The 222,726-nt window shown below is 42.9% G+C and overlaps 2 protein-coding genes across 7 annotated transcripts; one reads left to right on the top strand and one right to left on the bottom strand.

Annotated features, from left to right (window-relative positions):
• Nucleotides 1–16,552: 16,552 nt before the first annotated feature.
• washc4 (WASH complex subunit 4) lies at nucleotides 16,553–199,116 on the bottom strand. Of its 4 annotated transcripts, none has more exons than XM_069909975.1 (33): nucleotides 199,018–199,116; nucleotides 198,116–198,255; nucleotides 174,159–174,212; nucleotides 173,734–173,799; nucleotides 173,521–173,566; nucleotides 170,340–170,407; nucleotides 163,134–163,216; nucleotides 162,204–162,246; nucleotides 161,940–162,043; nucleotides 147,362–147,482; nucleotides 141,483–141,606; nucleotides 114,964–115,091; nucleotides 113,120–113,280; nucleotides 98,902–99,028; nucleotides 97,354–97,479; nucleotides 88,488–88,595; nucleotides 85,688–85,834; nucleotides 85,417–85,496; nucleotides 85,222–85,327; nucleotides 82,596–82,712; nucleotides 67,346–67,514; nucleotides 67,100–67,254; nucleotides 61,587–61,661; nucleotides 61,397–61,501; nucleotides 48,239–48,373; nucleotides 39,201–39,309; nucleotides 36,094–36,160; nucleotides 35,932–36,018; nucleotides 35,370–35,517; nucleotides 29,201–29,297; nucleotides 21,248–21,444; nucleotides 19,177–19,293; nucleotides 16,553–17,264 (listed from the first exon to the last, which is right to left on the bottom strand). In XM_069909975.1, the coding sequence occupies exons 1-32, from the start codon at nucleotides 199,097–199,099 to the stop codon at nucleotides 19,186–19,188; spliced, it is 3,483 nt and encodes a 1,160-aa protein (XP_069766076.1). In that variant the 5' UTR covers nucleotides 199,100–199,116; the 3' UTR covers nucleotides 16,553–17,264; nucleotides 19,177–19,185. The 4 variants fall into 4 exon arrangements, with proteins under 4 accessions (XP_069766076.1, XP_069766075.1, XP_069766077.1 ...); XM_069909974.1 differs by having other exon boundaries at nucleotides 19,194–19,293; XM_069909976.1 differs by lacking the exon at nucleotides 48,239–48,373 and having other exon boundaries at nucleotides 19,194–19,293.
• Nucleotides 199,117–199,252: 136 nt separating this feature from the next.
• On the top strand, nucleotides 199,253–203,028 carry LOC138748991 (uncharacterized). Of its 3 annotated transcripts, none has more exons than XM_069909982.1 (2): nucleotides 199,253–199,323; nucleotides 199,964–203,028. In XM_069909982.1, the coding sequence occupies exon 2, from the start codon at nucleotides 201,876–201,878 to the stop codon at nucleotides 202,512–202,514; it is 639 nt and encodes a 212-aa protein (XP_069766083.1). In that variant the 5' UTR covers nucleotides 199,253–199,323; nucleotides 199,964–201,875; the 3' UTR covers nucleotides 202,515–203,028. The 3 variants fall into 3 exon arrangements, with proteins under 3 accessions (XP_069766083.1, XP_069766082.1, XP_069766084.1); XM_069909981.1 differs by having other exon boundaries at nucleotides 199,274–199,370; XM_069909983.1 differs by having other exon boundaries at nucleotides 199,285–199,357.
• Nucleotides 203,029–222,726: the final 19,698 nt, after the last annotated feature.

The following is a 222,726-nucleotide window of genomic DNA, read 5'->3' as shown; positions in this document are numbered from 1 at the left end:
CAATAAATCAAAATATATCTAAATGCATATATTCCAAATAAGGAAACCACTTTTTAACAAAAAAATGAATAATTATCATGCAAATTATATGTAATTTTTTCCATAACAATTCAAGCTTTCAATTTATTATGCCAGCATATTATACTAATCTCTATATTATCTTTCCATGTACTTGCTACACATTTTCGTGCTACAGACAATACTAAACGTACAAATGCATTTTGAAAATTATCCAATCCTAATCCCCTTAAAGAAGCCATATAACCCAATAAAAAAATGGATGGGTTTAATATTGTATAATCTTTCCAAAACTAACCTAATTCCTATCTAAAATGGTTGTACTTTAACACAAGACCAAACAGCATGTAAAAAAAAGTTCCAGTATATAAGCCACATCTGAAACAAGAATCCGAGTTACTAAAACGATATTTTTTCAATTTCTCCGGAATTAAATATAACTGATGGAAAAAATTATAATTAACCATTCCATATCGTACATTCGTCAATTTAGTTCTACTATCATAACACATATCAGCCCAATTACCTTCCGGAAAAATAAAGGTTAAATCACTTTCCCATTTAAGCTTAGACTTCTCCCATTCTGGTTTAGCCATACTATCTTGTAACACTTGATACATAACTGAAATATAATCCTTCTTTGGTATAGAGGAAATCAAAGATTCAAATTTCGTCAATACAGGTAAAATCATCTCTTTACCATAAATATCTTTTACAAAGCTCTAACCTGGTAATACACAAACAAAGATTTTTCAGATATATCAAATCGTTCCCTCAATTGGTTAAAAGAAAGAAGTTGAACTTCCTCAAAACAATCCTGCAATGTCTTTATACCTTTAAAGTCCCAACTCTTTAAATGATTATTGAACCTTGAAAAAGGAATAAGCTGATTATTATATAATGGGGTTAAAATTGATAATGTACCTTTTGATCCTAAAATCTTATTTTAGTCCAAACCTTTAACAAATGTTTTAATACCAGCATATTACATTCCCGCAACAGATTCATATTCCATTGAAATATAAATTGATGCACCTCAACTTCAGAAATAGAAGCCATCTCCACTTTCGCCCAACTTGCAGATTGATCCATGTCCATCAACCTGCTAACAAATTTCAACTGAGCTACTTCATAATAATTTTGAAAATAAGGTAACTGAAGTCCACCTAATGCATATTTCCATGTGAGTTTATACAATGCTACTCGCGGTAATTTACCTTTCCATAAAAATTCCCTCACCATTTTATTTAAATCTACATTCAATAAAGAAATAGGTCTATATGAAGACACTTTCAACGGATCTCTATCTTTTTTCGGAATTACAATGATTAAAGCAGTCGAACAAGATTCCGATAACACCTGTTCTTCAGTTATTTGTTGTAATACATCCCCAAATACAGAAGATAAATCTTTGTAAAGATTTTATAAAATTCCACAGAAATTCCATCATCCCCTGGTGACTTTCCATTTGGCATCTCCTGTATAGCCTCCTTAATCTCAAGATCTGTAATTGGAGATTCCAATTCCATAACATCTTCCTCCCCTAATACTGGTAACGTTAATTTAGATAAATAAGATTCAATAAAACCATTATCCTGCTTCCCCTCAGAAGTATATAATTTTTGATAGAATGAATAAAATCGGTAATTAATTTCCTGAGGTTTATAGGTAACTATTGAATTATTTTTAACAGCATTAATGGTCCATGATACCTGTTCCATTTTTAATTGCCACACAAGTACTTTATGTGCCCTCTCACCCAATTCATAATAACCCTGCTTAGATCGATTATTTAAATGCTCAAATTGATAGGTTTGTAATGTAATTTCAAATTTATCAAAGCTGCTTATTTTAAATCTTCTGCCACATCTTTCTGAAAATCTAACTCAGCAATTCGTTTCTCCAACTCCAAACTTTCTGCCATGTATTGTTTCTTAACTTTCGTAGTATAACTAATAATCTGCCCTCTTAAATAAGCTTTCAGTGATACAAAATGACTACAGAATTAGCATTCTCAGCCAAGAACAAAATAATCTGTTCTTTAACAAAAGTAACAAACTCTGATTTTTTCAGTAACATTGTGTTAAACCTCCATCTACAAGATGAACGGACCACTTCTGAACTTATACAAGAAAAAAAACAAAGAATTATCCGATATAACCCTACTTTTATACTCAGCCTGTAGTACTCTGACCTGTAAATGTGCCGATACCAAAAAAAATCTATTCTGGAAAATGAATCATGCCGAAATGAATAAAAAGAAAAATCTTTCTCAGTAGGATTAACTCTTCTCCAAATATCCACCAAATTTAAATCTTTCATCAAAGCCCCAATTTGTATCGTCATCTTTGATTTTCTTATACTTTGTGGAGATCTATCCAATAAAGGGTCCAAAATACAGTTGAAGTCTCCCCCAACTAAGATATTTTCATTTGTCTGATTTAACAACAAAAAAGCTTCTAAAATAAAACGTTCATCATTGATATTAGGTGCATAGACATTAAGCAAAGTCTAAGATTCAGCAAAAATATTACAATTCACCCTCAAAACTCTCCCAGCATTTTCCTCCAAAGATTGTAATTCAAAAGGCAAACACTTATGAATTAAAATTGCTACACCACTCGCCTTACAATTAAAAGAAGAAGAAAACACATGACCAACCCAATCACTCATCAATGTCAAGTGTTCTTTTTCAGTCAGATGTGTTTCTTGCAAAAAAGCAATGTGAACTTTCATTTTTTTAATATAGGCCAAAACTCGTTTCCGCTTAATTGGATTATTCAACCCTTGAACATTAAAAGTTGCAAATTTCAAATTAGACATTTCTACACACTAACAATATGATCACACACTACTAAATATCGCTCCCTTGACAAATCTTTAAAACACAATCCCTTGCCTATAAAATGTCAAGAAAAAAATTCAAGAAAAAAATCACCCCTAAAAAATACCACCCAGAGGTAGTAATGCCTAAAAATCTGGGTGTGTAAACCCCTCTGGCAGCAGATGACTGTCAAAGATTTCAGTGCCATCCACCCCCCACAGCCAGACATTTGTTCAGAGACCCACTATTTTCACATTATTCCTCCGACTTTGATTTTCCAATGAATCAATTTTTGTCAATAATTCTTTTTTCTGAATCCCCCAATCCACAAAAGAATCTTCCACTTTTTCCCTATTAAGTTCAACTTGATTTTTATATTCAAAATAAGCAGCTTCAATTTTTTAAAAAAATTATCTTTTACGGTATCTACTGATTTTATACATCTATTAATATCACTTTTAACTACAGACATATCTTGCTTCATATTTGTCATTTCTTCACACATAGTACTCATTTTAGTTTTCATTTCCAAAAACATATTGTCCATTTGGTTGGCAATCCCTTATAAAGCAGCACACACAGAATCCATTCTGGTTCCATCACCTCCCTTTGAGGCCTACCTTCCTCAGGGATCGGTGCTGGGACCATTGTGTTGGTCACCTAACTACAGGAAAGTTATCAATAAGAAAGAAAGAGGGCAGAGAAAATTTACTAGGGATTTACTGGACTTCAGGAACTGAGTTACAGGGAAAGGTTAAACAGGTATGACTTTATTCCCTGGAGCGTAGAAGAATGAGGGGAGATTTGATAGAAGTGTTTAAAATTATGAGGAGGATAGACAGAGTAAATGTAGGTTGGCTTTTTCCACTGAGGGGTGGGTGAGATACAAAGCAGAGGACATTGGTTCAGAGTGAGAAGAGTAAAATTTAGGGGGAGCAACTTCACACAGAGAGTGGAGGTGGTAAGAAACAAGCAGCTAGCTGAAGTTTTTCACATTGAAGTAAAATTTGGATGGGAGAGATATGGACTGGATGCAAGTCAGTGGGACTGGGCAGAATAATAGTTCAGCACCAACTCAAAGGACCGAAGGGGCTGTTTTCTGAGTTGAAATTTTCTGTGCTTTAGTTGATGAGGCAGTGAGGTTTTGATGAGGAAAAACCACAGAGATGCTGGACAAACTCAGCTGGTCTCGCTGCGTCTTTAAGAGGTAATAATATATTACCGACGTTTCTGGCCTGAGCCCTTCCTTGAAGTATAAACGAAGAACAGGAAAGTGTCAGAATAAAGATGGAAGACTGACAGGGGGAGGAATCCAGACCAACAAAAGGTGTTAATTTGATATGATGAGAGGGAAGGTGAGAATTGATTTTGGCTCCGTGAAAGGAAACAGAGGGAAAAGGGAAGAGAGAGAGGCTGAGCTGGGGGAGAGGCAACTGAGGAAACAAGAAGGGGGTGGGAGGGGTTTAACAGAAACCGGAGAAGTGGATGTTAACCCACTTGGAGGGTGGGAGGTAGGCAGGTCAGGGTACACCTGTGGTCATTCCCCTCAGCAACACGATAACTCTTTGGATACTGCTGAGGAGGATGACCAATCTGGGCCAGGCAGCAGCAGCCAGACCAATAGCACCGTGATGGGCTCTGAGCCTCAGAACGGAAGGGTGAAGTCAGGTACAGCGATAGTCATAGGGAACTCGATTGGCAGGGGAACAGATAGGAGATTCTGTGGCCTCCAAAGAGACTCCAGGACAATGTGTTGCCTCCTTGGTGCTTGTGTCCAGGATGTCTTTGAGTGGGTGCAGAATCTTCTTAAGTCAGAGGTCATGGTATATATTGGTATCAATAATATTGGTAGGAGTGGGTAGAAGTTCTGCAAAGTAAGTTTAGGGAGTTAGGAAAGAGGCTGAAGAGCAGGAGCTCCAATGCGGTCATATGAAGATTACTCCCAGTGCCCTGAGCTCGGGAAAGGCAGAATGGAAAGATAGGGCAGACAAACGTGTGGCTGAGGAGATGGGGCGGGGCAGGGTTTCAAGTCCTTGGGGATGGGGTGACCTGTACAAATGGAATGAGTTGTAAACTCTAAACTAGAGAGGAACTTTGGCAGGGAGGTTTGTTAATGCTATTGGAGGCTGTTTAAATTTGTAGAGGGTGTGAATCAAAGTGAAGAGGCAGAGGAAGAGGTGGTTGGTGCACAAGTTGGGACAGCTGGTAGGGAGTTTGTGTGGAAGGATGGGCAGAGGGGGCAAAATTACAGCCAGTGGGATGAGTTGCCCTGTAACAGGGACAGAGTCCACAAAAGGTTTTGTGTTTAAACACAGGCAGCATAAGAAATGAAGTGGACGACCTTGTAGTCCAGCTACAGGTTAGTAGGGATGATGTGCCCAATACGGAGAAGTAGCTAACGGATGGACGTCATTGGGAGCCGAATGTCCAAGGGTATACAGTGAATCAAAAGGATAGGCAGGTAAGCAGTGGGGAAGTGGGGTGGGGGTGTGGCTCTGTTGGTAAGGAATAACAGTAAATCATTAGAAAGAGGAGATATAGGATCAGAAGATATAGAATCATCGTGGGTTGAACCAAGAAATAGAATACTACAGCATAATACAGGCCCTTGATATTGTGCCGAAATAACAAGGATAAAAATACACTGTTGGTTGGAGTCGAATGTCAGGGATGAGATTATGGATAACTTGGAGGTACATGACAGGATGGGGCAAAGCTAGCAGGGTTTCCTTCATGGAAAATCTCACCCAACAAACTGCTGGAATTTAAAAAAAACTTTATTTAAAATAAAACCACTCAGCCAACATATTACAACATTTCAAACTTAATCCAAATACATGTAAAAAGAAAATGAAAAGAAGAAAGGTCCCCTGCCCCTTCCCCCAACCCCCTACAAAGCCTAAAAAGGATGAGAAACCATAACAGAACTTCACTTCCTGCTGCCTTTAAATATCTCAATATATAGAGAAGGCGAAAGTTCGACATTCATTTAAATTTTAATATCAACAGTCTGTAAATATTGGCTCCATATTTCACAAAACGTATATTTCTCTCTTAAATTGGAATCTCAAGTGGAATCCAACTCCGAACTTCTACCTGCTGTCTCTCCATTCCCAGATCAGTATCTGACTTCCACTTTATAGCCATACATTTTTGAGCTGTTGCAAAGGCAATTTGAACAAATTTTACTTGATACATATTCAGTTTTAATTTAGGTTTAATCCCTCTAACATCTCCCAGTAAAAATAATATGGGATCCTGTGGGAATCTCACTCCAGTTGTTCGTTCTAATAAATTACCCATTTCAGGGCAAAAAGGTTTAATTGTGGAACACGGCCAAGTTGAATGCAAAAAAGGTACTGACTTCTTGTCCACATTTAAAACATAAATCTGAATAAATATAAATCATATTATGTAACTTTTGTGGTGTTAAATATAACTGATGATTAAAATTATATTGAACTAATCAATATCTCACATTGATTGTACTTTTCATATTCTCTCAACAGATCTGATCTATCTATGTTCATCTATTTGGTTTTTTAAAATCTACCTTGTAGCGAGGTCACTATGGCTCCAGCTAGGTTCTAGCTCTTGGTTATAGCCCTAAGGAGAAGAAAGACACACACACCAGTAGAGTGTATTCGACACTGAGTTTTTTTCAGTGACTGCTCTGCCTTTTATAGTCACCCCAGCTGTATCACCACCAAGGCATGGCTTGAGTAGGCCAGGTGCCGATTGGTTACCTCGGATGCCCGAGCCTTGATTGGGCCCCCTGCGATCCACCAGCAATGATTGGTCAGTTTCAGCGCTCTGCTGGCAGACTATGGAAACGGGCATTTCAGCCCGCACGATGCTTTGCCAGTCGCTGCGTTTGACAACCATTTCGTGTGTCTGCCCGAATCATGGACTGCTACATGACCCCCCTTCCTTTAAGAGGCCGACCCCTGCGCAATGGGGTCAGGTGAGTGATGGGATAGTCAAAGTCCAAATAGGTCGGCTTCAACTGGTCGAGAGTGAAAGTCTCTTTCCTGCCGTCAATGTCCAAAACACAAGTGGAGCCGTTCTGTCTGAGGACACAGTATGGCCCCTCATAAGGCTGCTGTAGAGATGGCGGTGAACCCTGTGCCGAACAAGCACATATTTACAGTCAGTAATATTCCTTGGGACATAAGTACAGCATTGGCTGTGGGGGCTAGGTTTAGCGGAGGCCAGGGTGCCGAGGGGCTTGCGTAGTCAGGACAATGTGGTCATTGGGGGTCCCCCAAGTCCTCAGGAGCCATCATGAATTCACCCGTATATCTAGGGGTGTGCCATAGACTAACTCGGCAGAGGATGCCTTGAGGTCCTCCTTGGGTGCAGTGTGGATGCCTAACAGCACCCCAAGAGAGTTCGTCGACCCAATTAGGTCCGTTAAGCCGTGCCATTAAGGTGTCTGTGGAATCTCTCCACCAACTCGTTGGTTTGTGGGTGATATGCTGTGGTGTGATGGAGTTGGGTCCCCAGGGCGTGGGCTAAGGTGGTCCACAGACTGGAAGTGAATTGGGCCCGCCTGTCTGACATAAGGTGTTTGGGAACCCCAAAACACGCTAACCAAGTGTTGAGTAAAGCCCGTGCCCATACTTCTGTGGAAGCCTTTGATAGCGGCACCACCTCTGGCCAACCATTGTGTGAAGGGAACATCTACCTCTGGATGTGTGTAGGGGCCCCACAATGTCAATGTGCACATGGCTGAAAGGGTGACGTGCTGGCTTGAATGTCTGTGGTGGAGCTTTGATACAAGTCTGGATTTTGGATGACAGGCACTGAGTACAAGTCCTGGCCCACAGGGCGACCTCTTTGCGGAGGCCATACCAGACATTCCTGTTCACCACCATTTTGACTGTAGTTCTGATGGCGGGGTGAGCCAAGTTGTGGACCGTCGGAAACCCGCCTCTTCCATGCAGCTGGAATGACAGGGCGAGGTTTACCCGTTGAGGTGTTGCAGAGCAGCGTGTGATTGCCGGGGGCGATCTGGATGTCCTCCAGTTGTAAGCTGGTGAGCGCTGTCCAGTACGCCAGAATGCAGGGTCTGCTTGCTGCGCATCAGCCAGGGCTGCGTAGTCGATGCCAGGGGTAGGGTCATGTGCTGCCAAGATAGCTGGACGGGATAGGGCATCGGCCACCACATTGGATTTGCTGGCTATATATTCAGTGTCCGCTGTAAATTCAGAAATGTAGGACAGGTGCCGCTGACCACAGGTTTGTGGTCCATGTAAATTTTGAACTTCCTGCCCTCCAGGAAGTAACAAAAGTGCTGAATTGCCAGGTATAAGACTAACTGTTCTCTATCAAAGGCACTGTACTCGAGCTCTAGTGACCTGAGGTGTTTACTGAAAAAGGCCAGCAGTTGCCATTGTCCATTCACCAGTTGCTCAACTACATCCCCGACCACTGTGCTGGAGGTGTCTCTTGTGAGGGTGATCGGGGCATCTGTCCGTGGGTGCACGAGGAGGGTAGGGCATTTTTGGTGCCTCCTGGATCCATTGTATGTTTTTATTGAGGGGAAAGTGAGCTCATGATGCGGGCGGCTGCAGGTATGAAGCTGCACTAAAAGTTGACCCTACCTGCAAACTCTTGTAGTCCCTTCATCGTCGATGGCATGGGGAAAGAACGAAAGTCCTGTCACCAGTTTCAGCAATGCGCAGGTGTCCCTCTTCACTGCCCATAGCTTAGGCAGCCACCTTCCTGGGGTCATCAAAGTCTTCCTCCGTGATGAGCAGCTGGATGTCCTCAGGAAGATCTGCTGGAACAGAGGGCAGGTGTGGCCATCGTTGAAAGCGAGCATGTTGCTCATGAGAGCAGAAGGGGCTCTGTCCCCCAAACCATCAATATGCAACAGTCACTCACTCTTTGACAGCCCAAAAGGGCGGGTTAACAGCTCTTTGATGGCCACATACCTTCCTTGTTCCAGGGGCTGCTGGAAGAAGGCTGCAGTGTCCTGATCAAGGGCGCTGACCACGTGGTAGTAGTGCATGTCGTCGGTGGAGATCTGTTGAATGCCAAACTGTGGCTTAGCTTGCTGGAACTAATGTAGTTGTGACATCCAGAAGCTGGGCAGCTTCAATGCTACGGCATTGATCGCAGGTTGCTCTTCCATCTTCGGACCAGCTAGGGGTCACCACTGTCACTACGGCTCCAGCTAGGTTCTAGCTCTTGGTTATAGTCCTAAGGCTGTAGCTTGAATCTGCATAAGAAAGACCACACACCAGTAGGGTGTATTTGATACAGAGTTTATTCAGTGGTAGCTCCATCTTTTAGAGCCAGCTACCGACTGGTTATCTTGGATCTGATTGGGCCCCTTGCAATCCACCAGCAGTGATTGGCTACTTTTACTGCTCTGCTGTGGTTCTGTTTCTCCTATTAACATCATACATTGCAGTAATAAATCTCAACTGTGCTGCTTTATAATTCATAAAATTGTAAACCTCCTAAATCATATTTCTCCAAAGAAACCCTAGCCACTTGCCATTTCAATAAAAAATTCCTAACACAAACATTTAATTCTCAAATAATTTTTGAGGAATTAAAATTTGAATCGATTAAAATAAATATTGTATTCAAACCTATTGGAATTTGAGGAAGTGACAAACAGGCTGGATAAGGGAGATACGGTGGATGTTGTGTATTTGGATTTTCAGAAGGCCTTTGACAAGTTGCTGCACATGAGGCTACTTAACAAGATAAGAGCCCGTGGTACAACAGGAAACATACTAGTGTGGGGAGAACATTGGCTGATTGGCAGGAAGCAGAGAGCTAGGATACAGGGATCATGTTCTGATTGGCTGGTGGGGTTCCACAGGGGTCGGGGTTTGGGGCCACTTCATTTTTTGTTGTATATGAATGATATGGATTATGGAATGAATGGCTTTGTGGCCAAGTTTGCGCAGATGATACGAAGGTCAATGGAGAAATGGGTGGTGAGGCTGCAGGACTTTGGCAGATTAGGAGAAGTTGGTAAGCACTTTTCCTCCACAATCTCCATCAGTACTGGAGCACCACAGGGCTGTGTTCTTAGCCCCCTGCTCTATTCACCTTACACGTAGGACTGTTCAGCTCAGTACAACAATAACACCATCTACAAATTTCCTGACTATATCACAGGAGTGGGTTTTATAAAGTCAGCATAAGATTGAAAACTTAGCTTAATAGTGCACCAGCCACAACCTTGCACTCAACGTCACCAAAATTCATGAAGGGAAAACCAGAGGTGTACAATCCAGTGATCATTGGGGGATCAGAGATGGAGAGGGTGAGCAAATTTAAGTTCTTGGAAATCAATCTCCCGAAGGATCTTTTCTGGACCCAACATCGTGAAGGAAGCCCATCAGCACCTCTAATTCCTCAGGAGTTTTTGGAGGTTTGGTATGACATCGGAAACCCTGGCAAATTTCTACAGGGGTGGCATCACAGGACACCAATACCCCTAACCGTAAAGCCCTCTGAAAGGTCGTGGACACAGCCCAGGACATCACAGGCAAAACCCTCCCCACTACTGAGTACATCTACAGGGAACACTGCTGTCAGACCAGCATCAATCAGCAAAGATCCACACCACCAGCACCCACTCTGTTCTCACTGCTGCCATCAGGAAAGAGGTATCGGTGCCACAGACTCGCACCACCAGGTTCAGGAACAGCTGCTCCCCCTTCACCGTCAGACTCCTCAACAACAAACTCCATCAGGGACTCATTTACAGACTCTGACTTGTGCACATTATTGATTTGTTCTCTCTGTATTGCATAGTCGATTTGTTTACATTCATTATCTGTTCACAGTTCTTTTATTTGTTTACATTTGTACGTTGTGCACAGTTTATTTTTGCAATACCAGTAAGTGGTGATTCTGCTGCACCCACAGGAAAAAGAATCTCAGGGTTGTGTGATGTCACTGAACTCTGACAATAAATCTGAAATATTAAATTGTAGTGGCCCACGAACCAAGTCGCGACCTGGCTCACAAAACTGCCAGTGAATATGGCAATTGCGAGGGCCCCGCAGGGACCAACGGCTGTCACCCAGAGTCCCTGGAATAGATCATCAAGCCCCAAGCACATCTGGCAACTGTGAACACCGGTGCCGAAATAAGTTTCCTTTCCCCCACAATTGCACTAAAACAGCTGAGGGAAAGACAGCCCCCTGCCATACAGACAGCACAAATCATTCATCTGCACCCCTGGGAATACAATTTTGTGTGAAGGGGAGTGCACTGGGCCCCCTTCCAATGGCCACATGAAGGGCCATACAGGGTAATTGAGTCATCAGGCATAATGGGTCAATGTGTGTATTGGACATTGCCGACAGAGGAAACCTTCACCCTCGACTATCTGAAACCGGCCCATATAAGCATTAGCCAGCCAGTCAAGACTCAGCCCCTGTGACACAGAGTGGAAACAGACACTCCAATCGCCAGTTCTGGGGGGGGGGGGGGTGTGGGGATCTTGTAGTGGCCTGTGAACTGAGTTGCGTCCTGGCTCACAAAATGGCTGGTGAAAACATTGATCCCGAGAGTCCTGCAGGGAGAAATGGCCATCATTCCGTGTGACCTCCCACATGGTGAGAAAGAGCAGAAACACTGGCCAGTCAGAGGCTGGTGCTGTGATGACATCATTTCTGTCATCAAGAGGCAGGGAGTGACTATAAACAGCTGTCAGAGCAATAAATCAGTCTCCGACCTCGACTCGACTGTGTATCGTTCTTACACCCAGTATCGTTCTTCGTGTAGCACACGCTACAAAATGAGCTTTTATTGAATTTAGCATGTTTAATCGCTAATTAGGTTCAATTAACCTAAAAATGTTTTGCCACTGATTTCCGATTGTACTCAGCATCTGATGCCCCTTGTTTCAGTGTCCAACAATAGTCGGGCAGCATTGATGGATTCCAGTTGTCTTGATATTGCTTTTCCAAGGTCGCAATGTCCTGGTGAAACCTATCACCACATTCGTCACTGATGGCACCAAGATCAGCGGGGAAGAAGTCCAAGTGCAAATGTAGAAAATTAATTTTCAATATGTTGCACTGCATGGTTTTGCATGCTTGAAGTAGACTTAGGAAATCATAAATTTCTCTTAAAATAGTGTGAGAGATGAAATTTTAAGGTGATTTTCATGATCAGCAGCCCAAAATCATTAAAATATACCCAAAAGTGTTCAGAAAGCAAAATCTTTGTTGTCCACGGGATGAAGTGTTTTGAGAGGTGCTGTTTCAGTAGACCAGCTGTGGTCTGAGCAGAGGCATGGATCCATTCCAATTCGCCTACTACAGCAACAGGTCTATGGCAGATTACATTTCAAATTTAGACATACTATTTCAGCCAATTACACCCAATTAACCTACAACCCCTGGTACACCTTGAAGGGTGGGAGGAAACCAGAGCCCCCGAAGGAAACCCACGCAGACATGGAGAGAATATACAAACTACTTAGCACGGGATTCAAACCCCGGTCCCTGTTGATGGGGCTGTAACAGTGTTGTGTGAACTGTTACATTAGCAGTGCTCCCCTTAGATGCCATCTCACTGGCTCTACACAAAGCCCTGCAACATCCTGACAGCAAAGGTACATTCATCGGGATTTCCAATCCCTCCACAATCTCTAAAGCCACCTCCTTCAGAACCCATGGGTGCACCTCATCTGGCCCAGGAGACTTATCTATCTTTAGTCCATTCAGTTTACTAAGTACCATCTCTCTAGTAATCTTGACTGTACTTAATTCTATTCCCTGTGTCCTCTATCAGGTATATTGCTATTGTCTTCCTCAGTGAAGACTGACACAAAATACTCATTTAGTTCCAATGCCATCTCTTTGTAACTCATTATTTCTCCAGCATCATTGTCAATTGGTCCTCTATCTACCTGTGTCTCTCTTTTACTTTTCATACATTAAAAAATTTCGTATCCTTTTGTATGTTGTCAACTTCCTTTCATCATTCATTTTTTCTGACGTTGTCTCTTTCTGTAAGTTTTTAAAGTTTCCCAGTCCTGTTTTTCCACTCATTTCAGATTTATTGTCAGAGTTCAATGACATCACACAACCCTGAGATTCTTTTTCCTGTGGGTGTGGCAGAATCACCACTTACTGGCATTGCTTCCTTGTCTGCCCTCCATTTTGCTTTGATTTTAGCTGTGACCTCTCTTGTTGGCCACATTTGTGCCATTTTTCCATTCGTAATTTTTTCTTCTTGGAATTTATCTATCCTGCACTTTTTTTCTTGTAGAAATATCTCCAATTCTGCTCTGCCATCCCTCCATCAAGCTGACTTTTCCAGTCAACTTGGGACAGTTCCTTTCTCATCCCACTGTAATTTCCTTTGTTCCACTGAAATGTTAACACATCTGATACCAGCTTTTTCTTTTCAAATTTGAAATGAAACTCAATCATATTATGATCACTACTTCCTAAGGGCTCCATTACCTTTTAATTCACAAATATCCAATTCATTACACATCACCCAATCCAAAACCACTGATCCCCTGATGGGTTTATCAACAAATTATTCCAAAAACCCCATCCCAAAGGCATTCTACAAATTCTCTCTTGAGATCTAGAACCTTCCCTACTTTCCCAATCCCCTTTCATCTCCAAATCTCCCATAATTATTGTGACATTTTCCTTCTGACACACTTTTTCTATTTCCAGCTGTAAGTCGTAGTCCACTTCTGGCTGCTATTTGGAGGCCTGTATATAATTATTTTTTAACTAATAAGGATTCGACCACTTCTGGCCCTATGTCTCTTCTTTCTAGTGATTTAATATTATTGCTTCCATCAGGGCCATGCCACCTCCTCAACCTACCTGCCTATCTTTCCTCTACATTGTGTACCCTTGGACATTCAGCTCCCATTCACATCCATCATTAAATCATGTCTCGGTGATGGCCACAATGGCCACGTCTCTTTTAATCTGTAGCTGTACACAAGACCATCTACTTTATTCCTAACTCTTCGTGCATTTACCCCGAGACCAGTATCTGTTATCGATTTTGCTGCAAATTATCCCGTCTTTTCACCTCCCTTTTATCATCTTTGCAGCACATTATTTTTGACCTTTTTCTATTTTCCTCTTTCTTGTCCCCAACACCCTGGTTCCCTTCTCCCCTAATCTCTGCCTTCACACTCTGATTCCCACCCCCCTGCCAAACTAGTTTAAACCCTCCCCAACAGCTCGAGCAAACCTAAGCACCAGGATACTGGACCCCTTCCAGTTCAGAAGCAGCCAGTCCTTTTTGTACAGATCAGACCTTCCCCAGAAGAGGAAGACAATGATCCAGAAATGTGAACCCCTGCACCAGCCACACATTCATCTGCCGTAACTTCCTATTCCGACCCTCTGGCACGTGGCACAGGCAGCAATCCTGAGATCACCACCCTTGAGGTCCTGTATTTTAACATTCCTAACTCTCTATATTCTCCCTTCAGGACCTCATCCCCACTTCAGTCTATTGTCACTGGTCCCCAAGTGGACCACAACATCCAGCTGTTCACCCTCCCCCTCCAGAATGCTGTGAATTCAATCAGACACATCCCTGACCCTGGCACCTGGGAGGCAATGTACCAACCTGGAGGCTCAATATTGATCACAGAACCCCCTATCCATTTGTCTAACCAATGAATTCCCAATCACCATCGCTCCCCTTATCTCCCCCCCCCTTCTGAGCTGGGGGGGGGGCTCTGCATCGGAAATGTGATGACCAACTCATTCCTGATAGATCTCCACCAACAGTATCCAAAATGGAATGTATACCTGTTGTTGATGGGAATGGCCACAGGGTACTCTGCACTGTCTGCATCTTCCCCTTCCCTCTCCTGACAAGTCACCCAGCTACTGGCCTCCAGAATATCTGCAAATGTGGTCACTTGGGACAAGTACGCTATCCCCGATTTCCCACATCCCACAACCAAAGCAATCTGCTGCACTAGCTGACTCCATTATCTAAAGGATTAAATTACCTCACCTGGCCTTACCTCTCTGGTAGCCAGCAAGCAAACTCTTTCTCAGCCTCTGCTCATCAAAGCCTCAAGCTCCACTCCTTCCCTGGGCTGCTCCTCACTGACCCTCCTTTTATTGGTCCCTGCCAATTAACTCGATTACCCACTTCTACAAATCAACACTCAGCTTAACACTTTGTCTTCCGCACCCTTTTTAAACAGTCCAAACACTTCTACTCACCAATCACGCACTAACTCTGATTGCAGCTGGCATCAGGGAGACAACATACCATCTGTGATTCTCCATTTCATCCACAGAACCTCTTCTCTGTCCCCCTAACTATGGAATCCCCTATCACTACAGCTCCCCACTTCTCCTTTCCCTTCTTTGCCACAGAACCAGACTCCATGTCAAAGACCCGATCAACATGATAGGTCGTCCTCCCCAACAGTATCCAAAATGTTATACTTGTTATTGAGGGACATGGTCACTGCCTGCCTGTCCCTTTCCCTTCTCCTGCCTATCACCCATCTCCCCTCCTCCTGCCTCCTAGGTGTGATAGTGTCCCTGTCACTCCTGTCCTGTCCCAAATGATCCGGAGTTCATCCAACTCCAGTTCCAATTCCCCAACTCGGTCTGTCAGGAGCGCTGGTGTACTGTTGGTTTCCCTAACGACCCAAGAGGAGAGTGTCCCTGCCCTGGCTATCATTCCCACTATGACATAGATAGAAGAGTTAGAAAAACCTGTCCTTGCCTGCCTTTGCTTACTGGAGCCTTGCGAACCAAAACCTGAAATTCCCACTGCTACACTGGGCCGTTCACATTGAGGCCCCTCCGCTCTGTCCCTGCATGACTTTACCTGCTCCTGCGCAGCCTTTCATTTGAGGTCTTTGACTTCTTTGGTTTATGATTGAAGATTTATTTTCTGTATTCCAGTTTGTTTGCACTTTTCTTTCCTTTGTATCTTTTCTTGAGTTTTGAAAAAATTCTTCCTGGCCCACAGGAAAAAGAATCTTGGGGTTGTATTGTAGGTACCTTGCCGATAAATCTAAATTTGAACCACCCCACCCACCATAGCCCCACACCACAGAACCAGGGGGTTTGATCACTGCCTCATCCATGTCACATCCTGGTGCTGTTCCCCGTTTCCGCTTCCAGTCCAACATCCCTTAAGCCTTGTCCTTTCTTCCTCTCTGAATAACAGGCCGCACCTTCTCAGTCTTGTTCCTGGCAGGAGCTTTTCCTTGGTGCTGTACTGCAGAGAATGCAGCCCTTCTCCTCGCACACTCTCCCGGTCCAGCAAGCACAGTCCAGATGAGCTGCCCTGCAGCAGGTAATGCTGCTGCCTCACACCTTTGGGGATCTGGGTTCCATCCTGGCCTTCGGCGCTGTCTGTGTGGAGTAGGTACGCCCTCCCATGTCCCAAAGTTGGTTGGCTGTGACAGCCCTGATGTGAAATGGAATGGGGGAGAGGAGAGGGTGAGGAATGAGAGAGGATAGAATGAAGTATGAAGGGTGTCAACACAGACTGAATCCTCATTCCTCGGGACTCCTGCATCTTCAGCTCACAGCACTTCCAACTCACTGATGTGCTCACACCACCCAAGGTATGGTCTATTCCACTCATCGCAAGGTGGTTCTGGTCCAACATGGGGTAGGTGCTAATATCACACCAGCTTCATGAGACACTTCCAAAATAAGCAGAAGCACATGCTTGTATATCGTGAAAATTTCACAAGGGTAAAGATATTAATTCTTTATTCTGAGGCTGATTAGAGTGATTTGTTTGGTACAATATTCCTGAGTATTACAAGCAGAGTCACATTCTAGACAGGCCGGCTACAGTAAAAAAGCTAAGATGAGCGGGTTTCCTCAATACATCCTGACAGACAAGCATCAGGAGCTATTCCTTAGCAGCTGTTTGTTCTGTAAGCGTTTCTGTGGGAAGGATTCATTTTGATGTTCATATGGGGTGCTGATGAACCAGCAGAGTGGTACAGACGGAAACACCTCATGGGCACTGGTGTCAGGGTACAATCTGCCACTGCTTGAAAGAAGCCAGGCCAATTTGTCCAGCACATAGCCTTCTAACAGAGACTCCAAACTGGCCCAAAACCTGTTGGAATAACAAGGGAAAGGACAGGGGCAGGTTGGGGCCAGGGACAGACGGGGATGGGGACGGAGCGAGTCTGGGCATGGGGTCAGAGGGAGGGAGGGAACGGAGTGGAGGTGGGGACAGAATGGGGCTGGGGGTGGGGACGGGGTGGAGTTGGGGATGGAGCAGATAAAGTGGGGGGTGGGGATGGAGAAGGAATGGGGGTTGGGGTGGGGGTGAGGTGGGGACAGAGTGTGGGTGGGGACAGGCTTTCCTTTGACATGATACAAACTTCATTTCATGCCGGATTCTGAAGACACGTCCTTGGCGTTACAGTTGCCTGATTTTTCTGTTTCATCTGAAGGAAGCAAATAAGCAGTTTTGTTAAAGATTCTCTAATCCCAGACTTACATCTGCCCTAGTGTAGACTGGCACGTCTGTTTTAATGGAGGTGTATAAGATATTGAGGGGCTTAGTCAGAGTTGACACCAGCAATTTTGTCCTGGGGTGAGAGCAGCAAATACCAGAGCTCATTAATTTAAGGTGAGTGGAGGAAAGCTTAGGGGAGAGTCAGAGGCCTGGAATGCTTTGCCAGAGGGGGTGATAGAGGTCGATAAAATAGGGACTTTCAAAAGACTCTTAGATAGGCCCATGGATGTAAGAAATAATGGGTGTTTGGGAGGGAAGGGTTAATCATTGTGGAGTAGTTGGGCTGGATGCAACCCAGTCTTGGGGAAAGCCCCAGAGACTCAGACCAGCCAGAGGGCAGTTGTCCACAACCTGGACAAAGGTAGAATTAAAGGAACTCCTCAAAGGCAGGAGGAAATCCAGAACTGGGGGATTAAGCAGCTGAAGGTACAGCCACCATCCACCATTTGAGGCACATGGTCAGTGCAACGCCTTTACAGCGCCAGCGACTGGGACAGGAGTTCGAATACCGCGCTGTCTGTCAGGAGTTTTTATGTTCTCCCTGTGTCTGCATGGGTTCTCCCCTGGGTCTCCGCGGGGACCAACACACAAAAAGACGTGCAACAGGGACTGATGCACACAGGTCAACTAGAGCAGATCCATATTGGATCAGTTACAGGATAATAAAGTTGGTCAGGTGACAGACTCTTCAGTGGATCAACATTTCAGAGATAGTGACCACAACTCCCAGACGTTTTAGACAAGGATGGCGCAGATGAACTGGGAAAGTGGTTAATTTCAATGGGATGAAGCTGGAAGATGGCAGTTTTAACTGGGGACAGATGTTCTCAGAGAAAAGAACAGTGGAATTGTTCCATAGTAGTCATGGACAAGGTAGACTGACAGAGCCCATTTCTGTGCTGTACTTTTCCATGACTAACGTTTTAAAACACTGGAGAGTTCTTTGGAGTGAGATTCCTGGGCTTATGTTCTATGTAACGAAGGAGGCTGAGGAGAGATTGATTAAGACGTACAAAATTATAAGAGTGAGGGTAGATGGTCAGAAATGTTTCCCTGCATCAGAGGTGTTTAAAACAAGCCAACCAAAGAAAGTGCAAAATAAAAGTACAGAGAGAAAGTTCAGTTAAAACCATGCAAGGACTGCTGGAGACTGGAGTCATGGAGAGGAGACTCAGAACTTCCCATGGGGTCCCACTGCCAACAGTCCAAACAGGCTTTAAATGGCCTGCTAAAGGAGCTAATGGTGTTTTGTTTAAAATCCTGCAACTGCAGGATCTGGGCCCAAGATGGCGGCACCTGTGTTCGGCAGGGGCCTCGAGGTGTTGCAGTGAATTGGCAAAGGGCAGCAGGAATGGGGGAAACACATCCCTTTGAGGAGGAGAAGTAGAGGGAATGACCCCAAGGATGGTGAACACGGTGGCTGAAGCTGAAGGACATACAACAGGCTATGAGCTGTTGGTGATTCAAGGGCAAGGAACCCACACAGGGTCAAAGGACTCACACCAGGCTGCGGGCTGCTGGCATGTGGCTCATGAGAACCAGGTATACGAACTGGGATTTGCGAGAACACTGATGGCAAGGAGGGCCCTGGGCGCTAAAGTCTTCCTCATCATGTTGGAGGTTCGAATCTGGGTTCGGGTTACCGATGGTTTGAACTAAACTAGTCTTGTGCGGCTGCAGAAGCTGCAGGAGCACTGGAGGCAAATCCACAGACACTCTTTCTCTGACGGTAAGGGGTGCTGGGCAATACTAATGGCAAATCTTAGTCTTCCTTATGGCAGACTAAAGGCACTTTGGTGTAATACTACATTTCTGTTTGGTTACCTGACAGTAAATAGTACCTGATCTGATCACTTGCCTTCCTTTTCCTTTTGCTCCTGACTTTCTTCAGCTGCTGTCTGATCTCCTCGGAAGAAAATCCTCGCACTGCTCAGTGAGAAGTAGAGAAGCTCGAACTCCTGGATAGAAACCAGTGCAATCAACATCAGCAACAATTGTTCCTGCCTCCAACCATTCAGGCTAGTTCAGTAGGAAGCAACAAGGCTTTATCCCATCACAAAAGCAAAAGTTTACCCTGTTTGTAACATTATATTACAGAAATTCCACAACTACACAACAGGTCAGGCAGTCTGTGGAGAGTCACAACTGGAGCCTCGACAGAGAAAGGCACTAGATCTTCCTCTGTTTCCTTCCACAGTTGCTGCTGAGTGTACCCAGATTTTGTTTCCTTTTCACATTTCCCACACCTCCAGATTTTAAAAAATTGTCAACAACAAGTTTTCTTTCAACTGCAATTAGCTCTAAAACATTTGCACACTCCTTCCTGCAGTTAAACAAGCCCCAGCTCTCTCACCAGGTGAATGCAAAGAATCCCATGGGGTCATTGGGAGGATGGGCATTACTCGCTCTGTCCTTCTTCATTCATTATGAGATGGTCATGCTTTCGAACATGTTCAATAAATAACACTGAAACTAGTTTAGTGCTCAGAGGACATGAGGTTCAGCACTTCTCACAATTAAACTGTCCAAATTTGTGAAAAATCCAACCTTAATGGATCAGTTATTTTAACCTTTTATCTTTTCCCATTCCTACCAATTCTGTGAGTTGATGAATATCCAGCAACAGTATCTTTAACCCTCTACCGTCAAGGAGAATTAAAATCAGGACTGCCAGAAATAGCTCTTTCCGCAGGCTGTGAGATTGATAATGTCCTATATCCGTGTTGATCCTCCCAAATATATTCATTAATGTGAGCATTATGTACTGGGTATTGGGTGTTTTTGTGTGTGCATCATGGTCTGGAGAGACACTGATTCATCGGGTTATAGATGTACAATCGGATAATAATAAACTTGAATATATTTGTCAGCAAAATATTTGTTTAGCAAGCTGATTCAAACAATTTGAATTCTAAGTGCGTGTACAATTTTCTAATGCCCAATATCTGAATTTAAAAGCTTTCAATAAAACCCTTGCTCTTCTGAATTCAAGCAAACTGGAGAAAAAAAGGGGAAAATAAATAAGAATAAAATATGCAAGTTTAAAATCGTAAAAGTAAATGTTCTCTGAAGTAACACATAGAGTTTTGGTGAAGATGGGAGCAAATATTCAGCCAGCGGAGGGCCTTAGTCGGGTTTTGCTCGTAGCAGCAGTTTGAATAAAGTTATGTTTGAATAAAATGGTGACATCCAGGATGAAGAGCTGGTTGATGCCGCTCGCTGATGGGGTGACTCTCTTAAAGTGCCTCCTTATCCCAGCTTAGGAAGAGTCATCCTGGTCAAAGGCTTCATCTGTAAACTTTGGGGGGGGGGGGGGTTTAATTATCTCTAATGTCATTGTTTGTCTTTTGGGTGGCTCTGTGGAGGAGGATGCAGAGACGGTTAAATGTTTTCATAGAATGTGACTGAAATAAAATGCTTTAAGGTTCATGCAAGTGAAGTTTGCTCAGTGGAGTATTTTGGTTTTTTATCTTTAAAATTGTTTATTCTTAATACAGGTGTATTAGTTTGGCATTGTAACAGTAAGCCTCAAGCAACCGGAAAGTACTTATCCAACATCTACCAATACCCATCGGTGCCAGGTACCAGAGGTTTTACTCATTATTTCAGTTAGTTTCATTTTTAGCCATAGGTGTACAGATTTTTCAAATGAAGCTGCTAAATTTTTTGAAACAATGTTTTTCATTTTTACATGCATTCCGGGTGCTGTGGATTGATTGGGACTGTGCCAGATATTTGCCAACACTGTTAGTTTGGTAGCCCCTGACCTGGGAGAGGGGGAGATCATCAGGGTCCCTGCACCATCACCTTGGCTTCTGTGGGAGTGGGGCTTTGCTGGAACACAGCATAGTGGTTTGGGAGTCATGGAGAGTGACTTTCATCTAGGCTTTTATTTATTTCAATGCTGCGTACCTGTAAATAGATGTCCAACCGTTTTTGGGTTAGGTTCATTGTTTGCATGAGCTTTTCATCCTGATTGGTTGACTGAACGTTTTGCTGTTTGACAACTGCATTCTTCTCTTTCACATACTTCTCCCTCACAGACTGAAACCAGTGCAACGAATCAAACTCCTGATACTGATCCAGCAGTTTGAGGATGTAGGCAACACCTGCAATGATTGAAGAACCATCAGAAACTCTCAAAAACAATGCAATGAATCAAAGTTCAATGGCCTGGATGGTGTACAATCCAAACTCTAACACTGGCCATGCAGAGACACAGGTAGGGAGGGCTCACCTTGGGAAATTGATGGAGTTGCAGTCCAGTTTGAGTGACAGAGACATCTCCGGTCAGTCACACAGAGGGGAAACAGACCCTTTGGTCCAATGTCCACGCTGACCAGAATTTCCCACCTGTCTGCATTTGGCCATGTCCCTCAAAACCCATTCTGTCCATGTGTTTGTCCAATTTTTTCTTAAACATTGCAATAGCACTTCCTCCGGCAGTCCATTCCACAATCCACCACCCTCTGTGGGTGAAAGAAAAACCTCTTGGCCTCCTGTATGATCTCTCCACTCTCACATCAAACCCGTTTCCTCTAGTTAACGATTCCCCTACTCTGGGAAAAACATTCCCTGCATTCACCCAATCTATTCATCTCATGCTTTTGTACATTTATATATAAATAAGCTTTCCCACTGTGGGAGAGCTCAGGTCAGTGGGACATCGACATAGTGTGGGAGAGCTCTGGTCAGTGGGACATCCACACAGTGTGGGAGAGCTCTGGTCAGTGGGACATCCACACAGTGTGGGAGAGCTCTGGTCAGTGGGACATCGACACAGTGTGGGGGAGCTCTGGTCAGTGGGACATCGACACAGTGTGGTAGAGCTCTGGTCACTGGGACATCCACACAATGTGGGAGAGCTCTGGTCAGTGGGACATCGACACAGTGTGGTAGAGCTCTGGTCAGTGGGACCGACACAGTGTGGGAGAGCTCTGGTCAGTGGGACATCCACACAATTTGGGAGAGCTCTGGTCAGTGGGACATCGACACAGTGTGGGAGAGCTCTGGTCAGTGGGACATCCACACAGTGTGGGAGAGCTCAGGTCAGTGGGACATCGACACAGTGTGGGAGAGCTCTGGTCACTGGGACATCGACATAGTGTGGGAGAGCTCTGGTCAGTGGGACATCCACACAGTGTGGGAGAGCTCTGGTCAGTGGGACATCAACACAGTGTGGGAAAGCTCTGGTCAGTGGGACATCGACACAGTGTGGGGGAGCTCTGGCCAGTGGGACATCGACACAGTGTGGTAGAGCTCTGGTCACTGGGACATCCACACAATGTGGGAGAGCTCTGGTCAGTGGGACATCGACACAGTGTGGTAGAGCTCTGGTCAGTGGGACCGACACAGTGTGGGAGAGCTCTGGTCAGTGGGACATCCACACAATTTGGGAGAGCTCTGGTCAGTGGGACATCGACACAGTGTGGGAGAGCTCTGGTCAGTGGGACATCGACATTGTGTGGGAGAGCTCTGGTCAGTGGGACATCCACACAGAGTGGGAGAACTCTGGTCAGTGGGACATCGACACAGTGTGGTAGAGCTCTGGTCAGTGGGACCGACACAGTGTGGGAGAGCTCTGGTCAGTGGGACATCCACACAATTTGGGAGAGCTCTGGTCAGTGGGATATCGACACAGTGTGGGAGAGCTCTGGTCAGTGGGACATCGACATAGTGTGGGAGAGCTCTGGTCAGTGGGACATCCACACAGTGTGGGAGAGCTCAGGTCAGTGGGACATCGACACAGTGTGGGAGAGCTCTGGTCACTGGGACATCGACATAGTGTGGGAGAGCTCTGGTCAGTGGGACATCCACACAGTGTGGGAGAGCTCTGGTCAGTGGGACATCAACACAGTGTGGGAGAGCTCTGGTCAGTGGGACATCGACACAGTGTGGGGGAGCTCTGGTCAGTGGGACATCGACACAGTGTGGTAGAGCTCTGGTCACTGGGACATCCACACAATGTGGGAGAGCTCTGGTCAGTGGGACATCGACACAGTGTGGTAGAGCTCTGGTCAGTGGGACCGACACAGTGTGGGACAGCTCTGGTCAGTGGGACATCCACACAATTTGGGAGAGCTCAGGTCAGTGGGACATCGACACAGTGTGGGAGAGCTCTGGTCACTGGGACATCGACATAGTGTGGGAGAGCTCTGGTCAGTGGGACATCCACACAGTGTGGGAGAGCTCTGGTCAGTGGGACATCCACACAGTGTGGGAGAGCTCTGGTCAGTGGGACATCGACACAGTGTGGGGGAGCTCTGGCCAGTGGGACATCGACACAGTGTGGTAGAGCTCTGGTCACTGGGACATCCACACAATGTGGGAGAGCTCTGGTCAGTGGGACATCGACACAGTGTGGTAGAGCTCTGGTCAGTGGGACCGACACAGTGTGGGAGAGCTCTGGTCAGTGGGACATCCACACAATTTGGGAGAGCTCTGGTCAGTGGGACATCGACACAGTGTGGGAGAGCTCTGGTCAGTGGGACATCGACATTGTGTGGGAGAGCTCTGGTCAGTGGGACATCCACACAGAGTGGGAGAACTCTGGTCAGTGGGACATCGACACAGTGTGGTAGAGCTCTGGTCAGTGGGACCGACACAGTGTGGGAGAGCTCTGGTCAGTGGGACATCCACACAATTTGGGAGAGCTCTGGTCAGTGGGACATCGACACAGTGTGGGGGAGCTCTGGTCAGTGGGACATCGACACAGTGTGGTAGAGCTCTGGTCACTGGGACATCCACACAATGTGGGAGAGCTCTGGTCAGTGGGACATCGACACAGTGTGGTAGAGCTCTGGTCAGTGGGACCGACACAGTGTGGGAGAGCTCTGGTCAGTGGGACATCCACACAATTTGGGAGAGCTCTGGTCAGTGGGACATCCACACAGTGTGGGAGAGCTCTGGTCAGTGGGACATCGACATAGTGTGGGAGAGCTCTGGTCAGTGGGACATCCACACAGTGTGGGAGAGCTCTGGTCAGTGGGACATCAACACAGTGTGGCAGAGCTCTGGTCAGTGGGACATCGACACAGTGTGGGGGAGCTCTGGTCAGTGGGACATCGACACAGTGTAGTAGAGCTCTGGTCACTGGGACATCCACACAATGTGGGAGAGCTCTGGTCAGTGGGACATCGACACAGTGTGGTAGAGCTCTGGTCAGTGGGACCGACACAGTGTGGGAGAGCTCTGGTCAGTGGGACATCCACACAATTTGGGAGAGCTCTGGTCAGTGGGACATTGACACAGTGTGGGAGAGCTCTGGTCAGTGGGACATCGACATTGTGTGGGAGAGCTCTGGTCAGTGGGACATCCACACAGAGTGGGAGAACTCTGGTCAGTGGGACATCGACACAGTGTGGGAGAGCTCTGGTCAGTGGGACATCCACACTGTGTGGTAGAGCTCTGGTCACTGGGACATCCACACAGTGTGGGAGAGGAGAGGAGTCACATGATGGAGTAGTGGCCGGTAGGGGAACTCCACCCCTCTCCAGAAAAGTTAAAAAAAAAGATAGAGAAAAACAAAGGCACAAACATAAAAACCATAACAAAGTGAAAGTAAAAGTATGGAGAAAATGGCAGCGAAGAAAGAAAAACCATAAACAACGGGAAGAAAAGTAGAAGGAAAGACGTCGGAAGAAGAAGGTGAAGGCCTTACCTGTACGAGGAGGCCCGCTGTGGAGAGAGAAGCTCGCTCCCTGAGGTCAGTCGAATGCCCAAACTCGGGACTTCAAAAATGGCTCACGGAGCCAAACAAAAGTGCGCAACTGCGCATGCGCGAGGATTCGCGCATGCGCGATGCGCAAGACAATAATAATACTGACGGGAGGGGGGACAAGCTGAGGAGTAGATCTCCACAGCTGAAACAGGCAACTACAACACCACAGCAAGAGGAAAGCATAGAAAATAACGAGAACAAGAAGGAAAAGAATAAAAATAAGAAATCAAAGAAACAACCCAGAGGAAGAAGACCAACACCAAGACACTTCTAACAAAAATAAGAAGACCAAAAATACCCAACAAAATAAAACAAACAACCCAACAAGAAAACCAGAAGAGACAGAAGTAAAGGACACAAATCCTGGAGTGGACTCAGATGAAGGGGAGGAAGAACACAGAGAATTGGAAGATGAAGGGAAGGGCAAGTACATGGATATATCTTTTTTTAAAGAATATATGGAAACAGTAAAAGAATGGCAGTCACAAGAATTCAGTGAAATTAAAAGAAGAAAGTACAGAAGAAAAAGTGAATAGATTAGAGATGATCATGACAGATATAGGAAAAAGAGTAGACAAGGTGGAAGAATGAGAAACAGCCATAGAAATGGAAGTAGATGACTTAAAAAAGAAATTAGAAGAATCTGATAAAAAGGTTCAAGAGTCACAGGAGCTGTTAGCTCAGAAGATGGATATAATGGAAAATTATAATAGAAGAAACAATATAAAGATAGTGGGCCTTAAGGAAGATGAAGAAGGCAAAGATATAAAAGAATTTATAAAAGAATGGATCCCCAGGGTCCTAGGAAGACCAGAATTACAGGAAGAAATGGAAATAGAAAGGGCACACAGAACATTAGCCCCTAAACCACAACCACAACAAAAACCATGATCCATTCTAGTAAAATTCCTAAGATATACATCAAGAGAAAATATATTGGAGAAAGCAATGAAGAAAATAAGAGAAGACAAAAAACCACTGGAATACAAGGGTCAAAAAAAAATTTTCTATCCAGATATAAGTTTTGAACTCCTGAAGAAGAGGAAGGAGTTCAATGCAGTAAAAACGACCCTATGGAAAAAAGGTTATAAATTTATGTTAAAATACCCAGCGGTACTTAAAATAGTTATTCCAAGGCAGCAAAACAAACTATTCTCGGATCCGGAAGAAGCACGAAAATTCGCAGAACAACTACAAAACAGAGAGAGAGATGAAGAGATGTAACAAGAACAAAAATGACAACAAACTATATGTATGTGTGTATGTAGGTATATATATATATATATATATATATTATGTATATGTATATATATGTGTATATATAAAAAATAGAGTATAGGTAAGAACTAAGAAGGGAAAGAAAGGGAAGAAAGGAAGTAAGGAGGGAATTAAGAGAGTGACCTTTGTTATATATGAAGATTAGAATCTTTTCTGGGGGGCTGGGTGGGGAAGAATTACAGTCACTGCAAAATCAGTTGACACTTGCAAGCGGATTCGCAAATCCAAATGGAAAGTGGAGATGTGGTTGCCCGACAAGGGACAAAGGGCAACTCAGAAAGGGGAGGGACTACTGGGGTTAAAGGAATTTCAGATATGAGAATAGTGGAAATATTTTATGTTTTAGAAATGTTGTCTTATAATGTGTTCAAAAAAAGAAAGCAGAAATGGATAAGAAGGGGAGGTGGTGATAAGGAAACGGAAAGGAAAGATAAACAAAGTATGAAATGGCTATGTTGAACTATATGACTTTAAATATTAACGGAATACATAACCAAATCAAAAGGAAGAAACTCTTAAATTTACTGAAAAAAGAAAAAAATTGATATAGCATTCGTACAAGAAACACATCTAACTGAAGTGGAACACAAGAAATTAAAGAGAGATTGGATAGGACATGTAACAGCAGCATCATATAATTCAAAAGCCAGAGGAGTAGCTATATTAATCAATAAAAATGTACCAATCAAAATAGAAGAGGAAATAATAGATCCAGCAGGGAGATATGTAATGATAAAATGTCAGATATATTCAGAATTTTGGAATTTACTCAATGTATACGCACCTAATGAAGAAGATCAAAAATTTATGCAAGATATCTTTTTGAAGATAGCAGATACTCAAGGGAACATACTAATAGGAGGGGATTTTAACCTTAATTTGGACTCAAACATGGATAAAACTGGAAAAAAAACTAACAGAAAGAACAAAGTAACCAAATTTATAATTAAATCGATGCAAGAAATGCAACTTTTGGATATATGGAGGAAACAACACCCAAAGGAAAAGGAATATTCATACTATTCGGGTAGACATAAAACATACTCAAGAATAGACCTATTCCTGTTATCAGCCCACATTCAAGGGAGAGTTAGGAAAACGGAATATAAAGCTAGACTATTATCGGACCACTCACCCCTGTTATTGGCAATAGAGCTGGAGGACATCCCACCAAGAATGTATAGATGGAGATTAAACTCCATGCTACTTAAAAGACAGGATTTTAGAGAATTCATTGAACGACAAATTAAAATGTACTTTGAAATAAATACGGAATCAGTGAAAGATAAGTTTATACTATGGGACGCAATGAAAGCGTTCATCAGAAGGGCAAATAATAAGTTATGTAACTAAGAGGAAGAAGGACTACAATCGGGAAACAGAACAGTTGGAAAGGGAAATAACAAATATAGAAAAAGAATTAGCAATAAAGGAAGATACAACTAAAAGAGAATTGGCAGTTAAAAAAATAAAATATGAAACACTACAAACATATAAGGTGGAGAAGAACATAATGAAGACAAAACAGAAATATTATGAACTAGGGGAAAAAACGCACAAAATTCTAGCATGGCAGCTTAAGACAGAACAAACTAAAAGAATGGTATTTGCATTAAGGAAAAAGGACAAAAAAATTACATATAATCCAACGGAGATCAATGAAAACTTCAGGGAATTCTACGAGCAATTATATCAAACTGAAAGCGAAGGGAAAGAAGACAAAATAGATGAATTTCTAACTAAAATTGAACTACCGAAATTACAAACAGAGGAGCAAAATAAATTAATAAAACCATTTGAAATAGAAGAATTACAGGAGATATTAAAAAAACTACCGAACAATAAAACACCAGGAGAGGATGGATTCCCAATAGAATTCTATAAAACATTTAAAGACTTATTAATTCCTCCCCTTCTGGAGGTAATCAACCAGATTGATAAAACACAAAGCATACCAGATTCATGCAAAACAGCAATAATTACAGTAATACCGAAGACAGGGAAAGATCCACTTGCACCAGCGTCATATAGACCAATATCTTTACTTAACACAGATTATAAGATAATAGCTAAACTATTAGCAAACAGATTGGCCGACTATGTACCAAAAATAGTAAATCTAGACCAAACTGAATTTATTAAAAAAATACAAACAACAGGCAATATCTGTAAATTTATTAACTTAATTCATGCAGTAGAAGGAAATAAAACTCCAACAGTAGCGGTTGCTTTAGAAGCAGAGAAGGCCTTTGACAGAGTAGAATGGAATTATTTATTCAAAGTATTACAAAAATTCAGCCTACCAGAGAAATATATTAATTGGACACAGTGTGGGAGAGCTCTGGTCAGTGGGACATTGACACTGTGTGGGAGAGCTCTGGTCAGTGGGACATCCACACAGTGTGGGAGAGCTCTGGTCAGTGGGACATCGACATAGTGTGGGATAGCTCTGGTCAGTGGGACATCGACACAGTGTGGGAGACCTCTGGTCAGTGGGACATTGACACAGTGTGGGAGAGCTCTGGTCAGTGGGACATCCATACAGTGTGGGAGAGCTCTGGTCAGTGGGACATCCACACAGTGTGGGAGAGCTCTGGTCAGTGGGACATCCACACAGTGTGGGAGAGCTCTGGTCAGTGGGACATCCACACACTGAAGCTCTCCACACAGTGTGGGAGAGCTCCTGTGAGTCATGACTTACCCAACAAATGCAAGGCACTGATATGGGTGGTGGGGCTGTTTTGGTATCGGGGAATGAAATAGGCTCAGAGAAGGCCAATTAATTCAACATAACAATTTGAGAACTGACATATGCTCATTCAATCAGTTTATCTCAAACATAAAAACACGATTATATTTTGACCAACCCATTGCAAACCCGTCATCGGTGAAAGCAGCTCCAAACTTGTTCTTCTTGTTCAGCTTCTCCTTGCAGCTTATTGAGTGGTCAACGAAATTCAATGTCTGGGGAAACAGCCAGGCGCAAACAACAATAAGGTGTGGAGAACAAAACAAAATTAACATTTAATGGACCTGAACCATGAACTTTGACTTGCATTTTTCGATTGTCTACAATAATATTGGAAGATCATAATGTTATTAAAAAACAGATAATGTGAGGAATGTCTTCTGTGAACTTATCCTTAATTACAAGACCAGCATCATTCAGAGACAACAATTAAAGAGTCATCAAATTTAAATTCAGTTAACAAAACGATAGGGATTTAAATAACAAATGTGAATGTCTCGGAAGATGGCCAGGCATGAGCAGAATAGTTTGAAACACCATTTGGGGAAGGAGACCTGGGCCACTCTACAGTCCATTGCTGGCCAAATCAGCATCCCCTGATCACCCTTTGGCAGCAGGCAAGCTTGGGCCACCTCTGCTACACAGTCCTAGGATATACACAGTGACCACAGAGGGCTGGCGATTGTTCGAAGCCTGGTTAGTGTGCAATTAGGAGTGGAGCAAGCTGGTGGTGCTCCTGTGGTCCTCTGGTTCACCTTGAGAGTCAAGTTGTGGTTTAGGCAATGCTGCCAGAGTGACAAAGAGTTGAAGTGAGGTGCACTTTACTCATGGTGTGTGGCAGTGGTAAGGGAACAAATATTTCTGCTGGGGTTCAATAAAGCAGCTGCTTTGCTCTGAATGTGGTGGAACATTGAATGTTGTTGGAATTGCACCCATCCCGACAAGCACACACCACCCCCACGAGTTGCTGCAGACATCTGGGACACCATAGTTTTGTCAACTGAATGGAGCAACGCACAAAATACAGGAGGGGCTCAGTGGGTCAGGCTGGGTGCAGGAGGAACTGTGGGTCAGGGTGGATGCAGTCGATGTTTCAGGCCTGACTCCTTTGTTGGGCATGTGGAAAAACAGGTAGACTTGTCAATAAAAACGTGGTGTGAGGGAGGGAATGGGGAATAACAGGCTAACTGGTAAGTGGTAGAAAGAGGTGGGAGGGTAGGAGAAAAAGAATCTGAGAAGTGATGGGGAAGAGGGCACAAGGCCAAAAATGATTACTCTTTAATTGTAGGAAGTGAAGAGTGTGGGGTGTTGGAGGGAGGGTGGGGAGCTGGACAGAGGGAAATGGTGAGATGGGGAAGGGACTTTACAGAAATTGGAGACGTCGATGAAGATGCCCAGAGTGCTGTTCTTTCAGTCTGTGAGTGTGGAATTAAGTTGTCTGCCACTGGGAGATCAAAGTTCAAAGCTAAATTTATGATCAAAGTACATATAAAACGTCATTTACAATCTTGAGATTCTTTTCTTGGAGGGCTAGGCTTAGAAAATCTATAGACTAGTAACTGAAAAATGTAAACAGCAGGAACTGTCAACTGTAAACAAACTGTGCAAATGCAGGTGTAAATATCCAGCAATAAATAATGAACACGTCTCCTTAAATGAAGCAGCAAATGTGTATTGTTATCCTCTATTGTTCAAGGGTCTGAAGGTGGAGGGGCAGTAACTATTCCTGAACCTGGTGGTACAAGATACAGCTATACCTCCTTTGTGATGGCAGCAGCGAGAACTTGGCGTGGCCTTGGTCTCGAGGATCCTTGATGCTGTTCTCTGACAGCAAAGTTTCATATAGATATGCTTAATGGTGGGGAGAGTTTTGTGTGTCATGAACTGGGCTAAGTGGTTTTTCCACTGAGGTATTGGTGCTCCCATATCAAGCCATGATGCAGCAGTCAGCACACTTTCCATCACACATCTGTTTGCCGATGACACCACAGTTGTCGGCAGAATCACAAACGGCAATGAAGAAGCGTACAGAAAGGAGATAGATCAGCTCATTGAATGGTACAACGGCAACAACTTTGTGCTCAACGTCAGCAAAACCAAGGAGATGATTGTGGACTTCAGGAGAAAGTCAGGGGAACACGACCCAGTCCTCATCGAGGGCTCAGTAGCAGAGAGGGTCAAGAACTTCAAATTCCGAGGATCTGTCCTGGAGCCTCCTCGTCGATGCAATCACAAAGAAGGCTCTTCAGCCGATATATGTTGAGAGGTGTCTGCGGCGGTTCAGTATGTCAACGAAGACTCTCGTAAACTTCTACAGGTGTACCCTGAAGAGCATTCTGGCTGGTTGCAACACTGCCTGGTGTGGAGGCACCAACTCTCAGAACAAGAATAAACAAGAATTAACTCGGCCTGCGACATCACAGGCACCAGACTTCATCGAGGACATCTACATGAGCCGGTGTCTTAAAAAAGCAGCCTCTATCCTCAAAGATCCCCAGCAATCAGGCTACGCCTTCTTCACTCTGCGACCATCAGAGTAAAGATACAGGAGCCTAACAACAAGCAGTCAGTGGCACAAGGGCAGCTTCTTCCCCGCTGCCATCAGATTCCTGAATAATCAATGAACCACAAACTTTTCGTCCCCTATTATTTTATTTTTTTACAGTCATGTGTAAGATGGTTATAATATGAATGTTTGCACTATAATGCTACCGTGAAACACTGAATTTCAAGACAATAAATCCTGATTCTGAAATTTGCAAACATTTCCAATGTCATAATGGACCTCCACACACTCCACAGTAAGCAGAGGCATTGCTGTAATTTCTTCGTTTATATAATGAGCCCAGGGCATTTGAAGTTGCTGACCCTCTCCTCTCCTATAGTTTACAATCAGTTCCTTGGACTTGGTGACATGGAGTGAGAGGTCGTGGTTAATACATCGTTCAGCCAATCTTGCTCCTAAGTTTTCAATCTCCTCATGTATACTGACTCATTACCCACTCTAATATTGCCCTATGGTATCAACGGCAAACTTGTATATGGTGTTGTTGTAGTTTGCCACAAAGTCATATTAAGAAAGCTTTTGGCATCTTAGCTTTTATAAATCAAAGTGTTGAGTATAGGAGTTGGGATGTTATGTTGAAGTTGTTTAAGACATTGGTGAGGCCAAATTTGGAATAATGTGTGCAGTTTTGGTTGCCAAACTATAGCAAGGATATCAATAAGATTGACAGAATGCAGAGAAGATTTACTAAGATGTCTTCAAGAGTTGAGTTACAGGGAAAGATGAAACAGGTTAGGACTTTATTCCCTGGAGCAAAGAAGAATGAGGGAAGATTTGATAGAGGTTTACATGATTATGAGAGGTATAGACAGAGTTGATGCGAGTAGGCTTTTTCCACTTAGAATGGGGGAGATAAGTATGAGAGGTCATGGTTTTAAGCTGAAAGCAGAAAGGTTTAGGGGGAACATTGGGGCAAAGTTTTTCACTCAGAGAGTAGTGGAAGTGTGGAACGAGCTGCCATCTGATGTGGTGAATGCAGGCTCGATCTTAAGAATAAATTGGATAGATACATGGATGGGAGCGGTCTAGAGGGTTATGGAATAGCAGGTTAATGGGACCAGCAAAATAATGGTTGGCACAGACTAGAAGGGCCAAATGGTCTGTTTTCTGTGCTGTAGCATTCTATGGTGCAGGTATAAGAGAGCTAGACTTGCTTCTAAGCTTGAGATCACCTTTTGATCCTCATGACTTTCTGGATGAGTCTCTCATGGGGGACCTTGTCAAATGTCTTGCTAAAATCCATGTAGGCCACATCTACCACCCTACCCTCATCAATTTCTTGTTACCGACTCAAAAAATTCAATTAGACTCATGAGGTAAGTATCCTCTCCATTAGTTTATACACCACTGACGTAAGACTCACTGGTCTATAATGGCCAGGATTCTCCCTTTTACATTTGCCATTCTCCAATCTTCCGACACCTCCCCTGAGGCCAAGGAGGATTCAAAGATCATAGCTACTGCTATGTACTACTTCTGTTCCCTCACTTCCCACAGCAGCCTGGGGTATATCACATCCTGTCCCAGGATGTTTTTAAGAAGATCCAACAATTCCTTAATCTCCACATTGTCCAGCACACAGACCTGTTCAATTTCAACCTCACTGTGATCAAGGTCCTTTCCCCTTGTGAATACTGGGGCAAAGTATTCATTTAGGACTCCCCCAACCTCTGCCTCCAGCACATGTTGCCTCCCTTATCCTTTAGCAGCCCCACCTTCATTCTCATCATCCTTCTGTTTTTCACATACGCATAGAACACCTTGGGGTTCTGCTTAATCCTACATGCCAAAGCCTTCTCATCCCCCCCTCCCCCCGTTCCCCTATGACCTTTCTTAAGCTCCTTCCTGGCTACCATATACTTCTCCGAGCCCTTCCTGTTTCCTATATTTAATGTATGTTTCCTTCTTCCTCTTGTTGCCTGACCTGTTTCGTCAGCCACGGTTCCCTTTTCCTACCATCTTTTCCTTGTCCCATTCAGACAAACCTATCCCGAACCCTGCATAATCTGTCCCTAAACTTCCTCCATGTTTCTTCTATGAATGAGGATGAGGCTACTTGGAGAGATGTTAAATATGTAATAATGTACTTGGACATTAATGTACATGTGAACATGGACATATGTGCTTTCACTCTTAAACATCTATTTCAAATTTATTATCCCTTGTTCCTGCCTCATCCCTTCATAATTAGCCCTTCCCCAGTTGAGCACTTTTCCATAGCTAGGTTGAAGCTAAGGGAGTTGTGTTCACTCTCACCGAAACCAGGTTCATTCCCCAGAACCAGATCCAGTGTGGCCTCTCCTCTCATCGGCTGTCCCTCATACTGTGCCAAGATGTCACAGGGATCAGCTTTAACTTTACACTCTAGATTCGTGTTGGATAAAAGGATCAAATATCTTCCACAAACTGACTGATGGAGATATTGTGAAGGGGACACACAGAGCTTGCACAGGGATGTAGAGAGGTTGAATGAGAAGGAAGGAAGCCAGTGCATGGATATAATGTGGGAAAATGTGAGGTGAACATTTTGGAAGCGAGAATGCAAGTGAGACAACAATATACAGCAGAAGAAGGCAAATGGATTGGGGTCCTGGAGTCGGGACCCAGTTCCACCACGTCTCCTGGGACATGGACCATTGTAAGGAGACTGAAATGTAGAGAAAAGAAGTTCTGGTGCAAATTTAGAGACTGCTGGACATTGTACTTCTTTCAGCTCCTTATTCAAAGCAGCAGCAAGAGTTAACAGATTGATTATTGGATAACGAGGCCACACACGAGGAGAGAGTGAGAAGAATGAGGGATAGTCTTATTGATACACATTCTTGGGGAATGGCGAGTGGGGTAACTAGACCTTGGAGCATAGTTTTTGAACAGAGTTGAGGAGGAATTTGTCTGAGAGGTTTGTAATTCTTTGGAATTAATGACAAAGTGGAGAGTAGTAGACATTTAAAGCATGGGGATATGGGGAGAGAGCAGTACAGTTCAGGTCTAACTGAAGAAGGGACTGGCTACTGTAGCTCATGCTGCAAGTACAGTTGGGCAATGACTGGGCTCCCACACATCCCAGAAACAAAAGGACAATAACATCTCTCAATCACCATCAATGGAAACTTCACTGCACACAACCCCCACATTATGTCTGTTCGGATATGCACGATCACCCAAACATTCACTAAGGATGCACCCCTCCCCACCTGAGACATTGGGCTATGTGTAACCTTCGTGCTGTGATCACACATGATGGTGTGTGTGGTGGGGCTACAGAACCTGGGTTTCAAAATTTTAAGTGTCTGCAACTGCAGAGAAACCTCTGAACACCAATCCCTTGCTTTACTTCTGAACTGTCAACACCAGGTCAAAGTGCACTGTAGAAGCAAGGATAGAACGTATCAGTAGGTGGGGCCATAAGTGCACATCCTGTCCTATTGCTGGACACCCACAGGAGACTGAAGATGCTGGGATGTGAAACTAAACCCGCCCTGCAGGTCGTGTATCATCCATGGAGGATGAAGAAGGGTTGACGTTTCTAGTCTTCACCCTTTATTGAGACTCTCTAAGAGGCTGTGGATCAAAACACTGATTACTCTTTATCTCCCACCGATGCTCCTCAACCAACTGAGTTCTTCCAGCAGAGTAGGTTTAGCAGCCCTAATGCTTATTGCAAACGAGAGTTGCATCCGAAAGTGCACGGGTGATAAAAATAGAGAAGAGGCATACTTACCAGTGGAGGCACAATAATGTAGAAATTACGCAGGTGCATATTTTTAGAGCTACGAAATTCAGGAGAAAATACATCCACCAACATCTTGAAATATTCAGTGCCTTCTGCAGAGTTTCTGGTGAGATCTGTGAGGACAGAGTCCAGCTGTCTAACAAACACAACAATAAAATGTTAATTCTCAGAAAACAAGATATTTAATTTAAAATAAACAGTGTTTCTCCATTCTATAGAATAACACTCAAAACAAAACCTGAAAAGGAAATCGAGAAACACAAGAACTGTAGTTGCTGGAATCTTGAGCAAACTCTGAGATGTTGGAAGGACTCAGCAGGTCGAATGATGACGAGGTTGACAGACCATTTCTCTTCACAGATGCGGCCGGATCTGCTAAGTCACTTCAGCTTCTCATCGTGTGCTGGATGGAGTTATTCCAGATAGGGTGTAATATACAATCAGAGCAAAGAAAGAGGTGTGATGCCGATGAAAACTTGACAGGTAATTCAGTATGGCTTCTATTGGACGAGTCGGGAATGTATTTATACCCAGAGCTTGCTGGCATTACCTGGCAGCTGTCTGAGTTTCCTCAGAAAGTCCTTCTTCTTTCACAAGCTCCTCAAAGTTCACAATATCCTCCAAATCTGGAACAAACCTAAAACAGAACAGAGTCACCATACAGTGCTTGCAAGTTTGAATGGTTGCATGTAGCTTCATAATTAAGGCATACCTTATGGCATTACTGCAACAATGTAGTCCTCCAGATCGGATCATCCGAACATAGCCCATTGCATTCCCTGCAAGAAAAGCCATCAGGTAGGAAAAGAGTTTGCTTTCTCATGACCAGAGTATAAACTTGCACTGGCTACATTCTCATCTGAACACACACACTGTACTGAATAAAGTCATTTATTTTCCACAAGAGAGCATCGTTGAGAGATGAGTCCCCTGTGAATCACATTACATGAAACAGGCCAGTACCAAACGGTCTATGCCAGTGTTAACACTGCACACCACCCACTTCCATTTTCAACACTTCATGCTTCATCCCCTTAAAAGCTCTCACATTCTCAACATTTTCTGGATACAGTAGTTACTCTGGAAATCCTAATAAGTTTGGTAAAGGTAAAGGGTCTATCATAGTCACGTAATACTACATTATATGTAATACTCATATCCAGTGAGGAACGAACTCACAACTCCTGGTTTACAAGACCAGTACTCTAACCACTGAGCAGTCATAGCCTTGATATTAGTTATGATGTTTAATTCTGGTTTTGCCCACAAGGGGGCATATATTCTCTGCTCTATATCTACTTTACCAAACCACATATCTTTCAGCTCATCTGCGATCTCAAACAGTACAGTTTATAAATGAAGTCATTGCATTTCAGGATTTGAAGAGATTATCACAATCCATAGGGAAATGCAAAAGCCGCAGATGTTGGAATCTTGAGCAGCCAAGGAATTGCTGGAGGAACTTAACTGCAGGTCAGACAGAATCCCTCAGGAAGAAATGGTCAGTCAACGTTTCAAGTTGCGACCCTTGATGAAGTGTTCAGACCAGAAACACTGACTAACCATTTCTAACCACAGATGCTGCCTGGCTTGCTGAGTCCTGTAGGCATTTTTCTGTCTTGTCAGGATCCATGATCTCCACAGCCTTTATCTCAGGTGCCGTACTGAACCATACAAAGCAGAGGTATCCAGTTCAATCAATGATTAAAAAGAACTGTAGTGCAAGTACACAATCCTTTATCCGGACATCTAAAATCCAGAAAACTCCAAAATCCAACAAGTGGAGGAGGTGGCAGCACGAGTCGGGTGGGCGAGAGACTAACAGCGTGAGTCAGGCATGTGAGGGGGAGAGATTGGCAGTGCGAGTCGGGCGGGTGAGGGGGGAGACTGGCAGCGCGAGTCGGGTGGGTGGGGGTGGATATGCAGCACAATTCAGGTGGGCTTAAATCTGGCTTTCTGAAATCAGGAAAAATCCGAAATTCGGAACACACTGTCCCCCAAGGGTTCTGGATAAAAGATCGTGTTAGTCTTGTCCATTCCTATTCGTCCTCCCAACATCAGTTCCAATTAAAATTTTCATATTCAAGGTACCCACCGACTTTGTGAGGGTTGGTTATAGCCAGAATGAACTCATACCTAAGTAAATACCTGGACCCACTACATTTCACCTGCCTCCACAATCAATCCACAGAAGATGTAATCTCACTGCCTCTCATCTCAGCCCTGAATCAGCTAGACAAAAACAGCACATATATCAGACTGCTTATCATCGATTACAGCTCATCTTTTAATACCATCATCCCCTCAGTCAGCAAGTTTCAAAAAGTGGGCCTCTGCACCTCCCTTTAAGAATGGATCCCTGACTTGCTCATTGGAAGACCAGTCAGTGTGGATTGGTAACAACGTCTCCTCCTCACTGACAATCAACACAGGATGCATGCTTAGCCCACCGTTCTATTCTCTCTACACCTATAACTGTGTGGCTAGGCGCAAGTGAAATGCCTTTTGCAAATTTGCCATTGACACAATTGTTGCTGGCAGAACAATAGATGGCAACAAGGAAGTGTACAGGAGTGAGATAGATCAGCTAGTTGAGTGGGTCACATCATTGCGGGGTCAGCAGTGGAAAGGGTCAAGAATTTCAAATCCTGCCTGTTGCATGTTAAGATCTCTCCTGGGGCCTTCATATTGATGCAATTATGAAGAAGGCTTGCCAGCAGCCATACTTCGTGAGGAGTTTAAGATTTGGCAGGTCACCAAAGACTCCTGCAAATTTCTAAAGATGTACCATGGAGAGCATTCTGAATGTACCATGGAGAGCACACTGTCTGGTATGGAGGTGCCAATGCACAGGACAGGAAATGGCTTATGAGAGTTGTGAATTCAACCAATGCCATCATGGACATCAGTCCACTCCATTAAGGACGTCTACAAGAGGCGAAGTCTAAGGAAAGCAGCCTCTATCTTCAAGGACCCTCACCACCCAGGCCATGCCCTCTTCACAATGCTTTCAGATTTCAGATTTATTGTCAGGTACATACATGACATCACATACAACTCTGAGATTCCTTTTTACTGCGGGAGCGACAGAATTACCACTAATTGGTAGTGCAAAAATTAAACTGTACACAGCGTATATATGTAAAAAAGATCTGTAAATAGATAATGAATGTAAACAAACTGACTGGGTAATACAGAGAGAATAAAAATCAATAAAGTGCACAAGTAAGAGTCCCTGATTGAGTTTGTCGTCAAGGAGTCTGAAGGTGGAGGGGTAGCAGCTGTTCCTGAACCTGGTGGTGAGAGCCTTGAGGCACCTCTACCTCTTTCCTGAGGGTAGCAGCGAAAACAGAGCGTGAGCCGGGAGGTGAGGGTCTTTGATGATTGCGGCTGCTACCCTCAGGAAGGAGGTACAGGAGCCTGACAACAAATACCCAATGGGTCAAAAACAGCTTCTTCCCCTCCGCTATCAGATTTCTGAATGGACAATGAACCCCAGACACGACCTCATAATTTCCCTTCTTCTGTACTAATTTGCTTAGTTTTGTAAAACAGTGAATTTACAGAAATACAATTTATAGCAATTTTACACCTGTAATGCCCAATAATGCTTCTAAACAAATTTGTTGACAACCGCATGACAATAAATTCTGATTCTGAAACACGTACAAGTTCGTCATCACTTTCGAGGCCAGAATCTGAGACCTCAACTCCAATCCACCTTCCTGTCATTAACACTTTTTGCAAACCAGAAGAACATCATATGGTTTGGGAAACAAGATGGGAACTGTGAAATAGCGTAAGCTTACAGCCCCTTACCTATCTGGCTGATTAGCTGCCTGAACTGATCGAGGTAGCTCTGCCCCTCCGGAGTTAGACCAAGTTTCCTGATGCCTCGATTAAACTTGTCTGCACGATCGAAAGGATACTGTGAACAGAGGTTTGTTTAATGGGGTCAGGATTGAGAAAACAGCAATTATCCCACTGGTACCTGCATGGCATTTTTAGTGATTTCATTACAAATTTCAACTAATTTTTCCAAAGAAACTATACTTGCACTGATTGATAATTTTTTTGATGGATATTTCTTTCTTTCCAGCTGTTTTTCCTCAGTGGATCAGCCCAAATGTGCTGACATTTAACAATCTAACCTGGTTTATAAATGCCAGCTAAGCAGGATGGAGGTGTGAGGGGCAGACAGACAGACAGGGAGGGGCAGAATAACCAAAATCACTTGGATGCTGCACCCCAAAGACAGCTAATGAGGACACTGAGATGTTGCTGCTCATCCGAAATGTCAAAGTAAAAACACAGGTTTCACAGCACATAGAGTATAAACAACATTACAAGCCTGAGTGCCCAGCATCAGGTCAGAGATCCGGGAGTGCAGCCTCCCATTAAACCCTCCCTTGTTCACCATTGAATAGCAGTCAAATCTTGTTGGGGTCTGCAAGAGCGGGACTGTGAACAATTATGAAGAAGGCTTACCAGCAGCTATACTTCGTGAGGAGTTTAAGATTTGGCAGGTCACCAAAGACTCTTGCAAATTTCTACAGATGTACCATGGAGAGCATTCTGAATGGTTACATTACTGTCTGGTATGGAGGTGCCAATACACAGGACAGGAAACGGCTTATGAGAGTTGTGAATTCAGCCAACGCCATCATGGGCATCAGTCCACTCCATTAAGGACATCTACAAGAGGTGATGTCTAAGGAAAGCAGCCTCTTTCCTCAAGAACCCTCACCACCCAGGCCATGCCCTCTTCACAATGCTTTCAGATTTCACATTTATTGTCAGGTACATACATGACATCACATACAACTCTGAGATTCCTTTTTTAATGCAGGCAAAAATTAAATTGTTCACAGCTAGAGCCGATAAAAGGAAGGGAAGGTTAAAGCAGAGGGGCCATTGTGGAGCAACCAATGTGTGAGAAGTCCAATGTAGCAGAGCCTGAGGTAGTAGTGCAGGAGTTGAGGAAGGAAAGGACAAGCTTTTCTTACTTTTTCCTATTTCATAAACAGTGGAAATGGAAGCCAGGGCAGGGATCTGCTCCTCTTGCAGAATGTGGGAGTCAGGGAATCCAGCAGTATTCCTGATGACTTCACCTGTGAGAAGTGCATCCAACTGCAGTTCCTCATAGATCGCGTGAGGGAACTGGAGCTGGAGTTGGATGAATGGATCATTCGGGAGGCTGAGGGGGTGATAGACAGGAGTTACAGGGATGAAATCCTTCTCTTTGGCTTGGCTTCGCGGACGAAGATTTATGGAGGGGGTAAAAAGTCCACGTCAGCTGCAGGCTCGTTTGTGGCTGACCAGTCCGATGCGGGACAGGCAGACACGATTGCAGCGGTTGCAAGGGAAAATTGGTTGGTTGGGGTTGGGTGTTGGGTTTTTCCTCCTTTGCCTTTTGTCAGTGAGGTGGGCTCTGCGGTCTTCTTCAAAGGAGGCTGCTGCCCGCCAAACTGTGAGGCGCCAAGATGCACGGTTTGAGGCGTTATCAGCCCACTGGCGGTGGTCAATGTGGCAGGCACCAAGAGATTTCTTTAGGCAGTCCTTGTACCTTTTCTTTGGTGCACCTCTGTCACGGTGGCCAGTGGAGAGCTCGCCATATAATACGATCTTGGGAAGGCGATGGTCCTCCATTCTGGAGACGTGACCCATCCAGCGCAGCTGGATCTTCAGCAGCGTGGACTCGATGCTGTCGACCTCTGCCATCTCGAGTACCTCGACGTTAGGGGTGTGAGCGCTCCAATGGATGTTGAGGATGGAGCGGAGACAACGCTGGTGGAAGCGTTCTAGGAGCCGTAGGTGGTGCCGGTAGAGGACCCTTGATTCGGAGCCGAACAGGAGTGTGGGTATGACAACGGCTCTGTATACGCTTATCTTTGTGAGGTTTTTCAGTTGGTTGTTTTTCCAGACTCTTTTGTGAAGTCTTCCAAAGGCGCTATTTGCCTTGGCGAGTCTGTTGTCTATCTTTGCATCTGATGAAATGGTGCAGCCGAGATAGGTAAACTGGTTGACCGTTTTGAGTTTTGTGTGCCCGATGGAGATGTGGGGGGGCTGGTAGTCATGGTGGGGAGCTGGCTGATGGAGGACCTCAGTTTTCTTCAGGCTGACTTCCAGGCCAAACATTTTGGCAGTTTCCGCAAAGCAGGACGTCAAGCGCTGAAGAGCTGGCTCTGAATGGGCAACTAAAGCGGCATCATCTGCAAAGAGTAGTTCACGGACAAGTTTCTCTTGTGTCTTGGTGTGAGCTTGCAGGCGCCTCAGATTGAAGAGACTGCCATCCGTGCGGTACCGGATGTAAACAGCGTCTTCATTGTTGGAGTCTTTCATGGCTTGGTTCAGCATCATGCTGAAGAAGATTGAAAAGAGGGTTGGTGCGAGAACACAGCCTTGCTTCACGCCATTGTTAATGGAGAAGGGTTCAGAGAGCTCATTGCTGTATCTGACCCGACCTTGTTGGTTTTCGTGCAGTTGGATAATCATGTTGAGGAACTTTGGGGGACATCCGATGCGCTCTAGTATTTGCCAAAGCCCTTTCCTGCTCACGGTGTCGAAGGCTTTGGTGAGGTCAACAAAGGTGATGTAGAGTCCTTTGTTTTGTTCTCTGCACTTTTCTTGGAGCTGTCTGAGGGCAAAGACCATGTCAGTGGTTCCTCTGTTTGCGCGAAAGCCGCACTGTGATTCTGGGAGAATATTCTCAGCGACACTAGGTATTATTCTATTTAGTAGAATCCTAGCGAAGATTTTGCCTGCAATGGAGAGCAACGTGATTCCCCTGTAGTTTGAGCAGTCTGATTTCTCGCCTTTGTTTTTGTACAGGGTGATGATGGTGGCATCACGAAGATCCTGAGGCAGTTTACCTTGGTCCCAACAAAGCTTGAAAAACTCATGCAGTTTGGCATGCAGAGTTTTGCCGCCAGCCTTCCAGACTTCTGGGGGGATTCCATCCATACCTGCTGCTTTGCGAGAGGAAACTTTCAGGCAAACCTCAAAGCAAAGCTCGACGTTGCAACCCGCCTCACGGACCCGTCCCCTGAAACCCTCTGGGATCAGTTGAAGACTACCATACTGCAATCCACTGAAGAGGTACTGGGCTTCTCCTCCAGGAAAAACAAGGACTGGTTTGACGAAAACAGCCAGGAAATCCAGGAGCTGCTGGCAAAGAAGCGAGCTGCCCACCAGGCTCACCTTACAAAGCCGTCCTGTCCAGAGAAGAAACAAGCCTTCCGTCGCGCATGCAGCCATCTTCAGCGCAAACTCCGGGAGATCCAAAATGAGTGGTGGACTAGCCTCGCCAAACGAACACAGCTCAGCGCGGACATTGGCGACTTCAGGGGTTTCTACGAGGCTCTAAAGGCTGTGTACGGCCCCTCACCCCAAGTCCAAAGCCCGCTGCGCAGCTCAGACGGCAAAGTCCTCCTCAGCGACAAGATCTCCATCCTCAACCGATGGTCAGAACACTTCCAATCTCTTTTCAGTACCAACCGCTCAGTCCAAGATTCCGCCCTGCTCCAGCTCCCTCAACAGCCCCTAAGGCTAGATCTGGATGAGGTTCCCACCCTGGATGAGACATACAGGGATGAAATAACACCATGAATACAGGAGGAAGGCTGGAGAGGGAAAGGGGACAAGCAGACAGGTCAGGGTATTCCTGTGGCCCTTCCCCTCAGCAACACGGATACCTCTTTGGATACTGCTGAGGGGGATGGCCAATCTGGGCCAGGCAACAGCAGCCAGACCAATAGCACCGTGATGGGCTCTGAGCCTCAGAACGGAAGGGTGAAGTCAGGTACAGCGATAGTCATAGGGAACTCGATTGGCAGGGGAACAGATAGGAGATTCTGTGGCCTCCAAAGAGACTCCAGGACAATGTGTTGCCTCCTTGGTGCTTGTGTCCAGGATGTCTTTGAGTGGGTGCAGAATCTTCTTAAGGGGGAGGGTGAGCAGTCAGAGGTCATGGTATATATTGGTATCAATAATATTGGTAGGAGTGGGTAGAAGTCCTGCAAAGTAAGTTTAGGGAGTTAGGAAAGAGGCTGAAGAGCTCCAATGCGGTCTTATGAGGATTACTCCCAGTGCCCTGAGCTCGGGAAAGGCAGAATGGAAAGATAGGGCAGACAAACGTGTGGCTGAGGAGATGGGGCAGAGGGCAGGGTTTCAAGTCCTTGGGGATGGGGTGACCTGTACAAATGGAATGAGTTGTAAACTCTAAACTAGAGGGGAATCTTGGCAGGGAGGTTTGCTAATGCTATTGGAGGCTGTTTAAATTTGTAGAGGGTGGGAATCAAAGTGAAGAGGCAGAGGAAGAGGTGGTTGGTGCACAAGTTGGGACAGCTGGTAGGGAGTTTGTGTGGAAGGATGAGCAGAGGGGGCAAAATTACAGCCAGTGGGATGAGTTGCCCTGTAACAGGGACAGAGTCCACAAAAGGTTTTGTGTTTAAACACAGGCAGCATAAGAAATGAAGTGGACGACCTTGTAGTCCAGCTACAGGTTAGTAGGGATGATGTGCCCAATACGGAGACTTAGCTAACGGTTGGACGTCATTGGGAGCTGAATGTCCAAGGGTATACAATGAATCAAAAGGATAGGCAGGTAAGCAGTGGGGAAGTGGGGTGGGGGTGTGACTCTGTTGGTAAGGAATAACAGTAAATCATTAGAAAGAGGAGATATACGATCAGAAGATATAGAATCATCGTGGGCTGAACTAAGAAATGGCAAGGGTAAAAAGACCCTGTTGGCAGTAAATTATAGACCTCCAAACAGTATCTGAGATGTGGACAACAAATCACAACAGCAGATAGAAATGGTGTGTCAGAAGGGCAATGTTATAGTAACCATGGGAGATTTTAACAGAAGTAGATTATGAAAACCAGGTTGGAACTGGATCTCAAGTGAGTTTAGAATGCCTACAAGATGGCTTTTTTTAAGAGCAGCTTGATGATGAGCCCACAAAAGGATCTCCTGTACTGGATTGGGTGCTGTGTGAGGTGATCAGAGATCTTAGAGTCTATTAGGGGACAGTGATCACAATGTGATTAAATTCAATTTGAGATTTAATAAGGAGAAACTAAAGTCAGATGTGTCGGTGTTTCAGTGGACTAACGGGAATTACATTCAGAGAGAGAAATTGGCCAAAGTAGATTTAGAAGGGGCACTAGAACACAGAACATTACAACTTAGTACAGGGGCTTTGGCCCACAATGTTGTAGTGAATCATATATATCTACTAAACTAAAACAAAGCCCCCCCCCCCACCTCTATCAGGCAACATCCTGGTAAATCTCCTCTACACCCTCTCCATAGTTTCCAGATTGTTCCTGTAATGAGGTGATCAAAACTGAATACAATATCCTAAGTGTTGTCTCACCAGAGATTTCTAGAGCTGCCACATTACCTCACAGTTCCTGAACTCAATCCCTCAACTAATGAAGTCAGCATCCCATAGGCCTTCGATACAATCAACCTGTGTGGTGACCTTAAAGATATCTGTTCATCCACACTCTTAAGTAACCGATCATTAACCTGCATTCAGCCTTCAAGTTTGACCTTCCAAAATGTATCACCTCACACTAAACCCCATCTGCCTCTTTTCCACCCAACACTCTATCCTGTCTATATCCTGCAGTATCCCATGCCAGCCTTCAACACTATCCACAACTCCTCAAACCTTCGACTATCTGCAAATTTACTGACCCATCGCCCTACTTTTTTGTGCAGGTCATTTATAAAAATCACAAAGGAGCAGGGGTCCTAGAACAGATCCCTGTCGAACTCCATTAATCACCAACCTCCATGCAGAATACTTTCCATCCACTTCTACTCTGCTTTCTACAGGCAACTCAGTTCTGTATCCACACAGCCAACGTTCTATACATCCCATCCCACATGACTTTCTGACTGAGTCTCCCATGAGGGACCTTGTCAAATGCCTTAATAAAATCTTTATACACCACCTCGACTGTCCTACCTTTATCAGTTTCTTTTGTTACTTCTTCAAAAAACTCAATTAGGCTTGTGAGCTATGACCTTCTTTTCACAAAGTCACACTGACTCTCCCTGAGAAGACCGTACTTCTCTAAATGCTTCTCCAACTGCTGTAATTCTCACTGGTCTATAATTCCCTGCATTTTCCCCATTACGTTTTATAAAGAGTAGGGAAGACAGCAGAACAACAATGGATAGAGTTTCTGCAAGAAATGAGGAAGGAGCAGGATAAATACAGGCCAAAAAAGAGGAAGTAGTTGAATGGAAAAATGTCACCACTGTGATTGACTAGGAAAAGAGAGGGCATACAAGGAAGCAAAAATTAGTGGGAAGATAGAGGACTGGGAAGTTTTTACAAACTTGCAGAAGGTAATCAAAAAACTCATAAGGAGGGAAAAGATGAAGAATGAAAGTAGGTGAGCAAATAATATCAAAGAGGATACTAAAAGCTTTTTCACATATATAAAGAGTAAAAGAGAGTTAAGTGTAGATATCGGACCACTGGAAAATGAAGCTGGGAGGCAGCAGAAAGGAAATTATAGGCCGGTCAGCTTGGTGTCAATGGTTGGGGAGATGTTGGAGTTCATTGTCAAGGATGGAAGTTATGGAGTCCTTGAAGACACATCACAGGATGTGTCAAAGTTGGTTTCCTGAAGAGAAAATCTCACTTGAAAAACCTATTGGAATTCTCTGAAGAAGTGACAAACAGGTTGGATAAGGGAGATACGGTGGATATTGTGTATTTGGATTATCAGAAGGCCTTGGACAAAGGGCCGCACATGAGGCTACTTAACAGGAAACATACTAGTGTGGCAGAGCATTGATTGGAAGCAGAGAGTTGCGATACAGGGATCATATTCTGATTGGCTGCCTGTTGTTCATAGGGTTTCACAGGGGTTGGCATTAGGTCCACTTCCTTTTATGTTGTAAATTAACGATTTACATTATGGAATGTAAAGAAAACTTTTGACATCTTAGCCTTAATAAATCAAAGTATTGAGAATAGAAGTTGGGATGTTATGTTGAAGTTGCTTAAGATATTGATGAGGCTAAATTTGGAATATTGTGTGTTGTTCTGGGCACCTAACTACAGGAAGATTATCAATAAGATTGAAAGAGTGCAGAGAAAATTTACTAGGATGTTGCTGGGTCTTCAGGAGTTGAGTTACAGGGAAAGATTAAATAGGTTAGGACTTTGTTCCATGGAGTGAAGAAGAATGAGGGGAGGTTTGATAGATTTACAAGATTTTGAGAGGTATAGACAGAGTGGAACTGAGTAGGTTTTTTCCACTTAGATTGGGGGAGATAAATACGAGAGGTCATAGTTTTAAACTGAAAGGGGAAAGGTTTGGGGGAACATTATGGGAAAGTCCTTCACTCAGAGAGTGGTGGGACTGTGGAATGAATTGCCATATGATGTGATGAATGCGGGCTCAATCTTGTGTTTTAAGAATACATTGGATAAATACATGGAAGGGAGAGGTCTGGAGGGTTATGGAATGGAAGCAGGTCAATGGAATTAGAGAAACAATGGCCAGCACAGACTAGAAGGGCCGAATGGCCTGATTTCTGTGAAGTAGCTTTGTGGCCAGGTGTGCAAATGATACAAAAGTCCATGGAGAAGCAGGTGGTGTAATGTTGAAGGCTGTCAGGGGATACAACAGCTTATAGAAAGGATGCAGGATTGGGCAGAAAAGCTGCAGATGGAGTTCAATCCACATAAGTGTGAGTTGATGCACTTTGGAAGGTCAAACTTAAATGCTGAGTACAGGGTTAATGGTCGGATACTTACAGAGGCTGTAGAAGGACTTAGATTAGGAGAATGGGTAGAGAAATTATAAATTAAATATAATGTCGGAATGTGTACAGTCATGCACTTTGATAAAGAAAATAAAAGGGGTGACTATTTTTTAAATGGGGAAAAAATTAAAAATTTCCAGATGCAAAGGAACCTGGAATCCTTGTGCAAGATAGCCTGTAGGTAAACTTGCAGGTTGAGTCAGTGGTGAAGGCAGCAAATACCATGCTGGCATTCATTTCAAGAAGAATAGAAAAGCAGGGATATGACATTGAGGCAAGACCTCACTTGGAAATACTGGGAGCAGTTTTGGACTCCTCATTTAAGAAAGATTTGCTGAGGGTTCAGGAGGTTCACCAGGATGATTTTGGGAATGAAAGGATTGTCAGATGAGGTTCATTTGACCTCATTAGGTGGGGATCTCACTGAAACATTTTGAATGTTGAAAGGTGTGGACAGAGTAGATGTAGGAAGGTGGGAGAGTCTAGGACAAGAGGGCACAACTTTAGGATTGAAAGGTGTCTGTTAAGAAAAGAGATACGGAGGAATTTCTTCAGCCGGAGGGTGGTGAATCTTTGGAATTTGTTACCAGACAGCTGTGGGGGCCAAATACATTTGGTGTATTTAAGGTAGAGAGTAATAGCTTCTTGATTAGGCAGGGTATCTAACGTTATGGGGAGAAGGTCAGGCAGTGAGGCTGACTGGTAAAATGGATCAGCTCATGCATGAATGATGGGGCAGACTCAATGGGCTGAAGGGCCTATTTCTGCCTTTCTGTCTTCTAGTCTTACTGGACAAGAATAAAGGTTGGTTTTGTGAATGCCCTGTTCAGGATGAAGGGAGGCTCTCCCAGCTTGCTGCATGGACCGGAGAAAATGTTTCCAGAGATCAGGTTTTGTTGGGTGTGAGTGGAACAGAGGTCCACACCTTGAACTAAGAGTTCTGTGGCTAGATGATAGTCTGCCATGGACCTTGGAGAAGCTGACCAGCTGGACCACATTCTCATCACTGTACTCAAACTGCTGATAACAGATCAAAATCAACGCAAGGTTCTTCTGATACCTTCTGATCATTTTGGTCCTTGGTCTCCTTAAAGAATCGAATGTCTTTGATTAGTCGAGACTTGATGTGTTCATCATACATGAATTGACTGAAAATATAGAATTTCTTCCTCAGAAACTGGTAGGTGAAATTGACCTAGGGGTAAAAATTTTAACAACACAGTTTGAACCAGAATTATAAACTGAAAGTCAAGCAACAGACAAGTCTTATTCCAATCCACTGACTGTCTAATGTAATGTACAATAAGTAAAATAGTACAGATACTGAAAATCTGAAATAAAAGCAGAAAATGCTAGAAATACTCTGTTGGTTGGCCAGCATCCAGGGAAAGAGAAACAGAAATCATGTTTGAAGTTGAATTCCCTTCGTTAGAACAACTCAGTTCCAGAGAGGATGGGGGAAGAGACAAGAAGGATGGCAGTTAGCTTAACGGGTAGTGCAACACTGTTACAGCACCAGCAATCAGGACGGGGGTTCGAATCCTGCACTGTCTGTAAGGAGTTTGTACATTCTCTCCGTGTCTGCGTGGGTTTTCCCCAGTGGTTCTGGTTTCCTCCCACTATTCGAAACGTACTGGGGATTGTAAGTTAACTGGGGTTAAGTGGGCTGAAATGGCCTGTTACCCTGCTTTATGTCTAAAATTAAATGTAAAGAGAATATTCTTGAACCTGAAACATTAGCTCTATTTCCCATTCCACAAATCATTCCTGACAAACTGACTCTATCAAACTTTTTTTGAAATTGTCAAATAATTTCCAAGATGACGCCTAGAAGTGTTGCCTGTACAGAGCAGAGATACCTATAGCTATTGAGATGATGTTCAAAGTTAAACCTAGTGAGCTGGAGAAAACAGCATAAAACATTGCTGTGGCAGTCAAGCTACATATTCCACAAAAAGGAATAAGCCATTCTCTCTATGATTGCCCACTAGAAGCGGTGTGTCAGACCCCCAGGCACTGAAGACATTGTGTCAGTCCTGCCAATATGCAGTCTGTCATAACATTGCTGGAACTTAAGAGTTAATATCATATGGAACAAAGCCAAAAACAACATCACTGGGTCTAACAGGCTCTGGAGTCATCCCAGCATACGTCAGCAAACTCAGTACCTGGAAGGTTCAAGAAACATGGTTATCAGGTGGACTGAAAAGACCACCCCACCCCACCCAACCCCCAAGCCCTTCCTAGTATCTTTTTTTCCAACGCACAATCTCTGCAGAATAACACCAAGGACTGGAGGGGAGACCGGCTAGAGCAGAGCAACATGGGGAAGTACTGGGTATTCTGCTTCACAGAGACATTGTCACCCCAAATTCACTGACCTAGCCCCAGCCTGAAGGTGCCTCGCCACACTCAGTGGCCTTAGGTAAACTTCGTGGTTAACTCTTCATGGTGCCCAGTTCTGTCCCAGGACTGCTACCCTCATTGGGAAAATTTGCTTTCACAAATCCATAGTGACTCTGCCCAATTATTTTCCAGACGTCATGTCGGATCCCCTCCCCACCTCCACCCAGAACCACAAGCAGACCTTCCAGGTGAGGCAGAAGTTTACCTGCACATCCCCCAAACTAATCTGCTGTACTTGGTGTGGCCTCATCCACATGAGTAAGCCCAGATGTAGATTGGCTCCCAACATCTTCCCTCCCCTTGATTCCAAATCCCCTTGATATATTTGATATCACATCTTCCCATCTCGATAAAAGGTCCTGAGCTGAAACGTTGAGTGACCATCTCTCTTCACCAAAGCTGCCTCACCCGCTGAGTCCCTCCAACTTCTCACTGCTTGCTCAAGGTTCCAGCACCTGTAGTTTGTGTGTTTCTCACTTCCTGATTTGCCAGTATTTTTATTTTCATGTCAATCTGTGTGAGACTTGTATGTTTCTCATAAACTATTATAATTAATAGAACAATACAGCACAGTACAGACCCTTCAGCCCACAATGTTATGCCAACCCATATATTCCTTTAAAAAGTACTAAATCCTCCTTACCCCATAACCCTCTATTTTTCTTTCATCCATGTGTCTGTTTGTTTTAATATTTTATTTTTGACTTTTTTCAAAAATACACATGATAAAATTTTCAATATCACGATATATTAAACTTTTTCTTACAAACAACAAACAAAAACAAAACAGTCCCTCCCTCCCTACATACGAATCAGAGCTTACGTATATTTTAAACATATAGAATATAATTGGGGAAATCATGTTTAAATATATATAATAGTTGCATTTATAGTCCTTTTTCTTTTTATTACGATATTTGAGCCCCTATGTGGTCCAGGTTTGGCTGCCAGAGCTTTACAAAAGTGTCATATTTGTTCTTTAAGTCATATATGATTTTTTTCCCATAGGTATACAGCTGTTCATTTCCGCAGTCCATCATGCTATAAGTAGAGGGGAATCGGACTTCCAAGAGATCACAATACATTTTATTTGCTACTGCCAGTGCTATTTTTATAAATGAGATTTGATATTTATTCAGTTTGTTGCTTATTTCCATAAAATTATCCTGTAGACATAGCTCTGGGTCGTCTGTGAAGGCCACTCCTGTTATCCTGGTTAATTTTTCTGTGATTTCTTGCCAAAATGGCCTCACCTTCATGCACGACCACATAGCATGTAAAAAAAAAATTCCTGTCTCAGTCCCACATCTGAAATACATCTCTAATATTTCTGCTTTTGATCTATGTAATGTCTGCGGGGAAAGATATAATTGGTGAAAAAAATTATACTGGACCAATCCATATCTTGCATTTATAATTGATGTTATATTGTCCTTACATCAATCTGACCAGCTTCTTTCTGAAATCACCATCTGTCTAAGAGTTTCTTAAACGCCGCCAATGTTTCAGCCTTTACCACCAACCCCAGCGAGGCATTCCAGGACCTCTGAACTCTCAGTGTAAAAAACTCACCCCTGACGCTTGCCCTATTCTCATGTTTCACTTTCCCTTCTTTGCCAATACCTCAATCCTTCGCTGAATTCAGAAAGTTTTCAATCTCTGATACTGCAATTTTTTACAGTACAGTGTTATAAGTATTTTCTTTGCTTTATGGCCAAGTATCATATGCAAGTTGGGAGGAGTAGGGCATCATTTAACAAGATCACAGCTGTTTCTAGAACAGACAGAGCTGGGAATGTGGATACATCATTTCCTGAAAGTGGCGTCACAGGTGGACAGGGTAGTAAAGAGAGCTTTTGGCATATTGGCCTTTATAAATCAAAGTACTGAGTACAGCAGTTAGGATATTATGGTAAAGTTGTCTAAGATATTGATGTGGACAAATTTGGAGTATTGTTTACAGTTTTGGCCACATAACTACAGGAAAGAGTGCAGGGAAGATTTACAAGAATGTTGCCAGGACGTGAGGAGCTGAGTTAAAGCTGGAGTGTCAGAGAATGAGGGGAGATTTGAGAGGAATACAAAATTATGAGAGGTACAGATAAAATGTCAGTAGGTATTTTCCATGGAAGTTATGTGAGTCAAGGATGAGAGAACGTGGGTTCAGGATGAGATGATTAATTGGAACAGAAGAGGAACTTCTTCTCACAGAGTGGTGAGAATGGGGAATGGCCTGCCAGCTGAAGTAGTGAATGCAGGCTCTAGTTTGACATTGAGGAAAAGTTTGAATAAGTACCTGGATGGCTATGATCCAGGGACAGATCTAGGAAGAATAATAGTTTGGGATGGACTAAATGAGCAGTGTGGTATGGTGTGATAGTATACTCAATCTTGGGTCGTAGGTTTTATATCTGAGTGGCCTTCTCCTATGCAGGTTTCTTACCCGGGCTGGAGGGTCCTGCCTCCCCTCCTAGGTTGGACCATACCTGTTCGCAAATCACCTGTGGACATGGCCTAGGTAAGTTTAATTGGGTTCTCTAACTACCTCTGAGGTAGGTCAGGGACCCGGTTGGATTCTGACAGGGTTGACCGAGTCACACCCTTTCTTACTGCTGTGTAACTGGGGTGTAAAATGTAAAAAGCGAGGGGGAGGCAGCAGCCCCAGCCTCGGTAGAGTGAGGCAGGCGGAGGCCCTGGTCCGTGCAGAAACGAGGGGGAGGCAGTGGCCCCGGTCCGGGCACAGGGAAGGCGGCGGCGGCCCCGGCCCGAGCAGAAGGTAGGCGGCGGAGGCCCCGATCAGGGCAAAAGCAAGGGGGAGGCGGCGGCCCCGGCCTCGGTAGAGCGAAGCAGGCGGAGGCCCCGATCCAGGCAGAAAGAAGGAGGAGGCGGCCCCGGTCCGGGTACAAGGAAGGCGGCAGCGGCCCCGGCCCCAGTCCGAGCAGAAGCTAGGCTACAGCGGTCCCGATCCGGGCAAAAGTGAGGGGGAGGTGGTGGCCCCGGCCTCAGTAGAGTGAGGCAGGCGGAGGCCTGCTTGTCTGTAAACTACTCTTTGCAGACGATGTCGCTTTAGTTGCCCATTCAGAGGCAACTCTTCAGCGCTTGACGTCCTGTTTTGCGGAAACTGCTAAAATGTTTGGCCTGGAAGTCAGCCTGAAGAAAACTGAGGTCCTCCATCAGCCAGCTCCCCACCATGACTACCAGCCCCCCCCACATCTCCATCGGGCACACAAAACTCAAAACGGTCAACCAGTTTACCTATCTTGGCTGCACCATTTCATCGGATGCAAGGATCGACAACGAGATTGACAACAGACTCGCCAAGGCAAATAGCGCCTTTGGAAGACTACACAAAAGAATCTGGAAAAACAACCAACTGAAAAACCTCACAAAGATAAGCGTATACAGAGCCGTTGTCATACCCACATTCCTGTTCGGCTCCGATTCATGGGTCCTCTACCAGCATCACCTTCGGCTCCTAGAACGCTTCCACCAGCGTTGTCTCCGCTCCATCCTCAACATTCATTGGAGCAACTTCATCCCTAACATCGAAGTACTCGAGATGGCAGAGGCTGACAGCATCGAATCCATGCTGCTGAAGATCCAACTGCGCTGGGTAGGTCACGTCTCTAGAATGGAGGACCATCGCATTCCCAAGATCGTATTATATGGCAAGCTCTCCACTGGCCACCGTGACAGAGGTGCACCAAAGAAGAGCTACAAGGACTGCCTAAAGAAATCTCTTGGTGCCTGCCACATTGACCACCGCCAGTGGGCTGATCTCCCCTCAAACCGTGCATCTTGGCGCCTCACAGTTCAGCGGGCAGCAACCTCCTTTGAAGAAGACCGCAGAGCCCATCTCACTGACAAAAGACAAAGGAGGAAAAACCCAACACCCAACCCCAACCAACCAATTTTCCCTTGCAACCGCTGCGACCGTGTCTGCCTGTCCCGCATCGGACTTGTCAGCCACAAACAAGCCTGCAGCTGACTTGGACATTACCCGTCCATAAATCTTCGTCCGCGAAGCCAAGCCAAAAAAAGAAGATACTCAATCTGGAATGCCATAACCATGCAGGAGCATTACACCACTCAGCAAGTCTCTCTGGCTCAGATCTACTCGTGTAGGTAGGTAGATAGCTGAGGTGGAAAAGAGAGAGAAGGGGAGAGTGAGAGAGAGAGAGAGAGAGAAAGGGGCGAGAGAAAGGGACAAGAGAGAGAAGGGGAGGGGGAGGGGGAAAAGAAGAAAGGAGGGGGGGAGAGAATGGACAGTGAAGGGAGAGACAGGGGAAAGAGAGAGGGGAGAGAGGAGGGAAAGAGAGGAGAGAGGGAGGAATTGAGAGTGGGAGAGAATAGACAGAGGGGGGAGAGACGGGGGCAGAGTAGGGGGAGAGAGAAGGGAGGGGGAGAGAGAGAGAAGGGATGGGGAGACGAGAAAGAGGGAGAGTGTGTATATCTTTTTATATATATATATATATGTATATATCTATGAATATAGTACATATATATAATATGCACACACACACACAAAAAATATATAATTATACATACATATATTATTTATTATTACAAACTCCTGTTTTATTTAGTGAGTGTCATTTGTGGGGGGGGGGGGGCACAGTTTTCACAACATTTACACACTGCATGGCACCATCAGGTCCAAACTATAAACAAAGGTGATTCTCTCAACTATGAGAAAGAACAACGGTTGTTTATTCAAAAAAAGTGATTATGAGTCATGTGACTGGGACATTCAGTATTGATCAGGTAGCCATCTGACGGATGACTTTGTGTGAAAAGGACAATTTGGATGATTCTCCCTGTCAGGGGAATTATTGAACTACCATTACCATTATAATGGCCATTTTGATTGACCCATATCTGGGTGTATTGGAGGATTTAAACCATGTTTTTGCTCCTGCAAGGCTGAGAATCAGTAACCTGCTTGAGACTCTGCAGACATAAGCTAAATTCCACCATGGGGCCCAGAGATGCAGTTATCTGACATAAAGACATCTGTGTACCAGGAAGATTAAATGTCAGAATGCTCTCCACCAGTAAAAATTTTCAAGCATCTTCAGTGATATACCAAATTTCCTCAAACTCCTTTCAAGTATAGCTGTTAATGAGCCTTCTTCATGATTGCATTGACATGGAGGCTCCAGGACAGATCCTTGGAGATGTTGACACCCAGGAATTTGAAGTTCTTGACCCTCTCCACTACTGACCCCTTGATGAGGACTGATTCATGCTCTTCTGACTTCCTTCTGAAGTCCATATTCATCTCTTTGGTTTTGCTAATGTTAAGTGCAAGGTTCTTGGCATGACACCACTCAACGAGCTGATCTATCTCCCTCCTGTATGCTTCCTCATTGCCGTCAGTGATATAGCTGACAACCATGGTGATATCGGCAAATTGGTAGATAGCATTGGAATTGTGCCTGGCAACACAGTCATGGGTGTATGTTGAGTAGAGCAGTGGGCTAAGTACATATCCTCACAGTGCACCTGTGTTGATCATCAGTGAAGAGGAGACGTCGTTTCCAATTCGTACTGACTGTGGTCTTCCAATGAGAAAGTCAAGGATCCAGTTGCAGAGAGGGTGAAGATGCCCAGGGTTTGCAGCTTCTTGACCAGCATTGAGGGAATAATGGGTTGAAGACTGAGCTGGAGTAGATGAAGCACTCTTGCATGAGTTGTTGTTGTCTAGCTGTTATAGATCTGAGTGGCGAGCCAGCGATATTGCATCAACTGTGGAGTGATTGTGACGATAGGTGAATTGCAGTGAGTCCAGTCCTTTACTTAGGTACATGTTGATTCTAGACATGACAAACCTCTCAAAGCATTTCATCACAGTAGAGGTTGGTGCTATTGGGTGATAGTCATTGAGGCCATTCACTCCACTCTTCTTGGGTACCAGGATGATTGATGCCCTTTTGAAGCTGGTGGGAACCTCCGACTGCAGCAGTGAGAGGTTGAAAATGTCTGTGAGCACTCCGGCTAGTTAGTTGGCCCAGATTTTCAGTCCCCTTCCAGGTAGCCATCAGAGCCTGACATCATGCGAGGGTTCACCCTCTTAATATGATGTACTGATGTCAGCCTCAGAGACAGACATCACAGGGTCCTCAGCCTCTGCAGGGATTCACATGGGCACTGTTGAGTTCTCCTTCTCAAAGTAGGCATAGGTGTTCAGCTTATTGGGTTCATACAACATTACAGCATTGTATAGGCCCTTCAGCCCTTGATGTTGTGCTGACAACCCTCTCTACCCCATGTTTCAGTTTTTACTCTCTGTAAAAAAAAACTTACCCCTGATGTCTCCCCTAAATTTCCCTCCTTTCACTTTGTACATATGTCCCTGGTGTTTGCTATTCCTTGCCTAGGAAACACCCTAGCTATGCCTCTCAGAATCTTGTGAACATCTATTAAGTATCTTTTCAACCTTCTGCACTCCAAAGAGAAAAATCCCAGCTCTGCTAACCTTGCTTCATAAGACTTATTTTCCAATCCTGGTAAATCGCCTCTGTATCCTGTCCATAGCTTTCACATTCTTCCTATAATGAGGTGCCCAGAAATGAACACAATACTTCATGTTTGGTCTCACTAGAGATTTGTCGAGTTGCAACATGACCTCTCTATTCCTGAATTCAATCCCCCATTAATGAACCCCAACATCCCATAGGCCTTCTTAACTATCCCATCAACCTGTGCGGCAACCTTGAGGGATGTATGGATTTGGACCATACATTGTTCATCCACACATCTAGATAAGTGACCATAACCCTGTACTCAGCCTTCTGGATTGTTCTTCCAAAATGCATCACCTCACACTTATCCAGATCGAACTCTATCTGCCACTTTTCTGCCCAACTCTGCATCCTGTCTATATCATAGATTGTCTATGACAATCTTCAGCTCCATCCACAATCCTCCAACCTTCCTATCATCCTTAAACTTTCTGTCCTATCCTTCCAGCTCTTCATCTAGGTCAGGGGTGTCAAACTCAAATTCACGGAGGGCCAAAATTAAAAACTTGGACTAAGTCGAGGGCCGAACTAAATATTTATTGAAAATTTTCAACAACATCTGCATGTTTTCTCTTCTTTCAACATATGTAATGTTAAACTTTTTCTTATTAAAATAAATGTTTAATAATAGTTTTGGATAAACTCTTTCCAGAAGCATTAACAAATGAGAAATAAAATATTCAATAAATAATATTTCCCTATAGAGGATTTGTCAAATGTTGCTAGTGTGCTGTCGAATAGTAAAATCTGAGGGCTATTGAGAATGTGGGAGAATAACATGATTCCTGAAACAATCAAATGGGTGACTGATTGTGGGCATGAACTCTAGCAGGGTTATTTGCCATGCCCTTTTTCCATTGGTACAGATATCCTTTGATTTACACACTTTTCAAGTTTTATGCCTAATGAGCTTGTATCCAGGTGCAGGACCATTTTTAACCAGGAATATATTTATCACTGTGACATGAAACTATTGGAAGATCATTTTATCCTGAGATTAAAGTTCATAATACTTACTCAGGCCTGTGTGCGGGAGGGCGGGGTTTGTGGGCGATCGGGTTGAACAACGACAGTGCGGGGGCATCGGCTCTCGCTGCAGGGCAGCATCTCAGTGGATCAGCGGCCCCGTCACCGTGAGTCGCAGGTCGGCCTGCGGCAGGGAGGGGGAGTGGGCAATGGTCCTGGCGAGGTCAGGCCCGAGGCCTCCGGTTCCGGGTGCTGGGAAGCGGCCTTGGTTTCCCCTGACACTGGCCAGGCCGCGCTGCAGTGGGGGGGGCGGGCGAGGGGACATGACAGTACGGGGGCATTGGCTCTCGCTGCAGGGCGGCATCTCGGGGGATCAGCGGGGGCCGCGTCACCGTGAGTCACGAGTCGGCCTGTGGCAGGGAGGGGGAGTGGGCATCGGTCCTGGTGAGGTCAAGCCCGAGGCCTCCGGTTCCGGGCGCTGGGAAGTGGCCTTGGCTTCTCCTGACACCGGCCAGGCCCCAAAACCAGAGTCCACGGTGAGACCCTGCAACGTAAACAGCGGAGGTGGGAGCGATTAGCAGGCTGACGCCAATGCATTCTGGGATTTGTTGTATTACTGTGCATGGGCGGCCAGCGGGCCACCTCTCATACATTTTTGAAATGATCTTGCGGGCCAAATATAATTATATCGCGGGCCAAATTTGGCCCGCGGGCCAGAGTTTGACATGTGTAATCTAGGTCATTTACAAAAATCTCAAAGAGAAAGGGTCCCAGAACAGATCCTTGAAGCACTCTACCAGTCACCAACCTCCAAGCAGAATGCTTTCCATCCACTACTACTCTCGGTTTTCTACATGCAAGCCAATTTTTTATCCACACAGACAAGGCCTCATGACTTTCTGAACAAGTCTCATGGGATCTTGTCAAATGACTTACTAAAATCCATGTAGATCACATCTACCCTCATCAATTTCCTTTGTTACCTCCTCAAAAACCTCAATTAGATTCATGAGGCACGACCTTCCCTTCACAAAGCCATGCTGACTATCTTTGAGTAGATTGTATTTCTCCAAATGCTCACAGATCCTCTCCTTAAGAATCCTCTCCATTAGTTTCTACACCACTGACGTAAGACTCACTACAATTCCCACGATTCTCCCTATTACCTTTTTTGAACAAGGGGACCACATTTGCCATTCTCCAATTCTCTGACACCTCCCTGTGACCAAAGAGGACTCAAAGATCATAGCCACTGCCCCAGCTATCTCTTCCCACAGCAGCCTGGGGTGTATCATGTCTGGCTGCGAGGAATTATTATGTTTTTAAGAAGATCCAACACTCTTTCTCCTTAATCTGCACACAAGCCCGTTCTATTCTGACCTCATCCTGATTGAGATCATTTTCTCTGAAAAATACTGAAGCAAAATATTAATTTAGAACTATCGCCATCCTCCTCCGCTTCCAGGCACCTGTTACCTCCTTTATCCTTTAACAGCCCCACCTTCATTCTCATCATTTTTTTGTTCTTCACATACAAGTAGAACACCTTGGGGATTCTCCTTAATCCTACTTGCCAAGACCTTTTCATGCCCCCTGCGAGCTCTCCTAAGTCCTTTCTTCAGCTCCTTCCTGGCTACCACATACTTCTAATGAGCCCTTCCTGTTTCCTACTTCCCCTATCTAATGTCTGCTTCCTTCTTCCACTTGATCACCTCCTTTGTCAACCAGTTTCCTTTTCCAACCATCTTTTCCTTGTCGCATTGGGACAAACTTTATCCTGAACCCAGCACATGTGGTCCCTAAACATCCTCCACATTAGTTCCGTGCTTACACCCTTGAACATCTGTTTCCAATTTACTCTCGCTAGTTCCTGCCTCATCCCATTGTAATTAGCCCTTTCCCAATTACACACTTTCCCATTTTGTCTGCTTTTATCCTTATCCATAGCTATGCTAAAGCTCAGGGAGTTGTGGTCACTCTCACCAAAATGCTCCCGCACCGAGACTAGATCCAATATGGCCTCTCCTTTTGTCAGATGGTCCACATACTGTGTCAGTGGAGCATCACAGCCATTTATGGTGTTTGTCCTCAATTTGGTGGACATAATGGCCTGCAATCCCTGACATATCTGGTGAATATCTGTCTCTGGCTCTAGCTTCCACCACAATTTTGTTGCTGAGAAAGCATGCTGGGCCAAGTTTTTGTTTGAGAAGTCCTGGGAGTTCACAAGTATCCTTCATGAACTGGCAGAAACTGGGATTTCCCAGATTTCACAAGCACTCTGTTCAAACCGGCAGAAACTGAGAATTCCTTGGAGTTCACACCCACTGAATGAGGAGACTTGCAGAGGGAAAATGAGCAAACGGGAACTCCTTTCCTCCTTGCTTGTGAAAGCAGAAAGAGCCAAAAGCACTGTCAGCTCTGGCAATGGGAATGTGCTGCTGAGGGAAAAAGGCCGAAATGTAGGGAGGCGACAGAGGCAGATAGTGAGAAAAAGGCTGAAATTTAGGGAGGCGACAAAAGCAGATAGTGAGAAACCAGGAGTTTTTGTCAGCTGCAGAATGAAAGGCAGTGTGGTAAACATAGCTGTGGCAGATTCTGGGCGCCGTCCTCTCAAAATAAGAGATGTACAATTCGGTGGTGTGGGACAGAAGTAAAGAAAAAAGCTGTTTATAAACTGGGACCACCAAAGCAATGAAAATATTAACTAAAACATTTACCCCAAGGACACACTGATTTTTTTTTTGTTGCTCTCAGAGTATTTAGTTTCCAGCCAATTTGTGGAGCTACTGTTAAAACAGGTTGCAAAGTTGTGGCTGCAAATTATGGGTATTATTCAAATTACTGAAAGGACAACAACCAGAACAATGCAAGGTCACACCCACAAGTCACCCACAGTTTAGATTTAGTCATACAATACGGTACGGTGGAAAAACCAAAGCAGATACACGAAGAACGTACAAACTCCTTACAGACAGCGTGGGATTCAAATCCCAATCCCAATCTGTGTAACAACATTGCACTAACCGCTGAGCTAACCATGCAGTATCTGGGAATTCCTTTTAGCCACTGCTGCCTGATGTATACACCTAACCAGAGGGCCTCCAAATGTACAGGCAAAACTGAAAAACTATTCACTCTTTGCATGGCTAAATAAAGCCACAATGAACTTTTCTTTCTTTGGCTTGGCTTCGCGGATGAAGATTTATGGAGGGGGTAAAAAGTCCATGTCAGCTGCAGGCTCGTTTGTGGCTGACAAGTCCGATGCGGGACAGGCAGACACGGTTGCAGCGGTTGCAAGGGAAAATTGGTTGGTTGGGGTTGGGTGTTGGGTTTTTCCTCCTTTGCCTTTTGTCAGTGAGGTGGGCTCTGCGGTCTTCTTCAAAGGAGGTTGCTGCCCGCCAAACTGTGAGGCGCCAAGATGCACGGTTTGAGGCGTTATCAGCCCACTGGCGGTGGTCAATGTGGCAGGCACCAAGAGATTTCTTTAGGCAGTCCTTGTACCTTTTCTTTGGTGCACCTCTGTCACGGTGGCCAGTGGAGAGCTCGCCATATAAAACGATCTTGGGAAGGCGATGGTCCTCCATTCTGGAGACGTGACCCATCCAGCGCAGCTGGATCTTCAGCAGCGTGGACTCGATGCTGTCAATGAACTACTACTGAGGAAATTAGCAGAGGGTTTCTGGTGCGGACAATACAGGAAAGAGCAGAGTTAAGCAAATTTGACTGGGACCATTCTCTAAACACTTCCTACAGCCTTGGTCAAAAGCTGGGAATCATTTCAAACCTTTTATCTTATTCTCTCCCTCCATACTCTGATGGAACACTGTCAACCTGAAACATGAGTTAGTTGTTAAAATTTAATTAATTTAAAAATATTAATTTTTTAAAATTTATTCACACAGCACGGTAACAGGCCATTTCGGCCCATGAGTCCGTGCCACCCAATTTACATCTCATTAACCTACACCCTGGTACATTTCAAATGGTGGGAGGAAACTAGAGCCTGGGGGGGAAACCCACATAGACATGAGGAAAAAACACAAACTCCTTCCAGACAGCACAGAATTCGAACCCCGGTCCAGTCCCAATCGCTGGTGCTGTAAAAACGTCTGCTTACCGCTTCGCTAACTATGCCACCTTTTCAAGCAGAAGTTGGGCTTTTCCTCACATCCAAATATTTTGAGCATATCTTGTTTTTATTTCTGACATTCAGCATCTAAACCTTATTACTTTTTGATGCAGGTATGAGCTTAGGTTTTTGTATATCTTACCCACCAGATAGCCAAATGTACTTTGCACTTCTTCTAACTCACACTTACCGTTGTGTTCATGATACCCGTCCCATGTGTACGGATCGAGTTTGCAACATGTCTGATGTTAATTGTATTCAGATGTTTATTGTTACTTGTGCGCTCAATGAAGATCTGCAAGATGGAATAAAACCAAGTTTCAAAGTCAGAAGAAACATATGAAACTTACTGTATCTGTCACAATTTCTAAAAATGGTACCTGGTTGTTGAGATTGTAAAGATATCTTGAAACAAACACATGGATATTTCGCATGATCTCCAGAACGTCTAATCCCTGTAAACGAATGAATACATTGACAGAGCATTACCAATTGATGGCACTGACATTGCTTTGGTACATAAGAATGGGCCACCATATGCTTTAGTATGGATTCATTGCAAATTTAATCGTTCACTTCACCCCCACTTTCCAGACCAATACCCAAACTCATCTAGTTAAAAAATCCATCCTTGATAATACTTTGTAACAGTACCACCAGCTCTTGGGTAAGAAATTATAGTGGCCTGAAGAAATGCTCTTGTGAGAACATACAACAACAGCCCAGCAAAGGAAAAGGTCCTTCAGCCCATGTGGTCTGTGTCAAACAAGATGTCCATGTCTGCTGTTTATATCTGATAAATATCCCTCCATCCCCTTCATCCTCATGTGTCTGTCCAGAAGTCTACAACTATTGTATCTACTACCAACATTACTCCTGGTAGCCCATTCCAGGGATGCCCATTTCTGTTAAATGGTCAGCATGCATGTGCCCGATTTCTCTCTCTCTCTTCCCCCTCCCCCTCTCTCACCCCCTCCCTCTCTCTCCCCCTCTCTTGCTCCTCCTCCCTCTCCCTCCCCTCTCTCCCTCCCCTCTCTCTAACCCCCTCTCCCCCCAGCCTCCTTTGCTCCACGAAAACAACTCAAGTTTGTCCAATCTTCCCCGTAATTCAAACCCTCTAAATCTGACAATATCCTGGTAAACTTTTTCTGTACATTTCCAAAGCCTCCACATACTTACTTGTAATGAGATGACCAGCAGTATTCTAAGTGCAGCCAAACAAAGTTTTATATTGCCACAGCATAACCTCCTTACTTTTCTATTCAATGCCCTGTTCGGTGAAGAGAGGATGCCATTCACCTTCTTACCACCCCTCTACTTGTATGGCCACTTTCAATGTGCTATGGACCTGGACCCTCATATCACTCAGCACATCAATGCTTTGAGGAACCCTGCCATTAGATTTTCAGATTTATTGGCAGAGTACATACATGACATCACATACAACCCTGAGATTCTAAATTACCACTTAGAGTGCAAAAAAACTGTAAAGAGCATATACATGTAACAGACAATGAATGTGAACAAATTGACTGTGCAAATCAGAGTGAACAAAAGAAAATCAATAAAGTGTACAAGTAAGAGCCGTTTAATGAGTCCCTGATTGAGTTTGTTGTTTAAGAGTTTGATGGTGGAGGGATAGCACCTGTTCCTAAACCTGTTGGTGTGAGTCTTTCAAGTCAAGTCACGTTTATTTGATGTTCATACCATAAACCTTGCGGTGTACAGTGAAAAACGAGATAGTATTTCTTCGGGATAGGATCTCCTGATGGCAGCAGTGAGAACAGAGCGTGTGCTGGGTGGTGTGTATCCTTGATGATTGCTGCTGCTCTCCGATGGCAGTGTTCCTGGTAGATGATCCTGATGGTGGGGAGAATTTTGCCTGTGATGTCCTGGGCTGTGTCCACTACCTATTGCAGGGCTTTATGCTCAGGAGTATTGGTGTTTCCCATTCCAGACCATGATGCAGCTGGTCAGCATACATCTGTAGAAATTTGCCATGGTATCTCGTGTCATACCAAACCTCCACAAACTCCTGAGGAAGTAGAGGCACTGATATGAGCAGGGGCCCCAACACCAATCCCTGTGCAACAGCCTTCCATCACTATCCTCTTTCTCTTTTATGAGCCAGCATATTTAATATTCAAACTATTCAGTCACCATGAATCCCATGTATCTGCACCTTCTGAATCAGCCAACTATGAGAGACCTTGTCAATCATCTTACTAAGTCCATTACCCTACCCCCCAGCTACCTTCTCAAAGCTCTAATCAAATTAGAAAGAGGTAATCTGCCCCACACAAAGCTATGTTGTCTATAATCTGACCATGACTTTCCAAATGTATATAAATCCTATCCCTAATGATCCTTTCCAATAGTTTCCTCACCACTGATGGAAGGATTACTGGACTATAATTTCCTGGACTGTTGTTTCCCACCCCTACCTTGGACACCATTAGCCACTCTCTAATCCTGTAAACACACTGAAATGCTGGAGGAATTCAGACAGCCTTTCCAGCATCTAAAGGAGGCAACAGCACAGAAAAAAGGCCTTTCGGCCTTCTAGTCTGTGCCAACCACTATTTCGCTAGTCCTGCTCTCACTCCATAACCCTCCAGACCTCTCCCATCCATGAATCTATCCAATTTATTCTTAAAACAAGATCGAGCCCGCATTCACCACATCAGATGGCAGCTCATGCCACACTCTCACCTCTCTGAGTGAAGAACATTTCTCTAATGTTCCCCTAAACTTTTCCCCTTTCAGCTTAAAACTATGACTATTTATCTCATCAATCTGTGGAAAAAGCCTACTTGTATCCATTCTGTCTACTCCTCTCATAATCTAGTAAACCTCGATCAAAGCTGCCCTTATTCATCCAAGAAATAAAGTCCCAACCTGTTCAATCTTTCCCTGTAACTCGACTCCTGAAAACCCGGCAACATCCTAGTAAATCTTGTCTGCACTCTTTCAATCTTATTAATATTCTTCCTGTAGTTAGGGCCCCAGAACTGCACTCAATATTCCAAATTTGGCCTCACCAATGTTTTAAACACCTTCAACATATCATTAATACTTTGATTTATAAAGGCTAAGATGCCAAAAGCTTTCTTTACAACCCTGTCCACTTGTGGCGCGACCTTCGGGGAACAAAGTATCTGTATTCCCAGATCTCTTTGCTTCTCCGCACTCCTCAGTGCCCTACTATTTACTGTGCACGTTCTACCTTGCTTTGCCCTTCCAAAATACATCATCTCACACTTGTCTGCATTAAACCCCATCTGGAATTTACTGGCCCATTCTCCCAGTTGGTCCAGACCCCTCTGCAAGAAAATTTTCCTCGCTGTAACAACGCCTCCTATCTATATTTACTTATTATATATTTATTACATTATAGAACCTATTCTATTGCCAACTTTTTCGGCCTGAGCCCTTCTTCAAGGAAGAATCAGAAAAGGCAGAAGCAGGAAAACTCAGAAAGTCTCAAAATTCAAACAATGGGGGAGGAATCCAGACCAACAAAAGGTGTTAGGGGACTAGGTGAGAATTTATCATGTCTGTGCGAAAGGAGACCGAATGGAAAGGCAATAGTGGGGTAAGAAGGGTTTAACAAAAGCCAGAGAAGTCAATATTAATGCCATTCAGTTGGAGGGTGCAGCCAGGATGAGGACTTCCATGCCAGATCATCAGAGATATCCTCCTTCAAACAATGTAGTTTTCCCTCTACCATCATCAACTCTGCACTCACCCACATATCCTCCTTTACCTGCACATCTGTCCTGGCCCCCTCCACCCCCACATGCAACAAGGACAGGATTCCCCTTATCCTCATCTATCACCCTACCAGTCTTCTCATCCGATGTTCTCCTCCGCCATTTCACCAGACACATATTCTCCTCTCGTCCCCTCTCTGCCTTTACAGGGACCGTTCCTTCGTGACTCCCTTGTCCACTCATCCCTCCCCACCAATCGTCCCCTTGGGACCTATCCCTGTGACTGCTGGATATGCTCCACTTGTGCCTACACCTCCTCCCTCACCACCATTTGGGGCCCCAAACAGCCCTTCCAAGTGAAGCAACATTTCACCTGTGAATCTGCAAGGGTCATCTCCTGCATCCCGTTGTGGTCTCCACTGCATCGGAGAGACTGGGCATAGATTGGGAAATCATTTTGCCGAGAATTTGGCTCTGTCCCTTGCAATAGTGTGGATCTCCTTGCTGACATGTCTGTCCATGGTTTCATGTACTGAGACCACCTGTAAATTGGAGGAACAACACCTCATCTTCCAACTGGGCATCCTCCAACCAGGTAGCATTAATATCGACTTCTTTGGCTTTCATTAACCCACCCCCCTCAACTTCTTCTTTCCCCCCCCCTCCCCGTTGTCTCTCCTTTCCCTGTCTCCTTTCACACAGACATGATAAATTCTTAGCTGGTCCCTTATCATATCCAATTAACACCTTTTGTTGGTCTGGATTCCTCCCCCATTGTTTGAATTCTGAGACGTTCTGAGATTTCCTGCTTCTACCTTTTCTGATTTTTCTTTGAAGAAGGGCTCAGGCTTGAATTGTCGGCGATATATCTTTGTCTCCTAGAGATGCTGAAAAGACCAGCTAAGTTCCTCCAGCTTTTCGGTGTGTTTGCAGCTTATCCTGCTTCACTCCAATTCTCTGGGACCTCTCCTGTCACTAGTCAGGATGCAACAATCTTTGTCAATGCCCCTGAAATCTCTTCACTTGCCTCTTTCAATAATAGGGGATACATTCCATTAGGCCCAGGGGATTTGTCCACTTTAAAGCAATTCAGAAGACAACTTCTTTCTTGACCTCAAAATGCCCCAACACAGGAGCATGCTCCACAATATACTCCTGATCACTGACCAAGTCAGTTCCTTCATACTGGAACATGCCAGTTCTGACTACATGTCAGATGTGGGCTTGCCTGATTCTAATTGCTGTTCCTAATTCCTATCTTATCCTGTTGTAATTTGCCCCGCCTCCATTTAACAATTTTCTACAAGGCCCAAACTTAATGTTGTCCAGAACTATCTTAAAAGTTAAGGAAGCGTGATCCCAATTCCCAAAATGTCCCCCTCTGAAACTGCTATCACCAGGATCAAACTTAACCCGAGATTGTTGCTCCTAGCACTAGATTAATAGTTAAGTTGTTATATAAATTCTAATCCATATATAAAATCATGGACTTGAGAAAAATACAAAAATCTAACCCTTGATTCAGCACAGTCAATACTTCATACCCAAGACAACCTACCTGTTCCAGACCCATTGTACATCAATGCGTGGAAAGGGTTACTGCTTCCAGGTTTCTGGGGATGCTGAAGATCTCTCCTGGACTACCAATACCATCGGAGTAGTTAAAAACAATTCCATGCCACGAGGAAAATCAAACTGCAGGAGAAATTGCTAGTGTCCCTCCAGTGCTGCTCCATCGAGAGGGTGCTGGCCTACTGCATTCCAACGTTGTTGGCCAGCTGCTCGGCAGCAGACAAGAGGGACCTTCAGAGGGTCATCAGTACAGCCCAGTAGATTATCGGCTGGGCACTGCCCTCTTTGGAGGATTTATTCAGCTCTTGGTGGCTTAGTAGAGCTGCGAAAATTCTGAAAGACCCCTACCAGCCTGGTCATCATCTGTATGGCCTGCTGCCCTCCAGTAGATGTTTCAGGTCCATTAAAAAGTTTTTACCCCAGAGCTATTCATGAACTGAACACCGCCAAACAGTGATTATTGTTTTGTTTTATTGTGTTGTTGTTTTTATATTTATTGCTTGATGTAAACTCAATTTCATTGTATAGTGACAATAAAGGTTATGGATCTGATCACAGTACGATAATAATGGCAAACACCAACTCTCAAAGAACCCCTGAACACTAACCTGTTCCAAAGTCTGGCTTGGAAGGTGTGCTTCTGTCATTGAGAGACTGTAGCGCTGGGTTGCTAGATTCCTCATTTCACTGTAGGTGGCCCAATCATGGATAGCAACTGTTGTGAGGTTATAGAAAGTCTTGTCCAGATAGTGAGTCACATATGCTGTGAAACATTAGTGAAAATAATTATTACTGTTAAATGCAGACCACATAATAAACATCATTGCTAAACCGAAATCTAAAGATGAGCAAACCTTTGACATCAATGAATCGGTTCAAAAACCGTATTGGTTTGATTGAAAAGAAATCTGTCAAGTCTTTGATGCCGACTCGGAATGGATTTCGATCATCTAGTTTTAAATGAGTGTGCACGGACAGCCTCAAGTCCTTTTCGATCTCCTTGCATAGTTTATCCAAAAGGTGCTGTTAGAAAAGGATGAGGGATGCAAGGAAAGATTGCAAATAAAGAAAAAAAACACACATGAGTTTGCAAACAAAATTTTAATCTTTGAAGCTTTTGTGAATGAGTTTTAGTCAGAAACACTCATTCACTCTGCCTTTCAAATGATAAACAAGGCCTCCCTCCACTGCAATGTCAGACAGATGATCAAAGCCTCCCTCCACTGCAATGTCAGACAGATGATCAAGGCCTCCCTCCACTGCAATGTCAGACAGATGATCACGCCCAAGAATCATGCCACAAAGCTCTGCACATGAATCCTCCTTGCATATCTGACACCTGCCCCTGACACAGGCTTACCATTCCGAGCTCCATCCTAGGACACCAAGTTCACAAAGACAAAAACATCTATATTGAATTCTGGAAATCTCCAATAGCTCTAAAAATGGGGAACAAATTCTTATTTGTCTCCTCTTTTCCTAATTTGAATTGCTTCACTATCACGTGTATTGAGATACAGGAAAAAGCTTTGTTCTGCGAGATATTCAGACAATCCAACTGATACAGCAGGTGGGCCACTGATAATACACAAACATAAGCCAGCATAAACAGTGCAGGCTGTAGTGTTACAAAGACAAAGATTGCAGGGTTTGGGTTCTTCTTACACAAGCAAAATAAATGTTATTTTTAAAAATTTACAATATTGTTTGCTGTTTTAAGTGGAAATGGATTCAAGATTCCGTTATTGTCATGTAATGATACAGAGCATGTAATATTACAAGAAATTTCCTTTTGCCTGCCGTGAGGATTGACAATTGACAAAGTTCTTGCTCTCCTCCAGCCTCTGGATATCCAGAGCAAGGCCTTTCCCAAATGCCCGAATATTCCACTGGAGCAATGGCCAAGCCATTTCATTCCAGTTTTCCATTTGCCTCATATTTCTTTTCTTCTTTGGCTTGGCTTCGCGGACGAAGATTTATGGAGGGGGTAAAAGTCCACGTCAGCTGCAGGCTCAATTGTGGCTGACAAATCCGATGCGGGACAGGCAGACACGGTTGCAGCGGTTGCAGGGGAAAATTGGTTGGTTGGGGTTGGGTGTTGGGTTTTTCCTCCTTTGCCTTTTGTCAGTGAGGTGAGCTCTGCGGTCTTCTTCAAAGGAGGTTGCTGCCCGCTGAACTGTGAGGCGCCAAGATGCACGGTTTGAGGCGATATCAGCCCACTGGCGGTGGTCAATGTGGCAGGCACCAAGAGATTTCTTTAGGCAGTCCTTGTACCTCTTCTTTGGTGCACCTCTGTCATGGTGGCCAGTGGAGAGCTCGCCATATAACACGATCTTGGGAAGGCGATGGTCCTCCATTCTGGAGATGTGACCCACCCAGCGCAGCTGGATCTTCAGCAGCGTGGACTCGATGCTGTTGGCCTCTGCCATCTCGAGTACTTCGATGTTAGGGATGAAGTCGCTCCAATGAATTTTGAGGATGGAGCGGAGACAACGCTGGTGGAAGCGTTCTAGGAGCCGTAGGTGATGCCGGTAGAAGACCCCTGATTCGGAGCCGAACAGGAGCGTGGGTATGACAACGGCTCTGTATACGCTTATCTTTGTGAGATTTTTCAGTTGGTCGATTTTCCAGACTCTTTTGTGTAGTCTTCCAAAGGCGCTATTTGCCTTGGCGAGTCTGTTGTCTATCTCGTTGTCGATCCTTGCATCTGATGAAATGGTGCAGCCGAGATAGGTAAACTGCTTGACCGTTTTGAGTTTTGTGTACCCGATGGAGATGTGGGGGGGCTGGTAGTCATGGTGGGGAGCTGGCTGATGGAGGACCTCCATTTTATTCAGGCTGACTTCCAGGCCAAACATTTTGGCAGTTTCCGCAAAACAGGACGTCAAGCGCTAAAGAGCTGGCTCTGAATGGGCAACTAAAGCGGCATCGTCAGCAAAGAGTAGTTCACAGACAAGTTTCTCTTGTGTCTTGGTGTGAGCTTGCAGGCGTCTCAGATTGAAGAGACTGCCATCCGTGCGGTACCGGATGTAAACAGCGTCTTCATTGTTGAGGTCTTTCATGGCTTGGTTCAGCATCATGCTGAAGAAGATTGAAAAGAGGGTTGGTGCGAGAACACAGCCTTACTACACGCCATTGTTAATGGAGAAGGGTTCAGAGAGCTCATTGCTGTATCTGACCCGACCTTGTTGGTTTTCGTGCAGTTGGATAACCATGTTGAGGAACTTTGGGGGGCATCCGATGCGCTCTAGTATTTGCCAAAGCCCTTTCCTGCTCACGGTGTCGAAGGCTTTGGTGAGGTCAACAAAGGTGATGTAGAGACCTTTGTTTTGTTCTCTGCACGTTTCTTGGAGCTGTCGGAGGGGAAAGACCATGTCAGTAGTTCCTCTTTTTGCGAACCTCAAAGCAAAGCTCGAGGATGCAATCCGCCTCACGGACTCGTTCCCTGAAACCCTCTGGGATCAGCTGAAGACTACCATACTGCAATCCACTGAAGAGGTACTGGGCTTCTCCTCCAGGAAAAACAAGGACTGGTTCGACAATAACAGCCAGGAAATCCAGGAGCTGCTGGCAAAGAAGCGAGCTGCCCACCAAGCTCACCTTACAAAGCCGTCCTGTCCAGAGAAGAAACAAGCCTTCCGTCGCGCATGCAGCCATCTTCAGCGCAAACTCTGGAAGATCCAAAATGAGTGGTGGACTAGCCTCGCCAAGCGAACCCAGCTCAGCGTGGACATTGGCGACTTCAGGGGTTTCTACGAGGCTCTAAAGGCTGTGTACGGCCCCTCACCCCAAGTCCAAAGCCCGCTGCTCAGCTCAGACGGCAAAGTCCTCCTCAGCGACAAGATCTCCATCCTCAACCGATGGTCAGAACACTTCCAATCTCTTTTCAGTGCCAACCACTCAGTCCAAGATTCCGCCCTGCTCCAGCTCCCTCAACAGCCCCTAAGGCTAGAGCTGGATGAGGTCCTCACCCAGGATGAGACATATAAGGCAATTGAACAACTGAAAAGTGGCAAAGCAGCAGGTATGGATGGAATCCCCCCAGAGGTCTGGAAGGCTGGCGGCAAAACTCTGCATGTCAAACTGCATGAGTTTTTCAAGCTTTGTTGGGACCAAGGAAAACTGCCTCAGGACCTTCATGATGCCATCATCATCACCCTGTACAAAAACAAAGGCGAGAAATCAGACTGCTCAAACTACAGGGGAATCACGCTGCTCTCCATTGCAGGCAAAATCTTCGCTAGGATTCTCCTAAATAGAATAATTCCTAGTGTCGCCGAGAATATTCTCCCAGAATCACAGTGCCTCATATAACAGCACGAAAGCAAACAAACGTGAAAGTCTTTTGTTGCTCCAATGAGCAGGAGTTTACACATTAGCCAGTCACCTCCCTCACCAATTTCACTGGAGCCTGTGGGCTCACTGACTGGCCTCGAAGCTCAATAGAAAGACACTTCCAATGTCGATGGAATGACAAGGAAGAAATAACTCCTTGTTAGTGTAGCGGCTAGTGCGATGCCATTACAGTTCCAGCACCAGAGTTCCAATCTGACGCTGTCCGTAAGGAGTTTGCAAGTGTTCCCCATATCTGCTTTGGTTTTCCAGGTGCTCCAGTTTCCTTCTACCCTCCAAAATGTTGTAAGTTAAATAGTGCATAATTGGGTGGTATGAGCTAAAATGGCCAGAATCGGCTTCTAAATTTTTAAAAAATTAAATTTAAAACATGTTACATTTGAAAACCTCCAGTCTATTCAGGATAAACCACACAAGCAACACCCTTTCTCTTCACATCAATAACAAGCAACTATAAAATGCAAATGTCTGTTTAATGCTTCACCTGCAGCAGGTTATACCTTGTCAGTACTACCTAATTTTGGAATTTCTGGAGTCTCTGGGATGGGACAACTCATTCATCTTAGTTTACAAACTACGTTTTAGATAACTTGATGAGATCACCAATTCTCTTTCAAGATTAAAATGAAGGTAGTATCTCAAGTTATACATTGTTTAAACCTGATGCATTTTCAAACATAATAATTAAAACTGGGTAAAAGTTATGAACAAGGGGACAGGCCCTCCAACTCATCTTATCCCTGACGACTAAGATAAGCTTGTCCCATTGGCCTGCAATTGACCCATATCCCTCCAAACCTTAGGAGGTGCAGGCATTTACAAGGGCAAATGCTGGGATTTCTGCCTGAACAAAAGGTAAATTTAACAATCTCCAGTATGGAACTTTACAACACAGTAAATACTACAGTTAGAATGTAACAGACATGAAATTCTTTAACTTTGTCTCCACTTTGTCCAGCACCCCTCACAGAAATGAGGCCTCAGCAAGGAACAAACTCATGGCCCCTGGTTTACAAAACCAGTGCTCTAACCACTGAGCTATCGGAGCCTCTACTGAGCCTTAGTCAGATCCCTGCACAGGTCTAATGGGGGAGGTAAAACTATCCAATTAGATACATAGAACATTACAGCAGAAAAACAGGCCCTTTGGCCCTTCTAATCTGTCTTTCTGCCTACTTGTACCCAGTCAGTGTCCCTCCAAACCCCTCCCATACACTCTGTAATTTGTTTACATTTCTTTATTTATTTATATGTAAATGTATCTTCTTGAATATAGTTTTTTGCACTTCCAGTAAGAGGTAATTCTGCCATGCCCACAGGAAAAAGAATTTCAGGGTTGTACTTAATGTCATGTATGTACTCTGGCAATAAATCTAAACTTTGAACTTTGCCAATTATCTTAAATCTAAACTCTGCTCCTGCACGTTGCTTAAATTTGGCAAACATTCCCAGTCTCTCTGGGAACTCTGCACATGAAGGCTCCCTTCTGAATGTTACTCTGGTAAATTTCCACTTCACCCTGTTCAAGGCCACATCTCCATAAACAACTTCACAAACTGCATTCAGGTCGAGGACGTAAATTTAAATCTTTAGCAATTTAAGTTCAATAGGGGAAATTTTCTTTTACTTGGAAATGAACTGTTCAAGGCTATGCCCCACATCCATTTATTGTTCAGGTTCTATTTAACATACCTACTAAATTATGGCAATTCATTTTTTATTGAAACCAGATGACAGAATGTAATGGAGGATTAAAACCATGTACCCAGATGCTTTTTGCTCATGTGGAACTGACGACACTGGGTCCACACGCAGGTCACCTTACTTTCAGAACGAGCAGATGTAATTAAACTCAGCCATGGGGACTTATCTGAAGATACACTTTGAAATGGAATTCCACTGTGAGGCCCAGGGAAAGCAGTTGTCAAATGCAACACTCTTAAATTGACGAATTGGTCACAACCTGTCTTGCTCGAGAAGTTTTAATAAGTCTTTGTATCTACGAGATAAACCAGGAAATCATAACATCCTGGTTCCATAATAATTAATCTTCTAAATTGTAGAATATAATGTTCAGTTTTGATTTTGACTGACAAATGTTAGAAGGAGTAGGCGCATGATTAATTGTTTTTGGGGAATATAAGCCTGTGGTCCTGCTGCTGAAGTTTAGACTCTCCGAGGGGTGGGAACACCCCTTGTCAAGAAGGAAGAACAGCCAGAGTCCGAGCAACGTCCCGGTCAGGGGAGGTGGAGAAGCTGCTACCGGCGCCCTGACAACCTACTACAAGTGTGCAGTCGTTGCCTTGCTTTGGCAGTTGGGACCAGTCCAAGCGTTGATAAGTATAGTTGGAAAGGGCTTGCATATTGTAATGTGAAATCAGCTTTTAAATTAGTAATAAACATTTGTATAAACTGAACTGCTCTCGATGTGTGTGTGTCTATTTTCTTTCGGTAGCTCAAACACTGTGACCAATCTAAAATGAACAAAATGAGAGGTATAAGTTTACCCAAGACACAGAATAAGTGAAATAGGAGTGAATGGGCATACTTCCTGTTGGGCACCAGTTACTACTTTCAAAAACTTAAGACTTTGAGCATGGTGCCGAGCCACACCTAGCCAGTATGCCAAGGAGCTAAGGAGCTCTTCAGGAAGTGTAATTGCAATGCAATTAAAGGCACTTGTATAACCTGCAAGTCTAGATAGGGTTATCTCTGTTTCTTGCTGTAAAGCCTGCAATCAGTTCATTTACTGTATTTAGCCAAACCGAGTCAGTAATTAGCAGCGTTTCAAAAGGAACACAACTTCCCACCATTGCTTTAATCTTTGGATTATGAGAGCTTCAACAATTTTTAAAAATTGTTTATTAGATGCAGAAACAATCAAAATGTAGGATTCTAGTGAGAAAGATTGAATTTATTTTTTAATCTCATTCTCCAACAACCTGATGTACAAAGATGTACGTTTCAGCAGTTAATGAGGCCACAGAGCCCACAATCAACGATGACAACACACCGCCACGTCATTCACTGCCACACCACACACCGCCACGTCACTCACTGCCACACCACACACTGCCACGTCACTCACTGCCACACCACACACTGCCACGTCACTCACTGCCACACCACACACTGCCATGTCATTCACTGCCACACCACACACTGCCACGTCACTCACTGCCACACCACACACTGCCATGTCATTCACTGCCACACCACACACCGCCACGTCACTCACTGCCACACCACACACTGCCACGTCACTCACTGCCACACCACACACTGCCACGTCACTCACTGCCACACCACACACTGCCACGTCACTCACTGCCACACCACACACTGCCATGCCACTCACTGCCACACCACACACTGCCACGTCACTCACTGCCACACCACACACTGCCACGTCACTCACTGCCACACCACACACTGCCACGTCACTCACTGCCACACCACACACTGCCACGTCACTCACTGCCACACCACACACTGCCACGTCACTCAATGCCACACCACACACTGCCACGTCTCTCACTGCCACACCACACACTGCCACGTCACTCACTGCCACACCACACACTGCCACGTCACTCACTGCCACACCACACACCGCCACGTCACTCACTGCCACACCACACACCGCCACGTCACTCACTGCCACACCACACACCGCCACGTCACTCACTGCCACACCACACACCGCCACGTCACTCACTGCCACACCACACACCGCCACGTCACTCACTGCCACACCACACACTGCCACGTCACTCACTGCCACACCACACACTGCCACGTCACTCACTGCCACACCACACACTGCCACGTCACTCACTGCCACACCACACACTGCCACGTCACTCACTGCCACACCACACACTGCCACGTCACTAACTGCCACACCACACACTGCCACGTCACTTACTGCCACACCACACACTGCCACGTCACTCACTGCCACACCACACACTGCCACGTCACTCACTGCCACACCACACACTGCCACGTCACTCACTGCCACACCACACACCGCCACGTCACTCACTGCCACACCACACACCGCCACGTCACTCACTGCCACACCACACACCGCCACGTCACTCACTGCCACACCACACACTGCCACGTCACTCACTGCCACACCACACACTGCCACGTCACTCACTGCCACACCACACACTGCCACGTCACTCACTGCCACACCACACACTGCCACGTCACTCACTGCCACACCACACACTGCCACGTCACTCACTGCCACACCACACACTGCCACGTCACTCACTGCCACACCACACACTGCCACGTCACTCACTGCCACACCACACACTGCCACGTCACTCACTGCCACACCACACGCTGCCACGTCACTCACTGCCACACCACACACTGCCACGTCACTCACTGCCACACCACACACTGCCACGTCACTCACTGCCACACCACACACTGCCACGTCACTCACTGCCACACCACACACTGCCATGCCACACACTGCCACGCCACACACTGCCATGCCACTCACTGCCACTCCATACATGGACACGCCACTCACTGCCACTCCACACTGCCACGCCACACAATGCCACGTCACTCACCGCCACGCCACACACTGCCACATCACTCACTGCCACTCCACACTGCCAAACCACACTGCAACACGCCAATCACTGCCACGCCACACACTGCCACGTCACTCACCGCCACGCCACACACTGCCACACCACTTACTGCCACTCCACACACCGCCACACCATTCACTGCCACTCCACTCACTGCCACGCCACACAATGCCACGTCACTCACTGCCACGCCACTCACTGCCACACCACACACTGCCATGCCACACACTGCCACGCCACACACTGCCATGCGACTCACTGCCACTCCATACATGGACACGCCACTCACTGCCACTCCACACTGCCACGCCACACAATGCCACGTCACTCACCGCCACGCCACACACTGCCACGTCACTCACTGCCACACCACACACTGCCACGTCACTCACTGCCACACCACACACTGCCACGTCACTCACTGCCACGCCACACACTGCCACGTCACTCACTGCCACACCACACACTGCCACGTCACTCACTGCCACACCACACACTGCCACGTCACTCACTGCCACACCACACACTGCCACGTCACTCACTGCCACACCACACACTGCCACGTCACTCACTGCCACACCACACACTGCCACGTCACTCACTGCCACACCACACACTGCCACGTCACTCACTGCCACACCACACACTGCCACGTCACTCACTGCCACACCACACACCGCCACGTCACTCACTGCCACACCACACACTGCCACGTCACTCACTGCCACACCACACACTGCCACGTCACTCACTGCCACACCACACACCGCCACGTCACTCACTGCCACACCACACACTGCCACGTCACTCACTGCCACACCACACACTGCCACGTCACTCACTGCCACACCACACACTGCCACGTCACTCACTGCCACACCACACACTGCCACGTCACTCACTGCCACACCACACACTGCCACGTCACTCACTGCCACACCACACACTGCCACGTCACTCACTGCCACACCACACACTGCCACGTCACTCACTGCCACACCACACACTGCCACGTCACTCACTGCCACACCACACACTGCCACGTCACTCACTGCCACACCACACAATGCCACGTCACTCACCGCCACGCCACATACTGCCACATCACTCACTGCCACTCCACACTGCCAAACCACACTGCCACGCCAATCACTGCCACGTCACTCACCGCCACGCCACACACTGCCACACCACTTACTGCCACTCCACACACAGCCACACCATTCACTGCCACTCCACTCACTGCCACGCCACACAATGCCACGTCACTCACCGCCACGCCACTCACTGCCACACCACACACTGCCATGCCACACACTGCCACGCCACACACTGCCATGCCACAAACTGCCACTCCATACATGGACACGCCACTCACTGCCACTCCACACTGCCACGCCACACAATGCCACGTCACTCACCGCCACGCCACACACTGCCACATCACTCACTGCCACTCCACACTGCCAAACCACACTGCCACGCCAATCACTGCCACGCCACACACTGCCACGTCACTCACCGCCACGCCACACACTGCCACGTCACTCACTGCCACACCACACACTGCCACGTCACTCACTGCCACACCACACACTGCCACGTCACTCACTGCCACACCACACACTGCCACGTCACTCACTGCCACACCACACACTGCCACGTCACTCACTGCCACACCACACACTGCCATGCCACTCACTGCCACACCACACACTGCCACGTCACTCACTGCCACACCACACACTGCCATGCCACACACTGCCACGCCACACACTGCCATGCCACTCACTGCCACTCCATACATGGACACGCCACTCACTGCCACTCCACACAGCCACTCCACACTGCCACGCCACACAATGCCACGTCACTCACCGCCACGCCACACACTGCCACATCACTCACTGCCACTCCACACTGCCAAACCACACTGCCACGCCAATCACTGCCACGCCACACACTGCCACGTCACTCACCGCCACGCCACACACTGCCACACCACTTACTGCCACTCCACACACCGCCACACCATTCACTGCCACTCCACTCACTGCCACGCCACACAATGCCACGTCACTCACCGCCACGCCACTCACTGCCACACCACACACTGCCACGCCACACACTGCCATGCCACTCACTGCCACTCCATACATGGACACGCCACTCACTGCCACTCCACACAGCCACTCCACACTGCCACGCCACACAATGCCACGTCACTCACCGCCACGCCACACACTGCCACATCACTACCTGCCACTCCACACTGCCAAACCACACTGCCACGCCAATGACTGCCACGCCACACACTGCCACGTCACTCACCGCCACGCCACACACTGCCACGTCACTCACTGCCACACCACACACTGCCACGTCACTCACTGCCACACCACACACTGCCATGCCACTCACTGCCACACCACACACTGCCACGTCACTCACTGCCACACCACACACTGCCATGCCACTCACTGCCACTCCATACATGGACACGCCACTCACTGCCACTCCACACAGCCACTCCACACTGCCACGCCACACAATGCCACGTCACTCACCGCCACGCCACACACTGCCACATCACTCACTGCCACTCCACACTGCCAAACCACACTGCCACGCCAATCACTGCCACGCCACACACTGCCACGTCACTCACCGCCACGCCACACACTGCCACACCACTTACTGCCACTCCACACACCGCCACACCATTCACTGCCACTCCACTCACTGCCACGCCACACACTGCCACGTCACTCACTGCCACACCACACACTGCCACGTCACTCACTGCCACACCACACACTGCCACGTCACTCACTGCCACACCACACACTGCCACGTCACACACTGCCACGTCACTCACTGCCACACCACACACTGCCACGTCACTCACTGCCACACCACACACTGCCACGTCACTCACTGCCACACCACACACTGCCACGTCACTCACTGCCACACCACACACTGCCACGTCACTCACTGCCACACCACACACTGCCACGTCACTCACTGCCACGTCACTCACTGCCACACCACACACTGCCACGTCACTCACTGCCACACCACACACTGCCACGTCACTCACTGCCACACCACACACTGCCACGTCACTCACTGCCACACCACACACTGCCACGTCACTCACTGCCACACCACACACTGCCACGTCACTCACTGCCACACCACACACTGCCACGTCACTCACTGCCACACCACACACTGCCACGTCACTCACTGCCACACCACACACTGCCATGCCACACACTGCCACGCCACACACTGCCACGTCACTCACTGCCACACCACACACTGCCACGTCACTCACTGCCACACCACACACTGCCACGTCACTCACTGCCACACCACACACTGCCACGTCACTCACTGCCACACCACACACTGCCACGTCACTCACTGCCACACCACACACTGCCACACCACACACTGCCATGCCACACACTGCCACGCCACACTGCCATGCCACTCACTGCCACTCCATACATGGACACGCCACTCACTGCCACTCCACACAGCCACTCCACACTGCCACGCCACACAATGCCACGTCACTCACCGCCACGCCACACACTGCCACATCACTCACTGCCACTCCACACTGCCAAACCACACTGCCACGCCAATCACTGCCACGTCACTCACCGCCACGCCACACACTGCCACACCACTTACTGCCACTCCACACACCGCCACACCATTCACTGCCACTCCACTCACTGCCACGCCACACAATGCCACGTCACTCACCGCCACGCCACTCACTGCCACACCACACACTGCCATGCCACACACTGCCATGCCACACACTGCCATGCCACAAACTGCCACTCCATACATGGACACGCCACTCACTGCCACTCCACACAGCCACTCCACACTGCCACGCCACACAATGCCACGTCACTCACCGCCACGCCACACACTGCCACATCACTCACTGCCACTCCACACTGCCAAACCACACTGCCACGCCAATCACTGCCACGCCACACACTGCCACGTCACTCACCGCCACGCCACACACTGCCACGTCACTCACTGCCACACCACACACTGCCACGTCACTCACTGCCACACCACACACTGCCACGTCACTCACTGCCACACCACACACTGCCACGTCACTCACTGCCACACCACACACTGCCACGTCACTCACTGCCACACCACACACTGCCACACCACACACTGCCACGTCACTCACTGCCACACCACACACTGCCATGCCACACACTGCCACGCCACACACTGCCATGCCACTCACTGCCACTCCATACATGGACACGCCACTCACAGCCACTCCACACTGCCACGCCACACAATGCCACGTCACTCACCGCCACGCCACACACTGCCACATCACTCACTGCCACTCCACACTGCCAAACCACACTGCCACGCCAATCACTGCCACGCCACACACTGCCACGTCACTCACCGCCACGCCACACACTGCCACACCACTTACTGCCACACCATTCACTGCCACTCCACTCACTGCCACGCCACACAATGCCACGTCACTCACCGCCACGCCACTCACTGCCACACCACACACTGCCATGCCACACACTGCCACGCCACACACTGCCATGCCACTCACTGCCACTCCATACATGGACACGCCACTCACGGCCACTCCACACAGCCACTCCACACTGCCACGCCACACAATGCCACGTCACTCACCGCCACGCCACACACTGCCACATCACTCACTGCCACTCCACACTGCCAAACCACACTGCCACGCCAATCACTGCCACGCCACACACTGCCACGTCACTCACCGCCACGCCACACACTGCCACGTCACTCACTGCCACACCACACACTGCCACGTCACTCACTGCCACACCACACACTGCCATGCCACTCACTGCCACACCACACACTGCCACGTCACTCACTGCCACACCACACACTGCCATGCCACACACTGCCACGCCACACACTGCCATGCCACTCACTGCCACTCCATACATGGACACGCCACTCACTGCCACTCCACACAGCCACTCCACACTGCCACGCCACACAATGCCACGTCACTCACCGCCACGCCACACACTGCCACATCACTCACTGCCACTCCACACTGCCAAACCACACTGCCACGCCAATCACTGCCACGCCACACACTGCCACGTCACTCACCGCCACGCCACACACTGCCACACCACTTACTGCCACTCCACACACCGCCACACCATTCACTGCCACTCCACTCACTGCCACGCCACACAATGCCACGTCACTCACCGCCACGCCACTCACTGCCACACCACACACTGCCATGCCACACACTGCCACGCCACACACTGCCATGCCACTCACTGCCACTCCATACATGGACACGCCACTCACTGCCACTCCACACAGCCACTCCACACTGCCACGTCACTCACCGCCACGCCACACACTGCCACATCACTCACTGCCACTCCACACTGCCAAACCACACTGCCACGCCAATCACTGCCACGCCACACACTGCCACGTCACTCACCGCCACGCCACACACTGCCACACCACTTACTGCCACTCCACACACCGCCACTCCACTCACTGCCACGCCACACAATGCCACGCCACACACTGCCACGTCACTCACCGCCACGCCACTCACTGCCATGTCACACACTGCCACGCAACACACTGCAGCTTCACTGCGGAGGGAGCTGGCATTTTCTGTAGAAGTGTGGCCAGAGCATATATTGATACTTCCTGTGCAAGGATTTCTTTCCTACTGCTATCGAACTCTTCAAATGACAAAAGATGATGGCCTTGTATTGTTTTTAGTTGTATTTTTCTCCACTCACTGCACTACGTCTTTGTGCCCTGCACCATCTGTATAAAACTGTTCCCGTCAAGGGTGTCTTATTTATTGATTGATAGCACACAAAATGAAGCATTCTACTATGTTTCAGGTACACATGATATAAAACCATTCATGCTCGTGATAAAAATTCAATGACAATCAAAACACATTTGGATAGATAGTGCTCAGAAGAATATTGACCAATCTGGGCAAGTGGGGCTGTCGCAGAAAGACAGGTTGATTAGCATAGACGAGTTGAAAAGGTGTGAGAAACTAAGTTTCCATTTGCTCATTGGCCTTGCCAGTACTGTCATCATGTCCAGTGGGTGGGCAGTTCCTCAAGGTTGATTTCCATTCTTGTACAAGGCCCTGGGAGCCAAAAGTAAATCCAACTGCACCTGAATTATCTATTCCCAGTGAAGATTACAAACACCGCAGTCTCATTACAAATCCAGTGTTCACATTTATCATTGTCCTCAAGGAGACGCAGTTAAAACTCCTGGTGCTGGCATTATCACAAAACACCAATTTCACTGGAGTTCCATTCCATTCTCTCCTCTTAAAATAGAGATGCTAATTTGTAAAAAGCAGGAAGGAGACTATTTCCCATTCAAACCACAATGCTACACTTCCTCAGAGGAAATTCAGTGACCAGACTTTTTACAGAGAGTGCTGGGTGTATGGAATGGGCTGCCAATTGAAGTGATAGAGGTAGGTACAATTATTACAGTTAGGAGGCATTTCTTCAGGTACATGGATAGGCAAGGTTTAGAGGGATATGAACCCATATGGAACAAGCTCAGATGAACCCTTTGGTCAGCATAGATGAGTTGGACTGAAGAGTTTATTTCCATGTTCTATAACTCTATGATGAATTTACTAAAATTTAAAGAAAATAAATTATTTTGGTTCAACTTCTACCTGATTTATCTCTGACAACAGTCAACTCTCAGCAGTGCATTAAACAGGAGAGAGATTGGAACTTTAACATTTTCTTGTTCAGATCCCCCAGAAACTTCATAGAACATAGAAATACACAGCACAGTGCAGACCTTTCGTCTCACAGTGTGGTGCTGACCTAATAACCTACTCTAATCTGCCTAGAATTTCTCAACTGCAGTTTTCTCATATAATCCACAGTGAAGCTATAAAAAGTCAGGTTTTGGGTCTGAAACTATTTTGGTAATAATAGGTTGAACTGGAATAATACAGGCTGCAATTAAGTCCTCTGCATCAGTAGCATTGGCAATTTGTGCCTGGTGTCCATACCTCATTTAGCACGTCTGTTGTTTCTTTATCAAAACACTCCAGCAACATGTGTGTGGATTCCAGATGTCTGACATACATCATGGGTGGGACGCAGTCTCTCAAAGCACTAAACATGTACTGTTGAATGAAATATCAAATAGCACAAAATAAATAAACATTTTATCAACAGATTTCAGTTTTCTGAATTACATGAGAAATTTAGGAATCCATTAAAAAAAACATAACTTCCCACTCTTTATTGAACAAGATTTATGAAGCCAAGGTCAAGCAAGGAGAGTGAGGAAATTAGATATTCTCTGTGTCTTGTGCATCGAATTTGGCTCTTGATTGCTTATCATCTGCCTTTCTGAAGAGCTTAAAGTTAATGCAGATGACAAAATATAACTACTTTAATACTAATCAATATTTCTCAAAACACAGAAATGCTAGAGGAACTCAGCTGGTCTCGAAGCATCCATAGGAGGTACAGATATATTACTGAGTGAAAAAACACAGGTTTCTGAATTAAAGTCTGGGGAAAGAAGGGGAGAAGAATGGGAGGGGGAGAACTACAGACCAACAGACAAAAGGTGTTAATTAGATATAAGAAGAAAGGTGAGAACTTTGAAAGGATATAGAGGGGAAGGGGGAGGGAGAGAGAGAGAGAGAGAGAGTGAGTGCTCGAAGATAGAAAAGAGGGGAAAGTCAATGGAGGAGGGGATTTTCTAATGGAAACCAGAGAAGTTGATGTTAATGCCATCTGGTTGGAGAGTACCCAGATGGAAGATGCAGGTGGTCTCAGTCTGGCAGTGCCTGAAACCATGAACAGACATGTCAGCAAGGTAATGGAGCAGGAAATTGAAATGAGTGGCCACTGGGAGATCCACACTATTGTGGCAGACAGAGCTGGAGTACATAATGAAGCGATCTCCCAGCCTGTGCTCAGCCTCTCCCAGCCTGTGCTCAGCCTCTCCAATGTAGAGGAGACCACAGTGAGAGAGCGCCAGAGGCAGTAGATGACCCCTGCAGATTCACAAGTGGAGTGATACTTCATTTGGAAGGACTTGTTTAGGGCCCAAAATGGTGATGAGGGAGGAGGTGTGGGTGCATGGAGCATCTCCTGCATAGGGGTGGGTGCCAAGGGGACAATTGGTGGGAAGGGAGGTGTGGATAAGCAAGCAGACCCTATGGAAGGTGGTGAGGGGAATATGTCTCTGGTGGTGGGATCATGTAGTTGGTGGTGGAAATGGCAGAGTAGGATAGGATGCAGATAAGACCCACCAGAACATTGACCAAGACGGAGTTGAGAGTAGGTAGGCTGGGCTTATTTTCTGTGGTGTAGAGGCTGGGAAGGTTCCTAATGAGTAGCATAAATAAAGTAGGTCGTAGGAAACTTTTCTCATAGTAGAGGTATCTTAAGCAAGAAGGCATAGGTTTAGGATAAGGGGATAAGAGATTTAGAAGCGATTTGGGGAAGCAACTGCCTTAGAGCGTGGCAGAGGCATAAAACTTAAGTTTTAACACAAGTACACAAACTGCCACAGCATAGAAGTCTACATGCTGGGATAAGTGCAGGAAAGTCATTGGCATGTGTTAACGAACTGTGCATAACGAGCAGCAATAGACAATGAACCAGGCAATGTTGAATTTTAAATCACTAATTTATAACTCTTAAGCTATTGTCCTAACTTTTAAACTATCCTTATCACTAAATCTATCCCCATCTGTGTGCGTGCGAGCATCTGTGTGCGTGTGTGGGCATGGTGAGTGTGTGTGTGTGTGTGTGTGTGTGTGTGTGTGTGTGTGTGTGTGTGTGTGTGTGAGTGAGTGTGTGAGAGATACCCACACCATTACAGTCCAGGCCAAAATCTAGAAAGTTACTTCAAAGTTCAGTCTTTTACATTCAGTGTTGAAGCATAGGCCTTGAAATTTGATGCCCAGAATTAATGTTGAACTGTTGGGGAGACAGGAGTTGTGGCTGCAACAGACCCACGAATTCTCCTTGCGTTGCCTTTGAAGAAATGTCCATCTACACGAGCTGAAGTCATAACATTCCTGGTCCTTTTGTAGGTGAGAGTCAAACTGGACAGCCTCCAGAAAGCTTCCAAGACCCCAGCACCGGTCTCTCCCAAGTGACCTCCACTGTTAGTCATAATCAAAATGAAGCACTTTGCTTCCCAAAAAGCCCCTCCTGGCACAGGCCCATCCACTGAAAAGGCCCAGCCATTCACAGAGCATGTTATGCTCTGAATTCCACAGAATGACTGGCTACAAGAGCTGCTTCAAAAGCCTGTCTTCTCCCCAGCAGCCAGAATGGTTCTCCCTTGCAAACTCACAATGTCTTTACAAATGTATGGACTTCCCTCAGTTCTTTCAATGTACTGAATTGTCTGTGACTTGTGTTGTGATGGTGCTTTGGTGAAATATTAACTGTGACCACTCAGTTGCTCCTGTCTATACTATCCCTTAGAGTGATAATCTCACTTTATTAAAACAGGAGCTCATAATACATGGACTGTACCTTTGAAGATATCATGTTTTTAATTATATGCATCATCCTGAACAAAAGCTAAAGTATATCTCCTGTAATTGCCTCTAATTCATGATTCCATTTATCTGCTGTTATCAATCAACCTGCATTTCTTACGTGTATTCTTGCAGAATCGACAGCACTGTCATAAATATCATCCAGGTAGATGGGGAAGATGGTTCGGTGCCAATACAAGAAGCTGCAATTGCACAAAACTTGAATCCTGCAAAATGCAACAACAAGGTGAAGTCTGCGGTTTGGTTTCCCCCCCACCCTGGGTTGTAACGCAGATGTCTTCTGAGATTTACTCACCGCTCCCTCAACTCGCTGATCAGGTCCAACTTCTTCAGTACCACCTGCAAAACCAGCAACTCTTCATCTCGGAAAGTTTTCTGCTCAGAACAGATGCATGCAAATGAGCCAATGTTTTGTTTTACAGTTATTCAGGTGAGATTATTCAGAACTTTAAATTTAATCCAGCAACTCCATCACATGATGAATACTGAACTGATACTGTAAAAATTTGGCATGCCACTCATTACCAGTTGAATTACAAAGTTAGCACCAAGGTTAAGATGCTTACCATTTGAGTCCCCACACTCAGTGCCAGGGCAATGACTAGTCTACGTTCTTTCGTACTGGGTCCATTGAGAGCATTTTCAGCCAAAACAAGAGCGGAGAGCACATCCAGGCGCCGCTCACTGTACTTCTTGTCAGATATCACTCTTTTCTGAAGTAAAACAATAGATTATTTTCCAAAAGTTGCTGTTGCAAACAGATCACATTCAAAACCATCACGAGGTCATTTATTACCACTGCAATGGCCGTTAAAATAGCCCCAAGACTTTTGCTGAAGCCACTGCATTTTAATTAAAATTTAAAACAATGCAGGTTTGTGGAGAAAATTACCTTGAAGTTGTTCCATCATTTCTCCATCCAAAGTGGAAACCAAGATCTTTCAATGACCAGCATCGACAATTAATATTTTTTTAATCTCTTCCTATTAAATGTGTTTTTTCTCTCTTACATGATAATTACTTAAACTGTGGGGCCACTTTATGTTTCTAAGAAGCTGCAGCAAAGAAGACTTTCACTACATCAGTATATTGTACTGTTTGATGTTGAGAGTATACTGTCCAAATGTCACTACACACATGGTACACGTGCACTGAACAAATGCACCAAGATTCTTACTTGCTGCAGCCAAACAGGATGGCAAGATAAACCAACTCCAAGAGGGCACATTAAATTGCAACATGCTAAGACGGAACAATAGGTGCTTCCTCGACGTACGATTTTCAAAGTTACAATGGTATGACTACTGTTACTGCTTATCGCGCAACAGCTTTGGCTGGCGCTATATTTTATGATTAAAAATTGTTTTTTTCAGTGTGGAAGAAAAGGTATTCAATATTTAATTATAAATTAGGCTTTGTTTTTGATAAACTTGCACAGGTGTAGACTATGGTTAAGTGGTCTGAGCATATTTAAGGTAGGCTAGGCTCGGGGCAGAGCCAGGTTCTAACATTAGAGGAGCGAGCACAAAAGAAGCCACCACACATATCGGATGGTGAGTCAGTGGTTGAATGACGGGCTGCACTGATCGCTCAGTGGCGTCAGACCCACACCAAATAATTTTAAATTCATTATACATTTCTATTTTTCACTATCGTAGTAGAATTTTGAAAGGAGAAATAAATACCTACAGAGCTATTCCTCCCTAGATGCCAGTGGCCAGACCGCTGCCCTTTTGGAACTGTGTGCTCACTGGTCAATCTCCTGTGATGTGCCGGTGGCATCACCTTTGAAGAATGTACTCTAGGGGGAGCCATTGCTCTCTCCCTGCCCTCCCCCCAGCTATGTCACTGGCTAGGCTATGATGTTCAGTAGGGCAGTATTCTTTTTCGAATTACGATTTATTGGAACGCAACCCCATCGTAAGTGGAGGAGCCTCTGTAATAATAAATAATAAAAGAACTTCTAGCTAAATATTCACAGTTGCTCTTTTGTGCATGAAACAAAGCGACATTTCAATAGTACAAACAGATCCTTTTGTGGAACTGGAGTAGTTTAGGGTTGGGGTTAGGGTCATCGAGAGAGGCTCTTGGGTTAAACACTGTCCTTGAAAGCAGAGGTGCTGGACTTTAGGCCTGAAGGGAGTAGTGAGAAGAGGTTGTATCCACTTAAAGATGCTGCTTTAGAGGAGTAATCAATTTGAAAGGAGAGAGAGTCAAACACAGGTTGGGGAGAAAATTTTTAAAAAGAGCATTCGAAGCTCAGCAATTCAGCCGAATAATCGAATTGTGATTCATCAGCAGGAACAAATAAAAGTAAAGCAGGCACAAGAGGAGATTGTTGGAGTGGTCCAGTGTAGAAGTGGAAAGTTAGAGGCTTTGGCTCAAAAAGCTTCAGCAAGCAGAGGCTGAGAACATGCTACAGGTAAGGTAGGTGGTGGAGACGGCAGCTAGGGTAGTGGTATGCTCCAATTACAGGATGGGGGTAATCTGGGACAGCACAAATGTCCCTGATGACTACTCCAGCAAGAGATGCATCCAGCTGCAGTTCCTTACAGACTGTGTTAGGGAAGTGGACCTGAAGCTGGATGACCCTCCAGATCATTTAGGGAGGCAGAGGGGGTGACAGACAGTAGCAATTAGGAGACAGTCGTATCCTAGAGGCGAGGCATGTAACTGGGTGTCTAATAGGAGAGGGAAGGGGAATAGGCAGTCAACGCAGGGCAATAATAAGTGTACTGTTTTTGGATACTGTTGGGTTTGGGGGGGGGGGGGGGGAGGAACCTGGGTCTGACCATAAGCTAAATTTGTACATAAGGCAGAACAGGTTCTTATTTAGCGTTCGTGAGGTTACATTATGCACATTTATGAGCATGCACAAATCGGGGAACAGCCCATTCGTAAGTACGAGTAGTCCATAAGTCAGATGTTCGTAACCCGGTGACTCTCTGTATATCTCTTTACCTCCTATGGATGCAGTGAGACCAGCTGAGTTCCTCCAGCATTTCTATGTTTTCAATACAAATTGCCCTTTATTTAAGAATAAACCCCAATACAACGGAATCCTGGGAAAACCGAATCCATCAGGAAAAGACATGGAGATTACTCAGGGAAACAAAGTGCTTTTGATTTAATGTGAACACACAGATGTACTAAAACACACATTAAGTACTGAAGGGACTCAGTATTAATGGAGAACCTGCCTGCTTTGTGCTTATACGTTGAAGAAGGGCTCTGGCCAATGTTGGTAATATATCTTTACCTCCTATGACCAGCTGAGTTCCTCTAGCATTTCTGTGCGTTCGTATTACAATCACAGTTCTATAATCATTACACGCACATGCACACGCAATAAATGAAGGTACAAACCTTTGCAACTGATATTGAATTAAGGGCCTGATGCTGAAGATATTGAGCAATGTGACAGACAGAATCCGCTATAACCATGGTCCTCCTGTGCACAATATGTTCAATGGCCTAAAAAAAATACACCAAGTTATTTACTGGCATAGGCACAAGCTAATAAAGTAAGTGGCCCAGAAGTTGAGTTAATTTTAAATTTAGACATTCAGCACGGTAACAGGCCCTTTCGGTCCATGAGCCCATGCTGCCCAATTACACACGATTGACTTATACCCTTGATACATTTTGAATGGTGGGAGGAAACCGGAGCCCTGGGGAAAACCCATGCAGACACAAGGAGAATGTACAAACTCCTTACAGACAATGCGGGATTTGAACCCCAGTCCCAATCACTGGCACTGTAAAGGCGATATGGAGTAAAGGAATTGTGGAGCAGGGGTTAAAAATCTAGACAAGTTAACAGGAGTTAAGGACTAACAATCCAGAGAGGAGGTGCCACCATCACTGCTGTGGAATTTAAACTCCGCTAAATATAAGAAGGAACTAGTTGCAGTGATAGTGACCAGTTGGGCTAACCTTAATGTAACTGCAAGTACAAGAGATTGCAGAAACTGGAATCTGGAGCAAATTATCACAAACACTCAGTTGGTTCACCAATAATCACAGAAAAAACCAGATGTCTTTTTTCTGACACAAAGCAATGTGGCTGACTCTCAGCTACACTCTACGAGTGGAAATCACTCAGCCACATTAAATTCAGCTCTGGTCTTGACAATGAATCAGACACCACAGAGTCTCTCCTGGTCAACTTCACAAAGTCAGCCTTCTAACTATCAAGGACATCGTGCCTTAATTGGGACAGCATCCCCACTGAAAGCCTCCATCGCAATCCCTGTCTATGCACCATTCAGAAGGGGCAGTACAGTGGCAAATAAAGAAAGAATCATAGAAATACATAGCATCTGAATGCACAAGATCAACCAATGAAACAGCGTTCTCTCCGGTCTCAGTGCAAAACCTGCAGACACACAACCAGACATAACACACATTCAGTCAGTACATATGCAGGACAAGTATTTCATCTAATACAAATAAATAAACAAATGAGAGCTCTGGATAGTTAGTGCGAGCAGTTCCTTTGGTCATTCACCATTCTCATTGCCTTTGGGAAGAAGATGTTCTTCACCCTGGTGGGGCTGGCTCTGATACTCCTGGATCTCTTTCCCAACGGGAGCAGCTGAAAGATGCAGTGCGTGGGGTGGTAGGGGTCCTCAACAATTTTGCACACCCTCTTCAGTCAATGATCCCGGTAGAGGGTGCAGAGATTTACCAGGATGTTGCCTGGATTGGGAAACAAGTCTTGTGAGGCAAGGTCAGCAGAGCTGGGACTTTTCTCTTTGGACTGTAGAAAGATGAGAGGGGACTTGATAGGGTCTACAAGCTTATGAGAGGCACAGATAAGGTGTCAGGGCAGGATCAGAAAACAAGAGAGTTCATATGTACAAAGTTAAGAGAGGGAAGTTTAAGGGAAACATCAGGGGTATGTTTTTTTTTACAGAGTTGTGGGTTCCTAGAATGCCTTCCTGGGGATGTGGTGGAGGCTGAAACATTGGGGGCATTTAAGAGATTCTTAAACACACATGGATGAAAGAAAAATAGAGAGTCATTGGATATGGAGGGTTTAGTACTTTTTTTATATTGGAAGAAAGATATGGGTTGGAACATTGAGGGCCAAGGGACCTGTTCTATGCTGTTTTGTTCTATGACATTGATAGAGTGGGGTGGGGGGGGAGAGTAGGGAATGGAGGGAGAGGAGACTCCAGTGATCTTCTCTGCCACTCTTATGGTACTGTGGATTAACCTCCTATAAATTTCTCTGCATCAACCGTACCACACTGTGATGCAGCTGGCCCAATACGTTCTCCACTCTCTCCACGACAGAGTTGATGATGTGTAGTGGAGGGTGGTCGTTCCTGGTTCTTCTGAGGTCCTTGATCATCTCCTACATCTTGTCTATGTTGAGACTCAGGTTGTTACTCTCGTGCCACTTCACAAGATTTTCCACCTCTTCATTGATGCTGATGAGGCCAATGACTAATGTGTCACCTGTAATTCGCTGGATCTGGCCCTTTCAATCCCTTGCTGTCTTTGATGTCCATCTACACGAGTCCTATTCATTTATTTATTTATTTAACGTACTGCTCGGTAACAGGCCATTTTGTCCCATGAATCCGCACCCAATTAACCTACAGCCCCGGTACATTTCGACCAGTGGGAGGAAACTGGAGCCCCTGGAAAAAAACCCATGCAGACACGGGGTGCTGAACTAATCAACCGCACCACCCAGATTATACACCTTTCCCATCCAAGAACCTGTACAAACATTGCATCTGGCTTCATCATCTTTTTGGGAGATCATTCCAAACAACCATCATAAATGTACCCCTCAGAGTGCCTTCCAATTTCTCCCTTCTCACCTTAGCTGTGCCCTTCAGTTCTGGACTCCTGATTCTAGGAAAATGACGGTGACTTTCTGTCGTATCCAAGCCCCTTGCACAGTTAGCACAAAACGATTACAGTGTCAGCGACCCGGATTCAAATGTGGGAATGTTTGTAAGAAGCTGCACATTCTCCCAGTGACCTATGTGTGTTTCCTCCAGATGCCAAGGTTTCTTGCTATCTTACAAAATGTTAGTAGGTTAATTGGGTGTAATTGGGCATCACAGATTTCAAGGGTGAGAAGGACGTGATGCATCATCTACCATGATGCATCACTAAAAATAAAACTATATATACTTCTGTAAGGTCACTCCTCAGCTTTCTACATTAAGAGAATAAACCCAGCCTAACTGGTTTTATAACTACAGCCCTCTATCCTTAGGCAACATCCTGGTGAACATAAGAATTGCAGATGCGAGAACTGAGTGAACCTAAGCTCTGTACAGCTACAATGTGACACTTGCTTCAGCTGACAAAGGCAAACATGCTGAATGCATTTTTGCTGCCCGATCCACCCATGTCCCCACTTATAGGAAAAAAGGGGGAAGGGGAACCTTTAACGTTTATTCCAGAGCGGATAAAAGTCTCAAAATCCAATTGGAAGAAAACCAAAGACCTGTCTTAGCTGATGAATGGCAAGCCTTTCACATGTGTAGCAAGGGCACGCAGCACATTTCAATGCCCATTGCCAAGGGTGATGTGGCCAGCTTACTGTTCGAGCTGGCAGTTTGAAGAATGCATTACGGCCATTACAGAGACGGCTGACTCAGGGGCAAGAACAGCTGCTACACTTATCAGGTTTCAGTTTTAATAAGGACAGGGAGGGAGGTAAAAAAAAGTGAGAGTGGTATTGCTGATCAGGGCTGCAGAAAAGGGGAGGGACTGTCTACCGAGTCAGTGTGGGTAGAAGTCAGGAACAGGAAGGAGGCAATAACCCTACTGACTATATATTATAGACCCTTCCCCCGCCCCCCCCCCCCCCCCCCCCGCATAGTAACAGGCATCAAGAAGCAGATAGGAAAGGTGCAAAAAATAACAAGGTTTGGTGTAATGGGTGATTTGAACTTTCCTGATATTCATTGGGGCACTATCTTAGAGCGAAAGGATGGAGTCGAATGTTCAAGAAGGTTTCCTGACACAACATGTAGATAGGACCACATAAGGAGAGGCACTCCATTAGGCAGGCGAACCAGCCCTGCATGTCACACACGCGGCGGGGCAGCCAGCCAAAATGGTGCCGTCGGGGGTTTCTTCCCGACCTCGGCACCAGGCTTAGATGCCCATGCTCTGCAGCCCACGTGACCCTCTGATGACGTCCGGTCCCATGCCGTGGTTCTCAGCCAGGTCCGGACTGGGAGAATAAAAACAGCCAGGCAGACCTCAATAAATCAGTTTTGCTCACTGAACTCAACCCGGTGGTTTGGTTGTGGAGTTATTCAGTAAGCAGAGTAGCTGTCGCTACAGGCTATATTTGACCTGGTCACGTGTCAGATCTCTCAGCAGACAAAAATTTTGGAGAAAGTGATCACATTTCCCTCCCCTTAGTTCTGGAGGACAGGAATAGACAATTTGGGAAAACATTTAATTGGTGTACGGGAAAATACGATGATATTTGGCAGGAGGTTGGGAGCATAAATTGAGAGCAGATGTACTTGTGGAAATATATGGCAGAAATGTGGCAAATGGTTAGGAAACATTTCTCAGTATAAGTATATCCCACTGAGGCAGGAAAAAGATGGCAAGGTGAAAGAATCATGGTGCACAAGGGATGTAGAAAATCAAGTTGAAAAGTAAAGAAAAGCTTACGAGGAGTTTTTAAAAAATAGGAACTGAAAGAGCGCTAGAGAATTAGAAGATTGTCAGGAAAGAGCTTAAGGTAGGACTTAGGAGAGCTAGTAGGGACCATGAGGTGAGAATTAAGGAAAACCCCAAGGCATTCTGCATGTGAAGAACATGAACTAGCTGTAGGGTGCTGGACATTGACTCATGGGAACCAGATTACAGTATCAGGATTCAAGGTTGGAGGTTTAGATCTGGAGTTTGGGTGCCGATGGTTTGGACTGAAGGCAGTGTAACTGCAGAGGCTGGAGGTGAATCCATGGGCACTCAGTGATAAAAGGGACTCTCTTTCTCTCATACTGTAAGGGACACCAGGCAATTCTAATGAAACGTTGTATGCCTTATGGTAGGCAGAAGTATGTCAGCTAAGTTACATTTTTAATGATTTATTATGTGACTGTAGCCACTGATGGGTATTTTGAGATGATAAAGTAACAAGTCGCAGTTTACAGACTTGCGCAACCTTTTTAAAAACCCCGCATCATCACTGCGTCGTGATGTCATGACGTTCGGCATCCAGTTCCCTGGAATTTGTACATCACATTGGTACACGGCTCCACACCCCCCCACCCCCTCTCCAGAATCAGCTCAGAAAGGTCCAGTGTGAACGTTTGAGGTTGTTCCCCCAATGACTAACACACATGGTGTCCTAGAGCTTCAGAGCACTTTCTATGGTCCTTCGTGGGGTGTTTGTAGGGGTGATCCGTGTGTGCCCCTTTGGAGGAAAACATACTCATAATCTCTGAGTTCCTTGGGAATGAAGGAAGATTGTGTGCCGTGTCTCGAAGCTGGTATGGGAGCTAGTTTTCCTACCCTCTCCCGCAGCTTACAGTGTCCCAGACGGCTGCTCTTCCTGCCCACAAGGAGACAGCCCAAACTCTCCAGGGATGAGCAGAGATGCTCTTTGGACCAACTCTGCTGATGATGAGTTGAAGTCTTCTTTAGGTGCTGTTCTGCTGCCTAGTCGCACCACGGAAGTTCATCTGTCCAATCTGGTCCCTGTAAGCGAGCCATAAGTGCTGCTTTCAGGTGCCTATGGAACTATTCCACCATACCGTTGGGCTGTGGATGATAGGCCGTGGTATGGTGGAGCTGTGTTCCTAGGAGTCTAGATAAAGCACTCCAGATGGCAGAGGTAAACTGTGGAGATGTGCAGGCAGACTGAAACAAGAGACCTAGGACTAAACAAAAGCTCTTGTGCACGACTCAGTTGAATTGTCGACCATGGGAATGGCCTCCGGCCACCTGGTAAACCTGTCATTGATGGTGAATAAATATTTGAATCCCCTGGACACTAGGATTGGGCCAACGATTTTGTTGTGTACATGGTTGATTCTGCACTTTGGCTGTTTGAATGGCTAGAGCGGAGCTTTTATGTGCCTTTGTACCTTTGACTTCTGGCAGTCCACGTACGAACTCACCCAGTGAGTGATGTCTTCCTTCAGGCCGTGCCAGACGAAGTTATCAGATTCTAGGCAGGCCGTTGACCTAGTGGAGGATGCGATAGATCATGAATGGCATCGAAAACGTGGCACCACCACAAGACAGGAATGATAGGGCGTGGTTGTCCTATTGCCCTGAGGTCTGGAAGCCAGGTCCTGGAACTGCAGGTTTATAATGGCCATTTTGTAGTCAGGTATTGCCATTGAGTCTCTTCTGGGGTAAAATAGTCAACACCTTGGGAAAGTGCAGATAAATGTTGAAAAGCAGCACGGGAGAGAGCTTCCTTTTTCCGGAGATGCGCTTTATCTTCGCAGAGAACTCTGAAATGTAGGACATGAAGCTGCTGATGAGCTGACCAAGGCCCCAAAGCTTCAGCAAAAACAAAAGTAAATAGTTTATGGTCTGCCCTCGAAGAAGTACCGAAACTGCCTGACCACAAGGTAAAGTGCCAGCAGCTCCTTATCGAAGGTCTGCATTTGGCCTCTGCGTGGTGAAGGTGTTGGCTGAAGGATGCTAGTGGCTTCCATTGTTCATTCACGTATTGTTCCAGCACTCCTCCTATGGCCATCTCAGATGTTTCTGTCAATAAGGCTGTTGACTCGTCCCCTGTGGGTGACTCAGCATGAGTGTGCATGCTAGTGCATCTTTAGTCTCCCGAAAGGCATTTATAGTTGTCTCCATCCAGCAAAGTTCTTTTTGATTCTAAGACATCAGGTTGAAAAGGGGCTTCTTGACATGTGTCACAGCAGGAACCCTTGGAGAGCCTTGACCGTTGATAGCTTCAGGAATCTCATGATTAGCGGGTAGCAGAACCACGCCCTTGCATGTGATTCTGCATCCTAGGAATCCGATGGTCAACTATCCAAACTGGCAATTTGCTGAATTAACCGTGAGCCCAAACTCTTGCAAGTGGCTAAAGAGTAAATGGAGATGTTTTGAATGTTCTTTGTGAGTGTGACTGATGATGAAAATGAGAGGGTGAAACTAAAATCAGATGAGTCATTGGGAATAAAGGGAACTACAAAAATATGAGAGAGGAACTGGAAGGGCACATGGGCAGGGAGGATGGCAGAGCAGCAATGGCTAAGTTTCTATGAGAAATAAGGAAGGTGCAGGGCAGGGTTATTCCCAAAAGGAAGAAATGTTTGAATGTTCAAGTGTGGCTGACCAGAGAAGTCAAAGCCAAAGAAAAGGCATGCAAGGAAGGCAAAATTAGTGGGAAGATTTTAAAACCACACATAAGATAACTAAGAAGGGCATTAGGAAGGAAAAGATGAACTTTTAAAGGAGGCCAGCAAATATCAATAAGGATACTAAAAGTTTTTTTTGTATGTTAAGAGTAAAAACGAGGTAAGAATAGGTATTGGACCAATAGAAAATGACGCTGGAGAAATTGTAATAGGAGTCACGGAGATGGCAGAGGAACTGAATGAGTATTTTACATCAGTCTTCACCGTCAAACACATGAACAGTATATTGGACTTCCAAGCGTCTCAAGGAAGAGGTGAGTGGAGTCATGATCATCAGAGAGAAGGTGCTTGGATAGACAAGTCTCCCGGACCTGATGGAATGCACCCTCGAATTCTGAAAGAAGTAGCTACAAAGAGTGTGGAGGCACTAGTAATGAGCTTCCAAGAACCTGTCAGCCTAACATCACAGGTTGGGAAGTTGTTAAAGTCGATGGTCAATGATCAGGTCACGGAGTACCTAGCGGTGCCGGATAAGATAGGCCAAAATCAGCAGGATTTCCTTTAAGGGAAAATCTTCCTGGCATTGGAGATGGTTCAGAGAAGATTCCTAGAACGAAGGGATTAGCATATGAGGAATGTATGACGGTTCTTGGACAAAACTTCTGGGGAGTTCAGAAGAGTCGCGGGGGGACGGACACCTCATAGAAGCATTTCAATTGTTAAAAGGCCTGGAGATCGACAATTAAAACAGAGTTGTGGAGGAATTTCTTCTGCCGGAGAGTGGTGAAATTTGCTGCCACGGGCAGCAGTGGAGACCAGGTTGTTGGGTGTATTCGGTTATTAAAGGTTAATGAGAAGGCAGGGGAGTGGAGCTGAGTGGGAGAATGGATCAGCTCAGGATGGAATGGCAGAGCAGAATGGATGGAATGGCCTAATCCTGCTCCTGTACCTTATAGTCTTATGTAAAGAGATTAACAAACGGTGGAATAAGATAATGGGACCGGAATTGGACATTTTGGCAAAAAAAAAAGAATTGTAGATCTTCGACATTTTGGCACCCCCAGTTTAGCAATGGCCTGGCCAAGATTTTGGGATTTATTGTTATACTTATTAAATAATCACATTATACAAATACATTGAACCTCTGGCATTTCGTAAACCGCTGCCTGAACCTCCTGCGATGCAAAAACTCCCTCCCCTCTGGAAACTTCTTCCCCCAGTAAAAGCGGCCAGTGGAGCAGCCGGTGGGGCTATCACAGGGCAGCCAGCAGGGCTGTCAGCGTGTGGCCAGTGGGGCTGTTACAGGTAGGCCATCGGCACCATCACAGGAAAGCCAGTGGGGCTGTCAGCACATAGCCGGTGGGGCGGTCACAGGGCAGCCAGTGGAGCTGTCAGCAGATGGCCAGTGGGGCCGTCATAGGGCAGCCAGTGGGGCAGTCACAGGGCAGCTGGCGGGGCAATCACAGGGCGGCTGGCAGTGCTGTCAGTGCATAGCCGGTGGGGCCGTCACGGGGCAGCTGGCAGGACGGCATCGACCAGCAAACAGTGAATGGGACGGTGGGCCAAAAAGTCTGGTGCCAAAATGTTCTAAACCCAATAAGACAAAGTAGCATTGCCTTGAGACCTGTTGTAACAAGGCCTCGACATTGGTGGAAACCACAGTGGAGGTAAGCTCAGCATTATCTAACCAAACACGCACATGAATTGCCTGAACTATGCAATCTAATAGAGTAATTGGAAAATTAAAAATCTTCCTACCCTTCTGTCGAAAGCATGGTCACCAATGGAAAACTAACTTTTGCTTTTGTGGCAGGAAAAATGGGAAAAGCAAATCTGAACTCAACTCCGCAACTCTTATATGATATGAAGAAACTGAGTGGGAATGTTTTTAAACAGCTTACCTTAAGGAGTTCAATGAGTCTGCACAGAGCTTTCACAGATGTCCTGGTTATGGGCTTCTGCATTGACATGTACAGGTTCATTGTAGTTCGGACAATGTTACTGAGACTGCTTGCGTATAGAATACCCTAAATACAAAAGACCTTCAGTCACATTTAGTTATTCACAAGGCCATTCTTGACTTTATTCATTTATGTAGATGATGTCAATTCCATTCATTAACATAGTGGGCCCACAGTCTGTTGCAACAGAGCACCTGATGATATTCTCACTTAAATTTACATTTTTTTAAAATGTTAAATTTAGACATACTGCTCAGTAACAGGCCATTTCGGTCCACAAGTCCATGCCAACCAATTAACCGAGATCCCCTAGATTGTTTTGAACAGTGGGAGGAAACTGAAGCCCCCAGAGAAATCCCACAGACACAGGGAAAACATACAAACTCCTTACAGACTGCACAGGATTTGAACCCCAGTCCCAATCACTGGCACTGTAAAGGTGTTGCACTAAAGGTTACGCCAACTGTGTATCCTTTAGTCCAATACTTTGGGCAAGGTGAACAGGTATAAAATGAGTGTTGATAACAGCAACAACACTTTCTTTTAAAATGAATGAAGGACTGTGGGTGATTAAAAGAATAGAGAGGGTGTAGAGGAGATTTACCAGGATGTTCCCTGGATTGGAGAACATATCTGACAAAACAAGCTTTTCTCTTTGGAGTGACAAAGGATGAGAGGTGACTTAATAGAGGTGGATAAGATTAAGGAGGGCATAGAAAGGGTGGACAGCCAGCACCTGTTCCCTGTAGTGACAACAGCAAATATCAGAGGACATCTGTTTAAAGTGAGTGGAATAAAGCTTAGGGGAGATGTCAGAGGCAAGTTATTTTACTCAGAGAGCGATGGGTGTTTGGAACGCATTGCCGAGGGTGGTGGAGGAGGCTAGTACAATCAGGACATATAAAAGACTCTGAGATGGACAGATGGATGTAAGGAAAATAGAGGATTGTGGGTGTGAGGTTGGGAAGGGTCAGATTATTGTGGAGTAGGTTAGCACAACATCATGGGCTGAAGGGCCTGTACTGTGCTGTAATGTTCTCTGTTCATTCTATGTGAGTCAAAGGACAATGAAAAAAATTAAAATAGGCAATTTTAAATATCTAATAATTCAGTGGTTAAAGGTCAAAATTTCGTATGTTCTTACTTTGAGCCAAAATTAAAATTCAACTGACCAAAAGAGTTTTTACCTCTGATTTTTAATTATCCTTTAACTTCAAAATAAAAAGTTTAATGTGCAGATAGAGCACATGGACAGGGAAATTATGCATGAAGTGGACAGGTGCAACATCCAGCAGCAGATAACAGGATGTCCCTTCGCTGTGCTCTGGACAATCTGCACAATATCAACAAGCAACTCAGGCAGGGCTTTCAAAGTTCGAATCTAGAATGTAAGGAATCCAAAACTCTTGAGAAGGAGAGCTATTTTCTAAATGAACAACATTTACGACCTCCCTTCTGGGCAGTCGATATTTGATGTTAAAGCATCACCTGTATAAAAGCTGTACATCTGCTGGACAAATCTTCAGCAAAGTTCTCCAAATTCTGCACTCTGGACAGGATGGATTCCATTTTCATCATCCATGAACTTACGAACAAGTAATATGACTGGATGTCTCTACAAAATAATATTTTTGTCTGATTAAAAACTTGTGAAAGTTAAAGCAACAGAGGTGCTTATGTGACCACCGTTATTGGGCATTGCCATCGTACTGCTCTATAGACTCAAATTATTTCCCTCAGTTAGCAAGTGTCTGCAAGCTTTTAGGCCGTGGGAAGCATTACTGTGCAATGGGCCATTCTGGTCTATGATCCGGTCCCATCATTCAGTTATATCATGGTTGATCAACCAAACTGGATTCTATGTTCTTTAATATCCAAAGCTAAAGTCTATCAGCTTTAACATTTTAACTTATCTGCCACCTCACAACCCTTTTTCTCACTCCTTTCTTAAACAAGATTGCTTAACTCCAGTGGTAGTTGAGGACTACACTGGTTTTGTATTCTCTTGGACCTCAGTACAACTTTCCCACTGTCAGCTCAATCTAATAGGTCCATCACGCTCAACTACTGCCTTGCCTCCAAATTTTTTAAAATCCAAATTTAAGATTTTAGATCATTTCTTTCAAAGGTTTTAACAATTTAATCATATTTTCCACAACCAAATGTTTTTCCAATGTTGCTAATTTCCAACTTGATCTTACTTAACAGCCTTTCCAGGGAAGTCACTGGAACACAGGAGCAAGAACCCAGAGTAAAAATACAGAAATACTGGAGGAACTCAGCAGGCCTTGCAACATCCATAGGAGGTAAAGATATTTAACACACATTTCAGGGCTTGAGCCCTTCTTCCAAGGTACAAGCAAAGAGCAGGCAGGTGCTTGAATAAAAACTCCCCTCACATTCTAATTTCACCCCCTTTGTACACTCTGCCCTCCACTCTCTCTGCACCAATCCCAACCTCACTATCCAACCCACAGACAAGGGTAGTGCTGTTGTGGTCTGGTGCACTGACCTCTATCTGGCCAAAGCCAGACGACAACTCTCAGGCACTTCCTCTTACTTACCTCTCCAACAGGACCCAACCCAAAACACTGTCTCATGCACCATCTCTGAACTCAACCCCTCTGGTCATCTCCATTCTGCTGTCTCTAAGCAACACCTCACTGTCTAGTTCAATCTGACCCAAGATCCATAAACCCAATTGTGCTGGTAGACCCACTGTTTCTGCATGCTCCTATTCCATCAAATTGGTATCCACTTACCTTGACTCCTGGACCAGTCCCTCCCCACCTACATCCACAATACTTCCATTCCTTCAACAATTTGCAGTTCCGTGAACTCAACTGCCTTCTCTTCACCATGGACATCCAATCACCCTACACCTCCATCCACCTTAATGAAGGACTCAAAGCCCCACCAGAACCCCTCCACCACTATTCTCCTCCACCTGGCAGAACATGTCCTCACCCTCTCCTTTAACTCATCCCACTTTCTCCAGGTCAAAGGGGCAGCCAGTTAGGCTTGCCTATGTGAAGCCATCCATGCCACAGTCGACACAGGCAGGGCTCCTCAACTCATCCTCCACTTCATGGACATCTACTTTGATGCTGTCTCATGCATCCATGAGACTTTATCCACTTTGCTCCCAACTTCCACCCCAACCTCATATTCAGTTGGTCCATCTTTAACAACTTTCTCCACTTTCCCAATTTCTGTTTCCATCTCGGGAGACAAACTTTCAATAGACATTTTCTACAAACCCATCAACAAGAGGGCAGCACAGTTAGTGGGTAGCAACATGGGTAGCAGAGCAGTTAGTGCAACACTTTCACAGCACCAGCAATCAGGACCGGACCGGGGTTCGAATCCTGCGCTGTCTATAAGGAGTTTGCATGTTCTCCCCGTGCCTGCGATGGCTTTTTCCGGGGACTCCAGTTTCCTCCCATCATTCAAAAAAATGTAGTGCGGGTGAAAGTTAATGGGGTGTAAATTGGGTGGCATGTACTCGTGGGCCGAAATAGCCTGTTACCGTGCAGTACATCTAAATTTAATTTTTAAAAAAATTTAAACTTATGAAATTTCTTTGAATACTTTGTTTTCTTATTATCAGGTTAGAGCTTTATTGTTGGATAACTTTGGGTGGATGTTACGGTTACCTAGATGGTCTAAATTTGAAAGTTTACTTACTGAAGGAGGCAAGAAAGAATTTATAGAATAAAATGCTTAAGCCAGTTATCTATAACTGGAGGTTACCCCCTCCATAAATCTTCGTCCGCGAAGCCAAGCCAAAGAAAGAAAGATAAATCTAAATCAAAATGGGAAAAAGATTTGTCCATATCTATTTCTCAGGATGATTGGAAGACTTGATGTGAAGATAGTATGACCAAAATTGTAAATGTAAGGTATAGATTGGTTCATTATAATTTTATTCATCCTGAGAAGTTAAGGAAATATAAGTTTATTTCTTCTGATTTATGTTTTAGATCCATAAACAAGTTGGTTCTTTTTTACATTCTCATTGGTTATGTGAAACTGTGAAGCCTTTTTGGAATAGAATTAAGGAACTTTTAGGAGTTTTATTTAAATGTAAAATTTCACTTCACCCTATGGTATTTTTACGGGGTTATATTAAGAAATTGAGTTTGGAATTAAAATTAGATAAATCTCAAATTGGTTTCTTGAGACTGGCTTTCACTGTGGCTAGAAAATGTCTGGCAATTACCTGGAAAAATTAGACTGTTTTTAGTATTCAATGATGGCATTTGGAAATGAGATCTTGTATTGCATTGGAAAAGATAACATATAATTTACATAATAATAATTTTTTTGTTAAAGTTTGGAGCCCATATATAAGATATATGAGAATGAATTGGTAATAGTTTCTTTTTCCCCACAATGATAGGGTTGCACTAAACCATATTAATAATTGAAGGTTGTTTTGTAAGTTGATCTCTTCTTTTACTCTATCCTTTTCTTTCTTTCCTTAGAAGGAGGTTTGGAGGGGTGGGTGGGCTAGGGTATATGTACTTACTTATATTTTTATTGTATGATTTATTATGATCTATAAAATTTTCCAAAAAAAGTACAAATTTAGCCTCACCAATGTCTTAAACTACTTCACATAACATCCCAACTCCGAAACTTTGATTGATAAAGGCTAAAATGACAAAAGCTTTCTTTACAACCCTGTCCACCTGCGATGCTACCTTCAGGGAACAAAGTATCTGCATTCACAGATTTTTCTGCTATTCCACACTACCAGTGCCCTACCATTTTCTGTGTATGTCCTACTTATCTTATTTGCCTGCATTAAATTCCATCTGGCATTTTCTGGCCCTTTCTCCCAGATCCCTCTGCAAGCTTTGAAAACCTTTTTCGCTGTTCACACCTCCAATCTTAATGTCATCTGAAAACTTTCTGATCCAATTTACCATATTATCCTCTAGATCACTGATAAACAACAATAGCCCCAGCACCGATCCCTGAGGCATACCACTAGTCACAGGCCTCCAGTCTAAGAAGCAGTCATCAACCACCACTCTCTGGCTTCTTCTGTCCAGCCATTGTTGAATCCAGTTCATTACATCACCATGAATACCTAGCGTTTGAACCTTCCTGACTAATCTCCCATGTGGGACCTTGTCAAAGGTCTGAGGTCCATTTAGACAACATCCACAGACTTTCCTTCGTCAACTTTCCTGGCAAACTCCTCAAAGAGCCATGTTGACTATCCCTAATTAGTTTATGGATATTCAAATAATTGTACATCCGATCTCAGAACACCTTGCAATAATTTACCTACTAATGATGTCAGGTTCACCAGCCTATAATTTCCAGGGTTACTTTTTGGAGCCTTTTTAAACAATGGAACGAAGTGAGCTACACACCCATGGCGAGACATTTTAAATATTTCTGACAGAGCCCCTGCAATTTCTACACGAGCTTCCCTCAAGATTTGAGGGAATTTCTTGACACGCCCTGGGGATTTATTCACCCTTATTTGCTTTAAGACAGTAAGCACTTCCTCTTTAATCTGAATAGGTTTCATGGCCTCACTGCTTGTTTTCCTTACTTCACATGACTCAGTGCCCATTTCCTGAGTAATGCTGATGGGAAAAAAAACATTGATCTCTGAAGTGCCAGTTGATGAAGTAGACAAAGATGATGTGGTCAAACAATAATCATGGCTTTTATTAGCAGAAACTCATGGTACAATAATGAAAGACAATAGATGCATATACAGTTATATCTAAGGGGACTGTCCTTAACAGTAGAGATAATGCACAGCCAATGTTAGTACAGCAAGGCTTGTCAGAGTGGAGACAGGCAGCTTGGCAGACATTCACCACAGTCTCCACATCTCTTTTGGCTTTATACAAAGCTGACCACTCTAACTTTCAAGGGGACCAACTTTGTCCTTTACTATCCTTTTGCTCTTAATATACCTGTAGAAACCCTAAGGAATTTCCTTCACATTGTCTGCCAAAGCAGCCTCATGTCTTCATTTAGCCTCCTGATTTCCTTCTTGAGGATTTTCTTGCAGTTTATTTACTCTTCAAGTATCTCATTTGCTCCATGTTGCCTATATCTGTTATACACCTTTCTCTTCTTCCGAACCATATCCCCAATATCCCTCAAAAACCAAGGTTCTCTCTGCCTGCTAACCTTGTATTTAATCCTGACAAAAACATACAAACTGTACTCTCAAAATGTCATCTTTGCAGGTCCTCCATTCACACGAACATCCTTACCCAAAAACAACTTAACCCAATCCACGCATTCTAGATCTTTTCTCATTTCTCCAGTTTAGAATCTCAACCTGAGACCAAGACCTCTCCTTCTCCATCATTAACTTGTAGACCTCTATTAAATCACCTCTCATCTTTCTAACTCCAAAGAGAAAAGCGCCAGCTCTGCTAACTTTGCCTCACAAGACATTTTCCAAAACACACAACATCCTGGTAAATCTCCTCTGCACCCACTCCATAGCTTTCACATCTTTCCTGTAATGAGGTGACCAGAACAGAACAGAATATTCTAAATGTGGTCTCACCAGAGATTTATAGAGCTTCAACATTACCTTATGATGACTGAACTCAATTCCCCGATTAATGAAGCCAGCGTACCATACCATAGGCCTTCTTACCTGTCCTATCAACCTGCACAACAACTTAAAAGATATATGGATTTTTCTAGAACAGATCCCTGCAAAGCTCCACTAGTCACTGACCTCCAGGCAGAATACTTTCAGTCTACTACTACTCTCTGCTTTCTGCAGGCCAGCCAATTCTGTATCCACACAGCCACGGTTTCATTGATCCCTTATCCCTCATGACTTTCTGAATGGATCTCTCATGAGGGGCCTTGTCAAATGCCTTACTAAAATCCAAGTACACCATATCTACTGCCCAACCTTCATTAATTTATTTTTTTACCTCCTTAAAAAAACTCAGTGAAGCTCGTGAGGCACAACCTTCCACTCACTGACTATCCCTGAGAAAACTATACTTCCCTAAATGCACGTAAATCCTGTCCTTAAGAATCTTCTCCAATAGTTAGCCTACCACTGATGCAAGTCTCACCCATCTATAACAGACTGAAACATACACATTTAAAACCCTACTTCCTCCCTTGCCTCCCCTTCCTCATAAACCAACAACACATTGCATCATCCTTTCCTCCTTCCGCCTTATTTTCTATCCTCACATTCCGGTTCCCACACCCCTGCCAAACTTGTTTAAACCCTCCTCAACAGCTCCAGAAAACCTGCCCTTTCCAGTTCAGGTGCAGCCTGTCCATTTTGTACAAATCAGACCTTCCCCAGAAGAGATCCCAATGATCCACAAATGTGAAACCGTGCCCCCTGCACCAATTCTTTGGTCACACATTCATTTGCCACAATTTCCTATTGTGACAGAGTATATAGAGTACATAGATATATTTTTGGGAGATAAATTGGGAAAGGTTTGTTAGAGTAGGTTACATACAAACACTATAAAACAGATCTTATTTAAAATACTGGAGCTCTTCCCTATGCTAAACATATCGGCTCCACAGCTTTTACAAGAGCTTTGAAGAGTGCTCATGAGACTTAACTAATGGAATACTGTTTATAAAAGGCAACCGATGAAAGATCTTGTCAGAGCCACCTTCTGTCTATAGATGTTCTAAGAGGGTCATGTGATTTTGCAAGCAGAGAGAGAGGAACAGGCTTTCTCTCAGAGAGAGAGAGACACACACACAGAGATCACTTCCAGTGTTACAGCCAGCAGAAGTAGTTGGGACTGGAAAAGGACAAGCTGGCAAGCTTGTGGAAGAGCCATTTTGTAAGACGCCTGGTCAAAGCCCTTGTGGTTCATGCAAGAGGGATGACTGGCTGTCTAATGTTTTACTTGGAATAAGAGAAATAAGAAGGAACTCTGTGGTGACCTGAAAGAAAGGTTATCAGCTGGAGAACTCTGAGGAGGGCAAGTTTCTTCGGCAAGACAATGAAGTGGCTGATGGAGGTAAATGTACAATAAATCTCTCTCTGAAAACTGACAAGAACCTTCCTGAGCGGTAACCATTTACCTTTCAAGCACCAAAGCCTGGTGAACTTCTGTGCACAGTATAAGAATTGCCTGCAACCAGTGAACTTGGAGGAATGAGAAGTGAGATTGGATTGTGAACCAAGGAACTTGTCTGAACTTACACATATGTGTTCTTAGAATTAGAAGGGGGTTAAGTTAGGTTAAGTAAGTCAATAGTGATAAGTTAAAGTTTGATTCTATTTTCATGTTTAAAGGTCATTAAAAGCAACTTTTCTTTGATTTACCATTTGTCTTGGTGAATATCTATTGCTGCTGGGTTTATGGGTCCTCTAGGCTCGTAACACTATTCTTACTTTGACCTGTGTTTTCCACCGCTACCAAAAACCCCACCCCCCTTTCCTCTCGTCTTCCCCAGCACTTTTATTCAGGTGAATGCCTGCTTCCTCCTCACACCTTGAAGACTGGCTCAGGGCCGAAACATCAGTTAGTTATCTTTTCCTTCTATGTATGCTGCAAGACCTACTGAATTCTTCCAGCATTTCTGCATTTTTACCACAATCACACTTGTGTTTTAGTCAAGCCCAGAGGGTTAAATGAGTTGAATCCTCCCTCCAAACTATAGAGGCATCAGTCAGGGTGAGGGAGGAATGGGTTCTGCTCTGAAACAGCATGTTAGCTGTTTTATTTTAAAATATAATTTAATTAAATACAGAACAAAATGCACCAAGTTAGTTGACTTTAAATTTTTAATTTAGAGATACAGCACAGTAACAAGCCTTCTGACCCATGAGGGTCAGAAGGTATGTGTTTGGATTGTGGAAGGAAACTGGAGCACCCAGAAAATATATACTCGTACGTGGGGAGAACGTGCAAAATCCTTACAGAGTGCAGCAGATTCAAACCTAGGTCACATTAACTGTCCAACCCCAGGACTTCACTGGTAAAATAAGCATTGATCTTTTACCTCTGGATCAGGACTTCCATTCAACTGAAGAGGATGCGGGGGAGTCACGTGATGGAGTAGTGGCCGGACGGTGAACTCCAGCCCTCTCCAGAAAAGTCGGAAAAAACAAAGGAAAGCACAAAGGCACAGAAATAAAAGTTAAAGAAAAGTGAGTATAAAGGTGGAAAGAAGATGGCGACAAAAAAAGAAAAATCGAAATCAACGGTAAGAAGAGAGGAAGAGAAGACAACGGAGGAAGAAGGAAAAGGCCTTACCTGTTTGAAGAGGCCCGCAGTGGAGAGAGAAACCCGCTCCCTCAGGTCGGTAGAAATTGGACTACAAAAATGGCTCGCTGAGCCGAGTAAAAGTGCGCAACCGCGCATGAAAAAAAACACACCGACGGGAGGGGTGACCAGCTGGGGAGTCAATCTCCACAGCCGGCAACGACAGCTGCAGAACACCTGCAGCAAGAAGAGAACACAGAAGACAATGGAAACAAGAAAGAAGAGAAGAAAAGGGCAACAAAGAAACAACAGATGGCCAACCCAGAGGAAGAAGAAGAGGAAGAGGAAGAGTACAGTGAAATAGAAGAAGGGAAAGGCAAGATAAAGGATTTACTTTCTCTTATTAAAGAATACATGGAGTCATTTAAAGAATGGCAAACACAGGAATTTAATGATTTAAGAAAAAGAATAAACAACACAGAAGAGAAAATGAATAAAATAGATATGACCTTAACAGAAATGGGAAAGAAAATGGACAAGATGGAAGAGCGGGCAGTAGCAGCAGAAATGGAGGTAGAAGACTTAAAAAAGAAATTGGAGGAATCTAATAAAAAAGCTATAGAGACACAAGAACTGTTAGCTCAGAAAATAGATATAATGGAAAATTATAACAGAAGAAATAACATAAAGATAGTGGGCCTTAAGGAAGATAAAGAAGGCAAGAATATGAGAGAGTTTATAAAAGATTGGATCCCTAGGATCCTAGGATGTCCAGAACTACAGCAAGAAATGGAAATAGAAAGGGCACATAGAGCATTGGCCTTTAAACCACAACCACAACAAAAACCAAGATCTATTTTAGTAAAATTCCTAAGATATACTACAAGAGAAAAGGTACTGGAGAAGACAATGGAAAAAGTAAGAGAGGGCAACAAGCCACTGGAGTATAAAGGGCAAAAAATCTTCATTTATCCAGATATAAGTTTTGAACTCCTAAAGAAGAGAAAGGAGTTCAGTACAGCAAAGGCGATTTTATGGAAGAAAGGGTATAAATTTATACTAAAGCATCCAGCGGTATTGAAAATATTTATTCCAGAACAACAAAACAGACTATTCTCGGATCCAGAAGAAGCACGAAAATTTGCAGAACAATTACAAAATAGACTGAGGGATGAAGACGTGTAATGAGAGTAAAAATGATCACGATTGATATGTATGTGGGTAAAGAGGTATTAGAGTGTATAGGTAAAATGTGCATACGTGAATGTATCTGTATTTAGAGGAAAATATAGATAGTATAGACAAGAATTAATAAGGGAAGGTAATGGAATAGAGAGAATAAGGAGGGAATTAAAAGAGTGACCTTTGTTACATATGAAAAGTGAAATCTTTTCTGGGGGGGGCTGGGTGGGGGGGAGTTGCGGTCACTGCAAAATCAGTTGACGCTTGCGAGTGAATTCGCAAGCCCAAATGGAGAGGGGAGATGTGGTTGTCCGAAAAGGGATAAAGGACAACTCAGGAGGGGAAGGGGAGATTGGGGCTAAAGAAGTTATAAATAGGAGAATAAGAAAAATGTTTGATGTTTTAGGAATGTTGTCTTATAAAGGGTTTAAAATAAGAAAACAGAAATGGAAAAGGAGGAAAGGTAATGATGGAAAAACGGAAAGGGAAGATAAACAAAGTATAAAATGGCTACGTTGAACTATATGACTTTAAATATTAATGGAATACATAACCAAATTAAAAGGAAGAAACTGCTAAATTTACTGAAAAAAGAAAAAATTGATATAGCATTTGTCCAAGAAACACACCTAACTGAATTGGAGCACAAGAAATTAAAGAGAGATTGGGTAGGACATGTAACAGCAGCATCTAATAATTCAAAAGCAAGAGGAGTGGCTATATTAATTAGTAAAAATGTGCCATTTAAAATAGAAGAGGAAATAATAGATCCAGCAGGGAGAAATGTAATGATAAAATGTCAGATATATTCGGAGTTTTGGAATCTACTCAATGTATATTCACCTAACGAAGAAGATCAAAAGTTTATGCAAGATATCTTTTTGAAGGTAGCTAATACGCAAGGGAACATACTAATAGGAGGGGATTTCAACCTGAATTTGGATTCAAATATGGATAAAACTGGGAAAAAAATTAACAGAAAGAACAAAGTAACCAAATTTATAATTAAATCGATGCAAGAAATGCAACTTTTGGATATATGGAGGAAACAAAACCCAAAAGAAAAGGAATATTCATATTACTCGGCTACACATAAAACATACTCAAGAATAGACCTATTTTTGTTATCAGCTAGTATGCAAGATAGAGTAAGAAAAACAGAATATAAAGCTAGAATACTATCGGACCATTCACCCTTAATATTGACAGTAAAGCTAGAGGACATCCCTCCAAGAATGTATAGATGGAGATTAAACCCCATGCTACTTAAAAGGCAGGATTTTAGAGAATTTATTGAAAAACAATTAAAAATGTATTTTGAAATAAATATGGAATCAGTGGAAGATAAGTTTATACTATGGGATGCAATGAAAGCATTCATTAGAGGGCAAATAATAAGTTATGTAACCAAGATGAAGAAGGACTATAATCAGGAAACAGAGCAGTTGGAAAGGGAAATAGTAAATATAGAAAAAAAATTAGCAATGAAGGAAGATACAACTAAAAGAAGAGAATTGGCGGATAAAAAAATAAAATATGAAACATTACAAACATATAAGGTAGAGAAGAATATAATGAAGACAAAACAGAAATATTATGAACTGGGTGAAAAAACGCACAAAATCCTAGCATGGCAGCTTAAGACAGAACAAGCTAAGAAAATGGTATTGGCATCAAGGAAAAAAGACAAACAAATTACATATAATCCAAAAGAAATTAAGGAAAACTTTAGAGAATACTATGAACAATTATACCGAACTGAAAACGAAGGGAAAGAAGGGAAAATAGATGAATTTTTGACTAAAATTGAACTACCAAAACTACAAATAGAGGAACAAAATAAATTAACAGAACCATTTGGAACAGTAGAAATACAAGAGATAATAAAAAAATTACCAAATAATAAGACACCAAGAGAGGATGGATTTCCAATAGAATTCTACAAAACATTTAAAGACTTATTAATTCCGCCCTTCCTGGATGTAATCAACCAGATTGATGAAACACAAAACTTACCAGATTCATGTAAAACAGCAATAATTACAGTAATACTAAAACAAGGGAAAGATCCACTCTCACCAGCGTCATATAGACCAATATCTTTACTAAACACAGATTATAAGATAATAGCTAAACTATTAGCAAACAGATTAGCAGAGCAGGTACCGAAAATGGTAAATTTAGACCAAACTGGATTTATCAAAAAAAGACGCACAACAGACAATATTTGTAAATTTATTAACTTAATTCATGCAGTAGAAGGAAATAAAGCACCTGCAGTAGCAGTTGCTTTAGACGCAGAGAAGGCCTTCGACAGAGTAGAATGGAATTATTTGTTCAAAGTATTGCAAAAATTTAGTTTACCGGAGAAGTATATTAATTGGATTAAAGCATTATATAAGGGACCGTTAGTGAAAGTGACAGTAAATGGACATGTATCAAAGCAATTTAACTTAAGCAGGTCAACGCGGCAGGGATGCCCACTATCACCTTTATTGTTTGCGTTAGCTATAGAACCACTAGCAGAATTGATAAGAATAGATAATAATATAAAAGGAATAAAAATAAAAGACAAGGAATATAAAATCAGTCTATTTGCGGATGATGTTATAGTGTACTTAACAGAACCAGAACTATCAATAAAAGAATTATATAAGAAATTGAAGGAATATGGAGAAGTGTCGGGTTACAAGATAAACGTAAATAAAAGTGAAGCAATGCCTATGAATAATGCGGATTTCTCAAAATTTAAGAAGGAATCTCCATTTAGATGGCAAATGCAGGGAATAAGATACCTAGGCGTACAAATAAACAAAAATCTCGGCCAATTATACAAACTCAATTATTATCCACTAATGAAAAAATTACAGGACGATTTAGAGCATTGGAAAGATTTACCACTAACACTAACAGAAAGGATAAACTGTATTAAAATGAACATTTTTCCAAGGATATTATACTTATTTCAGGCATTGCCAATACAACTGACAGAAAAATTCTTCAAAGAGTTAAAGAAAATAATAAGGAAATTTTTATGGAGAGGGGGGAAACCGAGGATGGCACTAGATAAATTAACAGAATGGTATAAACAAGGAGGCTTGCAATTGCCAAACTTTAAAAATTATTATAGAGCCGCACAATTAAGATACCTATCAGATTTTTATCAAACAAGGGAAAAACCAGACTGGACGAGATTAGAATTAGATAAAATAGGGGAAAAGATACCTGAACACATATTATATAAATGGGATGAAAAATTGGTACAACATAGAACTTCTCCAGTATTACATCATCTCCTCAATATTTGGAAGAAGATTCATGTAGAAAGAAATAAGACAAATTATCAATTACCAAAACTAATATTGACGCAAAATAAGTTACTCCCTTTTACAATAGATAACCTTTCCTTTAGAGAATGGGAAAAAAAAGGGATTAAAAGAATAGAAAATTGTTTTTCAGGAAGTAGATTCTTATCCTTTGAACAAATGAGAGATCAGTACAATATAACTGGAGATACAGCGCTGGCATATTACCAGCAATTAGGAAGCAGTTTGAGTTTGCCAGAGGGAAGTAACCTTGAATATGTGATTACAGATACAATGTTAATCAAAAGATTTATAACAAATATGTATATTAAACTGCAAGAAAAGGAGAATGAGGAAACAAATGGTAAAACTAAACAAAAATGGGAACAAGATTTAAATATAAAGATAAAAAAGGAAACATGGGAGAAATTATGTTCTGGAACGATGAGAAATACAATAAATACGAGGCTACGTATGATACAATATAACTGGTTATACAGACTATACATTACACCTCAAAAGTTAAATAAATGGGACCCAACAGTATCTGATAGATGTTTTCGATGTAAAAAAGAAATGGGAACAACAATTCATGCAATCTGGACATGTGAGAAAGTAGAAAAATTTTGGGAAGATCTCAATCAGATATTAAATAAAATAACAGAAAACAATATACCAAAGAATCCAGAGATCTTTCTCCTAAGTAACATAAAAAACAAAGAATTTGGAATTGATTTGGAGGATGCACAAAAAAGATTTGTTAAGATAGCTCTAGCCATAGCAAAAAAATGTATTATGTCAACCTGGAAATTGGAAGATAATCTGAAAATACAACAATGGTATATAGAAATGAATAAATGTATTCCATTAGAAAAAATTACATATAGTTTAAGAAATAATATTGAAATATTCGAACAAATATGGGAGCCTTACATTAAATACAATAGCGAAAACCTACCGGGGACAATCATTACCTAAGTTGATGGAAGGAGAAGGAAAGAAAAGAATGGACTCAGTAGAATTTCTGGTGTATTTTTGTTGAATGACAACATTGTCTGACTGGTTTAATGTAACCTAGATTGTATACCTAAAATGGATGGGAGGTGGGGGGGTGGGGGGGTGGCTTGGGAAGAGGGAGGGGGGGGGGAGAAAAAGTCACTGTATATGTGTGAAAAAGAAAAAGTGTGTATCATGGCTAATGTGATTTATGGTGTGAAAAAAAAAATTTAAAAAAAACTGAAGAGGATGCCATTCACGGACCAGCCTCTAGGAAAGGCTGAGGACTAGTTGTGAAATGTATCTCCATCCTGGACCAGGATTCGGTGGAGTGCTCACCACCAAAGGCCTTCCACCTTCCACTGGACTCCTGAGCACACTGATTTTTACATCAGTAGAGCAGACGCTGGTTCTAATGCCCATTTACGACTGGCAGACAATTGAACTTTGCCCCACTGACGTCCCATATTTCAGTAGCGCCACACTTCTTTCCCTGCCTACACAGTTCCACAAAAAGTCCACACAAAGAGGAACGGGGAAGGGGGTGAAGCAGCATCAATGGGAAATAAAGAATGGTCAACATTTCAGGTTTTTGCTCTAGATTCCACCAACTGCCTCCATTAAGAGAATGATATCCCAGTCGGATGTGGGATTCCAGCAGTCAATACGATGCTTTACCAGTGTAATGCTGGAGATTATGGCATATAGCACTGCAATTTGCTTCTCCCATCACATCTGCCAAACTCCACAATTATGCAGTGACTAGAACTCCAAAATGGAAATAGAAAATAGAATCTCTGGCATGAGACACAATGGAAATGGACCCAAAATCTTCTCATAAGCATTAATCTCACCCTGGTACACCTAATCACAACTTGCTGACTCTCATAGAGATTTGACCTATATTAACTGCTTGTTGGAAATATTTAATTGGTTAAAAACAATTCATCCTGGGAGATCTCTATTCTCTCTTCATTTTACAAATATATCCGTATTTTACAGCAACCAAAACTGAATGAAACCTACTTGGACAGAGTTTGGGCCTTTTGCTGTAGGAATGTTTCTCTCTGGATTTTAATAGATTGCAGATTTTTTTTCTCTGTAACCTTTACAGCTGATGCCATTTTATCCATCAAGAACTGGTCAGCATACCAGACAATATTGGCAGCAAGTGTGATGGCAGGTACCTGTAATAACCAAGCAGAAAGATCAGTGTTCACGAAGATATAGTGGAAAGAAAGTATTCTGCCTGGAGGTCAGTGATCAGTGGAGTTCTGCAAGGGTCTGTTGTGGGTCCCCTGCTCCTTGGGTGGTGCAGTTAGCACACCTTTACACCGCCAGCGATCGGGAAAGGGGTTTGAATCCTGTCTGTAAGGAGTTTGTACACTCTCCCTGCATCTGTGTGGGGAAGGATGGGTCAATAAATGTGTGAATGATACGAAGGTTGGAGAAGTTGTGGATGGAGCTGAAGGTTGTAGGCTTACAAAAGGATATAGACAGGATGCAAAGTTTGGCAGAAAAGTGGCAGAAGTGTGAGGTGATGCATTCTGGAAGGACAAACAAGAAAGAGGAGTACAGGGTTAATGATCGGTTACTTACGACTGTGGATGAACAAAGGGACCTTGGGGTCCAAATCCATACATCCCTCAAGGTTGCTACACAGATTGATAGGTTAGTTAAGAAGGCCTATGGGATGCTGGGATTCATTAATAGGGGGGATGAATTCAGGAGTAGAGGTCATGCTGCAACTCTACAAATCTCTGGTAAAACCACACATAGAGAATTGTGTTCAGTTCTGGTCACCTCATTAAAGGAAGGATGTGGAAGCTGTGGAGAGAGTGCAGCGGAGATTTACCAGGATGTTGCCTGGATTGGAAAATGAGGCAAGGTTAGCAGAGCTGAGACTTTACTTTTTGGAATGTAGAAGGATGTGAGGAGACTTAGAGGTCTACAAGAGGTCTACCAGCGCCATTTTCCCCAGGGCAGGACCAGAGGACATGCGCACAAAGTGAAGGAAGGGAAGTTTAAGGGAGACATCAGGGGTAAGTTTCTTTCACACAGAGTTGAGGGTGTCTGGAATGCATTGCCGGAGATGGTGATGGAGGCTGAAACATTAGGGACATTTAAGAGACATTTAAATAAAATAGAGGGTTATGGGGTAGGGAGGGTCCAGATTTTTTTAAAGGAATATATGGGCCAGAACCACATCGAGGGTCGAAGGGCCTATACTGTGCTTCTATGTCAGTGGTTCCCAAACTTTTTCAGGCTGCACAAATGTGCTGAGGGAGGGGATTAGTGGCGGTCCTGAGAGGAGGGTTAGTGGCAGCGCTGAGAGTGGGGGTTAGTGGTGGTATTGAGAGGGGGCTTAATGGCTTCACTGAGAGGGAGTAGGAGGTGGTGCTTAGGGGGGTGGCAGCTCTGCTGACGGGGGGGGGGGTTTAGTGGCGGCGCTGAGAGGGGGATTGGCGGCGGCACTGAGAGGGGGATTGGCGGCAGCACTGAGAGGGGATTGGCGGCGGCACTGAGAGGGGGATTGGCGGCGTCACTGCGAGGGCAGTAGTGATGCCAATACAACATGGCAGCCACTGAGACCAACTCTCGCTAGAATGCCTTATTGCTGTTTACGTTGCTCACTACGGTCATGCCGAGTCTGGCCAGAAAATTACTGCATTGGCTTCTTCATTAAACTTTTCAGCAAACTGGATATTAACAAGACTGAAGGTTCGGAACGCCACCTTTTCCCTCACAACCCCCTTGGATCTTTCCACCATCCACAGTGGGCAGCAGCGTCCACTTTGGGAATCACTATTCTATATTAACAAATGATTTCAAAGGACAACTGAAAAATCCTGCATGAAAATATTGCTCACCTTTTTGCAAACATCTATCAATGATTTGTACATTTTTTTATCCAGTGTCCTGAAAATGTGGAAGTGCAACACAAATAGTGTGCAGATGCCAATGTACTTGTCTCGTTGATCAATTTCTGAAGGCTCTCCTGGACAAATACAAAAAAGGGAAAACTTTAAATTAGACATACAGCATGGTGACAGGCTCTTCTCACCTACAAGACTGTGCCCCCTAAATGCACCAATTAACCCACAAGACCTGTATGTTTTTGAAGTGTGCGTGGAAAGCGGAGCACCCACAGAGACACGGGGAGAATTACAGATGTACAAAGTTCAAACTGCAGATTGTCAGCGTACATGCATGACATCGCATACAACCCTGAGATTCTTTTTCCTGTGGGCCAGGCAGAATTTCTCCTTGTTGGTAGCACAAAAAAACTGTACTCAAGAAAAAAATACACAGACAATACAGAGAAATGTAAACAAATTGACAGTGCAATACAGAAGTAAAAATAAATATCTATTAATAATTAATGTGCAAAGGAAGTCCTTAAATGAGTCCCTGATTGAGTTTGTTGTTGAGGAGTCCGATAGTGGAGGGGTAGCAACTGTTCCTGAACCTGGTGCCCCCTATAGCTCCTTCCTGCTGGCAGCAGGGAGAACAGAGTGAGTATAGACCCTTGATTGCTGCAGTCAGAGGTTCCCACCTGCTTCATCCCAAGAAGAGTAGTGTGAGCTGCCTCAAGGAATAGCACCCAGGAGCACTAGCTTCTACTGTGGTTAATTAATGCTTTGAGAGGCTAGTCAAGGCCAGAATTAACACATACCTAAGCAAAGATCTGGACCCAATCCAATTCACCTAATGTCACAATCATTCCACAGCAGATGTAATATCCCTGGCTCTCCACTCAGCTCTGGATCTCCTCAAAAACAGCAACTCATCTATATGGCTGCTCTTCGTCAACTACAGCTCAGCTTGCAACACCATTATTCCCTACAAACTCTAGGCCTCTGTAGCCCCCCTGCAATTGGATCCTTGACTTTCTCATCGGAAGATCGCAGTCAGTACGAATTGGATACGTCTCCTCCTCATGAACACAGGCCCACCCCAAGGATGCGTGCTTAGCCCACTGCTGGACTCATTATACACCCATGGCTGTGTGGCCAGACACAATTCCAATACTATCTACAAGTTTGCCGATGACACCACAGTTGTCGGCAGAATCACAAACGGCAATGAGGAAGCGTAAAGGAGGGAGACAGATCAGCTCATTGAATTGGCCAACAATAACAAAATTAGCAAGATTGTGGACTTCAGAAGGAAGTCAGGGAAACATGACCCAGTTTCATCGAGGGCTCAGTAGTGGAAAGGGTCAAGAACTTCAAATTCCTGGGTGTCAACATCTCCGAGAATCTGTCCTGGAGCCCACTCGGTGATACAATCGCAAAGAAGGCTCGTCAGACTTTGTGAGGTGTCTGAGGAAATTCGTTATGTTACCAAAAACTCTTGAAAACTTCTACAGGTTTATCGTGGAGAGCATTCTGACTGGTTGCATCACTGTCTGGTAGGGAGGGACCAACTACCAGGACAAGAATAAACTCCAGAGGGTTGTTAACTTAGCCTGCGACATCACAGGCACCAGACTTCACTCCATCAAGGACATCTACGAGGTGTGTCTTAAAAAAGACCCCCACCACCACCCAGTCTGTGTCCTCTTCACTCTGCTACCATTGGGATAAAGATACAGGAGCCTAAAGACGAGCACCCAGCGGCACAAGGACAGCTTCATCCCCTTACGTTTTGTGCACTATTTTTTAATATTATGGTTATAATATGAATGTTTGTACTACGATGACGCTGCAAAAAAACACATTTCATGACATACCTCCTGATTCTGATGATGGCTGCTGCTCTCTGACACCAGCATTCCACGCACATTTCCTCAATGGTGGTGAGAGCTTTGTCAATGATGTACAGGACTGTTTCCACTACTTTTTGCAGGGCTTTCCTCCCAAAAGTATTGGTGCCCACCCAGCAGGTTGTCATGCAGTTGGTCAGCACATTTTCCATCACACATCTGTAGAAGTTTGCCAAGGTTTCCAATGTTATCCTAAACCTCTTCAAGTTCCTGAGAAAATTAGAAGCTTTCATCATGATATGAGTGTGTTGGTTCGAGGATCCTCGGAGATAGTGACTCCCAGGAATTTAAATCTGCTCACCCTCTCTCCCTCTGATCCCCCAATGATCACTGGACCTCTGGTTTTCCCTTCCTAAAGTCCAAAATTAGCCCTTGTTTTTGGTCATGTTGTGTGCAAGGTTGTTAATACACAATTCAGCCAAGTTTTTAATCTCCATCCTGTGTCCTGACTCATCACCTCTGACTGGATGATGCTGTTGAATGCCAAACTGTGGTCAATAAAGGACAACCTAATGTATGCCTCTTTTCTCTCAAGGTGATCCAGGGTAAGTGAGATGGCATCTGCCATTGACCTATCGCTGCAGTAGGCAGATTGAAACTCCTTACAGAAAATGTCTGAGATCAAAAGATTAAACTATGCACAACATTAACACAGAACAAAAAAGATGCTCAATGTCACTTTAGAATCAGAATAATGTCACACAGACACAGTCCCTTTCTTCCACCACATCCATGTGGCCTTTGGTTTGCAGATAAAGGACAACCTAGCCTGGACCCACAGTACTTCAATTGTTTGGAACAAGCAGCAGTGCTCACACTTCCCAAGGAGAGTGAGAAGGGAAAGATATGGGCTATATCTTGATAACATTTTATAGGAGCAGAATTGACAGGGTCCTGTAGACTGCATCATCGTGTGGTATGAATGCTGCAAAGCGTCGGATCGGAAGTCTATGCAGAGAATCATCAAAACGGCTGAAAAAATCACGGGTCTCTTCTACTCTACTGACAACATTCACCAGCTGTGTGGCTTTAAGAGGGCTCAAAGTATTATTGAGGTCCCTTTGCATCCAGCACACAGCATCTTTGACTCACAGCATCAAAAACACGACTGCCAGGCTGTAAAATTGCTTCATCCCACAAGTTGTGAAAGAGATGAAGAGAAACATGTTACCAAGCAAATCAAACCGAAAAAATTCTTTCTTTTTAAATTATATCTGTATGTATTATGTATTGTGGAGAAACACTGTATTGTCTGGTTGTTTATGTACAGTCATAAACTTGAACTTGAAGACCGATCTACCCCAATCTCAAATGTTCTTGCATCCTGACTACCTGCCCTCTGCCCTTACTCCCCATTGCTCTTGCCACCCATTTACACAGGAAGCAATTTACTGTGGCCAAGTAACTGACCAACCAACACACCTGTGGTTTGTGGGAGGAAACAACCTCTCATTGCTGCAGTCAGAGGTTCCCACCTGGTTCCAAAGGTCATAGAACCATAAAACACAGAGAACAGGCCATTCGGCCTTCTAGTGTGTGCCAACCACAATTTCACTAGTCCTGTTCTCACTCCATAACCCTCTAGACCTATCTATCCAATCTATTTTTAAAACACAAGATTAAGCCCGCATTCACCACATCAGATGGCAGCTCATTCCACACTCCCACCACTCTCTAGCCGCTTTCAGATGTTCCGCTGAAGATTACCCACCTGCAGGCGCAGCTAGCAGAGTCCAGCTGGCATGTTCAGGTGGCCATGAAATGGATGGCTTTGTGGCACCTAAACGTGCCAGCTGACTGCTAGCTGCCTAGCAGTGCAAGCCGGCTACTCCGGACAGGTGCCTAGTCCCGCCCACGCTGACATCACGTCCTAGCAGTGCGTCAAGGTGTGCCTGACAAACAACTCAGGCATGACTTGACTCCCGCTGCCGGTCTCCCCCCCCCCTCTCGCCTGCCCAACTCCCGCTGCCTGTCTCCACCCCCTACCCTTGCCGGCCTGACTCCTGCTGCCGGTCTCCCCGACCGACTCCCGCTGCCGGTCTCCTCCCCTCCCCCCACACCCTCACCCGCCCGACTCCCACTGCCGCTGCTGGTCTCAACCCCAGCCCCCCGACTCCCGCTGCCGGCTCCCGACTTTCACTGTTTTACTATGGCTTCATACTTGTCATAAACACACAACAGTAAATACAATTTGGATGTACGAAATGAAACAATTACGTATCGTCCTTATGTATTGCACTTTTTGCAACTTACTGACAACTAAATCAATTTGTTTGGTTGAAAAATGTTAATGTTCTGTTACTAAAATCACTGATGTTCATTACAACCCGTGTTGATATAGAAGCAACAATACTATTCCTTATTTTTGAGTAATTCAGATCATCTTGTAACCATGTCCTCGAATGTTACTGTTTTCTACTTAATTGTGAATATCTTAAAATCAATCAATTAACCGGCTTTTAATTCTGGAAAATCAGGGCTGATAGCAAAATTATTCGTGCACGTGACTTGGTTCTGAATTTCAGCAAAACGCGTTCCCTTTCAAGGACTTCACATGGCTCAGGGTCCAGGGACGCCTGAACATTGCAGTGGGAGAGGGCTGGGCGAGGGGGAGGGGGGTGGGGAAGACCAGCAGCGCGAGTCGGGCAAGGTGGGGGGAGATCAGCAGCAGGAGTCGGGCAGGTGAGGGGGGGAAGACCGGCAGGCAGCGGGAGAGGGTGCGAAAAAAAAATTGAGGAGTCTGGCTTCCTTGTCTCAGGAGTCAATGGCTGACAACGTCACTGCGACGTCAGCAGCCCGCCCCACTTTCAGCTGCCACAATCGATACTCCGAGCAGGATAGTTAGACCTCTCGGAGAAGGGTTAGAAAGTAACCCTCCTGGTCGGCTTTTCTGGTTTCAGATGACCACCCGACAGCCGCACAGGAGTATTCTGTGCGGCTTTACGGTCAGGCTTTGTGGCCACCTGAAAGGGGCTTCTGAGTGAAAGATTTTTCCCCAATGTTCCCCCTAAACGTTTCTGCTTTCAGCTTAAAACTATGATCTCTCACACTTATCTCCCCCAATCTCAGTGGAAAAACCCTATTCGCATCCACTCTTGTCTACACCTCTCATAATCTTGTAAACCTCAATCAAAGCTTCCCTCATTCTTCTTCACTCCAAGGAATAAAATCATAACCTGCTTAATCTTTCCCTGTAACTCAACTCCTGAAGACCAGGCAACAACCTAGTCAATCTTCTCTGCACTCTTTCAATCTTATTGATATCCTTCCTGTAGTTAGACACCCAGAACTGCACTCAATATTCTAAATTTGGCCTCACCAATGTCTTAAACAACTTCAACATAATACCTGTGACAGAGTATACAGAGGTGTTTGGGAGATAAATTGGGAAAGGTTTGTTAGAGCAGGTCACTTTAAAACAGAATTTTTGCAGGAGCTTTTGCAAGACTGCTCAGACTTATAATGGACTATTTGAAAAGGCCACAAATGTAACAACAGGCAATAGTAGATTTGTCTGGAAACAGAATTCACTGTCTGGAAGGTCATGTGATCTTTGCAGACAGCAGGAAAAAAAACAGGCTTTGCTCTCAGAGAGGAGGGAGTGAGTGAGAGAGAGGAGAAACACAGACATCAGTTCCAGAGGTACAAGCTGCCAAGCTTTGGAAGTTGGCCTGGTCCGGTGTTTCCCATGGAATAGGGGAAACAGAAAGGAACTCTGTGGTGACTTGAAACAAGAAAAACTCTCTCTGAAAACTGATAAGAACCCCTCTGAGTGGTAACCATTTACCAAAGCCTGGTGAACCGTATTAATGTTAATTTTTGTGCACAGTACTAGAATTCCCTGCAACCTGTCAGATTGGACTGTGAACCAAAGAACTTTGCTGAACTTACACACACATTACACATACGTGCACTTAGAATTAGAAGGGGTTAAGTAGGTTAAGTGAGTCAATAGAGATAAGTTAAAGTTTGAGTCTACTTTTCATGTTCAAAGATAATTAAAAGCAACTTTTGTTCAAGTAACCTTTTGTCGTGGTGCATATCTATTGCTGCTGGGTTTTGGGGTCCTCTAGACTTGTAACAATCCCAACTCCTATACTTTGATTTATAAATGCTGAAATGCCAAAAGCTTTCTTTACAACCCTGTCCACCTGTGACACCACCTTCAGGGAACAATATATCTTTATTCCCAGATTTTTCTGCTCTTCCACACTCCTCAGTGCCCTTCCATTTACTGTGTATGTCCTAACATGGTTTTCCCTTGCAAAATACATCACCTCACACTTGTCTGCATTAAACCCCATCTGCCATTTTTTGGCCTATTCTCCCACTTGGTCCAGATCCGTCTGCAAGCTTTGAAAATCTTCCTCACTGCCCTGTTCCCTAATAGGAGATCAAACACTGCATCCTTTCTAGTTGGTGCCTCGATATATTGATTTAGAAAACTTCCCTGAACACATTTCACAAACTCCAACCCATAGCCTTTTCACAGTATTGGAGTCCCAGTCAATATTTGGAAAATTAATATCTACAATCATAACTTTCTGCTTTTTATGTTGGTCTGCTATATCTCTACAACCTTCTCTACTTTATTGATATCATTCCTATAATTTGGGGACCAGAACTGCACACAATATTCCAAACCTGGCCTCACCAATGACTTGAACAGTCTCAACATCACCTCCCCAGCTCCTATACTCTATGCTTTGATTTATAAAGGCCAGCCTACCAAAAGCCTTCACCCTATCTACATGAGAATCCACCTTCAAAGAATGCTGAACCGTTATTCCAAGATCTCTCTGTTCCTCTTCATTCCTCAATGCCTTCTCCCCTCCCCTTCACTGCATATGTCCTGTTTTGATTATTCTTCCCAAAATGAAGCACCTCACACATCGACATTAAACCCATCTGCCACCTTTCAGCCCACTCTTCTAAGCCATCCAAATCCTTCTGCAGTCCCCAAAAACCCTCCTCACTATCCACAACTCTCCCTATTTTTGTATTTTCTTCACATTTACTCACCCAATTTACCATTCCATCATCCAAATTATTAATGTAAATGATGAACCACAAGGCACGCAACACCAATCCCTGAGACACACCGCTTGTCACCGGCCTCCATCCTGACAGAGTTATCCACCATGACTCTCTGGCGCCTATCTCTAGCCACCGTTGAAGCCATCTCACTATCTCAACATTAATCCCTAGTGCCTGAACCTTCCTCACCAACCTTCCATGTGGAACGTTATCGAATGCCTTACTGAAGTCCAGATAGACTACATCTACTGCTCTACCTTCATCAACCTTTCTAGTCACTTCCTCAAAAACTTCAACAAGATTTGTGAAACATGACCTTCACCTCACAAACCCATGTTGGGTGTCCCTGATCAATCCCTGCCCCTCTAGATACTTACACATATTATCTCTAACAATACTTTCCATTAGTTTACCAACCACCGACGTCAACTTTATTGGCCGATAATTGCTGGGCCTACACCTGGAGTCCTTCTTAAACACCGAAACCACGTTTGCAACACGCCAATCCCGCGGCACCACAGTAACTGTTTCTTTTTTAAATTTTTTTAATTTTTCACACTATAAACCCATTGATCAAGATACATACATTTTTCTTTTCAAATATATACAATGTCATTTTCTCCCCCCCTCCCTCTTCCCATCTCACCCTCCCTACCTCCCCTCCCATTCATTTAAAGTTCAGAATCTAAGATACATTAAACTCGTCAAACAATGTTGTCACTCAATAAAAATAAACAAGAAGTTCCACTGAGTCAATTCTTTTCATTTCCTTCTCCTTCTGTCATTTTAGGTGATAGATGTCCCCGGTAATTTTTCTCTATTGTGTTTCATGTATGGCTCCCATATTTGTTCAAATATTTCAATATTATTTCTTAAATTATATGTTATTTTTTCTAGTGGAATACATTTATTCATTTCTATATACCATTGTTGTATTCTCAAGTTCTCTTCTAATTTCCAGGCTGACATAATACATTTTTTTGCTACAGCTAGGGCTATGCTAACAAATCTTTTTTGTGCACCATCCAAATCAAGTCCAAATTCTTTGTTTTTTATGTTACTTAGGAGGAAGATCTCTGGGTTTTTTGGTATATTGCTTTTTGTGATTTTATTTAATATCTGGTTTAGATCTTCCCAAAATTTTTTCACTTTCTCACATGTCCAAATTGCATGAATTGTTGTTCCCATTTCCTTTTTACAGCGAAAACATCTGTCAGATACTGTTGGGTCCCATTTATTTAACTTTTGAGGTGTAATGTATAGCCTGTGTATCCAGTTATATTGTATCATACGTAACCTCGTGTTTATTGTATTTCTCATAGTTCCAGCGCATAACTCCTCCCATGCTTCCTTCTTTATCTTTATGTTTAAATCTTGTTCCCATTTTTGTTTAGTTTTACCATTTGTTTCCTCATTCTCCTTTTCTTGCAGTTTAATATACATATTTGTTATAAATTTTTTGATTATCATTGTGTCTGTAATCACATATTCGAAATTACTTCCCTCTGGTAACCTCAGACTGCTTCCCAATTTGTCCTTCAAGTAGGATTTCAGTTGGTAGTATGCCAACACTGTATCTTGAGTTATATTATATTTATCCTTCATTTGTTCAAAGGATAGTAATTTATTTCCTGAAAAGCAATTTTCTATTCTTTTGATCCCTTTTTTCTCCCATTCTCTAAAGGAAAAGATATCTATTGTAAAAGGGATTAGCTGATTTTGCATCAATATTAGTTTTGGTAATTGGTAATTTGTTTTATTCCTTTCTACATGAATCTTCTTCCAAATATTGAGCAGATGATGTAATACTGGAGAATTCCTACGTTGTACCAATTTTTCATCCCATTTATATAATATTGTTCGGGTATCTTCTCCCCTATTTTATCTAGTCTAATCTAGTCCAATCTGGCTTTTCCCTTGTTTGATAAAAATCTGATAGGTATCCTAATTGTGCGGCTCTATAATGATTTTTAAAGTTTGGCAGTTGTAAGCCTCCTTGTTTATACCATTCTGTTAATTTATCTAGTGCTATCCTCGGTTTCCCAGCTTTCCATAAAAATTTCCTTATTATTTTCTTTAACTCCTTGAAGAATTTCTCCGTCAAGTGCATTGGCAATGCCTGAAATAGGTATTGTATCCTTGGGAAAATGTTCATTTTAATACAGTTTATCCTTCCTATTAGTGTTAGTGGTAAGTCTTTCCAATGCTCTAAATCGTCCTGTAATTTTTTCATTAGTGGATAATAATTGAGTTTATATAGATGGCCGAGGTTTTTATTTATTTGTATACCTAGGTATCGTATTGCTTGCATTTGCCATCTGAATGGTGATTCTTTCTTAAATTTTGAGAAATCTGCATTATTCATTGGCATTGCTTCACTTTTATTTGTGTTAATCTTGTAACCCGACACTTCTCCATATTCCTTCAATTCCTTATGTAATTCTTTTAATGATATTTCTGGTTCTGTTAAGTATACTATAACGTCATCTGCAAATAAACTGATTTTATATTCCTTGTCTTTTATTTTTATCCCTTTTATTTTATTTTCTGTTCTTATCAATTCTGCTAGTGGTTCTATAGCTAATGCGAACAATAAGGGTGATAGTGGGCATCCCTGCCTTGTTGATCTGCTTAAGTTAAATTGCTTTGATATATATCCATTTACTGTCACTTTCGCCAATGGCCCCTTATATAATGCTTTAATCCAATTAATATACTTCTTTGGTAAACTGAATTTTTGTAATACTTTGAATAAATAATTCTATTCTACTCTGTCAAAGGCCTTCTCTGCGTCTAAAGCAACTACTACTGTTGGAGCTTTATTCCCTTCTACTGCATGAATTAAGTTAATAAATTTACAAATATTGTCTGTTGTTCGTCTTTTTTTAATAAATCCAGTTTGGTCTAGATTTACCATTTTTGGTACATTGTCGGCTAATCTGTTTGCTAATAGTTTAGCTATTATCTTATAATCTGTGTTAAGTAAAGATATTGGTCTATATGACGCTGGTGCAAGTGGATCTTTCCCTGTCTTTGGTATTACTGTAATTATTGCTGTTTTGCATGAATCTGGTAAGCTTTGTGTTTTGTCAATCTGGTTGATTACTTCCAGGAGGGGAGGAAATAATAAATCTTTAAATGTTTTATAGAATTCTATTGGGAATCCATCCTCTCCTGGTGTTTTATTATTTGGTAGTTTTTTTTATTATCTCTTGTATTTCTACTATTTCAAATGGTTCTGTTAATTTATTTTGTTCCTCTATTTGTAATTTTGGTAGTTCAATTTTAGTTAAAAATTCATCTATTTTGTCTTCTTTCCCTTCGTTTTCAGTTTGGTATAATTGTTCGTAGAATTCTCTGAAGTTTTTATTAATCTCCGTTGGATTATATGTGATTTGTTTGTCTTTTTTCCTTGATGCCAATATCATTCTCTTAGTTTGTTCTGTCTTAAGCTGCCATGCTAAAATTTTGTGCGTTTTTTCTCCTAGTTCATAATATTTCTGTTTTGTCTTCATTATGTTCTTCTCCACCTTATATGTTTGTAGTGTTTCATATTTTATTTTTTTATCTGCCAATTTTCTTCTTTTAGTTGTGTTTTCCTTCATTGCTAATTCTTTTTCTATATTTACTATTTCCCTTTCCAACTGCTCTGTTTCCCGATTGTAGTCCTTCTTCATCTTGGTTACATAACTTATTATTTGCCCTCTGATGAACGCTTTCATTGAGTCCCATAGTATAAACTTATCTTTCACTGATTCCGTATTTATTTCAAAGTACATTTTAATTTGTCTTTCAATTAATTCTCTAAAATCCTGCCTTTTAAGTAGCATGGAGTTTAATCTCCATCTATACATTCTTGGAGGGATGTCCTCTAACTCTATTGTCAATATCAGGGGTGAGTGATCCGATAATATTCTAGCTTTATATTTTGTTTTTCTTACTCTGTCTTGCATACGAGCTGATAACAAAAATAGGTCTATTCTTGAGTATGTTTTATGTCTACCCGAATAATATGAATATTCCTTTTCCTTTGGGTGTTGTTTCCTCCATATATCCAAAAGTTGCATTTCTTGCATCGATTTAATTATAAATTTGGTTACTTTTTTCTTTCTGTTAATTTTTTTCCCAGTTTTATCCATGTTTGAATCCAAATTAAGGTTGAAATCCCCTCCTTTTAGTATGTTCCCTTGCGTGTCTGCTATCTTCAAAAAAAATCTTCATAAATTTTTGATCTTCTTCGTTAGGTGAACATACATTGAGTAAATTCCAAAACTCCGAATATATCTGACATTTTATCAATACATATCTCCCTGCTGGATCTATTATTTCCTCTTCTATTTTAATTGGTACATTTTTACTGATTAATATAGCTACTCCTCTAGCTTTTGAATTATATGACGCTGCTGTTACATGTCCTACTCAATCTTTCTTTAATTTCTTGTGCTCCATTTCGGTTAAATGTGTTTCTTGCACGAATGCTATATCAATTTTTTCTTTTTTCAGTAAATTTAGCAGTTTCTTCCTTTTGATTTGGTTATGTATTCTGTTAATATTTAAAGTCATATAGTTCAATGTAGCCATTTCATACTTTGTTTATCTTCCCTTTCCGTTTCCTCATCATCACCTTTCCTTCTTATCCATTTCTGCTTTCTTGTTTTGAACACTTTTGAACATTTCTAAAACATCAAACATTTCCCTTATTCTCCTATCTAAAATTTCTTTAACCCCACTATCCCCTCCCCTTCCTGAGTTGCCCTTTATCCCTTATCGGGCAACCACATCTCCCCTCTCCATTTGGATTTACGAATTCACTAGCAACCGTCAACTGATTTCGCAATGACCGTAACTCCTCCCCACCCAGCCCTCCCCAGAAAAGATTTCAATTTTCATATATAACAAAGGTCAATCTCTTAATTCCCTCCTTACTTCCTCTCTTCCCTTTCTTTCCCTTATTAATTCTTATCTATACTCTATATATTTTCCCTTAAATACGGATACACTCATGTACACGCATATATTCATACACACACACACACACACACACATATATATATATATATATATATATATGTATATACACCCATATACACACATACATATAGTTCGTGGTCATTTTTACTCTCGTTACATGTAATTCTTCCTGTAATTCTGGTCTTCCTCGGACCCTGGGAATCCAATCTTTTATAAATTCTCTCATATTCTTGCCTTCTTTATCTCTCTGCCTGTTTTGTAGTTGTTCTGCAAATTTTCGTTCTTCCTCTGGATCCGAGAATAGTCTGTTTTGCTGCCCTGGAATAACTATTTTAACTACCGCTGGGTACTTTAGCATAAATTTATATCCTTTTTTCTATAGGATCGCTTTTGCTGTATTAAACTCCTTTTTCTTCTTCAGGAGTTCAAAACTTATGTCTGGATAGAAAAAACATTTTTGACCCTTGTATTCCAGTGGCTTTTTGTCTTCTCTTATTTTCTTCATTGCTTTCTCCAATATATTTTCTCTTGTATATCTTAGGAATTTTACTAAAATGGATCTTGGTTTTTGTTGTGGTTGTGGTTTAGGGGCTAATGTTCTGTGTGCCCTTTCTATTTCCATTTCTTCCTGTAATTCTGGTCTTCCTAGGACCCTGGGGATCCAATCTTTTATAAATTCTCTCATATTCTTGCCTTCTTCATCTTCCTTAAGGCCCACTATCTTTATATTATTTCTTCTATTATAATTTTCCATTATATCTATCTTCTGAGCTAACAGCTCTTGTGTCTCTTTAACTTTTTTATTAGATTCTTCTAATTTCTTTTTTAAGTCCTCTACTTCTATTAAATTTGAAGAAACTTGGCACCTATTCATACAATATTTCCGAATTATATAAAACGTTTTTCTTTGGAGTTCTGTCTCTTCCTGATACCATCAAATTTTTCTTGTGGGTGAGAACCAGGCTTCTTATTCCAGGGTTTTTTTTTGTGTTGTTTTTGTTTTTCATGCTTTTTTTTAATAGATTAGTAGAGGGGGTCTTAGTATAATGTGAATTCTTTTTTTCTTCTCTTTAACTGTGTATGAGGAGAATTATTTAAAAAATGAATATTAAAAAAAGATGCATGCTCAGCCCACTGCCCTACTCATTATACACCCATGTATAATGTGGCCAAGCAGAATTCCAATGTCATCTACAAGTTTGCCAATGACACCATAGTTGTCGGCTGAATCACAAACGGCAATGAGGAAGCGTACAGGAGGGAGATAGATCAGCGACAACAACCTCGCACTCAATGTTAGCCAAATCAAGGAGATGATTGTGGATTTCAGGAGAAAGTCAGGAGAACCCAATCCAGTCCTCATTGAGGGCTCAGTAGTGAAGATGATCAAGAACTTCAAATTCCTGGGTGCTAACATCCCCAAAGGATCTGTCCTGGAGCCTCTATGTCGACACAATCATGAAGAAGGCTTGCCAGTGAGTATACTTTGTGAGGTGTTTGATTCAGTTTGTTGCTGAAGACCCTCAAAAATGTCCACAGATGTGCTTTGGAGAGCATTCTGGCTGGATGCATCACTGTCTGGTACAGAAGTGCTAACACTCAGGACAAGAAAAAACTCCAGAGGGTTGTTAACTCGGCCTGTGACATCACAAGCACCAGACTTCACTCCATCAAGGTCATCTACAAGAAGCAGTGCCTTAAAAAAGCAGCATCTATCCTCAAGGACCCCCACCCCCCAGGCTATGCCCTGCTACCATCAGTAAAAAGGTGCAGGAGCCTAAAGATGAACATTCAGTGGCACAAGGACAGCTTCTTCCCCATTGCCATCAGGTTCTTGAATGGCCTTAGTTTGTGTACTATTTTTATAAGGTGGTTTATATGAATGTTTGCACTTTGATTCTGTTGCAAATAATTAATTTTATGACTTGTGACAATAAATTCTGATTCTGAACTAGAGTACTAGAGGGAAACCCCAGCTGTTGCAAGTTGTTCCATGGTCACACCGAAACCTTGGTCTCTGGGGCTGGGAGTCCCAGAGCATTACGGCTGTGCCACAGTGCTGCCCATTACAAACAGATTAAGTCCCTTTCAAAAAAATTTCCATTTGGGATCAACTATTTAAAAGTTAAAGCAAACAACTAAAGATAACACAGCTAATTCAGTTGGTTAATAAGTTACAGTGACAAATGAACACTCAGATATTTTGAAGCTGACTCGTTGCATTTTGCTGATTTATTGTAACTATTTCTTCCATCTAAATGTCACAACTTGAAACAAAAGAAACATTGTATGGAGCACATAACATCTCTCAATGGATCAATGAACAACAAAATCTGACCTCAAGCCACAAAAAGGAGACATTCAAATAGGATGGGGGGGGGGGGGGGGTAAATAGGGAGCATCAGAATATATTTTAAGAAGAACTTTTGAAAAATGCAAAGGTTTCTGGGTGAACTCAAGTCCTAAGCAGCTATCAACAATCAAGTTGGTCAAGATGCCAGAGATGGAGAAACAAATGTGCAGTTGGGTTGGAGATGATTATAAGAAAGCCAGGAAGCAAATTGCAGGAAGCAATTTGAAGAGGATGGTGAGAATTTTAAAGATGTTTGGGGAAAACTGTATAGTTTAATGCAGAATTTAAGAAGCTAAGTCACCCAGTAATGAATTCTAAAAGTCAAGTTCAGAGAGTCCATCATGCTTATGATGTCGCAGGCATCTGGAGTTTTTTCTTGTCTTGAGCATTAGCGCTTCCGTATCAGACAGTGATGGATCCAGCCAGAATGCTCTCCACAGTACATCTGTAGACGTTTTTGAGAGTCTTCAGTGACATACTGAATCTTCTCAACACCTCAAGTCAAGTTTATTGTTATCTGATTGTGCAAGTGCAACCCAACGAAACAGCGTTCTCCAGTCCTCAGTGCAAAACATGCAGAGACAGAACTAGACATAACACGTCTTTTTATTTGGCTTGGCTTCGCGGATGAAGATTTATGGAGGGGTATGTCCACGTCTGCTGCAGGCTCGTTGGTGACTGACAAGTCCGATGCGGGACAGACAGGCACGGTTGCAGCAGTTGCAAGGGAAAATTGGTTGGTTGGGGTTGGGTGTTGGGTTTTTCCTCCTTTGTCTTTTGTCAGTGAGGTGGGCTCTGCGGTCTTCTTCAAAGGAGGTTGCTGCCTGCCGAACTGTGAGGCGCCAAGATGCACGGTTGTAGGTGATATCAGCCCACTGGTGGTGGTCAATGTGGCAGGCACCAAGAGATTTCTTTAGGCAGTCCTTGTACCTCTTCTTTGGTGCACCTCTGTCTCGGTGGCCAGTGGAGAGCTTGCCATAGAACATGATCTTGGGAAGGCGATGGTCCTCCATTCTGGAGACGTGACCCACCCAGCGCAGTTGGGTCTTCAGCAGCATGGATTCGATGCTTGCGGACTCTGCCAGCTCGAGTACTTACTTCGATGTTGGTGATGAAGTCATTCCAATGAATGTTGAGGATTGAGCGGAGACAGAGCTGATGGAAGCGTTCTAGGAGCCGTAGGTGATGCCAGTAGAGGACCCATGATTTGGAGCCGAACAGGAGCGTGGATATGACAAAGGCTCTGTACACGCTGATCTTTGTGTGTTTCTTCAGGTGGTTGTTTTTCCAGACTCTTTGTGTAGTCTTCCAAAGGCGCTATTTGCCTTGGCGAGTCTGTTGTCTATCTCTTTTTCGATCCTTGCATCAGATGAAATGGTGCAGCCGAGGTAGGTAAACTGGTTGACCGTTTTGAGTTCAGTGTGCCCGATGGGGGGGCTGGTGGTCATGGTGGGGAGCTGGCTGATGGAGGACCTCAGTTTTCTTCAGGCTGACTTCCAGGCCAAACATTTTGGCAGTTTCCGCAAAACAGGACATCATGTGCTGGAGAGCTGGCTCTGAATGGGCAACTAAAGCGGCATCGTCTGCAAAGAGTAGTTCACGGACAAGTTGCTCTTGTGTCTTGGTGTGAGCTTGCAGGCGCCTCAGATTGAAGAGACTGCCATCCGTGCGGTACCGGATGTAAACACCGTCTTCATTGTTGAGGTCTTTATTGGCTTGTTTCAGTATCATGCCGAAGAAGAGAGTAAAGAGGGTCGGTGCGAGGCCGCAGCCTTGCTTCACGCAGTTGTCAATGGAGAAGGGTTCAGAGAGCTCATTGCTGTATCTGACCCAACCTTATTAGTTTTCGTGCAGTTGGATAACCCTGTTGAGGAACTTGGGGGCTGCATCCGAGGCGCTCTAGTATTTGCCAAAGCCCTTTCCTGCTCACGGTGTCAAAGGGTTTGGTGAGGTCAACAAAGGTGATGTAGAGTCCTTTGTTTTGTTCTCTGCACTTTTCTTGGAGCTGTCTGCGGGCAAAGACCATGTCAGTAGTTCCTCTGTTTGCGCGAAAGCCACACTGTGATTCTGGGAGGACATTTTCGGCGACACCAGGTATTAGTCTATTAAGGAGAATCCTAGCGAAGATTTTGCCTGCACTGGAGAGCAGCGTGATTCCCCTGTAGTTTGAGCAGACTGATTTCTCGCCTTTGTTTTTGTACAGGGTGATGATGATGGCATCATGAAGGTCCTGAGGCAGCTTTCCTTGGTCCCATCAGAGCATGAAAAACCCATGCAGTTTGGTATGCAGAGCTTTGCCACCAGCCTTCCAGACCTCTGGGGGGGATTCCATCCATACCTGCTGCTTTGCCACTTTTCAGTTGTTCAATTGCCTTATATGTCTCTTCCTGGGTAAGGACCTCATCCAGCTCTAGACTCGAGGGTTGTTGAGGGAGCTGGAGCAGGGCGGATTCTTGGACTGAGCGGTTGGCACTGAAAAGAGATTGGAAGTGTTCTGACCATCGATTGAGGATGGAGATCTTGTCGCTGAGGAGGACTTTGCCATCTGAGCTGCGCAGAGGGCTTTGGACTTGGGGTGAGGGGCCGTACACAGCCTTTAGTGTCTCGTAGAAACCCCTGAAGTCGCCAATGTCCGCGCTAAGCTGGGTTCATTTGGCGAGGCTAGTCCACCACTCATTTTGGATCTCCTGGAGTTTGCGCTAAAGGTGGCTGCATGCGAGACAGAAGGCTCGTTTTTTTCTCTGGCCAGGAAGGCTTTGCAAGGTGAGCCTGGTGGGCAGATCGCTTCTTTGCCAGCAGCTCCTGGATTTCCTGGTTGTTTTCGTCAAAACAGTCCTTGTTTTTCCTGGAAGAGAAGCCCTGTACCTCTTCAGTGGATTGCAGTATGGCCGTTTTCAGCTGATCCCAGAGAGTTTCAGGAGACGTGTCCGTGAGGCAGTTTGCATCCTCGAGCCTTGCTTGGAGAGGTTTGCCTGGAAGTTTCCTCTCACTACGTCTGACTGCAAGTTTCCAACATTGAACCTCTTTCTGGGGGCACCACTGTTCTTGAACTTTGGCTTGAAGTGAAGGTTGAGATTGCAGCGAACAAGCCGGTGGTCAGTGTGGCATTCCGCGCTGGGCATGACCCTGGTGTGGAGCACATCTCGTTTGTCTCTTCCTCGCACCAGGACGTAGTCCAAGGAGGTGCCAGTGTTTGGATCGGGGATGCATCCATAACACATGTACAGACAAATAATACATACATAGGACGAGTGTTACATCAATACAAATAAATAAATGGTGTTTTGTGCATAGAAGAGACTTGAATGGTTAGTGCGAGCAGTTAATTTGATCATTCAACATTCTCACTGCTCACGGAAATAATGAGTGGTTCCATAACAGATGAGACATGGTAGAAGTTATTGTCAAGTAACTGAAGGATATGAAGTTGGAACATAATGCATCACTTTCAAACAGCTCCAATTAGTAACCAGTTACAGCACAAATCCATAAGACATGGAGCAGAAATAGGCTATTTAGCCCATCGAATCTGCCCTGCCATTTAATCATGAGCTGATCCATTTTCCCACTTAGCCCCATTGCCCAGCTTTCTCTCCAACACCTTTGATATCCTGGCTAATCAAGAACCTGTCAATCTCCTAAATACACCCAATGACCCAGCCTCCACAACCGCCTGTGGCAACAAATTCCACGCATTTACCATGGTCCGGCTGAAGAAATTCAGTGACAGGAGATCCCCTTCAATCCTGAAGTTGTCCCCTCTTGTCCTGGCTCTTCCATCATAGGAAACAACCTTTCTACATCTACTCTGACCATACTTTTCAACATTCAAAATGTTTCAATAAGATCCTCCTCATTCACCTAAATACCAACGAATACAGGCCAGGAACTGACTAATTTTCCTCATATGATGACCCTTTCATTCCAGAATCATCCTTGTGAACCTCCTCTGAACCCTCTCCAATGTCAGCACATCTTTTCTTAAATGAGGAGCCCAAAGCTGCTCACAGCACTTCAAGTGAGGTCTCACAAGTGCCTTATAGAGCCTCAACATCACATCCCTGCTTCTATATTCTATTCCTCTTGAAATGAATGTCAGCGTTACATCTGCCTTCTTCACCACCATCTCAACCTGCAAGTTTACCTTCAGGCATGAGGTATCCCGGGTCCCTTTGCATCTGGGTATTTTCAATTTTCTTCCCATTTAAAAAATTGTCTGCCCATTTATTTCTTCTACCCAAGTGCACGACCATTCACTTTCCAGAGGAAGAAGAAGAGGAAGAGTACAGTGAAATAGAAGAAGAAGAGAAAGGCAAGATAAAGGTGGTACTTTCTCTTATTAAAGGATACATGGAGTCATTTAAAGAATGGCAAACACAGGAATTTAATGATTTAAGAAAAAGAATAAACAACACAGAAGAGAAAATGAATAAAATAGATATGACCTTAACAGAAATGGGAAAGAAAATGGACAAGATGGAAGAGCGGGCAGTAGCAGCAGAAATGGAGGTAGAAGACTTAAAAAAGAAATTGGAGGAATCTAATAAAAAAGCGATAGAGACACAAGAACTGTTAGCTCAAAAAATAGATATAATGGAAAATTATAACAGAAGAAATAACAAAGATAGTGGGCCTTAAGGAAGATAAAGAAGGCAAGAATATGAGGGAGTTTATAAAAGATTGGATCCCTAAGACCCTAGGATGTCCAGAACTACAGCAAGAAATGGAAATAGAAAGGGCACATAGAGCATTGGCCTCTAAACCACAACCACAACAAAAACCAAGATCTATTATAGTAAAATTCCTAAGATATACTACAAGAGAAAAGGTACTGGAGAAGACAATGGAAAAAGTAAGAGAGGGCAACAAACCACTGGAGTATAAAGGGCAAAAAATCTTCATTTATCCAGATATAAGTTTTGAACTCCTAAAGAAGAGAAAGGAGTTCAATACAGCAAAGGCGATTTTATGGAAGAAAGGGTATAAATTTATACTAAAGCATCCAGCGGTATTGAAAATATTTATTCCAGGACAACAAAACAGACTATTCTCAGACCCAGAAGAAGCACGAAAATTTGCAGAACAATTACAAAAATAGACTGAGGGATGAAGACGGGTAATGAGAGTAAAAATGATCACGATTGATATGTATGTGGGTAAAGAGGTATAAGAGCGAGAAATCAGACTGCTCAAACTACAGGGGAATCACGTTGCTCTCCATTGCAGGCAAAATCTTCGCTAGGATTCTACTAAATAGAATAATACCTAGTGTCGCTGAGAATATTCTCCCAGAATCACAGTGCGGCTTTCGCGCTAACAGAGGAACCACTGACATGGTCTTTGCCCTCAGACAGCTCCAAGAAAAGTGTAGAGAACAAAACAAAGGACTCTACATCACCTTTGTTGACCTCACCAAAGCCTTCGACACCGTGAGCAGGAAAGGGCTTTGGCAAATACTAGAGCGCATCGGATGTCCCCCAAAGTTCCTCAACATGATTATCCAACTGCACGAAAACCAACAAGGTCGGGTCAGATACAGCAATGAGCTCTCTGAACCCTTCTCCATTAACAATGGCGTGAAGCAAGGCTGTGTTCTCGCACCAACCCTCTTTTCAATCTTCTTCAGCATGATGCTGAACCAAGCCATGAAAGACCCCAACAATGAAGACGCTGTTTACATCCGGTACCGCACGGATGGCAGTCTCTTCAATCTGAGGCGCCTGCAAGCTCACACCAAGACACAAGAGAAACTTGTCCGTGAACTACTCTTTGCAGATGATGCCGCTTTAGTTGCCCATTCAGAGCCAGCTCTTCAGCGCTTGACGTCCTGCTTTGCGGAAACTGCCAAAATGTTTGGCCTGGAAGTCAGCCTGAAGAAAACTGAGGTCCTCCATCAGCCAGCTCCCCACCATGACTACCAGCCCCCCCACATCTCCATCGGGCACACAAAACTCAAAACGGTCAACCAGTTTACCTATCTCGGCTGCACCATTTCATCAGATGCAAGGATCGACAATGAGATAGACAACAGACTCGCCAAGGCAAATAGCGCCTTTGGAAGACTACACAAAAGAGTCTGGAAAAACAACCAACTGAAAAACCTCACAAAGATAAGCGTATACAGAGCCGTTGTCATACCCACACTCCTGTTCGGCTCCGAATCATGGGTCCTCTACCGGCACCACCTACGGCTCCTAGAACGCTTCCACCAGCGTTGTCTCCGCTCCATCCTCAACATCCATTGGAGCGCTCACACCCCTAACGTCGAGGTACTCGAGATGGCAGAGGTCGACAGCATCGAGTCCACGCTGCTGAAGATCCAGCTGCGCTGGATGGGTCACGTCTCCAGAATGGAGGACCATCGCCTTCCCAAGATCGTATTATATGGCGAGCTCTCCACTGGCCACCGTGACAGAGGTGCACCAAAGAAAAGGTACAAGGACTGCCTAAAGAAATCTCTTGGTGCCTGCCACATTGACCACCGCCAGTGGGCTGATAACGCCTCAAACCGTGCATCTTGGCGCCTCACAGTTTGGCGGGCAGCAGCCTCCTTTGAAGAAGACCGCAGAGCCCACCTCACTGACAAAAGGCAAAGGAGGAAAAACCCAACACCCAACCCCAACCAACCAATTTTCCCTTGCAACCGCTGCAATCGTGTCTGCCTGTCCCGCATCGGACTGGTCAGCCACAAACGAGCCTGCAGCTGACGTGGACTTTTTACCCCCTCCATAAATCTTCGTCCGCGAAGCCAAGCCAAAGAGAAGAGATACAATGTGCATAAGTGAATGTATCTTTTCTGGGGGGGGCTGGGTGGGGGGAAATAGCGGTCACTGCAAAATCAGTTGACGCTTGCGAGTGGATTCGCAAACCCAAATGGAGAGGGGAGATGTGGTTGTCCGACAAGGGATAAAGGACAACTTAGGAGGGGAAGGGGAGATTGGGGATAAAGAAGATATAAATAGGAGAATAAGGAAAATGTTGGATGTTGTAGGAATGTTGTCTTATAAAGAGTTGAAAATAAGAAAACAGAAATGGAAAAGGAGGAAAGGTAATGATGGAAAAACGGAAAGAGAAGATAAACAAAGTATAAAATGGCTACGCTGAACTATATGACTTTAAATATTAATGGAATACATAACCAAATTAAAAGGAAGAAACTACTACATTTACTGAAAAAGGAAAAAATTGATATAGCATTTGTCCAAGAAACACACTTAACTGAATTGGAGCACAAGAAATTACAGAGAGATTGGGTAGGACATGTAACAGCAGCATCGTATAATTCAAAAGCAAGAGGAGTGGCTATATTAATTAGTAAAAATGTGCCATTTAAAATAGAAGAGGAAATAATAGATCCAGCAGGGAGAAATGTAATGATAAAATGTCAGATATATTCGGAGTTTTGGAATCTACTCAATGTATATTCACCTAACGAAGAAGATCAAAAGTTTATGCAAGATATCTTTTTGAAGGTAGCTAATACGCAAGGGAACATACTAATAGGAGGGGATTTCAACCTGAATTTGGATTCAAATATGGATAAAACTGGGAAAAAAATTAACAGAAAGAACAAAGTAACCAAATTTATAATTAAATCGATGCAAGAAATGCAACTTTTGGATATATGGAGGAAACAAAACCCAAAAGAAAAGGAATACTCATACTACTCGGCTAGACATAAAACATACTCAAGAATAGACCTATTTTTGTTATCAGCTAGTATGCAGGATAGAGTAAGAAAAACAGAATATAAAGCGATAATACTATCGGACCATTCACCCTTAATATTGACAGTAAAGCTAGAGGACATCCCTCCAAGAATGTATAGATGGAGATTAAACCCCATGCTACTTAAAAGACAGGATTTTAGAGAATTTATTGAAAAACAATTAAAAATGTATTTTGAAGTAAATACGGAATCAGTGGAAGATAAGTTTATACTATGGGATGCAATGAAAGCATTCATTAGAGGGCAAATAATAAGTTATGTAACCAAGATGAAGAAGGACTATAATCAGGAAACAGAGCAGTTGGAAAGGGAAATAGTAAATATAGAAAAAAAATTAGCAATGAAGGAAGATACAACTAAAAGAAGAGAATTGGCGGATAAAAAAATAAAATATGAAACATTACAAACATATAAGGTAGAGAAGAATATAATGAAGACAAAACAGAAATATTATGAACTAGGTGAAAAAATGCACAAAATCCTAGCATGGCAGCTTAAGACAGAACAAGCTAAGAAAATGGTATTGGCATCAAGGAAAAAAGACAAGCAAATTACATATAATCCAAAAGAAATTAAGGAAAACTTTAGAGAATTCTATGAACAATTATACCGAACTGAAAACGAAGGGAAAGAAGGGAAAATAGATGAATTTTTGACTAAAATTGAACTACCAAAACTACAAATAGAGGAACAAAATAAATTAACAGAACCATTTGGAACAGTAGAAATACAAGAGATAATAAAAAAATTACCAAATAATAAGACACCAGGAGAGGATGGATTTCCAATAGAATTCTACAAAACATTTAAAGACTTATTAATACCGCCCCTCCTGGATGTAATCAACCAGATTGATGAAACACAAAACTTACCAGATTCATGTAAAACAGCAATAATTACAGTAATACTAAAACAAGGGAAAGATCCACTCTCACCAGCGTCATATAGACCAATATCTTTGCTAAACACAGATTATAAGATAATAGCTAAACTATTAGCAAACAGATTAGCAGAACAGGTACCGAAAATGGTAAATTTAGACCAAATTGGATTTATCAAAAAAAGACGCACAACAGACAATATTTGTAAATTTATTAACTTAATTCATGCAGTAGAAGGAAATAAAGCACCTGCAGTAGCAGTTGCTTTAGACGCAGAGAAGGCCTTCGACAGAGTAGACTGGAATTATTTGTTCAAAGTATTGCAAAAATTCAGTTTACCGGAGAAGTATATTAATTGGATTAAAGCATTATATAAGGGACCGTTAGCGAAAGTGACAGTAAATGGACATGTATCAAAGCAATTTAACTTAAGCAGGTCAACGCGGCAGGGATGCCCACTATCACCTTTATTGTTTGCGCTAGCTATAGAACCACTAGCAGAATTGATAATAATAGATAATAATATAAAAGGAATAAAAATAAAAGACAGGGAATATAAAATCAGTCTATTTGCAGATGATGTTATAGTGTACTTAACAGATCCAGAACTATCAATAAAAGAATTATATAAGAAATTGAAGGAATATGGAGAAGTGTCGGGTTACAAGATAAACATAAATAAAAGTGAAGCAATGCCTATGAATAATCCGGATTTCTCAAAATTTAAGAAGGAATCTCCATTCAGATGGCAAATGCAGGCAATAAGATACCTAGGTGTACAAATAAACAAAAATCTAGGCCAATTATATAAACTCAATTATAATCCGCTAATGAAAAAATTACAGGACGATTTAGAGCATTGGAAAGATCTACCACTAACACTGATAGGAAGGATAAACTGTATTAAAATGAACATTTTTCCAAGGATATTATACTTATTTCAGGCATTGCCAATACAACTGACAGAAAAATTCTTCAAAGAGTTAAAGAAAATAATAAGGAAATTTTTATGAAGAGGGGGGAAACCGAGGATAGCACTAGATAAATTAACAGAATGGTATAAACAAGGAGGCTAACAATTGCCAAACTTTAAAAATTATTATAGAGCCACACAATTAAGATACCTATCAGATTTTTATCAAACAAGGGAAAAACCAGACTGGACGAGATTAGAATTAGATAAAATAGGGGAAAAGATACCTGAGCACATATTATATAAATGGGACGAAAAATTGGTACAACATAGAACTTCTCCAGTATTACATCATCTCCTCAATATTTGGAAGAAGATTCATGTAGAAAGAAATAAAACAAATTATCAATTACCAAAACTAATATTGACGCAAAATAAGCTACTCCCTAAAGGATAACCTTTCCTTTAGAGAATGGGAAAAAAAAGGGATTAAAAGAATAGAAAATTGTTTTTCAGGAAGTAGATTCTTATCCTTTGAACAAATGAGAGATAAGTACAATATAACTGGAGATACAGCGCTGGCATATTACCAACTGAGATCCTTCTTGAAGGATAAATTAGGAAGCAATTTGAGTTTACCAGAGGGAAGTAACCTTGAATATGTCATTACAGATACAATGTTAATCAAAAGATTTATAACAAATATGTATATTAAACTGCAAGAAAAGGAGAATGAGGAAACAAATGGTAAAACTAAACAAAAATGGGAACAAGATTTAAATATAAAGATAAAAAAGGAAACATGGGAGAAATTATGTTCTGGAATGATGAGAAATACAATAAATACGAGGCTACGTATGATACAATATAATTGGTTTCACAGACTATACATTACACCGCAAAAGTTAAATAAATGGGACCCAATAGTATCTGATAGATGTTTTCGATGTAAAAAAGAAATGGGAACAACAATTCATGCAATCTGGACATGTGAGAGAGTAGAAAAATTTTGGGATGATCTCAATCAGATATTAAATAAAATAACAGAAAACTATATACCAAAGAATCCAGAGATCTTTCTCCTAAGTAACATAAAAAACAAAGAATTTGGAATTGATTTGGAGGATGCACAAAAAAGATTTGTTAAGATAGCTCTAGCCGTAGCAAAAAAATGTATTATGTCAACCTGGAAATTGGAAGATAATCTGAAAATACAACAATGGTATATAGAAATGAATAAATGTATTCCATTAGAAAAAATTACATATAGTTTAAGAAATAATATTGAAATATTCGAACAAATATGGGAGCCTTACATTAAATACAATAGCGAAAACCTACCAGGGACAAACATTACCTAAGTTGATGGAAGGAGAAGGAAAGAAAAGAATGGACTCAGTAGAATTTCTGGTGTATTTTTGTTGAATGACAACATTGTCTGACTGGTTTAATGCAACCTAGATTGTATACCTAAAATGGATGAGAGGGGAGGGTGGGGGGGTGGCTTGGGAGGAGGGGGGGAAGAAAAAGTCACTGTATATATGTTAAAAAGAAAAAGTGTATATCATGGCTAATGTGATTTATGGTGTGAAAAATAAAAAATTTAAAAAAAAAAGGTTCAGGAACAGCTGCCATCAGACTCCTCAATGACAAACTCAGAGACACATTAAGGACCCTCTATGAATTTTTTTTCGTTATCTCTGTATTGCACATTTTGTTTACAGTTCCTTGTTTGTTTACATGTTTACACTGTGTACAGTTTTTTTTTTGCACTATCAATTGATAATTCTGCAGTCCCCATAGGAAAAATAGAATCAGAGTTGAATGTGATGTCATATATGTACTCTGACAATAAATCTGAAATAATTAATCTTTTCCTTTCTTATAAATTTTTACATTTTCTTTAAGTTTGAAAAAGCATCCCAATCCTCTATCTTCCCACTAATTATTGTTTCCTTGTTCCTCTTTTGCTTTCACGTTGGCTTTGATATCCTTCGTCAGCCACAGTTGTGACATTTTTCCATTCGAATATTTCCTCTTTTTGGCCTGTATTTATCCTGCACCTTCCCCATTTCTTGCAGAACATCCATCCATTGTTGCTCTGCTGTCTTCCTACTAGTGTCCCCTTCCAATCTATTGTGGCCAGTTGCTCTTTCATGTCACTGTAATTCCCTTTACTCCATTGAAATTCCGACACATCTGGCTTCATTTTCTCCTTGTTAAATCTCAAACTGAGCTCAATCTTATCGTGATCTCTGCCCCCTAATAATTCCTTTACTCTAAGCTCTTGAATCATCTTGGGTGCATTACACAAAACCCAATCCAGTACAGCCGACCCCCTCATGCGCTCATCAACAAGGTGCTCTAAAAAGCCATCTCGTGTCTTTTCTACAAAGTCTCTCCCCCGAGATCCAGTTCCAATCCCCCATGACGACTATAACATTGCCCTTCTGACACGCCTTTCCCATTTGCTGTAGTAATTTGTCATCTACATCCTGAGTTCTGACTGTTTGGAGGTGTGTATATAAAAGCCAACAGGGTGTTTTTACCCTTGCCATTTCTAAACTCAACTCACAACAATTCTATATCTTCTGATCCTGACAATTCTTTCTAATGATTTAATGCTGTTCCTTACCATGAGAGCCACACACCCATTCTGCTTACCTGCCTATTCTTTTGATACAAATATACATGCATACAAAACCAGCACATAAAAGTTGAATGACAAACAACTTACCAATCTTTGATTCCACATTGTTGAAAATAGTGCGAATATTGTAGGCAAACTCTTCTGCAAAAATGCTATTTTTCGAGACCAAGGTTGGTTTGTTTATTTTGTCGAACTGCTGTTCAACACAGGCCTACACAATAAGTGCAGCAAATAGCAGTAAGTTATCCTCCACATATAAGCTTTGACAAGTAAAAAGCTGTAATTTATCCCATGAGAAACTATTATACATTGGTATACAAAAGTTTGGGCATCCTTTGTCAAAATTTGTGATACTGTGAATAGCTCAGTGAGTAAAAGATGACCTATTTTCCAAAAATCAAAGTTAAAGATTGTATATTTATTTAATATTTTAAGCCAGATTTTTTTTTCTCCATCTTTTACAGTTTCTAAGTAACAAAAAATGGCCTGAAGCAAAAGTTTGGGCACCTTGCATGGTCAGTACTTAGTAACACCCCCTTTAGCAAGTATCACAGCTTGTAAACACTTTCTGTAGCCAGCTAAGTGTCTTTCAATTCTTGTTTAGGGGATTTTTCACCCATTCTTCCTTGCAAAAGACCTAGTTCTGTGAGATTCTTGGGCCGTCTTGCATGCACTGCTCTTTTGAGGTCTATCCACAGATTTTAGATGATATTTAAGTGGGGAGACTATGAGGGCAATGGCAAAACCTTCAGCTTGCATCGCTTGAGGTAGTCCATTGTGAATTTTGAGGTGTGCTCAGGATCATTATCCTGTGGAAGAAGCCATCCTCTTTTCATCTTCAGCTTTTTTACAGACAGTGTGATGTTTGCTTCCAGAATTTGCTGGTATTTAATTGAATTCATTCTTCCCTCCACCGGTGAAATGTTCCCCTTGCCACTGGCTGCAACACAAGCCCAAAGCAGCATCGATCCACCCCTGTGCTTAACAGTGGGCGAGGTGTTCTTTTTATGAAATTCTGCACCATTTTTCTCCAAACATACATTTGCTCATTGCAGCCAAAAAGTTCATCATTCCATAGGACTTGTTTACAAAATGCATCAGGCATGTTTAGAGATGTTCCTTTGCAAATTTCAGATGCTCTATTCTGTGGTGAGGATGCAGAAGAGGGTTACTAATGATGTCTCTTCCATGAAGGTCATATTTGTGCAGGTGTCGCTGCATAGTAGAACAGAGCACAACCACTCCAGATTCTGCTAAACCTTCCTAGAACCATAGAACAATTGCAGCACAGATGCTGGCCACCTCGGCCCCTCGAGCCTACACTGCACTACTTTTTCTTGCCTCCGTCCATACCTCTCCCATCCAGGTACCTGTCCAAATTTCCCTTTGATGTTAAAATTGAGCCTTCATCCATCACCAGCTGGAAGCTCACTCCACACTCCCACCACTCTCTGTGTGGCAAAAGTTCCCTCTCATCTTCCCCCTAAGCTTTTCCCCTTTCACCCTGAACCCATGTCCTCTTGTTTGAATCTCAGCCACCCTCAATAGAAAAAGCCTATTTACATTTACATAATTTTAAATACCTCTATCAAATCTCCTCTCATTCTTCTACACTCCAGGGAATAAAGTCCTAACCTGTTTAATCTTTCCCAGTAACTCAATTTCTGATGAGCGGGCAACATCCTAGTAAATCTTCTCTGCACTCTTTCTATCTTATTGATATCTTTCCTGTAGTTAGGTGATCAAAACTGCACACAATATTCCAAAATTGGCCTCACTAATGTTTTATACAACTTTAATATAACTCCCCAACTCCTGTACTCAATACTTTGATTTATGAAGGCCAATGTGCCAAAATCTCTCTTTTCAACCCAGTTCACCTGTGATGCAACTTTCAGGGAATTATGTACCTGCATTCCCAGATCCCTCTGTTCTACCACATTCCTCAGTGCCCTACCATTTACTGTGTATGTCCTTTCTTGGTTTGTCCTTTCAAAATGCTACATCTCACACTTGTCTGCATTAAATTTCATCTGCCATTTTTCAACCCACCTTACTAGCTGGTCCAGATCCCTCTGCAAGCTTTGAAAACCTTCTTCACTGTCCACAACACCTCCAATCTTAGTGTCATCTGCAAACTTACTGATCCAATTTCCCACATTATCCATCCAGATCATTGATATAGACAACAAACAATGGTCCCAGCACTGATCCCTGAGGAACACCACTAGTCACAGGCCTCCAGTATGAGAAGCATCATCCACCACCACTCTCTGTCTTCTCCCTTTCAGCCATTGTCGAATCCAGTTCTTTACTTCTCCATGAATACCTAGCATTTGAAGCTTGCTGACTAATCTTGTCAAAGGCCTTACCAAAGTTCACGTGGACAATGTCCACAGCCTTTCCTTTGTTAACTTTCCTGTAACCCCCTCAAACAACTCTACAAGATTGGTTAAACACGATCTACCTAGCATAAAGCCATGCTGACTATCCCTAATCAATCCCTGGCTATCCAAATAATTGTATATCCGATCTCTTAGAATGCCTTAATCGATCTACTACTGATGTCGCTGTAGCCTATAATTTCCAGGATTACTTTTGGAGCCTTGTTTTAAACAATGGAACGTGAGCTACCCTCGTTCGGCACCTCGCCCCTGGCTAAGTACATTTTAAATATTTCTGTCAGAGCTCCTGCGATTTCTACACTCCCTCAAGGTCCAAGGGAATATATTGTCAGGCCCTGGGGAATTATCCACCCTTATTCACTTTAAGCAAGCACTTCCTCCTAAAGATGTTTTGCATTCAAATGGGGTTTTGATTTGCCTTTCTAGCAATTCTCTCGGAAAGTTTTCTTGGAAAGACTTCAACTTGACCTCAACCGTTCCTGTTATCTGCCATTTCTTAATATACAGTCATTGTTGATACTGTGTAATAGTCACACCCCCCCCGCCCCCCACTTTTTGTGCCCTAAAAAATTGGGTGTTTTGTGAATGACCTGTGTAAAACTCAACCTCTCTATTCTGCCCACCCATCTGAGCCCCTGACCATTGTTCCTTGCCCCAGAGCCTGCCCATCCAAACTCCCAACCAGGGATCCATGCCCCGGCACCCATCCACCCAAACACCCAACTATGGATCATCCCAGAGCCCACCCATCCAAACTCCTGACCAAGGATCCTCATCCTGGCACCCACCCATCTGAACTACCAATGGTCTAACCATGAACTTACCAACCGATCCCAACTATCTGAGCTCCCGACACCTTGAATGATGCGGGTACTCAAGAGGTCAAAAATTTGACCTGAGTAAAAGTTGCCCCACCCCTTTTTTTTGCCCCCAAATTGCGATCCTAAAAAATTTGGCAATTACACAAGTATATCTTGTACATTATGAACTGAGGAATCGGCCACTGTTACGCACCAGACAGCTGCAATAGAAATCAGCCAAAACAATATTTTTTATTATTAATTAACAATGATATACCTTATTTAACTTATTTACACTCACACTGGTCACCATCCAAAATTTCTTCTGCTTTCAGAACTCTTTCCATGGGTCAGAATAACAAGGTGACCTCACTTTTGGTCACAGAGTGGTATTCTCATTCCCCTATAATCTGGAGAAATCAGACAGTCTGTCTGTAACCACACACAAAGCCACACTTAGCACAGTATCCCTTCAAAGGATGCTTCTCCAAGTACTAACTCCTCAAAATGGCCACATGCATGGGGAAATCAGATAGATCGTCTATTATAACACAAGATCACTTCAGCCCAGCATCCCTCCAAAAGATGTTCCTTCCTTAAAATGGCCCCTGAGCAAAATGTATACTCAGTCGTGAAGCTGTTGGTCACATGGTCTCTGCTCCTAGGTTTCCTCTCTCTTCAAGATGTATCCAATGTAGGAACACACTGCCTTCAACCTGCCTTCAATACACAGTCATTTTACAAAGCCTTCAGGGATTTGTTAAATCTGTTCCCATACAAATAAAATGAACTGAAAAATGGATGCATGTAATGGTTGCCCACCCATATGAGCTACCGAAGCCCCAACGATAAAGTAATACCCGGTCCTGGCCATCTGAGCTCCCAACACCTTGATCGATGCAGGTATTCATGAGAACAAAAGTTTAATCCATGTAAAAGATGACCCCCGCCCCCATTTTTTTGCCCCAGAAAGTGGTGGAAAAAATTTGATGATTACATTAAAAACTGAGGAATTGGCTACCTGAAAACAATTTGCTATCTTCTCACAGCCTTATCCTGTTTGTGGGCACCATTTATTTTAATTTTCAGAGAGCCAAGAGGCTGCTTAGAGGAGCCCATGGCTTCTGATTGTTGGGTCAAGGTTTGAGGATTATTTTCTTTCTTTGGCTTGGCTTCGCAGACGAAGATTTATGGAGGCTCGTTTGTTGCTGACAAGTCCGATGCGGGACAGGCAGACACGGTTGCAGCGGAAAATTGGTTGGTTGGGGTTGGGTGTTGGGTTTTTCCTCCTTTGTCTTTTGTCAGTGAGGTGGGCTCTGCGGTCTTCTTCAAAGGAGGTTGCTGCCCGCCGAACTGTGAGGCGCCAAGATGTACGGTTTGAGGCGATATTAGCCCACTGGCGGTGGTCAATGCGGCAGGCTCCAAGAGATTTCTTTAGGCAGTCCTTGTACCTCTTCTTTGGTGCACCTCTGTCACGGTGGCCAGTGGAGAGCTCGCCATATAACACGATCTTGGGAATGCGATGGTCCTCCATTCTGGAGACGTGACCCACCCAGCGCAGCTGGATCTTCAGCAGCATGGACTCGATGCTGTCGGCCTCTGCCATCTCGAGTACTTCGGTGTTAGGGATGAAGGCGCTCCAATGAATGTTGAGGATGGAGCGGAGACAACGCTGGTGGAAGCGTTCTAGGAGCCGTAGGTGATGCCGGTAGAGGACCCATGATTCGGAGCCGAACAGGAGTGTGAGTATGACAATGGCTCTGTATACACTTATCTTTGTGAGGTTTTTCAGTTGGTTGTTTTTCCAGACTCTTTTGTGTAGTCTTCCAAAGGCGCTATTTGCCTTGCAGAGTCTGTTGTCTATCTCGTTGTCGATCCTTGCATCTGATGAAATGGTGCAGTCGAGATAGGTAAACTGGTTGACCGTTTTGAGTTTTGTGTGCCTGATGGAGATGTGGGGGGGCTGGTAGTCAAGGTGGGGAGCTGGCTGATGGAGGACCTCCGTTTTCTTCAGGCTGACTTCCAGGCCAAACATTTTGGCAGTTTCCGCAAAACAGGATGTCAAGCGCTGAAGAGCTGGCTCTGAATGGGCAACTAAAGCGGCATCGTCTGCAAAGAGTAGTTCACGGACAAGTTGCTCTTGTGTCTTGGTGAAATTTGCATCACCTGGCCTTTCTTAACAATGACTGTGAACAAGTTATCACCCTAATAAGGTAATGAAGGTCTGAGACCTTGGTAAAAGTTATCTGAAAGCTCAAACGCTCTTGGGGTGCCCAAACGTTTGCAAGATGTTCCTTTCCTTTTTTTCCCTACTCTAAAATTGTACGAAACAAAAATAATACGATAATCTTTGCTTAAAATGTTGAAAAGAATGCGTCATCTTTAACTTTATGCCTTTTGGAAATCAGTTCATCTTTTACTCACAGTAACAAAAATTTTGACCGGGGTGCCCAAACCTTTGCATTCCACTGTACGTGGTCAAACACCATATGTGCAGAACATTTCATAAAATACACCATTGTTACTGCTAGAAACAGAAAAATAATTTGAGATTATTATTGCAGATAGATGTTTCAATTACCATGTGGATTGAAAACTGAGAGGAACACAAAGTTACAAAAATACAGCATGAATGATCATTTATGTCCTACTTCACTATACAGGGGTTATGGTTGAATTTTGATTCAATGGGATGAATGTTATTCAGATCGCATGCAATGAAATTTCTTGCAACTTTACCATAACATTCAACTACACCAACCTGAAAAATCATCTGGCTCAGCAACTGACGCTCAAGTTTTAAAAGCAATTTCTCAAATGGTTTCAGCTTTTCTTCGGCCATTCCAAACTTAGATGGATTGTGATGGACTGATTTCAGCAACCTATAAATCAAACCCACAGATGTAAATACTCTACAATATGACCCACCTTGCTTATTTTTAGTACCTGTTACAAACAGGAATAACTTTCTTTCAATTATGACATCTGACTTTGGAGGAATTTCAGAAACAAACAAGAGAATATGGCAATGAAGCCCATGCACTAACTGCATCCTGTATCTCGGAACCACAGCCAAGCAAGAACAATTGCAGGCACTTACCAAATTTCAAATGGAGAAACTTGGGAGTTAAAATTCAATACCTGTTGATCTAATTAGCTCAATTATTACAAAACCGAAAAGTTATTTGAGATAACTATTTTCCAACAAGTTTCATTTTCATGCAATGGCATGCTGTGAGGATACCATCTTGAAGCAGAGGTGACTCTGGACCTTTGGTGTCCAAAGCTTTCCACCTCAGGGGCTTTTAGAGTCTCACATCTCAATATGTGGTACAGCTCATTGTTAGCAGCTGAATGCACTTTGACATATTCAGCGCCCAAAAGATGAGAGGCTTTTGCTTTACTGCAAAACTCCACAATCTCACTGACCTCAGCAACAGTGAGGCTGAGGTCCATGAAGCATAGCGAACTGCATCTCAAAGTTCAGATTTATTATCCGAGTAAATACGTCACATCACATACAATATTGAGATTCTTTTTCAGTGAGACAGACAGAATTTCTACTTATCAGAATGCAAATAACTGTACTCAAGAAAACATACATATATAAAAGAATGTAAATAAACTGACAGAACAATAGAGAAAACATTCAATAATCAATAAAGTGAAAAGTCAGAGTCCTTAAATAAATCCCTGATTGAGTTTGTGGTTGAGGAGTCTGGTGGTGGAGGGGGAGCAGCTGTTCCTGAACCTGGGGGTGCAAGTCTTGTGGCTCCTGTACCTCTTTCCTGATGGCAGCAGCGAGAACAGAGCATGTGCTGAGTGGGGTGGATCCTTGATGATTGCTGCTGCTTTCTGACGGCACGTTCCCTGTAGATGTGCTCGATGATGGGGAGGGTTTTGCCGGTGATGTCCTGGGTTATGTCCATTATTTTTTGCAGAGGTATTGGTGGTCCCGTTCAAGGCCTTGTTGGAGCAAGTCAGCATATTTTCTACTATACATCTGTATAAATTTCCAATTTTCAATACCATATCAAACCTCTGAGAAAGTAGACACGCTGACATTTTTTTTCATGAGTGTACATTAGTGTACTGGGTCCAGGAGAGGTCCTCAGAGATTGTGACTTCCAGGAATTTAAATTGGCTTACCCTCCAATCATTGGATCATAGACCTCCAGTTTTCCCTTCGTAAAGTTCATAATCAGCTCCTTGGTTTTGGTGACGTTCCAACTTGACAGACTGCAGCTTTCCATATGCACTGACAGGAACAATTCTGCTGCTTTATTCACCACTCCCTTGTTCCATCTTTTATTTCATGACATTCCCCATTTCTAAGTCCTTTCTCATTTCTTCTCTTATGTCCTGTTATAGAGACCCTTTTCTTTTCCACCCTCTCACCATCATTAATTGCATATTAAAATGTTCTTTTGGATGAAAACTCTGAAATGTGGAGGTGACATCACGCTGATGGAATAGTGGTTGGGGTAAACCATCCCTCCACAGAGAAAAGAAAAAAAGAAAAAAAAACAAAGGTGGACAGAAAAAAACATAGAAGACTGAAAGTTGGGGACGTGGCGAGATGGTATAGAATAGAGACGTAGGAATTTATCTCTCCCAGACTGGACTAATTAATGCCCAAAATTTGAAGATTGTAAAAATATAAAAAGTCTATCAGATAGAGCTTTAAGTGTTGAAGTTACAAGAAATGAAGAGAGGGAGAGGCCAGAAGTCAAAGTTGGTTAATAAAATTTTTGGAAAAAGTGAAGAAATTGGGCCTAACGTACAGAGGAAGCACCAGGATCGATTTACCATGGACCTGAAGCCTCAGAGGACGACTCCAGGGGAATCAGAGGAAAGGCTGACCTCCCCGAAGCAAAGATCGGTGCAAGATGGCGCCAACGCAATTGTCCTGGCGGTTGGCCAGGACGTCTGTGGGTGTGATGAGGTCTGCGCAGCTGAGGGTGGTTAGCTCCGTAGGGCCGCGACGGGGCACGAGCGAGGGAGCACGATTGGCAGTATGCTGATGCGTAGCAACATGTCAGCTGATACTCGCTACTGCGCGACAGGCCCTTTGGGCATGCGCATGGCCTCACGCTTCTGCGAAGTCCTGGACAAGTTCCGGGCTGCGGGAGGACCTGCTCCATGTTGCGATGACGTGGACTGGGGTCCAAACCGCAGCAGGGACGCCAGGGAGGAATAGGAACATCTAGAATATTTAGACGAAGATGATCAAGAACTTTTACTGATGGCAGCAGAAGCAATAGAAGGTAGGCCTAGAACTACAAAAATGGCTTCCCCTTTTAAATCAGTTACTTCACCTGCTTTTAACAAATCCTTCGCCTGGACCTGATGTGGTAACAATGTTTGAGGAGTTAACAAAGCAAAATGAAAATATTATAGCTTATATGACTACTAGTTTTCATAATATAGATGAACAATTTGCTGAAGTAAAAGGGAAAATGTCCGATATACGTGGAGAAATTTCAGCAATGAAAGTGGATAATAAGTGTTTAATTGCAGTTGATGAAGTACAAGAGAGATGTAAGAAGGTTGAAGATAGAATGGATCAGATTGAAGAATTAGTAACAGGATGGGTTTCTGCAAAAAATTGACTCATTGGAAAATCAAAGTCGACGAAATAATGTAAAAATATTTGCACTTCCGGAAGACATTGAAGGGCAGGATCCCACGTAATTTTTTCATAAATGGATTCCAGAAATATTGGGAATGAATTCATTTCCAGATGGATTGGAATTGGACAGAGCTCATCAAGTGCTAAGAAGGAAATTTTTTCTGGGGCAGCCTCCAAGAGCGGTTTTAATTAGAGGTTAAAGATTTTAGGATCGGGAGATGATTTTTCGCAGTACAGAAAGCCCGTGTTGATCTGAATCCAAAAATGGTTCAGGATAGAAGGGTTTTATTTTCTGCAGACCTAAATCAGGAGGTTATACAGAGACGTAAGGAGTTTAATCAAGCTAAGACAGTGCTGTGGAAGAAAGGTTATAAATCAGCATTTAAATATCCAGCAGTGTTGAAAGTGTTTCATGGGCAATATCAATTTCAGTCTTTTGAGAAAGCTCAGGATGCATTAATTTTTGCTAATTCTTTACCAGAATTGAGCCACGATTTGTCAATGAAACCTTTGGGGAACATTGTCAAGACTAAGAATGGAAATGGGAATGGGATGAAGAAGCTGAAATGGCGCAATTGGATGAAGTGGTGGAAGACACTCACTTAGTTTGGACAATAAGATGATGGATTGTACTTTTCTGAAGGTCTGGTCGGGGAGAGGTGGATGGCCCTGCTAAATTCTAAGTCATCTGCCGCTGGTGGTATTGACCACACCCGGTCAAACGAGGGGGGTACTGGTTTCCAGTTTTTTTATTGGGAGGGGGGTTTGTGTCAATTTTAAGTTTTGTCTTATGTATTTTTAATTTTTTTTATATTTGTAGATTTTGGGTTTTTTTTAAAGGAGCTTTAACTTAGTGTAAAGGTTGGCTGTATTGGGTACCACTCTATAGAGAACAACGAATAACAAATTTTGCGACATTTAATGTTAAAGGGCTAAATCATCTGATAAAACTGAAATGTATACTGGATTATATTAAAAAGATGAAGGTGGATATTGCATTTTTACAAGAAACTCATTTGACAGAGAAAGAGCATTTGAAATGTGATTGGGTTGGTCATGTGATTACATCTTCTTTAAATTTGAAATCCAAAGGGATTTATTTTTGGTTTCGGCACAATTGCAGAGTAGATTTATTCATGCTGAATATAAGAATAGAATATTGTCTGACCATTCATTGTTGTTAGTTTCTTGTGTGGGAACTGAGGTGATAGAAACTGCTTATATAACCATATATGTCTATCTCATTCTCATAGACAACAGACTCGCCAAGGCAAATAGCGCCTTTGGAAGACTACACAAAAGAGTCTGGAAAAACAACCAACTGAAAAACCTCACAAAGATAAGCGTATACAGAGCCGTTGTCATACCCACACTCCTGTTCGGCTCCGAATCATGGGTCCTCTACCGGCACCACCTACGGCTCCTAGAACGCTTCCACCAGCGTTGTCTCCGCTCCATCCTCAACATCCATTGGAGCGCTCACACCCCTAACGTCGAGGTACTCGAGATGGCAGAGGTCGACAGCATCGAGTCCACGCTGCTGAAGATCCAGCTGCGCTGGATGGGTCACGTCTCCAGAATGGAGGACCATCGCCTTCCCAAGATCGTATTATATGGCGAGCTCTCCACTGGCCACCGTGACAGAGGTGCACCAAAGAAAAGGTACAAGGACTGCCTAAAGAAATCTCTTGGTGCCTGCCACATTGACCACCGCCAGTGGGCTGATAACGCCTCAAACCGTGCATCTTGGCGCCTCACAGTTTGGCGGGCAGCAGCCTCCTTTGAAGAAGACCGCAGAGCCCACCTCACTGACAAAAGGCAAAGGAGGAAAAACCCAACACCCAACCCCAACCAACCAATTTTCCCTTGCAACCGCTGCAATCGTGTCTGCCTGTCCCGCATCGGACTGGTCAGCCACAAACGAGCCTGCAGCTGACGTGGACTTTTTACCCCCTCCATAAATCTTCGTCCGCGAAGCCAAGCCAAAGAAAGAAAGAAAGATATAACCATATAACCATTTACGGTGCAGAAACAGGCCATGTCAGCCTTTCGAGTCTGTACCGGTTCACTAGAACAACTCCACTAGCTCAAACCTCCCGCTCACCACCAATTACCCTCCAACCCCCTCACCTCCATGTACACATCCAACCTTCTCTTAAGTGACAGAAGGGACCCTGCCACAACTATCTGATTCGGAAGTTCATTTCATTCTGCCACCACTCGCTGAGTGAAAAAGCCACCTCTAATATTTTCATTGATTTCATGAAATGTTGTTGAAAAAAAACCTGACTTTGTTACGTATATGAAATCAAATTGTTTTCTATTTGCAAATGAACAAGGGTTCGGTACAGAGTAAATTTATTTTATGGGATGCTTTGAAAGCATATTTAAGAGGTCAGACCATTAGTTACACAGCAACAGTGAAAAAAACAGTATTTGTTAGCGAGTCAAAATTAGGAAAAAGAAATACCAGTGTTAGAGAAGAAATTTCAGAAGAATTCAACTGAGGATAATAAGATACAGTTATCTAAATTAGAACTCCGCTATAATACTTTGCAAACTTATAATTATGAAAAAAATGATTCAACGATCAAAGCAATGTTATTATGAATTAGGAGAGAGAGCGCATAAAGTTTTAGCTTGGCAGTTGAAAATTGAACAGGTATCTAGAACGATAAATGCAATTAGAAAAAATTCGGAGACTACATATAAACCACAGGAAATAAATGAGGAGTTTTTCAAGTTTTATCAAAATTTATACACGTACTCAAGATATGGACCAGATTGAATCTTTTTTATCTAATTTAAATTTACCATTATTAAATGAGCTGGATATAGGGACTTAGATAGTCCATTTACTGATTTGGAACTTAAAGGAGCACTGCAATCTATCCCTAGTGGAAAATCTTCTGGAGAGGATGGATTTACAACAGAATTTTATGATTTTTTGTTTCCAGTATATATAGAAGTATTGAAACAAGCGACAGAAATAGGTTCATTTCCAGAGTCTTTTTCAAGGGCAACAGTTATTCCAAAAAAGGATAGGGATCCTTTAAAAGTGGCTTCATATAGACCAATATCTTTATTAAATGTGAATTATAAAACCGTGGCAAAGGTATTAGCTAATAGATTGGCTAAATTTTTACCAAAATTAATACTTGTTAATCAAGCAGGATTTATTAAAGGTAGATATTCAGTTGATAATATTACCAAATTGATTACAATAATTAATGCTTCAAGATGACAGATTAATCAACCGATGATATTAGCATTAGATGCAGAAAAAACTTTTGACTGTGTTGAGTGGAACTTTTTGTTTAAGGTGTTTGAAAGATTTAAATTTGGACCACTTTTTACTGGTTGGGTTAAAGCTTTATACACTAATCCTTCTGCAAGAGTGATGACAAATGGACAAATTTCATCAGTATTTAATTTGTCTCGATCAACTAGACAGGATTGTTCACTTCCACCAGCTTTATTTGCTTTAGTAATAGAACCTTTGGCTCAAGCAACAAGACAAGATCTTAATATTAAAGGAATTTCAATAGGTGAACAAGAGTATAAAATTAATTTGTTTGCAGATGATGTGTTATATATTTTTCATATCCTAACAAAGTCAGGTTTTTTTTTAAACAACATTTCATGAAATCAACGAAAATATTAGAGGTGGCTTTTTCACTCAGCGAGTGGTGGCAGAATGGAATGAACTTCAAAATCAGATAGTTGTGGCAGGGTCCCTTCAGTCATTTAAGAGAAGGTTGGATGTGTACATGGAGGTGAGGGGGGTTGGAGGGTATTTGGCAGTGAGCGGGAGGTTTGAGCTAGTGGAGTTGTTCTAGTGAACCGGTACGGACTCGAAAGGCCGACATGGCCTGTTTCCGCACCGTAAATGGTTATATGGTTATATGGTTAAAGACTCTTTAGAATCAATGCAAAATTTGTTAAATCGGTATGGTACGATTTCAGGTTATAAAGTCAATTGGAATAAAAATGAGATATTACCTATATCAGATGAAGATTATACAGACTGTAGACAAATTACTAAATTTAGATGGTCTAATAAAATTAAATATTATGGGGTTATCGTGAATAAAGAATATAAAGATTTATATAGTTTAAATTATATATCGTTAAATAAGATTATAGCTGATTAACATAGATGGAAAGATCTACCATTAATTGTATAAAAATAAAGATATATCTCCGTATACAATATCTTTTTCAGTCTATTCCAAGTGCAGTACCAAAGAAATTTTTGAAGGAATTAAATAAAGTAATTTGTTTCTTTTTGTGGAAAGGCAAATTGTCAAGGGTTTCTATGCAAAAATTAACATGGCGGTATGAATTAGGTGCACTTCAATTACCACATTTTCAAAATTATTATGAAGCGGTGCAACTAAAATTTATCAATAGGTCATTTGATATTGATCAACCACCTATGTGGGCAAAGATTGAATTGGATCCGATTTTTGAAAATAAAATATGTCAATTTATTTATAAATGGAATCCTTTATTATTGCAAAAGTACTAATTGCCTGTATTGAGACATTTAATGGATATTTGGTACAAGTAAGATCAGATAATAGGATCCAAAGGAAAAATTCAGCTAAATCACCATTATATCGGAATAAATTGATTCATTTTTCTTTAAATAATCCTTATATGAAAGATTGGGAAATGAAAGGGGTAAAATTAGTGGAGGATTGTTTTGAAGCAGGTAGATTTCTCTCTTTTAGTAGATTTCGAGAGAAGTTTGGTATTTCATCAAATTTTTTTTTGCTTATTATCAAGTTCGAGATTTATTTATAGCAAATTTTGGACGAGAATTGGTATTACCAAGTCAAACGAAATTTGAGATGTTAATTGCTGATAAAAGAATCAAGGGGTTTATTTCAGATAGATATATGCTGCTGCAAGAAAAGATGGATAAGATTCATATATATAAAATGAAGGAGGACTATTTGGATATTGTTTAGTCTTGGGAAGAATGTTCAAATATGTTTGTTGACAGTGTTTTGAAATTACTCAATGTGAGATATAATATGGTTAATTATAATTTTATACATCAATTGTATTTAGCACCTGAAAAGCTGAAGAAATATGGTTTTACTTCATCAGATTTGTGTTTTAGATGTGGAGAACAGATAGTTACCTTTTTGCATTCTATCTGGGGATGTGGAAAAGTTAAAACCTTTTTTGGAAAAAGTCATAAAATTTTTGAGAAATTTATTTAAGATGGCTTTGCAATTGGATCCGATGATGTGTTTATTGGGTTATATGAATAGATTAATTTCGGGATTGTGGATGGACAAACCACAATTAGCATTTATACGATTAGGGTTAGCCATAGCAAGAAAATGTATAGCTATTACGTGGGAAAATGATATAGAGCTGAATATACAAAGATGGCATAGTGAATTATAATCGTGTTTGTATTTGGAAAAAATAATTTATAATCTACAAAATAATTATTCTTGCTTTGTTAAGATGTGGAATTTATATTTATAACATATGTTATAGATGTTAAGTAAATGATATGTACAGAGTTGGCACACCAAACAGTTAATATTGAATAACCAGAAATAATTTTTTTTATGGCTCCAAGGGGAGGTGGGTAGGTGGGATGGGATAGTTTAGATGGGAAGTGGGGGGGGGGGGGTAAAAGGGTTTTAAAAATTTTTGTTATGACTAATGTTTTGTAAAACCTTTAAATAACATTTTCCAAAAAAAAAGACCTGAAAGATAAAGAAATCAAGAAAACCCAAGAAATGGCACCAAAAAAGATCAGAGAGACAGATAAAGAAGAAGACAGGAAAACAGCAGAAAGAAAAGAGGTAGGTCTTACCGTAAAAAGGAACGTCCAATCCCTGAAGCCATTAGACACCCAGCTGGGTAACGGCCCTTCCCAAAATGTACTACAAAAATGGCTCGCTGAGCCACAAAAAGAATTGCAACTGGCATAACGAAAAAGACATTGACGGGAGAGGGACCCAGCAACGGGATACAACTGAAGTGACAGAGAGAGTTGGACAGGTGACGTTGTGGCAAGAAGAGGTGAACAGAAGACAAGAGAAAGATCCAGAGAGAGAGAAGAAAAAGAAGAAAAAGACTTACACGGAAAAGAGGAAGGTAAAACAGTTAATAGAGAATATTTCAATGAACAAATGAAGACAGAATTTAACACAATAAAAATAAAGATGGAAAAAGCAGAAGATAGAATGTAAAGACTAGAGATGGCCATAGCAGATATAGGAAAAAGAACAGATGAAGTGGAAGAAAATCAGGCAGCTGTGGAATTAGAGATGAATGAACTAAAAGAAAGACTGAAGATAGAAACAAGGAAATTAAAGAGATAAAAGATTTGTTAATTCAAAAAATTGATGGGTTGGAGAATTATAGCAAATGAAACAATATAAAAATAGTAGGCGAGCAAGAAGGCGTAGAGGGTCAGACATAAAGGGAATCTTAAAAAAATGGATCTCACAAGTCTTAGAAGTGGAAGAATTGCAAGACAAAATAGAAATCGAAAGAGCACACAGAACATTGGCACCAAAGCCGCATTCAAACCAAAAACCATGCTCCATAATAATAAAGTTACTAATACACACAATGAGAGAAAAAATATTAGAGCAGGTAAAGGATAAAGTAAAAGAAAATAAACAACCACTGGAATATAAGGGACAAAAATTATTTTTCTACCCGGACATTAGTTTTGAGCTCTTAAAAGAAATGAAGGAGTTTAACTTGACAAAACAGACATTGTGGAAGAAAGGCTATAATTTTGTGCTACGACATCCAGCAGTATTAAAAGTATTCATTCCTGGGGAAAGAAATAGACGGTTCTCAGACCCAAAAGAAGCCCAACACTTTGCAGAACAATTGCCAAACAGACAACGAAACAAGAAGTACTAAAAAAGACTACCAAGACAACGTATAGAAATAAATTGTAAAGATAATAAGGTGAATATAAAATTTAAGGTTGAAAAGATAATAGGAAAAAGATAAGAAAGGAGGGGGGAAAAGGAGCTTTGTTATATTTTTGGAAAATGTATAGTGTTTCGCTGGGGGGGGCTGGGGAAGGAAGAAGAACTGCTACTGCAAAACTGCTACTGCAGTTATTACCGCAACCCAAATAGTTAAGGGAGTTGTGGTTTATCTGGCAAGGAGTCAAAGACAACCCAATGTAGGGAGGGGTTCACATTATTTTGGGTAGGAATATTTTATGTGTTTTTTTTTTGTAGGGGTTTCTAGGATAATTTGTTTATTGAGACGTGAAAAAATAATTTAAAAAGAAATATTAGAAAAAGAGAGATGGAAGAGTTGAGGAGATGAGAGAGAATTGAAGAAGGAGGTTTAAGGTGGGTACATTAAATTACATGACCATAAATATTAATGGAATACACAACCAAATTAAAAGGAAGTGGTTACTGACATTACTAAAAAAAAATAGAAAGTGGACATTGCATATTTGCATGAAACACACTTAATCGAAATAGAACATAGTAAATTGAAGAGACACTGGGTAGGCTATATAGTGACATCATCATACAATACAAAATCCAGGGTAGTAGCTATATTAGTTAACATAAATTTTCCAATCAATATAAAGGAAATAACAATAGATCCAGCAGGCAGGTATGTAATGACAAAGTGCCAGATTTATTCAGAATTTTGGAATTTACTAAATATCTATGCACCTAACAAAGAAGATCAGGAATTTATGCAAAACATCTTCCTAAAGATAGAGGATACAAAGGGACCTATCTTGCTAGGAGGAGATTTCAACTTCAACCTGGACCCGATAATAGACAAAACTGGGAAGACTATTAACAATAAGAATAAAGTAACTAAATTTACACTAAAGTCGATACAAGGCATGAAACTAATTAATATATGGTGGAAACAACACCCAAAAGAGAGAGGATATTCATATTACTTGAATAGACACAAGACCTACTCAAGAATAGACATGTTTTTGTTGTCGGCGCAGATCCAAGGAAGAGTTAAGAATGAATATAAAGCAAGATTATTATCTGATCACTTACCCTTGTTATTAGCAATCAAATTAGAGGACGTCCCACCAAAGACATAGATGGAGACTAATACCTGTACTTTTAAAAAGGAAAGATTTCAAGGAATATATTGAACAGCAAATTAAAATCTATTTTGAGATAAATACGGAGTCAGTAAAACATAAATTCATTTTATGGGATGCAATGAAGGCCTTTATTACAGGACAAATAATTAGCTATATGAATAAAATTAAAAAGGAATATAATCAGGAAGTAGAACAGTTGGAAAAAGAGATAACAATTATAGAAAAGGAATTAGCAAAAAGAGAAGATACAGAGAAAAAGAGAGAAATGGCAGAGAAAAAATTAAAATGGCAGAGAAACACTACAAACATATAGAGAAAAATATAATGAAAACAAATCAAATATATTATGAACAGGGAGAGAAAACCCACAAAATACTGGCAACTTAAAACAGAACAAGCTAAAAGAACCATTCTAGCGACAAGAAAAGATGATAGATCACATATACCCTGTTGGAGATTAATGAAAAATTTTTAAAATTCTATAAACAATTATACCAAACTGAAAATATAGGAAAAATGATAAAAATTATGAATTTTTATCTAATATTGAACTACCACATCTACAAATAGAAGAACAAAATAAACTGACAGAAACTTTTAAGACTGTAGAAGTACAGGATATATTAATGAAACTACCAAACAATAAAACACCAGGTGAAGATGGATTCCCGATAGAGTTTTATAAAGTTTTTAGGAATCTATTAATCCCTCCCCTCCTTGAAGTAGTGAATCAGTGGAAGACACCCAAAATTGCCAGAATCATGTAAAACAGCATAATCACAGTAATTCCAAAAGAGGGAAAAGACCCGCTATTGCCAATGTCATACACACCAATATCATTATTGAATACAGATTATAAATTAATAACAAAATTACTAGCAAAAAGGCTGAATGACTGTGTACCGAAACTAGGAAGGCGAGATCAAACTGATTTGTAAAAAGAGATGGGTAGCTGATAATGTTTCCAAACTTATCAATTTAATTCATGCTGCACAAATAAATAAAATGCCAATGGTAGCTGTTACATTAGATGCAGAGAAAGCTTTCAACAAGGTGGAGTGGAATTATACGTTGAAAGTTTTACAGAAATTTAAACTACCGGAAAAATTTATTAACTGGATTAGAGCATTATATAATGGACCATTAGCAAAAGTAGTAATAAATGGATATGTATCAGATCACTTTAAATTAAGCAAGTCAACAAGACAGGGATGCCCATTGTCCCCTTCACTGTTTGGTTTGGTTATAGAACCATTGGCAGAGTTGATAAGGAAGGAAACTATGATAAAAGGAATAAAAATAAAAGAGAAAGAATATAAGATCAGCCTATTTGCAGATGACATCATAGTATATTTAACAGAGCAGCTAGATCAATAAAAAAACTATATATGAAACTGAAGGAGTATGGAGAGATATCAGGGTACAAGGTTAACATTAATAAAAGCAAAGTGATGCCAATGAACATTCAGATGCCAATGATTATTCAGAATTTAAAAAAGAAACCCTTTTTAAATGGTAATCACAGACGATACATTACCTTGGTATCAGAATAGATAATAACCTAAAACATTTCTACAAATTAAACTATGAACCATTAATAAAAAATACAGGAAGATTTAGAGAATTGGAAAGAGCTACCGTTAACTTTAATAGGGAGAGTAAACTGTATTAAGATGTATATGTTTCCATGGGTGTAAAATCTATTCCAAACATTCTCAATTCCCCTGACAGAAATTTTTTTTGCAAAACTGAAGAAGATAGTAAGGAAATATTTATGTAAGAGTAAGAAATCAAGTATAGCGCTAGAAAAATTAACATGGAGATACAAACAAGGGGGGCTGCAGCCACCAAACTTCAAAAATTACTACAGGACAGCGCAGTTAGGGTACTTATCAGGTTTTTATCAGAGAGGAGAGAAACTGGACTGGACTAAGACAGAATTAGACAAATTGGGAGAAAATATCCCTGAACATATACTTTATAAATGAGATGAAAAGTTGGTGCAATACAACAATTCATCAGTATTACATCACATACTTAAATTATGGAAAAGAATACACCTGGAAGAAAAAAAAGATAAATTATCAAATACCAAAAATGTTATTGACACAAAATCCATTAATCCCCTTTACAATAGACAATTTATTTTTCAAGGAATAGGCTAGGAAAGAAATCAAGAAAATAGAAGATTGCTTTTTGAGATATAATTTATTAACATTTGAGCAATTAAAATATAAATATGGAATAACCACAAGGTACAATGTTTGCATATTACCAGTTGAAAACTTATTTAAAAGATAAATTGGGAAATAGCTTGAGATTACCAGAAAGTAGCAGCCATGAATATTTAATCACAGACACAATGATAATTAAAAAATTTATAACCAACATGTCCATCAAACTGCAATATAAGGAAGAGGATGAAACAAGGTATAAACCGAAACAAAGTTGGGGCAAAGATTTAAACATAGGGATAAAGAATGAAACATGGGAGGAGTTATGTACAGGAACACGATAAATACTAGATTACGTATGATACAATATAACTGGCTACATAGATTCTATGTTACTCCTCAGAAATTAGAAGAGTGGGACCCAACAGCATCGGGTAGATGCTTCCGCTGTAAATAAGAGACTGGAACAACATTACATGCAATTTGGACATGTTCAAAAGTGAAAATTTTCTGGGAAGATCCAAACCTAATACTAAACAAAATCACAAAAAAAATACCAAAAGATCCAAAAAAAATTTCTGTTAAATAATATGAGAAAAAAAAAATTAGGACTAAAATTAGACAGAGCCCGAATAAGATTTATGATGATAGCACAAGCAGGAGCAAAAAAGGGCATTATGACAACTTGGAAAATGGAAACAAGCCTTAAAATACAACAGTCGTACAGAAATGAGCATTAGAAGAAATTACATACAATCTGAAAGACAAATATACATTATTTGAACAAATTTGGAACCATACATAAAATATGTTAGAGAATGCCAACCATAGACCTCTATCTCTTAAAACAACATGATTATGAGCTCGATAAGATTTAAATATGTAAAAGTGGACGATACGACTTCTTTGCTTTTTGTTATTTCTTTGTTTTATGTGTTTTATTATTCATTGGTTTTTGAAGGGGGTGGGGAGAGGGGAGAGATGAAAGGGGGGGAAAAGGAGGAAATGTCACTGGGTATATATTAGTGATGATCATTTGTGAATGTTCTTATTGATATGATTCATGGTGCAAGAAATAAAAAAATGTTTATAAAACTCTGAAATGTTATTTCATTGTTGCTGTGTGACCTGAGCATTTTCACATCCGATGTTGACTGATTTGTGTTGTTTTTGCATTCAGAAATAGCTGTCCTCTTTAATTCTCCCACACACCTGCACAAGCTGAGGGAAGGCATCGAGCTTCACTGCAGGTCAGCCAGGTGTTGGACTGCCTGATTTGCTCTTACACCCATCAGAGAATGACCTACTGCTCTGAAGCTATTTTAGATGAGAAATACACCATTGGAAAAGAAAAAAGCCAGTCCCCACAATGCATGTTAATAATTGGCATGTACGCATCAGTGAAAGGATTTGTATTGTTACTGCACATTCTGACCTTTTATAGGTGATCCAGTGGTCCTTCAGGGTCACATGATTCTCAATTATTTCATCCAACGTGAGGAGAACAGTCAGCAGCTCCCCAAGATGTTCATATACAGTCTGCAACAACATTTGTTTGTAGCTCACAGCATTACTTGGTAATTATACCATCTCCCTATTTGAACATATTGACAAAGACTATGTGACAAACTTTAAAATAAGACAGTCCAAGTTTACACGTCCTTTGACAACAGTTTAACAAAAAGCAATTACAACTCACCTGGAAATGAACCCCTGTTGTTTCTATGACTTTTGGTGCAGTCCTAAGGGAAAAGAAACTTTCAGTAACAAGAATTCATTTATACCAAACACAACTGTTATTTCTCCGAAAGGAAAAAAAGAGAGGAATTGTGTGCTACTTGACAAAGAATTTAAGTAATTAAATAAAAATAAGAACTGTCCAAAGCTCTGATGAAAGACCCAGTGCACTGCTCTAGTGAAGACATTGTAGAGGTCCTTACAGAAATGCTTGCATCATCTTTGGCCACAGGTGAAGTTACTGAAGATTAGTTAATGCTGTATTGTCATTTAAGAAGGGCAGCAAGGCCAAGCCAGAACAGTTGTGGGAAAGTTGCTGGAGGGGATTCCGAGGGACAGGATCTACCAAGTTGGATCGGCAAGTACTGATTAGAGGTCTTCAGCATTGCTTTGTGCACAAAGAGACTTTTGAAGAGGTTACTTAGAGGACTGAGTAGGGCAGGGCAGAGCAGTGAAGGTTGCCTATATGGAATTTAGCAAGGCCTCTGACAAGGTCCCACATGGAAGGTTAATCTGGAAGGTTAGGTCACATGGGATCCATGTCTAGCTGGCCAAGGATTTTTTTTTTCTGAAGGTTCCTTATTTTTAGAATTTTCTGATTTTGAGATTATTTAAATCTTGTTACTCCCAAGTAACTTTATACAGTTGTCTCTAATTTGATGCTGTGCAATTCTGGCTGATTTGAGAAATTGAAATGGCGCACTATAGTAACGAAGGTAGTTAATGGGTTTAGTTCAATTATAACAATACACATACTTTGTTGAGTTAAATTATTCCATGCCCTTTCACCAACATCCCCTGTCTTGATCAATACAGAGTACAGATAACATCTGTCATTAAATTCTCCACTCAATTGGTTCCTCCAATGAAGATACAATCAAAATGTACTTACTTACTGCTGGTGTAGAGTGAAGCCAGCTGTTGGACAATATTCATTACCACTTCATAACATCTTGTAATAAAACAAGATAACTCCTAAAATTAGAAACAATGTATCAAACTCTCGGCCACAATTTTGCTCATGTGCCTTGCTACTGATCTCACTTTCCATGATACCATCATAAAAGACTCTCAGAGACAGAGTTCGACTACATCAGATGAAGAACCTTTTCAACTCCCTCTAATCCTACCATTTATTATATATCTTCATTACTGACCTATCAGTGAAAACTTAAGCCTTCGTTCTGGGCCTTTTAATGTTAGGCGCAGAAACAAATCAGCTGAATCCATCTTTCTTTATAATTAAATGTCTCCATTCCTAAAAACAGTCTTGTTGCTCTTCTCCCATCCTTCTCTGGTGCTATCAGATCCATCCTGCAACTTGGACCTTTTCCCATAAAACTGCTGTAGCCAGGCCTGAAACATCAGTTATACAGTTTTTCCTCCAATGGGTGCTGCAAGACCTGCGGAGTTCCTCCAGCATTTCTGTGTTTTTAGTGGCCAAACTAGTGCTCTGTTTCATTCTCACATCTATTCCATGCACAGTTCAAAATTGACTAGAGTTATAAAGTCACTTCTACAGCCCATTCCAACTAAGTTGTTAACCTGACCTAGTCCCATTTGCCTATGTTTGGCCCATATCCCTCTAAAACAGTGGTTCTCAACCTTTTTCTTTCCACTCACATTCCACCTTAAGTAATCACTACACCAAAGGTGCTCTGAGATTAGTAAGGGATTGCTTAAGGTGGTAAGTGAGTGGATAAAAAAAGTTTGAAGACCACTGTTTTAATCGTACCTCATTGACTCGTTACGTGCACAGTTTCATAACTCCAAAGGATGGGCCAATGACAATATTTCTCAAGCAAAATATTTCAGTAACAATTGGGTCTAAAACAGTGATTCTCAACCTTCCCTTCCCACCTTCAGCAAGGTGCCTCTGGCAGTTACTTCCACAGACCCACCACCCTGTGTGTAAAAGCTGATGCTCAAATCCCCTTTAAATTTTTCCCCTTCAATTTATGTGCCCGAATTTTTAACTCTTCTACCTTGGAAAAAGAGACTATGACTAATTATTTTATCTATGTCCCTCATGATTTTATAAACCTTTTTGTAAAGTTCAGGGAGAAAAGTCCCAGCCTATCTAATTTTTCCTTATAATTCAAGTTGACCAATTCTATTGTTGTGAATATTTTCTGTACCCTTTCCATTTTAATGATAATCTTTAGCTGGGTCACCAAATCTGCATACCATATTCCTTTGAATTTTTTGTCTCTAAAGACTTTTATGTATCTCTTTAAAGTTTGTTTTCTTTAAACGCTTTTATATATCCTTTTAGATCTTCATTATACAGAAAAGCTTTGTTATTCATCATTATGAAAGTCTTCATGGGAAGCTATGCAAAATGTTTCTCCGTTTTATAAACGAATTAAAACTACAGAAAGCAGCAGGCACAGAGTTGGATTTATTGGATTAAAGAGATTGAAATTCAAAATATCGTAGCTCCTGCTTTTGGAAGATGAGATTTTGAAATTAGGATATATTAAAATAAGGAAAGTGTCATCTATATTTTTATTCAAAAAATTTCTCGCAATGAGCTGCTTTCTCGAACAATCAAATCAGAAATATGAAATTCCTTAGCTAATTGGATATTTCACTTCTTCTGACAGCTTCTCTAAGCGTCATTCAAGTCATTTTTCAAAAGCTTGGATCTTCGATCGAGTCAGCCCTTCTACGCAAACAGCAGCGACTGCAGCAGCAGCAGGAGCTGCAGGGGGAGCTGAAAGAGCCATTGCCTTTCTCATGAGGATTTTGTTGACTGGACCCCAAACTTCAGGCAAATAACAGGCAGAACCAAGTGTTCAATAATATAAATATAACACTGTCAATAATATAAATATATCTGTTCTTTGCCTCTGAATGAGGTACTTTCAAAAAAACCAGCTATCAGAACTGATTTGTCAACTCCTGAAGACAGAATATATGTCACAGTGTTATAGATTAGACTTAGAAAGGACATAAAGTGTCTCGTAACCCTTGGCTATCATGTCCAACATGACATTTGTATCTTCCAAATGAAAGGAAGAGTTTCTCTTGAATTTTCCCTTTAAATTCACCGACATCACGTACGGTGTAACAGGACATCCCTGTTCCTGCACTCAATGCCCTGATTGATGAAGGCAAGCATGCCAAACACTTTCTTCACTACCCTTTCCACTGTCATCACCATTTTCATGGCACTATGCACATGTACCCCTCTGTTCTTCGACACTCCCAAAGTCCTACCATTCACTCTGGTTCATCCTACCAAAGTGCAACACCTCACCCTTGTCAGGGTTAAATTCTAGTTAAGTTCTTATTCATTTCTCTGACTTGAGAGGGTGGCAGTGAGCTGCCTTTCTCAACCACTAATGAAGGTGTTCCGACAGAGCTGTCAGAAGGGAAGCTTCAGGATTTGGACCGTGACAAAAAAATTTCAATGTCTGAATGGTGAAATGGTGGCATCATCACAGTCTGTCTGTTGCCAGACACTATATTGTCACCTTCTCCGTTCCTCACTAACACTCCCTTTCCTCTATCATCTAATTCTATATTCATACAAGTTCCTTCCCATTCCTTTGCTTGTTTAGTTTAAACCCTCCCTAACCTGACAAGTGGCCCTCCCTGCATGGACACTGCATATCTGCGATAAGGTGTAACCCATTCATCTCTCCTGCTGTCAATCTGGCCCCAATGCTCCATCAAGCAGAAGCCCTCAATCCCCGTTGGACCACGTCTACTGCTTGTTCCTCAATAATGATCATGTTATCAATTTTATATATGCAAACTAGACAGCACAGTTAGCGCAGTGGTTTGCACATCACTGTTACAGCATCAGCGATCAGGACCAGTGTTTGAATCCCGCACCGTCTGTACATTCTCCCTGTGTCTGTGTGGGTTTTCTCCGGGGCTCTGGTTTCCTCCCACCCTTCAAATGTACTGAGTCAATGTATACGTCAATCGTGTGTAATTGTAGGCAGCACAGGCTCGAGGGCCAAAAGGGCCTGTTACCGTGCTGAATGTGTAAACTTTAAAAACTTAAAATTAACACTTCTGATTTTGACCCTAATCATTCATATATGCCACAAACAGCAAGGGATCAAGCAAAGTGCAATGCAAACACCACTAAATCACAACCCTCTCAGTCAGGCCCCTCCCTTATCTCTCTCTCTCTTTCCCTATTCCTCTGTCTTTTCCTCCAGTTCCCACCCCTTCCATCTCCCTTCAGAGAGCTCCTCCCTCCCTCCCTCATCACTTCTCAGCTTTTATCTCTTCTGCCCTCACATACACCTATGATCTCTCGCCTGTTGGCTTGTACTCCTCCCCCACTCTCCCCTTTCTATTCAGCCACCTGCCTGATTTCTGATCAGACCTTGACAAAGGGCTCAGGCCCAAAACATAGGCTATAATCTGTTGCTTCCTCCAGACACTGCATGACCTGCTGAGGTTCTCTACCATTTTTGTGGATTCCACTCAACCACAGACTTTCCTGCTCAATCTAACAATAAAGGCAGTTTGCTTTCTTCACCTCCTTCTTCACCTTCAATGACTGATGCACCAGGACCTCCAGGTCTCATTGAACCTCCCCTTGTCTTAATTTCTCACCTCACATTTATACAATCGATTTTGACAGCTTAAGAAATATCCCCTGAGTCTTATATATGAAGGGTATTATAGTATTGCCACCTGTCCACTCAATATTGACACGATGGCCACTGAGCAAGTCACCAGCTACTCGTCCAGCTTCAAGAAGCCCGTGGAGGTGCTGTGGCTGTCCAGGAAGCTTTGCGAGCCACCACCGCCTTTCACTTTCCCCAGTGAGAAGGCCGACCATGGCGGCCCCCACCAGCAGCGCGAGAGGTGCAGGGGGAACCCGTTTGCCAACACCTGTGGGTTACTGGTGGGGATCCCGGGTCCTGGGGCTGGGAAGCTTGCTGAGGAGAAGCTGCACAGCAAAGTGAGTAAAAACTAAATTAAAAACATTCTGCCTAAAAACATCCTTAATATTCCCTACTGAAATGGGGGTGCGGGGGGTTGGAAGGACTTGTATGCCCATGGTTCTTAAATGCCATCAAATTCGGTACATAATACTGCATCTACCATACATTTTGCCAGTCTCCTAATCTGGCCAAGTCACCCTGCAGCCTCTTGGAACCTTCCTCACAGCTCACACTGCCACCCAGTTCAGCGTCATCTGCAAATTTAGAGACATTACATGTAATTCATTCATCCCAGCACTGAACCTTGTGGTACCCCATCAGGAACTACCTGAGGACCCATTTATTCCCACTCTCAGCTGTCTGCCTGCCAACCAACTTTCTATCCGTGTCTCTGAAATAATGTCCTCTAATTTGGCACACGAATCTCTTGTGTACGACATTATCAAAAGCCTTTTAATAGTCCAAATAGTCTACATCAACTAGTTCACCATCATCCATTCTACTGGTTACATCCTCAAAAAATCCAGGATTTCTTGAACATGATTTCCCTTTTGTAAATCTGTGCCAACTTGGACTAATCCGGTTACTCCTCGCCAAATGCACAGCCATGACATCTTTAATAATTGACTCCAGTATTTTCCTTACTATTGAGGTCAGGCTAACTGGTCGATCATTTCTTGATTTCTCTCTCCTTCCTTTCTTAAATTACAGGGACACATTCGTAACCTTCCAATCCAAAGGACCTGATCCAGCAGAGTGTGATGAAAAATAATCACTAAATGCATCTGCTGTCTCTAGGACCACTTCAAACACCCTAGGATCCAGAAAATCAGGCCCTGGGAATTACCAAAGTTTCACAACCGATAACAGTTTCTGTAAACTCCCTTTCTGAGGTCGTCCTTTGTACCCATAGTATTCACGGAATGTTTTTTGTATCTTCTTTCATGAATATAAAATAAAATAATTTATATAAATTCTCCTGACTGTAAGGGACCTATTGTTTAGATTTTTAATAAAAATTTAGACATACAGCATGGTAACAGGCCATTTCGGCCCACGAGTCCGTGTTGCCCAATTTACACCTAATTAATCTACACCCCCCCCCCCCCAGGTACGTTTCAAATGGTGGGAGGAAACCGGAGGCCCCGGTGCAGAATTCGAACCCTGGTCCCAAATGCTGGCGCTGTAAAGGCCAGGCCAACCTCACCGCCTATATTTGCTTTTTTTTAAAAAAAAATATTTTTCAGACTGTGAACCATATCAACCAAAATATGTACAAACATTTCTCATTAAATATACTCAGTGGCATTTTCTCCCTTTTTTCCCCCCTTCCCTCCAATAAATATTCAACATATACATTACAATAAAACCATAAAACAATGTCTTCACACAATGGAAAATAAACAAGAAAACTTTTACACACTGGATCAAGTCGTTTTGTCTTATCATTTTAGGGAATGGAGGTCCGAGGCAAGGCCTCTCTCTGCCTACATTTCCTTTAATTGGTATCTTTCTCTGCACATAAACTACAGAAGCTGTTGCCGTCAGTTTTTATGTTCCCTGTAAGATTACCTTCATACTCCATTTTCCCCCTTCTAATTAGATCCTTTGTCTTCCTTGCTGAATTCTGAACTCCCAGTCCTCAGTTTTGCTGATTTATTTGGCCCTTCTTTGGTTTTAATGGGATGAGGTCGGTTTCCATGGAAAAGTTGCAACATTCTAGAGACATTTATCACCATAGGCAGCAAACCAACAGACTTTACACTTTCTGCTGTTACCACCAACCACCAACCTCTCCCAGCCACTGAAAACCCCACACAAATAACAATACACACAATAGCAGGGAGGAGCTGCAGGTGGCTTTGGAGCACATTGAGTGGACAAATCCCCAGGGCCTGACAAGAAAATGTCAGAGATATTTGCAAGGTGAACTGGCCAATCAGATTGAAAACTAACTTGGTGGAAGGAGCCAAAGGGTTATCATTGACCTATAGCTGCACTATAGTCCTCCATACCCCTCCCATCCATGCATCTTTCCAAATTTTTTTAAATGTCAAAATCAAGCCACTAATCACCACTTTTGCCGGCAGCTCGTTCACCATTTTCTGCGTGTTCATCCGAATATTCCCTTTTAACCCATGTCTTCCAGTTGTCCTGATTGGAGGCCTGGGCCTAGTGTCCACTGTTGTTTGCCAGGGTTGGTTATATAGTTAACATGATTAGTAACTTTGCAGATAGGTCCAAAATAGGTGGTATTGTGGATATCGTGTGTCTACAACAGGACCTAGATCAGTTGGAAAGGTGGGCCAAGAAGTGGCAAATGGAATTTAACTTTGACAAGTCAAACCAGAGAGAACTGTCCAGTAGGTGGCATAGCCCTGGAGAGTGTTGTGGAAGAGAGAGACTGAGGCACACAGGGGCATAGTTCCCTGAAAATGATGAGTCAGGTGGTCAGGGTGGTAAAGAAGTTTGGCATGCTTGACCTCATTACACAGGATATTGAATATAAAAGATGGGACATCATGATACAGCTGAACAAGGTGTTGGTGAGACAACACTTGAGAGTATTGTGTGTAGGTCTAATTGCAAAGCTAAAAGGAAGTCATGAAGTGGAAAGGGTGCAGAAGAGATTTGCCAGGATGTTAATGTGATTAGAGGGCTCGAGTTATAGGGAGAGGCTGGATCTTTGTGCTCTGGAGAGTAGGAGGCTGAGGGGTGACCTTATAGAGATAAATAAAATCAAGAAGTGGAATAGATCATGTGAATGCAAATACCTGAGGACATTTGTTTAAGGAAAATTTCAGGGAGATGTCAGGGGTAAGTATTTAATAGAGAGTGGTGGTGCCTGGAAAGCATTGCTATGGGTGGTGGTGGTGGCTGGTGCCATAGAGACATTCAAAACACTCTGAGATAGGCCCATGGATGTAAGAAAAATGGAGGGAAGAAAGGATTAGATTGTTTTGGGGCAGGTTTCCATAGGTTGGGATAACATTTTGGGCCACAGGGCCTGTACTGTGTTGTAACATTCTCTGTTCTATGAGCAGGCATAATCTTTCTTCCCGGGTTGCACTATAAGGGCATTGGTTTAAGGGGGACCTGAGGAGCAGCTTTTTCACTCAGATGGTGGTCCATATCCAGATTACAATCATTTCCTTTATAAAAAACAATTGAAAGGGACATACCTGTAAGAAAGAAATAAACCTGCCCATCTGGATCTGTGACTCTCCTTCAGCCATACTGGAATCTGTGACTAAAAGAGAAAACAAACTTGGATCCCTCTGCAACAGAGAGGTAGTCAGGTGAGGAGGTGAAAGAGTTTAATCTTGTGCTTCGACAGCCTTGAGTCTGCTTTATGCATTCTAACAAGTTACTGACCAGGAAAAATCTATGTAATGGAATCAATAAACACAATATTTAGAATAGATGTTCATAGATCCAAGACATTATACAAACACTGCTTTCCTATCAGGTCAAGGTCCAAACCTCTGATATGTTCAGGAAGCCTTTAGCAATCGAGTGAACTAATCTCCAGAAGCCCAACTTATGGCCCTTTGACCATAACTTGCCAACAGCTCACAGCCTGTGTGGGTTCTTCAGTTGCTGAGCCCCTCACTCGTCCATTGCCATGGTCACCTTCCCACCTTCTCTGCAGGGTGCCTCCCATGTTTCTCCTTCTCAACAGGGAGGGGAGGGGTGTTGCTCTCTAAGTTTCTGGTGCTCTGTGCCCCTGGACCCTCCAACCACGTAGCACACTGCCCAGCACAGACGCCTCCAAAAACCCGTGATTAAAAGCTTTTTTAAAAAATATTGTTGTCTCGTTTAACTGTCAGGCTTTAAACTGGCTGTATGAAGCCTGACAGAGCCATCAGCAAGTAGCGCTGTATCTCCACTCCCCGCTCTCCTGGGTCTGCACCAGCGGCAGCATGTCCTTTACAGCAGCGCCAGTAGCGCCACCGTTTTTACTTTTTACACATCCATGGCGAAAAATAGGTATGAGAGATATGTGCAGCATCATATTACTAACAATGGAGACACAAGTCACAGGGATACTCCAAACTTTCCGATAAGCACATGGATGAGAAAAATAGAGGTTTATGGGTGTGAGGGAAAGAAAAATAGATTGTTGTGGAGTAGGTTTCCACAACATCGTGGGCCAAAGGGCCCGTCCTGTGTTGCAATGTTCTAAGAGAAGAGAGATGCTGGAAATGGAATCATGAAGTTTGGAATATCCCTATGACTTCTTGTGTCTCCATTGTTAGTAATATGCCCTCAATGAAGGATCTCTAAATGAAAAGTGAACAACTCCTTTTGCTCATTCCCACAGGTGCTGTCGACCCACTGAGTTCTTCCAGCAGTTTGCTTTTTAATGCTATTAAAAACAGTAATTTGCTCTAAGACTGCTTTCATAAAAAGAGACAGTGATGAAGTTTCCAAAAGATGCTGCAATCAAGTAAAATAAGCAGTAGATGCTCCTACAGGAGGGACAACACCTTATCAGTCTTGGCACTCTCTAACCAAGCAGCATTAATGATGACTTCTCCAATTTCCAATACTCCCCCTCCCCATGTCTCTCTCTTTTCCTATCCCTCTTTCTTCTAACTCCTCACCCTCCTCCTTTTCTTCTCCTATCAGAGGGCCTTTCCCCCATCACCTCACCTTTTCTCTCCTGTCCTCCCACGTCTCCATCTGTTAGCCTGTGCTTCTCTCCTGTTCCCCCCCCCCCCCCCCTTCTCACTTGTATCCGATGAAGGGCCAGGCCTGAAACATTGGTCACCTTTTACTTCCTACATGACCTGCTGAGTTTCTCCACCATGTTTGTGTGTTGCAGGTTCTCCTGCAGTTAGGTTTGATCCTGGCCTCAGCTGCATTCTGTAGAGTTGGCACACCTCTCCTATCACTACAAGGGCTTCTTCTGGGTTCTGCAGTCTCTCACACCTCCCAAAGATCTGTAGGCTGGCCTACAGGCATGGAGGTAGAATTGAGACTGTTGATGACTTGAGAGAATAGGAATTAAACAGGGGAATGGGATTGAGTAGGATATTCAGAAGCTGGTATAGACCGATGAGCCTGTTCTTTAAAAGAGTTTGATATCACATGAACCCACATTTACAAATCTAGTATCAGTGGTAGCCAAAATGTCCCACTGGGACAGAAGGTAATATGTAAACATCCCAAGGTTCATTGAATATTAATCTGAGTTCACACTATGGATATGCAGATATCAAAGCATCAGCTGCTTCCTGACAAAGAGACCAAGACCAAACGCCCTTACAGTGGAACCCCGATTTAATTCAAATTAGGATATAACGATGGGGAGCACGGGCGTCCATGTATTAACTACAAAGAATGGGCAAGTGGTGGTGTGAGATATGAGTTACAATATCTCTGTGCCAAACAAGCTCTGCAGCTCTCCACCCAGTCCCAAGGCTGTCACAGTGTCGAGACAGCAGGAGAGGATGGGTAACGTCGACCAGGTTTCCCCCCACCCCGCTGCAGGAGTATATGAACAGGAGGTGCCTGTCCTTGTGCTGCTCTGCAGCCCAGGAGTGCCAGTGCATGGGCCAGCAGCCTCCAGGACCTCTGGCTGCAGGGATGCTTGTTCGATCCCGTCAACCACTGGGTTCGACACTGCCTTTGAATGAGGAGAGAACCAGAGCTGCCACCATCATCCGAGTGGCTTGGAGAGGTCACCAAGGTCAACAAAAAATCACCACCAGGCGCGGGCTGCAGCGAAGATCCAAGCTTTGTTCCGAGGTTACCAAATCAAGTGGAGGAAGGATGCCTCCAAGGGGGATCCAGAGAAGAATCCATAGATGCTGTCGGGGGATAACCCTGAGAATGTCCACCTGCACACGAGTGCGGTGCAGGACCTCAGAGCCAGAGAGGTGGCAAGCCGGAAAGCACAGCTCAAGTCTAAAGGACCAGCAATTTGGATCAAACATAACACTTGCTACAACCTCCGCAAAGTGACCATACATGTGAAGGCGTCTGTGGCAGACATGCGCTGAGATAGGAACCTTATGAGCACCATCAAAGCATAGCGCCTGCCAGAGATAAACGGGGAGATCGGCACTGTCCCTAGAATAAAAAAAGATAACAGCCTACAAATACACCAGGTTAGGTGGGGGACCACAATTATACCTCATTTGGTGGGGGCAATCCTCATGAATGCACCCCGACCCCCTCCCTGGTGCTGACCCTGATCTTAGACATGATATGCTTATACAGTGAAACCCCGATTTAACGCGATTTTTTTGGACCTAAACCACTTTCTTTGGATGCTGCATGACCTGCTGAATTTCTCCAGCACTTATGTGTACTGCAGCTGCAGACAAAAGTACATTGGAAGGAAATCCAACTAACCTCCTTCTCCATAGAACAGAAGGCCATTGTAAAATTTTGTTTCAGCCTAAAAAACAAAAACAATCCATAAAAGTACAGTCACTTATAGGTATTTTCTAAAACAGAAATTGAAACTCGCCACATGAAATACAAATGCTACAAAATAAATGTACAGCTAATTAAAATGAGTTATTTATTGAAGATATGGAAAATGAAAATTATGCTTTACCTTACCTCGTATTTCAATTTTTTTACTTCACAGCAAAGAGCAGCGTAAACTGTTATCACTTTATTCAAGACCTAAAAAAAATGTTAACATCATTAATAAACGTTTAAGTATCATTTCCAAGCAATACCAAGATCCATGGTTACCATTTTATGCTACTGTCATCTTCTTTGACACCTGAACACCTAAATTTAAAACCAGCTCAAGTAGGAGATGTTTCTACAGGGATTGCCTGGAAAAATCCTGCATAAACCATTGAACTGACCTACTAGAATAACATAAATGAGGGACCCAAACATTGTTTCCTAAAACAGTTATTCATGGCCACTCAAACTTCCACCTCATACAGATTAGCCAAATGCCAGAAATGTAACTGATGAAATATAATTTAAAGTTATGACTGACTGTAGTTTACAGACTCATATCAACTTACTTTGTTTTCCGTCTTAATAAGTTCCAGTAAAGAGGACTGTTCGTAGGGCAGAAGCTAAAGAAAACAAAAAAAAAGTTTAAATATCAGTTTAACAACATTTAGCACAACAGTTAACCCAGAGTCTTGGTCAAGCATTCAAGATATTCAGACTCCACTCCTGCCGTGGCAGCTGCAGAATTTAAATTCCATTATTAATCTGGAACTCACTGGGAAGAAAGGTGAGTGCTGAAGTTTTAAAATTGAGGGATGATTGAAACACACAAGATTCAGAAGGGGATCAACAGCAATGGAAGCTGAAAGGATGTTTCATTCATGCGATTACCATGAATATGTGCAAGACAGAGATTGACAGATATCTTAAGGCTATCTTAACAGCAAAGAAGCAATTCCATGTCAAGTGAGAGACAGAATCAGATACACACCAACTATGGCAGGACTTGCAGGCCATCTCATCCTGTAAAGTGATGCTTCACACCCTTTTGTGCTCACTTTGAAAAGGAAAAATGAACTGTACCAGTGAGAATCCCTACAGAAGCTGACAACCCTGTGATATCTAAGAGGCCAACGTCAGAACATCTCTCAACAGCACCCTTATGGAGTACCTGGCAAGGGGACTGATAATTTGTACCAACCAACTGGAGTGTTCACAGACATTTTAAATCTCTCACTGCCGCAGCCAGAGATTCCCAACTACCCAAGTAGAGCAGAGTGAACTGCCTCAATGACTGTCACCCAATAGTACTAACATCTGCAATGATGAAATGCTTGAGAGGTCGATCATGGCCAGAATTAATTTGTACCTAAGCAAAGACCTGGACCCACTGTAATTCACCACAATCATTCCACAGCAGATCTTACTGGCTCTCCACTCAGCCTTGGATTGCCTGGACAACAGCAATAGAACAATATAAGAACACAAGAAATAGGAGCAGGTGTCAGTCATTCAGCCCATCGAGCCAGTTCCACCATTCAATAAGATCATGGCCGATCTGATCATTGACTCAACTCCACCTACTTGCTTTTTCCCCCATATCCCTTAGTTACTTTTTTTAATATAAAAATCTATCTAACTGAACCTTAAATATGTTTTAATGAAGTCTCCTCAACTGCTTCCCTGGGTAGAGAATTCCATAGATTCACTACTCCTGGGAAAAACAGTTTTTCCTCATCTCCGTCTTAAATCTACTTCCCTGAAGCTTGAGGCTGTGGCCCTTAGTTCTGGTCTCACCCATCAGTGAAAACAATTTTCCTGCCTCATTCTTAGCTATGCTGCCATTTTTTACCATTACATAATAATCTGCTCTTCTATTTTTCCTACCAAACTGGATGAGCTCGCATTTACTAATGTTGAACTCCATCTACCAGACCTTTGCCCACTCACCTAACCTAACTACATCCTTCTGCAGCCTCTCCACATCCTCTGTACAATTTGCTTTTCCACTCAATTTAGTATCATCCACAAACTTGGCTACACGACACTCTGTCCCCTCTTCCAAATCATCAATATCAATGATGAACAGCTGTGGGCCCAGCACTTTCCCTGCGGCACCTCACTTCCCACTGACTGCCAATCAGAAAAACACCCAATTATCCCAACTCTCTGCCTTCTGTCAGTTAACCAATCCTCAATCCATGCCAATATACTTCCCCTGACTCGATCCATCAGGACCAGGGGATTTGTCTGCTTTCAGTACCTTTAATTTTCTCATCACTATCTCTTTTGTAACAATTATTTTATTGAGGGCCTCACCTCCCTTCACATCCCTATCTCCACTCTTTGGCATGCTGGATGTGTCTTCCAATGTAAAGACTGATACCTCATTACTCAATATCAAGCACCCTCTCTCATCTTCCTGTGTTGACTCTAGACACCCTCTTCAGTTTTATACATTTATAAAATGTTTTTGCGATCTGTTTTAATATTTTGTGCAAATTTACCTTCATAATCCTTCTTCCCTTTCCTTATTTTCTGTTTAGTTCTCCTTTGTTGCCTTTTAAAGTTTTCCCAATCCTTCAGTTTCCCACTGCTCTTGGGTACTTGGTAGACATGAGCTTTTAATTTTATACTTTCCTTCATTTCCTTAGTTAACTAAGGCTGACCCTTCCCTCTCTTGCTGCCCTTATTTATAATGGAATATATTTTTGTTGAGCACTGTGAAAAATCTCTGAAAGTCTTCCACTGTTCCTCAACTGTTCTGCCAACTAGCCTGTGCTCCCAGTCCACTATGACCAATTCCTCCCTCATCCTGTTGTAGTCTCCCCTGGTCAAGTATAATACACTCTTTCTTTGGCTTGGCTTCGCGGATGAAGATCTATGGAGGGGCAAATGTCCACGTCAGCTGCAGGCTCGTTTGTGGCTGACAAGTCCGATGCGGGACAGGCAGACACGGTTGCAGCGGTTGCAGGGGAAAATTTGTTGGTTGGGGTTGGGTGTTGGGTTTTTCCTCCTTTGTCTTTTGTCAGTGAGGTGGGCTCTGCGGTCTTCTTCAAAGGAGGTTGCTGCCCGCCGAACTGTGAGGCGACAAGATGCACGGTTTGAGGCGATATCAGCCCACTGGCGGTGGTCAATGTGGCAGGCACCAAGAGATTTCTTTAGGCAATCCTTGTACCTCTTCTTTGGTGCACCTCTGACACGATGGCCAGTGGAGAGCTCGCCATATAACACGATCTTGGGAAGGCGATGGTCCTCCATTCTGGAGATGTGACCTACCCAGTGCAGTTGGATCTTCAACAGCGTGGATTCGATACTGTTGGCCTCTGCCATCTTGAGTACTTTGATGTTAGGGATGAGGTCGCTCCAATGAATGTTGAGGATGGAGCGGAGACAACGCTGGTGGAAGCGTTCTAGGAGCCGTAGGTGATGCCGGTAGAGGACCCATGATTTGGAGCCGAACAGGAGTGTGGGTATGACAACGGCTCTGTATACGCTAATCTTTGTGAGTTTTTCAGTTGGTTGTTTTTCCAGACTCTTTTGTGTAGTCTTCCAAAGGCACTATTTGCCTTGGCGAGTCTGTTGTCTATCTCGTCGTCGATCCTTGCATCTGATGAAATGGTGCAGCCGAGATAGGTAAACTGGTTGACCGTTTTGAGTTTTGTGTGCCCGATAGAGATGTGGGGGGGCTGGTAGTCATGGTGGGGACCTCAGTTTTCTTCAGGCTGACTTCCAGGCCAAACATTTTGGCAGTTTCCGCAAAACAGGACGTCAAGTGCTGAAGAGCTGGCTCTGAATGGGTAACTAAAGTGGCATCGACTGCAAAGAGTAGTTCACGGACAAGTTGCTCTTGTGTTTTGGTGTGAGCTTGCAGGCGCCTCAGATTGAAGAGACTGCCATCCGTGCAGTACCGGATGTAAACAGCGTCTTCATTATTGAGGTCTTTCATGGCTTGGTTCAGCATCATGCTGAAGAAGATTGAATAGATGGTTGGTGCGAGAACGCAGCCTTGCTTCACGCCATTGTTAATGGAGAAGGGTTCAGAGAGCTCATTGCTGTATCTGACCCGACTTTGTTGGTTTTCGTGCAGTTGGATAACCATGTTGAGGAACTTTGGGGGGCATCCGAGGCGCTCTAGTATTTGCCAAAGCCCTTTCCGGCTCACGGTGTCGAAGGCTTTGGTGAGGTCAACAAAGGTGATGTAGAGACCTTTGTTTTGTTCTCTGCACTTTTCTTGGAGCTGTCTGAGGGCAAAGACCATGTCAGTAGTTCCTCTGTTTGCGCGAAAGCCGCACTGTGATTCTGGGAGAACATTCTCAGCGACACTAGGTATTATTCTATTTAGGAGAATCCTAGCGAAGATTTTGCCTGCAATGGAGAGCAGCGTGATTCCCCTGTAGTTTGAGCAGTCTGATTTCTCGCCTTTGTTTTTGTACAGGGTGATGATGATGGCATCACGAAGGTCATGAGGCTGTTTTCCTTGGTCCCAGCAAAGCTTGAAAAACTCATGCAGTTAAACCCTCTGGGATCAGCTGAAGACTACCATACTGCAATCCACTGAAGAGGTACTGGGCTTCTCCTCCAGGAAAAACAAGGACTGGTTCGACGAAAACAGCCAGGAAATTCAGGAGCTGCTGGCAAAGAAGCGAGCTGCCCACCAGGCTCACCTTACAAAGCCGTCCTGGCCAGAGAAGAAACAAGCCTTCCGTCGTTCATGCAGCCATCTTCAGCGCAAACTCCGGGAGATCCAAAATGAGTGGTGGACTAGCCTCGCCAAACGAACCCAGCTCAGCGCAGACATTGGCAACTTCAGGGGTTTTTACGAGGCTCTAAAGGCTGTGTACGGCCCCTCACCCCAAGTCCAAAGCCCGCTGCGCAGCTCAGACGGCAAAGTCCTCCTCAGCGACAAGATCTCCATCCTCAACCGATGGTCAGAACACTTCCAATCTCTTTTCAGTGCCAACTGCTCAGTCCAAGATTCCGCCCTGCTCCAGCTCCCTCAACAGCCCCTAAGGCTAGAGCTGGATGAGGTCCTCACCTGGGAAGAGACATATAAGGCAATTGAACAACTGAAAAGTGGCAAAGCAGCAGATATGGATGGAATCCCCCCCAGAGGTCTGGAAGGCTGGCGGCAAAACTCTGCATGCCAAACTGCATGAATAATACACTAGAGTCAGATCTAACTATTGCACCCTCCATCTGTATGAGAAATTCAATCATACTATGATTGCTTTTTCCAGAGGGTCCCTAATTTTACCTTTCTCATTGCACAATACTAGATCTAAAATAGCATTCTCCCTTGATGGATCCTTAACATGCTGCTCAAAAAAGCTATCACGGATGCATTCTATGAAGTTGTCCTCCAGACTCCCTCAACCAAATTGATTTTCCACATCTATGTGGAAGTTAAAAGTCCCCCATGACAACTGCCGTTCTGTTCTTGCATATCTCAGTTATCTCTCAGTGCTACTGTGCTATTGTTATTTGGTGGGCAATAGACAACTCCCACCAGTGATTTTTTTCCCTTTACTATTCTTAATCTCTACCCAGATGGACTCAACATTCAGTTTCTTAGATTTTATATCATCTCCCACTATTGCCCTGATCTCATCCTTAATTAAGAGCCCCACTATCTTTTTGTACTATCTGATACCCTTGAATATTTAATTCCCAATAATGCCCACCTTGCAACCATGTTTCTGTGATAATCCTGAGATTATTACTTTTGAGGTCCTACTCCTTCATTTATCTCCTAGCTCCCCAAATTCAGCTTGTAGGACTTCATCCCGCTTTCTTCCTATATTGTTGGTACCAATATGGTGGACCACGACAGCTCCCCTTTCAGAATGTCCGTAGCCACTCCGAGACATCCCTGACCCTTGCACCCATGAGGCAACAGACTGCTTTTCATGAATTATAGCTCATCTTTCAACACCATCATCCCCTCAGTACTGGTCAGCAATCTTCAAAACACCTCCCTTTGCAACTGATTTCTTCATCCAGTCAGTGCGGATCGGTGACAATCAACACAAGCGCACTTCAAGGACACATGCTTAGCTACTGCTCTACTCTCTCTTCAACCCATCACTGTGGGGCCAGGCACAATTCAAATGATATCTGCAAATTTGCCGATAATACCACTGTTCTTGGCAGAATCACAGATGGCAATGAGGAAGTGTACAGGAGTGAAAAAAAATCAGCTCGTTGAGTGGTGTCACAACAATAACCTTGCACTCAATGGCAGTAAAACTAAGGAATTGATTGTGGATTTCAGGAAGGAGAAGCCAGGAGAAAACAAACCAGACCTCAGTGGAGAGGGTAAGAAACCTCAGATTGTTGGGAATCAACATCTCTGATGGGACCATCATGATGATGTAATTATGAAGAAGGCATGCCAGTGAGCTATATTTCATTAGGAATTTGAGGAGATTTGGTATGTCACCAAAGATTCTTGCAAATTTCTATAGGTGTACTGTGGAGAGCATTCTGACCGATTGCAACACTGTCTGATATGGAGGTGCCAATGCACAGGGCAGGAAGAGGCTACAGAGAGTTGTGAATTCACCCAACACCATCACTACTCTTCCCTCCATTAATGACATCTTTAAGCGACAGTGCCTCAAGAGAGCACCATCTATCATCTACCCTCAGCCTCCCAGTTCATGCTGTTTTTCATTGTTACCATCAGAGAGGAGGTAGAGGAGCCTGAAGGTACATACCCAATGTTACTAAAACAGCTTCTTCCCCTCCACCATCAGATTTCCTATGGAAACTCCTCACCTTTTCTCCTTTTCACATGATTTATTTTTTATATCTTGTATTTATGGAATTGTAATTTATAGTAATTTTGTGCCTTGTTCTGCACAATACTGCTGTCACCACATATTTTGTGACAGGTTTTAAATTTAGGCCAAGGCACGGTACAGGCCTTTCAGCCCACGAAGCTGTGCTGCCCAATTATTTAAACCAGAAAGGAATCAAGAGGTATGGCAAGTGACCTGAAAAGTAGTATTGTGGCCAACATTGTATCAGCCATAATCATAATGAGAGGAGCAGGAGTTGGCCAAACTGGCCATTTTGCTCTGAATAGTCTAACTTGCTTTTGGTTGCAGAAAATGGAACCACTTACAAATACTGAATGTTACAAAGTTCTCTTCATCCCTTGCTGAGTTATTACTGACTCTGTTCTCGCAGTTTGTCCATGCTGCCTCAAACAACAAAGATCACAGTGGATCTCCCTTCCTCACAAAGAATCCAAGTATTGAGGGGCAGAGAACCAATTTCTCAGTGAGACGTGAAATTGCTCCAACAATTAATTCTCAACCATTTCAGAGGACAGTTATGAGCCAACCATATGGCTGGAGGACTGGACCAAGAAGGAGACAGCAGGCTTCTTCTTAAGGATCATCGATGGATTTTGATTAACTTACAGCTTCACAGCCACTTTTACTGCCATCACTCGATGAGAAATCAAATTGGTTAGAATTCACACATTTTGGCTTATCAGTACAGCAACTAAATCATCAAACGAGTTATTCTGAGGCCTGGACTATTAATTCAGATACCAGAGTTCAAACCTCACAACAGGAGCTGGAAATTTTAAATTCAATTAATAACTAGTAATAACAACATGACTAATGGATTACTGTAAAAATCGAACAAACTCATTAACATCCATCGTGGAGGAAATATGTACCATATATCAATTTAATCCAAAATCAAACCAATTCTTAAAGATAATACACAAAGTGCTGGAGAAACTCAGCAGGCCCAGCTGTATCTACTGGAGGCAAAGATACATCACCAACATTTTGGATTCTAAAAGAACCCAGCCATCTGGTCTGTTCAAAATTAATTTGGAATGGGCAGGACATTAATATTTGAAATAAAAAATGAACACGTTAAGGAAGTCCAGTAACCCCAGTATATCTTCTCGCAGCTCTTGTGGACAGAAGTGAGATTAAATCTAAGCCTTTTCATTGCTGACCCACCCACAATACAGAGAGAATATGCATGCTTTTAAAGCCTAACACAAAGCATGAACAAAAGCATGCTGAACCAAATAACGGGGCCAATATGAGTGCTGAGGACAAGCCTGAAACATTCGCAACCACACTGAAGCCTTTGCTCAGTATTTTGTGCATTTCTGAGAGTCAGTTCAAACTGTGAAGGATTAGCTCCAGAGGAGGGCTTCAGGGCTACGTACACAGCACCCTGCTAAACTCCCTTTATACACACACCCATGACTACGTGAACAACACTGATCCAACTGCATCTGGAGAATTGCAGATAACACCACTGTAATGGGATGTCAAACAACAGGTTGGGATGTCAAAGGGGATTACAGGAATTAATTAATAGCTTGGTGCCAGGTCAACAACCCCTCCTCAATGTCAGCAAGAATTTGGGAACTAGTCAAAGACAATGTATCCAGAAACCTGTCCTGATGCTGTCACGTCAAAGCAATAACCATGAAATCACACAAGCTCACAAGCCAGAGGAAATTTGGTACATCACCTGCATCCTTCAAAATTTCCCACAGGTGTATATTGGAAATCCAGGATACATCGCTGTGTGGGATGGGAACTTCTCCGTCGAAGATCACAAGAAGTGCCGAGTTGTGAACATGGCTCACACTATCACACAGACTCTCTTCCCCGCCGCTGACTCCATTTATAACTCCCAGTGCCTTAGGAAAGCAGCCAACATATAGAAAGACTCATCTCCCTCTAGCCACAATCTTTACTCCTTTCATCAGGAAGAAGATGGATGAGTAAAATATCATGCAGTACCAGATTCAGGGAGAGATGGGAGGCGGATCAAGGTGCTGCAATAATGGACAGATGTTGATCTGATTGGTGTTTGGATAGTATGGCATCAATTATAAATGCAAGATACAAATCAGTGCAATATAATTTACTACACCAATCATATCTCACACCCCAGAAGTTGCATAAATCAAAATCTGAAATATCAGAAATGTGTTTCAGGGTGGGATAGAAATAGGAACGTTTTCACATACTACGTGGTCATGTGTGAAGGTGAGACCTTTCTGGCAGGATATTATTGAAATATTAACAAGGTTAACAGGGGTGGCTTTCACGGGTGACCTGGAGCTTTATCTTCTTGGCAACTAAGCAATAAATTAACCAAATTCCAAATTTAATTTGTTAAAATAACCTTAGCAATGGAAAAGAAATGTACTGCGATTACTTGGAAATCTGATTCCCCTCTACATATAACACGATGGACTGCTGAGATAAATAGTTGCAATACCTATGAAAAAAATTACATACAACTTAAAGAACAAATATGGTATTTTTAAGATATATTTGGATTGTGGCAGCCCGCAATTGCGGAGATCGGGCCAGAACATCGCCCGGCAGCAGACGCGGACAGAGATCGCTAAAGTGACTCCCAGGACAACGAATCAGTGGGGGTAGAAGCTGGGGCAGCATCAGACCAACAGCCCTAAAATGGCATTGGTCAAGCTGCCCGCCCAGCTAACTCAGCAGAAACAGGCTGGGGAAGAAGGGCATTCATATGCATGGATGTTCCCACCCGCTATTGTTATTCGTATGGATGACTCAGTCAATCAGCAAAAAAAAACAGCAGGAACTTGAACAGTATAAAAGCAGCCTTTCCAACCCTAATAAAGGAGTGAGCTTAACCTGCCACATTGTATGTGTGTTTCTTTGTAGCGGCAGGCTACAGGATCATATCGGAGTCCAATTGTAATGATAATAATAATAAATGCCACTGTAGTATAAATACAAGTGACTTCCCCATCTAGAATTTTTGATGATCAACATAAATGTGAGCCCTGATGTTGTGTGGATTTATACTCTGGGAGGGGGGTTGTTTGTAAAGAAAAAGTTTTCTATATTTAATATTAGAGAGGTTTTTTTTTTATATTACAGCTTTTCTATGTATATTTATGGAAAAAAACCAAAAAATAAAATATTTTTAAAAAAAGAATCATTGCTGCTGCTCACCCTGACTGACTGAGAAAATCTCCAGGCTTGGACTGACTCTGATATCCACTCAATGCAACATTCATCTGAACTTTATTAAAGAGAAGTTCATTCAGTGAGTAAATCAAATCAAAGGCTTGTTTCAGGATTTGACTCTCTTGTACATGCTTGATCAGAAGGCTGGAGTTTAGTGTTGAAATTGTGAAAGAAAGATTATTTTTAAAAAACACAAAACAGATTTGGGACTGATTTAACTCTTGCATAAAAATTTGTAAAGTCTTTGCATATTCACGATATCCAAATGCAGAAAAAGGGGCAAGAACTGGCAGGTTAACTTAAAGCTAAGTCTCAAAACCCAAGCACAGAAAATAAACATTTTGTAACATTATAATGCCTTCTGGTTGTTTCTTGCTCCTTGTCACCTTACACTTTCCAAATTATTTAGAATCTCGCCAACTCAGCGCTGGACAGAGCGAGCTGGCAGGCTCTGTTTCGTATGATGGCCATATGATGCTCTCAGAAGCTTGGGGCATTCGGCTTGAAGTGGGACAACTTGCCCTGAGTTTCTTGATTTGGGGAGTTGTGTGTGTACGTTTTGCCATTTTTGTTGCTATTGGCCGCGTCCAATCTGCCACCCTTCCCTTGAAATAATGGGTTGATGAGAGGTTGCTTGGCAAGGTGACTATTTCACTTAACTCATAAGCACCGAATTTTCAAAATGAGAATTAAAGATAAGGTGCTCACCTGACACCTGTGAGTGGGAGCATAAGCTTGCATTTTATTCCTCTCTAAAACTTAACAATGCTGGGCACATAATAATTTACAAACCAAATATGCTCAGGTTGTTTTTGTTTTACTTTACATAATAGTAAAGGCAAGTTTGAAGAGGCATCATTCAGAACTCGTGGTCCAATATTGCTTCTTTCATACACTAATATAATTAAAATGTAACACCTCCATTTGATTTGTATAGATCCGGTGTGCGTGTGTGGTAGGTTGAGGGTACAGGGGAGGGTTCGAAGTCGGGACTCCGGCATCGGGAGCTCCTGAAGCCCAAATACGAACCTTCCCCTCAGCAGTCACCCTACAGGTGTACACCAGAGCTCCCGATGCCAACTCTGAACCCTCCCTTCAGCCTACGTGAACACCAGGGGACACAATATGCAAATCAATTCAGTTTTTAAATAAAACAAACATTTTACTTACAGCTATCACTTCTCAGGCTCTCCCTCTCTCTCTGATTTACAGTTCAAACCTAAAATTCTCTTTGTGCCTTGTGTTTGCACAATTCACACAAGCACAGCATGCAATCCACGCCAGCTATAACCCAATCTGCAGGGAGCACAGATAGGAGATTGCAGGGCAAATCAGTGGCACCTCTTTTTGAACTGTGCCAGATGCCATGGGCATGGGTGTTGCTGAGCTGAAGGAACCACTTTTAAAAAATTTTATCAAGGGGAGCGGCCACTTCCCCTTCTCCCCCTAGCTATGTCATTGGATCTGGTTAAGGTGTATAGCAGGTATAGGCAACAAGGATCAAATGAGGCACTAGAAGAGTATAGAAAATATAAGAGAATACTTCAGAAGGAAATCAGGAAGGCAAAAAGAAGACATGAGGTTGCTTTGGCAGACAATGTGACGGTAAACCCAAAGGGTTTCGACATGTATGTTAAGAGTAAAAGGATAGTAAGGGCCAAAATTGGTCCCCTAGAAGATCAGAGTGGTTATCTATGTGTGGAGCCTCACAAGATGGGGGGAGATCTTAAAAAGTTTTTTTTGCATCAGTATTTACTGAGGAAAGTAGCACAAGGAAGGGAGGAAAACAAGCAGAAGTGACATGGAACATATAGAGATTAAGGAGGAGCAAGTGCTTGTTGCCTTGCAGTGAATCAAAGGTAGATAAAACCCCCCGGGTCAGATATGATATTCCCTTGGACCTTGAGGGAGACCAAAGTAGAAGTTGCAGGGGTCCTGGCAGAAATATTTAAAATATTCTTAGCCACAGGTGAGGTCCCGGATGGATTGGAGGGCGACTCATGCTGTCGTTTAAAAAAGGCTCCAAAAGTAAACCAGGAAATTACAGGCTGATGAGCCTGATGTCAGCAGGGGATAAATTATTGGAGGGTGTTCTAAGAGATCAGGTATATAAGTATTCAGACAGCCAAGGGATGATTAAGGATAGTCAGTGTGGTTTTGTGCATGGTAGGGTTGTGTTTAATTAATCTTAGAGTTTTTCGAGGAAGTTACCAAGAAAGTAGATGAAGGAAAGGCTGTGGATATTGTCTGCATGAACTTTAGTAAAGCCTTTCACAAGGTTCCACATGGGCGGTTAGTTCAGAAGGTTCAGACACTAGGTATCCATGGTGAGGTTGTAAACTGGATTCAAAATTGGCTGAATGGGAGAAGGGAAAGAGTGGGGATGGATGATGCTTCTCAGACTGGAGGCCTGTAACTAGTGGTGTGCCTCAGGGATCGGTGCTGGGACCATTGTTGGTTGTTGTCTATATCAATGATCTGGATGATAATGTAGGAAATTGGATCAGCAAGTTTGCTGATGACACAAAGATAGGGGGCGTTGTTGACAGTGAGGAAGGCTTTCAAAGATTGCAGAGGGATCTGGACCAATTGGAAAAATGGGCCAGAAAATGAGCAATAGAATTTAATGTAACCAAGTATGAGGTGTTGTATTTTGGAAATACAAACTAAGGAAGGACATCACAGTAAATGGTAGGGCACTGAGGAGTGTGGAAGAACAAAGGGATCTGGGAATTCAGATACATAATTCCCTGAAAGTGGTGTTACAGGTAGACAGAGTTGACAGGGTTTTGGCATCTTGGCCATCATAAATCAAAGTATTGAGTATAGAAGTTGGGATGTTATGGTAAAGTTGGTAAAGACATTTGTGAGGCCACATTTGGAGTATTGTGGGCAGTTCTGGTTGCTAAATTACAGGAAGGATAATAATAAGATTGAAAGAAAGCAGAGATTTACTAGGATATAGCCAAGTCTTCAGGAGTTGAGTTACAGGGAAAGGTTAAACAGGTTAGGACTTTATTCCTTGGAGCGTAGAAGAATGAGGGAAGATTTGATAGAGGTTTACAAGATTATGAGGGGTACAGTCATAATAAATGTGAGTCGGCTCTTTCCACTTAGATTAGGAGAGATAAATATGAGAGAACATGGCTTTAGAGTGAAAGGATCAGAGGGTACATTAGTGGTAACTTCACAGAGAGTGGTGGGAGTGTGGAACAATCTGCCATCTGACATGGTGAATGCGGGCTCATTCTTACGTTTTAAGAATAAATTGGATAGAATCATGGATATGAGAGGTCTGGAGGAATGGGAGGAATGATGTATCAGCATAGACTATTAGGGCCTAATGGCCTATTTTCTATGATTTACTTGTCCATTTTTATATTTTGTCCTAACCCTTTCTCATAGTCTAACTTTATCTTTCTTTAATTGCTCACTTTGTGTTTCTTTGGCAACTTTGTACGCATGAGCTTTTAGTTCGATGCCTTCCTTGATTTCTTTTGATATTCAAGGATGTTCACCCCCAGATTTACTGTCCTTATAGTTTTGTTGAACACAGTGAAAAATCTCTTTTAATGTTCCCAGTCTCCCCTAACCAACTCCTCCTTCATGTCCTTGTAGTCTTCCTTCGACCAAACTATTGTACCTTCATTTTAAATAAATTTTTTAATTTAAATTTAGACACACAGCATGATAACAGGCCATTTCAGCCCACATGTCCATACTGTCCAATTTACACCCAATTAACCTACACCCCCAGTATGTTTCAAACAGTGGAAGAAAACTAGAGCTCCCAGAGAAAACCGATGAGGACACAGGGAGAACTTACAAACTCCCAACAGACAGCACAAGATTCAAACCCCAGACACTATCGTTAGCACTGTAAAGGTGTTGTGCTAACCGCTATGCCAAGCATACTGCCCTAACATTTATATGATAAACTCAGTCACTATAATCACTCTTTCCAACAGGATCCCTAACTACAAGATCAATAATTTTTCCTGTCTCATTACACAGGACCAGATCCAAAATAGTATGTTCTCTTGTAGGAACATGCTGTTGAAGAAAGCCATCTCTGGCCATGTTGAATTATATGACTATAAATATTAATGACGGGGGTTGACCGAGTCACACCCTTTCTTACTGCTGTGTAACTGGGGTGTAAAATGTAAAAAGCAAGGGGGAGGCAGTGGCCCCGGCCTCGGTAGAGCAAAGCAGGCGGAGGCCCCGGTCCGGGCAGAAAGAAGGAGGCAGTGGCCCTGGTTCAGGCACAGGGAAGGCAGCGGCTGCCCTGGCCCCGGTCCGGGCAGAAGGTATGCGGCGGCAGCCCCGGCCCCAGTCCAAGCAGAAGGTAAGCAGTGGCGGCCCCGATCCGGGCAAGAGTGAGGAGGAGGCGGTGGCCCCGGCCTCGGTAGAGTGAAGCAGGCGGAGGCCCTGGTCCGGGCAGAAGCGAGGGGGAGGCGGTGGCCTGATCTGCGCAACCTCATTCAACGCACCCCTACAGCCGACAAGGTTGTCATCCTTGGCAACTTCAACGCTCGCGTCGGCAAAGACTCAGTCCAAGAATCCACCCTGCTCCAGCTCCCTCAACAGCCCTTAAGGCTAGAGCTGGATGAGGTCCTCATCCGGGAAGAGACATATAAGGCAATTGAACAACTGAAAAGTGGCAAAGCAGCAGGTATGGATGGAATCCCCCCAGAGGTCTGGAAGTCTGGCAGCAAAACTCTGCATGCCAACCTGCATGAGTTTTTCAACCTCTGCTGGGACCAAGGAAAGCTGCCTCAGGACCTTCGTGATGCCATCATCATCACCCTGTACAAAAACAAAGGCGAGAAGTCAAACTGCTCAAACTACAGGGGAATCACGCTGCTCTCCATTGCAGGCAAAATCTTCACTAGGATTCTCCTAAATAGAATAATACCTAGTATCACCGAAAATGTTCTCCCAGAATCACAGTGCGGCTTTCGCGCAAACAGAGGAACTACTGACATGGTCTTTGCCCTCAGGCAGCTCCAAGAAAAGTGCAGAAAACAAAACAAAGGACTCTACATCACCTTTGTTGACCTCACCAAAGCCTTCGACACTGTGAGTAGGAAAGGGCTTTGGCAAATACTAGAGCGCCTCGGATGCCCCCCAAAGTTCCTCAACATGGTTATCCAACTGCACAAAAACCAACAAGGTCGGGTCAGATACAGCAATGAGCTCTCTGAACCCTTCTCCATTAACAATGGCGTGAAGCAAGGCTGCGTTCTCACACCAACCCTCTTTTCAATCTTCTTCAGCATGATGCTGAAACAAGCCATGAAAGACCTTAACAATGAAGATGCTGTTTACATCCGGTGCCGCACGGATGGCAGTCTCTTCAATCTGAGGCGCCTGCAAGCTCACACCAAGACATAAGAGCAACTTGTCCGTGAACTACTCTTTGCAGATGATGCCGCTTTAGTTGCCCATTCAGAGCCAGCTCTTCAGCGCTTGACGTCCTGTTTTGCGGAAACTGCCAAAATGTTTGGCCTGGAAGTCAGCCTGTAGAAAACTGAGGTCCTCCATCTGCCAGCTCCCCACCATGACTACCAGCCCCCCCACATCTCCATCAGGCACACAAAACTCAAAACGGTCAAGCAGTTTACCTATCTCGGCTGCACCATTTCATCGATGCAAGGATCAACAACGAGACAGACAACAGACTCGCCAAGGCAAATAGTGCCTTTGGAAGACTACACAAAAGAGTCTGGAAAAACAACCAACTGAAAAACTCACAAAGATTAGCGTATACAGAGCCGTTGTCATACCCACACTCCTGTTCGGCTCCGAATCATGGGTCCTCAACCAGCATCACCTACGCCTCCTAGAACGCTTCCACCAGCGTTGTCTCCGCTCCATCCTCAACATTCATTGGAGCGACTTCATCTCCAACATCGAAGTACTCGAGATGGCAGAGGCCGACAGCATCAAATCCACGCTGCTGAAGATCCAACTGCGCTGGGTAGGTCACGTCTCCAGAATAGAGGACCATCGCCTTCCCAAGATCGTGTTATATGGCGAGTCTCCACTGGCCACCGAGACAGAGGTGACCAAAGAAGAGGTACAAGGACTGCCTAAAGAAATCTCTTGGTGTCTGCCACATTGACCACCGCCAGTGGGCTGATATCGCCTCAAACCGTGCACCTTGGCGCCTCACAGTTCGGCGGGCAGCAACCTCCTTTGAAGAAGACCGCAGAGCCCACCTCACTGACAAAAGACAAAGGAGGAAAAACCCAACACCCAACCCCAACCAACCAATTTTCCCTTGGAACCGCTGTAACCGTTTCTGCCTGTCCCACATCAGACTTGTCAGCCACAAACGAGCCTGCAGCTGACGTGGACATTACCCCTCCATAAATTTTCGTCCGCGAAGCCAAGCCAAAGAAATATTAATGGAATACATAATCAAATTAAATGGAAGAGGCTATTAAATTTACTTAAAAAAGAAAAAATAGACATAGCATCTAACTGAAGTGAAACATAACAAATTAAAGAGAGACTGGGTAGGGCACGTAGTGGCAGCATCATATAATTCAAAAGCTAGAGGTGTAGCTATATTAATTTAAAAAAATGTACCAATCAAAATAGAGGAGGAAATAATAGATCCAGCAGGGAGATATGTAATGAAGTGTCAGATATATTCAGAATTTTGGAATTTGCTCAATATATATGCACCTAATGAAGAGGATCAAAAGTTTATGCAAGATTTTTTTTGAAGATTGTAGATACGCAAGAGAATATATTGAAAGGAGAGAATTTTAACCTTAATTTGGATCCAATGTGGGATAAAACTGGATAAAAGACTAGCAAAAAGAATAAAGTGGCCAAATTTATGGTTAAATCAATGCAGGAAATGCAGGAAATGAAACTTATGGATATATGGAGGAGGCAGCAGCCAAGGGAGAAGGAATACTCATATTATTCCAGTAGGCATTAAACATACTCAAGGATTGATATGTTTTTGTTGTTGGCCCATATTCAAGGGAGAGTTAGGAAAAATGAATATAAAGCTAGATTGCTATCTGATCATTCACCCGTGTTATTAGCAATAGAACTGGAGGACATCCCACCAAGAACATATAGATGGAGGTTAAACTCCATGCTACTTAAAAGGCAGGAATTTAGAGAGTTTATTGAACGCCAAATTAAAATGTACTTTGAAGTAAATATGGAATCAGTGAAAGACAAATTTATATTTTGGGTGCAATGAAAGCTTTCATTAGAGGGCTGATAAGAAGTTATGTAACTAAGATGAAAAAGGACTACAATCGGGAAATAGAACAGTTGGAAAGGGAGATAATAAATAAAGAAAAGGAACGAGCAACAAGGGATGATATAACAAAAAGAAGAGAATTGGTGGACAAAAAAAAATATGAAACATTACAAACGTATAAGGTGGAGAAGAACATAATGAAAATAAAGCAAAAGTATTATGAAGTAGAAAAAAACACATAAAATATTAGCCCTGCAACTTAAAACAGAACAAGCTAAAAGAACTATTGGCATCAAGGAAAAAGGACAAACAAATTACATATAATCCAATGGAGATTAATGAGAACTTTAAGGAATTTTATGAACAATTATACCAAACTGAGAACGAGGGGAAAGATGTTAAAATAGAAGAGATTTAACAAAAATTGAGCTGCTGAAATTGCAAGAAGAGGAAAAAAACAAATTGATGAAACCATTTGAAATAGAGGAAGTACAGGATATATTAAAAAAGCTGACAAACAATAAAACACCTGGAGAGGATGATTCCCAATAGAATTCTATAAAACCATTTTAAAGAGTTATTAATTCCTCCTCTCCTGGAAGTAATGAATCAGAGAGAAGAAACACAAAACTTGCCAGATTCATGTAAGACAGCAATAATTACAGAAATACCAAAGACAGGAAAGGATTCACTAACACCAGCATCATATAGACTCTACTTAACTCAGATTATAAGATAATAGCAAAATTATTAGCAAACAGATGGGCCAACTGTGTACCAAAAATAGTAAAACAAGATCAAACTGGATTTATTAAGAAAAGACGAACAGCGGATAATGTCTGTAAATTTATTAATTTAGTTCACGCAGTTCAAGGAAATAAGATGCCAACAGTGGCTGTTGCTTTAGACGCAGAAAAAGCCTTTGACAGGATAGAATGGAATTCAAAGTACTACAGAGGTTCAATCTACCAGAAAAATATATTAATTGGATTAAAGCATTATATAATGGACCATTGACAAAGGTAACAGTAAATGGATATGTATCAAACCAATTTAAATTAAGTAGGTCAACTAAGCAGGGATGTCCATTATCTCCCTCACTGTTCGCTTTAGCAATAGAACCATTGGTAGAACTGATAAGGAAAAGAAAATAAAAGGTATAAAAATAAAGGAGGTGTATAAAATCAGTTTATTTGCAGATGACATCATAGTATACTTAACAGAACCAGAAATATCAATAAAAGAACTACATAAGAAATTGATTGAAGGAGTATGGAGAAATATCGGGGTACAAGATCAACACAAATAAAAGTGAAGTGATTTAATGAGCAATGCGGATTATACAGAATTTTAAAAAGAATCACCATTTAAATGGCATACACAAGCAATCCAATACCTAGGTATTAGGTTAGATAATAATTTAAGCCATTTGTACAAATTAAATTATCAGCCACTAATAAAGAAATTGCAGGAAGACTTAGAACATTGGAAAGAATTACCGCTAACATTGATAGGGAGGGTAAATTGCATTAAAATTAATGTCTTCCCAAGGATATAATACTTATTTCAATTGTTACCAATTCCCTTAACAGATAAATTCTTTAATGAACTAAAGAGAATAATAAAGAAATTTTTATGGAAAGGGGGAAACAGAGAATAGCGTTAGATAAATTAACAGAGAAATACAACCAAGGTGGTTTGCAGTTACCAAACTTTAAAAATTATTATTGAGCAGCACAATTAAGTTATATATCAGATTTTTATCAGACAAGAGAAAAACCAGATTGGACTAAGATAGAGCTAGATAAAATAGGGGAGAAGGTACCGGAACATATACTTTATAAGTGGGATGAAAAGCTGGTACGATATAAAAGCTCACCAGTATTGCATCATTTACTCAATATATGGAAGAAGATTCACTTAGAAAGGAAAAAATCAAATTACCAAATACCAAAATTATTACTGATGCCAAATCAGCTAATCCCTTTTACAATAGATTCCTTTCCTTGAGAGAATGGGAGAGAAAAGGAATTTTAAAAATAGAATATTGTTTTTTGGGAAATAATTTATTAACATTTGAACAAATGAAGTACAAATATGGAATAACTCATGGTACAATGTTTGCATACCATCAACTAAAAGCCTACTTAAAGAATAAATTGGGAAACAGTCTGAGATTACCAGAAAAGCTTTGAATATGCGATTACAGACACAATGATAATTAAAAGATTTATAACGAACATGTACATCAAGCTGCAAAAGAAGAAAAATGATGAAATAAGCTTTAAACCCAAACAAAAGTGGGAAAAGGATTTAAACATAAAGATAAAAAATGAAACATGGAAAAAGTTATGTTCTGGAACTATGAAGAATATAATAAACACAAGGTTACGCATGATACAGTATAATTGGTTCTTCTTTTTCTTTTCTTTGGCTTGGCTTCGCGGACGAAGATTTATGGAGGGGGTAAAAAGTCCACGTCAGCTGCAGGCTCGTTTGTGGCTGACAAGTCCGATGCGGGACAGGCAGACACGATTGCAGCGGTTGCAGGGGAAAATTGGTTGGTTGGGGTTGGGTGTTGGGTTTTTCCTCCTTTGCCTTTTGTCAGTGAGGTGGGCTCTGCGGTCTTCTTCAAAGGAGGTTGCTGCCCGCCAAACTGTGAGGCGCCAAGATGCACGGTTTGAGGCGTTATCAGCCCACTGGTGGTGGTCAATGTGGCAGGCACCAAGAGATTTCTTTAGGCAGTCCTTGTACCTTTTCTTTGGTGCACCTCTGTCACGGTGGCCAGTGGAGAGCTCGCCATATAACACGATCTTGGGAAGGCGATGGTCCTCCATTCTGGAGGCGTGACCCATCCAGCGCAGCTGGATCTTCAGCAGTGTGGACTCGATGCTGTCGACCTCTGCCATCTTGAGTACTTCGACGTTAGGGATGTAAGCGCTCCAATGGATGTTGAGGATGGAGCGGAGACAACGCTGGTGGAAGCGTTCTAGGAGCCGTAGGTGGTGCCGGTAGAGGACCCATGATTCGGAGCCGAACAGGAGTGTGGGTATGACAACGGCTCTGTATACGCTTATCTTTGTGAGGTTTTTCAGTTGGTTGTTTTTCCAGACTCTTTTGTGTAGTCTTCCAAAGGCGCTATTTGCCTTGGCGAGTCTGTTGTCTATCTCATTGTTGATCCTTGCATCAGGTTACATATCACGCCCCAAAAGTTAAAAAAATGGGATCCAACATTATCAGATAGATGTTTTCGCTGTAAGAAGGAAATGGGAACAACAGTACAAGCAATTTGGGCATGTGAGAAAGTGAAAAAGTTTTGGGAAGATCTAAATCAGATATTAAATAAAATCACAAAAAAATAACATACCAAAAAATCCAGAGATCTTTCTTCTAAGTAAGACATAAGTAAGGAATTATGCCTCAAACTGGATGAATCGCAAAAAAGATTTATTATGATAGCCTTAGCTGTAGCAAAAAAATGTATAATGTCAACTTGGAAATCGGAAGAGTGCCTGAGAATACAGCAATGGTACATGGAAATAAATAAATGTATTCCATTGGAAAAAATAACATATAATTTAAAAAATAAAGTCACATTATTTGAACAAATTTGGGAACTGTACATGGAACATAACAGAGAGGGCTTGCCTCGGACCTCCACCCCCTAAAATGATAAGAAGACAAAATGACTTGATCCAAAAGTAGATGACACATTTTTCTTATTTATTTTTCAGTGTGTGACGACATTGTTTAATGGTTTTATTGTATTGTACATGTTGAATGTTTATTGGTTTTGGAGTGGGGAGGGAAGGTAGGGGGGGAAAGGGGAGAAAATGCCACTGTGTATATTTAAGAGGGAAATGTTTGTATGTATTTTGGTTGATATGGTTCAGAGTGAAAAATTTAAAAAATTTAAAAAAAGAAAGCCATGTCGTGTGCATTCTATGGTCTTCATCAAGGTTGCTCAACCAACCTGATTCACCCAGTCATTGTGCATGTTAAAGTCCCCTATGATAACTGCTGTTCATTCAATCTTTACATGCCTCTGATATTTCTTGGTTACTGCCTTTGCCACTGTATTGTTATTATTAGATGGCCTATAGATAACTCTCACTAGTGAGTTTTCCCTTTACCCTATTCCTAATCTCTACCTAAAAAGACTCAACTCTAAGTTAGCTCATTAGATCTTACACTGTCTCTCACTATTGCCCTGATCTCATCCTGAACTAAGAGCGTAACCCCACCACCTTTACCATCCAACCTCTCCTTCCATATTCCTGATATCCTTGGACATTTAATTCCCAATCTTTCCCACCCTACAACCACGTTTCTGTAATAGCCACTAAATCTTACCCCTTTGTACTGATTTGTACCACGAGTTCACTGACCTTGTTTGACGTACTACGAGCATTTATACCATTACGCTTTTAAAATCTGGTAATCGTTGCCTCTTTTGCACTTGACCTTTTTCCCCCCCTTTATTCTTACTTTTCTCTTTTAAACTTTTACTTTATCCACACTTTCCTCTTTTTCTTTATTCACCCCTCTCCAATCTGTTTAGTTTAAAGCCCTGTCCACATGCGATTTGTCAGGATCCATGTCCCCATCACGGGTCAGATGGACCCCATCCCCTTTGAACAGTTCCTTCCTTCCTCCCCCAATACTGATACCAATTTCCCATGAATTGGAACCCATTTCTCCTACTCCATCCTTGAGCCACAGATTTAACTCTAAATCTTCTGGACTCTGTGCCAATTTGCAAGTGACTCAGCTGGTGATCCAGATTACAACCTTCTTTGGTTCTGCTTTTTTAATTTGGTCCCTAGCTCCTCAAATTCTCTTAGCAAAACCTCTTTCCACCCATGTCGTTGGTACCTTTATGGACCACGACAACAGGATCTTTCTCCTCCTACTGTAATTTCCTCTGCAGGTCAGATAAGGTGACCCAAAAATACCATTACATTTCCCTTCTCTTCCCCCAAATGAATGGCTTCCTGAACCAGTCAGGTTGCTCATCCTTCCTACAACCCTGCACTCTTATCCACACAAGGAGTAAGAATCTCGGACGTGAGACAAGATCAAGTATGGTGCTCCTTCAGCAGAGTCTTTTGGACCCCATTTCCTGCCTCACTCCCCTGTCCTTGACCACAGGCCAAATTTGAGGCAGCTATTTGAATGAATGAACTGCTCCTTCTCAGGTTGACAGACTGTGGCTCATGATAGAGCAACATGTTTTGGCTCCAACTATTCACCATATCAAGATCAGAGAAGACCAAACGTCAATATTTATCAACCTGCTCATGACAAAAAACTAAGTGAGAATGTTTACAATGTCAAGGATATAAAGAAAATTGATGTGGACAAACTAAATGAGCGTTCAGTAACATCGCAGGTAGAATCATGGGGTCACACAGCATGGAAACAGGCTCTTTGACCCAATTTATCCAATCCAACCAAAATGTCTCGCTCACATTGGTCCCAACTGCCTGCATTTGGCCCAAATCCCTCTAAACCACCCATTCTCAACCTTTTTTTGGCTTAGGACTCTGCTCAAAGTTTATGGGCCCCCTTCCCCCTTGACTAAACAGTCAAGTTTAGTTGGTTTCTTCCATATTTCTCTCCTACCGACTACATAAAACATAAAAATATTTTATGATTTCAGACCATGACCCCCCCCCCCCCATCCCACCTTAAATGTGCTGTGGACCCCAGTGGGCATACAGCCTCCATTGATAATGGCTGCTCTAAGCTCATCCTATCCATGCATTGTCCAGTTATTTTCTTAAACATTTCAATAGCACCTGACTCAACCACCACCAGCAAACCCCATTTAAAAAAAGTCACCCCTTGGGTTCCTATTAAACCTCTCCCCCTCACTTTAAATGCATGTCCTCCAGTTATCGATTTCACAACTCTGGGCAAAAGACTGTATTCCTCCCATGATTTTGTACATGTTATCCTCTTGATCTCTAAGGAATATAGTGCCAGCCTGCTCATATCATGCTCCAAAAGTTAAAAAAAAAATGGGATCCAACATTATCAGATAGATGTTTTTGCTGTAAGAAAGAAACGGGAACAACAGTACATGCAATTTGGGCATGTGAGAAAGTGAAAAAGTTTTGGGAAGATCTAAATCAGATATTAAATAAAATCACAAAAAATAACATACCAAAAAATCCAGAGATCTTTCTTCTAAGTAATACAAGAAGTAAAGAATTAGGCCTCAAACTGGATGAAGCGCAAAAAAGATTTATTATGATAGCCTTAGCTGTAGCAAAAAAATGTATAATATCAACTTGGAAATCGGAAGAGAGCCTGAGAGTACAGCAATGGTACTTGGAAATGAATAAATGTATTCCATTGGAAAAAATAACATATAATTTAAAAAATAAAGTCACATTATTTGAACAAATTTTGGAACCGTACATGGAACATAACAGAGAGGGCTTGCCTCGGACCTCCACCCCCTAAAATGACCTCTCCTGATAGGTCAGCCACCCGTCCCATCCCCCCCCCCCCACCCCGTAAACCTCATCAGTTTGGGATCATCTTTCTTCTAGCACGGTGACCAGAACTGAACACAATTCTCAAAATGTGGCCTCACCAATGTCTTGAGACTAAATCCTATGAAGGAAGGCCAATGTGCCAAAAGACCTTTTGACCACCTTTCTACTCCTGAAGCCACTTTAAAGGTACTATGCTCTCTAATCCCTCTGCTCCACAACACTCCCCAGACCCCTGTATAGATCCTACCCATGTTAGACAGCCCAAAATGCCACACCTCTCATGAAATGTTTAAAGGGAACACAAGGAGGACCTTATTCACTCAGGGGGTGATGAAAGTGTGGAACAAGCTGCCAACTGACAGGTGGTCTGATTTCAACATTTAAGAGAAGATTGGATAGGTAGATGGGGTTTGGAGGGATGTGGTCTAGGTACTGGATGGGTCGAGATGGAATAATAGCTTGGTACGAACAAGATGGGTTGAAGGGCCTGTTCGTTTTCATGTAGTGTCATTTGGTTCTATGGTAAAGAAATCAGAAGACATGATGATGCAGCAGGAAGCAACAACAGAAATTGAACTATAGGAGCAGAATAAACGCTGTGAGCCTGCTCTATTACTTACGTTCTTATCTTAAACAAACTACAGCTCCCAATTGAGAACATTGTACTAATTCTGACAGCGGATGACAGCACATCTATAATCAGAACTCCACTGCGTTGTTAATATTCTAAATATTGTGAACCTCAAAATCTGGACCATGAAATTTTTTAGATATACCTTAAGCGCTATGGGATCCAGTGTAAAATCCCAGACATCCCCAATGGAGTCATCCAATGCATCTTCAATTCCTTTCAGCTGATTTGTATACTCCTCAAGAAATTTCCCATAACTCTTCAATTGCACCTCAGCATGGATTCCTAAACATATAGGAAGAAATGAAGTAATGTGTCCATGCATTAACAGCTCACCTTAGTCACATACTGGCAAACTATTCCACAAGTTAAACCAAAGGGGTCTTTATTTCCTCTCATGTTCAATAGCATGCCCGAGAAAGTAGTGCCTATTCTATGTAAACGTTTTTTCTCCCCCCCACATTTCCAAACATTGATGAATAAATAATTGAAACAAGACTGGGATGAGGTTAAAATCTTTTGGGGAAACTTCTTCACACAGAGTGGTGAGCTGTCAGCCAGTGGACGTAAACAGTTCGAGAGTGCAAGGTTACAGAGGGAGGTTATTTGGCAGGTGTTGGGATTAGTGAAATACTTGCTGGAGTAATTCAGCAGGTCGCATTACATCGATCGGAAGCAAAGTGTGAGGCTGGATTTCCACATGTCAGAAAATCATGGAAAAGTGCATGGATGGAGGGGTTTGGAGGGCTGTGGTCCACATCAATAGGAGCTCAGCACAGACTAGATGGGTCGAAGGGCCTGGTTGTCCGCTGTGGTCCCTTATCTCCTGTCGACTGTCAGTGTGAAGGCAGGGAGACGGGAAACCTGCGCTAATCTCCGGCAGGGCCACTTCTACGGCTCGGCCCTTCAGTATTCACTATCCCGTCCCACCCCCTCGGTGACCGCGGTAGGAGGCGGCGATGCTGCTGTCACAACAACGGCGGCCGTGCCCCCCGCTCCCTGGCCCCAGCCTCCGGCCTCCAGTCCGTCCCGAGAGTGAACACCTACTCTGCGAGCCGGCGTCCAGGCCGTCCGGCTGCCACCCGGGAGAAGACGCCTCCAGCGCCATCTTCAGCGAGGGAGCGGTCATGTGACTAATGGGCGGCGCACTCCGCCGCTCCCGTCAGCTGCCTCAATAAGCGATTCTGATTGGACAGGAGAGGGAGCGAAGTCCGATACGGAGGGAGGCGTGACCAATGTGAGAGGGGGCGTGGCCAAGGCGAGGGGCGTGGCCAGGGTGCGATATGCGGCCATGAGGGGCGTGGCCAGAGCGATGGGGCTCGGCCAGGGTGAGGGGGCATGGAAAGTTGATGGGTGAGGTCCGAGTGAGGGACGTGGTCAGGATGGAGTACGTGGTGTGGGTAAGGGGCGAGGTCCGGATGAGAGGCATGGTTGGGGTTGGGGGTGGGGGTGGGGGTGGGGGCGCCTGAAACGCCTCACACTTTGCTTCCGATCGATGTAATGCGACCTGCTGAATTACTCCAGCAAGTATTTCACTAATCCCAACACCTGCCAAATAACCTCCCTCTGTAACCTTGCACTCTCGAACTGTTTACGTCCACTGGTCTGCTGGCAAAAACAACCTTCCATGCACCATCTTGGTACATGTGATAATAATTAACTTGAACTTGAAATGTGTAATTAAAATTTAATCTACCTTGCAAAGTGCAAACTGACTTAAAAATCCAATCGGTCACCAACCCCTTCAAGGGGAAAAATTGTTTGTCTCCACCTGCTCTGAAATGTAACTTCAGAGCAAGTGTTATGTTTGGCTTTTATTTGTTTTGCGACCTGGCCGCACAAACCATTGGTCATCACTCTTAATTAAACCGTACATTTACATGAAGCGTTTTTAATTTTAAAAAAATTTAGACCTACAAGCACTTTTGGCCCACGAGTCCATGCCACCCAATTTACACCCAATTAACCTACGCCCCTGTTTCATTTTGAACAGTGGAAGGAAACTGGAGTCCCTGGAGAAAACCAAGCAGACGCGGGGAGAACATACCAACTCCTCACAGACAGCACTGGATTTGAACCCCGGTCCTGGTTGCTGACGCTGTAAAGGCACGACACCAACTGTGCTACCGTAATCTTTGATCTTCTTTTTCCTTGGACCACACCAGTTTTACTTTGGCGATGTCTTTCTCAGCCATTCTCCCCAAGAACTTCTTGATTCCCTGTAACAAATGAATTGAAACCTTCCTTCATGAGGCCCATCTGTGAGGTACCAACATCCAGCTAGTATCACCTCTTCCACAACTTAGTACAATCACTTCCGTCTTCAGTGCCATACTGCATCATTTCTTTGTTTGTACCATCCATAGACACACCTTTGGCACTTGTAATAAGCCAGAAATTTCCTTTTATTTAAAGTTGTGCATACTTTACCAGCTTTTGCAATTCTGCCTGCAGTTCCTTATCTACATGAACCAGTGCTAGGAACATTGCCATTTGTTATATGCATTAATAACTTGCTTATGTTTTGGAGCATGTTGAGGCCAAGATAAAGGAAGTGTTGGATCTTCTTAAAAACATTAGGATTTTAATAAGTCACTAGGAATGGAAATGATATACTCCAGGTTACTCCAGGAAGTGAGGGAAGAGATTGCTGGGCCATTGGCAATGATCTTTGCATCCACCCTGGCCACGGGGGAGTACCAGAGGATTGGTCCCCTTGTTTAACAAAGTTAATAGGGAGAATCCTGAGAATTATAGACTGGCAAGCATATGATAGTACGGATTCTATCACCAATGTGTATATGTATATATTGTGGTATAGGATGGTGGTGATTGGCTGAGAGCATAGCCACGCCTACTGGCAGGTCTTAAAGGATTGCTCCTAGCCAGACCCAGATCATTCTGGACTGGTCAACCTACATGTGATACGCTCCAGTCTTCTAATTAATAAAAGCCTTGGTTTGGATCAATAAGCATTTGATTCTTTCAACGTGCACTACAATTTTATTAACTAGAAAGTTTTCAAGGGATGGAGCATATGTTGCGACCGGAATGCCTCAACATTGACCCGCAGTTGGCTACAGCTTCAAATGACTTTATGCACTGGGTGAGGTGTTTCGAAGCTTGCCTACAACTCTCTGACCCTGCTGTGGAGGAGGAAGGCCATCGACTACTAGTATTGATGTCTATGGTGTCCCTGAGAGTCTATGACAGCAACCAGGATGCAGGTACTTACGCCACAGCCATGAAGGTGTTTAAAGGACTCTACGACCGACCGGTAAACAGGGTCTACATCCGGTTCAAACTAGTGACCAGGAGGCAACTGCCCGGTGAGTCCTGCAGAGCTTATAGCCAAGCACTAAGGGCACTGGGCAGAGCCTGTGCCTGCTCAGACAGAACTGCTGCTGAGACCACCGATGTTATCATTCGGGATGCTTACGTGGCAGGGGTCCGATCGAATGAGCTGAGGCAGCACCTGCTAGAGCATGGGGAAGAAAACCTAGAGGACGTGATCTGGATCGCAGAGACAATGGAGGATGCAGTCTTAAGTATGGACACTTAATCTCAGGACTGGACCTCACACTATGAAGTGAGTAGGATGCCCTCCCTCAACCCTACTACCCCACGGCCCTCCGACAGCCTGTCGGTCGCTGCTATACTGCCTGACATGATCCTGAAGTGCTACTTCTGCAGGAGGGACAAGCACAGCAGGTCCCAGTGTCCGGTGAGGAGAGCCAGGTGCCAGAAGGGCCTTAAAAATGGCCACTTTGCTGTAGTGTGTTGCTCCAAAATGGCTGCCATCCAACACAGTGCCTCGAGTGAGGCCCAACCGTCACCCTCCCATTCAAACAATTCTTCAGAGCTCGTCCAATGAGAGCGAGAGCTCCTCCATGAGATAGCGCCTTATGTCAGGGGGCAGGCAGTGGAAGGTACAGCCCACCCTCGCCGCGATGACATTGGCCTGCTTGGACCTCCTACATGGAGCAATGACCGCCCAGGCCCAAGCCCCAACTTCAACGACCGCTGCCGCCGTCATCGCCGCTACTGATGCTGCCGACCAGGGACCCGCCGCTATGGCCGCTGCTACCACCACTGCCGACCAGGTACCTGCCGCCACGGCCGAAGCTGCCAACCAGGGACTTGCCGCCACCGACGCTGCTGACCAGGTACCCACCGACGCTGCCGACCTGGTACCCAATGCCGCTACCAATGCTACCGACCCGATACCCACCGTCGCTACCGCCAACGACTGGCCACCTGACTGCCCCACCACCGCCGACTGCAAGCAACAACCCCCAGCACTTATCGTTGGCTGGCTGACACCTCCAGCAGGCTGCAGGCAGCAGCCCCAGCTCCTCGATACTGACAGTTCCAGCCCGACTGCTTCTCTGACATCACCACACATACGTAGAGCACTTCAGGCCCAATGCTGCGTGACGTCATCACGTAAGAAAGACTCCACTGTTCCTAGCACAGGTCTCTGCATCAGTGACTCTGGACCAAGACTGCCCCCATCCCCTTATAAAAGCAATAGAACTGATTAAAGTGCATGGACACCATACCAATTGCTTATTTGACTCAGGGTCAACCGAGAGTTTTATCCGTCCAGTGAGGTGAGGTGAGGTCCACCATGGCGGACTGGTCATTCTCCCCCCTGACTAGAAGATTTCATTGGCGACCACATCACACTCGACTGGGGTATTGGTAGTGACCCTGAAAGTCCAGGGCATCACATTTACCAATTTTAAACTGTTAGTCCTCCCCCAACTGTGCGCTCCTGTATTGCTGGGACTGGATTTTCAGTACCAGTTCTGAACTGTTTCCCTGCACTATGGGGGGCCCCACGCCCCACTCTCTGTCTGTAACCGCTCCACCCCGGAGGCCTCTTGCCAGCGACAGTCCAAGCCTCCCGCCCCACTTGTAGCTTCTCCATCCTCCGGGTCGCGACTCCAGCACTCTTTGCAAACCTCACCCCTGGCTGGAAACCAGTGGCCACCAAAAGCTGGCAGTATAGTTACGAAGACAGGAAATTCATCACAAGCGAGGTGTGCAGACTGCTGGATGAGGGCATTATCGAACCCAGCTTAAGTCCATGGAGGGCCCAGGTGGTGGTTTTTAAAAACAGGGAGAGCTGCAGATGGTGGTTGACTACAGCCAAACAGTCAACTGCTTCACGCTTCTGGATGCATACCCCCTCCCATGATCACGGATATGGTGAATCAGATCACCCAATACCATGTGTTCTCCACCATTGACTTACGTTCGGCCTATCACCAGCTACCGATCCGCCGAGAAGACTTGACTTTTCACGGCCTTCGAAGAGATCGGGCGGCTGTATCAATGTCTCAGGGAATTTGTGATCCCTTTGGGATCACAAATGGTGTCACGGTTTTCCAGCAGGAAATGGACCAAAGGCTGTGTGTTGTCGGGAGTGCCGGATGTGGGAGGTCCTGGAGTCTTCCAGACTCCCGGATGTCCATATCTGCAATAGGTGTGTCGAGCTGCAGATTGTCAGGGACCGTGTTAGGGAACTAGAGCTGCAGCTCGATGACCTCAGGCTGGTGTTAGGGAACTAGAGCTGCAGCTCGATGACCTCAGGCTGGTTAGGGAAACAGAGGTAGTCATAGACAGGAGTTACAGCCAGGTGGTCACGCCAGGGCCACGGGAGGATGAAAGGTGGGTAACTGTTAGGAGAGGGACAAAAGAACGTAAGGTGCCAGAGAGGAGCCCTGTGAATGTAACCCTCAGCAATAAGTACGCCTATTTGAGCACTGTTGAGGGGGACATCAAGGTTGGGGGGAGCGACAGTGGCTGTGCCTCTGGCACGAGGTCGGCCCCTGTAGCTCAGAAAGGGAGGGAAAGGAAGAGGAGGGCAATTGTGGTAGGAGACTCCATAGTTAAGAGGACGGATAGGGGATTCTGCGGACGCAGCAAGGAGAACCGGATGGTGGTTTGCCTCCCTGGTGCCAGGGTCCGAGATGTTGCTGCTCGTGTCCCGGATATCCTAAAGTGGGAGGGACAGGAGCCAGAGGTCGTGGTACATGTAGGCACCAATGACATAGGGAGAAATAGAGAGGAGGTCCTAAAAAGTGAGTACAGGCAGTTAGGTAGGGAGTTAAAAAGAAGGACCGCAAAGGGGGTAATCTCTGGATTACTCCCTGTGCCACGTGACAGTGTGAATAGAAATAGAATGAGGTGGAGGATTAACACGTGGCTGAAGGGGTGGAGTAAGGGGCAGGGTTTTAAGTTTCTGGATAACTGGGACCTTTTTTGGGGGAGATGTGACCTGTACAGTAAGGACGGGTTACACTTAAATCCCGGGGGACCAGAATCCTGGCAGAGGTATTTGCTAGGGCTACTCAGGATCCTTTAAACTAGAATGGTTGGGGGGAGGGAACAAAATAGTACAGAGCAGTAAGGAGAAGGTTAGAATGCAAACAAAGAAAGTTTGTAGTAAGTATTTGAATATAGATGGGCAAGTGATAGAGAAGGGAAATGCTCTGGAAGAAGATGAAGGGCAATTGGCAGGAAAAGTAAATAATGTTGTTATTAAAGATGAGGGAAAACAGGGATTAAAAATTGGGAAATCTCTGAAATTCATATATTTTAATCCCAGGAGTATTGTAAAAAAGGTGGATGAGCTGAAGGTGTGGATTGATACTTGGAAGTATGATGTGGTAGCGATTAGTGAGACATGGTTGCAGGAGGGATGTGATTGGCAGCTGAATATCCCTGGGTTTTGTTGTTTTAGGTGTGATAGAGTCGGAGGGGCAAGAGGAGGTGGGGTTGCATTGCTTGTCAGGGAAAATATTACAGCGGTGCCTAGGAAGGATAGATTAGAGGGCACATCCACGGAGGCTATTTGGGTGGAACTGAGGAGTAGGAAAGGAGAGGTTATACTTGTAGGGGTGTATTATAGACCACCCGGAGGGGACCGAGACCTAGAGGAGCAAATCTGTAGGGAGATAGTAGATATTTGTGATAAGCACAGGGTTGTAATTATGGGAGATTTTAATTTTCCACATATAGATTGGGAAACACATTCTGTGAAAGGACTGGATGGGTTAGAGTTTGTGAAATGTGTGCAAGATAGTTTTTTACAACAATATGTAGAGGTGCCAACCAGAGAAGGAGCAGTGTTAGATCTACTGTTGGCAAATGGGATGGGTCAAGTGATGGAGGTTAGTGTTGGCGAGCACTTCGGGTCCAGTGATCATAATGCCATCAGCTTCAATGTCATTATGGAAAGAGAGAAATCAGGGCCAAGGGTTGAGGTTTTTGATTGGGGAAAAGCTAGATTTGAGGAGATGCGAAAGGACTTGCAGGGTGTGGATTGGGACAATTTGTTTTATGGGCAGGATGTAGTAGAGAGATGGAAGTCTTTTAAAGATCAGATTTTGAGAGTGCAAAAGCTTTATGTTCCTGTTAGGTTAAAAGGAGGGGCAAAAGGTTTGAGAGAGCCGTGGTTTTCAAGGAATATTGGAAACTTGGTTCGAAGAAAAAGGGAGGCATACATTAGATATAAGAAGCATGGAGTTAAGGGGATGTTTGAAAGATACATTGAATGTAAGAGGAATCTTAAGAGAGGAATTAGGAAAGCTAAAAGAAGGTACGAGGAAACTATGGCAAGCAGGGTGAAAACTAATCCAAAAGAGTTCTACAAATATGTTAATGGTAAAAGGAAAGCTAGAGACAAAATTGGTCCCTTAGAGAATCAGAGCGGAAAACTGTGTGTGGAGCCTAAAGAAATGGGGGAGATATTGAACAGTTTCTTTTCTTCGGTATTCACCAAGGAGAAGGATATTGGGAGATGTGAGATAAAAAAAGCAAATTGGGTAAATATGGGGAATATAGAGATTACAAAAGATGTAGTTTTAGGGTTTTTGAAGAATATAAAGGTGGATAAGTCTCCGGGACCAGACGGGATCTTCCCCAGGACATTGAGAGAAGTGAAGGAGGAAATAGCAGAGGCTCTGGCGGTAATTTTCCAAATGTCATTAGATATGGGGATAGTGTCGGAGGATTGGCGCATTGCGCATGTGGTTCCTTTATTTAAAAAGGGTTCAAGGAGGAAGCCTGGCAACTATCGGCCTGTAAGTTTGACGTCTGTGGTAGGTAAATTAATGGAGAAAATTCTTAGAGATAGTACTTATAAACATCTGGATAGACAGGGTCTGATCAGGAGCACGCAACATGGATTTGTGGGAGGAAGGTCATGTTTGACCAATCTGATTGAATTTTTTGAAGAGGTGACTAGGAATGTGGATGAGGGTAGTGCAGTGGATGTTGTCTATATGGACTTCAGTAAGGCCTTCGATAAGGTACCGCATGGAAGGTTAGTTAAGAAGGTGCAGTCTTTAGGTATAAATTTTGAGATAGTCAAATGGATTGAACATTGGCTGAAAGGGAGAAGCCAGAGAGTGGTAGTGGATAATTGTCTGTCAGGTTGGAGGCCGGTGACCAGTTGTGTGCCTCAAGGATCTGTATTGGGCCCATTGTTGTTCGCTATATACATTAATGATCTAGATGATGGGGTGGTAAATTGGATTAGTAAATATGCAGACGATACTAAGATAGGTGGAATAGTGGTTAATGAAGAAGGTTTTCAAGGATTGCAGAGGGATTTGGGCTACTTAGAAAAGTGGGCTGAAAAATGGCAGATGGAATTTAATTCTGATAAGTGTGAGGTGCTTCATTTTGATAAGAAGAATCAGAACAGGACATACGTGGTAAATGGGAGAGCATTGATGAATACAGAAGAGCAGAAAGATTTAGGAGTAACGGTACATCGTTCCCTGAAGGTAGAAACTCACGTGAATAGGGTGGTGAAGAAGGCTTTTAGTATGCTGGCCTTTATCAATCATTGCATGGAATATAGGAGTTGGGAGGTGATGTTGAGACTGTATAAGACGTTGGTGCGGCCTAATTTGGAGTTCTGTGTGCAGTTCTGGTCGCCTAATTATAGGAAGGATATAAACAGAGTGGAGAGAGTGCAGAGAAGGTTTACCAGAATGTTACCTGGGTTTAAGCATCTAGAGTATAGGGAGAGATTGGACAGATTAGGTCTTTATTCTTTGGAGCGTAGAAGGTTGAGAGGGGATTTGATAGAAGTATTTAAGATTATGAAAAGGATAGACAGAGTGGATGTGGATAGACTATTTCCGTTAAGAGGAGGAAAGATTAAAACAAGAGGACATGAGTTAAGAATTAAGGGGCAGAGGTTTAGAGGTAACATGAGGGGGAACTTCTTTACTCAGAGAGTGGTAGCCGTGTGGAATGAGCTTCCGGGAGAAATAGTGGCGGCGGAGTCAATTGTATTATTTAAGAAAAGGTTGGACAGGTATATGGATGAGAAGAAGATGGAGGGTTATGGGCATTGTGCAGGGAGGTGGGACTAGAGAGGGGTGTTTGGTTCGGTGCGGACTAGAAGGGCCTAATGGCCTGTTTCTGTGCTGTAAATTGTTATGTTATAAATGGTAGATCAGAATGGGCTAACAGCTACTTTCCCGTATCTGGACAATGTCACCATCTGCGGCCATGACACGTAGGACCATGTTAGCCAACCTCGAGAAATTTTTTCAGACTGCGATTTGGCTGAACTTGACCTACAATTTCGACAAGTTTGTCTTCCAGACCACTCGGTTCACAATTTTAGGTTGTGTGGTGGAGAACGGATCGTAATGCCAGACCCTGACCGCATGCGTCCCCTAATGGACTTCTCCCACCCCCCCAGACGTTGCCTGGGTGGGGGCGTGGCAAGATGGCGTAGAGATCAGACGTGTAATCCCTGCCCTCTCTGGTCAGACTTTTAAGTGCCTGTTTTTTAACCCTTTATTTTTAATTTTAAAACTTTAATTTTCAGTTTTATATTTTGGTGAGCCATTATGGCTGCTAATGTTAAAAAACTAAGTCTCAGTTACAAAATAAAATACAGTTTCGAAGTGTAGAAGAATTGGGCCCTCAACAACCTGGAACAGCCTCGGATCCATTTTCAACAATCGCTGGTGGGGACAAAAGCTAAGGGAACAGCACTCACCAGTCTCAAGATGGTGCTGGTTCAACCCATTCTACAAAGGAAGGAGTGCGCTCCCAAGAGGTCGGGCACGAGCCTGGAGACTTGTTACAGCGAACACCCCCATTGGAAGAGACGGGAGCATGGAGGAAGAGGATTCTGACGGCAGACACACAGTCTGCAGCGATTATGGGCTTGGGTGGCACTGTTAATGACAGAGAACTCCGTAATTTTATTTAAAAATGGTCTGCGGGGGGGACAGCAGCGACGACCCCTGAGGAAATCGGGGGGGGGGGGGCGGTCATCGTTGGGTGTCCAAACTCGCAGTAAAACGACTAGAATGCTGCCTTTTGAAGAACAACAAGAAGAGGACTTATCTTACTCTACCACTGTACAGGAAATGGAAGAAGAGCTGGAAGAAAGTGAGTTACAACTTATGGAATCGGATCCTGCATTTCAAACTGCACCTCAGGCGTAGAAGTTGAGAGGGGATTTGATAGAAGTATTTAAGATTATGAAAGGGATAGACAGAGTGGATGTGGATAGACTATTTCCGTTAAGAGGAGGAAAGATTAAAACAAGAGGACATGAGTTAAGAATTAAGGGGCAGAGGTTTAGAGGTAACATGAGGGGGAACTTCTTTACTCAGAGAGTGGTAGCCATGTGGAATGAGCTTCCGGGAGAAATAGTGGCGGCGGAGTCAATTGTATTATTTAAGAAAAGGTTGGACAGGTATATGGATGAGAAGAAGATGGAGGGTTATGGGCATTGTGCAGGGAGGTGGGACTAGAAAGGGGTGTTTGGTTCGGTGCGGACTAGAAGGGCCTAATGGCTTGTTTCCGTGCTGTAATTGTTATGTTATGTTATATGATGTTTGAAGGTATTGCTTCTTATTTGGATGTTATTACTGGTCAATTGAACCAAGTGGTTAAAATGAATACTGATATAATTTCAGACCTAACTGTGGTTAAGGCGGAAGTTAAAGAAAATTGGGAAAACTTAAAAAAATTTGAAGCTTCTTTTTTTGAATGTAAATCCAATACTGAAACAATAGTAAAGGTGGAAAACTCAGTTAAAGATTTAGGAGCCCGGGAAAAAGACTTAACAAAAAAAATGGACTATTTGGAAAATCAAAGCAGAAGAAATAATGTGAAAATTGTGGGTTTGCCAGAAGGTATAGAAGATCAAGATCCTGTCAAATTTTTAAAAAATTGGATTCCCCAGATGTTGGGGGAAGTCTTTTTCTGATGGATTGGTATTGGAAAGAGCACATAGAGCTTTAAGAAGACCTGGTCAACCGCCAAGAGCTGTGTTAATTCGTTGTTTGAATTGTTTGGACAGAGAGATAATTCTTCGACTTGCAGTTCAAAATGCAAGACAAAAGCAAGCTCGAATGATGGTTCAGAATAGTAGACTTTTCTTCTACACTTCGACATGAATTTAATCCAGTTAAAGATGTTTTATGGCGTAAAGGTTACAAATTTGCTTTTCGCTATTCTGCTGTATTGAAAATGTTTTATGGAAACTATCAGTCTCAATTCTTTGAGAGTGAGCATGAAGGCTTTTGCTAATTCGTTTCCGGATGTCAGAGGACAAAGAAGTCCACCATCATCTCCTAAAAGAAAATCTGATGGACTTGGAAATGGATGAAAAGGCAAAAGTGGAAAGAACAGGAATGGAAAGAGTTCACTGACTCTTGAAATGAGTTCACCATCTGGACTGGAATCTCAAGGTTGATTTTATTTTTTTGTAATATGTTAATAATTTTGATTGGCTGGCTGGGGAGGAGGGCATTGGATGATGAAGCATTTATTTCGGATGCATTTCTGCTTTTGGGGCAAGCTAATGAAAACGTTCTGGTTGGAACATTTACAGGGGAAAATACTGCAAGCAGAATATAAAAGTAGGGTAATTTTGGATCATTCTTTGTTGTATTATGAGAGTTCTGTAAAAGTTTGTGATTATCGTTGGAGATTCAATATGATGTTGTTAAAAAAAGTGGAATTTATTGATTTTTTAAAAAACAAATTAATCTCTTTTTTTAAGAAAATGTTAACTCCGTTCAGAGTAAATTTATATTGTGGGATGCTATGAAAGCTTACTCGAGAGGTCAAATAATTAGTTATACCTCTAAGGTTAAAAAAAATTGGCTAAATTTTTACCTAAGTTGATACATGTTGATCAAACAGGTTTCATAAAAAATAGGTATCTTGATATCTTTGGCTTGGCTTCGCGGACGAAGATTTATGGAGGGGGTAAATGTCCACGTCAGCTGCAGGCTCGTTTGTGGCTGACAAGTCCGATGCGGGACAGGCAGACACGGTTGCAGCGGTTGCAGGGGAAAATTGGTTGGTTGAGGTTGGGTGTTGGGTTTTTCCTCCTTTGCCTTTTGTCAGTGAGGTGGGCTCTGCGGTCTTCTTCAAAGGAGGTTGCTGCCCGCCAAACTGTGAGGCGCCAAGGTGCACGGTTTGAGGCGATATCAGCCCACTGGCGGTGGTCAATGTGGCAGGCACCAAGAGATTTCTTTAGGCAGTCCTTGTACCTTTTCTTTGGTGCACCTCTGTCACGGTGGCCAGTGGAGAGCTCGCCATATAACACGATCTTGTGAAGGCGATGGTCCTCCATTCTGGAGACGTGACCCACCCAGCGCAGCTGGATCTTCAGCAGCGTGGACTTGATGCTGTCGACCTCTGCCATCTCGAGTACTTCGACGTTAGGTATGCTTCAGATAATATTCTTCGAGTGATTAGTTTGATTAATAAATATCGACAGTGCCCTGACCATCCGATGGTGATATCTCTTGATGCAGAAAAGGCTTTTAACAGAGTTAAGTGGAACTTTTTATTTAAAGTCTTAGAGAAGTTTGGTCCTTCTTTTATTGGTTGGATTAAAGTTTTATACAATGGTCAGATCTCAGAACCTTTCAAATTAACTCGTTCAACTCGACAAGGTTGTCCTTTGTCTCCAGATTTGTTTGCGTTAGTAATTGAACCTTTAGCACAGTTGATATGACAAAATACAGATACAAGGTATGAGAGTTTTAGATGAGGAGTATAAAATTAATTTATTTGCTGATGACATTAGTGTATTTAACAAATCCAGCTCAGTCACTTTTGTACTTGAAGGAATGTTTAACACAATATGGATCTTTGTGTGGATATAAAGTTAATTGGGAAAAAAGTGAAATTTTACCGATAGGTGAAGGAGATTATTCAGTTTATAAGAATATTACTAATTTGAAGTGGACTGATCGAATTAAATATTTGGGTATAAATGTGGATGTTGATTATCAATCTTTATATAAATTAAATTATGTACCGTTAAAACATCATATAAACAGGCTGAGGTGCAGTTTGAAATGCAGAATCCGATTCCATAAGTTGTAACTCACTTTCTTCCAGCTCTTCTTCCATTTCCTGTGCAGTGGTAGAGTAAGGGAAGTCCTCTTCTTGTTGTTCTTCAAAAGGCAGCATTCTAGTCATTTTACTGTGAGTTTGGACACCCAACGATGACCCCCCGACTTCCTCAGGGGTCATCTGATTAAATGGGAAAAGGATATTAACCTTATTTTTTCCAAGGATGACTGGTTAGATATCTGCCATGATAGTGTTACTAGATTGATAAATGTTCGTTATGCAATGGTTAATTACAATTTTTTACATCAATTGTATTTAACACCTGAAAAGTTAAAAAAATATATGGTTTTAGTGAATCAGATTCTTGTTTTAGATGTGGTAATTCGGTTGGAACTTTTTTTCATGCTGTTTGGTTATGTGTACATATACAATCTTTTTGGAAAGCAATTCAATAGTTTTTGGAACATTTGTATAAGATCAAAATACCTCTGGATCCGACAATATTTTTGTTGGGTGAGTTGAATCCTTTGAAAGATTTAGGATTAGATAAATTTCAGATCGCTTTTGTATATTTAGCTTTATCTGTTACAGAACAAATATATAGCAAGTACATGGAAAAATGCTAATGTGATTGATATTAATAGATGGCTTAATGAGATGAAAACTTGTTTGGTAATGGAAAAAAATCACAAATATTTTACGTGATAATTATTCTTTTTTTCTTAATAAGTGGTCTTAATATTTAGAATATTTACATTTAGATTTACCTTGATTAGATTTTAGTAAATGTATTTCAGGTTTTTTTTACCTTTGGCTCTCCTAAAGAGAGCTGGCTGAGAGGGGGAGGGGGGGTTCTTTTTTTTCTATAAAATTTTTTATCGTTCTTAATATGTACTTTTTTTTACTGTATGTAATAACTTTGTTGAACGAATAAATAAAGTTATGAAGAAAAAAAAGACGTTGCCTGGGTTTCTTTGCATACTATGCCCAATGGGTTCCACACTATGCCGACAAGGCACAGCCACTTATCAAGACCACCTCCTTCCCCATCAACCGAAGCCAAAGCAGCCTTCGACCGCATCAAATCAGACATCGCTGTTGCAATGCTGCATGCCATTGATGAGTCCATGCCGTTCCAAGTAGAGAGCGAAGCATCCGATTTTGCACTGGCAGCCACTTCTCCAGGACCCTCCAGGGCCCTGAGTCCTGACACTCCTCTATTGAGGAGGCCCAGGCCATAGTCAAGGCAGTAATCGTTGGAGACACTACCTCACTGGCTGGCACTTTATGCTGCTGACCGACAAACGTGCAGTCTCCTTCATGTTTAGCAATACCCAGTGAGGTAAGTAAGATCAAGAATGACAAAATCGCCAGGTGGAGAATCGAGCTCTCCACCTTTAATTATGACATACTGGATCAGCCAGGTAAAGTCAATGACCCGCCAGATGTGCTCTCCAGGGGTCTTCCGCCAACATGCAACTGGACAGGCTGCAGAGACTCCACGAGGAGCTCTGTCATCCAGGGGTCACTAGGTTTGCACACTTTGTTAAGGCTAGCAACCTGCCCTACACAGTCGAGGAGATTCGCTCCATGACCCGAGCCTGCCTGGTGTGCACTGAGTGCAAGCCCCACTTCTTCCGTCCTGAGAACACCCACATCATCAAAGCCACCCGACCCTTTGAACATCTAAGCATGGACTTCAAGGGGCCCATACCGTCGACCAACCATAACACCTAGATCCTTACGGTGATCGACAAGTATTCTCGTTTCCTGTTTGCTGTGCCCTGCTCAGACATGATCGCCTCCTCATAGAGTCATAGAGGCCCTGCACAGCATCTTAGCTATCTTCGGGTACCCCAGTTACAACCACAGTGAACGGGGGTCCTCGTTTATGAGCACCGAGCTGCGGCTGTACCTTCTGGAGTGTGGTATTTCTTCGAGCAGGACCACCAGCTATAACCCATGCGGTAACGGGCAGGTCGAAAGAGAGAATGCCACCATCTGGAAAGCCACACCCAACGAGCCCGCAAATGACAAGACTCCAGCTACCCCAATCCCAGCACCACGGACGATCAGGCCCCCCGACCATTACAGCCCCTAACCTCCCACCTGTTTCCCTCCCCCCTTTTCTTTTTTACAGCTCTCCATTTACCCTGGGGTCAGTTCTCAAAGAAGGGGTGAATGTGATAGTACAAATTCTATCACCAATTTGTATATGTATATATTGTGGTATAGGATGCTGGTGATTGGCTGAGAGCATAGCCCCGCCTACTGGCAGGTCTTAAAGGGTTGCTCCTAGCCGGACCCAGATCATTCTGGACTGGTCAACCTACATTTGATACACTCCAGTCTTCTAGTTAATAAAAGCCTTGGTTTGGATCAACAAGCCTTTGATTCTTTCGATGTGCACTACAAAGTCTTATATCACTGGTGAGCAAACTGTTGGAGAAGATTCTTAGGGACAGGACATGAGCATTTTGAGTAGTCTTCTCAGGGATACTCATCATGGCTTTGTGAGGGGTAGGTGAAGCTAAATTTTTTTTGAGGAAGTAACAAAATAAATTGATGAAGGTAGGACAGTAAATGGATTCTAGTAAGGCATTTGATAAGTTCCATCATGGTAAATGCATTCAGAAAGTGGTGAGGCATGAAACCTTGGATTCAGAATTGGCTGGCCTGTAGCAAGCAGTAAATGGAATGAATTTTTCTGGAGGTCACTAACTAGTGGAGGTGCACAGGGATCTGTTCTGGAAACCTTGTTCTTTGTGATCTTTAAAAATGTCCTGGAAGAAGTAGATGGGTCATTAAATTTGCAGATGACATGTTGTGCCGACCCATATATTCCTTCCTAAAAAAAGTACAACCCTCCCCCCACCCCATAACCCACATTTTTCTTTCATCCATGTGCTGCTAATGTTTCAGCCTCCACCACCATCCCCGGCGAGGCATTCCAGGCCCCCTCAACTCTCAGTGTAAAAAAACATCCCTGACGTCTGCCCTATTCTCATGTTTCTCTTTCCTTTCTTTGTCAATACCTCAATCCTTTGCTGAATTCAGAAAGTTTTCAATCTCTGATACTGCATCTTTGGCAATACAGTGTTACAAGCATTTTTCTTTGCTTTATAGGACCTCCCCAACCCTCTTCTGCCTCCAATCACATTGTCTCCTTTATCCTTTGGCAGCCTCACCTTCATCGTCATCATCCTTTTGTTCTTCATTTACATAGAATGCCTTGGGGGTTTTCCTTAATCCTACATGCCTTCTCATGCTCCCCTTCGAGCTCTCCCAAGCCCTTTCGAGCCCTTCCTGTTTCCTGCTTCCTTATTTAATGTATATTTCCTTTTTCCTCTTGTTGCCTGACCTGTTTCGTCAGCCACAGTTCCCTTGTCCTCCTATCTTTTCCTTGACCCAGTGGGACAAACCTATTCTGAATCCTACATAAGTGGTCCCTAAATCTCCTCCATGTTACTTCTGTGATTTCACCCATAAACATCTCTTTCCAATTTATTATCCCTTGTTCCTGCCTCATCCCTTCATAATTAACCCTTCCCCAGTTGAGCACGTTCCCAGTTTGCCTGTTTTTATCTTTTTCTATAGCTAGGTTGAAGCTAAGGGATGTGGTCACTCTCACCAAAATGTTCCCTCACCGAGAGGTCCACCACCTGACCAGGTTCACTCCCCAGGACCAGATCCAATGTGGCCTCACCTCTCATCGGCTGGACCCTCATACTGTGTCAGGAATCCTCCTTGGACACTCCTGACAAATTCAGCCCCATCTATCCCTCTTATAGTCAGTATTTTCCTTTTTTTAACATCAAGGGCCAAAGGGCCTGTACTCTGCCTGTATTTATTCCTAATGCTCCTAGCATTGAAATAGACACATTTCAACTCCCCTAACTGGCTACCTTCATATTTTGTCCCCTGCCTGTCCTTCCTCACCAACTCAGAATCACAGCATCAGGCTTTTGTCCTACCCAAATCTCTGCCCTCACATTCTGATTCCAACCCACTTCCCTCCCCACCAAACTAGCGTTGGGGAACAGAAGGCCCTTGTATGATAGGGCCTGGTTGTGTTGAGGACAGAAGGTCCTCGGATGATAGAGCCCTGGGTGTGTTGGGGATAGAAGGATGATAGGGCCCTGTGAGTGTTGGGGACAGAGGACCTTGGATGTTAGGGCCTGGTTGTTTTGGGACAGAGGACATTGGATGATCGGTTGTGTTGGGGATAGAAGGACCTTGGATGATAGGGCACTAGGAGTGTTGGGGACAGAGGACCTTGTTTATAGGGCCTGTTTGTTTTGGGGGACAGAAGGACCTTGGATGATAGGGCCCTGGGAGTGTTGGGGGATAGAAGGACCTTGGACCACAGGCCAAAGATCCCTGAGGGTAGATGGGGTGATAAAGCATGCAGATGATGCTGGGACAGCTTATAAAAGCAGGGGGGGTTATGTTTCAATGTTGTGAAATTGCATCTGGTCTGATATGTGGAGCAGTGGTGTGGGCTCCAGTCCCCAACTCTCTGTTCCTTTAATGACAGCATTAGAGTTTCTCCCTGCACCAGTACAGAGCTCGTCAGTTTATTGTCTTTGGTCCTAAGTTCCTCACTGCCCACTCACCTCTCTTAGGACCCTTTCAGGATTCTGCCACCTCCATCTTGGACATTCATGATAAACTCAACCCCCATCCTTCTCCCCGGTGATACAGACTATGCCTCAGCACACTCTGTCTGTGTACTGACATCCCCTTCCCCCAGTTTCTCTCCCCCCATCTGCCCTCAAGGTGAGGCCTTTAATTCCAGGACCTCCTTTCTCCAATATGTTGATGGAGCTCTCTCTCATATTCCCTCCATTTCTCGGTGTTCTGCTCTTCCTCCACCCCCTGCAATATGCCCCTGGTCCTCACATTTCACCTGACTAATCCCCACATCCGGTACATCACCTTTCCTTTTTTATTTCAGCCTCTTTTTTTTGGAAAAATGTATTTAGAGTTTACAAAATACAGAAAATAAAACACAAAATAAAACTAAATCTACCCCCTATAACCCCCCCTACTTTCCCACCCCTTACCACCCTCCGCCCTTGGAGCTTATATAAAAAAACATTTACATAAAGTCATAATAGGTTGAAGTGTGGTATGTCAATCATTTACATCTTTAAACACAAATACAATTTTTACTTTACTTCTAAATCCATACATTCCAAATACGAAGTCCACATTTTAACAAAAAAAAGAATATGTTTTCTTCTCTAAATACAAACATGATTGAATTTCTTTATGCCATCTTTGTATAGTTAATTCCACATCATTTTTCCAAGTTACAGCTATACATTTTCTAGCCACCGCCAAATCCAATCGGATAAATGCAATTTGAGGTTTTTCCAATCGTAAACCTGCTGTAATTGTATTCACATATTCCAATAAACACATCCATGGATCCACATATAATTCTATTTGGAACAAATCTCGCAAAAATTTAATTACTTTCTCCCAAAAAGGCTTAACCTTTATATCTTTCTCATACCAAATGGAAAAAAGTACCTACCTATTTCCCACACCGAAAACACAAATCTGACTCACTAAAACCATATCTTTTAAATTTTTCAGGAGTTAAATATAACTGATGTAGAAAATTATAATTAACATACGTTAATTAATGTTGTAAAGCTGTCTAAACACATATCAGACATAGGACTAGATAAATATCTCTTATTCTAAATATATCTACCTTCTTCATTTTTTCTTGTAACAACAAATACATTTCTGAAACAAACCCTTTCTTTCCCTTGTAAATGACTAATTTCTTTTTTTTTAAATTTTTTATTTTTCACACCATAAACCACATTGACCAAGATACATACATTTTCCTTTTCAAATATATACAGTGTCGTTTTCTTCCCCCCTCCTCCCATCCCACCCTCCCTACATCTCCCCCCATTCATTTCAAGTACAGAATCTAAGATACATTAAACCAGTCAAACAATGTCATTCAATAAAAATAAACAAGAAATTCCACTGAGTCAATTCTTTTCATTTCCTTCTCCTTTCGTTATTTTAGGTGGTAGATGTCCCCGGTAGGTTTTCTCTATTGTGTTTCATGTATGGCTCCCATATTTGTTCAAATATTTCAATATTATTTCTTAAATTATGTTATTTTTTCTAATAGAATACATTTATTCATTTCTATATACCATTGTTGTAATCTCAAGTTATCTTCTAATTTCCAAGTTGACATAATACATTTTTTTGCTACAGCTAGAGCTATCATAACAAATCTTTTTTGTGCACCATCCAAATCAAGTCCAAATTCTTTGTTTTTTATGTTACTTAGGAGGAAGATCTCTGGGTTTTTTGGTATATTGTTTTCTGTAATTTTATTTAATATCTGGTTTAGATCTTCCCAAAATTTTTCCACTTTCTCACATGTCTAGATTGCATGAATTGTTGTTCCCACTTCTTTTTTACAATGAAAACATCTGTCAGATACTGTTGGGTCCCATTTATTTAACTTTTGAGGTGTAATGTATAGCCTGTGTATCCAGTTATATTGTATCATATGTAACCTCGTGTTTATTGTATTTTTCATAGTTCCAGAGCATAATTTCTCCCATGTTTCCTTTTTTATCTTTATGTTTAAATCTTGTTTTACCATTTGTTTCCTCATTCTCCTTTTCGTGCAGTTTAATATACATATTTGTTATAAATTTTTTGATTATCATTGTATCTGTAATCACATATTCAAAATTACTTCCCTCTGGTAACCTCAGACTGCTTCCCAATTTGTCCTTGAAGTTGGATCTCAGTTGGTAGTATGCCAACACTGTATCTTGAGTTATATTATATTTATCCTTCATTTGTTCAAAGGATAGAAATTTATTTCCTGAAAAACAATTTTCTATTCTTTTGATCCCTTTTTTCTCCCATTCTCTAAAGGAAAGATTATCTATTGTAAAAGGAATTAACTGATTTTGCGTCAGTATTAGTTTTGGTAATTGGTAATTTGTTTTATTCCTTTCTTCATGAATCTTCTTCCAAATATTGAGGAGATGATGTAATACTGGAGAACTACATTGTACCAATTTTTCATCCCATTTATATAATATGTGTTCAGGTATCTTCTCCCCTATTTTATCTAGTTCTAATCTAGTCCAATCTGGCTTTTCCCTTGTTTGATAAAAATCTGATAGGTATCTTAATTGTGCGGCTCTATAATAATTTTTAAAGTTTGGCAGTTGTAAGCCTCCTTGTTTATACCATTCTGTTAATTTATCTAGTGCTATCCTCGGTTTCCCCCCTTTCCATAAAAATTTCCTTATTATTTTCTTTAACTCTTTGAAGAATTTCTCTGTCAAGTGTATTGGCAATGCCTGAAATAGGTATTGTATCCTTGGGAAAATGTTCATTTTAATACAGTTTATCCTTCCTATTAGTGTTAGTGGTAAATCTTTCCAATGCTCTAAAGCGTCCTGTAATTTTTTCATTAGTGGATAATAATTGAGTTTATATAGATGGCCGAGGTTTTTATTTATTTGTGTACCTAGGTATCTTATTGCTTGCATTTGCCATCTGAATGGTGATTCCTTCTTAAATTTTGAGAAATCCGCATTATTCATTGGCATTGCTTTTATTTGCATTAATCTTGTAACCCGACACTTCTCCATATTCCTTCAATTTCTTATGTAATTCTTTTATTGATAATTCTGGTTCTGCTAAGTATACTATAACATCATCTGCAAATAAACTGATTTTATATTCCTTGTCTTTTATTTTTATCCCTTTTATTTTATTTTCTGTTCTTATCAATTCTGCTAGTGGTTCTATAGCTAACGCGAACAATAAGGGTGATAGTGGGCATCCCTGCCTTGTTGATCTGCTTAAATTAAATTGCTTTGATATATATCCATTTACTGTCACTTTTGCCAATGGCCCCTTATATAATGCTTTAATCCAATTAATATATTTCTCTGGTAAACTGAATTTTTGCAATACTTTGAATAAATAATTCCATTCAACTCTGTCAAAGGCCTTCTCTGCGTCTAAAGCAACTGCTACTGTTGGCGCTTTACTCCCTTCTACTGCATGAATTGTTAATAAATTTACAAATATTGTCTGTATATTGTCAAATATTGTCAGCATCGAGTCCACGCTGCTGAAGATCCAGCTGCGTTGGGTGGGTCATGTCTCCAGAATGGAGGACCATCGCCTTCCCAAGATCGTGTTATATGGCGAGCTCTTCACTGGCCACCATGACAGAGGTGCACCAAAGAAAAGGTACAAGGACTGCCTAAAGAAATCTCTTGGTGCCTGCCACATTGACCACCACCAGTGGGCTGATATCGCCTCAAACCGTGCATCTTGGCGCCTCACAGTTTGGCGGACAGCAACCTCCTTTGAAGAAGACCGCAGAGCCCACCTCACTGACAAAAGGCAAAGGAGGAAAAACCCAACCCCAACCAACCAATTTTCCCCTGCAGCCGCTGCAACCGTGTCTGCCTGTCCCGCATCGGACTTGTCAGCCACAAACGAGCCTGCAGCTGACGTGGACTTTTACCCCCTCCATAAATCTTCGTCTGCGAAGCCAAGCCAAAGAAATGTTTTATATAATTCTATTGGGAATCCATCCTCTCCTGGTGTTTTATTATTTGGTAGTTTTTTTTATTATCTCTTGTATTTCTACTATTTCAAATGGTTCTGATAATTTATTTTGTTCCTCTATTTGTAATTTTGGTAGTTCAATTTTAGTTAAAAATTCATCTATTTTGTCTTCTTTCCCTTCGTTTTCAGTTTGGTATAATTGTTCATAGAAATCTCTGAAGTTTTCATTAATCTCCATTGGATTTTATGTGATTTGTTTGTCTTTTTTCCTTGATGCCAATACCATTCTCTTAGGTTGTTCTGTCTTAAGCTGCCATGCTAGGATTTTGTGCGTTTTTTTCCCTAGTTCATAATATTTCTGTTTTGTCTTCATTATGTTCTTCTCCACCTTATATGTTTGTAGTGTTTCATATTTTATTTTTTTATCTGCCAATTCTCTTCTTTTAGTTGTGTCTTCCTTCATTGCCAATTCTTTTTCTATATTTACTATTTCCCTTTCCAACTGCTCTGTTTCCTGATTGTAGTCCTTCTTCATCTTGGTTACATAACTTATTATTTGCCCTCTGATGAACGCTTTCATTGCGTCCCATAGTATAAACATCTTTCACTGATTCCGTATTTATTTCAAAATACATTTTTATTTGTTTTTCAATAAATTCTCTAAAATCCTGCCTTTTAAGTAGCATGGAGTTTAATCTCCATCTATACATTCTTGGAGGGATGTCTTCTAGCTTTATTGTCAATATCAAGGGTGAATGGTCCGATAATATTCTAGCTTTATATTCTGTTTTTCTTACTCTGTCTTGCATACGAGCTGATAACAGAAATAGGTCTATTCTTGAGTATGTTTTATGTCTACCCGAATAGTATGAATATTCCTTTTCCTTTGGGTGTTGTTTCCTCAATATATCCATGTGATAGTACAGATCTATCACCAATGTACATAGTGTATATAGTTACTGTATCTAGACTGTGCTTACAGCGATTGGCTGAGAGCTAAGCCACGCCTATTGTCTGGGCCTTAAAGGGTTGTGTCCCTAGCCAGGTCGCATCATTCCGGACTGGTCGGCCACCTGTGAAGAGCTCCTGTCTTTTGCTAATAAAAGCCTTGGTTTGGATCAACAAGTCTTTGATTCTTTCAACGAGCTCTACAATCCAAAAGTTGCATTTCTTGCATCGATTTAATTATAAATTTGGTTACTTTGTTCTTTCTGTTAATTTTTTCCCAGTTTTATCCATATTTGAATTCAAATTAAGGTTGAAATCCCCTCCTATTAACATGTTCCCTTGCGTGTCTGCTATCTTCAAAAAAATATCTTGCATAAACTTTTGTTCTTCTTCGTTAGGTGAATATACATTGAGTAAATTCCAAAACTCCGAATATATCTGACATTTTATCATTACGTATCTCCCTGCTGGATCTATTATTTCCTCTTCTATTTTGATTGGTACATTTTTACTGATTAATATAGCTACTCCTCTAGCTTTTGAATTATATGACGCTGCTGTTACATGTCCTACCCAATCTCTCTTTAATTTCAGTTAAATGTGTTTCTTGCACGAATGCTATATCATTTTTTTCTTTTTTCAGTAAATTTAGCAGTTTCTTCCTTTTGATTTGGTTATGTATTCCGTTAATATTTAAAGTCATATAGTTCAACGTAGCAATTTCATACTTTGTTTATCTTCCCTTTCCGTTTCCTCATCATCACCTTTCCTTCTTATCTATTTCTGCTTTCTTGTTTTGAACACTTTATAAGACATTTCTAAAACATCAAACATTTCCCTTATTCTCCTATCTAAAACCTCTTTAACCCCATTCTCCCCTCCCCCTCCTGAGTTGCCCTTTATCCCTTGTCAGGCAACCACATCTCCCCTCTCCATTTGGATTTGCAAATTCACTCACAAGCGTCAATTGATTTTGCAGTGACCGTAACTCCTCCCCACCCAGCCCCCACCGGAAAAGATTTCAATTTTCATATATAACAAAGGTCACTCTTTTAATTCCCTCCTTATTTCCTCTGTTCTCTTTCATTCCTTATTAATTCTTATCTAAACTCTATATATTTTCCTCTAAATACGGATACATTCATGTACACACATATACACATACACCTCGATATTTATATATATATATATATATATATATATATATACCCATATACACACATACATATAGATCGTGGTCATTTTTACTCTCATTACATTTCTTCATCTCTCTGCTTGTTTTGTAGTTGTTCTGCAAATTTTCGTGCTTCCTCCGGATCCGAGAATAGTCTGTTTTGTTGCCCTGGAATAACTATTTTAAGTACTGCTGGGTACTTTAACATAAATTTATATCCTTTTTTCCATAGGATCGATTTTGCTGTATTGAACTCCTTCCTCTTCTTCAGGAGTTCAAAACTTATGTCTGGATAGAAAAAAAATTTTTGACCTTTGTATTCCAGTGGCTTTTTGTCTTCTCTTATTTTCTTCATTGCTTTCTCCAATATCTTTTCTTTTGTTGTATATCTTAAGAATTTTACTAAAATGGATCTTGGTTTTTGGTGTGGCTGTGGTTTCGGGGCTAGTGTTCTATGAGCGCTCTCTATTTCCATTTCTTCCTGTAATTCTGGTCTTCCTAGGACCCTGGGGATCCAATCTTTTATAAATTCTCTCATATTCTTGCCTTCTTCATCTTCCTTAAGGCCCACTATTTTTATATTATTTATTTTATTATAGTTTTCCATTATATCTATCTTCTGAGCTAACAGCTCTTGTGCCTCTTTAACTTTTTTATTAGATTCTTCTAATTTC

Source organism: Narcine bancroftii, chromosome 13, assembly GCF_036971445.1.
Source record: "Narcine bancroftii isolate sNarBan1 chromosome 13, sNarBan1.hap1, whole genome shotgun sequence".
NCBI classification, from domain to species: domain Eukaryota; kingdom Metazoa; phylum Chordata; class Chondrichthyes; order Torpediniformes; family Narcinidae; genus Narcine; species Narcine bancroftii.
The sequence above is the reverse complement of the archived record's forward strand: the minus strand, read 5'-3'. Positions and strand labels throughout refer to the sequence as shown.

Bases quoted from the DNA above. Each gene is read 5' to 3' on its own strand.
- LOC138748991 (XM_069909982.1), top strand. From the start codon at position 201,876: ATGTCAGGGGGCAGGCAGTGGAAGGTACAGCCCACCCTCGCCGCGATG.
- washc4 (XM_069909974.1), bottom strand. From the start codon at position 199,099: ATGACCGCTCCCTCGCTGAAGATGGCGCTGGAGGCGTCTTCTCCCGGG. The intron at 170,408-173,520 runs GTTAGTTGGATT...TTTCTCTTTTAG, and splicing joins TCTGTTCTATGGAGAAGGAG to TCACAGATTCCAGTATGGCT. The intron at 85,835-88,487 runs GTTTGTACCTTC...GTTTTACTTCAG, and splicing joins ATTCAATATCAGTTGCAAAG to AAAAGAGTGATATCTGACAA.